Here is a 288,358-nt window from a genome sequence, read left to right as displayed (position 1 = left end):
TGAATAGTAAAACATACCCGCCGGGTTTTACATACATGTAGGAGACATGAGACAACACTTGTAGGGTTTTATTACGGCATGGACAGTTTGGGAAGAATTTTAGCATTGATGGGGATCCAGAGATACAACCTGTGTTACTTACAATATGAACATGTGATTGCTCTTAAGCTTGTTACACACATACTCGGCTCGGCATTCATTGGTCTGGCCAGGCGGTAAAACTGAATATACGTAGATGAATCCTATCGGCACAAGACGAACAGGTGAGCCGAGCCAATTATGTTATTCAATAAATACTGCCGAACCAGATATGTGTGTAGCAAGCGTTGTGTAACTACAGTACGACTTACATGCGTGGTATCAAAGTCCACTCAAACAATAAATATTTCCAAAGGCTTCAAAACTACTGTATTTTAGATAGCTAGTAGGTACAAAACTAACTAATTTTACACAAAATCTGAATACTTCGATCATCTATAAACCCTCCTACTTGTTCGTTTAGTACATAACTAGGTAGTTATAAGTAGGTTGATGGTATTAGCAGCCACTCATACTCGGAGAGAACAAGCTCATTATGTGTCGCACTCAATAGTTGGCAAGTAATCGCATTAATCAATCACTCGCTAATAACTGCCGACACGACACACTCACTGACAACTCACACTTGTTACTATGTACAATACTGGCAGGATACCTTACCGTTACCATAATTATAAAAAATATACATAAGTAACCCATTATTATCCCACTACTGGGCAGCGGTCATTCTTTTCGGAATAGAAGGCCCATGGGCCACCATGTTAGTCTAGTGCGTGGGTAACTTTGCATACTTTCGAGAACTGTTTTAAAGAACTCTCAGTCATTTAATTACAATGTAATTTTATAACAAAATATTGATTAAAAAATGAATTCCTTTGTGAGCGTTTTGGAATCAATATGAGTCGCTAAAAAATGTTAAATTTAGATTCATGCATCTTATATAAGGTTGCATAGCACATTATTTAACTTGACTGCTACCTTAACTAAAACCATGTGCGCCACTAAACATCACATGTAAGCTGTATTCCTGTAGCAATTTGTATGAGCGCGGTATTCGTAAATCAGCGCTAAAGCCACATAGAGACGTGTGCTCACTATGCACGGCGGCGAACTTCACGCAAGAATAATGCATATGAGGAGGAAACTTACATTCAAATATATTGTAGTTTTCCATAATACATGATATCATACATTTCTTTAATACACCTCTATGTATACACACTACCGCAATCGAATAGCTAAATGATAAATTTTGTATGAAAATGTAATTAGCGGGACTAGTATATTCTACAATATATATGTAGGTAATTTTCAATTTCAAAGTTTGCTACACCCATAGAATGATGAATGATATTTCTTTTTCATTTTTTTTTATTTATCAAACTGTTAATTCTTAATTAAACTATAGATTGTATTCTTTAAATATGTTTTGAAACTAGCTCATCGAAGTAACACGTCAACAAAATTTCAGTGCTTCTAAATAAAGATTGTTAAAAGTAGCTACTTACTTCGTAACTAGACTAAAATAACGTAACCTAACCTTACACTTCTATTATTATAACAACCACAAGATAAAGCCGCAGTATTTTAAGAACTGTCAGAATAAGTTTGACAGTTACAAAACCAAATTGCGTGACATTTAAAAGTTATTAATATTTAAATAAGGAACTGTGCCTCGATTCTCTACTACTATCGAATACCGACAACCGAACTGTCATCGAGAAATTTTGTATGAAAATCTGATCAGCGCCTCTGACGGGTGTCGTAGGAAACATTTTGGCAGTACATTCTAAAATTAAATGTCAAAATTCGATAGCTAGCCGGTTGCCGGTAGTCGATAGTGGTAGAGAATCGAGGTACTGATTTCACAGTGCTATTTTAAAACATCGCTAATGAAGACATTGTTGGAACGAAATTAAATTACATTAAAGTTAATGATTCATTTAGACATGTTGAAGTTTCCTGTTTCACAGACAAGATTGTTTTATCCTCCTAAATGCTAATACGTACTTGATCTTAACTCGCCTAAATGTCAAAGCAGAATATTTTCCCAATAGAATACCACCACTATAAGTAAAGAAAGAAACTATTAAATATATTTTAGTGGCATTTAGCAAATATCAAAGAGAGCAGCAAATGTTATTAGATAAAGCAATGCTCGGAGCTCAGTTTCATTTCCCTCGGAGCGCCGAACATTTGGCCGGAATGATATTTAGCTAGTCGTATGCCCGCGCCGAGCCGCGCCTTACCGAGCAGTGCCGCGCCGTGCCGCGTCTCGCCGCGAGCTCTCCGCGCCGCATACATTACAATACATTTAGTAGCACGACTCTATCGACGAACATTCACATCTGAATACATACATACATTAGTCGTGTACTATTTGAACATTTTTCTTTTACAAATACGGAGAGAAACAGAGTGAATATCAACAGTGACGTGAAACCACGATACATGTCGTGTGCTCGTTTTACTATTTGTTTTTTATAGTTTGATCTTGATTATAAGTACACAACCAATAAAGACAAGTTTTTAAAACGTTACTGGTACTACTGACACAAATATAGTCGCTCGTGTTCACTGGTTGGTAGATGATTCAGCAAAATTCTGTGCAAACATTTCGTTGGCTGTTAGCGTTTGTGCTGATACTTCGGAGTACACATTAGTAGGCGGACCCGTTTGTTATCAATTATTGTGCATCATAGGCGCCCAGCTACTAAAGGTACGAAAAACAATTGAAGTCGAGTATGTCTTAAAAAATAAATAAACAAGAAGTAAGAATTTCCTCATCAACATAAGACGTTGTATTTCCGTTATCCAATTATTATTTTCACAGTCATTGACTTTCCAATCTTAATTAACTTATTTGAACAAACTTGTGAAGGCAGTCGCCAACTTGTACAATGTACACGTGTCGCCGATGAAAACTTCAGCCAAAAGCGAAGCGCCTGCAGCGCGGTATATGAGACAATTTTCACAAAAACACCCCCCAACCACCCCTTAAAAAGCACCCCCTCCCTAGAGCCGGTATTAAACAATAACAAGAGACAATTACCGCGAATTATAACTAAACAGAGGTATTCTGATACAACGCACCACATTCTACAAGATATTAATTATTGTAAAGTTATACAATACTCGGAATCGATAGATTTTGGGGAAATTCTCAAGTTATTAGTAAAATAAATTGAAAGTTAAATCTGTCAGATCGTTATGTCGATGGTTTGAGAAGGGAATGATGAATGTGACAGCGCCGAGCTGTGCCGAGCCGTGCCGAACTGAGCCGCGAGAAATGGTAACCAAGCTGAACAGTAACTGTGGGTTAAACATACGTTTTTTTGTAAATCCCTTCGCTATTTTCAACTGGATTTAAACAGAAAAATATATCTAAATTTTGAAATAATTTATATCAGTGTCTGTGCCGTGATCGAACCCCCACCCTACGTATAAGCTACTTTGTTAGGAAGCACATCGTGTTTTGATCCATGAAAGATATCTGCAAAAACATTGAAATGATGCTGAACCACATGAATGTCTTCCGGGATCCTTGCGAGTTTCACACAGAATTGAACCTTTTGTAAGAAACAAGCGGCTTCATAAGCAATGTCTATATACCGTGGAGTTTAACTCCAACATTGTATTGTGTGCCTTTTTATATAACAGAACATCGCGAACACTGATCTTTAAGTGTTGACTGAACAAAGCAAATATTGTGAACAAAAATACATTTGATTTAACAGCTTCAGTTCGCGGTAATAATGCGACTTGTCAATCATGACGACCGACCGCAAGTTAATTTACGTCCGTGACAATGATGATGACAAGTAATCAAATCGCCTATTACTGCACACCACAAAACCGCACAGTTTCACCACGAGACGCACTCCATACATACACACATACACGTACACCTGCACACACACACATCGCGACACAGAGTGTATCTGCTACAAGAGTACACCTTGGAGGCACCTCCCTACACTCATTAACTAAAGCAAACATTTTGTAAACGTAATTACTCAGAACAAACACAACCAACTAATGAGTGAATCGATGCTCAAATAAAACCAATTAAAATGAATAAATGAACAAAAACAAAAGAAATAAAAGCCTCAGATCACGGTAACAGAGTGGTAAATAAAGAAATAGAGAGGAGTTTAGAGGACGAGCGCGGGGCGGGGGGTGTCGCGCGGGGCCCGGGGGGAGGCGGGGCGGCGATGTCGACGAGGGGCTAAAAGTAAACGACGATACAAGAGAGCCCCGGGCGAACGCTACGCTTGTTTCTTTTTAATTAAGCGAGTGCGGAGTAGTAGGCCGCGCGGACCCACGCGACACCACGCGGCACGGCGCGACACAGCGCGGCACGACGCGACACAACGCGCCTCACAGCATATTCTCTGCGTCACAACACTTACCTAATTCTATGAAGTACAGCGACTAATTTTCTCAGAAGGAAAATCTAATTCAGGCCGTAAACCCGTCTTGATGCAAAAGTTGACTGAGTAAAACTAATAGCCTTTCTTGTCAAGAGCGGTGAGTTTGAAAGTCATGCGATCTTCTGATTCGTGTACCGCTTTGGTACCGCTCGGGGTCCGCATTGTTACGTCTCCGTTGACGTTTCAATCACCGCAAACCTAAGTCACTTGTCAAATCAATCTTCAGATATTTAATTCACAAATATTCCGCCATTACGGTCTTCAGCGAACTGCGGACGACGTCGACGTCTGGTTACTTCGTCATTTGACAAACTCCAAGTGGGATTTGCTTTATAGATAAAACTATTTCGTATTACAGAGAGAATGAACTATTAGTTTTGCTTTCTACTGTGAATTTCATTGAGTGGAGTGGCGCGTACTCGGCGCTCACAAAGAGAGGGCTTTCCCCTCCTTTGAAGTGTATCCCCGGAGCCCCGGAGCCCCGGAGCCCGCGGCGCCGGGCGTGGAGCGCGGGGCCCCGCGTGTTGAGTACGGGCCACGTTTAATTCAAGCGCACAATGCCGTCGCTTGCAAACAGTTTAGTCGCAGAACACTTTGAGTTTGCTTACAATTACGACCGCCTGGATACAGGAGCTTCTTCAAGGAGCCAGTTGCTATGTACACCTACCACGGTATAAAGGGCATGAGCAATTTACTTGTAAATTAAACACTAATGTGTTTCCGTAGTCCCTTGAAATCAACTCAAGTGTGAAATGAAAACTAGTATCAGTAGTGTGATAGGTTCACCGTTCGTATTCCACGGCTCTATCGCGGTGACTAGATCGACTGTTAGCTGAGTTGAAGGACAGGCCGCATGTATTGACAGCTGACGTTTTCGGCCTGACGCCAACTTTTTTCATGATTGATGAACTCAAAAACTGATTGACTTGGTGACAGGCAGCGTATAACCTAAACCAACGAACGAACAGTGAACCCATAAGCATAAAATGAAGTAATATTTTTATAGACACGTAAAGCGGAGCGCGTTGAAATTGAAAATAAACTTGTAAACGTTTTTTACGAGGATTTACATGATGTCACTCGTGTCACATGATACTCTCGATTACTTTAGAAATAAACACAGTATATAAAAGCCACTTTGAACAAACTATACGACCCTTTTTACACCATACATATGTAATAATTGTGTAAATACACACAAGTACTCTTGAATTATAAAACTTATTAAACGTTTTTTGTGTTGCTCTAGAAAAAAATGTGTAAAGTAATAAGATACACATCGTGATAGTGCACAGCGGTAGTAGCACAGCGCCTTAAAGTGAAGGTAGAGGACAAAGTGCGAGTACAGTGTACACCAAGCTTTAGTTGTTTCCTTTTAATTAACCGAAGTAAACAGGCGTTGTAATGAAATCATGATTAATACACTACGTTTTGATTTACCGTACTGCGGGGAATTGCGCTAACGTGGATTTATACCCGCCCATGTATTATACCTCCTTGATAGTTATATGTTATGATCCTATCACCCTATCTGTGTAATTAGCTACGTAATTAATGATCTCATTGTAATATTACATCTATGAAAACTTATGTGTATTAAGTTATAATTAGTAGAATTGTAATTTATTGCAAATAAATGATAATTACCATTGTGATACTACTATATTTACGTCTTAATTTGACACGTTACTACTGCATTTGAAGCGGCGCTAAAAGTATCCGCAATCGCTGCGGTGTACACCAAAGTGACGAAGACAACAGAATTTTAATTTGTCTTTAACAAAAGATCCTTTTTAGCTTTCGCGGCAAAGTTTTAACCATAATTGAAGAAGTAGTTAATTCTGCCAAAAAAAAAACTCAAATTGTGTGTAAAAGCTTATGTCAAGGATAATTTATTATCAGTTATTATTGCTTATCTAGAATTGTATTTAATATAGGTACTTTTAAGCAAGTAAACAATACAAAAAGTATAAAGCTTTGAAATGATTATCTACCGAAGTTACTTAGTAATTAAAGAGAGGATTAGTATTAGTGCTCATTATGTTTTCATTAACTTTCAGATAGAAATAGATTCTACAGAAGTCTGGATTACAAGAAATCCGTAATTGAAAATGAATAGTAAAAGAGAAAGTATACTTTGTTAGTATTAAAAATTTCATAGAATATTGAACTCGTAATTATATTCTTACGAACTGAAAAACGTAATTTGCAGTGAGCTAAAGAATATGTAAAGAAGCGGGGCAGTAAACGTTAGCGAAGAAAGCAAGTTTTTTTTCCAAATCTGGTTAATGTTTATTTATTTATTTATTTATTGTACTTTTACAATTTACCTTAATCTAGTAACTAGTTTATACTCGCCAAACTTATTAGTTTAACGGCGAGAATGCGCTCTTATTGACTAACATGACATACTTAACTAAACAAACAATAATCAGGGAATTTAAAAGAAAATAATAAATATCAACAACAAAACTAAAAATTAAATTAACATTTAAGCCAACAAAATTATAGAAACATAAAATAATGCTACTTATAATGTAAGTAGGTAGTTAGGAACTTTATATAATATGTATTATGTATGTATCTACTTATTATATGTATGTTTATAATTATATTAACAATCAGTCTTTCAGTAGTGTAGCTTTAAGTTTTCTTTTAATGGTGTAATTACTCAGTTTGGGAGTCTGTCTTAACACATCAATCTTATTAAATACTTTTGGTACTATATATTTATTTGTACGCTCCCCATAATAATTTTTTATTTTAGGTTTAATCAGTCTTTTTTCTCTAGCTCTTCTTGTATTATATTTATTTTCCATTGTTGTGTTATAGAAATAGCACTTTAATAAATTTAATTAGCTATACCATGTATATAAGCCATTTCCGGGCGCATCAGCACCAATCTTTTTAGGAGTCGACTTGGTCGCCGTAGCCAGAATCGGTCGGGTCACTTTTGTGAACATAAGTTTAAGTTACACAACTTTTATCAACTAACTATTGTACAATAGAATATAACTTAGTATGGATGTAGAATAGAGAAGTTTCAAGATAAGCCATAACTTAGAATGTTCCAAGTAATAATACACGTAATAATTCCTAGGTTCGGTGCCGGCGGTGGCTGTGAACTGGGTCAGTTGAGCGGACGCCGGGTGATTTAGCTAGCGAGGCGGCCAGCGTCGCCGGTATAGCGATATATTTAGTAACAACGTGCACTCTCGCTCAAACTATGTTATTATGGGCTTAGGGTCCCGGTTCTGAGGGACTAAACTGTACGTATTGTCAATGACTTTCGTTTAGAGTCAACAGAATTTCGTGACGTTATGATAAGCGTAAAAAAACTACCCTTTTGTCGAGACACTACATACTTCGTAGAGACATTTTAAACTGAAATAACCATATTACTTATTTCACTGGCAGATGAAATCTCCAGTTTAATGTAAAGCTGTTCAAAGTCCGATACTCCTTTTGATAACAACTCATTAGTGACTAGCCTTTAACTTAAGAGTTGAAATGGAATACTACATAAGTACGTAAACTCGTAAAGGCGCGGTCTACTTTCTAGGCGTCTGTCTACTTGAGACAAAGAGGCCTAGTAAACAGCTAGAAAATCACCAATCGATGCATCACATATACAATCTGTTTAATGAATGCAAGTGTACGCATAACTTGAGAGAATAATACAAAGTTGATTGGTTCAATCAGTGGCGCACTTGCTCAGCTTCTTTATTGAGGACAACGCCGTACATGGTGACGTATGCCTCGTGTACAATATACATATGTATATTATATTATTAACTTAGCTGTACATCATTGGATTGTTTCCCATTGTCCTCGCTCACCGGGAAGTGATTGGTTTGTTCTTACAACACATACATGCACACCTACACGCGCACACACATGCATCGTGCTCATTGTGTACGGGACAAGTGGCATTCATTAGCGAAATGAAAGATTGTAATAATACAACTTTTTAATATAAATGCACAGATAAATATTATATTGTTTTAAATTATATGACATTAGCTTTAGCATAAATCCGCGTGGGGTGGTTTTCCGGGAAAAAGAGCTAAGTCCTTTCCCGGGAAATTGAATGTCACTTTCAAAGTATAACAGGGAAATAGAGTTGCTTTCTAGTTTTAAAACTATAGTTTGCTTGTTAAATCTATCTCATTAGTCAACCGTTCTTAGGTGAATATACAAATGCAGTTTGGTTTCGAAACAAGTTAAAGTAAAATGTAACTCGAGTTCGTTTTCAACGAGATTTTTAAATCATATTTCTATCTCATTGACACACACATACCCCACAAAAAGCAACGTAAAGCCAAGTCTTTCATCTAGTCGTAAGTATAACCTACTTTCCATTTACTAGAGCTGCAGTACGAGTGCAATCTCAGTGCAAGTGTACCGAATGCACCGGTGCTACTTAGCGCAGTAAGAGCCGGCTAACTGCGGACTAACTCGGCAGCCATTAGCCAACAATGCCACTAACGAACTGACGCTAACGAACCGCCGGCTTATCAGCGTCCTGTGACGTCACCGGCGATAACACCCAACAAACACGTCTCATACATCTTTGAAGAAGGTTTTTGTTTTGTCACACTCTATGTGATGCAACCACTTTTTCATGTTACTTTTTTTTTAATGAAGGCTCTCTATGGTCGAGATTATTTCTAACGTAGTATATAATTATAGTTTTGCGAGTTATGCAGAACTTTAGTTAGGTGATCGTTACACTATGTTGTGCTTTAAATTTGTAAAAAAAAATATCAGTCGCTTACAAGATTAATTTCTATGCAGTCTCATAACGTTTAAAGATTAAGACTATTCCCCGTGATTAATAGAAACTTAAAACAATCAGACGTCTTTATCTTCTTCACTTTTAAATATAAGAAAATAAGCAAAGTATTATTGCCACTTTATATTGCTTATATCTGGACAAAATGGAATCTCAAATTCTTTTGATATAAATAAACCAACAAGGAACGAGTTCCTTAAATAAATCTATTTAATGTTTCCTCAATGTGATAGTGAGTGTAACAAACATCCATTTCACCTCGCTCATTCGCTACCTACGCGATCTAATCCCACGTAATCTGTCAGTAATGCGCCGCGGACTAGCGCCATCTCCCGGCAACAGTGAGTGAACTCCATCAGGAAAGGCCACAAGTACGTAACGCATAAGGAAACAATATCCAACTTATTAGCATCGTGCGAGTATATTGTGTTACAGACAAATACACCAATTGGATATTACCAAGATTTACCGGAAAACTGAAACACTTCCCCTCTGTTTCGTAGAATTTATTTGGTAAGCTTATTCGCGTTCATTCATGTCGCTCTTTCGTAGAATCATGGCTTGAATAAACTGAATATGTAAGTGCATTAGAAAACATAAGTTGCATGCCTGTATACCTCTCGTTTCCGGAAAGCTTTAACCATACGAATCGAACTCGTCATTTAATTCTTTTTTATTTTTACACGAATGCGAATATCCAATGAATACGCTTTTATTAGTGTACCATGGTTTGAAAAGAATTTCAGGATGAATATTTAGATTCAGGCTTGAAACACACTAAATCTTGTTCAACTATAGCCGACCCCAGGAACACCTGAATAGTCTACTAAACTAGATAAGTATGGTGAACTGTATTTCCTTATTGCTGCTTCACTTTCACAGATTATTTGCCAAAATAAAGCAACAGTATTCCCAGACTTTCAAATACTTCTAAAGCTATACGTCTAATAATAAAGTAACGATAACATATTTGGTCGTAAGTTTGGCACCTAGCGGTTGTACATACCGGTATATACCGCGCAGTGTGAGCAGCGAGCAGCGAGCAGCGAGCAGTAGGTCGGCGCTTGCCAACAAAACCGAAAAGCGCACAAAACACATGCGACCACACATAAATTGCTAAATAAATACACCACACGCGCACCAATTTACAGAATCCCGAATCTGTTTAGCGTTTTTGTACTGGAAATTGCCCAAAGTAGATATTCATTTAATTATTTAGAGTCGTCTGTTTTATTAACAGGAAATGTATGAGACAGATTTTAAAATTTAGCGACGCGACATACAATAAGTATATTCGGTGTTTTAACTATTTCATAATCGTGGGCTTGATGACAGAACATAAGTAGTGCCCAGCTCTGGGACGGTTACAGATTACATTTAATTCAGACACAGTCTCCATAATATGACGTAAGTCAATAGGCTCCATCTGGATGCTTCGTTCACTAGTCATTGCTAACTTTCAATATTTCCAAATTTCAAGCTTGTACAGTAACACGTAGTACACTATGTACAGGTAATGTAATGAAGGGCGCTCATTATCACAAATTACACGATTGCCCACTTATTGACCCCGCACCTGCGCGCTCACTCGCAATAAGTACCTACTAATTACACAATACTTACAAGTTGTACTTTTTGAAATTAGTAAGTAAACGACTTGTACGTTTCTCTTTATAAATAGGCCCTAGCATAATACATAGGACTAGGTCCTTCAGATAAAAGTTATTTGTATGTCGCACCCATTTAACCATTGTCGTGATCAACAAATAAATAAAATAGTTTAATATACATAACATAAGGTAAGTTGAAGAAGCGCACAAAAGCGTTTCGCTTTTTGTATCACGACGCGACGGACAGCATTTAATAAAGTATAACTTAATCACCACTCACATTTGAGTAACGTTTTAGTATTCAGTCTGAATTCATAAGTGTACAAACACAAACGTTTTTTTATTTCAAAATCTTTGCTAGGTCATTCACCCTCCAAAGTTTTTTCTAAGAGTCGTACCATGTTCTAGGTATCTAGTTTTGAAAGGAAATACATCACGTTCCGTAGTAACAGTCAGTCTGTTTCCATTCACTACAGGTACGTCAGGTACACACTATTTCCGAACTACGATCCATTCCCAGAACCTTTTTAGGCTCCCCAGAATCTATTTCCTTGAGTACGATTACTTCGCACTTTCTATGCTTTTAACAATTTTACTTTTATACATTTATTTATCGGTATCGTACTTTAACATAACCCTATACTTAGGGCTCTGTTATACAACTTTGGGATAAGTAGATATATTTAATTTATCGTATAGGTTATTATCAGTGAAATTCTGATAATAATTTTCATAAATTTTCTGTGTCTGTGAGACTTATTCATGAGCCCTGAAGCCTTAAGTCTGATCAATGTAGAAATGCAGTTAAATTACGACTTACAACTTTGTTTAGTCGGTTAAAATATTGTTGACAAATTGTCAAATCTCTGTTAAGTACGAGTATAATTCGCTAAAAGCGTCATTAATTACTTTGTTTTAAATATCAAGTCAGTTAAAATAACAAATTATTCGTTTTGACAATTAAGAATTAAACCATGGAGTGCTTTATGGAACAGAATAATTAATATTAATTATTTAAAAACCCCGTTAAAAACAATATTCATGCCAAATTCGAAAGTTTGTTTTGATTATTATAGACTAAACAATATAATTTAAATTCAAATTGATGTGACAGTGGATTTAACTAAAATTTATCCAAGCTCTCAAAAAATAGATAGTTAAAAGTCATGGCGATCATCAGTTCAAAAAAGTGCATACAATTTTCTATTTGCACTGAAACGATTGCAAAACAAATGTATGTTAAACCGCGGACGTGAGTATCAAAACAATAAGTGAATAGAAAAACGAATGAACAGTCCCAACTCACAACTCAACGTGACTCCTACTAACATTACTTCCATTTACTGTAGATACATACATAATTTATAATTTATTTTATTTTTAACATACATAACCGTCATACAGGCAACAACACAAGTCATTCAAAGCTATCTACACACATACTTTACACCGTAACATACAATACTATACCATCTCAAAAATAACAGTTGAAATCTTACAAAAACCAATTTTGATTCAGTTGTTTTCTATAAGATCAAAATGAAAAGGTGCTGAAAGTATGCATTGTCTTTCATTGTACAGATAAAGGCAGTGACAAATTGTATCGTGTCAGTGTGACGTACACACGGGCCGCTAATTCTCTCGCCGCCCGCACCGCACGCGCGTCTGAATAATTCACCGCACACACTTATTAAAAACACCAAATTATTCAACAACGTGATATATTTCACACGTTCTCACTGAAACAGGTGAGTGTTTGTTCTTTTTATTACGTTTTCTCTTATTATCTTTCGTTTAGATACTTACTTAAACGGTCTGCAAAGGTTCTTGTAATAACATTATTTAAGATACAAGAGAATCAGTCATTAGGAGTCCCATTTGCCACCATCATTGCTGACAATTGAGAATGTGTTTTTAACGCTGGAATAAAAGCAGCTTATTTTATAAACCCTACTAAAAGCCACGTTGAATAGTAGAGGTAAAAATGAAACACTTTTGTTCCTCTACAAGTCCTGTATTTAATAAACAACACACTGAAATATTCAAAGTTTAAAATCTGTGTCGTGTTTACCGTCGCGGTACTACGTTATTCCCACTACAGATTTACGCGCCGACAACGTTAATACATGGCTTCACACACCAGCGCACACACACATACACACACAGACACACACACACACACGCACACACACAGATCTTGCACACGTTTTTCCTTTAGCTAATGATGAGATATTTCCCGTGTCAGTGTATCTGTGGCAACACTGGCAACACACCGGCAACACACTGGCAACATCGGCAACACGTAGCAGCTCATAAAGTTAGCGTCGTCGCGGGAGTAGTGAAATTATTCATGTTTACCGTTATGTGGGGAGGCGATGGATTTGTGCGCGCCCGGTGTAAGGGCGGGCCTACGTTAGGAGCATTTACTTGTAACGGGACAGAAACCCTTTATATTGTTCAATAATAAATGGTCACCACGAGTACGCACTATGCACACAAAGAATTGTTATAAAGTTGATTCTTAGAACAAATGCGTACTTCAACTTTGCAATGCTCCACTAGGAAAATTAATGCCTCAATTTTATCTGAACAAGTCATTATCAAACACGCTGCAAAACAAGTCGTCAAACTTTAAAATGGTTCGTAAAATCGCTGACATTTACTACTTTCAATAACACATACAGCATCGTCAAAGATACGAATCATAAATCTTTAGGATATGGTACCTCTCATAATAAGCTCAAACAAAAACCTGTGACACGTTGTATTGGGAGTTACCTTCCTTTATATTGTGACAATTTCAATTCATCACGTACCTTGCATGTAGTTGGTGAAATACAAACATGAGAGGAATTCTAGCGATCTTGCTTCACCTGTTTACCTTGATTCCTTCACGTTGGGAGTGTTGAGACACAGTTATGCTGTTGATATTGTGAACTGACTTTATGTATACATACATAGATATTGCCCACGACTTCGTCCGCGTGGTTGGAGACCTAGGACAGAATTTACATACAAACCTTCTTCCCCTATTTTATCCCCTTGGAGATATAATTGATCAATGCTTTATTTAATAGATCACTATGTCAGTCGGTCACCTTTGAGCTGTATATATTTAGATGTCGATTTTATTGAACTTTATACGATAAATTAAATACTGTATACCTTTACTGTGATAAATGGATTTTAAAGTGAAAATTAATATTTTGTTGCAGAATAAACGCTTTTTCAAAAAGTCTCTCCTTTTTTCCACGGAACAGTAAATTCGTTAACTGTGTTTTGACAATGTCGATAAACGATATTTGATCCTTGTGTCGACAAATAGCTTTTGAAAAAGTGACTTTATAAATATCAAAAATATAAAAGGCAAAAAAATACGAAACTGACGACTTTTATTTCCCCAAAACTAACTGATCAAGTCTGAAAAATATAAGTAGAAGCAAAACCTAATGCCTTATTATGTCTTTGTATTAAAGTTCAGGCAACGAAGTGGCAATAAATAGAAGATCCAGACACAGTTTATGAAACAATAAATAATGTTGTTAAGATTTTGGGAGACACCCCCCCCCCCCCTCTGCCCCACCGCCCCCGGGGCCCCCTGCGCTCCCTGTGCGACACTCAGTTTAACTTAGTAGTGAAGTGAGATGACAAGATACCGAGACGATAAGAGAAAATGTGTGATTTGAGGCTAACAATATGTTGTGTTGTCACGCGATTGTTCTGCAGAGAATAATACAGATATATATACGAGTATGATAACAATGTTAACTGTCTAATTTAGGAGGTTTAAATAATGGTTATTTTATGTACAGACTTTTTTAATGTGTAATAGTTTGCTTTTGTAGATATTGTATTACATTGATTGTTTTAAGCACGTGGGTGTATTTGTTGATTGCGTGAAAGAGGACATGGATATGAAAGGGGTTAAAGCAGAGTTGACGGCTGATAGAGACGAATGAAGAAATAAAATCTGTACCGAACATACTTAGAGTAGGATAAAGTCAAAACAAAGATAAAATAATAGATTTATTCGTATTTATTTTTCGCTCTCTGGTCGGCTTGTTGCTATTTTAAACACACGAAGTGAAATGACGCGTTATATAACTTTAATATAATCAAACTATAGATAAGATAATATGTAGATGCATGATTTGCATACAACCTCTAATAATATTACTAAGTTACATTACGTGTATGCAACGTTACCAATTTACATTATAAAATGCTATACCTATATTTCTAGAAAATTCTCGTCTGTCATAACATACTTTGTTCTAAAATTTATTTAATACCATTAATCATATGAAGTAATAATTATATTAGGCATTTAAAAGGTTTAAGTGATCTCAATCTAGCTCCCTAACTAACACTGTAACACTAGACTTAGATTAATTTAATAAGGCTGTAATCAAAACGAACTAGAGTAAAGCTTTATTACTAGTTAATATCTCAAAGATATATAAAGAGGTGAAACTTTGACTTATTATGAAGAAGATTGCGTTATTGTATAAGTTAATTAACTTTGTGGTACGTGAGCCTATTGAAATAATAAGATTTAGATATATTAGAGTAGCTATAATAAGTTCAGTAGTTTATAGAAGCGATCAAGAGGTTTCGTTTTCGAATGCAGTCATTCTACTACTGACATGAACTTGTAATACAAATGTACAAATCTTTGAGCACGCTATTATGCTGTTTTACTCACTATAAACTATAACTGAGACATGTTGTAACGTCAACAGAAGACCGCTAGACATATTATAGTGATCTAATAATACTTATCACAGAAAAGTTCTAAGTTATGTATAAAATCTCAACACGAACGATTCAATACTATGACTACTATGATTCGTGCTACAGCTAAGAGATTGTCAATAATACCAGTGAATTTTGTAAATTAAAGACTCATTTTCGAGGTTATATTAATAAATATAATACCGCGGCGAAACGTTCATAAATAATGATCGTTTGTGCGCGGCGATAGACGACAGATAATTACGTGCCTCGTGGAGCGCGGAAGGACTTAGCCGAAATACCGCGCCGCTTATCAGAAAGAGTTCAGAATAAATCGATTCATAATTACCACGAGACACTCACGGACACACTGAACTGACAACACTTAGGACCTACATACAATATGCACATTTTATAAAGAACTGTGTTATTTTTAACTCAAAAACTCATACAAGGCATAGCAAAAAGACTACCAACCAGACTAACAATATGTTTCCAACTTTCACAATATTTCATGTCTACGAAGTCCAAAGCTGCTTATCTCAACCACGAACCGGAAATCCATCAAAGAACCGACTACAAAGAACATATTGTAAACCTGACTTAATCCGCCGGTAAATTCAAACTAATATGAACGCTAACTATCAAATGACAAACAATATCGTTTCACGAACCGTATCACTAATTCACAACCGCACAAAGCATCCGTATCCCTCGCCGCCGCTCCGCACAGCTCCGCTCGGCCCCACACAGCCCCGCACAGCTCCACAATCTGCTAATTACCCACAAACAAGAGGCAGTATTACAATATCTAATATTCCGTAAGCGCTCCATTATACAACAGTAAGTCGGGAACATTAGCTTGTGACCGCCGAAACAATAGCACGTTCAATTATCTCATTTACTCACACACACACAACATGCTACAGTTCTGTTGATTTATCATCACGCCACTAATAACTTGGTACTGTGTAATACTCTGTGTTATAACAAAGGCCCTCTATAGCAGGTAGGAGGTACTGATGAGTATCTTTGGGTCGGCGCTGATCGGTTCATTAGTTCAAGATTGCAATTCTCAGATAGGGTTTGGTGCCAAAACAAGTAAAAGTGTGGAAAGTTTGTCTTGTGTAAAGAACGGCGCTCAGTTGGCTGCTACTGAGACTATCTTTATTAGAAAAATATTTAATTTAAACAAACTACAAAGTCGAAAAATTGGATTACAAGAGAATTCACATACGAACTAGTCATTAAAGGGGATTCAAATGTTGTAATTTACGGAGTCAGAAGATTACAAATTCATGTGAATTTGTTTTAACTCTTTTAATGTCCTTCTTGTCTACAAAGTACTGGCGGGTAATCCTTGCAAAACACACCACACATAAATTCACGCCTTATCTCTCCTCTCGAACTTCCACGTAGAGGATACTACATAGTATACTTCATAGTATATATTAATTATATATTTTGAAAGATATCACCCGTTAGGTTGGCGTAATACTGTAAATCGATCCTTTCATTTCTTAGTAACCTGAAAACAAAAAGTGAATAATCAATAGAGATTATATAAACATTGTGTCATCTTAGACCAATATCTTTAAAGTTAATTGGTAAGTCTTCTACAAAGTAAACAGCATCGTTGTGTTAAGATAGGCTAACTAGTTGGCAGCGCGGTACGGGAGCGCCTTAACCGTAGCCCACCGTAGCACTCCGTAGCACCTCGTAGCACACCGTAGCACCCGGGAGCGTAGCGCACTGGAAGCGTGCCCGATATCTGCAGATAAGCTGTGTTATCTCCGCTAATTACGTCATCAGTGAGTCGAGTGAGTGCACCCCAACTTCCCGGAGATATACTTTGTTTATCTTCTTTACTCTTTATCTATACTGTATTAGCGTTTCAAAACTGTTGTGACTTGAATAAACGATTTTTGAAACTGTAGATGATCGGAAAGTTGATCAGTTTGGCGGTTAATTCTTATAGTTTGCGATTGCGACTGCAAACCGTGTACGTGTATATCAAAATAAAAGTCTATTTTTTGTTCTGTTCCTAGTTAAGTATCTCAACGATATAAGAAAACAATCTAATACATGCACGAGTATTAATGCACTATCTTCTTCTTTACAATTATGGTTGATAGAACGCATGTTCCAATCGCCGCCTCCCACCATCTAGGCAACTGTACCAATTCCACTCTTTATAACCACCCAAAAACTGCAAAATAAAATAGCGAATATATTTCATTCGGTTTATTTACACAAACGTGACATATTACGCCAGCTCCTAAATTATAAAAGCGCCCAAACTCGTTAGTATTTTAAAAGAACGATATTTTCACCAAAAAATACTAGAGCAATTTTTGTAATACCTATAGAGTACCTGTGTTGGGAGTTTTTAATAAATGTTGTGAGTATCCCACAAAGCTGACGGGTGACAGACAAAAAGCAAATTGTAAATGAGGCTACATTACATTTGCGGCGACGAGCGAAGCGACGCGGTGCGGTGCGAGGCGGTGCGGAGCGGTGCGGTGTAAATTATAATGAACGTAGAGCGCGCGGCGAACGACTGCCCCCGACTGCCTCTGACCTAGCACGGATTACTCGAATTTGACGTGAATAAATTTACTATAATTATATTTGGGGTATCGTAGGAAATGGTTACGTTCCTCTTAGAACCAATTCAAGAACCATGGTATCTACTCTGACAAAAACTTTGCGCTATCTTCAAACATCTACTTTACTTTACATACAAAGTAAGCACAAATAATACCTTAAGCAGTTAATATGAAAAAACAGAAACTTCACCTATTAGGCAATGCTAGGAAATACAACCGACTTCAAGCCCGTGCTAGGTGCAAACACGCGGTAACAACATTACCCCGTCCGCGTCGCTCCGTGCGGACCACTCCGCGCCGCTACTATTTATAATTGCGTCCCCGGCCATTCCCCGCTATAGCCGGTCACGGCCCGTAATACCCGGCTAAAGCTGCCACCAAACGGCACACGGCGAGTTTTTAATTTGATACGTTTGAGGTGAATGTTAACTAGCTCGTTTGTACAATGTAATGAAAGAATTAACGCTCATGGAACCGTTTATATATTAAAATGGAGTTTATTTGCGGCCTACGTTACATTGTAAAGGGTTGCTAGTGCTTACACAAACGTTTGTATTTAGTTAATTTGTTTACCTCGTGTATTTTGGGTTAGGATACTTACTATGTTAAAATGGACACTTGGCGCTTACCGGTCGTCAAATGATCATTGAGATTACCGCTAACGGCCGTTCCCAAAAACGAACTGTCGTTATGACAGGATTACTACAGTTTGACTCCTTTATGCTTTTTTATTGCGGACCGTAGTTATACGATCAAAAATTGATTATTATTGGAAACATAAATAGGAGTGTATAAAGCAGCTATTTCATAGACACCTCTTTTATTAAATCCAAGTAACTAAACAATTTAGTTACTTGGATGAAATAAAAAGAAAATTAATTAGTAACTACAGGGCGAAGTTAACAGTAAAATGAACTCCGTCAGAAGCAAGGATTTCGCTTGATTGAGTGACAAGTGACGCGATATTAAACAACGTTTTAAAATTACGACTTTCTTTGATCTAGATAATGTTTTTGGTTTCATTTCACAACCTTGAACACAGTTTCACTTTGTCTACAGTAAGCGCTATTTTTAAGAAATTAATTTTGATAACAGCCAAGTTTTTTTTTGGAACGAACGGCTCAATCAAATGTCTAAACCGCTGAACCGATTTAGATAACAATTTTACAAAGATAGTTTTAGATCCGAAAAAGAGATAATTATGATAGTTTTTATCCTGGAATTTTCTCGGTAACGGGAACTACGAGTATGTAAGTAAAAAAAGCCAAATATCTGTTTGTAGTCCACGCGGACGGAGTCTCGGGCAAGAACTAGTATACAATATAATTGAGTGTCTTGTGCGGGCGATGCGCCTTTCTATTTGCATACCCCTTTCAGTTATCATAATAAGGGTTGCTATGAATAAATAACCCCAACACTATCCATTCACTGTTCTTTTTACATGAATATGATTGAGTGCCGAAAATGAGTTACGACTCACGTTTTAAGATTATGTTTCTGTACATAATATCTCTGATCCGGGACTCTGACAAAGATTTACTTTTATTCAATGTTTTATTTTTAATAAAGATTTACCAAATACCCGATAGAGCAGATACTCGTACTTTTCACACAATATTTGTCCCGGGCGGGATTCGAACCCACGACAACGGTTATTACGAGGTAAGCACGTTAACCACTGTGCCGAACGTGCAGTTAAAAGATTTTAACGTTTGAAATATTAGTTCAAAGAAGTTCTGAAAAAGTCAGTAAATCGCATTATATTCTTCGTTTTGTGAAAAAGTAGTCTTTGTTCATTCCTAGAATCCGTGTTTAAAGGAAGCTTAGCCGAGAGAGCGTAGCAGTAACGACCTACTGCCCTCCTTTACCGACGGATAGACATTTATCTATCTACAGTTACTGTTTACTTACTTTCGCATTTATAATATTTGTGATTCTAAGAAACTAGGAGTTACTGTCCATCAAACTAAAGTAAGACAAACTAGACGAGACTGAGTAACAAGTCTTCAACAATCTACATTAATATAACAGATCTTCTATGATATTATACTCAATAATAACTTCTGCTCAACATTTCGGCCTCTTAAATCAATTTCCCGGAATAAAAGTATCCTTCTATACATCAAATTTCATTCAAAATCAATCAAATCATTTATTCATTTAGGTCAAATGTTTTCACTTATGATAGTCAATACTACGAGTGCATTTACGACCAGTTAGGAAGACATCGGCTAATGACAAGAGCTGGCAAGAAACTCTCGGCCACCCTTTTTCGATGACGATATAAATCCATCCCGCAGTATATTTCGCAAAACAATAACAAACATACATCTATCCTGACATACTTGAGCATTTATAATATTACTAACTATTGAACTAAGTTAAAGTGTTAAATAGATATTTATTGAGTGTAACCCGACCTTCATCAAGTTAGTCTGCTATATTCTAGGCCGAAGCTAGAACCTTCTGCTAAAACGATCCCAGTGCGACCTCGACCAGCTATTTTAAAAACAATACGTTTATTTGGCACAGGGGATAGTGGGCTGGGACGCTTGTGAGATACTCTCCAATATGTATGAGTTTAACCCTTTAACGACTTTCTGCTGAGAAGGACGTTTTTAGCAGTTTCTTTCCCGATTTAACCAAAATTCAAGCTGATTTAGAAGTTCAAGAGTTTATCCAAAGTTTTGTTCCGTATAAGTGATGGCTAACTTTTTTATGCTTGGTTTTACAGCTTCTAGTTCCCTCATAATTCTCAACTATGGCGTGTGCCATAGTTGAGAATTATGCCTTCCGAGTTTAATTCAAAACTCATTCCGGGATTTTCTTAAAAAAAATGAGTGAAAGTTAGGCATGTTTCTTAAATCTTGTAAAGCATTTGGTTTAAGGCACCTTCATATAGCTAAAGCTATACAAAATACAATTTTAAACAAATTGAACAGTACTACACAATATAACTCGTTCACAATGAGTCGACTAACACAGTAACGTCCATCACTCAAGCGAACAATTCAAGTTCAACTGCTGCGTAGGGTCGCTCGTACAGCGAGGGTCGTGACTTAATGTCTGAGGTCACTCAAGGTCACTTAGCACTTCAAACACTCCGGACACTGGAGCCGGGAGCCGCACAGACCCGAATAAGATATTATCGAGGAAATATGGAGCAAACTACTGTCTTGTGAGTCAATATCGAATAGATTACTGCGGGTTATATGCTAGTGATCGATAGAAGACCGTAGAGTTAACTTTAGCAGTAAGTCAACTTGCTACTTCGATTACACACGCAAATTAGCTTTTCTTGCCATTGAAAATCAAAATCAAAATCAAATCATTTATTCATTTAGGTCAAGTGCTGACACTTACGATATTCAATGATACAGAGAGTGAATTTACCGCCAGTTTGGAAGGTAGGGCCAATGAGAAGAGCTGGCAAGAAACTCCTGGCCACTCTTTTTAATCGCCAAATGATTTTAACAATATTTATGCTCGTATAAAACATTGATGATGTAAACATTGAGTAAAGTGTCCTACCAAAGACATAACCCCAAATTATATCGATCATGCAGGTCCTATATTTACTTTATATAAGTAATAAGTAATTTATTTTTCATATTTAGCTATGTTCAGTTGTTACAACTGGGCATAAAGGCTTTAAAACTTGTAAGTAAAAATCATAATACTAGAAAATACGGTTGAATTGAAAACTTCCTCCCTTCTTTAAGGCCGGTTAAGAATAAACTGAACTTACTTCATACCCTGATTCTACACTGTGACCAAATTGGTATGTCTTTGTAACAACGATTCACACGACACCAGGATATCGAGGATGTAAAGTTCCTCTACTATGAAACTTGTCACTACAACACTATGATCTGGGTATGATACTATTCCCAAAGCAACCGATTAATATGTAGGTCAATGAACCACTTAATGATATCTCTTTATTCACAAAGCTATTCGTTGTACAATAATATGATTAGCGAATGAGCGTATTATTCAACTGTTATTGTTCTGCCACAATAACTACACACACACATACATGTAATTGTATAAATTGGCGAAAATGTGCCACGTCTCTTCCCAGACCGGCCCGTTCATTGTTCTATATAAAATTATGACCAAAGGTCATTGTACTTGTGGGATTGAAGAAAAAGATCTCATTCTCAGTTATAATGTTAGCATTTGTAATGGACCAACAGGACAACTTTCTTTTTACATTTAATTGTTGATAATTACCTAGATTGTGTGACTTATTGTGCATGCGCATTCCATTAGCAAGAACACAGATTACTTTTTACCCATAAACAGCGACAGCATCAGACACAATCGAAAGTGACGTTTTGTCTGACGCGGTAGTAATTATAATTTCACAGTTTTTAAAGTAATATAAGTAATAAGGTTACATCCAATACCGTATTGCGATCAGAAGACGCTTATCTTCCTTCACACAACCCACTCATTTCCTACTACAACATAACCTCACTTCACCTGTGTCACATTCGAAGACTCTCCTTGTTCGCCGCGAACAGCCAATAATATCAATAAAGCCACTTTGTCACATCACACGATACATTCACCACGCAACACACACAACACATACAACATACACAACATACGCAACACACGACACACACAAGGAAAATAACCTTAAACAAAAGACACTTAGCGAATTTAAGGAAGTATTTTGTTACGGCCCGTGAAAATGTTTATAGGAAAAAAAGCCAATATGTGGGGCGATTTCAACAGAGGAGATATTATCTGCACATTTATAAGAGACAAAATCTTAGACAACATTATATTATATTCCACGCACTTTTTAAAGGTAGAGTTAGGTTTTAAATGTAGGGTTTACACAAAATAATAATGGTGTAAACTCTCTCTCCCTGTAATTTAGATAAAGCTCAAGGGTTCTCGTACAATTACTCAATACAATCCATACAGGACCCGAGTAAGTACTACTAGGATACTAATTCTGCATATCAGCACAACATCCTATAGATACAAATTAATCGCTAAATGTGTTGCTAGTTTATAATAACTTTCAATACCTAGCCCCTGGCCATCGGTTTCACCCGATAACAGGAATTTCTCGGAACAAACACACTTGATACTTTACCAGTAACGTGACGCCAAGGCTCGAGGTACATTAAAGTATCACGTGTCATTCGTCGAACATACTTCATTAGAGGCTTCTCAAAGGGTTGTTTTATAACATAACTCAGTTCTTGGAATAAAGTAAGAGTGTATGTAGTTGAGGCACGCGGCGTTAGTGAGGTGTTGTGTAATGGAGGGCGCGCGTGCTGCCATCTACCGGCCACGTATCAATTATCGCGGTAATACAATTAGCAATGTAGTGCCGACGTAAAGGTAAGCATTCACCTGCCCACATCGTACTTGAACGCACTATACTGATAAAATAACACATATCTACATTTACGGCAAGCAGATTGTTAGTAAAAGAAAACTCTCTAGACTATCGTCGACCAATTCTGGATAGCTATACGTTGCCATTTACCCAACAAACACATATGTAAGTTAAAATTCACTTCCACGAAGCCAAAACTAGAAAAAGGAAGGTACAATGTAGATAACGCAAGAAACTTAATACACATGAATCTCTACCAGTGATTTATCCCATACGAACGATACAGTCTAATAGCCGCTTACCATAATAGACGAATAACACGGCTACTCGGACTATTTGTCTACTAATTATACGACGCAGTACGACGCGATACGACGCGATACAACGCAACACGCGCGCATTACGGATTATAGCCTCCCTACTAATTGTATTGGATGGTGAATACTGATACTGTGCCCATATCCGGCTACATTGCTGTTGATCGGGTTTCAGTTACGCTAAGCTCAATTACTAGTCTAAATGCTAAACTTGGCTAATTAATAGCCATAAATACTTCGACGTTCTCGGTGAATAAAAAATAAATACCACAGCAATCAGCGTGGAAGTATTGAATCGGTTCTTTACATCTGCGTCTCTCTGTATCTATAAAAACCATTACTTGTTTCCCCTTTTTTTGTTAGAAAATATTGTTTTTGGTGAAATCAAATCACTTATAGTGAAAGTATAAAAGCATTAATTTCAAATGCCTTCTTAAGCCTCCGCGTTACTTCAAGCGGAAAAGTCTTAAACTGAAATAATGTAAGCAGTGCATTTAAATAGCTCGTATATTTGCGAGCAACGCAAGGTGTGCCATGTCTCATGCTTGCGCGTCGTGTAGCAGAACACTGTACACTGAACAATACAGTTACTGTTGCACAATAATCCTCTTTGTAGCGACTTATTTAAATGTCTAAACAGCGCGGTGCGGGGTGCAAGGGTGCAAGCCCGCAGGGGTGCAGGGGTGCAGGGGCGCAGGGGCGCTACACACTTGCAGCACACAGAGGCGCGCCGCGCTGTGCTCCGCCGCCGGGCCTCGTCGGCTGCGACTGTGCCGGAAGGGGTGCAAAGCGCCGGCAGCGCTTGTACAGAAAGCCCCCGACTCACTAGCGAACTGTATTCGAGAATCGTATACGTAAAATGAATGACATTTGATTTTATAACATTTGAAATTTTTATTGAATTTAAAAAGAATCTTAGTTCGAGTGATTACATTCCAATTCTAAAGTCACTAGCTAAGGCAAGGATTCCATGTCAAAACTGTGTTTGCTCTTCGCAAACTAAGCTTCTCGAAAGCCACAATGTTCTTTGCTATAGTTATGTGCAACAGTGCAGTTCGCCAGTGAGTACCCGACTCAATGCACTCGCTTTCACTGACGTCCCTCACAATAGAGACGATTACTAAATACATGGACGAGTTTACGCGTCGATGTGTCTGTATGTCTGTACGTTTGTGTTTGTATGTCTGTGTGTTTGTGAAGCACAGGCTTTATGCTCACGTATACAAATCTTTGGTTTGTTTTATGTGTTTTTTATGAGGCAGCCAGTCGCTCGCGAATGTTACGCACTAAAGTTTTTGACTTAAGATGTGGTATATAGCCACGTATAAAAGTTTTGATGTTGCCATTATTTTTGTAATTTGCAATAAAATGCGATCGAAATAAAATAAGTTGTTATGCTAGTTTTGATTTTCGTTGAACAAACGTGACGCGTGGAGGTGCGCAATATGAATATTTTTGTAAAATAAATAGCGAGTGTTATAGTGGTGAGGTCGGTATAAATCATGCATGTATGAGAGAGTACGTGACGTATCGCGAATGAGCCGACATTCACGCGCTCAGACAAACGGCACACACAAACACGCTCACACACAGAGCACGCCACACGCAATATTTGTGCACATATTTTGTTACCTCGGCGTACTAACTATTTAGTAATTTTTACCTCCATGTTAGGATATATGTTATGACAGAACGCTAGACGCTTTACAAGCTTTAAAAATAAGTCACTCTCCCGCAGGAGAACAGACCCAACATAAAAAATGACAATATTTTTTCTAGATTTCAATAAGAACAGCGTAGATTTGTGAAATGTATTAGGTATGGAGTCGCGAGAGGTCCCGGGGCGTGACTGACGGTAACTGATGGTAACTGATGGTGAGTGCGCGCGGCGCGGCCGGTGATGGCTGCCACCTGCGACTCGTCATATCACTCTCTATCACTACTGAAGATATACTCATATATATTGAATATTGAAATTGATCGCCTCCTTCACTACGTGTCAAAGTAATTCTCTAGATATATGACACAGCTTTTATCATTTTTATGTTATAGACGTGAATCTAGTATATTTGTCTTTATTGAGAAAATTGAAAAAAGTGAAGTTTGGGTATAATTTTATTGTAAAACGGATTATAGCATTTTGATATCACGGCTGGACTTCGAAAAAAGAAGAGAAATAATGAAAATTCTTATTACAAATCATGGTTTCTCTGATTTCTCACTCGCTTAGTACCAATGCTTGCCTTGTATTATGTAAGGTACCTTTCAAACAAAAGCAACAATCAGTGTTATCTGATTGTCGTCACCGTAACTACGGTAACTACAGTCGTTGCGTGTTTTATTATTGTTTTACTGCACACATCTCGTGTTTATAACTCTATACTCCACTCATCTCGGGAGTTTAATTGTTCATTTCGTATTAGGTAACATTATATCTAATTTACTGTGCTTTTAACCTCTGAATTTTATGGAGGTGTCACATTCATATTTTGTTAAGCTTTCAAGTAATTAAAAGACATAGATAATATTTGTTGAATGATAAGACACTAAAAATAATACTAATAATAAAAAACTCTACTAAAACTAAAAGGATAATTTAAAATGATGTTATTTATATCATAGAGAAGCATGTAAAGTAGAGTCCGCAGCATGAAGGCGAATGTTGCAAGCAGTAATATATCAGTAGTTGTTTTTGTTTAGCAGCTGTGACCATGTGTAACACATAAAAACACATCTCATAAACATAAATACACGTTCATTATTGTTGAAACGTTGGCGCTCCCACCGCGCCGCGACGCACCGCGGGAGCGACCACGAGCGACACATAAACAACCTCAATGGTATCGTAAACAGTAAACACAACAAACGTTCCTCTAACACACTAAATTCTAATAACATTTGGCAAAAATAATTGTTCATTTAATATGTTAGTGCGGTGCGCCGCATTCAATCCCGGTATTTTGAGTAACAGTTCCGGGCCGGCTTAGAAACCCTCCATGAATTAATTATAAGGTAAATTGTGAAGTGTTCTCCGTTTCCCGCCAACTAAATCACAACATCAGCCATTCAAAATCGCCGTTTACGAGGCATTTCCTTTGCGAATAAATAAAATATGAATACATCCGGTGAGCAGGTAAACGCGCCGGAGCCGGAGCCCCGAGCGGCCGGCGATGCTATCTTGTTTATGTAACGTGCCGGCCATAACACACCCCCCACCATGTAAATGAATTTAGACAATAACTTACCTGCGTACATACGCGTGCGATACTCGGGGGCCGCTTCCTATCTGATCGCTATATTTCTAGTTGAGCGGTGCGTGAGGCGCGTCGGTGCCGGTGCTATTATCTAAAAGAAAACCTCATATTTCTCAGAACACGGAAACTATCACAAACATCGTATTACATTTACAAAAGGAAGAACGGCAGGTGCTTCGATATTATTACTTTTTGTATTATAAATGTTATCTGGAATTGTAAAGCTTCAAAAGGAACGCTCGAGCGGCAACAAAGTTTTGGAATCGAACAATAATTTTACTTGAGTGTTGTTTCGATAAAGTTGTGCGTCCCGAGTCCCGAGGTGCTCCAATAACTGAGAGAATCGACACAGAATAAAAGTGAAATCGCAGGATTCCTCCGCGGAGGCGCAACTTTGTGACACAGAGCGTGAATATTAAGTGACTTGTGTCTGTTGTCTGTTGTTGTGCGCCTCTACTGTACCGTACACTTTATACCGGAGTGAGGTCGCGTCGTGGCGGGTGTACGCTACACTGGTACAGTGACAGCTCAGCGGCGGCGGCGGCGGAACAGTTGCATTACAAATGGAGATGTTAGCGAGGGCGTGCGGTCGTGGCGTCGACCCCGCAGCGCTATTAATGAATAGGCAATGCACTAAGTGCAGCATCGCCTCACTCCGCTTATGTATAGTGATGAGAGCAGGCGCGGCGGCTGAACGCTTCATCCTCGCTGATTTACATCGCGTGTTTGAACGCAATATCGTTTTATGGACAATTTGTTCGGACAAATACGATATTGTTTAGTCAATATAAACACTTTCGTTTCGCATCGGCGCGAATCGTTCGGACCCGAATTTCCGTCGATAAAAAGTTGTACAATTTGTTTTTATTATTATTCTGGCGGCCGCTGCAGACGGTTCGGTAACACAATGAACACACACACATAGACGAGAAACTTGTTTGAAACTAACAACTATTTTTATACAATTTTATGTTTCAGTATTCCATTATCCAAATTGTTTGATCTTTAGCAGTTATAACAATGTTTTCATTTTATTATTGTTTGTGACACAAACCGTCGTTATTGTAATCGTTATGTTTGTTAATATTTATTTGTTCACATTATATAAATGTCACCGAGGGATCAGCCCACGAGCACACAGCCCGATCGCACATCGTTCACGAATCCTCTTTATTAAATAGATACCCACGCAGTTATGACGCACGGGGGCGTGTAATAAAACAATATTTGTCGGTGAAAAGTACACGTAAGTAATTAAGTTAATGAGCTTAATGTGTATTGTGTGGGAGAGGTGGGGTAACCGAGTTTCATTTATTTATAACCACACGCTTGTTATAACTGAAGCTGTAGATAGAATTGTGAATACAGTATACACCCACGTTTGACCGTTTTGCGTTAATCCTGAGTAATTAGGCTTAAGGATCCATTAGACATATACAGGACACGTAACAAAAAATTGAAAGTAACATTGGGATTATTCTATTAAAGACTACATAAAACCAATATATCCGATGGAAGAGTGCACTCAAAACCTCGAACACAAAGGCTGTCTGTCAGCTTTCAGAATTATAAATGGATATATTTCGACCAAGAAAAATGAATGTTAGGCAGTACAGTAGTCCGTTCTGCGTGTTGCCATTTATTCTTTGTTGGGTCCCTCCGTTCCAATAACAAGTAACTTTTTCCCCTTTAGACTTTATCGGCGATTACAGTGTATCTTTTAACGAGTATCGCCGAACGCTTCCGGAGTTGAACGAGCGCCACAATTTGTGAACTCGCCTCGCTGTTCTTCCATCAACTTATAATCAGTGAGATTTGAAACGATGGGATGTTTTATCGAACGTTCGAGAATTTTTCCGAATTGGGTCATGATATTTGTGGAGAAGGCCATGTTTTTTATTGTTTTATAGCCAATTTGGTATTCAAAGAGGGTTTTTAACGCTCTCGTTCATGTTACGGGGACGCTTTCGTGTTGTAAAACTTCATGTGATAAGTACTTACTCGACGTTTTTTAAACGTTCGTACAATTTATGTTTCACCGAGATTTTATATTGTTTTTTTATGATATCTGAAGTATACTATGCAATTAACGATTTTAAACTGTACACATAATATTATAATATAGCGGGTCTTAAGCGCGATTGAAAAGCAAATAAGGTATCGTAATTTCACAGCGCTTCAGTCTCGTTGCATTATAATATTCAATACACGATGCAGTAAACCGAGGTTCGTATATCAGGACAGATTGTAGTCAATATTATATTAAAAAAATTGGTTACCCTATTAAACCTACGTAGGTACCTCGCAACACGGAGAGTTTGACAAATGGGAAAACGGTTTATAAGCAACTAAACAATATCTGTCGAATTCACATGAAACAAGTGCTGTGTATTGAAACGTGTGCGGACATTGTAACGAGCTGCTTGAACAACTCACACAAGTTTACATACTCTTATGTACAATATATGTGAGTAACACTCACAGTTTAAGTGTTACATTACGTATTCTAATGTATGTAATAGCCTGGCGCTAATTATTCATAGCGTTTATAACTACTGAGCAAATTACTTCTAGCTTTTAGCTTTTACTTAACATTCTCATTATTGTTTACACTGTTTTATTACAGGAGCACGCTTATTATTACTTGTTGTACAGTCAGCTTCTAAACTCGCTGAACATTTGAAACTTTCAAAACCTTTTATTCTACAGCATGCATACTATTCCCGCGTAAAATATGTTTTTTGATGTTGATATAAATGTTTAATTCTAACTAACACTCCCGAATTTCGTTAAGGTATTTATTAAAATCTCGATAAAAAAAGAAGAATATGAAGATATTAGGCGAGTTTTGTAGTTAACTGTAGCGTTTTAAATTTTACTTGGTCTACTTCAGTCACAAAAAAATATATGGACGATGACTATGAATTTAGCAGAAAGGTATAAGTTTTTACCGTCAATTTGAAAATGCTGAATACAGTTAGTCCTTCTTGATGCAATATTTTATTAGAATGGATTTATGTTTATTGTACTTTCTCGTGATAATTACTAAGTGGGTTCAGCAGTTGCACACCCAGATAGTTTATAACCTTAATAATCATATTGTGTGCCTTTTACCCTTAGAAAACTAAGACGAAGTAGGGAGCATAAGTTAGTAATACATTGTAGTTTTCCATCATTCTTGAGACGCTTAACTTCATAAATAATTTGAGTGAAGAAGTTTTAAAAAGTGTTTGTGCTTTATTAAGAGTTGAGTGACGGAGGTGGCGAGCAATCGTCCCGGAGATGCTGACGGCGCTCAAGTCCCGAGTAACGACTACACCGACTACAGGGACGAACCTTACTTTATAACTCATTTATTGTTATAAGTTATATGTAGGAATACTTATATTATATCTGTTACACTATTACAGCTTACCTTCTGAATCGATTTTGATGAACTTATTATGGAATTAGCTTAAAACTCGAGGACAAACAATGACTAACATAAATAAACTTCTTTTGTCGGAAATCAGTCCCTAAACGAGATGGAAACTTTGTGGGAGCGTGTCACGTAGTTAAGAAGTATGTACTTTATTTTTGACCAATAAATACAGAGATACGTTGCTTAACACTAAGCGGTTGCTAATTGGTAACTAGCTATTAGTTTTGTTAATACCACTGATATTTAATCAGATCTAATATCAATGTAAATGACAAAGAGAACATGCAATAATCAACAGTATCGTTATCAAAGTAATACATTCATTAAACACTCTGAATACGACGCAATAAATGCGCTCATTACGTATAATGTAACCTTATATTGTAACAGATCTGAAACATCTCCATCATAATAATGTAAACATATTCGTGGTAAAAAACCTTCAACATTTGCGCAAAACATCGTTTATTAAACCCAAATCGTAAAATATGTAAACATCACGATGCGAAGCGTATGTCCGGAATGTAATCACGATATAAATGAATATATAATGTAACGAGGTTGTAAACAACGAGGCTTGATGGCGGCGGCGCCGGGGCCTTTATATTACGAGGTATAAAGTAGTGGCAGGTAGTGCGAGCAGCCCGGCTACAGCCCGGCGTCAGCCCGGCCGCGCTCCGGCCGTGCCCCGGCACAGTGCGGGCCTGGCGCGGCGACTGTCAGCGCTCACAATACATTTAATAGATGGCCTCCAATAGAGTGGCGCGGCCTCTCGCCCTCCACAATTTTATAATATTCCCGATATAAATAGCGGAGTCTCGAGCGGCCGCTTTGTGCGCCTCGTCACGTTCCACACAAAATTGTATCTTTACCTTTTTCAATGTTCTGCGATGACCCGACTGAATAACTGAACGAACACCTTTGAAAAGCTGTTGTTCAAAACTAGAGAGGCCTTTAGTGTTCTTCAACGAAATTGGTAAATCGGAGCGCTATTGCGATGGTTTCGCTGTCTGTCTGTTTCAATTTGGTGCGAATCTGTTTGACGTGTAAAGTTTGGACGACGACGACGGACGCGCCTCTCACCAACAGATTATTTATGAGAGACGTGAACTTCCAAAAGTTCCGTTTAAATTTGGAGAGCCCGTTAACTGACTGACTGACTAACTGATGTTTGGAAACGTACCAGAACATTTAGATTTCCACTAATTTAAAACGGACATGGAAATGAGGTTACTACAATTAACTTGGAATTACTACATAATGCATTCCAACATACTTATTTATAAGACAAATTTGAAACACGAGCATAAAGCTCAACTGACACACTGAATTTCCCGCAAAATTTATTCACACACGTATATATCCGTGTAGCAAATACATCGAGTACAGTAAGTGTTCCAATGATCGGCTCACAGAGACACCGACAGACATCGTTACACCGTCCAAGTTGTCGAATAGTGGCGCATGATACGTGTAACCCATGCTAAATGTATCACTTACCTACTGAATACTGCCGCTACGATGAACGTTACACCCTTGTTTAACTTTACACATACGTGGGTGAAATCTTTAAAACCTTTCATTTGTTTGTTTCGACGCTATTTTTGGTTTCCAATGTAGATAAGGCTGTGGTAAAGAATTTCTTCTTGCAAGGCTTTTTTAAATAAAATTTTAAAAATAAAAGATTGATTGATTTGGAAATAGTAGCGTAATCCCGTAGAAGTCTGCTTCGCATAAGGCAACGGTTCAGACACAAAACAGTCCTGGCTGACAGGTTTTAAATTTAGCTTAGATATGTTGCAACATTTTACTGTAGTACTAAATAAGATGAGTTAAATGTAATGAGATACAAGACATCAGAGGTCATACACATTAAAAAGGATAATATATACACAATAGTTACTGAAGTCATATACAAACGAATTTATGACAAGTCTTAAACAAACATGTCTTATTTACTCTCACTCATCAGTATTTAATTTGAAACAATGTAATTATACCCAAACATAAAGCAATAAGGGCTTAATTAAAGGAATATATGTCGTCGTCTCGATAGCACATCGCAATGTTTGTCACCTCATTAAGGCTTCACAAACAAGAGCGGTTCACAATAGTTGAGACGACTGACCTCTTTAATTGCGGACTCGAATAGTTTAGAACAAATAGTGTCCAGTGTCGGCTGTTTGCTCTCTTTGTGTGGGAAGTGTTGAGCGCCCCTGTCCCCCTTCCCCCTCTAGTCTCCCCCCTCCCGTTTTCGGCTCGAGGCCATGAATCGTGAGTGAGTTTTTGCGTTGCACCGCACTGGCGCTGGTCCAGCTCGGCCGGGACGTACAGACTAGAGAGTGTCCACAAGAAGCGGGAGTGTAACGCTGTAATGTCTGTATTACATGACTTCATGTACTAACGTGAAGTGATTGTTATTGTTCTGTTCAAGTGCTCGGCGGCTTTTTGTCCCTCTGACTATTATGTGTGGGACAATAGAGACGATGTAATAACGTCGTGAATACCACTTTGTACACGAACTTCAAGAGTAAATAACAACTATAAAATAGTCTTTTATATGTCCGCACAGAACCTAATACTACACGTTTCAGTAATGTCACACAGCGATGACAAGTGAGTGAACGATGTGAAATTAGATCATTCTGCCAATATTCCTAACAACTAGAAATCACCGCTAAGAGGATTGTGATACGTTCCTTTGATTGTTACCTAGTTCTAAAAGCCAATTATTGATACCACAATCTTAAGTAACAGTACTTTGGCTTATTCAAGTACACTTCACCTAACATTTCACGTGCTTAATAATACAATAACAGTTAATTCAGTACAGTTAACTCTTACAGTACAATATCTCTGTCGGCGTGGTATCGCGCACGGCAGCCAGTTCCGCGGGCATTAGCAGCCAGTAACCAGTACAATTAGTGGGCGCATTAGGCCGGGCCGGGCGGCGAGCGGTGTGCAACCCGACATTAGTTCTAAGCGCATTACCTATTACCTAATTTGAACGCGGATAGACGAGCATAGCGTTCAACGCCGCCATATTAACCTAAATGTGTTAAAATTAAATGGTGAATAATGGGCTATTAAAGAGGTGTAGTAATGTGGTTAATACGGTTGCTGTGCTACTATGTGTTCAGTTACGATTTAACTGATCAATGTAGCGAGTATATTTGTGTACGGAACTGAAGACACGAAAGGCGAACAACACTAATATGAAGAAAAGGCAACATTGTGTTCATTCGCTTTTAGCAGACAAGGCCAAGACCTGTGTACGTCATATAGTCCTAGTTGTAAAGTAAACGTAGGTTCTGTTAGTAAAAGGCCTGGACCGTAGTAAATATAGTATCTTCATACATTTTTCCGATTACTGCATAGTATTTGCTATATTTAAGTTAGGTTAAAGGCCATCGACTGCCAAGAAGAAAACCTCTATCGACACGAAAGAACTTCTCTATACCCACAAACGTATTGGGCAGTAGAATCTCAAAGGTAAGTCAGTCGTGTTAGCAACTCGTAGTAACATGTAAAGTTGAAGCAACGGCTGAAATCTTATCGCCAGTAAGTCAGCGAGCAACTCGATGCATAAGTAATGAACGCAAACTTCCCCGCACGTGTTACTACCACACTAGGTTTTGCTCATTTGTACACACACACACACACATATGTGTCCACTCAGACATGCACACACATTGTGGTCTAAATGAAATTATTATTCACTAGCTGACCCGCGCAACTTCGCTTGCGTCACATAAGAGAGAATGGGTCATAATTTTTCCCGTTTTTGTAACATTTTTAGTTGCTACTCCGCTCCTAATGGCCGTAGCGTGATGGTATATAGCCTAAAGCCTTCCTCGATGAATGGTCTATCTAACACTGAAAGATTTTTTTTAATCGGACCAGTAGTTCCTGAGATTAGCGCGTTCAAACAAACAAACAAACAAACAAACAAATAAACAAATAAACAAACAAACAAACAAACTCTTCAGCTTTATAATATTAGTATAGATGTGGGTCAAAAATTTACTGTTAAGGTTGTCAAGTCCCAAAAACATATGATTAAATGGGTCTTTGTAATGATTTAAGGATTGTTATTAATGATATTTGATGTACGTGTTGTTCCTGTCCCAAAATAACTCACTTTCATAAACAACATTTAGATAAAATATAACCGTTTATAAAAGTAAGGCAGACAGATTCATAAAGATTCTATTCTCAAGGATATAAACTATATACTTACCTCTAATAATTATCACAAACTATCATAGCTAGTCATAATCCTTCGTATGTATGTTTGTTAATTCAGTATAGTGCATAGTTGGAGTCCAATTAATCACTAGTTGGTGGACTAAACTAAGACGGATGAGCTGCGGGCGCCGGCCACAGACCGGTCATTACGTCTCTCTGTCATTACGTGTGTATTGTGCACTGCATCCCACGCACCTGGGAACACACCACACGAGTACTATACAAGATAAGGATGCTTGAGGAATCTAGTCAACTTCACATAAATATATATGTACGAACAGGGTAAGTCTTCGATGCAAGAACAAAAGTTCGGAATATATACACTTAATGTGACTGACTAAACATTGATTTAATCAGCAGCCATTCAAGTACGCTCTTTACAAATAATCTTCCATTGTTACTTTACCTAGAAATAAATTATATTTAGATATAATAACATTAGTCGTATTTATCCCTTACGACTTTACGATTAAACTACTCAACTAATACAAATGGAGTGACACAGTGACTAAGAATTTATTTCGCAAAAGGAATTCTGCCCTTTGTACAAAACAATAACCCGAATAGAGCTTAAAACATAAGCTAGATTACTATAAAAATATTTGCAGCTGAAGAAAATTTCTCAGAACATTTGTAAGTCACAAAAAGTAACTAGAATAGTAAAAACTGTGTTGCAATAGTGAAGTAACGGCTGGCAAGTAGCCGCCGCAGTACCGAGTGTACTAGCGAGTGCCGAGCGCCGGTGCTACGAATATAACTAAATATTAAATGTTAGTGCCGAGACGTGCACGACAATGCTATGGTTATTCGCGCACGTTTTCATATTTCATGCTAAAATATTGGATAGAACTGAATGCACTTACATTTACAGTATGGAACAATTTTACCGCTGTTTGTGGCGCAGTAGTTAAAGTAAGACTAAGTCCGTGACGTTATGCATATCAGAGTGTGAGGTCATGGGTTTAGTTCCCATATGCAACAGAAATTTTTGTGTGTTTTTATCTGTTAGCGTATCACGTATCTCAGTTTTCACGTAGTGTACGTCAAAGTGACGGTCACTATTTAATATATTGCCGCTTTAACGTAAAGTGATTATTACTATAATCTAAAGAAAACAATCTACATCATAGTGACTTTCAAGTAGTTGTCAACTGAGATGCGATTTTGTGTCCGTTAATTGTGTGTTTACAAAAGTTCCCGTTTTAAAAGACTTATTTTTAGAAGCTGGAGAGCGTGGGTTTGATTCCAGCAATCCAAAAATATTTGTGTGATCAAAGACATGTTTCTGATTCGGCTGTACCTACTTTGTGTCTGTTTTCGTACATTTGTAAAATCCCCTTATAAAACGTACATCCGGGCATTGCCTTCACGTATATCCTGAGTTCGCAACCAATCATCCAAATTGAGGGTAGTCCAAAAATAAACTATGAATGTTATCAATTTGCATGAGTATGAGGACAATCAGTTATATTTAGAGAGTGTGTACGAACGTGACGTTAACAAGCTGACCCCTCGCTGAGCACATTACTGTAATGGGCCTTTATTTGTAACTACAAACGAACCTAACAATATTGAATTTATATGAATGGCTTAATTATATTCATGAAGCGTGTGTTCGACCTACCACACTCGACGCAGTGACAAATAGAGTAACCACTATCCTATACCATCACGTAAGTCATATAGTATTACAAAATAGATTCTTTGATTTTAACTATTGTATAATATTAAATCCTGTATGACAATATGTATGCATGTGAATAAGGCAAAGAAAGTGTCTACGCAACTTACCAAGTAACGTTCTGCCTATCTCTATGGGAAAAAGGGCATGATATTATGTATGTATGTACGTGTGTGTGTATGCATATTCTTACAATCAACTGAAACAATTTGACTGTAACAAGAGGGATACCATACATTTGGCTCACATAGTTCATCGTTAGTCGTTAACGACACGTGCAGCGGTTAATTAGTGGTGCACGCTCAGGTGTCGCGGGCTCCAGTGCCTCCAGTCCACTGCCGGCTTCATAGTAGTGACGTAATAACATTGTGACATGATCCTTTGAAACAATTGCATGATTATGTTGTTAAAAATTAACGCTTGGACAACTTAGTAGAGGGCCTTGGCATGCACCATGTATCAAGATTATGACTAAAAGTATTGTGTATTTCCGAAATAAAAAATGAATTATCAAACAGGCCGCTGTCAGCTTTGTAAGCCTGCACATCTCTGCCAGCTGTGGACCTCTACGACAACGCACTCTACTAAGTTGTTTCACTATATTAAAAGTGTTTCACCGCAAATAGTGAATGTTTAATTTGTTGAAAAAGATTTCTAACCGCTTAGGAATAATTCATGCTTCGTCGAGTGCTGGAGACCACAAACTAATGCCGGTCGCATAAAATGTGTTAATTAAACTCTCGCTGCAAATTAAGTGGCTCAAGAACTGTCACAGATATTAATGTTCAGCTACTTTTTTGTGAAATATTACTAGTAAAAGCTAGCCAAACCGAAAATTTACTAAACAATTACTTACTTGGGTAAAAATTTAAGGGAGGTTTATTGTCCGTGGTACAGTAAATATTCTGATAAAGTAAATCAATTATGCTGGACATACAATACTCAGACAAACACTCCATTTTTTAACACACAACAACGTGACAACAAACTTTTACAATATAAACTGTAGCATACACGACATTACTAAAGACAGGCTACTACGTCGTAGCTTTGTGCTACGTCAGACTACGTCGTAACATCTACGTAGCAGACAGTAGCTAGTAGAGAGCGTTCAGTGATTTATGTACAGGCTCCAGCTGAGTGCGCTCGGTGCACGCCACGTAGAGGATATAGATGTATGCTGAGATTAACTTGTTGGATTACCAGCTCACTTATACTTGAGGCTCTCTTAGTGAATTACATCATGAAAATGTCACTACTGCTAATCACTTGCTCCTTATATTGTAAATGCAAAACTTTTAATAATGTTTGTTACTCTTTCAAGCAAAACCTACTCAATGCATCTTGAATCTGGAATTTTTACATGTGGATAGGTGAAGACACGAGGTCAAACATAATATGTGTAGATAATTTCACACACAATGTGTGTGCCAGAAACTTTGTATGAGAGTGGACCCGCGCGGATCATCTAGTAATTAGTCAATTCGTGATGAAATCTTTTGAAATTGGTAAAGTTATGCGAAGTTAGCGAATCCGCAGTGACCAATTGAACACAGAGTTTCACTGTTACCGAGCAATTACTACAGCAATTAATTTACTATCATTGGTATGTAAATATCCTTCCCAATGATTGAAACATGAAGTTTCTTCATTACATGTTCCGTGGTCTTTTAACTAATAACCACACTACTTGTGTGTATGTAGGTGCTAGCACTTTCAAATGGTCATGAAAGTTTTCCAATATAGTAAGTATATAGGCTGAGGTCGGCGGTCGGGAGTGTTCGGGTGTGGTCGGGTGTGCTCGGCTCTCGTCGTGTCTCGGTAAACAAATTCGGTTAATATTTGAGGAGCGAGCTAAATGGGACATGAGTGGCCCTACATTAATGATGTGCTCTCCGGCCGTCATTACCTCTGTACCGTGATATATGTACGTACAGTTGCTGCCAGTTATTAGCCTTTATTGATATTTGAATACTCTGGAGTAAACTTGTTGAGTGTTGGCGCTAAACATGGACAGACGATACATAAGTACTCGTCTTTGTGTGATCACTTTTATAAATGAAATAACGCCTTAAATAATAGTGCAATATCAGACATTTCTGATTACACAATATGCAGTTAGAATGTAGTACAGATAAGATTTTCGATATCTTAAATAAATACTAAGCGTCGTTAAACCTAAACCCTGTATACAGTAAATATCTCAATAGTCAAACTACTACTAAAATACGACAACACGTTTATGAAAATACTTATTCAAATAATTTCACCCATACCTTGAACAAATATAAACTGAATGTGAAATTGAAATCACATTGATAAATAGCGCGAGGACGGTCGAGTGCACCCGCTGACAAAACATTGTATGTGCAAATATATGTAGTTCGTACAAACATACAAACAAATAAGCAGCGCAGGTCAGCGGCAGGTAAATAGTGGCGCTCCGCGACTCACTGAACAACAAATTCGACCAGTTTAATATCAGTTCTACGAACCGTATCATCATATTATCTCATCGTGCATGTTCGACATAGCTGTTTATAGCGCCTGAGCGAACGACGCATAATTATAATAGAAATACAACATTAGTGAGATTGTCTGCATGTATTCTAAATCGAAAATGAGAACGTGTATGTCATAGCGAGCATCAGTTAGTATAGTGTTGCAGAGACCAGTGATAATGAGTGAGGCGACGTCACGCCACTCGTATTAGTGCACAAACACACATAGTTAATTACCGTTCACATAATCCGTGAGCGCCGCGACGCTCGCCGCCGACCTCGCTAAACCCTCCCCGGAGACGAGCGGGGGGGAGGGACCAGCGCGCCGCGGGGCGGGGGAGGATCAAAGGGCTCACAGCACCCGACGCGACCACTTTTTTCATATCCCTGGCAGAATTATTAAAATGTTATTAAATATGCTGTCGTACGTAAGACAGCCAAATTACATATCCCCTTTTTTATTTTTGCGGAACATTTTTGTTCGTATATATGTTACGAGGGCACACAACTAAGTTCGGGATTGTTTTACGTAAATTATGATGTCGTCCCGTATTACGAGACCCTTCGCTAACGACGAGCGGCGCGTCCAAACAGTATTATTTACATTGAACATAAGTGTCCGACGTCCGGCGCACACGTCACACGCGCCTCCAGTAACTGAGTATTATCGTGAACGCGATCGCCACAACTAATGATATCATTACTTTATATAGTGCAAATTGCCGGCCGTGGCTCGACATCGTCGCGGCGCGGGGCGGCGCGGCGCGGCGCGATGTTTTATTAAAATCGTTAGCAACAAGCGCCTTTTTGATGTGGCCGTTTAACGTTTAATACGCCGCCGCCTTTGTTCAAAACACCTTCTAACTGCAAAAGAAAATATAAAGTAAAATTTAAGCTTTTTGACTTAAAAATTCAGTGAATTTCTCCCTCGGAATCCGGCGGCGAGTTCGACTTACTTTAATACTTGAAAAATTATCTCAATCGAACATCCGAGTGGATCGAGAAGTTCGGTGGGCGTCGAAAAGGTTTTTAAGTGGCGTCCGCGGCCTCCGCGGGGCCACGCGCCGGGCCGGGCGCTGCAGCTTGAACAAATACCTCTGAAGCATTAGCGAGTGACCGAAGTTCGTGATCACGTCGCTTTAAAACTGAGTGCGGCTCCATTACATTAATCAAAAGGCGTTTTGTACGAGGACGTTTCATTACTTTGTTGTAACTATTTTTTGTAAGTCGTCACAATAAAGTGTATAGCTGTGTTTCGTGGAAACGTAATCGGAGCGTTATTAATTTGTTGTGGATATTTCCTTTGTTTTATTTCGTTAAGTGACTCTTAATTCACGGGGAAATCTTTTGTTTTTCTTTTTTTTATAAGAAGCCTGTTGTTTGCGGAGGTAAAGACAGAGTAGAATTGATATTTGTAATCTTATGACAAGGGCGGCCTTCTGCGACTACTGACCGGGCTGTTTTTAATGGAAATGCCCAAATGTTGAGCCCAAGAGTTAAAGTGTATTAAGCATGAATATGTTTTTATTATTTGACACTATGTCGACCACTAAACATGATAAATAGAAAGATAAACAATAACCTATAAACAACAACTGCGGTGTTAACTTATTGTATAATGTCATGGTGTACCGTTAATCCGCGTGTGTTTGTGTGTCTGTGTGTCAACGCGCCCATGTATTGTGTTCCGTGGAGCGAGATCATCCGGGAATTATATCAGCTTTTGTTATTTGCTCTGTTCCAAATTGTTTCATATTAAATATTTGTTTCATTAATGAGATTTATTGTCTGTATCTGACGCGCCAGCACCGCCAGCACAGCCAGCCCCCCACCGCTCCCACACAATGTATCATGGCGGACTTGCTCACTTCCATTTGATAAATGTTTAATTTACATAAATGTGTTGGAAAAACTTGTAACAAGTTGATACTTACTTCAGTATCTACGAGCTGGTATTAATATTGAAAGTAGGCGGAAGATTCCAGTCCTTCCTTGTTTTAATAAGCAAGTTATTAATGTTTTATAAGTTACGGAACAAAATAAAAAGCGTTGATGTTAAATATTTATTAGAATTATATACTTTTATTTTGTTTGTATTTACTCAGCATTAACTCCTTGACCTTTCACCGCGAGCTAACAGGCTGTTATCTCCACCAGTAGTCACTTAAGTTCACATAAACTGGTTGTGTGAGTAAGTGAGCATACAACCCGCATCTAAGTCACTTGTGCGCCCCTTCTACTTTAAACGCTATTCCAATAGAGCACCTCTATGCCGGTAGAGGTGCGCCACTCATCCGGGATTTCCCAAATTGGCTCGAGTCAAATCCGCGGCCCGGCCCCGGGCTTCTCTAAGGATTTCCGGGACCGCACTCCATGAAAAAACATCGAGAAAATTATATAAAAGGATGTATTCAGCGAGCGCACTGAATCACAACTCACAGAGTCTCTCTCTAACGTAGTTATAACATGAATCAGTCGCCGCCGGCCGTAAACCAATTAATATAAAATGTTCGCTCAATAAAGCGTCGGCACAAACTGGTAGTTTCTTTAATTATAAAAAGTGAGCAGCCTCGTTGGGCGGCCGCCCGCCGCTCGGGGCTCCTGAAAAATCAAATAAAATATCAAAAGTAATTATCAGAAAGTGCATAATAGAGTTGTCGCGTGCAGCGAATGGATTAAGTTCCCGGCATTAGCATTGCAGAATGGCGTTTCTTATTAACTCCAGTTATTGTAGCTGCGAGCGGCGACACTCGGCTCCTCTGAATTTTTAATTAAGAGCACCATTTATAAATAAATCCCCGCTTCCACTTTGTTTAATCGCTTCGGGGAAATATTGGTTGTCTTTTTAATTTCCATCCCATTGACTTCAATAAATTTCATTTCTTGAAAAGAGCACCTCTTTGTCGTTGGTGGCGAGCGCCCCCCGCGCCCCGCGCCCCTCACCGCGCGCGCCCCACTGTCCCGCGCCGCTCACAAAAGTGTACAGTTTAAAGAATTGAGTGCGGCGCACAATGGACGCGCGTCTCAATACTGTGTCTGTGGCTTGTTGTTGTGTTTATCACACAACTGACAGACATGATAGATACTATGTATTATACGACACAATTGATTCAACACAATATCGTATTGCAAACTCTAGGCTTGAACTCAAAGTTTTCAAAATTCCTCAGAAAATATACTGAGATCAAAGCTTATACATATGTAAATGAAGATCAGTAGAAGAACATCGATAGCACAGAACAAACTTGTTGTAATGTAACAGTAGGCTGACAATCAAACGACCCTGCAACATGGAATGTTAACTACTTGGTGTAACAACAACACCGCCGCCTACCAATTAATACCTCATAATAACAGTGAAGGAAATTCCACAGCGCATTGATGAACCCGACAACTACATACAAACATAGATATGTACATAACTCAGTCCATAGGGACGTAACTGAACATTTTAAGTTTACTCGATTAATTAAAATTTTTGGAATTTCCAAATGTGTCTTCTGAGAATTTATTAACACATATAATATACCTGAATGCTATACATGTAAATATGGGTAATAGAGGTACCTTTAAAAAAATTGAGCAGCAATCGCGATTACGCAAATTCCGTAATTACTGCAAAATCTATCTGTAAGCTCCTAATAATATTATTTTTAGGTATAAATAAAACGACGTTAGTATATAAAATCAGTTTTTTTTCAGTTAGTGTCTGTTTAGATGAAATAGTACGTTTACATAGAGACACCGTCGGCTCTAAGTGCGCAGTATACGCAGTGTATAGTATACATATAATTAGCAAGTCTCGCGCTGACATTTAGCCGCTAATTAGTTTACATGTAGCTCAACTGCCTACAGCCATTAGCGAGAAATGTTAACTATTCACAACACAACTATATGTATTGTTTCACAAGATTACGTTAATGACGCGGTCTTCAACTCGATTTGCGACTTCTTATGTAAATTAATTATTTTATAAGATTTTAACGTTATGTGATTTTGTTTTATTCGATATCGTAACACGGTATATGGAGGCACATAAAAGGGAATATATAAAGAGAGACGTATTTAAGTTTTCAGTAGATTGCGAAGATTGCGAACCTAATAAAACTGTGTAAATGACCTGTGTTAAACAGTTCACAAATAAAGTTGTAATGTGATATAAACACGACGACAAAACAGCTATATTCTTTATAGTTTCCAATATATCTGAGACAAAGTACTTATACCGTCAGACAGTAAAATCAACTGCTTCGAGAACAAACAAACGTCCGATTCGTTTGATAGACTTATTTGATAGCCTCAACTAGTACGAGGGGGGGAGGCAGTAACTCATATACAAAAAACTTTTTTGTTTTCCGAAGATCTATCAATCTGTATGGTAATGTTCACGAGTTAGCGAAAGTTTAGCGACAAAAGTTAGCCGCGCCATAAATCCGCGACAAAAAGATATGTCGCACAAACACGTCGGCACGTCGTTGTCAATGTGTCTCCTCACTAATGTGTTTGTCGGTGACCGGGGCTAGTGTTGTGCTGCTTCAATGCGAGTATCGATATATGCGGCGGGATGGGGCTTTGTCCGACTGTATTGATATCAAGTGACAGTTGCCTGTAGCGCTGCGCTGCTAGTGCTGTGCCGTCATAGAGCCGTGCTATTGCCATCTGTATATTGTTCGTCAGAACCGGCACCTGTCATCACACTGAACACACTGAAACGTTTAGAATATATAGTTATGTTAATGCTTAGTGAATACCGACTTGTGTGAAACTTTAATAAGTTTGCTTTCCGGCTTGTTGTGTGGGTGAAGTTGACTGACGATAAAGGATTGAATAATAGTTTCTAGATAGTCGTATTTTGTCAGGCATTGGACTACACGGTCATTTATCCCAACAGCAGCCTACAGTGTAAAATTCTATAAGATCGTGAGTCTTTATTCATAAACAGCATCAATAAACAAAAACATGTTTAGCAAGATGGTGGTGAGTTGACCCTGCGTATTTGAGTTTGCCATTCCTAATTATTTTTTAAGATTTTTTAAAACACACCTCTATTGAATAGAATAATTAATAGAGGTACCGTCGTACATGAACATAAAGCAAGTACAAACAAGGTTGCGTGGCGCTACACGTGCCGCAGTGTGGCGCACGCTCGCGAACTCCCAACAAGTTTAGTTTACATTAAGTGTATTGTGAAGAAATCAGCGCCTACGGGAACTCATTCATTTCGCTAAGAGCTTCTCTCAAGTTCATTTACGAACAAACTGTGTACAAAGGAGCGCACAAATACGCGCTATTCATCACGCGAGCTGTATCTTACCTGTGAATGTTCCCGTTTAACTGTGAAGTAGAACTAGGATGAAGTGGCGCAGTGACGCGGCCTGACGCCTGCAACTCGGCCATCTCGATACTATCAGATCGGATGTGCGGATAGCGGCGGCGCGGCGCTGCACGAGCCGCAGACAATGCTCTGCGTGACGCGCTCTACACACCACGACATAGTTGTCTACCAACACAAATAATAAACACGCTTTATTTCTTGAAACACTGTCCATTGGATTATAATACCACACAAACAATCCCGTAGTACAAAGCTCTATGCAAAGCCAGCATTTTTTGCACTTATAAACGTGTTGTAGATACGTAGTGAAGTATTTGCAGTCTGTCGGTAAAGATTGGTGAACGTTGGTATCGTTTGTAAACAATGCATCTGTACCGAGGGTCGGAGTCAAGCCACAAATAAAACATGTGCAATGAATTCAATCCGTATCGGCGGCACAATGCGAATAATACACATTTTCAGTGAACGGTTGTGCGGCGCGGTGCGGGGCGGTGCGGCGCGGCGCGGTGCGGGGCGGCGCGAGGCGGCGTGCGGTCAGGCCCCGGCCCGCGGTTACATAAAACATTCAGTTTGCACTTTTTTACATTTTTGTTGAGCATTGTTTGCGCTGCGGGCGCGTCCATTGTCACCGCAACTTTTGCCTAATGGCCAATGTCGCCGGTCGCGCTCAAATTAAAAATTTCCCGTTCCACGGAATAGATACAAAGCGTGGTGTTACATATTTCACACATACATTTTATATGCAGAGTCGAACGCTCCTGCCTCCCGCCGGAATACGTTCGCGATGAAAATACAACAGCGCGCCATACATACAATATTTAGTGTACACGTACTACATACACAAACATACATACGTGGCACGACAACTGCGCCCGCACCGCGCCTCTTTCATAAAATTATTCTGTTTGTAATAGCTACATGCGGGAACACGGCACACTTCGATAAATTGTGTCATCGATTCTGTGTGAAAGGCATCAGACGTCTTTATTATTAGCATGCAAACAGCTTTACGGCTTTTGATCAGATAAGCGGCTTGACGCGACGCGACTCGGTGCGACACGGAGCGGAGCGGTGCAGCGCGGTGCGGCGCGGCGCGGCGCGGCCCGGCGCGGGGAGGGAAGTGTCGAATCCCGCCTGATCCCGATCACCAGCTGTACACCTACTTCGTAAAAAATACAACCTCGCAAATGTCCTGATATCAATAATGCAGGAAATAAGTCTCGCAAAAATGATACTTAACTTCAAAGACGGAGCGCAGCGCTGCACGAAACCCGTCGGTATGTAGGGTGCATAGGGGCGAGAGTCGCGTGGACTCAGAGATTTTTACAATTCAAAGAGATGGCAGGTCTCGGGGGCCATTTCGCGCTCGTCTCGAGGTAATACGTTAGGCGCGCTACACGCGAGCGGTTGCGATTTGCAAGTGCGACGCGCGACACGACTCTATATGTTAGTGGAGTGGAGGCATTAGTCTCGCGAGCGCCTCAGACCTAGTTTGTCTACTTTATCTGTTGGCACGAGGCGGGCTCCTGCACCCGCCTCGCGCTGCACCGACTACAGTTACAAGCGAAACTCGAGGATTCCACGCGATTGACGATTAGATTATCGTCAGATGATACATTTGTATACAAATAGTTACCTGGCGCCCATTTTCTCAATGTTTTGTAAATAGTCAAGAACTAGATCACTGGCACAAAATGATTTTGATGTGAGTGAGTGCGGAGCTATAGTCACGTAGTCGTGATGTGAGCGCTGCGGGGTGATGCGGAGTGACGCGGCGCGGCAGCGGCGCGGTGCGTCACGGAGCGGAACGTGATAGGTTAATTTGCAGTGGGCCCATTCGACTCGGCTTAGCGAATAATTATACCTTATTCATAATCATCCATAGAACTGTCTCATTATATTTCACGGCTGATATTTTAAGATAATTGGCTGTAAAGTTCGTTGATTTCTTTTAATTTGCATTTTATTTCGTTTCTTTGTACAATTTTAGGGGAAGGACTAATTGAGACGGAACAGTAATTGAGATAATGAACGAATGAGTGGGACGGACGCTCATTTATATCTTTACAACAAAGTTGTACCATTGTACGGCGGGACGACGATGTCATACGAAATTATAAACTGCCATCAAGTTATGAAACAAAATGTATTAATTACTACAGAATATTCTATGTTCATACAGTATTCTATTTATTCACCGTTTTGTAACAAGATATATAAAATTGTTGCGCTGCACACATATTATCGTATGAAGGTGTTATAAGATATTGGATGTGTATTTGAGAGCGCGCGTGAAACATTTTAGTGTGGAAGCTATAGCACAAGATTGTATTAACGAGATCACTTCACCGACGACATGAGATCGATACGACAACGAGACTGGACGCTGTGCTTACTACTTATTATAATAAACAGTTAATACGACAAAATATGTTAAGTGTTATATGTAATATTTCTAAGTCAATGAGATATAAAAACTAATGTACCGACAATGTACTGGTCAAATTTAATTTCCATTCATTGTAAAGTTCACAATCGTGTTGGACACACGTTCAAGTTAACTGATACTTTATCATTTATATGCTGGTGAAAATGAAAGACGATATAAAAGTGAAAATAGTTAAGTTTGAAATAGGCCGATACTATTTGCTCAAAAGTAATGAATATTATAAACCGTACCTACGTTAAAACAAACCTAACCTAAGCTAACGATACTTCGTTAAATTCTTAATCAAATATATAGTATTAGCATCACGCTACCGGCTCCTCGGTGTCGTCGGCAGCGGCGCTGAGCCGTAGAACCAACACGCTCACCGTCAGAGGGTGACTCACCCCTTGACGAGATTAACTCAGATAAGCTCAGCTACTGTCGCCTTCGACACCGCCTGCTTCACTGAGCATCTAGCATATTGTCACTTGTACATTAAATTAGGTAACAAATTCTTTAAGAAAAGACTGGTGAATATAGATCATCTGAGCAATCAAAGAGAATAGGAAATGCGTGGTGAAATAGCTAAGGTTATATAAAGGTATCTAGACAGTTAGCATGCGACCACGGTGAGTGTAACCTGCGCCGAAATGTTAGGCATTCCAAGGTAAAATCCGTGTTGACGTTGATTTCCGTTACATATTAAACATGCAACGCGAGAGTTTAAAAGTTATGAAGGTGTCTAGGGTTAAAAAACTCAGAGACTTTTACATATTACGACTATTGTGTACAGTGATTTGTGTACTCCATTATATGCATAAGCAAAAAGTTACTTAAAATAATTTATTAGAAGATTGCAAAGTCCTCAACCCGCGTTAGATCTAGGTGATAGACCAACGGGCTTAACCAAACGTATTAAAGGCCAAAATCCAAGCCCAGCAGCGAGGTCGGAGCATGACTTTGCTTCACCTTGGGGATTAAAACCAGGATTAAACAGCAATAAGTGCAGTCTTCACGGCTTAAACAAAAAGCCGGTAATGAATTTATTATGTAAGTAAGTAATTAAAAACTGTGTCAAAAGATAAACATAAAAAAGCACTCAATCCTGAGCCTCGTGCGTCATCAAAGTTAATTAAAAAGTTAAGTCTGTGCACTTTTTACATCGTTCTTTATAATAAGCCCCGCGTTTCCTCTTCAAAAGAACTGCACTACCCTTTCTCTTACTTTAGACATTTTAAACGGAAAATTGTGCAATAAATTATTAAGCGTCTTAAGTGAGGAAGTACTTAATAGAAAGACTAAGAAACATTTTTCTTTTTTTTTATAACACTTCGCCTATTTTACTCGAAGGTATGAGTAAAGATAAAATACCCTCGTAATTTGTCCAGTTATAACATAGAACAGCAAACGATTAACTTAACCAAACAATGCAAATTATTATGCTTATTCCAACATCAATTAATAAATATTTTATCCGACTCGTGAACTCAAAACCAAGGGCCTTGAGATCAGCATTCTCATACACAGCGAAGATCATAAATGCAGTTTAGTGTTTCTTAAACCAGTTTATATCGTATCACATTCAGTAGTTGTCTGGACGCAGTCCAACAGTATGCCATAAACGACGCCAATCATTTAACTTGGCATGCGGAAGCGAAGCGACACGAAGCCACGCGAAGCGAAGCGAAGGTTGCAGTGAAAAGCCCCGCACAATATTTTGAAGAACGTCAGCGAAATAACTGCAGGTCACATATTTGTTTGGTAAACGTCGAAGCAGTCTGGGCATGAGGATAAGGTCAGCTGTATTGACCCATATTAACGAGACCTACAAATATTTACCAACGCAACGGTTGTTTTAACGATGTGGTATATTGCGGTGTTTTATAAATGACGACAAGCTTTTATTGTATATTTATAATGAAGTAAATACCTATCAGTGTTCAAGTATATGGAAATGAAAGCAGAATTAATGATTCACTTTTATTGCGAATATTTTGAATTATCTCTGGAAGGATAGACGAGAGACAGCGATCCATCAAATATTTTAGAAGTCTACGCATATAAAAAAAAATGGGTACTGTACGATGTTTGGTAAAAAGTTATATCAAAATATTTATTGTTCTGCTATTGGCCTAACAGTGAATGCCTATCACCGCCGAGCTCTGCCTGTGGTCACGAATTTGGAAAGTCCGAAACCCAGCACTCTGTGAAACAAGGTTTAGCCTGAGTCTAGATGACAGTATTTAAAAGTAATACTTCATTCTTAGATGAACACCATACATCTTAACTCTACATTTATAAACTCGTGAACAGCAAAGCGTTAACGCAGCTCAACACATCTAAGTGTTTGCCGCGTGAAGCGTCCCTCGGTGAAGCAGCTCCGACAGAGATTAAGTAATGGCCGCGGTAATACATTTAAGCGAAGTGAAAGCCACTCCGCTTAACCTAATAATGTGATCCGTCTTGTGCTGCCGACCTCGCGCCATCGGCGACACTCCGCGACACTGCGCGACACTCGGTGACACTCGGCGACATGCTGAAACACCCTGCATTTTCCCACGACACTCCATGGTAGGTCGCGTACCTCACGGCACCCCGCGGCATTCCGCGGCATCCCGTGACTTCCTGAAACTTTGTAAGACTTCTTAAAACTTCCCGCGACTGCTAATGTTTTAAAATCAAATCCATTTGTGAAATCCGTGCGAATGATTGATAAACGTAAATAAATAGTCTTAGGAAAGTGGTTGCATTTCAATATAACTAGAGTACAAACTAATATCAATGATTTTCCATTCATTTTGTGAAATGAATTTATTTACCTACTGATTTCACTATAAGCTCTCTATGAAATAAAACTTATACTAGTTAACTTTATTGACACGTATATTTATTTATCAGTAGCACATAAAACTGGAGCAACGGCCAGGAAGCACATCAGCTTGATTCATACTCCTCACACATAAAGTTGTTTGGTTTAACACTCGAGCGTCGTAAATATTGATAGTACCTTATTTTTGCGGATATTTCTTGAAGGTTATAAAAGAGTTACGAAAGTTAAGCCAATATATTTTACTGGTGCAATGAGTGTCAACTTATACTTTCTTAAAATGCAAAATTTCCACTAGAAAATTTGTTAAGCTTTCACAGTAACATCGCGACAATTTTTTTGTATGTCTATAGCATTGTTATTCTAAACACGAATGTGAAAAGAGAAAAGTTAAAGGCTTTTAAAATGTTAATCCTTTTTTAAGTTAGCGCTCGACGTGTGCTCCGTGCGTCAAACAAATGTAATTAACATTACTTGAGTAACTGCGACACTGTACTCACACTCTGCTCGTACTCATACGTACTCGTAAACAATAACAGAAGGAAACAAAAACATGATACATTACACGAAACGGTTCACAAAAAGTATGATTGTGTTACAAAGTGAGTAGGAGCCGCGTATTCTGAGACAGCTATATATTAGGGTAACAAAGGTGGGTTACTTGAGACCTCAGACAGTTTTTCAATTGGCGGAGTGATAAGATCCGGTGGAGGAGCGCCGGGACGCCGGAACGCCGGTAAATCATACGCGCCGGCGGCCTCCGCCCCGCCCCGCCGCGCCGCGCCGCGCTCTACCGCCGACGTGAAAACTAATTTATACCCGACGTGAGCCGCGACGACTTAACGCCGCTATTTGCACCGAGTAAATCTTAAAATATGAACTAACTTTACTCATTATTATATTTTGAGGAATACCTCTTTAGTTATATTGTTTACTTACTGCGTTTTATAACTAGTTTGTAAATAAAAGTTAGTGTAGGTGAAATAAGTCATGTAACTTAGCTATGGTCAAATTATATTTAGTTCATACCATTTAGGAGGAAAAATTGGACTAAGCTAATTAATGTTAACTTCAAAATAGCTTGCAAAATCCTATAACGATCAGGCGCTTAAAATCTGCGCTTAAAAAAATCTTATACTTTACTTAGCCGAGCTAGGTGTAAAATATAATTTATTAAAATTTCCCTAAAAACACTCTATTTAAATAAGTAACCTACAACAATTAAGAACAATGACGGCTAAAAGAACAGCATATTTAAATATCCTAGTCCACATGCCCCAACACAGCACAGTAACTGTTATGATAAATTAAAATATTTAGCGAGGCGGTCCGTCCAGCGGCGACCTTCAAACACTCGCCCTCGCTCGCTCACTACTTCACCCTCGACATAACAATAACAACACAACTAAACGTTTACAAACAGTTTTTAAGACATTTTTATTTTTTACACCTTAATGTTTTATAGATCTTTTATTATTAGCTATATGTATACTATTATATACTGACATTGTGTTCGTCTACTTTACTACGATTCTCTCATAAAGTAATGTTTAGTTTACTTACAATACACGTTAAGGTTGTATCTGGTTATTTGTGTATGTGGTTTCTATTGTACAGGGCAAATAGCCATTACACAATAACTAAGTATATACTACCACATAGGACACAACAGATATTCTGTCGATAAAGTGTGACAGCGCCTATCACTCTCAATATAATATAGAATTTTGGACCAACTTATATTAAATTTCCTGTTAATGTACCTACCTCTAGGTATTAAGTACGTGCGACTGTACTAGTGTATTTATTTCGCAGTAAAAGCCCCTCAGACACGAACCTACTACCATTAACTAAGTAAACATTTTTAATTGCCGCACTAAATTACACGATGTAACGAAAATAATGATTCAGCTAAATACCGTTTTAGTTCTACTTGTAATTAATTTAGAGCGTCTTTTGGCTAATTAGTGCCGTGGGATGTGGCTCGTAGCCTCGTAGCTCCGGCCGGGACGGTGCTACGACATAGCTACGAAGTTGCTACGAGACTACGAGAATACTTGGAACTGTGATCTTTGACCTTTGTAGCGCAGGCAAAGCAGCGAGCTTGCATACTTTATTGAATCAATACACTATTTAGAACGCTGTATACCACATATTCCACATTTTCATGCTTACATTATATCAAACGCCAAGATAAATAAAAGACGCTTTTTAGCTCTAACCAAAAATGGGACGTTTTTTCTAGTAATCCATATAAAAACGCTGACTTTTATTTAGGTATCCTAAACTAACACTCACAAACACATGACCTTTACAATCTAAAAATAGCGCACATGTCAAACACAGGCGCAAACATTTAAGAGCTACGTAAACTAGAAATGTGACGTCACCAGATTGCGGCAGTTAATAAATAGTAGTGAGAGGTTAAACGCACAATTACACGTAATGAAAGAGCCACCCTTTGTGTATCAGCGCGCTATCACCGGCCCACAGCCTCCAACAGCCTGCGACAGCGCCGCGCGCCGCCGACTCTCAACAAATATTACATTTTAATTTCCCTGAAGTGTGGAGCACAATCGAGCTTATTCTTTTGTCGTTTGATCTCTGAACACTCTCTCTTCCCTCGCCTCCCCCTGCCCGTACCTCACCCCTCACGTCCCCCGCTAAGCGTTTGTTCTGCTTTAGATTTGGCTCGAGACGTTTGCGTATAACCGCGATCATCGTGACTCTGGTTTAATTGAGTATTTCCAAGAATTATTGTCTTTCAATTACTTTACTTTTAACGGAAATTACGCAAATATTTTATTACGTGTAAGCTTTATTTAATATTGTTTGGAGAGATTTGGATTCTATTTTATTTTGCTACTGTGTTTGCCTGTGACTTTACCCACATAAATAGAATGTTCGGGGTTTTTGAAGAGGAAAATACGTTTTATCTCAGATAAAATATTATCGTCTAAGTTAACCTTAGAATTTATGCATAAAATCACATGATCCTTACAAGTATGTACTCACGTATTTTCTGCTGTGTGTGGTATTCAAAAGGGTTAATCATGAATAACATTAAATGTTCACATTTTCAGAAATGCCTGAGGACATAAGTTCTCATAACACAATAGTGTCTCAGTTATGATATAATTTATATCTCTGTATCATAATATATCATATGTTGGTCTAATTACAACAATAAATATCTAGAACAATGTAATCAGTATTACGTAACTGTATAATGTCTTATTTGTCTTACAAAACTTAGCGTGATATGACCTTCTGAACTTGACCGGCGTTCATTCAAATTAGTTGTGTAGTTAAGAGCGAAGTAAAACAAGCTTTGTATGTGTTTTATGTGAATGTGTGTTTTTTACGAGCCACTGCAACGATCGTCTCAATAAAACTGTGTAAGCGAATGAGCAGACCACAAATAACGAACGTTTGAGGAATAAGTGCGGTTCACACGATACATTGCGGTTACATGTCGTTCAACACAACCGCGCTTCATCGCTTCTTTTGTAATTTTTGCTGAGCTCCGTTGTGTTTTTGGCGATATTAAAACAAAATTAAATATACATAATTGGCCTGTATTTATCTATTGCAGATGATTAAGGTGGCGTTAGTTAGTGCACTTTTGTTTGTGGCTCAAAAGAACATATCTACTCATACTCACCACCGCGTTAGAAGCAAGGGTTAATAAAAAGGAAAGAAGATGCTTGGAAGAATAGACTGCAACAATTAACTTTAGAGTATGAGATCCGTCAAAAACGAATACCGTTCCTCGTATTATAAATTATAATTAATATGTATAACGTTGGTCCGACGCCGCGTCCCCGCAGTACCGTGTGGACTACACCTAACAGGCTGGAGCAAGTATTCCAGCTGAGCGAGCACAAACAGTGATGTATAAGAAGTGCGATCGTCGCGTGCACTCCACTGACCAAGCTCGGACCACGCTCACAACACGCACTAAATCAAAGTCAAATAACTTCTTCATTTAGGTCAAATGTTCACACTTATGATAGTCGGTACTATTACTAGATCTACCACCGGCACGAAAAGAGGGCTCTACCTTATGAGAAGAGCTAGCAAGAAACTCACGGCCTCTCTTTACAATCACCAAAAGTTTCACAATGTGGTTGATTTGTCATGTGAGGAGCTGCCAACAATCAGTGATCAAGTGAACAATCTTAAAAGGAGGTCTCTATGTAAGATTTATTGTAAAAGTGGTACGAGATAACGAAATAAACATTTTTGATTTCTGATTTAGATTTTTGAGTGATGTAGACTAAACGTTAATTATGTGGTTCTTGCACTCGCTCGGTCCGCTCGTTTCGCAAGCACTGGACACACTACGAACTAAGCATCTACTGTTATGTAGGTACTTCCACTTCTTATTAAGTTATAGAACTTTGATAAAGATTTTTACATAATGCGTTAGGCTGAAGAATATTTCGATCCGCAGATATTTTTTTACCTGGGTGTAGTTACTCTATATTCTTGATTTGTGAAATCTTTCGTAAAAGATATATTAATTCAGAGCTTAGACTATAAGGTAATTTTCTTATTATTCCGCTATCAGATTCAGAAATATTTATAGAAAACAAATACACAAACAAATAAGTCTCAACTTTATTTAGATTACACTAACCTTAAACATACTATATTAAGTGAATGCCAGACTAAAATTAATTCTACCTAGTAACAAGCATAAGTAAATACGTACTATTTCCAGAACTCGGAGACTCCTTAGCCTCAGGGGTTCCAAATATAGCAACATTCACGAACAGACCCGCTGAGGAACAAATAGCACAAACATCACTGACTCACAGACTCCCCGCGGCGCAGCACATTACTCACCCACGCTCACCACTCACATTCACTGAAGGTCAATTTTCTTACTAAATGACTCTGTATATTAGCCTACTTAGTGTATTTTAGGTGACCAATATTTAATGACAATGTTGTCTTGCGTTGATGCAAATTTTGCACAAATCCTGAGAAGCTATTAAGCAAGATGAGATCTTTTACCTGTTATTTGAACATACGTATGTGTTTTACAGATGATTAAGCGTCGTCAATAGGCGACTTGTGAACGAGTGCAAGATTAAACCACGATTATATCCTAACATCTGTTCTATAACACAAAATTAATGCACTTATTCAAATTATTTGCTTCATTCGCTTCTGAGAAAGTTTTCTGTATCACGCGCATTGTAATGAAGCGAAATCATACTTAAGATTAATAATATTAACGGTCTATCTCGAAGCTATTCGCAGAGATTCAATAATAACACCGCGATGATATTGCACTGAAGAGATTGATTCATAAAGTTTCTATTGAAAACACTTTCAAACTCACAGAATGGTCACACCAAAATCAATTTCGCAAGTTAAAAAAGTAATTTCATCGCTTGCAGAGTGCACAAACTTTTGCTGGGTTTCACACAAAAGATGTTTCGGGCCAAAGGTTGAATACATCTGTGTATTGTCTGAGTCATTGACCTCCCCTCAGACACAGAGCGACTCTCAGTGACACGCAGCAACACGAGGTCCCTTCACGTCAGTCTGTTGTATTATTAATTGCAATATTTCCATACGTTTTGTTTGTCGCGTCACTTGAATACAAACGTCTCATAACGTCACTTGAGAACCTCAGACATGTCAACGTACTTGTCCACAAAATGGCGCACTATCTACAGAATGCAATTTGCGTCGCTCATTTTTATTTGTGTTGTGTATTTTTATATTAGAACGAAATTGTATGCATACCATCTGTATGCAGTGTGTGCAGCGTTGATATAAATAGAAACTAGAGGCAACGCCTTACAAGAGCACATGTACAAGAACATACGAGTATTTAATTAACGATGTCTCTTAATTAAAAGACTGGATACTCGAAGTGTATGTAAGATAAATGAGTATGGACTCGGTTTTTACTGAGAGTGTTAGATAAGGCGTATTGAATCACGCATTTTCGCATATAATATTCTGCAGTATCACGTAATCAGTGGCGAAAATATGATTGAACATATGGCAGAATATCGAATACTGAAAAGCTAGTAAAATTTCACGACTACACCTGAACGTCCTCGCGTTTGAACCTATGACATTGTAAACATTGTAATCCAATGTCATCATAATAACTGATGTCCTTTAATCCCAACCAGTCTCTATTAAAACTAGAATTGTTTGTATGTTCAAATGTGTATAAAACAGCAGTTAGAGGAAGCCCACATAATGATAGTGTGTTAAGTCGTATATCGCGGCTTGCGGTCGTCAACTGTGCCCCGCGCGGCCCGCGACCCCGCGGCCATGCGGGCTGAAGCCATTGTTTGTCCCAACTTGTGAACACACACCACTACACGACGACTAACTTTTAAACGGGTCCAAATTAAATGGCGAAGTCAAGATAACATAGAAATGTGAAAACTGGAAATTATATTTCTAGGAACTATTCCTCAGTTTCAGTTTAAAGGGTAGGTAGCCCAATGGTTAAAGCATCAACATCATTGTGGATTCGAAACCTAACTTATGCTTTGCAAGATATATTATGATACATCAGTTCTATGACTTGCCTACCGAGTAGCATCTAGATCATAATAGGCTAAGAAATCAAATGTCAACTGAACGTCATAGATGATGATACGGCAATCGTGTAGTAGGCGAAATGCTTGTTATATTACAACCACATCTCACGAATCAGGTAACAAGCCGTGTAACTGAGACTATTGTCACCTGCCTACCTGACACTAAGCTGACATTAACTCTAGCGTGCAACATACTCCACCAGACATAGCAATTGAACTAAGATATACGGTGACTGTGCCCGGCCCCTCTACTATCAATCGTTTCTGCCCCATAAAAAGTTACTGCAATCCAGTTAACTGATCAAAAGTATGTCGCAATTTTACTTATAAGAACTTTTTATACGTAGCCTATAAATAAAATTGGTTAACAAACTCCAAACCAAACTGTAGTAAACAGGCTTATCTGTTATTAAAGACAGATTATGTTATTGAAAACAACAGGTGTAAATAATAGCAATAAAACAGCACTCATACAGGCGTGAGACATATTGTTCTGTTTGTAAAATGTTTCAATGGCGGTACAAATCTCTCGGTGTAGCACTTTTTGTTTAATTTCATTTGATCCTTTAAGCTTGGCCTGCGGTAAGCGTCCGCGGGCGGCGGGCGGCGGGCGCGGGCGGCGGGCGCGGTGCGGCGCCGAGCGGAACCTCGAGTACCATCGCACCGCTTTGTTTGAGTGCTCTCATAAACTTTTGTTGAATTAAAAATCGCGACGTATTGTTTTAAACTCAGTGAAACAATGTTCAAGGTATTTGTATCTGTTATTGTCTTTTAACTTTGTTCAACAAAGACGAACAATAACAATAAATATTTTGTACAATGTTGCGTTATATCGAATGAGGATGAGTGATCACGAGTGGCGTGTAATTAACTTGTGTCATACTGTCTCTGAGTGTCTGATTACAAGATTGAATTCTGTTGGATAAAATGTGAACGAGTCGGTAGACAATCAATCTAGATCAGAATCGAAATCAAAGATCGTAATCCAGATTGATTGTATATTATATGTATAAATATGTACATTATGTACCAACGGCCTTACAGGGATATGTATGTGCCTCTGGCAAAACATATTGTTACAATGTTTCTAAGTTTGATAATGATTATACCGTATCATAGCTAAAGTAGTCAAACACACAAGTTATCCGTAGGTGTGTCTTCGACCTGAAAATTCGTGGAATCGGTCACGAAGTAATTGAAATCAATGAAAGGATACATGTATTCGAGTTGGTAGTATAACCGCGTGTAATTAGCGAGGCAAGTGCGCGCGACAACATCACCGTCACACGGATGACAGTTTAATTTAGCGGCTTTACCACGTTATTAATAATTCGCGTATGATACACGATACATCGTGTGTGAAGGGTACTGTAGCTGTAGACACGCAGGCACGTCGTGATGATGGAGGCATGTCGATTTACAATCAATTGACTTGTAAGCTTCACTTGTAAAGTGATTAACAGTCTCGTTAATTAACTGTAAGTACATTAGTTTATGATCCAACAGACAGACGATCTTTTGAGTAATATTAATGTTGATTGGCCAGAAGCTCTATTTACGTTTGTGGAAACACAGGGCGGTCAGCTGATACCAAAGATGTCTGGTATCAATAAGTTAATATGTACGGAAAATATATCTTAAGGGCTTGCAATTCAAACGCCTTTGTTGGCTAGATAAGTTCATGGGAATTCACGTCACACAGTTCGAAAAGGAATAAGAGAAGAAATCACCCTAATTACAAACATATTTTGTCGTTGCCTTTTACTTTTACACAAAGAAAAAATATAATTGATGATCTTTAGTGAATGTCCCAAAACTGACCACAATTCATTGTGTAGCATTCACTGTGTATCGTACACGACATTAAACTCTCGCAAACACGTAAAATCAATATTTTAATTGTTATTTGATGACAAAATATCGCGGCTATACTCGACAGATTGGTCAGCGAGTGGCCGCCGACGATTTATTGTGCATATGAAAATATAATTTATGTGTGAGCACAAGCGTGTAGGTGCATCAAATAATGAAATATGACGCCGGCGGCGCTTGTACGCGGCCTCGTCAATAAATCTGCGTGACCAGAAAGCCGCTGGCGAGGGGACATCGACGCCCGTTCAACGGGAAACGTATAAAAATCTAGCTTCACCCGCGACATTTCGCACGTAGAACAATCACCGTGAACTTCCGGCTACATTCCAAGATAGAAATAACATATGACATTCTGAGAAATAACGTTGTTACAACAAACAGTTTTTAAATTGAATCCTGTTAGTGTGGAGACCACATACCCACATATCTTCTGCCGAGTTCGTAGAAACTACCTTATACACGAGCAATTGAGCCTAGTAATATAATTTAAGTGTATTTCGTCTCCAAGATAAGGATAAACTTATGCGATATTCTTTTCCGTACTTCATGCATTACATACTTAACACCCGTTATAGTCAAGAGTGTAAGCAAAGAGAGACAAAAAAACTTATCTTGCTATTTCTGCGGTACTTATGTCCTATATAATATGTTTTGTTATCAGAACGCGTTTCATGGCATCGCATCACACTGTTCTAGTATTCACACAGTTTGTAACTAGTCGTGAGTCATCAGGATAACATCGGTGAGTGACAGTGTATCAGAGAGCTAGATAAACGCGCGGCGACGCGAGCGGCGCGTTTGTGTCAACGATGCGTTCCCGCGACATACTGACACACTGCCGGGACTGGATATATGTGAACTATTGTAACTCGCGACAGTATATTACAGGAATTTCCTAGATTACTGTTTCATTCTCTTTCTTGTTCATTATTAACTTGTTTTAATATGAAATATTTAATTGAGATAAGTTATTCCATTTGTTGTTTGCATACCAGCTAGCTGGTGTACAATAATAGGTAACATGTATCCCAATAACCAAATAATCGTCACCACGAATACAATTGGTGTAAGTCAAACACAACGTAATTCTAGGATCTGACTACGTAGACAGATTACTCTGTCAGAAAGTTCTCAGAGATCAAACGCTGGACATATCGCTGAAAATTTTCAGTTACCTTAAGTAATAACATAGCTTACATGAAACTGAATATTAAAGTATTTTACAAATCTAACGCTACGTCAAAAAAATATGTACAAATCAACTGCTTAATGTAACGAAATGAAAAAAAATAGAGTCTAATAATATTCTACGAATAGCATTGTATAATTTGTATGATGATTGATCTCACAATATTTAAGTTTACGAACTTGTTTAGTGTTAGTATAACCTAGTAAGAAAGTCGTTTGTATGACATTGTGTGATTGATAGAGCAATACGAGTTAAAATAAATAAGAACTCGATCTCTCGCCGTTAGTGCTAAGTGTTGCTGCAGAGTGTAGGGGCGTCAGTTATTGATCTCGTTCATTCACTAACACAATGTTCTGTAACTGAACACCGCTATAAATTACTTTAAACATCAACAAATTAGCGTTATTTACGAAATACTTTACTCGTAAGTTAAACAAATGTCTCAATAATATAAATTGGGTGTAATCCTTTACGTTGAAAACGAATACCGAATTCAATCTTTGAACAAAATTAAACCATTACTGGAAAGTAATAGAAAGTTAGAAACGAAAGGAAAAGAGGAAGTTTTGATCAAAGCAACTCCATCGCATCGGTAGAATGTCGCCGCACACAATAACACATAACAACAATACGACACTCTCGAACAAGTTTCTGTACGCAAAACCGACAACAAACAAATTTCATATCGAAGTTGTGAGCATTGTGTGTGTGAGTGCACCCCACGCGCGGGTCGTGTCGTGTCCGTCACGTCGCGGGCCCTGAACTTGATCGCTCAGCAGTCACGAGCCTCGAGTGGCACGAGTGAGGCGCACAAATTATAATACTTAACACAACAACAGCTGCGCGCCGCCGCTCTTAAGTTTTGATGTTCGCCAATTTACTGAACCGCTGCGATAAATTTCAAAAATAACTTCGTTAAGTCGCTTTTATAGGTTGATAACAATAGGGCGGGAGCGGTGCTTCACTTCACGAGGAAAACTCTGGAAAAATGTCTTCGTAAAGTGAATATGTCGAGGAAGCGGCGGACAAATCCTTCGCTTGTATAATATAATATGTGTTAGGTGAGATAGGCGCGCTCCACGTTTCCGCGCGCACGAGCGCGTAATGAACCACTTTATATTCGCAGCACACGACGTCCCACTAGCTATGCTTGCTATTCCTATGGTTGACACTTGATTTGGTCATGTTTGGCAAATAGACAAAATAATTAAGTTTGCTCGGATGACTTCATCCTGTCCGTGAGATAACGTCAGCGCTCTATCTCGGTGGTGTATTGGTGGCATTCTATTTTAGTGCTACGCTAGACTGGATGGAAGCACAATCTGTGTTCCTGTACCCCAGAGATCTCAAAAAAATACTATAATGCTTTGTTTTCGTAGAAGTTGTTAAGCTAAGATAAGCAGCATGTTAAGCCTTGAGGCAAGAAGGTGATCTTTGATACAAGATGGATAAATGATGTTCATGGGTTACATGGGGATTACTCATATTAATATTGTCCCACAAGGCATTTATAGTCTACGACGCTACGTAACTTGCAGAATCAGTGAAAACGACTACACAATGGACCTACGGATACACTGCATCGAGGCAGAGATGTTGGGTGTGAAATAAATAAAGTAGCGGTATAAGGCAGCTTTTCTATTGTGAAGGCGCTACGCTTTTGTTCAGTTATGTTTACAGCCCTACAGTCGGCTGTATTTTCCGGTCGAAAACTCGGTCAGATTCGTCGAAATATATATAGAATTACACGGAACATTTGGCATGTACTTACGTTCAGCGGCGGTGACAAATTTATCGCACCGCAGCGCAGCGCCGCTACGTTCAGCGGCGCGCACTAAATAAAACCGCAGCGTAAACAAGTCAACACTATAATTATTAAATAATAAAGGCGCAGGATCACGCGTCCACCGAGGCGTTCCTTAAAAAATGCAGCTCGTCGGAGTTGTCGAGGAAGCAGGTGGAGGCGGGCGGCACGTGCGACGCCAGGCAGCGGTGCTGGCGCAGCAGCAGGTACAGCAGCAGGTTGTACTCGGAGGTGGCGTTCTGCACCATCTTCAGCGTCGTCTCCTGCTGCTCGCGCTGCGCGTCCCACGCGCGCAGCCGCTCCACGCTCGCGCCCAGGTACTGGTTCAACTGCACACCACCACATCGCGTGACTTACGGCACAACTCACAAAAGTATCTTGTTTTGTTGTACCTCTCATTAAAGCAATAGTCATCAAAAAGTACCTATCAGGCAATTCATATTAATAATGGACGAACTTAATAAAAGCTATTTATTTATCATCACTGTACATAGTGTACATTGGCAAGAAAAAGTTCCTTCGGGTAAGATTTAATGAAATGTTAGCAACTTTTGGATATGAATTTTATAAACCTAGCAACTAAGAAAAGCTCAGTGCCGATCAAGCGAATGTAGCAATAGAATGTAATCATATTATTTACCTTTACGATTCTTCTTTCCAACAGCTTTCTCTGTATCCACTCGCAAATATATGTGAGAGAGCCAATAATCAACAGCGTTACTGTGACGAACAAGTCAAGCGGCGGCAGGTGTGGGAATGTTAGGTCGTACCACGCTCGCGTGGCGGAGGTCTCTGGCTGCGGCGGGTTGGCGAGGGGGTCCTCGAGCGTGGAGTACAGGTCGGGCACGTAGTACTGCGCCGGCAGCAGCAGCAGGGCCACCGCCGCTGTCACCACCAGCCCGCTCGAACATCCGGTGATTGCCATCAGTTACCCACATCCGCCCACCACGTCACTATCTATCACTCAACTGTATGAAGAACATAAAATTGCCGATTCATTTGATTGCCAATTTATACACTAATCTCTAATTCTTGATGGTTTTTGACAGTCTCATAGATAATAAAGAGTATTTATCCACCTAGTAATACTGGATAAGGATGTGTACCTATTGACGGCCTTTATACTTTCTGTTATAAGTAATTAACTTTACTAGAGAATGGCAAACTGGTAAAACAAGAGTAAGATCTATCTAGCAACAAGGTAAATGATAGAGAGAATGGGCCTTTGTTTTATATTATTGTGTTTAATATACATCTCAAACTAATAAAATACAGTACCTATACCTTGCAAATGAAATTGTAATTTTTCTATTCTAGAGCCGAAAAGTTATCTGCTAACTTATATGTGTTGAATTCACTACGATCTAATCAGGATACCAAATCCATGTATTGCAATTTCGTTTTATCTATGTGTAAGTAAAATCCTCGTTAAATAACTTATGATAGGAAAAATCTTATTAAATTGCAGTTTTGATCTTGTAACGTAATTTAAATTTCCAAGCAGTTACAAAACGCAACGTCAAAAATTGTCACGTTGACAGATGGCTGCATTCCATGATTTTACAATATTATATCTTTAGCCTAAAATAAAAAAACGACTCCTAGGAGTATAAATTAGGGGATACCCCGAAATAACTAGCACAGGAAACAGCATGTTATACTATTTCATTGAAGATGGCTGTCACCAAACTCAGCCGATGACATATCACGCACTCTGAAACAGTTACGTTAAAATCGTATTTTGCACTAATACTTTGCGCTTTAAGTCGGAATTCTATATACTTGCTTTTAGTTTCATCTCTTAGGTTAGTACTAGAGTAGGTATAGCTAATCATACTTCATTTCGCACGCGCGCCACACCCACATATCTCTTCCTTTGTGGGTACGCTGACACCAAAAAATGCCATTTTGCTATGATACCCACAAAATATTCCTAAAATGTAAACACTGTAAAAGAGATTAGAGAGACAATTAAAAAATTTAGTCGAATAGTACGAAAATGCAAGCACTATTCCATTCCAGACGTATTTTTCGTTTGGACCACCTCAAATCATAACTGCGTCTGGTTGTGGATTAATATTATATCACTTTCAATAAGTCCCTAAAAGATGAAAGAAAAATATCAAATGCCGAAAATGTTAAGTACCTTCATGGCCGGAACGCAGATGTCAGTAGTAAGTGTCATTTGTGTCATTGATGCCACTAATGTCAGATATTGTCAACAATACGTAGAAAAAAACTTGTGAAACTTCTTGCAAATTAAAAGTAATTATTATTTTATAAATGAAACAGTTTATAAGTGCAGGTAAAGTTATTATGTTCACGCAATAGTAGGTTAATAATGTCACTTGGTACGTTACGTAATTTTCTTTCTCCATATAAGAATACTTACCTACTTTCAAACTAGTTTTGCATTCAGTTTTGTATTTAGTATTCAACGTACTCCCATCACGGTTCACTGTTGTTTCAGGGTCACCTGTTATGTGGAGGTGACAACGAACAAAGGATTCAATGTAGGTGCGTAGTTGACGGGCGCTATAATGAAGAAAGTTGTACTATTTAAAAGTGTATCGGAAGATTACGAGAAAGCGTTTCTAGACGTTAATTACCAGGCATTGTTCGTGGAGCCGCTGCAGTTCGAGTTTATAAACAAGGAGGATCTATCACAGAAGCTGTTACAGTCAGATTACACAGGGCTCATACTGACCAGCCCCCGAGCTATCGAAGCTGTCTCTAAGTGCTGGGACCCCGCCAGGTTTGTGCTATGGAACACGAAGAGAATATACACAGTGGGAGAAGTCAGCAGTCACAAGATCAAACTGTTACTAGGTCTAGAAGCCCTCGGGGCAACTTCAGGCAATGGAGAGAATTTGGCTAACATCATCACAAAAGAGAATCCCTCAAATTCCAAGTTTTTGTTCCCCTGTGGGAACTTAAGGACTGAGACTTTACCAAATATTGTGAAGACATCAGGAATGACTGTAGATGCACTGACTGTGTATGAGACTAAAGAGAATGAGAATTTAAGAACAGATCTGATGGAGCTCAATGATTCGGCCACTCCCTGTTGTATGGTGTTCTTCAGTCCTTCAGGGTGTGAGTACATTCACCGGCAGCTGCAAACCTTCAGCAACAACCTGAAGGAACTGCCACACTTTGCTATTGGTAACTCTACTGCATATAAAATTGAGAATCTCGGTGTGGAGGTGGCAGGCATCGCAGCCCGGCCTAAGGCTGACTCAGTGGTGGAATCAGTACAAAACTACTTCACATGCACACAAGCTAGCTAATAGTTACAGAATGATATTATATAAAAATGTTTACACAAGGTGTTGGTCGTACAAAGTATTTGTTATTTTATATTCAGTGCAATAATTGTTACAAATATAGTCATTTATTTATAAAAGTTTATATGTTGTCTTATTTGTAAGTTATTTTTTTTTAAAACATTTGCAGATAATCTTTCAAACAATTGCCACATACACTCTAAAGTGAGAGCATTTATTTATTTATAATTTTTCCACATACTGTTTTAGTGTTCTATAGTTAATTTATAAAGGTAGCATGTAATGTACCTTTCTTTCTAATACAGACATTGCCATAGATGATAGAATTGAGAATTTCGTCTCTTTGTGAAAAAGTTTAAAGCTATACATCCCAGAGTTATTAGGCAGTCTATACATCCTGTTCTATAGGCGGTGGTCGCGGCGGCTCGTAGGGCTCATGCGACGCGTCCCATAGCTGCATCACCGACATGTACGTGAATACCGCGCTGCCTATTATCATACCCGCGTTCAAGATGCCCAGCGGCTGAAATAAAAAGGGTTGTTCTTAATTTCGTTTCATCGTGTTGCTAGCGCCATCTATGTAGGTATTAAAGAAACAGTCTATTTTCTTTTAAAGTTTCATTCTAACAATGGTTTCAAATGTAGACTAAATTGATGAAGCTGCATGAAGAGCAGACTGAAATTTGTTTTATCCTATTTAATTTATTGTTAGATAAGTAATCGGAAATATTTTTCCACAACGATGTTTGAACAAATGTTCTCATAGATAGTAGTTGTATGGTATAAGTCAACGTATCTAGTATTGAAACCGCTAAACTGTTGAAACTAGTCTTAACTATCAACGAGTATTAGGATAGGACTCACTCCATGCACGTAACTGATGGCATTGTTCATGTCGCACATCGTCATCGTCAGCACCGCCATTATCAACAGCAGCACGCCCACCACCGACGACAAAATTATGTCCTGGAATACAAATATCAACGAAGGTTTGTCATGTGTCGTGTGTACATTAAAGTTGTAAGACTACTCTGTCAGATAAAACTTAGCATTTATCTCTACCCTCATTCTAATTGTGTTATCTCATTATCATCAAATTCAGTGGGCAACACAAATGGAGACCTGTTAGTAGTCCGTGAAGTAGACTCATATTCTTTCAAGAACTAATTAAAAAGCTCTCACATGTTTTCTTGGTGTTGTCCTCCATCGTCAATAAATCATCAAAAAGGCATTAAACCAGTAAAAGTACAAAGGAAAAATCTATAATAATATACGCTGCATGTTAAATGTTATTGCAGGTATGTAATAATGATGTAGTTATGTAAATACTGACAGTGAAGAGATAGAGTTGTGGCGCGTAAAGCGGCAGGTCGAGCACGACGGCGGCGTAGAGCACGGCGCACAGCGCGGACGAGCACAGCGCCACCGTCACGGCGCTCGTCACCAGCGTGGGCGCGCCGGGGCACGTGCCGCCGCTCAGGAACAGCACCGACGCCACTATGCACACTACCTGGACAATATACTTCTACTCACCAAAGAGCCAGGGATCACTAGTACCCAAGCAAAATTTGGTCAAAAGCTGGTGTAGCATAAATGGTGTCGATCCGAGCTATGTGCCGCCAAAGGCGATTGGTTAATTTCGTTACATGATAAAAGTGTGTATTTGTGTGATCCACGAATAGTTGTCTTATTTTTTTTTAGGTAGCTTCTCTTAAAATTATCATAATTTGATGTGTGACATTTTTGGAACATAAATAAAGATAATGCAAATCGAAACAGTAGACATATTTGCGCCGTAGTGGCACTCCGAGATAATAATATGACGATAACTTTACAAGTAGGTATCATAATTTAATCGCCGCTTATCGTATTAAGCAAAATATCTCTCAGATTAATTGTTCGGCTTTCTTTATGAATATTTAAATGATATAAATAAGGCAACGCAGCGTACGTACCTTATCTGCAATTATTAATTTTACAACTAACGTAAAAACAACTAAAATGCAGAGACATAAAGTAACTAGTGTATAAAACTACGAAGGTACAACGATATATGTCCATTTTTATGCACACTGTCTTAAAATCGGAATATTAAATAAATTCTAGATAGTGCTGTTATAAGTAGGTATATCGTCTAATAGACATCTGATTTCGGGAGATGTAATTGTTAACGTCTCTTATTTAGACGTAATGTTCTCATCACACGAAAGATTCATATTATAATCTGTCTAATTTAATATCGATATCAATTAATGCAATTTACAAGTGCCTAACTCAACAAAAACATTTCCCGAATTTTAAATGCTTTATCACGTAGGTATTATGCATTACAAGGACGTAATGAAATAATTATGAAATAAAACACTCCCAGTTATTGTTATCGTCATTATTTTCATATTTGAGCTTCACCGCTGATCTTATCTTCTTATCATAAAATCTGATTCAGTTTACTGGAAACTTAGTACTTAATTATCTACTGACTAGTAGTATTTGATCATTATCTAATTATTCAAATTTAACTTCCACGTAGTTCAATGAATCACTGTATAAAACTTCATTTTCCTAATAAATATCGAGACTAGTGGCGCCATCTCGTCCCGGAGAGCCAGAAAGTCAGTTGCTTCCCTTTAGTACACAATACTTCTGAGAAGTCACCTTCATCAAGCGGATAGACTACCCGCTATTATTCATTGATATTCGTTAAAATGCCTACAAAGGTATGAAAGCTCTGGTACAATTTTAGATTAACAGCCGATATTTAATGAAAATCCCCCGTAAAAATTGTGCAGCTTGTAATTTTATTAGTAAGTTTTTCTTCCCGCGGCAACATGAGAAGCACACCGCTGTCACTATCTGATTAAACATCGCTACTCATTAGCGTTATCAAATAGGTGCTCGGCTTTACGTACCAGACATACGTGCGCCACTGAAGATTACACTAATCAAACCAGTAGTAATCGACGCGTTCAACTTCAAAATATATGTATATCCGTGCGTACCTTAAGAACGACTTAAAGTGGGAAGTACCTACATACCTGCTTACAAATTAACCTTACGTCATTTTTGCTACGGTTTTTTCCAGATACCTATTTGTTTATTGTTATGAATCTCCAACAAAGGATACACAACACATCTAATAAAACAGAATCTACATTTAAAACATAATGCTCCCTCAATTAAAGGAAATTACGGCATACTCAAAAAATATGACACTATTTATTAAACAGTCTTTGGAATATTGGCTATGTATAATGTCCCTTTAATGTAGCTACATGCTACTGTGTCATAAAAAATGTATTTACCATTTAAATGCCACCTAAAAAATGCTTCAGTGCTAATAAAACACTGTCCTGCGAAGTCTGAGCCATACAAGTAAAAGTATATTATTATAATGTGTACATAATTATAACTTATTTTCGGAGATCGTAAATAACTGATCTGGTAAAATTACTGTGTAGAATAACGACAAACGAGCTCAATCTAACAACTAGATTCCAACGACGATTTGCCTGCCTTTTTTTAATGACTCGAAAAATAAATAGAGCAAGTATACTTACAGCGGATAAGCCTTTCAGAATTCCTTCAGGTGACAAAACGAAGTCATTTTCAGTGTAATATTGTCGAAATATCCTGTTCCCGGGCTGGTCAGAGCGAACCTCCGCGCGCAACTCCTCACGGGAGTGCGGCGCCTCCATCGCACTAACTAAACCGTCGCACTACTATCATATCTCTTAACTTTTGGATAATAGGGCGTGCTCGCTGCACACTAAATCACTAACTGAATTAATGTGATAGTAACGTTAATCATTATCGTCAATACCAACAATTGTGACATAAGAAGCAGATTATCTCTCTGTTGTTTGATAAAATTCCTAGTGACGGAATTCATAATTGCATTCATATCTGTAGGCATTGTTACAGATATTATCATATACAGCTACTACATAAATGCACACATGTGCATATTTTTTGCACTTGCCATACAACTATTGAAGGACCATTAACTCGCCTAATATCACTTAGATTATCTATTATAATATATACAACGTAGGTACATGCAATAAACTATAATGTTGCGACTTGTAATTTGTAAATCAATGACATCATAACATAAGTCTTAAGCCCTAAAATTGGCTATAAAGGCCTCTTATGAATATAAGACCAAGGTTGATGAAGTGAAACAAATAATATATATTTGTATAAAACCATATAATTATTATCATTAAAATTTTTAAAGTAAAAATGACTCGCACATTATTGATCGAGCCCGTACACAAGGTACACGAGGTACACAATGAACATCTGTCGGTAACGGGCGAGGCGTCTGGTCACGTGTGCACGGTGCCCCGTGCACGGTGCACATTACATCTCTCATACAAACCTACGTATACGTAACACACAAAGCGGGTTATACTCGTCACTAGTCACACACTGATATATCGGAGTCGAGGCTCAGCGAGGCTCGGTGAGGCTCGGTGAGGCTCAGGGGAGGAACGTCTCAACGTCTCGTACCAACCAATACGAACATGTGATATGTATAAGACATACAACTGAAACGTTTACACCGACGACAACTGAGTGCGGAACAACACAACAACTCAACCGGATGCACGAGTAAGCTCGAGGAGCGAGACGACAGGTCGGACAGTATAAAATTAGTTCCTATAACGACTTTATTACATGTTGAACTTTCACTTATCTCTAACTATGAACGTACGTTTACTATGAACAATAATATAATCATATAATATCATAATATATCATGCAAACGATTTGATCCATTACAAGCTTACGATGAAATAAAGTGCGCATACGAGACGTACGCGCCGCCTATACAACAATATATCACTATTAACATAATAATAGATACTTCGCTTACAATTAAAAAATTACCCTTTGCATACATTTCGTGTATAATTACATGTTTACTTCAATACTCGCATAAACGTTGTATAGATACGTAAACTTAGCGACCGATACGAAGTACTGGACGAAGAGAAAACGAGGACAAACACACGGACACGGTCGAGACGAGCGGCGCCGGGAGCGACGCCGCTCACTAAATCTAAAACGGACTAGAATTAAAATCAGACTCGCGGAAATCATAATGAGATCGGGGCGACGCGCGAACGCGCGCCGCGGTACAAAACTATAAAAGTGTGCGGGCCGCGACTAGAAGTCGGTGGCGTACGGCCTTCACTATAACGGGTCGTCGCGCGACGTGCCCGCCACCGCCGCGTCCGGCAACGGCGCGGGCGGCACGGCGCGGTACGCCGCCCGCCCCGCGCCCGCGCGCCGCCCGCCCCGCCGCCGCAGCCACGCGCGCCCGCCCGCCGCCGCCACGCAGCCCGCCACGGCCGCGCCGCCCAGCGCCAGCGCCGCGCCCGCCACCAGCAGCGCGCCCAGCGGCGCCGGCGCCCAGCGGTACTCGCGCGCCGCCAGCACGGCGTGCAGCGTGAGCGCGCCGCCCGCGCTCAGCGACACGGCGCTCCAGGCGCTGGTCCAGGCGCCCAGCTTGTTCCAGTCCAGCGGCAGCAGCGCGGCCAGGCGCGTGACGTGCATGACGAGCAGCGCCGAGTGCAGCAGCGCCGAGCTGAGCGCGGCCAGCAGCAGCAGCTGCAGGCGGCCGGCCAGCGGCGCGCGCGCCACGCGCAGCCCCACGGCGGCCCACACGCAGGCGCAGGCGGCGGCGCTGGCCAGCACCAGGCACGCCGTGGCGGCGCCGCGCGCCGTGAGCAGGTGGCGCAGGCGGCAGTACAGCGGCGCCAGCGGGCGCGGGCGCGGCGGCGGCGCGCGGCGGTACTGCGCGTGCGAGTCCCACGAGCGCTCCGTGGCCTCGGTGCCGGCCGGCGAGCGCCCGCCCGCTCCCGCGCCGCCGCACCCGCTCCCCGCTATCTCGAAGTCCTGCTCCCACACCAGCGCACGCGCGTTAACTTATTTACCTTCACTCTCAACCCGGATGGGGTTATATTTAATTATATTATATTATGTATTTTTTTTTCTTATAAAGGAGAGATTTTTCGAACATCGATTGTTATGTGTACAGGTGAATAGAAAAATATTAATGACCTAATCTTATAATTATGTAAAGTATCATGAATGTAAGTGTGAATTATATTACTTATTTAAATAAAATATTGATGGTTTCTCGCTTGACTATCAAACTTTATGATCAAGTCCAAATTAAAGTAAGGACAACAACTGTTTGTAAACACTGGGAGTAGGTAAACAACTAAGTGTCTCATATATATTCTAAGTTAAAAATAAAAGTAAATTAGACCATAACAAAAATAAACAGAGCTGTTTCCAAACAACTCAACTTTGGTTAGACACTGTTTGACTTGGTTGGGGTAAAACCATCTATAATGCAAACTGTTTCAGCACTGAGCGGTAATTCTACACGACTGTCTGAAAATTTAATAGCTTTCGCCTTCAGCTAGTACTTTAGTGATCTGAATGATGATAACCTACATTCAATTACTCAGAGTAACTTTAATATTATGTATGTACGAATAGGTGACTAGCTGGAGAGTCAGGATAGGAGTATAGCGTATATCATGAGAGAAGTCACTGGGCAAAATACCTGCACGTCTTCGCCGCGGCAGCTCGTCGGCTCCAGCTCTCTTATTTCGTCTAGCAGTAGCTCCACTTCGTCTGTCGAGTACAGTTCGCTCACTGACACGTAGCGCGCCGGCGCCGCTTGCATATCACCCGCCGAGTCGCCTACCGCCGAGCGCCTTCGCCCCGGCACCTCCTGTAATCACCGACCACGCTCACGCTCACGTTATCAGCCCAAATAATCTCTCTCTAAATCACATGTACAACTTTATCTGACCTTTTCCTCCCGTTGACATTGAGACTCCGTCCTTCTTTATAGGACCACATAATCTGAAGGCCTGATATCATTTATGAAGACGTTGACCTAATAAACAAAATTCAATGACGCTCTGTAACCCGCCATGTTTGTTATCATATTTTTTTTCTTTCCGTCAAGTCAACCTTTGTCTATGACCCAAATACTTCGTTCGGAAAAGGCAACAATATAATTACATCAGTGTTGCTATTTCACATAACAAAATAGAGGCGTAACATACGTGTACATTTTTATGGTACCGTAAAACGGGGTGAATAGAAACAATTTTCAACTTTGTCCTAAAAATTTGTAGCGAATAACTTGTTATTTTTATTGTCAGGTTGTTTTATATCATGTCCGGTGCCATGAAGAAAGAGTTAAAACCATATTTGTCCAAAAATATGCATAGTTTTACGATATTTCATAAAAAAAATGGTCAATTTCTATTCACCCAGCGATAGGGGTGAATCGAAACGACCAAAGGGGTGATATTGTATCTTTATAGATAAATATACACCTAAAGAGATAAACACTCCAAACAACTCATTAGAAAAGAAATTCCACTTTAAATCCAAAGTTTTGAAAAAAATGTATGGACCATTAAGGCATTCGAGGACGGTTGACTTTGAAGCAATTTTTTGGGTATAAATATCAATTTAAACAATTATGACACCGCAGAGAAGTAATATCGACGTGTAATCATTTCAAATTTGAACAAAATTCTTAAACGAGGAGTACTCAAACATTGGGCTTGAAAACTTTCCTGATTTTTTTTCTATTCACCCCGCGAATTCTATTCACCCCGTTTTACGGTACCTATCTAGATAGGTAGGTAGTCTCAGTAGTTCGTAGGAGATTATCTGCGCAAAGTACATTATTTATTAGCAAATCATGAAGAAACTGAATTATTTCCGTTTGTCCTGATATTATGCTCAAAAATATTTTCTTCTTTTTCTTGTTCTTATCCCAAGTTACAGTCGTCAAAATATGTTTTCATAAAACACTTTGTAAAGGGGATTTGGCTTATGTTTTTACAGCCAGCCTAACATCGAGAATCCTCGATAATCCTCCTTGAGATAATTAATAATTATGCTCGATAATAATAATAGAATTTTTTTTTTACTCATCCCAGTATCATTGCATATTCAAGAAATTTTATACCTAACTCACTAGAAGCAAATCTGGCTTCGCCCGTGGCGACCGGTTTAAACAGTTATTTCAAATAATCCTTTACAACATTTACACATAAACCTTCCTCTTGAATCACCCTCTCTATTAAAAAAACTGCAACTATTGTGATGTGTGGCGACGACGGTCTGTCTTCTACTGCTAGAGGGGGCAAAGATTTACTTTTCTTTCAAAACAGTAACTGACGTCGGTCGAGATAAAGATTTATGGAATAGTGATTAACTATAATTCACATGATTTAAATGTAATTCCAGCCGAGGCGGCGACCTACGCACACCGTTAGAAGCGTGGCGTCGAAGGAAAATAAGATTTTGCCATACTGATGATGACATGATTGTTCTCTTGAACTGCGACAGTCCTCAGCCTGGGACACGCTTTTTCAGAAAAAGTTTACATCGGTGAAAGTCAAAGTTTGCAAGCTACTGCTGAAAAAATAAAACAGAGGGTACCTACCCATACAATCAAGTTATAAATGTAGGTGACGAGGCGAGTTGATGCTGTCGTTGTTATGTCTCTTCGCAATTATATCCAATTAATGCATTTTAATTATTGTTTTACAGCCTACAGCGACATTCAAACACAAAGTTTTTTGCGGCTATACATATTATGTATTTTACCTTAGAGACTTAAAACTACACGATTATCTGTCGTCACGACATAGTGGGAACGATAGATAAAGATACGAGGTCTTGCTTGGACTTGGGTCGTAGACATTAAAAAACACAAGATTTTCAAAAAACAATTTTTATTAACGCCATCATGACTATTACACAATAGACTTGATTGATTGTTTTTATCACAGAATCGATCCTTAGAATAGTTAACAAGTAATAGTTTTTGGTTCGAATACAAAATACATAACCAGAATTTGTTCCTGATAAATACAAAGCGCAGGAACATATTATGAACAACAGGAATGTTAAAAAACAAGACTACGTTAATGCGAGCGATAACTGAGGGCTTAAAATAGGTCTAATACAATCTTAAACCCGATCTGGCCCGTAACCTTATCCAGCATTGTCGTGTATGTTCAGACGTAAACCCTGGATGAGAGCCGACCTCGTATAAGAGATTCATTGATTATATCGTTTAATCAGATTTCAAAGCATTAAATATTCTTAAGTAGTTTAGTAAAAAAAAGTCACGAAGACAAGCACACGCAGTACGTCACACGTAATGCATGAGCCGTGTCGATAATTCTTAATCCTAAATATAAAGTCAACTTACAATAGCCTTAACTTAAACATTTAAATGCAACGCAGCAATTTATCAGCGTTTACTATGTATGTATGTATATGTGAGCGAACAGCACGACATCTGAGCTGAGGTAGTTTGTTACATCAGAGGCACTTGTGTGAAATGGTATATTTCTCGCGGTAGAATTAGGTGCTAAACCCTGGCGGCGGTTGCAGTACGCCTGGCGGGGAGTGCATAGGGACTGGCACGGGCATGGCACGCCCCATAGCACCCACCATGAACCAGTGCGCCGCTGCCGGGTTGACGTGGCTTAGCACGCGGTACGTCTCACACTCCGCCATGCTCAGTGTCACGCCTGGCGTCGGCCCCGACCCGCAGTACGGCGGTGGAGGCGGCAACGGGGGACCCGCCATGAACCCGGGCATCGGCCTGGGGTAAGGCGGATATGGGTGCGGGGGGCTCATAAGTGGGGGGCGTCGAAGCGGGACACCACACCCTGTCGGCCTCTGCCCCAGCAGTGAAGGCGGTGAAGGCCGGAATGGAGATCCGGGCACGTACACGGGCGCGTCCGGGGACAACTGCTGCAGTGTGATTGTTTTTGGAGAGATAGCCACCTGAGCAGGCCTTGAATCAACAGGTTTGGCCTGGCACAGCGCTGGTGCAGACTTTGGTGTAGTCTCCGGAAGGAGCAAAGGTATTTGCGTCGTCAGTTCAGGCGTCGATACTGATTCGATAGTCTCCGAAGCGCGTTCTTCTATGGCCTTCGGAGGGAAAACGAGAGTAGGCTCCGACGTCGCGGGCTCGGTGACGACCGGTAGCGACGCCATGAGAAGCGGCAGTCCAGTGGATGGAGCGGGCTGTACACGCGGTTGTTGATCAGCAGACGAAGGGATCAGTAAGGGCGGGTGTAGTCCAGTAGACGAAGCCGGCTCTGAGGCCGGTGGCAGTCCAATAGATGAAGCGGATCTTACAGGCGGGTTCAGTCCAGTAGATGCAGCAGGTTGTAGGGGCACTTGTAATCCAGTAGACGAAGCGGGTCTTAGGGGTAGTGAAGTAGACAAAGTGGGCTGTAGAGGCGGGTGCAGTGAAGTAGGCGTAGTGGGCTGCAGGGGCTCGGGCAGGCACGACGGCAAGGAAGGCTCGAAGAGAACCGCGGGCGAGAGGGGGGGCGAGGGCGCGAGGGGAGGCGTGGGCGCGGGCGGCGGCTCCGGCAGCACGGAGGGCACGTGGCGGCGGTAGGCCTCCACGTAGTCGAGCGCGATGCCGTCGCGCAGGTACGCGTGTATCTCGGCGTAGTTGGGCGTGTCGCCGCTCTCCAGAGCTTCGAACCTCGGGTACAGGTACACGTCCAGCGTCTGCAACACGCGAGCAGAGTTAGCGCCGCGTCCCTCCTCGCCCCCACTCGACCCGCGCCGCCGCCCTGCCCCGAGGTTCGAGCGTAAACACCGGGCATCACCGATACCCACAGAGTCGCCGTCGAGCTGCCATCAAAGGGACGGTTCGAGCGACTTGTAATACTTCTCGGCTAACTGTAATCGACGGCGGAGAGCGGGGGCGGTGAGGGCGGCCGCGGCGGAGCTCGGCGCAGTCGCGGGGGATCGGCGGAGCGGCGCCGGGGCGCGGGGCGCAGCGGGTCCGGGCCGTGCGACGGGCCCGGGGCCCGCGGCTGGCTCGCGGGACGCGGCCGAAGCCGCCGCCAGCCGCGCCTGTAGCGCTGCTTTGCGTTGCAGGTGCGCGGCGGGCCCGGTAGGAGCGGGCGCGGGGGGCTCGAGCTCCGCGTCCCACGTGCTCAGACGGCGCGGCGCGCGGCCCACCACCTCGGAAGCGGAGGCGGACACGTCGCTGGTCGCGGGGCTGGAGCCACTCACCCGCAGCGCGGAGTCGGGGCGCGCGTCGGCGTGGCCCAGGCGCGTCAGCTCCGAGCCGATGCACACGTCGTCGGCGCCGCTCGTGTCGATGAGCAGCACCTCGGCGACGCGGTCGCGCCGGTCCACCGCCACGACGTTGGCCACGAGGCGGCGGTTGGCCACGAGGCGCAGGAAGGCCGTGCAGGCGGCGTGCGGCCAGCGCCAGCCGGCGGCGGAGGGTCGCACGGCCGCCAGGCGCGCCCGCAGCGCCTGCGCCGGCAGCCGCGCCCAGCGGCGCAGCAGCGGCTTGAGCGCCGCGGCGGGCACCGTGTCCACCGTGCCGTAGTCCACGTGCCGCACCTGCACATGCCACGCTTGTACTCGCTCCGTCACGGCGCACGCCGCGGGCGGGCGCGGACGCGCGGAGTGCTTACCTTGACGGTGTCGCTGTCGACGATCTTGACGATGAGCGAGCGGTGCCAGTCGTTCTCGTACACGGAGGAGCAGTAGTGGCCCACGCGCACGGCTCCGCGAGCGAGCACTCGCTCGCGACCCTCGTTGTTGTAGTAGCGCCTGATGACCACACCCATGATCATTTTTACAACAATGACACAAAAAAACAAAGTACATACTGTTGCAATCGGCACATAATAACTTGAAACAGATCATCATAGATCAAGATCATAATAGGTTCATAATCATCTAAGATCAAACAAACAGTGTTGTACAGATACGTACGTCATATCATCCATCATGTCTTCCATGGCAATGTTATAGTTGTCTCCGAGGCGGATGAACCAGAAATGTGAGGGGGAGTACACCTCGCCCACGATCACAGCCACCATGGCACCGGGCCGGAAGTCATTCAACGATGGTGTTTCAATACTCTCCATGAATTGGATGCAGTCCTCCGGGAACACATCTGGATCCTGTTTAAATTAATGAATGATATGACTAGTTTACTGGTGAGATGGCAAAGCAGTCAAACTCAAGACAAATAGCTGTCTTTGCCCTCCAACACAAACCCATATTTTAAATGATTTTATAATTATAATATTCATTGCCTCATAATTTGAAATTCATTAAACAAATCCACAAAGACATTGTGTTATGTCTTGCATAAGTAGATCTAGTACCTATCATACCTATCATAGTGCAATAAATCTTTTAAAATAATAATTTAGACAACATTCCATGACAGGATGTCTCCTTATTAACTTGTGACAGCAACTTTCATTTTGTAAGCATTTTACTATCTTATCTTACAAAAATTATATAACTTGACACTATGCTTGTACTAAGTACTAAAACGACACACGCTAAATAATTCTTAACAATTTAATAACTATATGTTTAATGATTGTTACGAACAGGCATCTTGAAGTGACGACAAATCGTGTTTAGTATGCACCAGTTCCAATTTATTGGACTTTCTAAATATTTTAAGGAAACAAGAAAAGGGGAAAAATAACACCAAAATACGTAAACGAGAGCGGAACTGAAAGACGCCGTAGCCGTAGACAAAGTTAACGGTCACGTATCATAGCAAACTTCTATTAATGAATTAAAATCCTTTCGTTTGCATCTTGTAAATTAAAAGCTATGTGAATTAAGTACTGAGCATAGTGATTGTACATCGATAATAATTCTGCAGGTATATTTTGTATCTCACCGGTAATAATAACTGCATGATTACAAAACAATGTCCAGCAAAGTTTTCCTACGACTATTCTTGTCGCAAATCACTCATGCACTTTTCGTCAATACTGGTAAAGTTGTTTGTTTTAAAATATATCTTCTATTCTACCAACTACTTTTTTAAATACAGGGTAGCCGAGAAAGCCCTAAATATTTTTTTTATTCCGAAGTTGTCACTGTCAAGTTTATCAACTTGGCGTTCCGTCACTAGGGATGCTCTACTCGAATCGATTAGATATTACCTATGTCATATAAAATCAATATACCTAGATTGATATGTCGAAAAGATTCATTTTAATAGGTTTAAACTAAAGTGACATATTTTATATTGTACCTATGAAATACAGTAGCTGTAGCTACTTCACGAAGAATTGAAATGCACTAAAATAGGGTCGGCAAACTTGATAATTATATTAGATTTAGATAACCGCATATTTTTTAAGTAACTGTTTTGTTTTTGTAACTTTAATTAAACATCGCAATGCAAAAACATCGATACCTTTATGTATGAAATAAAAACATCGATCAACGACCAAAAAAATCTTTGTACAGAAAACATTTTGTCAAAAACACCTTAATATTGCAAAAGTATGATAATAATTCTGAGCACTTACAAAATCTATACCAGGTAGTGCGTCTTCAGAGTCAGCACGTTGCGAGGTGTGCACAGTTGGTGGTAAGCAACGTCGGAGTTGTGGCCGGGGCGTGGCGCAAGTGGGGGTGGCGCGCGTCTTCTCCTGCAGCAGCCAGTCGCCCGTGTCCACCTGCCGAGTGATTGCCACCCTGCCCTCTAAGCTGTACATCAAGCTGACAATGCTTGTGTAACCATAGCGAGTGAAGTTCAAGTCATGGTTGTACTTTTCCCTGTTGACAAAAAACTTGATGTTATATTTGAATTGCAATATTATTGAGTTTGTTTCACTCGAATCGTAGCAGTAACAGTGTATGCAAGGAAAGCTTGTCAGGCATGTAGAAACATAAATTGTCAATAAATAGTTTTAAGAAAACAGCTGCGAACTTTATTTTAGAGTTGTAAGAATAGAAAAGTTACTTTTGTAAGACAGGTGATACTTAACAAAAATGAGCCTCTCATGAGAGGAGCTATAACTCAACTAAAATATCATAATAATATGTGAATGTCACTCCTTTTTATATAATGAAGCAATGAATAAAGGACACTATAAAATGCTCACCTGTATAGTCTTATGAGATCTGTGCACCACACACCATTCTGTGCTTCAGAGATTATTTCTAATATCTGCAATTTTAGCTGCTCTAATTGTTGTGCTTTTGCACTAAGACCACCTAAAAAAATAATTAAAAGTATACATCTCTGATACCAAGTGTATTATCAGGTAGCAAGTATGTTGATATGTCAAAAAAAACAAAATTATGAATAAGTGAATTAAATGAATATGATTTAAGTATGTACATACTACTGCTGATTTAATTATAATTTCAGGAATAATTAATTTTTTCCAGTAGATTCTCTATACAATTAAATTACATATATGTGAAATTGTTAATGTATTCAGTTAAGTATTATCTGGTAATAGACGACCAAACCTTAGTGAATCGGTGAGTTTCAGGCCAAGTTTGATGTAAAATGTAATAATGAAAATGAATTTGTATAAAGTTTGGAATACCAAGCAAAAAAATGCATACAAGATTTACTAAATGCATTCACATGCTTTTTGCAGCAAATAAAACAAAATAAAATGGTGTCCAAACATAGGACAAACAGGCAATGGCAGGCATTTGAAGTAAAATAAAAGTGCTTAGCTATGAGCATGTGAAACAATTCTATTGAGTTTATCTTTACAATATTCCCACTGCACTTACTGGAAGATGTATGTCTGCCTGAGTCATCATCGGGTAAACCTTTGCCATTGTGAATAAATGTGTCGTCATCCAAATGTTGGGAACTATTATAAGCTGGCAGTCTTTTTTTGAGAAAGTTCTTTACAGCATTGCTAGATAACTTATTATCTAAGTGATTTTCTTCTGGCTCACTGTCAGTACTGATTCTGTTTTTAAATATTTTGTCATTGTACAGGGCTGGTGTGTTACCATTAAGATCCGGTATATCTGTGCCATAGGTAGGGGTACTCTCAGGCAAAGGATTCCTGACAATTGGTTTAATTGGTGGTTCTGTTTTTCCTACTTGACGGTTTTCATTAAATGTCTTAGTGATGAGATTGCCCGCAGAAGCATTGACTACATCTTCTAAAACACTTCTGCGTTTTGGACCACTGTAAGTAATGTCACTAATTAACAGCATCAAGTACATATTTTCGCATAGCACAGTAATAAAATCAAGTATCAGATATTGACATAGCAATGCCTAACAACAAAATAAAAGAATGTAAGACTATAATCTGCTGGTAGCTTAATTTATATTCATTTTCAGATTATGTGGAATGTGCATACACTTACAATCTTCCACTGCTGGGTGCTTTCTGCTTTTGTACAAACTTGTCAATATGTTTTAATGTGTCCGGTACTATCAGAGTGAGGACAGGATTGCTAGGTGCTCCACTGAACTGTGAATGCAAAACAAAATTTTACAATATGGTTCAGGACACTTAAAATGTTACGAAATTTTCAAGGTAATGGCTTACCAGAAAACAATCACTGAAGCGCTCCCTGAGAAACTCAACTGGGTTTTTGTAACCATATTTATGATAGGGTACTGGTTGACCTACAATTTCCCGATAGTCCCTCGTCAATGATCGCACGTCTACCTGCTTCGGATTCGAAACCACGACTGCTCTGAGCTTTTTCTTTATCTCTTCTATATCTTTGTCCATTTTTGATAAACCTTTAAAAAACTAATGGAAGAGGAGACTAAAAGGTTATCATTTCACAAAATGTTGATTTTATAGACATCTCACTTTCTAAGAAACATAGTATATATTAGCATTTACGAATAACTTTATTTTGAACATCGCAGATTGCAGGTGCACGAGGTACCTACGTAGATTTATCTGTTACAATATGAAATAAACTTTTACAGACTATGACGATAATAATATCCGCTAATTAACTTATTTTTGATAACATTAGATACATAACTGGCAAAACCTTAATTTATTTTCGATTTATTACATAGCTTGCTAGTAACAACAAGGCAGCAAACGCAGCGTTTCCGTGTGAATATAATCAACTATCAAGTGCAATGAAATGTCACTTGTCAGCTAAACAAGTGGAAATAAAATAATTTTGTTAATGGCAAAAAAAACATTTTGCGGCAGATTAGAGAATATATTTAAAAGTTATATCATGTTCTTATCTACATAACTCGCTTCAAGTTAGTTTTGAATATATTATTATACAAGTATTAATTTAATAAAATCGAAAAATCAAAGACAATTATGTCATGACAGTGACAATCTTTTGTCATTTTAAGACTTGTCAAATCTGTCACTTTACGATTCTTGTTTTGATGGAGTGTGGTTGCTAAAATCCGATTGAATTACGTAAGGTTAATACGAATTTGTTGATATTAGTACGCTTAGAATGTCGATTTTATTGAAACGCGCCATTGGCGCTGGCTGCAGTTTGGGACGCAATGTTTTAAACAATGTTAAGAGCCCTGTGGTCCAGCGTGTGGTCGCAAAATCCGATCAAGCAACTCCCCCAGCGGAGACTCGACCGACTGTTGCCAAGTTTGACCCTCTGCAGAAGTCCCAGCTCGTAGACTTCGGTAAATATATCGCCGAATGTATGCCCAAGTATGTGCAGAAAGTGCAACTGACCGCGGGAAACGAATTAGAAGTTCTCGTGCCTCCAGAGGGTGTCCTCCCCGTGTTGCAGTTCTTGAAAGATCATCACAGCGCGCAGTTCACTAACCTCGTCGATATCGCGGGCATGGATGTTCCCAACCGTGCTTACAGATTCGAAATTATTTACAATCTGTTATCTCTGCGCTACAACTCGAGGATTCGTGTGAAGACATACACCGACGAGCTCAGTCCTATTGAATCAGCCAATGACGTGTTTAAGGCTGCTAACTGGTACGAACGCGAAATTTGGGACATGTATGGTGTGTTCTTTGCTAACCACCCTGACTTGAGAAGAATTTTGACTGACTATGGCTTTGAGGGTCATCCCTTCAGGAAGGACTTCCCTCTCAGTGGCTATGTGGAGGTACGTTATGATGATGAGCAGAAGCGTGTGGTGGTGGAGCCTTTGGAGCTGGCCCAGGAGTTCCGTCGCTTTGAACTGAGTGCTCCGTGGGAACAGTTCCCCAACTTCCGCAGTAACCCTGCATCTGAAGAGGTTACCAACCCTGGAGATGACACACCCAAACAGTAATAGAATATTATTTAATGTCAACTAGCTTATTAAATCAATGTAAATAAAAATTCCCTAAAAAGCAGTTGTGATTTGTTATTGTAGTGCAGTAAATACAATGATACACTAATGATTTTTTACTACAAGTGTGTTCCACACGCTTAGCTATACAATGTTATCTTTATGCAATCTATTATAGATAATAGTTTCCATTGTGAAGATGTTCATTGAGTAGTACAAAATATAAATTATTCCCAAGAATGTTTTGTTTTATAATTGGGTACATGTCTAGAAACAATGATGGCCTCTAACAATAGGCTAGAGCTACAAGCCATTGTGCATGTGAGTTTCTTAACAGGTTAAGTCGTCTGTACTGTATTAGACTCTGAACTATGCATTTTATCATTAACAGTTTAAAATGTTTTATAGGTAATAGAGGGAACTGAACTGACATAACTCCATAAATCAATACATTTTGTTAAAGGTTTATCTAAGGAAATAGCCATCTGTTTCCACAGAGTACTTTACAAGAACATTTAAAATATCAAAATGTTTGTCTGATTAGTTGATATATAAGAGTGTAGTAGGTAGTCCAAAACTGTAACATATTCTCATTTTAGATTTTGCTATTGCCATAAGACTTGTTAAATCTCAATCAAAAATGACTGTTGAGTTAGAAGAGCTGGCAAGAAACTGGCCACTCTTTTAATTGCCAAATAGTTTTTTTTACAATATATCTATCCCTGTCTTGTATGTTTTAGGGACAGTATATACAGGAGATTTATTTGGCCTTTAGATGATTTATTTATTTATTCAAAACACAGATTACAGTTAATAAAATGTGAAAACAATATTAATTATCAGATTTAGTTCTAAACTGCACCCTAAAAACGTGAACCTTATATTTTTATCAAAAAAAAATATTAAGCTAGGATTTAAATAAGTATATGAAAAAAAAGTCAAAGCCCTTAGAACTACATATTTATTTATTAGTAACTGAAAGCCAGGTACAATAAAAATCATTTAGTCTAGATTCAATGTATTTATTAAACACTGTAGACAATGGCGAGTGTTACATCTACCGTCTATAGCGGTATCTCTTGAAGTGGAACCACAGCTGGAAGATGTTGTTGTGGAAGTGGCAGCGGAAGCCGCGCTTGTACGAGTACTCCCACTCGCGGTTGACGATCTTGAACGCGATGTCTTCGTACGGAGGACCCGCGTGGAACCGGAGCACTGCGAAGTCTGGGTTCTCTGGACATGGTTTCTGGAAGAAAGAAAGATTTTGTAAGTTGTTCCTTTGCAACAAATGGAATACTTACTATGTCGAAAAAATATAATCGATCCTTTATTTCGCTTACCATGGGCTAGTAGATCATACAAATATTTGTTTCAAGTGGGTAGGATAGGAAGCAACAGCAAGTATTCTTAAAGGGGTCAAAGTGAAGGTAGTTAAGTTAAAGTGCTTACGAGTGAGAACTCTGGCGTGGCGTTCTTGTCAATGAGGTCTGGGTAGAAAATGTTGAACTTGTAGCCCTGCACGATCTTGGGCGGCGGGTTGTCCATGTCGTAGTGAGTCTGATTGTACTTGTTCCACTCGAACCCAGTGTGTACTCTGTAAACGCAAATATTGAGTTATACACGGAAACTTTTAAACAAAATTTATTATTAGCCGTTTGTTTTTGTGGCCTGAATGTTGGTAGGTAGTCAGCAATTTTGGGTCACGACAAGAACTAAATTTTTTTGTTACCTGTTGAAGTAGCGCGGCTTCCTGGGCCGGTACTTGTCGGCCCACAGACAGGGCTGGTCGGGCAGCGCGTGCTCCACGCTGAACTGCACCTCGTCCGCCGACGAGCCCATCGCGCGACGAGCCACGCGCTCCAGCGACCCGCCCGGCGCCGCCGCCGCGCTGGTAGCCGCCTGCTGGGATTGTGCCATCTAATTAATATACTGCACTAAAACGATGCTTGTTAATAATACTCACTATATTGTAACATACCTGTGAGTTAGCCAGATCTCTTTGAGCGTGTAACCGTGCCCTGAGATAGGCGAGTCGTTGCGTATCGTCGGCCGGTTCGGTGAGCAAGGTGCCGGGCTCCAGGGCGGTGGGCACGAGCAGCACGGGCGAGTACCGGCCGCTGGCGTACAGCTCCGTGCAGGCGGAGTGCTCGGCGCCGGACTCCGCGCTGTCCGACACCTCGGCCTTCTCCGCCCTCTCCGCTCGCTCGGCTTGTTCGGCGAGCTCTGACGCTTCGGCTTGTGCACTACTTGAAGGCTCTGGAGCTGATTCTTCGGCAGGTGATTGTGACCTGAATATGAAAATAATGTGAAATGATATCGAACAATAAACATATTTAAAATAATAACCACGAATTAAACAATAATTTTAAGATAAATCCTAATGGAATGGTAACAAGAAGACAACTGTTTTCCAAAACACATAATATAAATGGTAAAATATACAAAAGCGGACTTAATTTCCTCGAATATAAACTTCACTCCCACATCTTTAAGTTATCATTTGAATAAAGTGATATCTTACTGTCCAGGCTCCTCCTTGACGTCAGCTCCACTGACGGGCTGCACTCCCTGCTCCTGCTTGAGCAGCTGCAGCTTGCGCCGCAGGTTGTTCTGGTGGCGGTCGCGGAGACGCGCGCGGGACATGTGAGCTGAACATAACAAATATAAACATCTTCCACATTCAATAAAAAAAATTGAGATAGAAGCGGAAGTACGATGTAATTTTTATGTGATGGGTACCTTACTGCATCTAAAAATATGCACAGTTCTAAAAGTACAAAACAAATCAAAGCATTTTTTTATAAATATAATAATATGACTTTTAAAGTAACCAAGTAAAATAAACAGCAGGTATTACCTTTAAGCTGACTGAGCAGACTTTCCCAGTAGCCGACATCAACACCGTCGCGTCTGCCGCTAATCTTCTGCTCGATTTGAGTCTGTAGCGCTTCTAGCTGAGCGCCAGTCTTGCCTTTGAATATCTAAAAACAAACATTATTATTTTAGTAATGCAACACAATGACAAGTTATCTTCTGCTAGGTACCCCGTGTGTCTATGTAAAAGAGTCGATAGATTCCATTTCAAGTGTTGACCAATAGACCTATAGTGATAATATGGCCCACTCCAATCTATCGTCAAACAGTCTAACAATGCATGTAACATTTGACTTCGGTAGAAAGTTCATGCATAATAAGTAGATCATGTGAGTGCTTAAAATGTAAAATACTACCAAGATCAAAGATATTTGCACACTCACACTCACACAGACCCTACAGGTTAACTGTGGAGTCTGGTTTGACTGATGGAGAAATGGATCAGTTAAAGTAATGTGTATATATTGAGCTAGGTGTAGGCGTGGCTCGTACCAGCGTGACGTCGTCGGCCACGGCCTGGTGCACGCCGTCGCGGCGCGCGTCGGGCGCGGCCACGCGGCGCAGCTTGTTGAGCTCGTCCAGCACGATGGTCTGCACGTCCTCCCAGTACGACACGTTCGCGTTGTTCTCCAGCTCCTTGTACACCTGCACACGCATATTATAATTATGTTAATATACCCTATGTGTGTGAACCTAGAAGAAGAACCAGAACAAACATTATATTATTCTTTTATTTTTCTTTAAAGACAATTTCCGCACTAAGACTTGCTCTTGTGTCGCAGAGACCTATACAATCATATGAACAATGGGCACAAAGTACAACCATACCCGATTCAACTATTTGTGGATCACATAAACAAATTGTTCCACGTGAGAGTTGAACCCATGACCTCCCAACGCAATGGTAGTGGCGTAGCAACCACTTAACAACTGCGCCACGGAGGCCAGTGAATTTTGCAGTATAAATAGAAATATTTAAATAAAGGATCCTATTAGCAATAAGATATAAAAGAAATGTAATAAGTGAGTACCTTGATATCTTCCAGCAAGTCCTCAAGATCTTGTGTCTGCAGTCCATTGAGATATGTGTATGGTTCATGCATCTCTAACGCGTCGACACACTCCTCCGAACTCACGTACCAAGCTAGCAGATCTATTGGCTTTGCTGTAAAATAAAACACAATAAGAAATCACAAAGAAGTTCATTACAAAACTTGCAATACAGTAAAAAATGACAAAGTTTAACATAATTTTGTAAATCGATGTGTGAAATAGCAAGATAGTTTTACAATTGGGTATAACAATTTTAGTAGTTTGTGTGACGTACCTCGTCCATCACGTATTCGAATCTGCGAGCGCAGTCGTGCCTGGTGCAGATGGAAGGCGTCCTCGTGCTTGGCCCACGTGTGGAACTGCAGCGCCTCCCGCGCCCGCGCCGCCGCCGCCGCGTCCGCCTCTCGCGCCGCACGCTCCGCCTCGCGCTCCAGACGTCGCTGCTTAACCTGTACATAAAAAACGCAAATATAATCAATAATACTTTTCCCCTGATACTAGGTGAAATTTGCCAGGCTTGCTTTGCTTAGAGTTCAAATATTTTAAAACTTCATAGTTTAACTAACATTAGAACTTTTCATTTGAAGAAGTCACCAGAACAAAAATTACAACAATTTACTTACCTTTTCTAACTCTATTTTGTTCTCCAACTGTTTCTGTCTGTTCAGTGCCTCCAGTTCATCTCTTGATACATTCTTCACTCCTTCCTTGGCCAGCTTCTTGCCCCACACAAAGGTATTAGTGAGAGCAGAATCTCCAAAGGGATTATCTTGATTGGTGTAGCACTGGTACTCATTGTCCCAACCCATACGCTCTCTGCGTTTACGCTCTTTCTCTTGCTTCTCTTTGAGACGACGAGCCCTAGAATTAAAATGTTATGTGGTAACTAACATTATTTACAATACAGACCTAAAAGACTAAATATTTGTTAAGAACTACCAGTATATCTAAAATTAAAGACAAAGGATAATTGGGGTATTTTATTGTATTAGATAAATAATTGAGAGTGAATTGAATTGTTGTTGGGATACAGTTACTGCAGTTTTAACAACAAATTATTGTTGGTTATTTACTTAGGATTGATGGCAGAATTTTCTCAATCAACTCTTCTATCAATAAACTGTTATCAAATCAATACCAACCTTTTCTCTTCAGGAGTTTCATTGGCTTTCATTTGTTCCTTCTGTTTCTTCTTCTCTTCCTTGAGCCTTGCGCGCTCAGCCTCAAGTCGCTGCAGTAGCTTCAGTTCATCATCACTGTCACTGCTTGAACTACTGCTAGAAGAATGCCTCTTCTTCTTTTTACTCTTTTTGTGCTTAGAACTGTGTCGTTCTCTGCTAGACGACCTGTGCTTTGATTTAGACTTCTTACGCGAGTGTGACCGCACTCTTTCGCGACTTTTGTGCTTTCTATCCTTACGGCGTTCCACTGATCTGCTACGGGAACGCCCGCGTCTTTGCACTTCGTGTCTTGATGACCTGCAAGTAATATTGAGAATTTTATAAAAAATAGAACAAATTGAACCAATAGTGTGATCTGCTGCTGTAATAATAGGTAATTATGGTCGCATTGTGAAATAAACACGAAAAAAGACATTGATTACTTGGTATGTACTTACATTCTGTTACTTATTCTTATAAATCACATTTGCACTAATGAGTGATATTGCCATGTACGGATTTTTTACAAATTAAACTTAAGAACAGGTACAACGATTATATTTCATTGCAATAAATCTTAAAATTCTTAAATTGCGTCTGGTGTTTGACGTTCTTTTTGTCACTTCACTGAATCAATGACGATGACAGTTTTGACGTTTAAAATTTTTGCATGGTAACCTTACTACTTTGCTAATTATGAAAAGTTAGGTAGGTACCTATAGCTACTTAGGAAATTTTTATTTAGGTAGCCGCTATAATATAGCTAAATTCCTTTATAACATTTATGTATTATATGTTTTTTCTTATAACCAAACACGGAGCCATTGATTCACAACAGACACAACCTGGAACGTATTTCATCTGCGGTTTTTCGTTATAGCATTGGGCAATGCAAAATGGTAACATTGAAATTTACAATTTACACAGCTGTCAAATTTGTTGACTGAAAGTTGAAAGTGTACGTGAGCATCTTTAATTTAATTATTGCAGTTAATGCAAGTTATTAAGCAATGTGTATAAAGGAAGTGTATCATAATTAATAGCTTTAAGAGTCTCTTAAAGTTTTTGTGTACAGATACATCAATTAAGGTAGTTTTAGTCGGTTTAGTACTACAGCTGTATTGCACAAGAAACTTTCAAAAATGTCCTTCTTGCGAGGCTCAGAGAACTATGTGTGGTGCACTACCAGCGTCCTGGGGAAGGGCGCTACAGGTGCGGTGTTCCAGGGCGTCAATAAAAATAATGGAGAACCGGTGGCGGTGAAGACATTCAATCAGCTCAGTCATATGAGACCGCACGATGTACAGATGAGAGAATTCGAAGTTCTGAAGAAAGTAAAACATGAGAACATCGTGAAACTGCTCGCGATCGAGGAGGAGCAGGAGGGGCGAGGGAAAGTGATCGTGATGGAACTGTGCACCGGCGGCAGTTTGTTCAACATTCTCGACGACCCTGAGAACACGTACGGCCTTCAAGAACACGAGTTTCTATTAGTGTTGGAGCACTTAACCGCGGGCATGAAACACTTGCGTGATAATAACTTGGTGCACAGAGATCTTAAGCCTGGTAATATAATGAAATATATCAATGAGGATGGTACTACTACTTATAAGTTGACAGACTTTGGTGCGGCGAGAGAGCTGCAGGAGGAGGAGCAGTTTGTGTCTCTGTATGGCACAGAGGAGTACTTGCACCCTGACATGTATGAGAGAGCTGTGCTCCGGAAACCTGTAGGGAAGAGCTTTGGGGCCACAGTAGACTTGTGGTCAATAGGAGTCACATTATACCATGTAGCTACTGGGCAGTTACCTTTTAGGCCTTATGGGGGAAGGAGGAACAAAGAAACTATGTTCTATATCACTACTAAAAAGGCTTCAGGAGTTATTTCAGTAAGTATTCCCAGCATAACTCTTAAAATGATAGTAAAATAAAGAGAAAATAAGGGAAAATATATAGTACTTCAATCAAAAGAGTATGATAAATATGTAACTTATGTAGTGAATAGTACTTGAGATTCCAGTGTAAAGTTTATCATTATTCAAATAATTGCAGGCAATTACTGTAAGACCTTGTCAGTTATACAATAATTACACACTTGCAATTATAAACAATACGCATGAAGGCATCTGTTAGCATTGAAAATCAATTTTTGATTTATTTTGTACATTTTTTTGTACAATTATTTATGTTCCTACAAATACCAGGCTCAAAAATAATTAGTAATTTGTAGCTTATATACAGTAAAATTTAAGAATAAGTACTAGAAGAAGTAATTACTATTTGTAATTTTCTTTTTTTAAATATTTATTTTTCAATATATTTTCTCCCATCTTCAGGGTACACAAACCACAGAGAATGGTCCAATAGAATGGGCAAGAGACCTGCCTTCCCACTGTCAACTCAGTGTAGGACTCCGCAAGCTGGTCACTCCTCTCCTTGCTGGCTTGCTGGAGGTAGACCCTCACAGGATATGGAGCTTTGAGAGATTCTTCTCAGAGGTCCAGATAGTGACATCAACAAAACCTGTGCATGTGTTCCATGTTAATAAAGCTGCTAGTCTTAAGGTAAGAAATTATTTTAACTTTCGAAAAAATATAGTCCAACTTATTACAAAGTGGACTCAGCCGACTGGGAGACAGCGACGAGGTAGACCCCGTAAAAGATGGAGAGACAAGCTTGACACCTTCACACCAGATAGAAGCAGACCGCAGGAGATAGGTTACAGTGGAAAACTATGGGGGAGGCCTTTACACAGCAGTTGGACGACACAGGCTTATAATAATAATAATTATTAGTACTACACTTAACTTCCTGATTGCAATCTTGACCTTCTTTTCATGATGAGCCTTTTTAAGTATACAATAACAGTGTGTTACTTAGTGTTAAAAAAAGAAGAAGTTTTAGTCTTCATTACCTAATAATTATATCAGAAATCATAAGCATGAAATATCTGAGCACTTGTGACCTTGATCACAACCATGAAACTTTCAGCAAGTGCAGTGTTAATGCATCTAAAAATACAACATCTGAATAAAACAGTTGTTTACAGCACAAATGTTTTAGGAAGTAGGTGGCACCGATTCAGACCTCTATTATCTTAACGAAATTACTGTAACCGTAATGTCGTTGGTTGCGCAACGTATCGTTACGTCCGACCCGGATTCACTGGCCGCTAACGAGGCTTACAGAACGACCAGCGCAACCATACAGCCATTGTCTTGAGCTCGCCGTTTTATGGAATGTTCACGCTTCAGTAGTCTTGTTTATTATCGTTAATTCCTATAATCAGCACGCGAAGTAATTGTTACGTTTGTATGGTTCGTTCATTGACACGTTGTTGGCTTTCCCTGTAGCAAACGTAGATACTCGTAGTAATGAGAGGTGATTATTACTTCCGAATCGTTTTGCAAAATTAATTTTGTAGTGAGCTAGAGGAATTTTCTGTTTAAGTACGTCGATCGCCAAATACCTCCTTTGTTATTATACTAGGTTCCGATTATTAAATGATAAAATTTTGATAATTACCTAATTGTAGAGTTAATATTTTTTATATGTGATTAAGTTACGTGTGTATTGTTGCTAGGTATTCTTAAAACCGGAGGAGAAGTATGAGCACTTACAAACATACATCTGTGAGCAGACGAGTGTGGTGGCCGAGTCACAGATCTTACTTTATAAAGACAAACTTATGCTTACAGAGGTTACAGACAATACGCCGGGTGAGTTGTACTGTTTTACGATTTCGAGTTTATTATAACATATAGAGATGTGAACGTAAGTTCCAAGGTAAGAATTATTTGAGTGAAGTAGTAAAACATGTTTTTTTTTTTAGGCAAGGACTACCCAGAGACGACAGCGGAAGAACCGTTACTGCTGTTCAATAAGAATAATAACAACGTGAGCATGGCGCCGGAGCCCGAGGTGCCCAAGTTTCCAGTGTTCCCGAACATCGTGTCCGTCGAGAACGACGCCAGTCAAGCGAAGGTATAGGAATTTAGTTGTTTATTTGTAGCGTGTATGATGTTAAATGTATGTTGTTTTTAACGAATGTTTGTCCCCCCCCCAGACGGCGTGCAGCGTGGGCCACGTGATCAAGCGGCGCATCGAGGCGGTGTGCGCGGCCTCCGTGCTGTGCGGCGCCGCCGTGGCGCGCTGGGGAGCGCTGCTCGGCGCCCGAGTACAGCGCGTGGCGGCGCGGGCCGAGGCGCTGCACGCGCATGCGCAGCTCGCGCACTCCACCGCACGCGCGCTCGACCTCGCCAAGCAGGCCGCCGCCGCCGCCAACAATGCACGAGGAGCACACGTGAGACATAAACTATTTTATTTTAAAATATTTTTTTATTATCAAATTACTGCATTTCATAAATAAATTTGACATTAGAATAATCTCTGAAATGCCTTACTTTACACGAATGATCGATACCGCTATGAAAGTATGACATGTCTTTCAAAACGATAATGAACTGTAAAATAATGTAGTATTTGTAAGTACGCAAGTTAACTATGCATTATATCTACGTACCCAGTGCACGTAACGCGTGTCCTTGCACGTAAAGCGTTAGTTACACTTATGTACGTTCGTATAAACCATAAAGTTGCCATTTTATTTTGCCCTAAAAAATGTTTAGGTATACATTTGAATTGAATAGCACGATTAACCCACTGGCAGAGTTCGTCAGGCGTAGGCAGCGCGGAGAGCTGGTCGGCGCGCGCGGCGCTGGTGGCGGGCGACGCCGCGTCGCTGCGGGCCGCCGCCGCCGCGCTGCAGCAGCGCCACGCGGCCGGCGCGCTGCGCAACGAGTGGGACTGCGCCGCCGCCGCCGCGCCCTGCCCCGCCGCCGCGCGCCTGCACATCAAGGTACTGTCGCTACTGTACACCACACACTGCTGCCCACCGCCGCCGCGCTGCAGCAGCGCCACGCGGCCGGCGCGCTGCGCAACGAGTGGGACTGCGCCGCCGCCGCCGCGCCCTGCCCCGCCGCCGCGCGCCTGCACATCAAGGTACTGTCGCTACTGTACACCACACACTGCTGCCCACCGCCGCCGCGCTGCAGCAGCGCCACGCGGCCGGCGCGCTGCGCAACGAGTGGGACTGCGCCGCCGCCGCCGCGCCCTGCCCCGCCGCCGCGCGCCTGCACATCAAGGTACTGTCGCTACTGTACACCACACACTGCTGCCCACCGCCGCCGCGCTGCAGCAGCGCCACGCGGCCGGCGCGCTGCGCAACGAGTGGGACTGCGCCGCCGCCGCCGCGCCCTGCCCCGCCGCCGCGCGCCTGCACATCAAGGTACTGTCGCTACTGTACACCACACACTGCTGCCCACCGCCGCCGCGCTGCAGCAGCGCCACGCGGCCGGCGCGCTGCGCAACGAGTGGGACTGCGCCGCCGCCGCCGCGCCCTGCCCCGCCGCCGCGCGCCTGCACATCAAGGTACTGTCGCTACTGTACACCACACACTGCTGCCCACCGCCGCCGCGCTGCAGCAGCGCCACGCGGCCGGCGCGCTGCGCAACGAGTGGGACTGCGCCGCCGCCGCCGCGCCCTGCCCCGCCGCCGCGCGCCTGCACATCAAGGTACTGTCGCTACTGTACACCACACACTGCTGCCCACCGCCGCCGCGCTGCAGCAGCGCCACGCGGCCGGCGCGCTGCGCAACGAGTGGGACTGCGCCGCCGCCGCCGCGCCCTGCCCCGCCGCCGCGCGCCTGCACATCAAGGTACTGTCGCTACTGTACACCACACACTGCTGCCCACCGCCGCCGCGCTGCAGCAGCGCCACGCGGCCGGCGCGCTGCGCAACGAGTGGGACTGCGCCGCCGCCGCCGCGCCCTGCCCCGCCGCCGCGCGCCTGCACATCAAGGTACTGTCGCTACTGTACACCACACACTGCTGCCCACCGCCGCCGCGCTGCAGCAGCGCCACGCGGCCGGCGCGCTGCGCAACGAGTGGGACTGCGCCGCCGCCGCCGCGCCCTGCCCCGCCGCCGCGCGCCTGCACATCAAGGTACTGTCGCTACTGTACACCACACACTGCTGCCCACCGCCGCCGCGCTGCAGCAGCGCCACGCGGCCGGCGCGCTGCGCAACGAGTGGGACTGCGCCGCCGCCGCCGCGCCCTGCCCCGCCGCCGCGCGCCTGCACATCAAGGTACTGTCGCTACTGTACACCACACACTGCTGCCCACCGCCGCCGCGCTGCAGCAGCGCCACGCGGCCGGCGCGCTGCGCAACGAGTGGGACTGCGCCGCCGCCGCCGCGCCCTGCCCCGCCGCCGCGCGCCTGCACATCAAGGTACTGTCGCTACTGTACACCACACACTGCTGCCCACCGCCGCCGCGCTGCAGCAGCGCCACGCGGCCGGCGCGCTGCGCAACGAGTGGGACTGCGCCGCCGCCGCCGCGCCCTGCCCCGCCGCCGCGCGCCTGCACATCAAGGTACTGTCGCTACTGTACACCACACACTGCTGCCCACCGCCGCCGCGCTGCAGCAGCGCCACGCGGCCGGCGCGCTGCGCAACGAGTGGGACTGCGCCGCCGCCGCCGCGCCCTGCCCCGCCGCCGCGCGCCTGCACATCAAGGTACCGTCGCCACTGAACACCACACACTGCTGCCCACCATCGAGCACTCATACGAGCTGTCGTGTCGCAGGCCCGCACGCTGGTGGAGCGGCTGCGCGACTCGTGGCAGCACCTGGTGCGGGACCGCGCCACGCGCTCGCTCACGTACAACGACGAGCAGTTCCACGTGCTGGAGCGCATCACCGTGGCCGAGACCGGCCGCCGCGCCAAGGCGCTGCTGCAGAAGGCCTCGCCGCTCGCCCGCGCGCGTGCTGATGCCATCGCAGACTGGTGAGTTCTCCTGAAAATTTATACACCGAAACCTATGTCACTGAACTGTAAAATTCGTGATCCTATTTTGTGTTGTCGTTTTTTTCTGTGTGTTTTCAGGTACAAAGTGGCTCAAACAGTGTACCTACAAACGCAGATATTGGACAAAGACGTGTCGAGCGCGGAACTAAAGCTTCTGACTTTAGCGGCTCGTCTGCAAGACGCCGAGCTTGCACTCAGAGACACCGTCGCGGACGTGCACGCTACTGTACGTATACGTTCACTAAAGTACTCCCCGTATAAACTCAAAGGTTACAATAGGATCTGATAATGTATTTTATATCGGCAGTGGACTGCATCGCGCATGAGTGCCGAACCAGAAAGTGCCGCTGCAGTAGACAGTGCACCTACGAAGCCCCCCACGCTGAAGGCGGGAGTGGGGGCCGGGGTGGCGGCGGGGGTGGGAGCACGCGGCGCGGGGCTGCGGGCGCTGCTGGCGGCGCACGACGAGCTGGCGGCGGCGCTGGCCGGCAACTCGGCGCTGCTGGCCACGCTCGACCACCTCACGCACCACCTGCAGCCCTAGCCACCACCGCGCCGGCGCACGCCCGACACGCCCCACACGTACGTACACACTACATAAACTAATTTTCCATGTTACAGTTCAAACTTGATTCAAAAGTTATCTTTTCCTAAGACTACGAGTACTTCCAATAACAAACCACTTATTATTGCAGCAACGACAACGCGAGCGCGACTCCATCCCGCACGTCAACGGCATCAACGTCGGAGTCAGTCGAGTCCTCGCACTCGACCGACTCAGTGGAGTCGAACGAGTCGGAGTCGGTGTGTGAAGGCACGTCGCTGGAGTCGGGCGCGCGCACTGTCATCTACGAGTCCAAGAGCCCGCTCAGCGACGTGCCCAGTGTCGCCAGTGTTGCCAGTGTCGCTAGCGACAACGTGCGGCGTAGCGGCAACGCGTCGTGTTGTGTCGCCTGAACTGTGTAGTGTGCTAAATATTTACTGTATGTGTATATAATATGTGTAACTGTGTAACTGCATACTGTGTGTGAATTTCCCAGTGAGACAAAATGCACTCTTTCTAGTGAGTGAGTTGATGTATGAAATGAACACTTGTTAAACTTTTGATATAATTTTATACTTTAATTTTAAATAAAGTCTACTTTATGAGAATCTTAGATAGTAAATCATACCCAGTGTGGTGATTGTATCAAATATGATATCCACAATTCATAATCATAAGAACTGTCTTACTCTGGATGAATACTTCTTTAGTTATTGTTGACTATTATTGTATTATTACTCGAATATAAGTTTTAAATGTTCCTTTCACTTGTGTAATCTTGCCAAATAAATAAGAACATGAAATCATTGCTTACAATTAAATAAAGTGTTGAATCTAATTAGTGATAAAATTTAATTGGACTGTCAAAAATATAATTTAAACATTCCTGCCAACAAGAACTGTTAGTAAATAGGATATATTAATTTAAAATTAAGTTTATAACGCACTAGTTTTTATTGTATGATAGTTAAGGCCAGTGATTTGGAATGCACATTCCGATCTCAAGTTGTTTCCTATCTTGTTATTATATAAGTTTAAAACGCACTGCATTCCTATAGTCTATGTATTGTTGTATATTTGATAGTTATAATGTAGATAAATAGTTACTATAGACCAACAACTTTGGAGAGAGCCTTTGTGCGTATGGTTTATGAAGAATATAATTAAAAATACTGCTCTCTTCTAAGTTGTTGGTCTATATAATCCATGGTTGTCCCACTGCAGGGTAAGGGTCTCTCGTAATGAGAGGGGCCTAAGTATAGTACCTATGTATAAATAAAATGGTGCTCTCTTATGTATAGTTAGTGCAATTCTATAAAATTGTATTAGATTTATAATTAAAATTGTACAACGATTTTTATAAAGTAATTCGCACATATTGAAATATACATGCTAATTATTATACTTACTATTTACTGTTTTATATTGTAAGTTGATAATATGTTAGTTTGTATATGGCGTTTAATAATAAGGCTGGTTTATTAAATGTTCTTCAGATAAGCCACAGTGATTTTAGTGTGGCTCAAAAGACAACTCTTCTCTTTACTACATCACTCTTACAGGCCGATAAAACGACCTTTCGATTAGCGAAAGGCCGCTTTATTCGCCGCACTCCCTATTGTAAAATAACGCTATAAAGTAGCAACAACTTCAAGCTGGTTTTACCCTACCAACTAGCATGTATATTTCAATAACATTTGAACATAATCAATCAATGTATAACATAATAGCAATAATATAAGTATTATACACAGTTATATAATGTAGATGTTTAATAGCAATCAATAATTATATGATGATCAAAATAAATAAAACTATCATTTGTATTGATTTGGTTTTATTTATAACTAAACAGTGGAATGTTAATATGTTCTGTACAAGTGATATACCAGATGGTATTCAATTTAACAGATACTTTATAATATTATCTAAATTAACCTGATTCATTGTGACCATGTTGACCATTTACTTGTTTACCTTATATTGTTAGAATAGATTGCTTACTTAAAAGTGTAGAAATGTAGAAAACTTTTTATTTTACTTATAAGTTTTAAGTTACCCCTTGGTTATGTTGTATACATATGCAACTTTTATTAGTAATTAGCTTTTACCCGCAACTTCGTTTGCCATCTGAATTTTCCCATGGGAATGCGTCATTTTTCCGGGGTAAAAAGTAGCCTATGTCCTTTCTCAGATATCAAAATATCTCCATACCAAATTTCATGCAAATTGGTTCAGTACTTTAGGCGTGATTGAGTAACAGACAGACAGACAGAGTTACTTCCGCATTTATAATATTAGTATGGATTCAAGTAAAATTGAACATTAACTCAGTCCTGATTTCTTATTCAATAAACAAACATTTATATTTTATGTGGTCAATGTTTTCAATATGGTCACAGTGAATCAGTGGTTAAGCTCAACACAGACGATAGTGCTTTAACTATTTAAAATATCTTGCATCAACATAATTATAAATTATCTATATAAAGTCAGGTCTTGTCTGTCGTTTGCGTTGAACTAATATTATTAATTATTCATCTCGTGTTTGAGATCATCGTAAATAAAGATTCGTTACAATACTTCGTGTATTTACCACACAAGCTATAAGCATACATAGAGTTTACATTAAATATATAGAATAAAATATTAGCCTTTGACATGATCACATTGTAATTCAATAATAAATTTTATATAAAAAGTTCACAGATATTACGGTATTACATATTAGCTGATTTCAAAGCCTACCTCACTTTGAAATGGTATTGTTTTTTGGATTGAGATGCTTCAAGTAATATCACTGACTTTTCTTTATTGCACACATTCTCAAAAAAATGGTGTAACGAAATTTGGCTGTTTTTACGACCAGCCTGCTTAACGTCAACCCTTGGGATAAACCAACCAAAATAATATGCAATTTTTAACCAACTACAAAAAGGAGGATGTTCTTAATTCGACCGTTTATTTTAATATGTATGTATAAACCCTGGTTTTGTAGTTCAATAAAAAACAATGTTAGTGGAGAATAACAAACATTGCAGTGCAGTGAATCCTAATCTAATATTTGATCAACTATAATACAATATAACTAATACAAACAATAGTAATTGAAATAAAATCTTTGTGTTGGATCACTGGTCGTGACAACAGATAGCGCTACGTGATGGCTACGTAACCAGTCAGTGAAGGAAATACTATGTACACAGGACGAATATCTTCGATGACTATGTATTTGCACGTAAGAAGGTACTGTACAATATTAAATTAAGATTACGTTTCGCGTTTAAGATATACGCGGTAGTTGAGCCGTGTTTTATGAATAATTCAACAGGGTATTGTGCTAAGCCAAGCTTAGGCAATAGAGAAGTCTTATTGGTATGGTTCTTCCTGCTATTTTTCTTTTTATTGCACATGTCTAGCGGAACAGCAGCCCGAAAGTAACCCATACAAACAGTAAGATATTCATTGTTAGGTTAGTTTTTTACAGATTTTACAAAGCTTATAAAACATAGTAGTCAAATTTCATAGCACTTTTATACCTATTTTTTCTTATAAATAAGTTCAACATCAGTATCAACAACACCAGTGCGGTCCGTACACGTGCACGTCACTGGCGGGCACGTGCACTACACTGGCGGGCACGTGTTCTGCACCAGCGGGCACGTGCACAGTGTGCGCGGGCTGGTCGTGCTCGTACTACGAGTAGCCCTTGTCGAGCAGCTTGGGTCGGCTGCGGTCCAGCAGCTTGTAGTCGCGGTGCGCCGCCTGTACTCGTTTAAAGTCCACAAGTAGTGCCGCGAAGTCTATCGCTATTGGAGTCTCGTTCGTTGATGTCCTAGAAATAATAATATAATTGTAAAATACCTAGGTTAGATTGTGTTATGTTTGAGGCAATTATTGTGTATAGAAAAGTGCTTAAACAGGATTAATATGGAAATGCAATGTGATGCTTTTAAAGCAGGGGTTCCCAACCTTTTCTTAGTCCGGGACCACTTTTAATTTATCTTTTCATTCATATCGGACTACTGGTTGGGAACCAATGTTTAAAAGTAATGAGATGACTAACGGAGACGATTCTATTGTAAGTGTTAGAATGTCAAGAACTAATGTTGTATCTTGCTGCAATCACAAAATGAGCTGGGCGGTAGTTTAAGCGCCCATTACACTCGTGAGGTTCAGGTGAGTGAGTACACAGTACGTACTGGTGCCGCGCGGGGTGCAGCGGCGCGCACTGCAGGCGGTTCCGCAGCAGGTGGAAGGCGTCGGTCTGCGGCAGCAACATGAGCACGCCGTACAGCGCGCCGCGCAGCTCCGCCGCCTGCGCGCCGCCCAGCAGCTCCAGCCGCATGTCTGTGCACAACACCGCACTTAGTACCACTCGTTAGTGCGAATAGTTTGTACAGGAGGTTGATTCAAACGTATCACTGTATTTGAGACGCGTTTATGGAAATGCGTTTGAATGGCATTATGGCGTCATTCACAGCCATTCCCGAAATAAAAATAAAAGACACACCCGTCACGAATTAGTCATTACCTTAATGAACAAATTATTATATCGGAATTATAATAACACGATACATCAGCACCGAAAGACAGCAATATCTATATCAATAAAGATTCAATCAAGTGATAAACAAATGGCACTTACACGCAAATATAGGAGATTCTATGAGTTGCACCAACTTGTCCACCTCGGTCAAGAAATCAACTGTGATTTCTAGATCTCCACTGATAACTTGAGTTAAGGATGTAAATTTTACTTTCAATTAAATCAAAGTCTGAACTATATCCTATACCAGACAGATTACCGGATAACCTAGATACAATTATACGAAAATTAGCTTCCATATGTAACTATGATAATTTATTTCCTTATTTGGATACCTAATAATTTAGTTATACGGCAGATAATATCAAATGCAGTGAAATTAGACTAGTCTTTAAACAAATTTAACCGTAGCATACGAAATCAATAATATTTATTTAATCAAGTGTGTCATATTATATAAAGGATACAATGTGGAGATGAGCTCGTTGCAGTGCGTGTAGTTGTGTGTGAGCAGACACAGCGCCAGCAGCGACACCGGGCTGTGACACCAGCACTGGTACAGTGACGTGAACAACGAGTGCGTCGCCTGCAACACATTACATTTAACTTTACAATAAGAGAATAAACCTACATATATTCAGGTGTTAGATTATATTTATAACTATATAGTGATAGAAAAATACAGATAACCGTAAAGGAGCTATCCCACCGCTTGCTAGCTGCCTCGCACATACATAGAGAAAACACACCCTACTTCTGAACAGATCAAAGAAACCAAATTTCTAAGTCAAAAGATTCGAAGATTTCTTGAAGTAAAAATTTATTAAATTAGGAATGTTAGGTTAAGTTGCAGATTGGTATATTAAATCAGTATGATGTGGCGACTGTTCAATATTGGATTAAATCTAAACTGACCGGTTTGTTGAAGTTCCTGAGCTGCAGCCGCAGGTCGTAGAGCTCGGCGGAGGTGAGCAGGATGGTGTTGAGCACGTCCACCATCGTCGCCACGAAGCGCAGGTTCTTCTCCTCCAGCAGGATCTTCGATAGCGCCTTGTATATGTCCTCCGCGTTTAAAAGGATACACAACTGTCTGTGATACAAAAAAAAACAGGAAATATATAGGTTCATTGGATATTTTAGAAAGTAGTTGTTGAAATCATCTAATATAATAAAGCCTAGTGATAAATAAGAAAGGTTTTAGTGTATAAATAATTAGGATTCAGTTTAAGGCGGTTCCAATAAGTACCATGTATTTGAACTTTGTTTGCCAGGTCCGTCCATATCTATAACTGAATAGAAAAACAGTTGATGTACTCACCTAATAATGAAAGCGCCTCTATCTTCTAATAAGTTATCGTCAGCTGCGAGTAGTCTCAACAGAGCTTGTAGGAACTTGTAGTAATACGGACTCGACTCCAAATCACCTGCAACAAAGAAATAAAATAAAATTGGCATTCATGGCATTTTGATTAACTTTGTTAGATCAAGTTGAAATTAGATTCAAAAGCACGTTTCAAAGTAACGATTTCGAAGAGCTCTTAAAGATAATAAATTAAAGAAATAGGTCAATTCTGATACACGTTAACTAGAACCAGGTTATTAATGTTTCAAGTGTGCTGTGATCGTACCGGGCGCGATGTTGGCGTGCGGCGAGCAGGAGCAGATCTCGGCGAGCACGGCCAGCGAGCGCCGCACCACGTCGTCGGCGCCGTCCGTCAGGCTGCCCACCACGCTCACGAACAACTTGTCCGTCTGCAAGAACATCTGCACACACACCACGGGCTTTAATACATCTTACAATACATCGTTATGTGTTCAAAAACCTATTTTCGGTTAAAGTATAATTGAAACTATTGCAAATATTATTACATTTAGTAAAGGTCACAGCATAGTGCCTTGGGAGACTACAATGTTTTGTTATGGGCATATGAGATCAAAATTGATACTGTGGTGAATGACTTAGGTTAAATACGGGTTACGAAATCAAAGCCCTTTAAAAAGGTCATAGATAAATATTTTCGTAAGCTTCATATCATAATCAAATCATAAGCAACTTCAAAAACAGCAAATGTCTTATATAATGAGAGATTTGCTATTATTCACATGTTGCTATCAACTCACCTCACTTGGTAACTTATTATACAGATGTAATATCCAGTCCAGCGCGGCCACTTTAGTGTACACAGATCCGTGATGGAGCATCTGCGTTAACACTGCTACTACCGCATCCAGGTTCAGTCGGCCTTCGCCCCCGTCCCCCTCGGCCTCCGCCCCCTCATCCCCCACCTCCCGCGGCGGAGACTCAGACGCGGACACCACTAGTTTAGTTAGCTGGAAGTTAACTGTGGCTGCCGTCTCACGGATACCTGCTTGTATTGTTAAGGAATGTTTTTGTCTAGTTGAAGATTTGGTTACTTGGTTACTTGGTTTGGACAATTGGAGACTTGGTCTAGAATCTATATAGCGTGTGGTGGGTTCGAATCCCACCCGGGACAAATCTTTGCGTGTTGAGCACGAGTATTTGTCCTGAGCCTGGATGTTAATTTATCTATATAAGTATGTATTTAGAAATATATAAGTATGTTTATTAGTTGTCTGGTTACCATAGTACAAGCTCTGCTTAGTTTGGAATCCGATGACCGTGTGTGAGTTGTCCAAAAAATATTTATTTATTTGTTAATGCAACGTTTACCGATCCTACACCAATCCTAATTAACGTGATCACTGCACGATATTTCAGTCATCTATTCCGATAACTATTTCAGATCTTAATTCAATAGTAAAAGCACTGATCCAGCAAATTACTGTTGTTACAACTTGTAAGTTAATCTATGCTTGTAAAAGGATACTCTTCCGGGGCTCGTCGTGGTAGGCGAGGCTGGGCAGCACGGCGCACAGCACGCCCGACGCGTACGGCAGCATGCTCGCGCCCGCCAGCTCCACGAACTCCTTGATCCACGTGATCGCCGTCAACTGGACATGCAATCTGCACTTTAGTACAACTGCACAAGGCATGTATTACAATCATTGTTGTTGTAACAGTTTTGGTGATAGAACTTAATCCAACGTGAAATTCCTACATGGATTTTAATTATCGTTATGTACCAGTAGTAAAAGCGATCGTGCATGCTTTATGATGCATGCTCAGTAGGTATCAGATTCGATTCTCTAAAAACAGACCCTGTTTTTAATTTGTAGCAATGATTGTGGGCACTATAAATAGTGGTCGACATTTCCAAAATTATCGCCTATTGAATAACGGCCGTTATAAAGATGCTAACCTGCAACATTTCTTCAGGTGACTGTGCATGCGTGATCAGTATATTAATCATAGCTTGGAAGTCTACTCGGGACGGGTCTTTCTTTATACTTCTTAGGAACTCATTCAGTTGCACGTCACACCTGAAACATTATCATTACATAAAATAAACTACTAGCACTATTAGCAAAACATATTCCATTATTATATGGTATATTGGCTTAGTCTTTGTTCCAAACTATGTAGGAGCAAAACATATTCCAGTAAATAAAGTAAATTCAACTCTGCTTCCTAAGACATAAGACTCACATTCTCCTGATCTCCGGGTTAGCATCATCGAGCATCTTGAACAGCCCGTCCAGCAGCTCCGGCAGGTGTACAATAAGGTCTATATCCGGTACAGCATCGAGCACTGACACCCACGACACGATGAACTGGCGCGCGAACGCGTTGCGCGTGTAGATGCGCTCGCGCAGCATCGGGATGAACGACGACAGGTCGAACGTCTGGGATTCTGTTACTATGTCCTGGAAAAACACATTAGTTATTACTTAAACGTGACTTTTTCCGACAGGTGTGAGAGATCAAAGAACGCTACTTGGTTTGGTACGATCCTTACCAACTTCCCTTGCCTCATTCATATCTATACATCTTCTTCTTCTCTTCTAATTTCTTTAAAGAACAAAATTCTTATCACTAAATTAAACCCATTCAGTAGCAGTCATTGATAACCGTTTCTACTTACGTACATTTCTGGGACTACGCTTTCGTGCTATTGCAGGCAACATTTCGAAAGTAATTAAGATTATCTAACACAAATATCACAAATCTTGAAAATTCACATTTGTTTAGTACACGCTACCATGACAAACTTCTTGAAAAATAAAAATAAAATAATCGCTATCACGTCGTGCACAGCACAATGCAGCTGTTTACGTTCTTAAAATATATTCATTATCAAAAGTCTCATTATAAAATAGAGATCCCTCTTATTATTTAAAAAACTCACCAACAATAATCCTTACGAAATAACACGTTTGCTTACAGTGACATGCAAGGCAGGAGTGTATGAAATTAATATGATAGGAATTTGTACATCTTCAATTTTTCCCTATTGTATTGTTGACATAACAAAAAAAAGGTAAATTTCATTATAACATGGAAGCTAGTAAAACAACTGTAGTATAATGCTTGTAATTATTTTTGATATCATATTAACACTTACAATTTCTTTTAAATAAAACATACACTATTATATTGCACATCCAATTCTAAGCAATCCCTAGAGATAGATATTGTTACATATTGAAAAGTAAAGAAATCTACAGAACCTCTAGCAATGTGAGTAGTATTTTTATTACTTGTTTTTACACCACATTACACAAGGACATAGTTATAAGGGCAATGACATGAGACTATTATCAGTTATCACTAACTAATAGCATTTGTTGTTGTTTGGATTAAGGAAAGAGATTAAACTATGCAAATGTTTTTTTTATCTATGAAAGCAAGGTCCAGATAGTTTTGTGAATCTTAATCTATTCTTACCGTGGTTTATGTTTGAAATAAACAACTATTTATATGGCTTTATCAGTTTCTAGATGGCTTTTTAATGGGGAATGCTGCAGGCTAATTTATAAATTCAATAGGGATAGGCCCGATGTATTATTCTAAGTGGTCTGTATTGTAGTGCGAGCATCTGATCACAACAAATATTTCTCATGTTCATATTGACTTAGAGTTTAACCATTCATGGTCAACATCAATTGCAAAAAGTGGGTGTATTACATATACCTCTGTCCATATCAATGCCATAACAAACAAACTTTACCTTGACAAGTCTATCAAGCAGCTCAGCCCCCTGTTTGACTTGCTGTTCGGGGTCAGCAGCCAGTCTAGCAAGTGCGTCGAACACGAGCGGAAAGTGCGCGAGTGCAGCTCCACGGGCGATCTTGAGCACGTTGAACAGTGCCTCGGCCGCCTGGTAGCGCACCCGCGACTCACCCTCGCTGAAGCACGCTACAATTGGGTGGATCAGCTCCGGTAGATACTCGATGCAACCCTGCAAGTAATTAGCCATGAAATAATTAATCTTACACTAGCAAAGCACAAAAAATAGGAAATGAGTTCTCAAAACCTCAATCAGAAGCAAATACAGGGATGTTATTCATTTGGTAAAAAACAGAATTAATAACCTTCTGGCTTCTTGTACTTATGTTTATATTTGTTGCATATCTCTCCCAACAATAGATAATCAACTGACTAGAAAGGACAAGATTTTAGCATAAATAGGTTTGACTAGATAGTCAAACCTATTTATGCTAAAATCTTTGAGTTTTGGGACACCCTGTATAAGATTATACAGGGTGTCCCAAAACTCAACGATAATCCGAGACAGGATGAAAGGCCAAGTCATACCGGTTCTAGGAAAAATAAAATAAAAATTCCATATCACTTAGTTCAGCAATAGTAGACATTTTTCAAAAAAGTTAAAATTCCACACCCTTGCTCGCATTTTCAAGTCCTGTGATCACCAATATCACAATTTCGCTGTGTTTTTATGAATTTCGTGATCTTCATTAAATATGCTATTAATCGTAAAACAAATTTATGCACAAAACATTGTTAATTTCATAAAAAAAGTTAAGTTTTAGTGAGTCATGGTTCACAAAAATATCGTTAGTTAACTTTGACGCTTCATATTGAAAAAAAAAATGTACTACACTACCCTTGGCAAGTTATTTCAAAAGTTGGCGCATTTAATCAAGATTTCAAAATGGTGCAACACTTGCCACTTTTCTTTACATTACTATTGTTATTTTTATTTGAACGAAGAGTATCCTCGCAGATGGATCGGACGCAGTAGTTCAATTTTATGACGTCCTCGTTCCCCCGATCAAAATCCAGTAGATATTTTTGACTGGGGATGCATAAAAGAAAAAGTCTATTCGAAATCAATACAAAATCTATCAGAACTTCGCCAGAAAATTGACACAGCATCAGAGGAAATAAATGCAAGGAATTTTGCTTGACTGGTACAAAGATCTTTTGTACGCCGTTGCAGAGCCTGTATTCGTGACAGAGGAAAGCAATTATTTTTGGTAAAGAGGTAATTGAGTCTTTCCATAACCAATATTGAATGTAAAAAACATAATAGGTAATAATAATCAAAAAAAAAACGAAACGAACCATCATTATTATTTAATTATTCTCCTTAAACTAAAGTAATCCGAATTGTTTTCCTCTGGAACGAATACAGGCTCTGCAACGCCTTACAAAAGACCTTTGCGCCAGTCAAGCAAAATTCCTTGCATTTATTTCCTCTGACGCTGTGTCAATTTTCTGGCGAAGTTCTAATAGATTTTGTATTGATTTCGAATAGACTTTTTCTTTTATACATTCCCAGTCAAAAATATCTACTGGATTTTGATCGGGGGAACGAGGAGGTCATAAAATTGAACTACTGCGTCCGATCCATCTGCGAGGATACTCTTCGTTCAAATAAAAATAACAATAGTAATGGGAAGAAAAGTGGCAAGTGTTGCACCATTTTGAAATCTTGATTAAATGCGCCAACTTTTGAAATAACTTGCCAAGGGTAGTGTAGTACATTTTTTTTTCAATATGAAGCGTCAAAGTTAACTAACAATATTTTTGTGAACCATGACTCACTAAAACTTAACTTTTTTTTATGAAATTAACAATGTTTTGTGCATAAATTTGTTTTACGATTAATAGCATATTTAATGAAGATCACGAAATTCAAAAAAACACAGCGGAATTGTGACATTGGTGATCACAGGACTTGAAAATGCGAGCAAGGGTGTGGAATTTTAACTTTTTTGAAAAATGTCTATTATTGCTGAACTAAGTGACATGGAATTTTTTTTTTATTTTTCCTAGAACTGGTATGACTTGGCTTTTCATCCTGTCTCGGATTATCGTTGAGTTTTGGGACACCCTGTATACATAGTAACAGCAAATGATAGATGTGTTTGAACAGGGTGATGGGTATGTAATCTCAGATAAGGTTTGTTTACCAATCAATAACAATGGCTTATCACTGACCTTTCCCAATCCCACTGCAACTGAGGACAGTCCCATTAGAGCTCCATTCTTCACATTAGGGTTAGTTGACGACATCAGATCCTGGCCGAGCACCCGGATCAGTCGTTTTATCTGACTGGTGTTCTTCGCATCATTGAAGTCTTTTACCATTCTAAAACAACAGTTTGTAGTTAAATTAATTGGATTTTGTTGGAATCTAATTAGAAATGTTAATAGTGTAGAAGTTGATAGTGCTATTCAGTCAGTAGGAATCATGGAGAGCTGGGTGGATATTATCTAAAAAATGGGTGGTTTAATGTAAACGAATACAAACTTCTCGATTTCAACGCCTGCAAATTTACGTTTGTCATATATCTTATCGCACAGCCCACGGACGCAGGCTATGCTCAGCGGTGCGTAGTCCCTCTCAGACATTGTTATTCAGCACTTATCACCATAAAATCACAAATACAATACAATTCACAACACTACAAAATACCAATGAATAGAAGTTTATTCAGTGGTTAGCTAATATTTTGCTCAAAGTAGAGTATATCTTAAGCATAATTATCTGCAATATCTCTTTCTAACTATGGTTGAAAGAAAGCGATAGAATATCGAAATGTCCAGTTATTATTAAGTGGCATTGTGTAGTGTCAGCTGTTTATTGCTGTCATTTGTGACGGTTGCGCATCCGTTCAGAAACGACTAGATGCAACGACACGATTGAAAGGCAACAGAAACATTTGTTATATAAAACAGCTATGATAATTCTTTACTAGATTTACGTTACAAATAATTCTATAATTTTTTAATCAATAAGGTATTAAAAACGAAACGGAATCATCGTTGAGATTAGAATCGTCCAAAGTTTTGTTCTTAGACGAATGGTTTGGTGTGGCTACTGTGCGTTGTATATTCCCCGAATAATACCGTACCGGTTTCTAAAAGAGACAGCTTGGGCTCGTTTTGTTGTAAAAAAACAGTCTATATGGATAAATAATTTAAATCTACGAAGTCTAAGAAAACCACCGAAATATCATTGTACAAGCGGTTTCAGTTTTACAGTTATTATTCGTTTTTAAATGTATTTTTTGCATTAGACAACAACTGTCACCGTCCTTAAGTTCTAATATCGGGTATTTTCTGTTCTAATAAGTTGGTAACCCTGTGATTGTCTTCTTCGGTGCGTTTGATGAATGTGTCGCCTGTCTGCTTATTTTGATAAAACCAGCACGATAAATCGGTCCAATGTCATTGTGTTTTAAATTTTTGTGTAGTGTAAGTGTTTATTTGGCGCGCTAGAATAAAGTTGTGCGTCCGTCATGCCTGTGACACTAGTAGACAGGCTGCCCTTGCCGAATCTCAAGGTTTACACCGCGGGAAGTGTTTCGCTGCTTTCAATAGCTGTTTATTACGCGCTGAGTGTGACTAGTGATCCGAACTGGCGTGTGAACGCGACACAGGGCCGGCTAGACGCGATGGCGGAGCCGGACGAGGGTGAGAAGCTGACGATGGCTGCGGCGCCGGTGCTGGCCGGCAACGGCACCAGGAACGTCTCCGAGCAGTTCGTTGATGTCATGACGTTTATGATGCAGGAGCCGCTCTGTATGTGGGTGAGTACATCAACACATATTTGTTTTCCTATTTAGGTTTATAAAAATAGGTATCACTAACTTTACACTCTGAAAAGGGTGTTAACTTTTTCGGCGCAAATATGCCGTTGCGTGTCACGAAAATATTATGCTATCTTATCAATGCTAATAATATTTATGTCACGCCATACACTGCAATGTTTTTATACAACAGTATGACTATGAGCTCAAAGAAAATACATAGGTAATTGTTATAAACAACAAGTTTATTCTGTTCACAGATAATATGTGTTTATTTGTGAAGATAATCTTTTAATATTGATGTTATTTTTCATTTGCATTAATTACTTTTGTAATTAATAATTCTTGTAAATATTAATATTTATTATGGAAATCCATTTTCCTGTTATTGAAGGCACATACTTTTTAATTGTTTACACATTTCAATACACTAGCAGTGTATTCATGAGTGCTAAATATAATGAGTCTTGATTAGTTTATGTGTTTGTTTAATTAACTAGACACACACAACATAATATATTTGATTGAAACTCATTTGTTGAACATATTTTTTAAAGTCACGTTTGACCAGTTTGTAACTGGTTTGTTATTGTATTTGATTCACATACTGTCTTGAATTAGCTCCAAGGTTCTGATAAATAAATGGCTCAGTAGCTCCAGAATTTCCTCCTATACAAAAACTAAGTTTATATTAGTTCAATATTAGTGTAAATCTTCTATTCTTTATCTAAAAAGTAATTAGAAATAATGATGGGTAAAACTGTCTTTCACTCTCAGGTATGAATTAAACATTATATTTTTGAAGTCTCTTGTTTTCTCTAAATTAATTCCAAGAGCAAGCTCTATCTGTAATGTTGTTTAGTATGTTATGTTCACAAAACTAGATGGCATCAAGCCAGATGTCGTCTAATATTTGTTTTGATAGAATTTAATGAGAATACAGTTACTATGTGTACAACAGTACAATGATTTGTCAAACGTCTTTACTGTTAAAATCACTAATGTTTGTTACATACAAAACTGTTGTCTACTATATAAAAGTAAATAAGATAAAGACCAATTACTTATAATATGGATGGCATGTAGGATACCACTTATCCTGAAACATTTTCATGTGGAGATGTTGCAAACAGAAACACAGTAGGTAAATCATTAAGAGCCTTGTCTTGGCAACTGCCTTTGAAGTAATTTATATTCTACTCATCTCTTGATCTGGGAAAATACACAAACTACCTAGGAAGAAGAACTTACCTAGGAAGCTGAATTATTATCTACAAGGTGAAAATTACCATGAGTAATTATCATGGGCCTAAGAATATAATTATTCTCATGGCACAAGTAAGAACTTTATATCTGTGTCATGTGCCTCATATTTTTCTCAATATTGTTTATGAATAATAAAAATTTGCAAGATCTTGTTGTTGCATCACTTGTAAAATTTACAGGCATTGTTGCACAATATGTCAGCCTGCCCTCAAAACACACAAGCATTTACTTACTTGTTTTTTACTGAATGAAATTTTATAATCGTTATTTCTATCTGTCTATTAATAGGGCTTTTCATACCCCCTTAATCTCCATGTACCTATCGTAGTTTTTCGATCGAGTGATAAAACGGACGCGGTGATATCGAACTAATAAACAGGAGATTTAGATTCCTCTATCGTAAACTACAAGTCGCGTAATCGCGGTATGGCCCGCATCAGTGCAGCGGATTGCATCGTTATTGCTTTCTGCCATCACTTGTCACTACCAGACTTCACATTACACTGAAAAACTATCTATTTAAAAGGCCAGTATAGAAAGCGATGGGCATTCGAGTAAGCTAGTTTTGAGCCTCGGCTAACGTTTTTACGTGTACAATCTAATGGATGAATCTCGCGTAGGACCGTATGAAGCAGCGTATTTCGCTGAAATAGGCTGAATAGAAAGTATGAGCCTAAAACTACGTTAACTTTATGAAATAACAAAACAGATCGTGTGGATCTGGCCGTGCACGATTTCCATGTCCAAAATAATGTAGCTGTATGTATCAAAAAGGCTACCGTCATCTGTCTGCATACGTCTTTGAGTCAATAGTGTTCTAAATTCTGAATTATGTAGACGTCCACCAGCCACGAACCTTGCACAGAAGACTCTCTACTAAGTTGTCTATCGCTCCCATTAAAGATCAATAAGAAAGCGTTTCCTGGCCTAATAGAGTTGAACTAGATTCAAGCATTCAATCATCAAACAAAGTTGCATTAATGAACAATAATCGTGTATTGTGCTGACATTGAGACTGTTTTCCATCGTTATCTGCTAGCTCCGGGTTATTAGACTGAGACTAATCTTTGACTGCACGTGTGGTGCATCGAGAAAGTACGCCACTAATGCACAGATGCACTGTACCATCCTATCTTAGTTATATTGTAAATGCGAAAGATTGGGAGAGTGGATGTATGTTTGTTACTCTTTCAAGCAATCACTTCTGACCTCCGGTTTCTGAGGTACATTTAGCGGTAGTTTATCTATTCAATAGCGTTTTTTTTTGTATGATTTTAAATGCTATTAAATAGATAAACTACCGCTAAATGTACCTCAGAAACCGGGGTTGAATGATTTTTGAAGGTTTATGTACCCACCCGTGTAGTAAGAACACTTAAAGATGAACCTAGAACATATACATATTTTTCTCTTCCGCGGGCTGAAACGAATCTTTTGTTTTTAAACAATTACACCGATCATTTGTATCTCTCACATTTTTTTTCCTATTGGCTATAGGATAATAGTCTTTTGTGTATCTAATGGCAAGAATATGTGCTAATGACCACAATTGTTCATTATAATTCATACCTAGTTTCTTATCGCCTCGCTTGATTTTCCGTATCGAATTATTACACGAATTGTTCTGAAAACATCGTCAATGTAGAATTTTGTAGGCCGTTTATATAAAACAGATTGTAGATTTTTGGTGAACCCTTCTCTTATTTTTACACATAAATAGCTATTAGGTACTATTCCTAAAGGTATACGAAGATCCAACGATAAAAAAAAATCATAGCTAGAATTGCAATGAAAATGAACGTATTTTACTGTTTAATGTGTGAATCAACGATGGAGAAGTTTCTCAAGCTGTTCTAGTTATATTTATACTCCACTATGATAAACAAGTCGTAGCGAGTTAAACAAATATAATTAGTAGGTAGATAATGGGCACTAATGTGTCCTACAACCATTAACCTTCGAGCACATTCAATATTAGCGCTTCACCAATGTTATGGAGTCAATGCATCGATTTACTTGCACTCTTCGTTCTTAAGACGAATTTCCTCAGTCTCGACATGGTCTCGGGTCATCAAAGACGGGTGATAAACTTTGATTGCCTATTTTAATATTGACATAGATTTGCAGAGTTCATTAAACCAAGTTTAATGATAAAAGTTTTATGAATCGCGGTTGTTGTCTCATATAAAATTACTTGATGTCTTTTCGTTCGTATTGAAGTAATCTCACCATATAAGTAAGTTTGTTTAAGTACACATCTTCGTTTTATTATGGAGCTTTTATCACATTTTTATACCAAAAAAGTATATACAAGGACCAGTTTTGGTTAAAATTTTGTAGCATAATGCTATTACGTCGCAAAATTACGAGTTTTTGAACGGAATTATCATAATAAAGATACGATCAAGCAGACGCGTAAGTTGTTTTCGTCTACACTTGTTTTGGTGTATTGGCCGATTTTATTATAATAATTCTTGACAACGACAATTTTATTCAAATATTCAAGCAGAACAAGTCGGCATACTTGTGAAGGTCAATAACAGCTTAAACATTCTACACTGTTGCTCAACACAAAGCGAAAATTCAGGCAAGTCAGTGTAAACTAACGAAGTTATTCGCCAAACGTCGGCGAGCGCTCCGGAGCGCTGAACTTTGAAAGCTCGACTCGTTTGACGAGGCAAAAGCACCAAGAGCCGGTGAAAGTAAATATTCAGGTTTAGTGCTAAACCTGACGTAACGTTTTGAGCTATGTGTACGAAATAAGAGAAAAATCTTGAGCTCTATAAACAAATATGAAAGTGTAGGCACAAAAAGACGTGACAGTCAGTCTATCATCCCACACAAGATAAGGGTCACTTAAGCGCATACGACAACGTGGGCGGATACTATTTTTAAATGTTACTTTCTTTTGTAAAACAACTACTATAGTAGGTAAAAGGTTTTTAAAAACGTTGCTCTTCTTTTCCGCTTTTCAAGCTAGCAAGTTAAATAGGATCAACGTCCCGCACAGCTTTTCCGCTATTTCAGACCAAGCCTACAAAAATACGGCGTATTTTCAAAGCCCGTTTGATGAAAACGTGATTATCGGCTCCCGATGGGGATGTAGAGCTTCGGAAACGAGCTTATTTGCACTGAAAATACTGCCAGCGTAAATGGAAAATACAGCTGTATTACTCACTACTGATATTATTCGACGCATACGTTTTTAAGTCCTTTGTTTTCTCATTATTGTTATCTTCAGACTGTTACGAAATAGTCTCTCACAGATCTCTAACCAAATAAGTAACGCAACCGTCGGGAAAATCGCTTTTAAGCACTTGTAACTTGCAAAGCCTTTGTAAATATGTGTATACGAGTCAAAGTAATATTGTTTCCTCTTTCGCATTCAATCTTCTCAAAGGCTTGTAGTCTTCTTGAACAAAAGCGGGTCGTATCTGTCTGGAGCTTTGTAAAGCAAAGCTAATACCACAGACAATCGGTTTTAATTCAATTTCTTTAGATAGGATTGCTCGGATTCATCGCTTTTATATATCTATCTACATATATCTCCCTATTTGAAGTTAAATTATAACCGTCGGTCGTAAGCAGCCCGGCCGCCCATATTTGCGAAGTGGGCGCGGCCAACTTTATTGCAGTCAGTGACTTGTAATCGTTTACGAGTGAGTGCAACAAGTATGCTAATTGTCTTCCATTTGCTTCGACAAGGAACAGGAAGAATCACAAGCCTATAGGACCAACTGATCAGCATAACTTGAGCAATTATTTTCCTTCTTTTTTACATTCACGCCGGGGTTGTTGCACCAATGTATACAATTTTAAAATTCTTGAAGTTGTTGTACTTACTCAAAAGGTCGAGTAAGTTTTTATCTCTGTTCTTCGATGTTTTAAAAGCTTTCCTGATTACGAAGTATATTGATAGTCGTAAAGGAAGGTGCTTTTATGGACTACTTGGTAATTGTTTTGAGTTCTTGTCGGTTAAGTCATTTTAAAATAAATTCAACCAAATACGATTTACCAAATGTAACGTTTAGATGTAAACACTAAACATCGGGACTACAAGTATGTAAACATAAGTGTGTTAAATTATAAGTTGTTTTAATGGATGGCAAAACCAAAAAATGCGAAATGCTACGAGCGTACGAACCATGCGGACATTTTTACGTCTTCACTCATTTTGGTTTTCCTACAATCAAATATCCTGTTAAAATAGATTAAATACCTTTATCAATGCCATTAACAGTCAGAGTCTTTAATTTATAAGACCGTAGATTGCATTCGAAAATAACTATTAGTATCAGAACATTATAGTACGTCTCCTAGCTAATAATAGCCGTAGACAAATTACATTGACATATTAACGAGCCTACGTCAGTTATCGCTCCGTGTATGTATGTATGTATGTACTGCAGTTAAACATATAAACATAAAGTATTATTGAATGGATCGATAACAACTCGTTATCGTGAGGAGATCAAATATTCAGTGGTTCCGTTGTCCTTTTCAACTGTCATGAAAACCTCAAAAAGGGGTCACTGTTTAAAAAAAGCCTTTTCCACGTCTGAATATTTCCTAAAAAATATTGGTTATTTCGGAACTGTCAATTTGGCCTGATAGCTCGTGACGGCCGTCTAATTTGATTCATCACCCGTAAACCTATTTTTTAAATATTTTCCTTCCTCCAACTGGCTTGCGGCTATATTCAGAAACACAAAGTTTTTACTTTTTAAGCGCCTGGTTTTCTATCTGGGTTAATCTATTGTCATACCTAAAGACAAGGTCTCATTCCTAAGGTACTTCAACGCTAGTCCTGACAATAAATTCTCGGTAACACCTACTACCACTACTAACAAGAAGCTAACCACGCTTAGCCTTGTCACATTTGATCGTAAATAGTAATATAATGTCCTGCGTCCTGCGTCGCAGTAGGCAGGCACTATTTGTTCCACTGACCCACATAACTGATAAAACAATCTGTGATAACACACCTATGTATACAGAATTTAGTGCAAACGTATTGTGTGACATTTATTAACATAGGTATAAAAAAAACTAAGATATAGCTTATCTACCTAATTAATTCTTATTCATATAGCTTGACAACTTACTAAAGAAACTTTTTATGCACGATTTATGTAGGGTATAATTAGAACTTGTGACTAAGTCCCAAACCAGCACTTGGCCAGCGTGATGGAATCAGGGCCTAACCCCTTCATCGTTTTAGAAAATAAAACTTTCTCAGCAGATGGACATTTCTGGGTTACATAAAAAAATAAAAATATTGGGATAAGGTATTTTTTTTTCACAAAAAAAGCTGTAACAAACACCTCTGCATAAGTTTGTGGGTGTATGACATTAAATTTTATTATTTTTTTGTTTGCTTCCTACACTCGCGCGTCTTGCAAGGCTCTCTGCTAAGTTGTCGGACTATAGTAGGTAATTAACTGTCATTATAAATGTCAACTATCGCTAAATGTCACATACGCACAAGTAATTAATACTGTTTGGTGCTGACGACATTTGTACGAATTAATTCGTTCATTACGACCGTGGGATGTGTTTGTTACCATTAAATTCAATTAAATTAGCTATTTACATGTGCTCGTACTCTTTTGTACGATAATATAAATTTATTTTTACCCTTTACTGAAAATAAAAATGCTGTTGAAAATGTAACAGTACATATTTATGAGTTGGACTGTACATGGAGCTACTGCCCGCGATTATTTAGCTAGTAGGCACAAAGAACCCTGCCAGAAAATTTTATCAAACAAATAGGTAACTAGCACCGCGGCTACACAATATTTTTGTTATTCTTCTATGCAACCAAGGAAGCACTGTTATCATAAGTGACCGTTATAAATAAACCTAACAACATCGACAGCTGACCTATAAATCTTAATCTTACTCCTCGATAACATTATAACACATTAAACATATTAATAATATATGTTATCTACCGATTAAAAAGATAAAAATATTATTAATAAGCCTGTATTTTGACTTTGAGGTCGCAGGAACTGAACGATATACCCGCATTCCGAAAATTTACAAGTACCTTTCACAAATTAATTATTTTTGATTTTTTCGAAAATAATTGTCGAGGATACAATCGATACTTCCGTAGTATTAACTAGTTTGTTATTGATTTAAAAAACAGGGTACCTACTTAGTATATGCAATGTCAATCTTCATCATAATCGGTAGAGCAGAGACGCGAGAGTCACTACATAGAGCACCGACTTACGTGTTTTTTAATAGTAATACAAAAATTTTGAACTTGTATTATTTGCACATTCATTCCTCAACTTATTAATCTTGAGAGGATTATCACATTTTCCTCGTAAAGTAGAACTTTAATAGACTCGTAGTCAGCAAACCTGATTTTTGAATGACATAAACAATTGTTGAAGGGCATCAACTTCACTAATGTACTAGCGTGGTAGACGTATCACTGTCGTATTCGTATAAAGAATAATTTGGGATTATAAAAAAAATATATGAAATATTTTTTCTGGATATAACTTCAGCTGCAAAACAAGAATCGCTCGTTTTTGGCAGCATTTCTACATTCAAAACAACCAAGGACTTTACCTGTCTTTGCTGTTTTTTTGGTCGTTACATAACACATCTCAAAACAATAATATTACTACTATATTTTTCTCATTTTTCTAATCTGTCGTGACTAATTACGGTAGCGTTACGTATATGGTTATTAGCTGGGATGTACTCTGACTTGTTGAAACGATCCAAATTCTACCGAGCGAAAGAGATAGCACTAGAATATGTATAGCGCTATCCTTTTCTAAAGTTGTAAGTTATGTAGCTAGTTAGATATCTTCAGTGTTTCAGAGTGCGGCCCCAGTTCGTCACGTTCGTGGCAACGTGTTCGCTGCAGGTTGAATGCACGCCTGTGTACTGTGTGTACGGTAGAGACTAACCAAGTGTACGTGGTTATATGGTTATGTTTGTACCTATTGTGTGTTTAGTCGCCGATCTGTACTCTACATGGCTTGGAGCCAATCAGATCGGTGAGATCGATAACCAGACTGAAGTCTCTCGAGTTGCTTTCTTTTTTTAATACACAGTCCCATACTTCCGCGCAAACATCTGTTTCGAAAAAAATTAAAACTTAGTGCAACACTAGAAATCTGGGATCTTTCTAAATGTAATCATATGCATTTGTTTTCAAAACCCACCTTTCGAGAGCCTGAAACACATAGTACAAGTTGATGTACATATTTTGCAGTACGCGTTACTTCAACGCGTTACTACAATTCGCACTCAGAAAACAGTATTTTTTGCTCGTAAAGTGTTTTTCTTATATTGGAAACAAATGTGTGTATCAACAGGTGTGTTATTCAATAGATCGGCACGTTCGCGATTGTCTAAGTAATGGAGCTGGTCGCCAAGGCCGCCGTGGTCACGCCTCTCACGCTGCCGCACTTTATATTATGTACATATACTACCGATAAATAACTTCTAAGTAGGCCTAATTAAAGCTGGCATACTCTCACGATTGGACACTTAGAAATAAATAAGGTTATTGCGGTTTAGTATTGAACAAAGTTCTCGATCAAAGTTAAAAATGATGCCATTAAACGGACTTTAGAAGGAAAAGATAGACTTTAGGAGGCCTTTGCCTAGCAGTGAGACATTCAATCAGGCTAAGGAAAAAAAATCGGACTTGTACCTACCATTATAACGCTGTAAGAGCTAACACGGGATAGTTTATATTAGAATTGCGATGTTCGAAAGTATACCCACGTGTTATTCTTCTGACTCTTGTTATTTCATTGAGTTATATATAGTATTGGTTCTGTTGCATCATACTTTTGTCCGCCACCGTTAAAATAACTTGAGAGAAAATCTGATTGATTGAAGTTTTACTTCGTGTTAATGGCTTATTGTGTTGTTGTCGCCAACAATGATATTTGACATTGACGCAACATTGGCGAAGTGAAATAACAACAATGTTTATAAATACAAGCTTATGGGGTCAAGGAATCGTTGGATATTGGTGTTGGCTCCTTGGGAAATGAGTTTAATACCCCTTCGTATGTGTCCACTTTAATCAATGACAATTCCTTCTCCGAAAAAGCTTTATTGGTAGCGCTACGCTCATTGGTAGAGTAGATACATTAATAGTTTCTTGCAATCTTTGAATTCGATTATTAGAGTCATAACAATCTAGAAGTACTATCTCGTAAAGTAGACGTAATTGAAGGAAGTCATAAGGAAACAACAAAAAAATGATGATCGTGCGACTCCACCCACTTACAATTCTCGACAATAAAAACGAGTTGGGCCGTGAACTTTTTGTTATCACGACGAAAACGAGTCATCGTCCCAATTATACGCACAATCTAGAAGTATGCGAGTGATATTAGTAAGTGCGCTGTTTACAAAAATAGCCGCGATAGTGTTTGTATCAGAAAGTAGTGCCAACAGCCAGCTATGCGGGATTGTTTGTGATGGTCACGCCAGCCGACGTCACTTCACGTCACAGCAGTTATTACTAGCTCAATAACAGATTTTTTTCTCTGTTATTGTTTTTCTTCTCGATAGCAAATTATGTTTTACATTTGGTCCATGGTCGAAGTCCAACCAATTTACTATGGGGTCCAAGTTCAACTTTAGTATAGGTCTTCTCTAGTTGATATTAGTCTCTCGCCTATTATGGACAGGCCACGTCAGAGGTGGTTTATAAAAAGGACTACGAATATAGAAACGCCACGTAAACCCTTCCTTCGCAGCTTTCGTTTCTCTCACGACCTCTAGAAATGTTATCAGGTGCATGCTCGCAATAGAATTAATAATATATATATACCTCTATTTTGATACAAAAAAAACATAATTACAAGTTTTTTTGCGAATTTTAATCATGATATGTTTTCCCTATTTATTAGTGGCGTCCATAAAAATAATTGCGAGTTGATTGTATCTGTATCTTTTTTTACGTACTTTAAGATTGTTCTTATTGTAATAATACAGATTTTTTCTAAAGATTTATAGGTGGTATCTATGTTATTAAATATGTAATGTATGTACGTTGGGGCAATTAATTTTCTAAGTAGATTTTCCGCAAATAATTATATGATTCTTTACATTTTCTAATGACTTCTTGCTGACCTTCAGCTGACACTAATACAATCTTTCTAGTTAGTATAAATAAATGAGAGAACCAAGAAAAGTGCTTCTACTGTAAAAGAAGGCCAAAGAGTTCGTATTGTTTTTTGCATGTATCATATTTTCCCCGAACATATGACCTCAATGAGTAAATAATATGTAAAATATAAAGAACAATGAACTTGTGAACCGGACTTATTATCTTAAGTGCAGTATAAAATAACCGACAGTTAGCGGAAAGTCGCCGTTATACCTAACTGTCCTGTTCGCTATTTGTTTTGACTCATATCGCGTTTACTAGACAAAGCAAAAAATGGTTAAACGATACGTCTAATAGCGTAGAATGGAAAAAGTTCGCTAGAATAAAAATAAGTAGACTCTTAGAAGTATGAAGAAAATCTGATTGCTGGAAAGGGTTTTCAAAATATTATGTATGAAGTACCAAGTTACGTTCTTTAGTCTCTATTGCCCCCCATGGCCCATGGGAACAAGGCGCGATTACATGTCTGTATGTCTTGATGAACAAGTCTCAGTTGTAGGCCACTCTGGTATTTAAGACCTAAACTGTTTCAATGCTTTTGTATTAAAAGAAACTCCAGAGTGGAGCAGTAACACATAATAAAATTTTAAAGTCAGTGCTATACATAAAATTACAGGAAGCTACTAGCTAGTCGTAAACATCGAACTATCGGAACCATCGTATTCGATTACACTCCACAGACAACTAGGTACCGCAAATCCATTAAAAGCTGTCTATGTCATGAAAGCGAGTGCTCTCACACGTTTACACTGCGTACGGTCAGCTACCCTCCGGTAAAACCGTAATGTACGTCCAACTCTACAGCGGTCATTTGACAGTTGAACTATGACGTCATCAAGCGTCTCTACTCAATGTAGGCACTTGTTTTGACAGCCACTTGATAGACGTGCTAAGTGGATTGCTGTAACTTGATGCTTTATGATGTTTATTTTATTTTGTTTTGTGATTGTTTATATGTTTATAAAGGACATAAACCCTTTTAATTACTGCCTAGCTTGTCCAGATTAGAAAGTGCTTGAGTCGATAGACTACATAATAATATAAAAAGTTTATTTTTTCAAGAAGTTATTAGAACGTTTTCTATCTCTTGTTTTATATGCTTGCAAATTATTCATGTCACCTTTATTACCGGCGGGAGAACAAACTACTCATTTATTATTTTATTTTATAAGTAATTATTATACCTATGTTATTGACGACCCCCACTAATACAGTCCCTCGTCATTCGAATGTGATTCATACATCAACACTCAACAGGTTTATTTCATAGTAGTTGATCTCTACAAAAAATCTTTAGGAAGACAATATTCGCGTGTGTAGGTACCTACTGATCGTTGACCTTTGTAAGCTGGCATCACATGAGTAATCTAATTATTTGTTCATAGTCCAATATTCTTCTTGTACACGTGGCTTTAATGACAGCCTGTTAGTCTCATCAAATGTAATAGACGCTTGAGGAAATGTGGTACAACTATTAAAAAAATAAGTATAAAATAAAATAAACTTGACCCATTACTGTCCCACTGCTGGACAAGAGACTTCCTTTTTCCGTTCTTTGTACCCGTATTAAGGAAGGGGGAAATATTAACATTAGTATTTTCTTTCTACTTGCTCTTTCTTGGTGTTTTAAACGTTTAAGACTAAGAAACTAAGGTCACACTATTTATTTTCTGTACTTCTAATCGTCGATACTAAGAAAATAAATAGCCTTGGCAAGTAGCGATCCTAATTAGATTCAGATAGTTCAAGTAGATCAACTATAATCTATCTAGGGATATACCGCTTAGTGGTATTAATTAGCAGAAAGTCTTCATCAGACGCTAGACGGTAGAACGACTTTGTAACAGATTATTGACAAACTCAAAATCAAGACGGGCCAAAGTACTTTGATACTTTAGTCACTATCTCGCATTCAAGAAAACTAATTTTACTGCTTGGAAATGTCAGTAAATACTCTACAAATAAATATTAATCAGATAATGTAGCTACCAGTCTTACCGAAAGGTATGGTGTTTATAACCCAGGGTTGTGGGGGCCCGATAGGCAGTCGCAGTCGAAAATACTGGTATCCAGCAGCTGCATCCGGTAGAGACTGGAAGCCGACTCCAACATAGTTGGAAGAAAGGCTAGGCTGATACATAAAGTAGCCAGTAAGATATGAGAGAAGTAGTACAAATGTATTAGATGTCAGGTCCACCTTGCAGATTGCAGGCAGTGCGTAGCCTTGTGTCGACCTAGCCGTTTATTAACATAATGACTATGGTAACCGCTGTTTCCTCAACTGCTGGTAATACAATTGTGGATAATACAGCCGGATACTTAAGTATGTCTTGTATCTTAGTGGAATCATCCATAAGGTGATTACCATTTTATGTATGACCTACGTGACATCATAATACAAACAACAGAAATTATCTTATCCTTCCCTAATATATAAACTAGCAAACCGAATTTGGAGATACTCACTTGGACTTACTTTAGTTTAAATAAACATCTACCTACGCACAAATCGTGGGACGGAACGGATATAAGGATCTTAATCGTAGATAATAATTAACTGAGTTGCTCTTTGCTCTTGCCCGCTGGCACGCCATAATAAAAGGTCGACCCCGATTATCGTTAATTAAACCAAGACTTAGAGATAGATAGACCTTTAGCTTCTGAATCTGTAGCAAGCTTAGTTTAACTTGACTACCGTTAACCGCAGGATATCCACCACTTAGCAGACTAACGGTACAAAGCTTTGCGGTTTCATTCACGCTACTACAGACTGACCGCTTTGTAGACTTTAAGAGATTATCTATATTAATATTATAAATGCGAAAGTTTGTGAGAATGTATGTATGTATGGGATGTTTGTTACTCCTTCACGCAAATACTACTGAACCGATTACCATGAAATTTGGGAGCTGAAGACCCAGAACATATAGGCTACTTTCTATACCGGAGTTTTCGAGGGATCGGGATTTAAACGGGAAGGGCTTCCACGCGGACGAAGTCGCGAGAGGTCTCTAGTAACTAATAATTCTGTAAGTATTCTGTATTTTCAAAATAAAGTAGTTGCATCAAATAGACCATTCGTCGCAGATGTTTTAAATTCTGCATTTTGTATACGTTCTTCAGCTGCGAATCCTACACCAAAGGGTCTTTACTAAGTGGTTGGACTATAGATGACGTATATGGTAACAATCACTTTGTTCAGCTAAACTGCTGATTTACAGCCATGACATTTAATTTTATGTAAATATTGGCATATTTCACTTTTATTATGTCTCGTTCTGGTTACTTCCTCAGTTATAATTTAAATATTAAATTGTTTCCTACTTGTTACGTTTGGTGTTATTGTTTTCCGTTTATATTCTACTGCAAAAAGTGTAGAATATAAAAATAAACTTTTTGTGGAAGTAACCAATAAAATCTTCTGGATAGGAGTATCCATCCAACCATTTTCTAAAATAAAGAGCTACTCTTTTCCTTTCAAAAGCTTTGGCTTGTAAAGTGTCTTAAGGTTTTCAACTTTTTATGACAGTATTTGCATATCGGATCACCTGAGTTACTATTTGCTTTGGGAAATACTAAATATGACTCATTAATTAGAAAGTCCGGATAAACAATAGTTCAATAACTCCTCAAGATTAAAACAAGCACTACATAAGTACTCTCTCGTAATTAAGTATGTACTTGTACAACAACAAAATGTACTTTTACATAACACAATATCTAAGTACTTACGTAAGTGTTTCGTATACAAACATGACCTATCTTCTGTTTCTTATCACTGTTGCTAAAGGGTTTTGACACTAAGTTACTTCATGACAATAAGATTTCAACGTGATTCAATTTACTAGAAGCGTTTTTTTGTAAATTAAATAAATTCCATCCATTACGTATTTTTAATTCCATTAAAAAAAGGTGCAAATCTTTTTGATATTTACAAGGCTCTTTACCATCTTCGTACATACATCTAGCTATTGGATAACACGTCTGTATAAAATGTAAGCGTTTTTATAAATTTGTGCCTACATATAACGTGTGGGTACAAACAACCAGGATTTTCATTATCTTCAATATTTTAAACACTACGAAAAACAACAACTAAAAAAGTATTCAGTTTAGAATTACTTCTATTATTACGATTTAAAGATATTCTATAAATGGTTTAACGAACAATTCTTACGCATGTATGACCACATTGACCAGTGAAGGGTCAAGTACTCTAGCCAATAATTAATTATGTATGACCGAAGAAAAATAACTACTAATGGTAGCCGTTACTGGCTATAAAGGTAATTATAATGAGTAATGAACCATAGTACGCATAATATCTGTATGGGAAAGCGAAGGTGCCTATATGATGGACTGGGAAAGAAAGTAGTCAGATCAATGCACCGGTTGTAGTGGAATCATGTTACCACCATCAAAGCAGCATAAATAACTCTTGTTTGTAAGGCATTTCTGGTTCCGTCACATTTTCCCGTGGGGGCTGGCGGGGAAAAAAAGATCTCTATATTTTTTCCTTCATCTACATACGTCTTGTTAACCTAACCAAGGTGGTAAGAGCAATCAGATATTTCTTTAACTTGTAAGACAACATGAGATTTTAGGCAGTCGTGTTCAAATATTATGCTGTGCGTGCCTAGATTCTTTTTTACGGCTAGGCTGTATTAGACATGCTAACAAGTTTCTAGTTTATTTTTATTACTCAATATGAATATGGAGAATTACTTCCAAGTAAAAGAGAAAATGTGCAAATGTGATAGGTGGCTACAGATACGTTTCTTCGGAGCGTATCTAGTCTTATTTTTCACTTTTTGAAATCTCCGATTTTTTATCTTCAGCGAGGGCCGCAATCATCGTTGCTCAATGCTTTCAGTAAGATCTTCCAGAACTGCTAATTTGTCGCTTGCCGAATACTTTATAGAATGCATAACTTACGCACTTCCTTGATCAATCATATGATACGTAGAGTCTCTTCTTCATTATTTATGCTCTATCTAGAACTTCCTATTCACCGATCTCTGGAACAGCTACTAGTTCAATATTATCTGAAATACAATCTTTTCAGTTTCACACATCTACTATCTTTGAGTCTCTGGAGATAAAGCCATGTTATTATAATGAGTTAAACACAATGAACTTAGCCGGTTGATTCACAATCACAGGTAGACGTGAGCTATGTTCGCGCGGTGTTCGCGAGCTGGGCAACACGCAGCCGCGGAGTCGTTGACCGCGCTCATTAACAAACACGGTACACTTACATTACTTACCGACGTAGTAACAGGTGTACCAACACTTAGCTTATCCTGATAGAAGGCCCTTGTGCATTGTTTACTAGGAATACTGAAGAAAATGTACTGCCACCAAGAGATGAGTGTGTACTCCACCATCTCAGGAATAGTGTGCTTTAATATTCTAGGGAGGAATTTATTCTGCTCTCAGCATTGTTCATCTATGGTCTTACAAATATTTTGTTGCGATGATTTATATCAATCATCTTAATTTCCGTTACCTATTGGTAAGATTTCAGCAGCAGAGTTCTCAATCTGATTTTTCAATCAAAATACCTGTGCAACTAGGGCTAGAAAATCTGTAGACCTATTTCCTGGACTTTGCTATTTTTTCAGATAGAGCCAGATATTGTATAGGACGAAATACGTACTAAATCTCAACAGATATTATTTCTCTTGCGGTTAAGATAATCCAATAACAGACCTTCACAGTTCAATAATAGTTGTTCCAACGATTCATCGTCAAGTTCTTAGTATTACATTTGCGGTTTGACCTAATCAACGTAAAATGATCATCATATTATGTAATCAGACGTCTATCAAGTATTTAATTTAGTTAAATGTGAGAAATATAATACAATTGACCAATAAATAGTGTCTTTATGTTATTTACTTGTTTAAAGGTGACTCGGGAGATTTACCAATGTCAAGGTATTACAATTATATGTATTTCAGTAAGTTGTTGTTTACTAAAGGAAATAAAACAGGGGTACTACTATTTTTTAAACAAGTTACAGTACTCGCAGTTACACACTGTCCTATCCTGTCAATATTTTAATTATGACATAGTTCGCATGTTTGAAATAACCAGAATATAGCGCGGAAAGGGGGTACACCCTTATGAGAATAGCTATCTAGAAACTCACGGCCTTTCCTTTCATGTACGTATATGTACAGAGTATAGTTAACAGAGGAAGTAATAATATTCCTGTATCAATGTTGCGTTATGTAATGGCTAAAGAAACCTAGTTATTACAACGATATCTTCTCAATAAATCACGGTGTATACGTGATTCTATGTTTGTTTATACGATGCTAGGAATAGAATTACTAACTGTAAGTGTTGAAGAATACCTTTAAATCGTCAGCAATCCATACTTCCATACTAATATTATAAATGCGAAAGTAACTCTGTCTGTCTGTCTGCTACTCAATCACGTCTAAACTACTGAACCAATTTGCATGAAATTTGGTATGGAGATATTTTGATACCCGAGAAAGGACATAGGCTACTTTTTACCCCGGGAAAATGACGCATTTCCCAGGAAAATTCAGAAAATTCAACGAAGTCGCGAAAAATAAATATTATAATGACATTGAATTAACAAAATTCCACTGCCATGGCAACTGTTTTAATGGCGGATGTGCCTTAGCGCGACTTCGTTATATTAAGAGATATAAATAATTTTGAGAATATTTTTCGTGAAAAAAAAGCATATTTTATATCATCACGCTACGACCAATAGGAGCAGAGTAGGTAACAGTAAAAAGTGTTACAAAAATATGGAAAATTCTGACCCATTCTCTCTTATATGACGCAAGCGAAGTTGCGCGGGTCAGCTAGTATAATATATTATCATGAATTTCTCTTCTTTTGGGTATTGTTCAACTAAATAGGCACGTGGCATTAGAAACACTGGCCGCCTTAGTTACACCAAAGTATTCAAGATTCCGAGATCCTTCATATCGACACTTTAATGAGTTAATGAGATTTTTTTTTTGTATTTATGGGAAGTCTTCACTTCTGCCGCTACCACCTGGCGTGTAATTATTATGAAACATTTTGCATAAAAGGATAACTTATGGCTGATGATTTCATCCTGCAGTTATGCAACTCAAGTCATCGACCTAAAATCGAAATTCAACATGCATGGGTCGATCTTTTAATTTAATAAAAAACGAGTTTTCTACCACATTTTACGTAACATTATCTTGTGTATGTGTGATCTTATTGCCAAGAAAAAAATGAGATGAAAATTAATCTATAACAAAAACCACATCATATCTAAATGCTTTTGATAGTAATTGGGCATGCCAATCAGGCGATAGAGAGAGAGATGCAAAAAATGGAGAAGGGCTTTGCCCAGCAATGGGAAAGTAAAGGCTAACATAGAAAAAAGAAGATCCACCTAATAGGAGGAGGCTGCAATTGATGGCCCATATATACCTACTTCTTTGCAACAAATTCTAAATTAATAAAAAAGCCAACTAATGTTCTGCATCCACCGCTGAAGAAAACTGCAAGGAACATTATAATTAGCAGCGAAGGTGTGAAAACTAACATGGAGAAATCCACTTTCGCTGTCGCGCTGACCAGCCGTGTCGGTGTTTCAACTGGTAATACGACAAGTTGCTAACTGTTTGTACATACCGGTAGATTATTGCTAACACTAGTTAGGACATCATTAAGCCTTTGACTGGACACCTAGAAGGAAGAGCTTACCCGTGTCGAAATAAAAAAATATTTCTAAGTTTCGTAGGACATACATATCTATTAGGACTATGTACATACAAGTATCTAGTAGGACTGTGGTGTCAATATAAACAGCAAGGGCCTTTAGCCTAATCCTACGCTAAGATTAGACCAAGAAACCCTAAATTAAGATACTCTAGGATTAAAATCAATCTAAAACAATAGCAGCAGCAAAAGTAACCTGCTCTTAATTTTATACCAGACTCATTAAAAATAACTTTATTTTTATTATAATTAACTAAGTGAATGGCGCATCAAATGTTGATGAATATCTTACTTCCCTCGTAAATCTTTGTGTGCAAGATTTTTTAATTAAAAACAGTTACTAAATTAGCGGATTTTAAATGTTACGTAACATAAAACAAAAACTCACCTTGACTTCTTCTTCGGACTAATAGGAGGCAGTCAAGTATACCACGAAACTAAAAATTCTTGAATGTTTTTAGTATAAATGCCCACTAGATTGGTTAGATAATACCCAGCTTTTGCCGGTATCTTAAAATATTATACTTCTGGTAAAAATAGCTGTGCAGTTTTTTGTCCCAGACCATAATTACTTTAATATTATAAATTTTGCTGACACGCGTTAGAAGGTTTTAGTAAAATCAGACGCATTTTGGATTTATTGTTCCTGGATGATGAAACAACTAGGTATCTTCCTCCAAGCTCTTACTTGCGTTATTCCAATCACTTCTAACTTTCTTCAAAAAAAAGGAAGAGCTTCTCAATGCGTCGAACTTTTTGTAGTGTTCCAACAAATCAATAGTCTTTAGTTCTGATACAGTTCTAACACAGTCTATTGCACAATATTTATTTACTTTCCGCGTGGTGACGCAATGTTCAAAATTGTGTGCAGCATTTGGGTGTGTATAGTGACGTGGTTCCGTACTTAATTCGATCGCTGGCTTCCACGCAGGCCTTGTGACTGTGAGTCAATATCATTTGACTGTTTGTTCAGCACTGCTCTGTTTTGATGGTACTACGTATTTGTTTTGTAATTCTGAAATCCTCGTTTCATATTGCAAATGTTCATTGCGAAGTTGGCTGGGAATCAATTTTTCTCTTTAACTTCCCGGCTGTTGCAATTTTATTTTACCCTCAAAAAGTTTTCGATGTATTTCTTCGTCACTATTAAAGTTTTATCTGTTACATCAAAGTAGCACGCATCTATTACAACAATCATAGTATAAAATCGATTGTCTTAAATCCACTTAATTATTTATATTCAATTAACAGTAATCCGAAAGGTCGTTGAACAGATCGTGAACGCATCACATCAAAGTTCCCCGTACCCTTGACATTATGTCTAATCGTGCTGCTCACTCACATAACACACCGGCTTCTGATGGAAGTCTCGAGATGTGGTGACGTCACGAGGTCATGGTGCTCCCCCCGAGGTCAGTTCAGTGTCAAGACTGATTATGTCAACAACTCAACGTGTCAATATTTTGAATAAAGAGCGCCACTTATCAGTACAAATATAACTAGGCTTCTGAGCGCGACTGTGTTCGGGGTTTTCAGATTATTTACTTACAAAGTTACCTACGGGTGTAATAGCTTTCTATTGAAGCCAATGAAACATTATTTTCGTATTGGTTTGGTACGTTTTTTAAGTTTTTTACGAATAACAAAAAAAAGGTTTGCTCTTTTTTAATGGTATCGAATCATAGATAACTGTTACAACTGTATATTTCAACGGTTCATTATTATAAGTCAAACACTTATGCCTGTGTTGTCTGTTCCTCCGATTTTTTGTGTTTAACAATCTCTTGAAAGACTACCTACCTCCTTCTGTTTGAATGGGGTATTGAAATGTCAAGAGTTTTTGTCATCATGCTGCGTTGGAGTTACCTCAATACAATTGAATAAGGGAATAATAATTACTTTGATTTCCAAGCAAGTCACAGTTTTAGCATTTAACAAATTCGCACAGGTATTTGTTAGTTAAAATTCTATTGGATGTTTTATAAACATAGTTACACTTACTGCGATTTCCGTCGCACTTTACATATTCATTAAAATTTGTAATTTGTTTACGTAAAGGCAGGTTTCTGTACTGTGGAATGTTCTAGGACTATGTCCACCTAACTAGGTATATGGTCACCTAAGCAATTCTATATGGTCTGAACTTGCATTGTACAGTTGTAGGAAGGAAAACAAAAGGTTTTTTAAAACAATTGTCGTCACCATTTCCCAGGTACATACCTTATTTTTCCTTCTTATTAGTCCTTAAAACTACATTGTCGTAGTAGGACAGTCATACAATAAACCACCATACCATTTTTGTGTTAAAGTTAGCCAGCAGGTAAGTCTTGCGAAATGTGTCTGACAATCTGGTACGAGTTTGCAGATTTGATCTTATACTAATTATCAATCTTCGATCTCCTCGACCTCTCACATGTATATTATGATGATTCAAGAAAATAAGAAACAATTATAATAATTACAAGAGCTATTAGGATTATAACTAGCGGATGTTCGTCCTCTGTGTTCGTGATTGGCTTCTCAACGGATTATTTCACAGGACGCTGTCGGCTATTCCGAATATATTGAGGACAAATCGGAATTTTTTAAGTTTTCAGTTGTACATTTTTTATTTAAAATGGACAAAAACGAAGGTTACTTGAAAATCATAGTTGCCTGAATTCAGTAATTTTCTTTAAACAAGAAAAAAAAGCAAGAAAATAATATTAACTATAACGCACTCATACAAGAACATAACTAATTATCGAAAAACAGGTCACGAATTTTGAGACTGAAAATTGGGACAGCCCCCCAATATTGGGACGTTGAATTCGGGGCTTTCCCGCGGAAATAAAGACGCCTGTCGGTTGTACTGATCTATTGTATGTACTTAGATGTATGTATTATCCCTATTATTTACTTAATCATTCGTGACTGTAGCCACGTCTCATCGTGGTGTTCGTCACGTCGACATTTATCACTTTATCATAGGCCTCACTTTAGTATTTCCTTATGAAAAAATAATTCTAATCTTAATGCTTATAATGATTCTAAATTAAGCCTTTTTTCGGTAGCTTTTTACTTCTTGGATACTTTTAGTTGCGCAGGCTATTTTTAGCTTATGAATTAAGATAAATTATTATGCTGTTGCTTTGAACATATTAAAACCTTTGTAGTTCACAGTTGCTGCAAAAAATAACTGTGACTGAAACTCAAAGCTTTGAAATCTTCCTGTTCTAAAAGTTATGCGAATATTCCAGTTAATTGAGACAGTTTCTAGAAAACTTCTTATAATATTTTTTCAAGAGCAGATTATTTCTAAAACAATGTAAGTAGGCAAAGGTCACCCACCGACAAACAAGTTCGCGCATGCTTACCTCCATATAAATACATTCATTTGTTACAATTTGCATCTAATCTCGCCCCGGCTGTATATAGACGTGCCACTAAACTACACCGTGGAACAATGTGAACGAATTACAGGAAGTACTGTCTAATTCTTATGAATTTATGTATGTGTTTAGTGTTATCGCCTCTCTCATTAGACTGTAATTAACTTTCAAGGGGATACTTACGAAGTTTTTACGCCGTTAAGAAAGAATTTATTTCTCCGTTTAGAGCTGTTCCTTTTTATATAAAGTTTAAGTAAATTTTTGTAATGATGAAAAGCAACGTTGTTCAGGAAATAAAAATATGTTAAACGTTTATTAAGACGTCGAAAGATTTTTCACATATTACATATCTGATAAGAATGTCAATTTGTTTAATGTATCAAGTTATTCGACCACATAAAATATTGCCTGTTAAGCGTATCAGATAAAGACTACACCTTAAGAATTGTCTCTTAAGTTTATCAATCAAATCAAGGCTTCTCCCTTAGCAACGCACTGGTATATAAATTTAAATATGTAATTTTAAACTCAACAATAATAAGGTTATTTAAAAATGCGATATTATGTCAATAAATTAATCCAGGTCGTGAATGGGGTGCAAGTAAATAAGTCAACTTGAGAGCACCTCGTCACCTGGTCGAAGTGTCACGCGAACACGTAAACAAAAGGTGAACGATGTAAATAATGCATGGCCGAGTTAATTCACATGTTATATTATACGGTGACATCATTATTAGTTAGTGTATTAAAAACAACATTTATGTCAATAAGTGTGACACTTCGTCAAAGTCGTATTATTAATTTATTAGGTCAAATATTGACATTTACGATTGTCAAAGTTACAGTTAGTGAATTGATTGTCAGTTCGGAATATAGAGCCATTTAAGAAAGCTTAAAAAAATTAACAGCCTGCACCCTTTTCCCCATAAAGCCAAATAGTTTTTTTTTGGATTCACTGTGTATTCTCTCGTCGTATTTTGTATTCTAAAGAAACTTTTACTGTATTCTTGGTAGAAAAAACCGCTGTGATTCGTCGAGTGTGACTGACGTTAGATTATGAGCCTCTTTTCAAGTTTACCCGCAAAGATCGGTCGAACATCGGCGATATGTCAGCGTCAAGAGATCTGTTAGATTGCTTTACTTACGAATCGAACTTCAGAAAACTTGTACAACTTATGTCTTTTTAAAATTATCTTATTGCATAGTTAGTTGTCAAGCTGGTGTCAAAATTGCTTAAACCACCCAAAAGCCGTTGACATGGCGAAACGGATGCTCTCTTAGTTGAAGAAATATGTACATACTTTGTATGTGCGCTCCGAAGCACGGAGTCGCCGAGTTTAAATGTCATAAAACAGTCAAATAATCGCGTCCAGGGTTGGTTAACCCACAGATCATTACCGATAACCAGGCATATATTACTTTATGGTAGAGATTTTTCTCTTATTTTACTTCAACCGCATTGGTATACGTATGCGTTATATAGTAGGACGTAGGTAAACGCACGCCGTGACTGCGACTAGTAATAGACGTATTAGAATTCAATGATCACTCACAATGAACATTGTGATGAAACATCATCAACATTCTACAAACCTACGACTATTCAACCATTCATACATTACAACCGTTACGCTTTTTATTACGAGCGCCTATGTTATAGTATAATTTTGTTCGACATCTCTACCATCATCACATTTTAGTGTATTTGAATGAACTGGTGGACCCGCGCAGCTTCGCTCGCGTAAAAGTTAGGGAAAATAAAAGTTAACCTTCGCCCCCTGTTTTAATCCCATAGGTGGTGAATTTCTTAAAACACTGAAACATGTGGTACTTATTTATAACAAACAAAAATTCCTAATATTAAGTTTCATTCTTCTAACTCAAAAATAAAAGATATGGGTGAAACCGTTAAAAATCTCTCAAAATATCATAATAAGACAGACAGATGTAGTGAGGGACGTTCTATAACACTTATCTAGTAATCAGCTGGCTAGAATCAGAACATTATCATATAAATCGTAGTAAATATGTGCGGCCTCAGCGCTCGACCTTACCAATAAAACCGCTCGCCATTGAAGCGTGTACTTAATCTGTGGTCAGCGGTGGTACGTTACAACCACACTGATAATCACCATTCGTATTTGCCTTACAAATGTGATAATTGCTGTAATCTGCGCTGTAGCATGTTTGTGCAGCATCCTACGCGTAGGCGTGATTATATTAATCGATCTGGACAAGCAATCTTTTATACAGCCTAATTATTGATTGATAGGCACTAAAATCTATGTTATAGATAAAGATAAATTTATTGCATAACTGTGTATATAGGATGTTACAATTAGTGTTGAACTAACAGTTTATACATAGCAGTGTGCAATTTTTGACAACTTACATTCACAGCATTACATTGTAAAAAACGTAATGCTTAAGATGTCCCGTAAAACTAATTTCTGGAGCTTTTTATTGTGACATTTATATCAGTACTGTAGTTTTAAATCTATAAGTAAATTGACTAGAAAATCCTGAACAAAAAACTACTCGAATCTAAGAAAGAACTCGCTTATTATCAAGATTTGATCCGATCAGTTACCGCAGAGATTACTTAGACATCTCAAATAAAAAGAAAAAATATCCCGACTACCGTCTAACTGTAGATTGGGGATCTTTAGTCGATAGCTAGCTCTGTCTCCAAAACCCTATGTTATAACATAATATCAGGGACTTTATTTATCTGATATGAAACATATTACGCGAATGTTATCATGTATCCTGTTTGTTTATAACTTGTATTATTATAGTTTATCTCTTCATATTCGACTGTTTACAAAGTTATCTTATAGTTTTATGATCATTGAGTTTTTGAGGAACTCACTGATAGTGATATCTTTTTATTTATGATACGTATTTAAATGTTACACGTGTTTATGTATTTATTTTTGATGCGTATTATTAGTCATCTATTTTTGTGACATCATACTCGAAGGTGTAAGCAGAGGTATACGAAATATTATCGTGTGCTATTTTTTCTTCTAATGTATTTGATACAGAAGTCTATGTCCGCATTGGGCCGACATGATGGACTCAATGCTAATCCTTTCCAAATTTCAAAAGGAGCTTTTTGCCCTCTTACACACCAGAAGCTCAGTAGTGGAATTTCTATCATCTATTTTATTAACGGGTACTTATTTTTGTTTCAGACTCTAATCAACATAGCGTACTGCTCGCTAGCCGTATTCGGCTTCGGCGTCCAGCGCCTGGTGTTCGGTCAGCTGCGAGTGGCCGAAGCGCAACGCGTTAAAGACAAGTTCTGGAACTATGTGTTCTACAAGTTCATCTTTGTGTTCGGCGTGATCAACGTGCAGTATATGGACGAAGTGCTGCTGTGGTGCTCGTGGTTCACGCTGGTTGGGTTCCTCCATCTGCTGGGGCAGCTGTGCAAGGATAGGTATGAATATGTAAGTATACGCTTTCGTATGTTTTAGACTGATATATCATATGTATTGAGAGTAGAGACTAAGTAACAACAGCCGCGCGGTTCGTTGGTATTTGATAGTCGTTAGTAGTAGTCAGCTTGAAAGTCTAACAACCAGTCTTACCGAGGTTTATCAGGTTATAATCCCGAGTAACTGGATTGTGGAGGTCCGATAGGCAGTCGCTTCATGTAAAATACTGGTTTTCAGTTGCATCCGCTGAGACTGGAGAAAGGCTAGCCTGATGATGTTGAATTACTTAGGGATTAACGTGATCATGTATTTGTAGGTCTTATTTTTAACAAGCATATCAAAGTAATTAAAATAAAGGTTTTTAAAGAGCTTGAAGTCAAGTAATTTCTGATAATGTCAATCAACTCTGTCATAAAATTATGTTAAATTTCATTAAACGTCGCAAATTCCTCACAAATATTAGTTAAGGTTTTATTTGTGAACGAGCTTGTACTATACAAACAAAGTCTCAGTATACACACTGTTTCATGTTTGGCAATAGATTGCTGTTGTTGGCTACACACTACTACACAGTGCCGATATATTGTTCGTTGACAAGCCCTTTGAGATATTGTTGGCAGAGTTACGAAATCGTAAACCTAGGAGAATTACATGACGATGAAACTTTCAGTTCCTACATTTCTCTTTTGATTAACCTTTGACTAACCACATACTATATACATGTATTATTACGCTTGTTATACCCGAAGGCTTAGGCAGAGGTGTATGAAATATGTCAATGATAATCCTATGTATTAGGAGGCGAGCCTATTGTCATTAACTGAGCACATTACGAAACACCAGGACCATTGTGAAATATTCTAATATGAATTAGTATAGACCAACAGCACTTTTGACCCAGGAATCAAACCCGAGACCTCATGGTCAACAATAGGTTACATCACCGACCGCGCCACGGAAGCAGTATCACATACAGTTAATACAAAAGCTAATAGGTGACTTTATCAGCTAGTTATTTTGATAATAATAGTGGAATACTCTACATCAGGGGTTCCCAACCTTTTTCTTAGTTCGGGACCACTTTTATATTATTCTTGTTAGCAGGGACCACTATGTTAGTATATTAAAGATAAAGTGTATTAAACATCCTGAAAATTTTAAAGTCATTCGCGGACCACATTTTGACTACCGCGGACCACCGGTTGGAAACCACTGCTCTACATAATATCACGTAATATACCTACACAAAACTTCAAGGTTTCAAACAATTACGTTACAAATTGTAACTCGAGACTGAACCAAAAAGAAATGCGCAAATAACACAGTCGGTGAAAAACATGGTGCGTTTGCCAATAAACAAATAAGTGTTATATTTAGCTTACAGTTTTATACAGAACAAACACTGATAAACATGTTATCGTGCTGGCTATCGAAATGTTTCGAGATTGACCTGTACAGTGTATAACTACGTCAATGATCTAAATAAATTAATTAATTGTACGTTTATCTATATAAGGAAATCGTTAAAGAGGGTGTAACGAAAAAGCTGATAAAAACAAACACAAATTGATAACCACATTACCGTCGCGCAGTCGGATAATAACCTTGTGATGATGGTACATGTGTCGTTAGTTCATATTTTGCCAGCAAGCTCCGAAACTGCTGTGCCGATATTTTTTGTTATTCGGAAGGCTATTTGAATAGGTGTTTTTTTTTTATTTCCATTATGCGATGAGGCAAGCGTGGTGTTCAGTTTTGGATTTTTGTGTTTTTACTTTGAATACGGTCTTAATATTTTGTATACTTAGTATTTGTTTCTGGTTGTTATATTTCGTTGTAAAGGTATCGTGTTAAAATCGCGAATATAGTACGGTATGTTAATTATTGGCCTTATTTACTAAAATAAAACACAATTGGATGACGACAAGAAGCCCTCAATTGTCTGAATGGTTCGAAATGATTCAATGCAAAGTAACGTTATTTATAATCGTTTATGCACTCATGTACTGTTAAGCTCTATTTTAAAAACTCTATTTTATAATCAATCATATGACTTGTGAACTAACAATAATATAACTCTCTATTAATACTATTACACACATAGACATATACTGAGTACGTATTGACGCATATTACGCGTTTAGATGTACGTTATGATAATTTAAAATAAATTTTGCTTATAAGAAGCAAAAGTGGTCAAAAGATTTTTTCAAATGATTAGACAACTTAATCTTCGTGCCTCTGAGCCGTTCCAAGCTGCTCGAAGGCACATGACTTAACAACATTTCTGACATGTGTCTTCTTCATCAGTTAGTCATGATATATCGTGGTCGTATTTCCTGCATTAGCGCTGAATACAAAACATTTCCGTTATAATCGAAGATCAACGCATCTTCAACCTTGTAGTCCGGCCCTGTTTCTAAGGACGTTTTATAACAGGAAGTAACTGAATTTAACTGTTCTAAATTCTTTCAATTTACATAAGTATCAAAACATTTATATCTAAGCCTCGTCATGAGGCGAGTACCTAGTTACTAAGACTACATGACGTGTTGGTTAAGTAGACTTGATAGTTTTGGTAGACTACTGCATACAGTGCATACACTACTAACCTTGCAAGAAAATAATACCGAACGATATCTATACTATCACGCCTTTACATATGTTGGAAGGTTCTGTATGTAGAGACCCAAGATCGTGGGGTTCTAACTACGATCCTTTTAACTTCTTTACTTTATTCACATGATATTTACGATGACAACATGATTTATAATTCAACATGACATGTAAAGCTGCAAAAGAACATAATTTCATCTTCCAAAGGTCAAGTGAATCGATAATTCTATAAAAATAGCTGCCAAAAATTGGCTTGTCCGCACAGAATAATAATAAACCTACCTTCCTATAGCACCACTTCGACCTTTACAACGAGAGATTTGAAAGTTATCTTGATTGATCTTATTACTTTATATCTGATTGGTTTTTAACTATTTTAAGCTCAAGGTATTTGTAGAGAAACCAAGCAGAAATTGGTAGGTAATGCATAATGCATGTCCATTGATAGGTCACGAGCGAGCATTAACATGCACCTCGTACCCGCGTACTCACAGCCACCGGCCTTGTGTTATCGCAGTGCTACAGACGCGCCGACATCTCCACATTCCACCCTCTTGCCCCGGTCAGGTTCAGCTGATAAAAATACACGCCCTTGGCATTTCACTGTATTCATTTTGTTTTATTTATGTAGCAATAACCGATTTTTGTAAGCATTTGCTTTTCAGGCCAGTTGAAGTACGGAGTTTTAAAGTTATGTGTGCATTAGAGATATTTTGTCACTATTCAGATTGCCTCCGTGGCGGAGTGGTTTAGGCCACCACGCCAACACCACTGCGTCGGGAGGTCGTGGGTTCGATTCCCACACGGAACAATTATTTGTGCGTTCCACAAATAATTGTTTCGGGTCTGGTTGTGCTTTGTGTCCGTTGTTTGTATGTTTGTAAAAGTCCCCGCGACACAAGAGCAATTCTTAGTGCGGGAGTTGTCTTTTTTAAAGAAATAAAAAATAAAAGAAATAAAGAAAATTCCTAACAGTGGAGGAAAAGATCTTGTTAAAACGATGAATGCCTGATTAATCCTTATAGTTCCCAAGGACAGTTACTGCCAAATAACATTTTATCTTAGTCTACCACTTGGTCTAATCCAATTCTCATAACGGGAGGAGCTCCGTAGCTGCTGTAGGACATATGTGTTAAATGCATATTTTTTCATTTCATTGCGTTTCATAATAATAAAAGCTGTCACATAAAATACCTAATTTATATGTAGGTCTCATTAATTTGTTGCATTACTGAATAAATGCATCATGGTAGATGCTTCAGCTAATTACGTTTCTGTTTTTAACCTTAAACTAAATTAATATTTATTAAGTTTATTACATACGATGCAAAAGGAAGCGATGCTAATCTTACGATTCGTTTTATTACATTTTTGCTTTAGTATTCTTATGAATAATAATGTAAACTTTCAAGGTTTCCACTGATATGCATTTAGTCTAACTTACACGGTTAAAAGTAAGAATATTAATGTGACATTACAGTTTATACTTGATCTTTAAAGCGAAAGTAATAATTAATTTATGTTAAATCCAATTTATTAGAATGTAGTAATTCTGCTAGGATGATTAACTAATTATCGTTTATCGAAACCACCAATATGTCAATATGCATGATTTCTTCACTATTTACTCTCATCGTTCTAAAAATGAAGCCAGAAAGAGGTAGATGTAACGTATGTTGTCGTCATCAAAACATTGCGCTTGACAAGTTCACGTTTGTTGTACAGTTGTCATCGTCGCCGAACACGGGAGGATGGGCTCACGTGCGGCTGGCGAGCCTGCTCGGCGGGATCCTGGTGGCCGCCACCGCGCTGCTCGGAGCCGCCGCCGCCTGGGGCCTGCCGGCTGGACGAGACACCTTCGCTTTTATGGCAGCTGAGGTAAATACATCCATCGTTATTATCTAAATAGTCCTAGTGTGTGCCAAAGTTACTTAAACACTAGCTAATAATGGTTCCGAAAAAATAATTTCTTCATTCATATTTTTTTTTGCATCACTCATCTATCTTACATGATAGCTTAGTTAAGACCGAAGCATTTCAGATTTCGAGTTCCTAGAAATTCAGGCTTAGTAAGTAATCATCAGGGAAATCTACCCAACATGCATGACGGAGCACTCAATCGGTTTGACATCTTTAAAATTTCAGGCATGGACGCATCCAGATTATACTGGCTTTAAGGCCATATCTGATCTTATGGTTTGATGAACAGACACACTGGTCTCACACACCCATATTATTGATATGACAAAGCACTCCGCAGTATCGTTTATCTCTTACACAGTAGAAGTCTTCTATGATACAGTACTCTTGGCTACTTACGAGAACGCAATCTTAATAGATCGAATGACGTTCGGAAGATATAAAACTGCAGTAGACAGGAAATCCGCTATTTATTGGCAATATGCCATTATTGCAGTGATGCTGAACGCAAGTGTCGTTTCAGTGCACTGAATATTTACAGACACAAAGTTATACATACGTAACATTTGAAATTAAAATCATTTATTACCTAATTTATAGCTTACTAATACCCGGTTTCTGAGTACATTTAGCGGTAGTTTATCTATTCAATAGCGGTTTTTTATATGAGTTTTGAATGCTATTGAATAAATAAACTACCGCTAAATGTACCTCAGAAACCGGGGGTTAATTGTTTGAATATAACTCTTGTCTGCTAAAAAACTCATGCAATAAAAAAAATCGCTACTTTTATTCCGGGGAAAGTCATAATAAACCACTTCTATTAATAATATTCTTCGCAAGTGAAGCTACGACCAAAAGTGTTTTCCTTCAATAGTATATGACAAATAAGAACAACTTTAGGTGTAGTTGCTGATTGCTTGTTATGCACCGAATTAATTGCGTGAGACAATCGAACGACTGCGGTCACCTATTCCGGTCATTTCGATGTCACACGATTGTTTACCATATTTGTTACTTTTAATGTCTCCAAGTTTAAATAAATCACCTTTATGGTTTACTTATTTGGGCTTCTAATATGGGCACCGGATTTCGCTAAATAAATTCGAACAAATTATCGACAAAATGGGGTTAAAGTCTCGTGGGGTCTGAGTTAAAAGTGCGACAGCACATGAGTATTTATACTAGTTATAAATGAAATAGGTACTTGTTTTCGACTATCAATGATACAGATGCCTAGAATTGACCTAACTTTATTAATTTTATCAATGAGTCTCGAAGTCTTGTCTGTAACATCAAAAAAGGGGGGTTAGTTTTTGTTTATTCCATACCTGCCCTATATTGATATACTCTTCTAAAGTCGTGTTTTTCTCCGAAAACATAAATGGCATAAATATTTTCTCTTTATGTTTGCAGTGCATCTTGGTGCTAGTATCAGTGCTTCACGTGGTGGCGCGCTATGTGCTGCAGATGTACGAGTGCGACGTGGCTGGACCCGTCGCCTACTACACCCATCTCGTTTTTGATGTAAGTTGCCACAGCTCACGACACTATGCATTTTCACACAGATCCTATATTTGGTAGCGTTCCTCTTTAATCTCCCTTTTCTATAGGTTCGATAACACTCGAAATTCGCCCAGTTTGAAATGACTTTTAGTATCTACGAACAGACAATTACAAATACAATGGAGCAATACAGGGCACTATTTTAGAACCAATACTGTTTACGTTTTCTTAATTCCTACATCCTTTCTCACTTCCTACCTTTTTAACTTCGAAACATGTTTGTCCTGTGTTATATCCTTCAAAGATTAAACCGTCGCTCCATTTTTGCAAGATTATAATCAACAATTTACTAATTAACGAACTAAATGATGTCATTTTGTTTGCGTTAGAGGTCACAGCGAGTGCCTAATGTACTGAGTCAGTAACTCGGTAATAAAACAAGCAATTCCATCGTGAATTATAATGATGACGTTGACCTCTACATATTATTATGTGTGATATTTTGTGTTGCTTGTTTTTGTTGAAGCTTTTAATTTCATTTGACTACTGAATGTGAGGTAGAAACTGACATTGGAATAATGATATAAATATTCTATTTTTGTGTATCAATTCCTTTTGTTATATTTTTCCTCAAGTGTAATAGCACATTAAGAATGTTTATACCTAATAAGTAATTTATTTTTAATCCTATTTTCCTTCAGTTGAAGTAACTATTAATTTTAAACCAAACAACGTTAGTCTTCTTAATAAATGGAATATGAAAGGTTTTGACTCGTCTCAGGCCTTCGACAGTATAACACAATACATGATCTAATGTATATTGTGTGTGTAGTCGGTGTGCCTGGTGGTGGAGCTGGTGCACGTGGTGCACATGGTGGTGTACAGCAACATGCTGGTGTCGATGGCGTCGCTGGTGCTGCTCATGCAGCTGCGCCACCTGCTGCACGAGCTGCAGGCGCGCGTGCGCCGCCACCGCCTCTACACCTCGCTCGCCACGCATATGAGCCGCAAGTCAGTATAATTAACTTCATTTTTTATTAGTAACTAGCTTTTACCCGCGACTTCGTCCGCCACCTTAATTTTCCCATTATGCGTCATTTTCCCGGGATAAAAAGGAGCCTATGTCCTTTCTCGGGTATCAAAATATCTCCATACCAAATTTCATGCAAATTGGTTCAGTAGTTTAGGCGTGATTGAGTAACAGACAGACAGGCAGACAGAGTTGCTTCCGCATTTATAATATTAGTATGGATTTTATTGTGACTGAACGTTACAAGTGGATTTGGTCGCTCATTATGAAACAACAAAATTATTGGTGTTAAAAGTGGTGGGTGAATACGAGGTCCTAGCCTCAAATTTTTGCAATAAAACTTCAAAACAGTGGCAAAACATTTTAGACATTAATTTAGCAGCTTGTGGTAGGTCTGTAAATGTCATAAGGTAACACTGACCGTCTATTAAATGGGACAAAAAACAATTCAAGTGTGGGTGTTTTTACGCTTCTGCCTAATTTCGACACAAACAAACAACGTCTAAAAAACAACCCAAATTACTTTCAAAACCGTTTGAAAACCTGCTTCCAAAATTGATATTTTTTGTGCATTGAGGCACGGCGATTAAGACAGAATATAAGAAACTTTCCTGTTAGGAGGGAAGATAAAAACACAACCTGTTGTGAATTTGTTATGTTTACCTGAACGAGTGCGTCAGAGGTCATTGACTCTTGCATTTACTTGTCGTTGTGTGTGACCTCTATGTCAACTGCTGTACTTAATGTAATTAGAATTATAGACAATACTAACTCTCAGAATGTATCGTCTAGGGATTTAAACAGACATACAAATAACAGGGTTAATGAGACCTGTAATCGTTGCGTGCACTTTGTCGTACGTGCACGTGTACGCACGCGTGCTAATCCGAATCCGTTGAAGTACTACAATACCAAACGTACAAGCTATAGTTATATTTTCTTACTTAATTATTCAGATTTGATTGATATTTTTAAATTACGACTAATTGCAAAAGTGACACGTACGCGTGAATCAGATGTTAGCTGCATTTAAATTTCTCATTAGTATTTCATTAGTATTTGTAGCAATTATGTGAAGTGAATTAGTAAAGCTACTGTGATGTACGAAGCAGTGTCAAACAGTGTGAGACATTAATAACTCATTACTGTGATAGGTAGGTGTGTCTGCGATCAATCAGGTTATAAACCGATTGTCATGTAAATTACCTACCGCGACGTCTAGCCGCAGTAGGGCTGCCACTCTTGTGTCAGTAGAGTGCATTGATTAGGTACAGAGTAGTATAAAATTAATGTAATTGTGTAAATTTAGGTTATTTACTGCATTGCTTTATATTTTTATTTTTGTATGTTAGTTCTGAAAGTCAACTTTATTTTAAAAGCTCCATTCCTTCCATTTTTTGTTTATCTAGATCGTGAAGTAGGCATCTGCTTGCAAATCTTAAAAGCATCAGTATTTCAATTTTGATCGTAGCACGAACTGAGAAGCTACTCGTGTAGACTGACTTACACGGTTTGAAGGAGCGCGCCTTTAAAATAAATTTCTGCTTTTACTCTGGTCATTCTTGGTTCTATCATGGACCTGCCTCTACATATAATCATGACATGTGGCAGCCCTAACTATAGTCAAACCTTAAAAACGTGTCCCACCACGTTGGTAAATGAACCGCGCTCGACGAACAACATTATCTAAATGTAATTGTTTTGTGATTAGTACTAATCTAGTCACGTTACAACACGATTATTCACTGGTATTTAGATAAATAACTCGTAAACTAAACATTACTTTAACACTCAAATATCGTTTATTAAAATCATATTAGTAATAAACGTTATTAATAACACTGACTAATCGTAATCTTAGATTAAGTTAGTAAACATAAAATCACACGAAATGAATTGAATTTTTTGATCTAGTTAGCCTTCGATTCTGATTCGGGAAGGCTTGAAAATGGCACTACTTTGGAGGCCCCCTAAGAATGGGAGACACAGGCGGACCGCCCCTTCTTCCCTCTGATTAGTCGGACCCTGGTAACACAAATGCAAAATAACTAGGTACTACAAAGTCCGTTAGCCCTGTGAATAGTAAAAGCCTTGTGACAGTCGCTGCACGGAAAATCTATTAATCCTTTTATACGAGACAGGAAATACACAGATCCCATGCATGATTTTTACATCTTTTTAAAAGCTTTAGATCTCATTTAAAATTGTAAAGTAACAAAATTTTTGTTGTTTTCTAAACTGACCTATATCACTCAGGTCTGTAAGTCAAGTTAACATTGACATAATAATATTATTATGCATAAACATAAACAATATCGTAATGGAAAAGGCCATTCATGCGTATTAAATATTGATAAAAGCTTACTAAAGTGACGAAACTATCAGCTTAGATTGCCTATACGTCATGTATTGTGACGTCAGAGATCACGCCACGCACTCATTAGTCACGTTAGATCGGAAACAAAGAAATTATGAACAACTAACAGTCTTAACTGTCGGGGAAATACAAGTGATATGGAAAAAATTATATGTCGTGTAGGTAATTGTGGTAATTTGTAGTTAGAAGACGTGGCTAATTGAAATAAATTAATTTATGAATAATTTAACTCATATTTATACCGCGGTGGCTAAAGAGTAGATACATGACATGACACACGATCATGAAATAACAATTTGTGTATCACACTAATATTTGTTCCGTGTGAGATTCAAACATCCAACTACCACAGTTGTATCATTGAGGTAGGCGTAGACGAGCCTATTGTTAAGAATAAAGTTATAAACCATGCTTCGGGTGGCTACAGAGAACTTTACAAATATTCTTAGATCCTAGAACCTCGATAAGTCTTCACAGTCTTTAATAATATAACATGCAGAAAGGTCAGAAGTATTTTGACAGTGGTTTTCATACATTTGTTATCACTTTATATGTTGTATAGGCTATCTGAAACTTGTCCATAAGCCATTTAACAAGTCCTTACAAAACTTTAATAATACTTTACATTAAACGTTGATGAAAAACTATCAGTATACTAAGTATACGTGCACCTTTTTGTACGTTTCACGCGTGCACGTTTTGCACGTGTAAGAAATACATTGATATTTAAATATTCAGTACGTAAATATAATGTTAAAACGTGTGAAACGTTTTAATTACCATTTGAACTTTTGACTGTGAGACGAATGTTTATATTTAAACACATTATAAATTACTCAAGCAATTGGTGGGAAATGAGAATAAATTAATTAATACGTAGCAAATGTATTTGTACAACACACTGATGATAATTTATTTCACTTGCAGTTACCCGATGGCTAGTAAGGAAGAAGTAGAGAAGAATCAGGACAACTGCGCCATCTGCTGGGAGCCCATGAAGGAGGCCAGGAAGCTGCCGTGCTCGCATCTGTTCCATAAGTAAGTGTCATTATACGTTTAACGTCGTTTAGTTGTAAGTTATGGACCAATTTCCACCTAAAGCATGTCTCCACTGCTACAGTTTATTTGTGTCATGAAACACTTTTGCGGAGAAAGTAAAATGATGTTAAGTGTTGTCCAAGCTCTTAGTGATGCCAACATTAAGTGCAATGTCCCCCGCAGCTCGTGCCTGTGCCAGTGGGTGCAGCAGGACGCGTCGTGCCCCACGTGCCGCCGCGCGCTGGCCGCCGCGCAGCGCCACCACGACCCGCCGCCCGCCAGGCATCCCAACCATCTGTTCCACTTCGATGGTAAGACCACACTTCATATATGCATTCTTATACTCTTTACTGCACTTTGTCATTGACAAATCATTCCTGTGACAGGAATAAAGAAGTAAACGATGACTTCTGTCATTGTTATGACATCTTCTGTTCTATAAAACCAAATTTCCCGTCGGAATATTGAAAATCGCGGTACACAGTAATAAATAAATAATGTAAATTCAGTTCGAGATGACCGTACTACCATCGAACGACACGATTTGTACAAACCTCGCCTTGCGGTATCCTCTCCCGTTGAAACGTAAATATCGTATAGTGTTAGTGTGCGAACGGGCGAGAGTACCGGCGCGGTGTTTGTGCGAGTTGTGCGGAGAACATGCGGGGATGGTGGCCGTCACCGCCGCCAACACCGTGGTGCTCAGCGCCGCCTGCAGCCTGCTGCTGCTCGTGCTCGTGTGCCTCTACGACCTGGAGTGGGAGGCGCTCTTAGGTACACCCCCCACCGCCACCGACACGAGCATCCGCGACCTCATAGCGTCATTCGAAGCGGTTCTGGAGAACTATAAATAACGATATTTAAATTTTTGTGTTTTTTACACGCATGTTATGATTAACCTCGTCGGGCGTCGGTTGCAGGGTCCCGCTACGTGTCGTGGCTACCTAGCTTCTCGGTGGAGGTGACCCGCGTCCGCGGCGAGGTGGTGGGCGCGGGCCCGGTGCCCGCTCCCGGCGCAGGACCGGGGGCGGGTCCCGGCGGCGCGGCGCTGGCGGGCGCGGCGGCACAGCTGCAGCACATGTTCCCGCAGTACTCGCTGGCGGCGCTGGCCGCCGACCTGGCGCGGACCGCCTCCGCCGACCTCACGCTCGACAACATCCTGGAGGGCCGCCTGGCGCCGCCCACGCCCGAGCCGCCCGCGCCGCCCGCGCCCCCCGCGCTGCAGGACGTGGCCACCTCCACGGTGGAGCCGTGGCGGGCGCCCGCCGACCTGCCCTCCACCAGCAGCGCCGCCACCGCCACGCTGGACCGCGAGAACCGCGGCACCGGCCACCGCCGCATCGAGCCCGAACACTTCGACTCCGACGACGAGTGAGTATCGCCTCCCGATCGTTCGTCACGGCCCGCCGCGTGCGCGCACGTCGCGCTCGGTGGCGCCTCAATGTCTCCGCCCTGTTTTTAATGGTTCCACACTTACACTAAGCTATAACGTCGACAGTGCGGGCTCGTCGAGCGGGTTCTCGTGCAGCGCGGTGGAGCGCGAGGTGCTGCTGGCGCGGCGCAAGGCGCGGCTCGTGGCGAGCGCGCGGCGCCGCTACCTGGAGCGCGCGGCGAGCAGCGCGGCGCGCGCCGCCAGCCCGGCGCCGCCCGCGCCCGCCCACAGCTGACTGGCGCCGCGCCGCCGCGCCCGCCGCCCGCGCCCGCCCGCCCGCCGCCGCGCGCCCTCCCCGCCCAGCGAGTGACGTCACGGGGACCTCGCGGCGTGACGCGACCGCCGGCCCGCCCGCCCGCCGCCGCCCGTCGCGTCGACTATCTTTTTCTATTTTATGTTTGAGAGTGTATTTTTCTATTTAATTGATGAAACTACGCGAAGGTCCCGTCGTCCGTAGTTCGCAGTCGACCGGTGAACGCGCTCGACCCGGGCGTCGTTTCTATTGATATTATTGTTTCCGTGCATTATTCTGTGAGCGATGACCGCGAGCCTACAACGATAGCGATGACGGCCGAGCGCTCGGCGGTGCGCCGTGCTCGAGAAATAAACGAAATAAAATGTTTAACGAATATGACACGCGTGCACCGCTGAGCGTCGACCCGTATCTGAAGCAAATATACGGAGCGCGCGGTCACACTTTCGACTGTATACTGTAGAGATAATCGATAAGTATCCCGACTTCGTCCCCTTGTAACGCAAATTACATTACTTATAGTCGCATAACGAATAATATGTATGTAAACTTAAATAGTCACGTTTTGTACTTATACGATATAATAATAGTGAGCGAGTGAGTGGACGCGCCGCCTAAAGGTGGACTTAAATTGATTAATGTGATATTAGAGAACTCTTGACAAAATTATGTTAAGTAAATTAAGTGGCTAGCTGGTCTCATTTGAAAGATTTATTTGTAAGTAAGTTATGTTTCTTTCGATACGACTCAGAACGAGAGCCGCTCGTATGAAATGAGAGAGATGAGTACTTATTTATGTTATATTTGTTAGAATTTGAATTAGCCACAGTGTTAGGTTACTGCTATAACACTAATAACAATGAAAATTGATTCATGACTAGTCAAAATAAACATACGATATTACGTACAACCGAGTTTTCTTTTACCTTCCTTCCTTTATCCAACATGTCCATATAACAAGTCACCATACACATAGCCGCCCCGACATTGTCAACTCCACAAATAAAAATTCCTGAAATACCTGCCTACTTCTTAACTCTTCTATAATATGCTGTATCTGTTACATTATACAGTCCTTCAAAGTATAGAATCATGTAATCATGTCTTTTCAAAGTTGCAAGATATAAGCTTTTGGTGATATTACCAACGACAGTATGAACTTTCAAGTTGTGTCAAATATACTGTACCTAGAGAAAATAAGAGCCTCCTTATACATGGCCCATGGGGCATGTGTTATCCTAGACTTGTTTATTAATCTGAGTTATGTGGACCTCTGAGGGACTGTGAGCTTGCATCAGGAAGCCTTATATTGGAAATTACCTTTCCATTTTAACTAAGATAAAATGCTAGCAAGTATATGCTGACTACATCTGTAGCAGATCTTATTTTCAATTATTCAGAGGATCCTTAAGTGTGCTTCATTTTATAGAGATCAGTACCTAGTAACTATTGACAAATGTTCATAATATTTACAACATATGGGTTTATGAAACTGTTTAGTTCAAGTTGCATTTCACAAACAATAGGTAATTATGAACCTCTGTGCACTAAGTAGTCCAGTAAGCTCAGGTTTTCAAAATTATGTTTATTAGTTTTAATGATCTATTTATTGTCTTAAAAATAAATCAGCAGTTCTGTAAGTTTCTTGATTCTATCCTAATATGTCTGTATTAAATAATCATAACAGTTATAAAAGCATTTAAAAACCGAGAAAAAAATAATGAATAGCACAATGTTTTGTTATACAATTTTATTAGAATGCCTTATACAATAATTTACAGATAAATAATTTAACCTATGAAGTTGATGACCACAATATGCAACACAAGGTGTGCAAATATAAAGTCCGCGAATCCTCGCTCCGCGCTCAGTCCTTGGAATTCGTTCTTGTTCTCTGGGTTAGCTTGCAGACGCAGACATACTGAAAACATGAAACATTATCAGAAAGTGGTAATAGGTTATCTTCTCTTGTTTGCAGTAACACCAATTACAAGATAAGTCGATAAAAACGGTTTGTATAAAGTACTAACCTCCAAGGACAAATGAGCTGACTGTAGAAATAAAGCCGCTCAAGAAAGAATTGAATGGGAAAGTGCCGACAAGGCAGCAGTACACAAATTGTATCACAGCGGTCAAAAACACATACAATAGATACGCGTCAATGATTTTCAACTTCTTGGGTGTTTTTGTGACATATTCTTGGTACAATTTTGGGATAACAGACGTTAACGAAGTCATTTTGATGAATACTTTAGAATTGCGGCTTTTTCTTCAGTAGAATCCACTTCATCAAACACAGAAAACTGACATTTAACAGTTTGACATGTACATTACACGTCAGGCTGCTTGATTGGTCAGTAATGCACAGAGTAAATATCCGTAAAACCGATCTTAAACGACAAAAAATATGTATCCAAACGTAGATCAGTGACATGCCGAACTTTAAAGCGTTGTCTCTGGCTGTTAGCGTTTCAAATCTCTTGACTGCTATACGTAAACCATCAAAATTAGCCTATCTCTTTTAAACTACATATGTCAGAAAAAGAAAGAGAAAGAATGACATAGTGACATTTGTAATTTTGTATTGTGAATTTGTGCATGTCATTCGTGTACTGAATTTTACCACAATTAAACTGTTCTGAAAGTATTAGTAAAGTTAAACAAAATGCTTAGCGTAAATGAAAACTTTCCTGAATATGCTGTGCCCGGCGCTAAGCAAGTTCGCTTCGAACCTTACGCGGATAATGGAGGCAGCATCGTTGCTATTGCCGGTGAGGATTACGCTGTAATTGGTGCTGATACTCGTCTTAGCACCGGTTTCTCTATCTACACTAGAGAACAGAAGAAATTGTTTAAGTTGTCAGACAAGACAGTTCTGGGTGCCACAGGATGTTGGTGCGATACGCTCACTCTGACGCGTCTCCTACAAGCAAGAATGCAGATGTACGAGCACGAGCACAACAAATCGATGACGACGCCCGCCGTCGCTCAGATGCTGTCCACGATGCTGTACTACAAGAGGTTCTTCCCTTATTATGTGTCTAACGTTCTAGCAGGCTTGGACGCCGACGGTAAGGGTTGTGTGTACAGCTATGATCCTATTGGACATTGCGAGCGGTCTAACTACCGCGCTGGTGGCTCTGCGGGAGCGCAACTTCAGCCCCTCTTGGACAATCAAATAGGCTTGAAGAACATGCAGAATGTGACCCCTGCCCCCCTGCCCAGGGAGAAGGCACTGGCTCTGTTGAAGGATGTGTTCATCAGTGCTGCTGAGCGTGACATCTACACTGGAGACTGTATCTACATACTGATCATCACAGCCAATGGCACTCAGGAAGAGAAGTTTGAGTTGCGTAAAGATTAAAATTTGTATGTAATAAATATAATTTTTAAAATATTTTGTTTCATTTTATTAATTCTTAGAAGCTATACTAATAAACTCAGTTTCCTATTATATTTAAAATATTTCTTACCTTGTCTGCTGTACTGAAAGTGACAGAAACACCACCTACAACATCAGTGTTCTCTTTTAGTTTTGTCTTAGTGACAAGGTGTTTATGCAGTCACTCATCTTTCTGAATTGTTATAACCCAAAATATTTATGATTTATAAAAAAGTTTAAAATAATAATGTCCTCCTAGCCAATATACGACTACGGCGGTCAGTTTCATTGAACTCACTCTATTCCATCACTCTCATAGTCTGGTGGGACGGATAACCGACACGACCAGTCAGGCGCAGGACCGACGACTTTACGTGCTCTCCGAGGCACGGAGGTCTTCGACCTCAACTTCCCTGCTCTGGGCAATCTCACAGAAATTCTTAGCAGAAAATCTCAGAAAAGACTTTTTGGCCCGACTCAGGATTCGAACCCGAGACCTCTCGCACGGCAGCCGTATATACTGCCGACCGCGCCACAGAGGCAGTATGATTAAGAGTAAGATTAAAATAAACAACTTGTTAACAAGTAACTGAATTTATTATTTAAAAATAATAATTACAAGGTAACTACAATATAACTTATGCACTTTGTTCATTACTATTTACAATACTTTATTAAAACTGAAGGAATAATAACATGACATACTCTCATTTATTGTACTTAGGCATAACAAATATATTCTGAGGAAAGATTTTATCAAACATTTGACTGACAACCTCCTGACTGGCTGCATCACCTATGATAGTAGCTTTTAATCTGGGGGGTGTGGTGTTGCCAGCGACTAGGGGATGAATGTTGTAACATAGTTCCACTCTACCTTTGGGTGGAACTGTTACGGACAACTTCTTGTACCCTGAGAACATGTAAGCATCAGTACCCTCAACAGTCACACTAAGTCTAATAGGAGTGGCACACTTCCCATACAAGGTGCACTTGAGCGGCACAGAGGTGAGCAGCTCCACTACTTCCGGATAATTGACTTCAATGGCAATAGGACACTCATCTATTGGCAGTTCAGAGAGTGCAGTGCTGCTCATGACGCAGTGGCTGGTGCTAGTCTTGCGTCGCCACGTGATGTTGTACAGTCCTACTCTGGTTGGATTGTCTCTAGGTTTGTACTTGGCCTGTATACACACTGCATCTGATGCTATGTTCTTCTCAGCCACTTCAAGATTACTAATACAAGATGGAGGTTTCTGATCATCACTGTGCCTGAAGCAGTCCACCACCTCCAGCTCCGTGTCCACAATCAGCAGATCCCAGGGACTGAGAATCTTAATCTGTGGCATTACTATAAATGGATCATCCACAAAACATTTTGAAATAGGTTTGAAATTCATAGCTACAAAACTAGTGGACACTTCAAATGGTTTGATAACTGTAATTTTAGTAGTGAAATCCTTAGAACATTCCAGTTTTGATATTTCTGGCAAATCAATAACATATGATACTTTTATTTGTACAGTTGTTGTGGCTGTTCTGTTTGTTTTTAAATAAAACATGTTTGAAAAGCTCTCACAGGTACTGATGCTGCCTACATTTACTTTGAGTGGTTGTGTCTGAGGTTCTCCCTCCTTCAGGCTGAGTTCTGTCACAGAGTCAGGGTTTGGGTTGTCGGGAGAGCTCAGCAATGAGAGTGTTATCTTCACATCATACACTGGACTGTCCTCATTATTGGTAATAGAGAAGGTAGAGGGGAACCATTCTCCCTGGAGTGCAGGGCTGGAGTTGGTGACAAGTAGGGATAGCTTACATTCTCTTGATGTTATAGATGCTACTTTCAAAGGCACAATGCAGTCAAATTCAAAGTCAGTTTTAGGACTCCTTATAAAATGTAACAATTCAGGATGAACAGTTGGCTCTGCCACTTTATTGTCATCTATTTTGAAGTTCATCACAATCTTTCTCTTGTGATCAGCATCCAGCACAAAAGATACATTTTTAATGTGAAGGTCTGTGCCACTGTCATTGGGGTTTGGCTTGAACTGACACAAGAATCTCTTCACTTTGCCACCTTCTAAACAAATAGTAGAGTTACCATTATCTGAGATTGGAATTTCTATAGTTTCAGTGTGACTAGATATGGCTATGAAGCAATTCTTTGCTTGGAGAGCGGTGTCATATGACAATCTGACATAGAGTTCAATCTCTATCATCTCATCCATTCTGTATTTCTGCTGCTTAAATTTAGGCTTAACTTCCAGAAAGCTAGATATGTTGGCCATATCTACAGGAACTAGGAAGGGCTCCTTCTCAATGGCCGCCTGCCACAGCTCCAGGGCCTTGTGTTGAGAGGAAGCAGGAAGATCAGGCTCGGCAGCAGGAATGTTGAGGTTGAGGACAGACATAATATTTCTAAATATTCGGGCTTTGTCATTGTTTGGCACTTGTATATGTTTGGAGAGTGCCTCTATGGACAGCTGCACATAGTCCTGTATTTTGGCAGACAAGTATGCACACTGCAGGGCCCTGTTTAGCACATGTGAGGCTAGGAACCACCATTTTTCTCTTCTGTAATCCCATAACATGTGAGTCAAAAGAGTGAGGGCTTTGCCATAATCAGCTGAGTAGAAGTATTCATTGGCCATTTCAACAACCAACTGCTTCCTCATCCGAGGAGAATGGAATGTTTTGAACTGAGAGATAGCACATCCAAGGAAGCTGATGATCATTGCTGAGTGGTTGAATACTCTCTCATTGTACTGCAGAGCCAGCACTGCTGCTTGCTCCTTCTGAGGGTCATGAGGATCAGCACTGAGGCGCCCAGGTCTCCATGGCCTTTGACCATAGAACTCCACAATACCCTCCAGTGGGTCAGGAAGTGGCGGGTACTGTGTAGCCTCTGTGCACACCGACCTCATGGCTTGTCTTCTCTTCACTGTGAACTGAGCTGCATGCTGGTAGTAGAAGCCTGGGTGCTGTGATTGTATAGCTGGAAGCCCGGCTCGGATTGCTTCATCAAATAATTCTCCAAAGGCACTATATTGTCTTGCAATCCAAGCATAATGTTCAAACAATAACTCAGTAGAGCCAATCCTATTCTTGTATCTCTCAATGTGAGACTTGAGCTGAGCTATTGCATCTCTGGGCAGGTTCAGAGCAAACAACAACTTGCACAGTTTGTAGTTGATGTAGCCTGCTACAGTCCTAACCTCATGAGTATTAGTGTCCACAATCCTAGACTCAAGTAAATTGTTATATGCATGCATATAGTGCTTATGGGCCGTGCTCAAGTCTTGCTTCAGTTCATTGAGATAGCCCAGCTTGAACTGATGCCTAACAAATAAATACTGATGAGTTGTTTTGTTGAGATGGTCTCTGTGCTGTTTGATATTTTTAGTTTCATGATGATAGTAGTTCTGTGCAATATCATAGAATGCGTTTTCTAAACGCACAATATACCCCATGAGGTGATCACTGTGAGGAAGCACGAACAGTGACTTTGACTGTATCTCACAGGCTGCACACAATGCCTGGGCTCTCTCTGCGCCCAGCATGTACTCAGAGGGGGGCGGTGACAGCCGGCTCTGTATCACGACTACGGCGACGCGCGTCGCGTGTCCTTCCACTGCTGCACGAATAGACTGCACTTTGGACGCGCACTCGATGATTTTTTCGTTCCATTGAGGATCGTTCCAGTCCATATCATAAAATATGACTACTACTGCGGGTATCAGCGACACACGTTTATGTATCCAGTTCTTCTTCAACACTCCCTTGGGTATGTACCACTCGTACGAATTCCTCTTGGGTTTCACTACTGGGAACTCGAATGTATTGTTGAGTAATTTGAAACGCACCGGCGTGCGATCCGCGCGACGGTTGTTGGAGAAGGCGTCCCATATCTCCTTGTGCACGGCATTGTTGACTGCATCGAGTCCAGACAACCCGATGAGTGCAAGGGGCTTGAGAATTATCTCGGGCGGAAACTCTGTGTAATCACTTGGCTGCGTCGCCATTGTCGTCACTTTTTGGGGTGTAATTGTAATACTATCAAAGATGCACAATGACTACTTCATTATCATTAAAATTAATTTGCGTACGTTATTAAATTATTTCTACAATTCCCATTCTCCATCACAACTCCCCCATCATTCGCTAAAATTGCCAATCGCTAGAGAAATGTCAAAAATCTTTTGACAGTATGACGTTCATTAATTAGCATTTTACGATATAATAATATTGCGGCATTTTGTGTTCATACATTCGGAACAGTATTTTATATAAACAAATGATAAAAAAAACTATTTTATTACACTAGTGAATTGAGTATTTCTTAAAATTATTGCATTATCTTATTTTGCGAATAAAAACGGTTTTTTTTAAAACCATTAACAAGTTTAACTGATGTTAGACGATATCACTTCTTTCAATAATATCATGAACGTCAAAGTCGTCAAACTAGCAAAGCAATCAAGTAAGCACAGCAAGTTGACAAAGTTAGAAGAAACTTTAATAAAAGTGTTCTAAAACTTCCATATTTCTACGGCCACTGTTCGTACACATTTTGATCCTACTTTTATAAAGTACCGCCTATAACTATCAGGATGGCATCACAGGCTCTGGCGTCTCTCACTGCAACCTACACTGATTCCGAAGGCGAAGAAGACATGGAAGATCAGACGCCAGAGAAGGACGAGATACGTGAAGCGCAGTCAGCTCCTACTAGTCCCAAAAAGGCAGAAGATATTCATAAACCCGCTTCAGCACCAGTTTCTCCGAAAAGGAGGTTAGTTTCTTACGTGGATGATACAGTAGTGTCGGATGAAGACCAGCTGTCGCCCACGCCGGAGAATCAAGACGACATGCGGCGGCTGTCGATGGAGACTGACACTGACGAGGCGGTACAGCGCTCTGATCCTGATGATTCAGAAGATGGTGTCAGTATACCACCTGAACCGCCTGGCAAATGCCCTAAAGAACTGCAGGAAACTATAGCAAAGTTCTACAGTAGAATGCTAAATGAAGGCCTAGACATGAACAAAATAATACAAGATAAAAAAAACTTTAGAAATCCAAGTATTTATGAAAAACTTATTCAGTTCTGTGATATTAACGAATTGGACACAAACTATCCACCTGAGATCTATGACCCTCTGAAATGGGGCAAAGAATCATACTATGATGAGTTATCTAAAGTACAGAAAACAGAAATGGATAGGAGGGAAAAGGAGAAAAAATCTAAAATAGATTTTTTGACAGGAGTAGCAAAGAAACCAGAGAGTGATGATGAAAAGAAAAGAAAATCTAAGTGGGACCAGGCTGCACCTAATGTTGCCAACAAGCCAACTATCAAGCAGCCAGGCCTAGTGCAGCAGCCTCTTACTTCTAATGTCACAGGAACTAAGGGCACCATTATATCAGCCTTCGGTTCTTTGCCCAAGAAACCAAAGATTTGACTGTGAAGCTCAGTTCATAAAGTATGAACTAAATAGACTTTGAGTTTGCATTAGCACAGACATGGAACTTATTTGTTTATGAAGAAATAGACTGTGGGTTAGTGCTGCAATAGACATGGGACTATAATTTGTGTGGGTACATAATAATCAGTGTTCAAGTTGACAAGTGTATGATATCTATAAACAATGGCACTTGGCTGTCAGTGTAATAATATTATATGAGACTACTAAAGTATGTCCTTGTCTTCTTTATTGGGTTTCAATATTTGCCTGTGTAGAGGTTGACAACAATGTGTATTTCTGCTATTTCAGTGTTTTTCTGTCCATGATGTAAAAATCTTAATAAACATTCTTAATATATGTTTTGTTTTTTTTTATTATATTCACCCTAACACCCATTTTTATTTTATTTACGAGCTTTTGTATCGGAAGCACAGATAAGATTTTTTATAATTTAACAAAGTTTAAAAAAACAACTACTCATCAAAGAGTTTATTATCCAGAAAAAATCCAAAAAGGTATTGTCTTTGATTGAACTATTGATTTTACATAGATTTCCTTTTTACTGGCAACTTTATTTATGGGAATAGTGATGTACCAAAGCAGAACAATAGCTTTGATAGCTTGTCACTTTTCAGTTTGACACTAAATACTATCAGAGTTCTGCCATATAATTTGTTTACTGTTACCTCATCTCTCTTCCGTCTTATCTGAATGTTAATAAAACAATACATTTCGTGTACATATTTAAATAATAGTCCGTTTTCTTTGTAATGTGTATCGATAATGATAATTATTTTTATGACCGTAACATAATAAATTTTGAATCCAAAAGAGTGATTTGTGTACTCAGAGGATAGCGTTAGCGCATCACTAAGTAGTCGCGGGTTGCGGGAGGGTGGGTAATCTATATAAACAACAAACCTTTGTTTGTGTCGAAGTACGTCGATACTTGTTTCGCGTCATTTCGCGTTCGTCTGACGCAGTAGCGCGCAGTTTGTGTCGTAGTGTTGTTTTTATTTACATCGCGTGATGGCCGAGGCGCCCGAGAGCGAGCCCGTGCCGTGTTCGAGCGAGACTGAGGTGCCATCTGACACCAAAGATGTCGACGAGCCTTTGACTAAAAAGCGTAAAATTAACGACAAAGAGACGAGCGACAAGCTCGAGCACAGGCTCGGGGGCATCCTGTGCTGCGCAGTTTGCCTGGACCTGCCTCAGGCGGCCGTGTATCAGGTATTCCAAAACAGCTGATTCGTGGATGCTCGTATCAGCTGTTTTATCAATATTTTCCTTTGTTACGTAAGCAGCTGGTAGCCAGTTGTGAAATATACGACGTCGTGGCGACGCCTACACGACGCTGTGCATCTCTGTCCATTTGAGAGTTGTTCAATAGTATGGCGTCAATACTTTGTATTTATGTTTTGGTTATAAATGTATACAAACGCGGCTAAGTCGTAGCGCTGTGTGCCCTCTGTTGTGACTGTTGTTAGCTAATATACAAATTGTGTTGATTTATTTTATTATTGGATTAGTTACTGTATGTGTGGCCGTGATCTGTTTATATGTATTGTGTACTTAATCTGATGAAACTGTGTTAGAGTTGGTACAACTAGGAGTTAAGTTGATGTCTGTGATATTATTGTATAGGATAACTATTGTGTAGCAAGTAAACATAGTGTGTACTCACTCTTGTAACATTTCAGTTGAATAAAGAAATGTTTCAGAGATTTACTTCTTTCTTTATTCAGTCTCCCCCGACACTCCCTATCCCTGACGACACGACACATCCCTTCTGTTCATCAAACGTTGTATTACAATATTATTTAGTTTTGCACATTTCTATAACAGTTTAAAATATATGATGCAGTCATTAAAATATTGATACTCATTATTACATGATAATATTCTAGTTATTTTGATGTCAATAAAATAAACAGCAAATATTTTTTTATATATTACATTATTTTGTTTTGAAAATACAAAATTGACAAAAATATAGTTTTTATCTTAATGAAACAAATGATTAAGACTTGATACATAATGACAAGATATATGAAGCTTATTAAACATGATGTTTTCTGTTCCAGCTATATTTTATTATGTGTAGTTTGATTACAGGTGGCACTCGCAATCACGGCCAGAGGTAGAACTTGTAGAACACACATACATACATTTATTTTATATGATTCACACATACTAATATCTACATGAATGAAAACATTTTTTGTTAAACCCCTAAATTGAAAAATGGCAACTTAATTTTATCTAAAGCCTTGAAGACCTAGCCTTTCACAAGTAGATATCAGTATGGCAACACAAATATTTTACATAATATGTTGACATGCAACCATTGCGCAGTACTGACACATTGTTCAAATTTCAGTGTAGCAATGGGCACCTGATGTGTGCGCCTTGCTTCACGCACTTGTTGGCGGACGCGCGGCTGCGGGACGAGGCGGCGACGTGCCCCAACTGTCGCGTGGAGATCTCCAAGACCTCAGCTTCGAGGAACCTGGCTGTGGAAAAGACAGTCTCTGAACTGCCCTCTGAGTGCAAGTACTGCACGTGCGTGTTCCCGCGCCACTCGCTGCAGCATCACGAGGAGAACACGTGCGAGGAGAGGTGACGCATCCCTTATCACAACTCGTTTACATCTAGGTCATTAGAGCCCGCGTTATCGCGACTCACTTTCTAGAAGACAAACATCTTAATGAACACTCGTTATTGCGTTTCAATTCTGTTACACTAATTACTTTGTAATAGATTGAAATATCGAAGCTAGGAAACAACGTCGGTTGTATACAAAAATACACAGGAGATTTTTACATAGGTAATGAAATGTTCCATGGCAATGTACCATAGTTTAGCTCTAGAAGGGTGTTGACAAAATGGCATGTTTCCTTTTTACCCACACTACATACAGTGTACCCGTCAGTGCCTACAATTGTCCGTTATCAAATGATCCAGTCACTAGACAACCAGTTACCTCTAGGGTCAAGGGAGACCTAAAAACTCATTCAGCTCTGTTCTGATGTCTGAGGCTAGTAGAAAGAATTAGGTAACAACTGAGCGAGGGTACAATTTCTTCCCCCAGGGAGTTCAAGTTCTCGCAAATGGTAGTCGATACTTCTCCAAAGAGGCGCTACCTGGATAGTTTGGTTCGCATAGTGTCCAGTTTGTACGCGCTGTTGGTAGGTGCGCTGCGCTCGACCACGCCCGCGGGGCACGCGCGCGCCGCGCTCAAGAGACGTAGGGGCCGCAGGTGACTGTTTTATATGGCCACAAACCTTGCGAGGAAAATACACCTCGCTTTTCAGTGCTCTAACATTATCGACTATGTTGAAAATCAAACTAGATTGGCTGCTAGTCTATAATGTTCGTCAGTGAAAAACAGTAGTATATCTCGCAAGTATTGTGCCGATTCTCTTACTATGTATACGCGCTAGCCACTAACATTTTAGTCTAACGCTTAGTAACACCTGGTGTGATGCGAACCGAACTCATCCCGCTGCGCATTTCGCTTGCCTCGTGTCGTCTGTTCCTTTCACTCATATGTACTTTCATAGTTATCTAGTGCCGCCTCTCTTTCTCTCTTAGTGTACATACAATTTGATAGAAAGAGGCAACATGTTAAATAGCTAAAACGTATTTATGAGTGAAGGTGTTATGTATCTTGTATAGTATTCTGTATTTTCACGTTGGCTACTGTCTGTACCTATAATTCGGTGTAATCAGTGCTGAAATCGCATGATACCTCTCGGCGGATCTATGGAACTATTAATTTTCTAAAGCTTTGCTATGAACTGAACACTAACGACTTCTAAATGTTGAATGTGGAAGAGACAGTACCCGGGTTAAGGTCCGATAACAAATAGTCCCCCACGGTCTGTTATGCTCGTACATCTGTCGAACTTAGATCAAGGTGCGCACGCGCATTGTGTATCTCGTTGACTTTATACGACGGTTGCAGCTGATCTCATTGGTCATTGGTTGATGCAGCTGCCAAATGTCCATTGTACAAACATATGCTTCAGGTTGCGATGAAAGAAAACATTATATGGGGAGCTAAAAATTGAACGAATTTCTGCCTATCTTTTCAGATCGGTTAATATCACATTATTAAATTGTAACATTATATTATTGTCAAATCCGGTTTGTTGTGAACTCGTTAGCTGTTCAGCATTATGAGGTGTTGTTGTCGGCAGGTTGACAGGCTGTCGATACGCGTGTATCGGGTGTCCGTGGCTGGGCCCGGCGCACGAGGCGGCGGCGCACGAGGCAGCATGCGCTCACCCCCGCAAGTCCGCCGCCGACGTGGTGAGCGTGCTCGCCGAGCGCGAGCGCCGCGCCAAGGAAGCCAACGCCGTCTACAACCAGGTGCTTGACCTGCTCTCCTATGAGAAGATTACGTTTAATGGTGAGTTCAGATCACTTGATAACACCAGGGTTGAAATGTACTTCCAGTTGGTGCTGTCCTTCATTTTTCTTGGTTTTTGAAGCATAACGTATACTTCTGCTATGACTTAAATTCTAGGTCACGTTTGCAAAATTCGAACCATTAAAATACTTTTCTGGAAAAAACTGCAGTTCAAAGCGAGTTTTGCGAATTATACTATTTGTACAATAGTTGGTTTTGTTACAAAATCTAAATACAAATGTAACTTATACAAAGTTACTGTTTACTAACACGCTCGCATTTAACCTTCGCCTAATTTCACAACTTCACTTGAAGAATATGCGATAAATTGAAAGTGATATGATGGTGCATTGTATTCTTGCCATCCGTTTTAAGGTTGCCTTCCCCAGTCACAGGATTATGGCTCTGTAGAGTCTGTAGAATGATGATTAATATAATTAATAACGAAATCAAACAAATTAATTGTCATCTCCGAAATGAACGCTTGGTTAACAAAAGGTCCATTGTTTCAATTTCCCAGTTGGATAATAAACGGGAGTAAGGGTGTTGGGGTTACTTTAAACTCTGTGAATCAGTTAGGTAGGTAATAACTGTGTGCACGTTTGTGACCGGTACAAAAGATTGTGAATGAAGAGTGTACCGCAGACTTGCAGCTGAAGCCGTACCGCACGGAGGAGTTCGTGCACAAGCTGTACTACGAGACGTCCCGGTTCAGCGCCTTCGGGCACCAGTGGGTCGTGAAGGCCTTCGTCAATAAGAACCAGCGGGACCCCACGCAGAGTTCGCAGAGGGAGATCACCTATCAGGTATTACTGCTTTGTTAAAGCAAAGTCCGAAAATGTAGGAGTTACAAAAGCTTTAGACGATTCGAAGTACTTGTGTAATAGATCTTTAGGAATTCAGTTATAAGCTCGTGACATTCGTATATATCGTTGGTGTGCTACAAGGCCATGTATGTGTCAGTTGATCCTGAAGAGCAAGACGGTGCTGGCGCTGGGCGTGCAGTGGCTGGCGCTGCGCGGCCCGTACGGCGAGGCGCGGCTGCGGGCGCAGCTGCGCGCGCACGCCTTCAGCGACGACGCGCCCGACGCGCCGCCGCACGCGCTGCCGCTGGCCGACGACAACGACACCAACCGACTGCTGTCCAACAAGGCCATACACTTCAGGTATACAACTCCTCATCCTATGTCAGCCATATCTCCATTACTTTTCTAACTACTGCTCCGCAAGTTTGCATAGCGTAATCTCCACATGAACATTTACTTGATTCTGCCTGTTACAAATCGTTACTGCCAAATCTTTCTCTAAAACCCACAAACGCCTTAACTTGACTTTAATATTGACAAATTGAACATTACTTTTTATAAATATTTAAAATGTTTTAATACTAAAATTTTCCTTTATTCAGTGTAATATTAACATTGAATAAAATGATGTTGACTTATTATGCCACCACTTACTTGATGAATTTTAATCTCATCAAATGACATCAATCAATGAATCATGTAAAATCCAGTTTCTTATTAAAGCTTGCATTGTTTCAGACTGATAATGTTTCTAACGTCCAAGTGATCCGAGTGTGACGGCGCCGTGGTCGCCGCCGACTGAACTTTAAACCTTGTCTATGCTTCACCCCTCACCGTTACCAAAGATCAATGCAATAACACACGTTTTATGCGCGTTTATTATCATCTACCTGTTAAATACTGGTTTATTTTGTAGTTTTATCTACGTAGGTGGCGCTGGTGTAGCGTGAGGTCAGATGTGCAATTTGAAATTGTAATTTTAGTACCATTTACATAACGTATTGTTTTTGCATAGATAAAGTCTATTATAACATTAGAGCATCTTCTTTTTTTAATTAGGTTTCATTTATTAAATCAGTACATTTCCATCAATTGAGGATACCAAAGAACTACTACTTTAAGATCTTACAAACTAGCTGAGATAACTAGGAAACGACTACTTACTTTATCTTAAGATCTCTATCATAATGACCTCAGACCACAGTGGCGCCACCATACAACTGGCAAAACAATGCTTTTCTCAATAAGTACATTATTTTCAAACGACGATGAATCAATAAACGCGTATAAAACACACTCCTCACAGCTTTTAGACAATATTTGTATACATTCACAAAATTTAGAAGTGACAGTCTGAAATTCAAAAGGAACTTGGGAGATTATATTTTGAGTACAAATTTTAATATTATTTGTTGAAGTGTTAGTGATGTGAATACGGACTAGTGTAAGCTTTTGCTTAAAGACTATTGGTGCGGTTACAATACAGAATGTGTTGTAGAATATGGTAGTGTATGAATGTTTGGCTGAACATTTTAAAGTGCAGGATTGTCAGACGATTGTCCAGTTAAATTAAGTTAAGATACCATATTGCTCATCACATTCTTCTTTTTCAAGCCTGGACCATAAATAGTGAGCTGATATTTCCTGAATTTAAAAATGCTCAGATTCTTACTGTCAAATGCTGAAATTATTGAACTGTGTCTATCTGGTAAAATTGTGAAATTTCGTGTCGAAGTTTTATGAATAGCATGCTGGAATTTGTATAAAATAAAATCCAAACTAGTACGGGTAAGTATCTTTAAAGCTACATTGATTGTGGAATTTCAAGATTGACGCAAAAAAGTATAATTTTCGACACTACTTTTTTACCAGTTGGCTATAGTTCTATATAATCTTTGCATTTACCAGTAAGATGTGCTCACGTCGCATCGTCGGCTAATCATATACACATAGATTGGCAACTAATATTAGATACATGATTTGTAAAAGAGTGACTGCAATTTTTACTTTGAATGAATTTAGTCTTAAACGACACAAAATTTATATGATTATATAAAATTATTTTTTAAATGTATTGATATTATTATGAATGTATTTGCATGCGTGTCCTAGCGTAATGGATGTTTTTAAATAAAATTAACATATTATGTTTTGATAGCGAGGCCGCGTTATCGTTATGTATAATGAATTATGTTTATTTACAAATAATTAGGGTAATTTTTGGGTCTCCAATAAAGTGCTAAGTTATTGACAAAAACTCGTTTTATTGAAACATCTCAAAGCTAGTGAAACTTGAATAATACACTGGCAAACTATTTGCTAGTCCTATACTGAAACCTATAACCAGTTGCGTATGTATAAATAACAGAGTAGATTCGATACATATATCTGTGATAGTCTTTTTACTGTTATTTTTGCTATAAAAGTATAAATTATTTACCTTATTTACAAAGGGTCAAAGCTAAAAAGCCTAGATCCTAATCCGGTACAGAAAAAAATACATTGTTTCCTTACATAATATTATTTCATCAGTATCACAAAATTATTTAAACCTAATGAAACTCGAGCTGGCAGTATAAAAGCGTATATTTCAGTAAGGTTTATGTCTGTTCACTTGTAGTTTGTTCATGGATTGTAACAGTTTCTTAGGTGTGGTCCCGTTGGCTGTCGCCTCGCCCGCCGTCCACACGCTGATGATGCCGGACTCACCGGTAGTTACTAGGATATCGCGCTGTAACAAAATAATAAGCTTTTTAAATATACGTAGTAATGAACACTCTTGAGAGACGTCAGCGGTATATGGTTGGGTATCGAATCAACTTGCATCAATAAAAGGCATGAAGGGTCTTCTCCTCAAAGCGGTTAAGCCTTACACCGACTAAGTGCGGGTAGACGAGTAATATATTTTTCTCTAATTCTTAATTTTAAGACTCCACTTGTAGCACCGTATTGCCATCGATAGCAATTTTACCTAGCTATAATATAATAGGTAAATTTTTACAGAAAATACTTACATCTTTGTCGTACCAGCAGCATCGTATTGTTTGCTTGTTCTCCTGGAAGTTCGTGCACGGCTGGAGCTTCTTGTCCGCTATCGTCACCGATCGTAGCACGTTGCTGGAATTAATAATTGCGTAATTAGCAAAATTGTGTTAGGCTACATTACTTGTGAAGGCAATTAGAATTCTATTGGGCTAAATAAGGTAAGTACGTATCAGGTAATAGCAAAATAGCGTTATGAGCTATTTATGAACTCATTGCGAATATTAACATGCAGGCGATTTTGAACTCTAAAGCAGCTTCGATTCAGTTCATTATCAATTGACCGACGATCATTTCAAAACTTTGTTACTCAGATCAATGTAAAACGTAACTAACAGAGAATTTTAGTATAAATGTATTGTTGTTACTCACCCATCACCGCCGTAGGAGCCCGCCAGAAGTACCGCAGTGTCATCTAACGTGGTGTACGTGTCCACTAGGTAACAGTCGTCGTCTCTGCTTCGCTGCAAGGAGTGCAAAACCGTAATCATCACTATTTTATATAGTAATACAACAACCATTAGAAGTATATACATGTAAGGTTTCTGAAGCAGGTTTCTGCTCATGCCACAAGAAAGTAATGGGAAATAATACTACATTACATCAATCTATAGAACTTTGGAATATCTTTAGGCTTGCTTTTTGACATTCATTAAAAACATTTATCTCTTTATTGTTTAAACTAGATGGCACCCTATATAAGACAATTCAAATACAAAGATTTCTTCATACCTTTATACTTCTGGATATTTTATCCCTATTGAAGCTTTTGACTAAGTCTCCACTCTCAGTATCCCACACTTGCAAGTCATTGGACTGCGTGATGCAAGCTACGTGTTTGTCGTCCACCCATGACAGCTTCTCGGTGGAGTTCTCTACGTTCAGTGAGTACGTGAGCGCGTCGTCTTCCGTCTGCTCCATCACGTTGAAGATGTTCACAAGCCCATCGAGGGATCCTGTTGCTATTAGCTCCGTTTTTGTTGGGTGGAATCTGACCTGGAAGTATTTAAAGCAACTTATTATAAAGTGCAAAGTAGATATTTCTATGAGATTACGAACTTAATTCGATAAAAAAATAAAAGTAAGTAGAATAAACTTCTATGTGCCCAAAAGGACCTTAAGATTAATAAATAGTAAGAAATTTGTAAAAGGTTCTATTCTTCATCATACAATGGTTTAGTAAATAACCCTTGTTTTATCATTAGAAATATACTTAACCAAGAAGTAAGTATCAAAAATTTTTCCTTTTTTAAACATAATTTAGAAAAGATTTCAAATAACTTTTCTTACTTTTATTATGAAAGAATTCAGATGAGCATACCTGTGTAATATCATCAGTATGAGAGTTCCAGTATCCTCCAAGAGGCTTGGTGTTTCTCTGGTCCCAGAACACGAGGTAGGCATCATCCTCCACCAACTGGCTGCCGGCACACAACACACGGCCATTGCAGGATATATCCATACATTCATATGGCCTTACTAGTTGCTCTTCGTCATCTGAAAAAGGAATATTTATTCATAAGCTTCATTTATCAATTTGATTGAATCTATCAATACTAGTATTACCAAAACAATAAATCTTAGAAGTAGTTCTATGACAGCTATGTCTAAATAGTTAATAGCTACTTCAAGCAATATTGTATGCTACAGAAAAAAGTTCCATAGATAAACTAAAATGCTTTTAATATATATTTTTTAAAGAAAACCTTACAACTTATCCTTTTTTTTTAAATGTTTTAGTCAGCTTGCACTGATCATAGCCTCTAACTCTGTGTAGGATAATTAAATACAAATATATGGTAATCGAGCCTACCTTTATACTCTTGCACACAGCTGCCACTAGTCCTGGTGTCCCATAACTTAACAACTCCATCTTGTCCAGCAGAATACACTAAATGTTCCTCTTTGGGGTCACACACCACCTCAGTCAGGCCTTTAGGATGACCACTGAGACGACATACCTTCGTGAGGGAAGTATTGTTCAGTTGATAGACTTCTATGCTGTTGTCTGATAGACTTACTGCTAGTTTTAGTGACCTGAAATTACATTATTACAGTTTTTAAATACAAGAATGGTATGAAATGGGCCCGTAGTTGGATGGTAAAAGTCACTGATTAATATCTTTGGAATAAAACTCCAATATAAAAAAGAGAAGCTTCTAGAATGTATTTGGAAATCGTAATATGTTTAATAGGGTTATGTGTCTGCAGAAGCCTTATTTTTGAAACGGTTTCCAGTTAAAAGTTATACTGTACGATATATAGCATTTGGGTTCATAACGTGGTTTATGAAATCGTTCTAATATTGCGTATAAACTTACTTGTTTCCATGTAATTTATTGATATACGACTTCTTGAGCGAAACCGCGATTTCTGTTAATAATTTGTACTTCTTTTGAAACTGCTGCTCTAGAACTTCAGCTTCTACTGTGTCGCGATCTACTTCTTCTGTGTCTACAATATCAGCCATTTCCTTAATAATATTTGAACTCTTTGTAGGTTATTACCCTGTATCCAGGTGTAAACAAATAATTGTTTTGAGGTTATGTTTGAAACTGCATGATTTTGACATTTCACGATCGGATACACGAAACAATCTTCACAAACATAGTACAGTTTTATTTCATAATTTTTCAAGTTAAATAATTACAATTACAAAAAAAATACACTTAATGATATTATTTTTGTAAACGAATAGGTAAGCATACAAATTGAAGCAAAACAGGTAATTATATGATAAAATATAGCGATTTGCATGTAAATAAGGTCATTCCTATTTGTAGTTCGTTCTCCGGGTCCCACGGTACCGCGGACCAGCTCGTTCTATGTCTCCGGCAGCAAGTCTGGTAGCTAAAACTCTTAGTGCAAGAGGTGGAATACTGTTCAGCTCAGTTGTTGGATCAGAAAATGCCCAACGGATGTAGCGCTCCATACGAATATGATCTAAAAGCAAATAAAAATGATATAACTTACAATACGATACAGTTTTATGTGGTGTGGGATGAGTAGTTTTTACCTATTGCAGGATCAACTATAGCGAATGCTCGCTTTACATTTTCTACGCTCACAGTCTTATTAGCAGCATGTTTGCCGCCAAGTTCCGCAACCACCTCTCGGATGTATTTGTCTTGAGCCATTTGTCGCTGACGATATAACTCGCGTGCAAATTCAACTCGATCGAAACCTTCCTCATTCTGCAAAAATGTTAAACACAACACGCAAGAAATGTTTGTTAAAGTAATAAAGAGCCTTTATTTTATGCAGGATTCAAACAAAGTGTCGGTTATACCCACCTCATGAAACAGTTTATCCAAGTTAATTTCGTTGCTGTTAATTTTCAGTTTCAACTGTTTGCGAACCACATCCATCAAGTTCTTAATATCCACTTCACTCTTCAATGGAAACATTGCCTTCGATATTTTTTCAAACTCATCAATTGTTATGGTCTAAAAATATAATAAAACAAAAGTTATTGCTCTCTGCTTATTCTTCACTTCATTTATCAAAAAGCTTTCCAGTCTTACTTCTTTATCCTTGCTATGTTTATAAAGCTGGTCCTTTAGCGAATGCCACTGGTTCCGATGGCCCCAATAGATGTGCTCACTGAGGTGGCCGTGTAGCACACCCCAGAACAGTTTTACTTGCGGCTCATCCAGCATTTGTTCTGCTCCAGCACATAGGTTATACGCCCATTCTGCACGAACTGATGGCTGTTGGTACCTTAGAAAATAAATAAATTAATAAATCATAAAGGAGATCATCCAGGCTCCATACATTTTTGGGCCTTTTTCAAAGTGCTGGCCAACAAAAAAAAGTGGCATGTATCGATAGAGCTAGCCATTTGAAGCAATAGTTAGTATGGCACGAAACCGGTAGGATCGCTTTGAACCGAGTTATACAGGTTTGAAGATTCATAATATTCAAACATTTATTCATTACTAAAAGTGCTGTGAAACATAAAATAATGATTGATTTTGCTAGAATTAACTATCTAAAGCAATTTTGATTGTGAAGCGACCACTCTGGAGTTGATTTAAGGTCGTAAGCATACGTATCAACTCGGAAACGGGTCGTCACTGTATCAACTCGAGCTCATCAGTATTATTTGTATGTAATTCCCTACTGTAACACACTTATCGGAATCGTTATGTGGTCGCCCCGGCTCACGAAGGTGGGAGTGGTGCGTATGCGCATTATGCATACACCAGCACCCAGGGTGGAGTGCGGGGCTATGTGCAAATTCCGATAGAAGGGCGGGCATATACTCTAAACCGCAACATGTGTCCTCTCCTTTTATTGAAAGAGTAATGAAAATGTGTTACGTACAGTAACGTGCTATCAGATAAATGATTCATTTTGATATAGGTACCTGTCTTCAAAATACTTGGTGACATAGTCCTGCATGGAGATGTCTTGAATGTGCTCCATCTTTCCGAGCCAAATGTCGTTGATGATCACGCTGATCTCGCGTCGGGAGAGGCGCAAGTTGCGGACTTTACCTTCGTAATGAAGATACGGTGGTATCACTGGATCAGTTCCCTGGAAACACCACGATTAATCAGCCAGGAGTCTGAGAAATTTATACGTACATATTGCAATTCTTCGCAGACTACGTACAAGCCCATCAAAATGTTCCAAATGATCACTTTCAGCAGCTGGGCCCAGTTCTTTCAACAGCACTCTGAGAATCTCCCGCGAAGTGAGTCCTCTTGCTAGCTGACACCACCTACGAACATATACCATACGTTACCATGATGCTTGAACCTACTATCGCAGGTTGGTTAATGGAAATGCCTGTCACCTGTCTCGTCCCCCTCCGATGAAGTCAGCACAAAGGTCCCACTGTGGGCGAGGAGTACCAGCGCGCTCTAGTTCATTACACTTTTCCTTGGTTTCAAATAACTCTTCCTCGATGGATGTCTTTAAAGCTGCGAAAATGGAGCAGCAATTAAGAAAATAAATTAAGTTCAAATAATGCTGAAAAGATTGAAGTAATACTTTATTGGGTAGGTATACTACGAACCTACGATCCGTTTATTGTTCTCTTGAAGAGCTTCAAAATCTTTCTTCAATGCATTGAATGTCTTAATAAGATCGCAGTGTTTAGTGTCCAGACAGTCGTACTCTCGCCGTGGGACGGTGTCTGCGTATTCATCGGTCTTCTTCTTGAGATCTGCTTGTGTTACTGATAGCAGTTCCCTGAAAGGCCATTTTCCAATACTCTTTAAGAATACGAGAAAATAGATTACAAAGTACCTACCTACAACGTAGGGCGACTTAACTGTTTTGTGTTTAATATTACCAGATTCTTCATACCTGCACTTATCCAGCGCTATTCTCAATACGACAGGGTCTCCATACGCCTCGTCAACGATGTAGGAGCTGCCGTCCAATTCCTTGAGCTTCATCTGCAGCCCTAAGTTCTCAAAGTACAGCGTGTAGCGCGCGTCACGCTCGCGCATCAGCGTCAGGTAGTCGGAGAATTTGTCGTCCGATAACTTAGGAAATGTATGATTTATATATTTAATTTTTACATGAATTACTTAAATATTTTCTCCCTCTCTCTCTCCAATTCTCTTGCGATATGAGTATTCTATTCAGGCAATGTACTCAAAAAGGCACGAGAAATGTCAGTTGTTTGGGTTTGATTTTACACATCACAAATCATTACCTTATTTTGGACCTAATCTAGGTGATGTTTATTTAATTAGGATCTCTTATTCACATAAAAATATATAAGTATAATCGTTGTAGCGATTATTTCCGCATTATTCTGTCGCATATGACGGTAACATTTTTGCATAAGCACGTAAGTGCAACGGTAATAAATAAAACACAGTGCTTATCAAACATGATCAACAATATAATTATTATTCATAACATTTACATAAAAACGCCACAAGAAGACTGTGGAACATCGATTACACGTTATCAATAATGTATGACGTCACACCACGCATTGATAAGAATAGCGAGAACATCAACATTAGAGCCATTGATGCATACATATGGCACAGAATTAAGTCATTTTAACAAATAGTGAAGGAAGGTATAACAAAAAACTACATAAATATATTTGAAGGCACATTCACACACAGAAAGACGAAAAAAGAGATTTGTAAATTTTTATGCTTTAATGTACATTTAAAACACGAATTTTAGTCCACAACCTTTGATTTTCTTAATAAATACCTTTCCCATATCTTTTTTCAGTCTACAAGTTTCAAAAGTCAACTTTAGATTCTGCTCCCTTAGATCTTCATTATCTTTCAATAGCTTTTTTATTTTGTCATCCCTTTGTTTTTTCTTAGCTGATATGCCAAACACTCTCTGTAAAATTTATTCAGCCTATTGTAACAGTCTTGTAGTTATAATGTTTGTCTCATGAAATAAAATGATGCAATGGTTAACAGTTTACAGTAACTATGATTATTGCATCAGTCACTTTATTTATTACACTTATTTTTGTAAATAAAATTATAGTTACAACCTTATTTAGGTGTATTTAAAGTACAATATCTTTTTTATTTTTTTACATAGCATAAAATATAATTTATCACCTTTATAGCATTTTTATAATAACAAAGTCAAAGTAATTGATAAGACAGCAGCTTAACCCTACTGGTCAATACACTTTGATAATATCTTATTGATACAAATAGAAAAATATTCAAGAAACTGCATGATATCATTATAAAAAAGTTGAAGAAACCATTGTGTTTACTTTGATTTATTGTTCAACCAGATCTGCACCTGTTCCCTAATCTGTGTGACATCAGCATCACAAGTCCTGCAGCAGCTTCCAATGTACCTGACTCCAAGGTCCAGCCACTCATGAACAAACTTAGCCAGAGGCTCACACTTCTCTTTGCCCACCCATCCTTCTTCTGGCATGTACTTCTCTCCAGAATTAGGATAAGTCACAAATGGTATTGGTGACTGTCTTCCATCATTAATACCTCTAAACAACTTAGCAACTATGGTTGGAGGGCAGCAGTTGACACCCACAGCTACTAGTTGTCCAGGGTTCATATCCCAGCATTTCTTCACAACTGATTTAAAGTCCTCCCCATTAGCTAAGGAGTGTTCATCTTTGCAGCTGAATGAGAGCCAGGCCTTCATCTTAGGGTACTCCTTCAACAGATTGACTAAAACTTCAGCTTCTTTCTGACATGGCAGTGTTTCAAAAGCCAAGATGTCCACTCCAGCTTCAATGAGGGCATTAATCCTGGGTATGTGCCACTCTCTCATGGTCTCAGGACTAACTTTGTCTGCATAACTGCCGTCGTACTCCGAGCCGTCATGTAGATGAGCGCCGTAAGGACCAACTGAGCCTTCTATCAAGATTTTGCGTGCAGGTTGATTGTTTTTCTGACATTCTTCAATGTACGTTGTCCGCGCGCGCTTGGCGAGCTCCACCGCCCGTACAATGAGACCGTAGCCTTCTTCAGGCGTAACACCGAGGTGCTTCACGAAACCTCCCACTGATGCTTGATACGTGTTCGTTCCGATGACATCTGAACCGGCTCGTAAGAAGTCAAGATGAGTCTTGTATACGCCGTCAGGATTAGTTTGCAGAAACTTGGAGCACCAGAGCGGGTCACCGTCGGGGCTGGTCCCGACATGACGCGATAACTGCACGGAGAAACCTCCATCTAAAACTAGCACTGCTGGTGTTTTGCCGGTTGGAGATGACATAGCAACGAACTCGATAAACAATAATAAATACTTTTAAGAGTATGTTCTTTCTCGGCGTTGTTATTTCAGCTACGGCTATTAAAAGCAAAACTATTATATTCTTTACTATATACGTTTCTCTACGATGTCTCGCTTCACAATTAAAACGAACAATCAAATCAAAATAAAGCTCTGTCAAAGTGACAGATTTTAAATCATAACAAAGATTGATTTTAAAATGTTCGTGCGGAAATTGACCATTCGTTTTGGATTATATATTAAATTCAGATAAATTCATGTGCCATTAAAAATACACATTTTTTCGAGTCGGCAAAAAGCGCGAATTTATTCACGGATAAAGGTAGCGCTGACAACTAAAATCTTTTCTATCAAGAGCAAAATAGAAGTAATTTAGCTATTAAACTTGAAATTTTATAGTTATAATGTACTTACATCCAGAGTGATAAACTGTGATATACGTTCGTCTCGGACTTGTATCGCACATTCGTATGCCATCTTAATTTCATTTAAAATTTTCGAGAATGTAATAGTCCCCGCTATTAACTTTTGAAAAGCTTCCTGATAAATCTGTAAATGAAATATAATTAGATCTTCGTTCATTTTCTTATCGTAGCATTATTATCGCGTATTAATTAGTGTCTCTACCTCAAGAATTTCATCGCAATAGAGCTGCTGAATTTCCAACAATTCGCTATTCGGCTTTTTAATTTGCTTGAGTTTTTCTGATATATTTATTTCAATTTCTTTGACGAATTTTGGTACTGAATTCATTGCAATTTTGTCCCAGAATTGGAAAGATACGTAGGTTTATCTTTGGAGTGTTTTGTTATAGTGATTATCTTGTTGCTATACTTGTTTCTAGAACCAATTTCTAGTTCACTCTTATACTTATTATCGACATTAAAATAAGATTTTAATCACATAAATTAGCCGATAGAATTGTGTCTTTAACGTAGGTACATTATTTATTTCGTTGTACAACTACGAGATCATTATTCCTACCTTTTTGGTATAGTCTATGGTTTTGGTACTAGTGCTGCCATCTTATAGAAGCTTTTAAAAACCTTCTTCGTGACGTCACTGACATGACATGAAATTACGGAAATTAGAAATGGCTGCGATAGCTAGTGGACGGGGAACGATGGATTCCCAAAATCAAGTGCAAAGTGATACTGTAGACCGTTTAAAATTACTTTATCCTAATGTGAACGAAGAGGAGACACCGTTACCAAGATCATGGAGTACCAAGGACAAATTCAGCTATATCGGGTTGTCGCAAAATAATCTTCGAGTCCATTACAAAGGTAAGAACTTTCAAGGTTTGTTTATGGATTACTAATTCGCTAAACTCTTCGTCAATGCAATCTGGAGATATTGTAATGTGATTGACTGGAGTTTTGTGTAGTTTTATGTAATTTATAAGGCGTCTGACGTGTCATAACAGCTCTTACTGTGGCGACTAGCGTTGCAGTAGTCAAACAAAGAAATCAGCTGATCGCATATTTTGTAACAACACTCGGGAATAAATGATGGCTGGTCTTATCCCCCTCGAAATCGGCGTAGAGTATCGTTTAACTGTTGTTTACGTTGATTCCCGTTATATCGAGTTGTAAAGTGCGCGTGTTAATTTGCAAGGTCTCCTCCTCTAAAATGGCAGACAAAAGATGATTTGAAACTATTAACGTTACGGTATAATTACGACGTTTATTTGTAAGACAAAGTCCTAGCATATTGATACTGTAATGATTGTTCTTCATTTATTATTTATACAGGTTTTAATGCTGAATATATTGTTTATTAAGTGATGAATTACAACAATGACAATTTTATTGTAGTTTTGAAAAATATAAATTATAATCACATTTCCAGTTTACTAGTTGCTTGCTTTTCATGTTATTCATTGAAGTGATATAATTATTCAGTAGTTACCTGATTTATTTTGAGTTTAGTTATCATTTGCAAATGGCATTGAGTTCCAACATGTGTGATATCATTATCATGCTGTTGTATTGTGATCATAATAAACAAAATTTGCTTGTTACCAATATTATCAAACTGGAACAATCATTTGGGCAATTTCGCTACTGCAGTTATCGTATCACGTGATACCTAATAACTTAGGAAAATGAAGGTATATTAAATTTACCAAATCGTTATAAAACATGGTAAATGGTAAATATTATTTTAAAACCTTCCTGTTAAGGTCGCAGTAAGCTATTCATTCATAAATCACAAAATATTTGTTTTATGAATGTAACAAAGGGAAGTTTTATGTGGTCAATTAACAGAATAAAATTTTCTTATTGAAAAGATCCCACACATAAATGAAAAACCCAAATAAAATATTTTCCGACTCGGAATGGATCTTATAATATTCGGTCACTGTTGAGCATTTCGCCTATAAAACAGAATTTTTACATTATTTCCAAATGACAAAACAATATTCTATTTGTAATAATACAGTCTTAGATATACAAAAACAACTTTGGCAATGTATTTTAGCAATGGTAATTAGATGAGCATCATGTAAATGTATTCATTGTGAATAATTACGATTATTAGCTCAAGGATGATTGAAGGCTAATTGTTACCAAGTACCTACCTCAAGAATATTTAAAACTCTTATAATATATGTACTTGTTTTTGTCAATATTATCACTGATACAATTGAGGAAAAGTTAAGTATTTTTTGTTATAGAACATGAAATAAATTATTTTATACCTGGATTTATTGATTAAATAGTAAAGACAAAAATTATTTAGGTACATGGCATGTTGAAGCATCTTTGTTGATATACAGCCACTAAAACGTAGTCAATTATTGCATAGCACAGCTTGGTACAGTTCTTCCCACCTTTATTGTAAAAATAGGCATGAAAATATTAATTGCGGGTATAGTACCTATATGGGTATAAACAAGAGAACAACAATGTTAGCGTTAAAGCCAGTAATTGCTAGTGTTCAGAGATGATGTTACATTCATTGATGGTTATCTCAAGGTTCTATGTGGTTGCTATGCGTTACTTTACCATACGTTACATTGTGAACTGCAGTTTTTCTTTAACATATTATTTAGATTTTATATTAATCATGTTATATTGACTGGTGATCAAATAGGTATTCGTTCCATGTAAAAAAATCTCCATGAAAAATATTCATCCACATCCAATGAGACTGGAAGCCGACTCCAAAATAGTTGTAAGAAAGGATAGAATAATTTTAGAAAAGTACTTTTTGACTAAATTGAAAAAATAAAAGTAATTTTATTAATGTAGCAGTTTTCGTAACGGTAACGAGTAAATTGATAAAAAATACACACGCGTCAGTTATTACGAAACCCATTTTATCGGTGGACTTGAGCTTAGTTAATTTTTCCTTACAGTAAATGTGACGTCGCGGTAAACAGTATGAAATGTTTCCATTTGCAAGTAGAAAAGAATGTATAAGACTAGTAAATTCTTTTGATAAAACAATGGTCTTCTTCTTATCGTATGGTCAGTGGTTAACCTAGTGTCATAGTCGTTCAAGACGCCCGAAGGCCTTTGAATGATAAATTACAATTACTTCGCGATAATCCGTATATTTTGAACTAATTTTTACTTTGAAATAGGTACAAGGGTTTCCTTTAAATACATGTGTTTTTGTGGACTACCAAGAAACGGGTAATACATATATAATCGCTATCTTACTGTGCAAGTTTTTTACTTATTTCTACTGTAAAACTAATCCAAAATTTTCCTGAAGTTATCCCAACCTATGGTAACATAAAACATGCCACAAAATAATACTAAAGGATTTGTCGAAGTGTCAATGCGAAAATCATTAGGTACTTTGTTTAAGTATAAGTTATTTACGATAATTATATAGAGTATTACATAACGCTATTAACGTTACGTCACCTGAGACGTGAGAAGGTATTCATTACATCAATGTTTTTGGCAAACATCACCTAATTACAATTACTTATTAGTGAAACTATTGGCATACTTGTTCAAAGGAAGCTGTTTGTTAGTTGACCTAAGTTACGACTCGTAATGAAAATGTGACCAATTTATTTTTGTACCTAGTTACAATATTTCTATCCATGAGTGTCTTATTCATGATTTATAACTACCAAACTGCATAGTGAGGTACAATTTTGAAGACAACTCTATTTGAATTAGAATTAGGTTATATCGAATTGCTGACTAAGACGTCAAAATTACGTCTTAAGACTTATCCTTCGATCCCGCATCTGTGTATGTCAGACTACATCTAAGTAATTATTACAGTCAATTAAATTTTAATAGTACCTATTCCTAAATCCCGAGCTTGCGGACAGATCGCAAAGATTGTTTTGCGAAAACTGCTCTGTTTGAAATTTTAGTTTACATAAACATTTTACTATCAATTTATCGTACGCAACACTTAATGATAACTAACTATAGAAAACGTATAATCATGAATGCTTTTTAGTACGATGATATACTACCTCGTATAGCGATATAAATTAATTGGCCCATCATTAAATAACATACGCAACAAGCAAACGAGCGTTGACAGAAAACGAATGAACTTTTACTGAACTGACAAGTTTTTTAATTTAAGCTTTAACCTGATTGTCATCAAAATTTTGTCGTAATGATTAACTCTTAATTTATTGTTTAGCTGGTATATAAACTCCCGGAAAAAGATCCTCTAAGAATCCGAATAAGCTGGTTCCTAATCTATTTACCACCCAATAGTATAGTGTGTAACGCTGTACCTACATAATGTGTTCACTGTTCTTTACAGAGTTGCGCATATGCACAGACGGTCTTGTCGAAGGCACTAACCTGACGCAAAATGCATAAGAATCCCTTTCGTTTGGATTACAGAAATATCTTCACAAAACTGCAAAGTCATAGAGCAATAAAATAACCTAGTTATCTAATTCGATATTACTACTCATAAGCTTGCTATACATAACAATACGTTATCTATCGGGTCTGGGTAAATAACACGCTGAAGGAAATAGGCATGGGTTTATCTAGCGGCTGATAGCGAGGACCAAATTAATGGATCAAGTGCGACACTCGGATCACTTTGAGGTGTCCTTGGGCTTTGTTTTCATAGATTTCATTAAGTTCATGGAATTACAGCGAAATGGTCGACATCTAAAGCTGTATTTCGTTCAAGTTTTAGACGGTTATTTCATGTTATCAAACAGAATCTGTTCGTATGCCATCCATAAACAGACCATAACAGATATCATATTCATAAACTCATTACGATTTGCGTTCAATGCAAGTATGCCTATGATAGAGTTATCATGAGTATGCACTGACAGGTCATGTTAAAAATAACATGCCGGGATTGAATTTCATAGCGCAGCTTTCACCGATGTACGAGGTTTCAGTTAAAAGCTTTTTATATGTAACGTGGTAGTCAGGTTTATTGGAATTTCGCCCGAGGTTTCACAGAACTGATATTTTGTTTGCGCTGACTTTGTATTGATTACGTTACGCGCTTTTGAATCCATGAAAAAGTCGTGGCTTTGTACGTATTTTTTCAATTTTTCAGCCTACAGGCAAATTGCCTACGTTTCAAGTATAAAACGATACGAACTATAATAGTATGTATCCTTCGTTTTGTAAGCTTGAAATGTTGTTTATTTTCTGTATGGTGAAGTAATTGGCTAGCGCGAAATTTAAAGTAATATTTGTTACTAAATAAATTAATGAGTCTGTCTGAATCACCTCATGCGCAGAGATTTATACTGTTACGTAACTTTAGTGAGGTGAACGACTTGAACTTACACCTCATGCTTATTACCGAGACTACTAAGGACCACACTTAATAATAAAATAGCTACTTATTTTTATTACTTTTGTCATTGAATAGCAGTCATTGTCCCATAAAATCGCGCTTCCATCGAGCTCAATGTAAATATTGCAAAAAATAGAGGTCTTTAAAGTCGTGTATCGTAATAGTATACGTGTGATATGTGAGCGACATACAAAATCGCAGGGTATCATCTCTTATCTTGTCACACACGACTCGTAAAAGACGAGCGAGGGAACGGGTCACCATTTTATGTAATACAAGATAGCCAATAGGCTGCCTGCCTACTTATCTAAGCAACTTGTTATAAGAAATTTATTTAGCAAAACATTACTTGTGAGAATATAACTGCTATGTATTTCATTCAATGATTTTATTTATTCCATATTTGGCTGTCTCGTAAATATAATTGTTCGTCTATTGATATCAGACGGTTCACGAAGCGATACGACAGACGGCTATTAAGCTATAAAATTTTATGTCTGAGTGAATACTTGGCGTTATTTGTCTCGAGTACGACTTTATTAAAATACTTGTGAAGATGCGAATTTCGACGTGTAACCGGATTTGTAGGGGAGGGTTGGTATCGACCGGGGGGTGACGCGCCGGTTGATGACCGACGACTGCTCTGCTCTGGTGCACGACACTGCACTCCGCCTAATTCCGCGTCTAGACTCCGGCCAAAGACCCTGGGGTGCTGCCGGTGCTCCGTGTCCCACCTTTGTTGTCTGATGCATTTAATATTCCTCGGAGACTCCGCCACCACCCCACTCACTAGATTAAACCGTTTATGTCTAGTCTGTAGTATCTAAGCTTCGCCTCGAACCACTTTATTTTTGCCATCGTTTTTTCATTTGCTTCAATTAATTATGCGCTATCGTCGACGATCACGTCGCAATGTTTATCTGACTATAAATATGTATCTACAGAGTTGTCTATACAACTGTCTGTTGCATCTGCTTGCGTTTGTGTTCTAAGAAATCTTGTAAGCGTGGTCTTTACTGATTAAACTAACTAGTTTAATTAGGGTCCAGTTTATCGAGAACTGATCTAAGTTAATTATTCTCGGATCTAGGATAGGATCAGGTCAGTGTCCTTAAACATCAGATGCAATTAGTTTAGCATATACGTGTTGGATGTAAGTTCGAATACCGCAGCATTACTTCACTAAATTGCTTTTGCGAGTTAACTTGAAGGGTACATGAAGGTGTTCCGTCTGACATTTGGTGGGCAATTCTTGGAATATTCAAAGAGATTTAGGAGCGCTGCGAAAAATAGATTTTGTGCCAAGGGCGGTCCGGTCAATAGGGCATTGGGTCGGGCTCAATGAAAGGTACTTGTACGTACAGAATAAACGTAATTATACTTAGTTAGAATGTAAAGTATTGGTGGAAGTAGACGCCAAGGTCTTGATAGTGTAGCAACTGAGCTCACGTTGTGCAAGGCGATCACACTGCACACGCGTCAAGCTGTCTGACATGTTGCACTAATAAGTACTAGAAAACACTTTTTACGATCTAAAGTGAACTAAAAAGCTGAACTGGAATATTTGTCGAGGAAATTTTTCACGTAAAAGTGAATGCTGTTTTTCGTTGCGAAAAAACAGGCGATGTTTTTAGTCGTCCTCGCGTTCGCTGTATTGATTCAAGTTACAAAACAGTCATCGATTTTTTGCTCTGAAAATAAGTGAAATGCGTTTGTTTCAATCATGGATGGTTCTGGAGAGAGCAGGTCCCGGGTACAATGTCCGGGGGAACGACCCACGAAACCTGTTAACGGACTAGTCTCTATCTATACCGCTCCAACATACCACTTTTTGTATGCACCCTGTATAAAACAGCACTACAACTACACAATACTTTCATTAAATTAAATTTACAAGATATCGAGTATTTTTCAATTGTCAATAACCTATTTAATATGCTATCTTCAATCAGTAAGATGAGATTGATAACTAATTATTGTTATCTAAATGACGTGATATTTTGTTATCTATTGTATATCAGTAATAGTAAAACATATTCATATCGAACTAGTTGGTCAGCGCGCTATCACCATCATTCAATATATTGTAGTATATAGGTATTAAACATGGTTAAGTTTAATTAGATTTTTTTGAATTTAAGTGAACCTCATAAACGTTGTTGTTTACATAATTAGTGGGATAATTAACTGATTGTTTTTCTAAAAGTTTGTTTTAACAAAAACTCATTAAGAAATGCAACGATGTTGTGGCAACAATGCGACAAATGTTTTTAAATGGACATCCGTGTGTTGTTGTTTTTATGTAAAGCAGCCTTCAAGCTTAGCGGCGCGTCTCGGCGGAATATTAATGAGGATTAGGCCTGAGGCAGGGAGGCCGCGCTCCCGGTACGCAAACAATGACTGACACGCTGACAGCTGACTGACTAACCCTAGTGTTAGAAGTGCAACTTTATAAATATATGTTAGTTTTCGATCAGGCTTTTATGTCAATCCTAAAGGGCTTCCTTGGTGGTCTAAACGAGTACTGTCTATAGGTATAAGGAACAGAAACGAGATTCGCCTATGAGATTTTTCCTTTAGATTAGGATATTTTGTGTTAAGCAATGTGACTCGCTAACTCCGATAGAGTAGTTTCCTATCGTCCATTACTACTATATTTACTGCAACAGAGGTCAATTTAAAAATTAAATTAACTCGTTTGTTATTTTTATAGTTGATTGGTTATGATCATGATCTAACGACTGTTATGACGTCAAACTGCTGAAAAAAGTAAGAGTTAACAAATTTTGTGCAAAGTAAATAGATTGCCTGGTGCGAATTCTGCTTAAGCCGAGTGTGTATTGTTCCGATACGGTAAGCTTCTCTTATGAGGAAGTGCCGAGGTCGATTTGTTTAAGGGCTTTAAGACTAAACGAACAAATTCTTGTACTTACACTCTTCTTTAGGTAATAAATCAATATCAACAAGACAAGTGACACAAACTTCTGAATCCAGTTTAAGGCAGTTGAGCATTTCACCAAGGTCTGTTGCGCATTGATGATTACACTCTTAGGGAGTCAGATAATTAGAAAATTCTCTCTTTCAACGATGCTGATACTATAGTTGCACCCATGTCCCATGTAATAATGGGAATGAGGCTATTACATTTCAACGAATAGGTAGTAAAGCTTTGTGAAGGTATCTAGTACCTCAGTATCTCACTAGTTGAACGAAACTTCGTCGATGCGAAGTTGTTCAAATTTCGTTGAACTCGAGTCGGAGCGGCAACTTTGAGTAATATGAACAGCTCTGTGCAGAGAACACGGTTAATATTGTTTGTTTGAAGGTAATAGGACTTTCTTCAGGCCTGCAAAACTTTCCTACACTGAAAGAAAGTTTTATTTCTCTAAGAATGTCGTAAAATACTTATGTAAAGAAACGGCAACAACAAAGTAAACTATCAGACTCGAAACTGCCTATAAATTAATAAATTATTCTCGCAGCAGTTAAATCTATACCACCTAACAGAATTTGCTAGATTCATCTTACAATGAAAGGATACACTTGGATATGTTTTGCACCCTAACGGATGGCAGACGAATTGTATTGATTTGGCAAACATGTTTGTATGAATCAATATTCCAACGATCCGTCTATTCGATGCAGCATATTTCACCGTGGACGTTATTTGATTTTGCGGACACAATTGAATACTATTAAAATTTTAAAAGCACTCTACAAACACATTTATAAATATTTCTGACTGTAGCTTTTGTAATAATTTTACAAATATTGATAATGTTAAAGTACATTTTATGAACGTGTTTTCATCGCAAAAATGTTTTATGGATTATGTCGGATTAACTTTACTCACGGTCGAAATCAATAACAATCTGTGCGCTGTTTTACTGACTGAAAATAATTAAAATCTGCTTTCAGACTCCGGTACTTTGTTATTTGCTTAATGAAAACAAAAATATTCGAATAATTCATGGTACCTTTGGACATTTGAAACATGGGGAAAGATTTAAAATTCACTGTTTGTGTCAGTTTTACCAAGTACTTGATTTTCAGAAGCTCTCAAAAAATCTGATAACTTCGTAAATCTAAACAAGTTGTTAAAAACTACAGGGTTTGTAGCAACTCTGTCACTATTAAGTTCGCGTCTTTCGCCAAAGTCAAGTTTGGCTTAAAGATTGATAGGTTCTACATTACTTCAGAAATCGAAACTTAGCAACAGTCATAATTTTTTTATTTCCACGAATGGGAGTACACGTGTACTTTTTCAATCGTCAGTTGTAAGTATAGATAATCGCCGTTTAATCGACTCGGCCATTAACACAGGTTCGCTGTTACTCTATTTGTGGAATACTCGCCTCATATTCACGAGGGATATTGGTAAAATCAATAATGTACGGTGTTGGCTTGATACGTGACGTGAAACTTTATGAAAGGGTTTGTTTCACACGATCCTTTGCTGTCGAGAGTTGGGGAGCAAATCTGTTCTCGGAGTTGGTTCGTGTGAGAACAACTTTACTGATAGCTGGACCACTAACCACTGGGGAAGAAAGTTGGTGTAGTGATAATGTATTCTCTGCACGCGATAGTGGCAAGAGTTCACTACTCTATAGCGATCATGTTGGCAATAGTGTAGCTAATGATACGGCAAAAATATTGGGATCATTTCGTCTGAGTCACTTTTAATCTATCACAGCCCACAACATTTAAAGTTTATCAGCATATGATATGAGATTAAGGACTGAGAAAAGTAATTCAATAAAAGTTCATGACTTGCTAATAAAGAACATCATCTTCTGAAACATCTGTGTTATTGATCTGATTTGTTTCTGAACTCAATTAAGGTGTTATTCGATTTCAAGTATCAAAGTTATTCAATTGTAACTGAACGGGGTTGATGCCTATCTATTGATTCACCGCTACGGCTGTCATTAACCACCAAACTTTTGATATTTTGACGTGATTATATCTGTTATCTAACTTTTCATAATTAAGTTATAATTTTGAACTGGTATGTCTGTACGTTATGTCCGCAATTTGTAGTTTATGGTCAAAGTTTAACAATATAAGTTTGTAAGTGATATTATGCGTAGTTAGGGGCCGAAAGAAGGTCATCGCCATTAGCTGCCGAAGAAAATTATAACTTTGTAAATGTGATAATTAGACGTCGAAATTGTTTTCGTAAAAAGTAATTTTTGTATTTTGTTTCTTATCTTGGGGAACATTAGATCGTCTGTAGTCACAAACACCTGGTATATTTTCATATTATTTTAACAAAATGTATAAATAAGATCACGCCATTCCCCACGTGACTGGAATCTAGCGTAGTTTAATAAAATATTTAATAAACAAACAACTTTGTTAGAGCGTTTCTCCAAAACTTTGATTCCCAAGCGTCGTATTCACGAAGACGAAAACAAGATACCGTATTATGGCAAACCGGTTCACCGGAGAGCTGTAACTGTACACACTGTACGAGGAATTGGCCAAAATATACTCCTTTACTGTAAAACTTACTTTCTTTTTCACACTGGTTATTATCAAATTAGTGTCAAAATTGAAGTCATCTAAAGGGCACTTCGTCATTACATTTCGTCCGAATCAGGATCTGTCAGTACGGTCTTCCAAAACCTTTTCAGAACAATCAATTGGCTACCCATCTATAGCCTATCCTTACTAAACGTTATTTATCAAACGTACTTTGTTAAATTTGCCAGACACATTGATATATCGATCGTTAAGCCCGGCTACGTTCAGCTAGACGTGGCTGTCTCTAAGGAGATCTTGTCGCAATAAAGCCAGTTGGCAGGTGTGTCGGCCCTCGGTTTCTAATAGACGGCCGGACGCTCTTACGTATATAATATTTACTATAGTTTTGTATTCTTAATTTGAAGCAAGAAGAAATAAACATTGTGATTTGTTTTCTCTGTATTGGTAGACCTTTTACTTTTTACTGTTCCATTTTTTGATCCAGATCTTCACCTGAGACCGGTCGGGCTATATAGATAAAGAATGATTTGACAGCCTTTAAACTTATTAAGTATTACAGAGACCATACAGGATACGGCTCCTCTGCACCATGACTAGGTACACATAGAAATTGAACGCATTCGCAGATCGACATCGATATCGACGTGTTGAAGGGGCTTCATCATCCATGCACTTAGAGGCTAGCAAAGCAATATGCTGTAGTTGGTCGCGCTTAATTAAATTTTACTTACATACTTCTCGACATTTTCTTTATAAAAACTGTGGAGAAAGACTGCTATGAAAGCTTTGTAACAAAAGCAATAACTAATACTTTACCAAGAACAGTTGAAAGGATATTTGAGAGCTGCACAAAGGACTTTCAATTCTTCAATGTACGGAGACAGTCGACATAAATACTGTAATACCACCAAAGGTTGGTAACCTCTCTCCCTATTCCCCGAGAGTGCAACTAGCTATGAGTTTTATGTAGAACAGTGTTCGTACGTTCAGAAGTTTTGTGTGCAGGTATATTTGTGTTGGAAATCACTTGAGGAGTTACAATAGGAGGCGAGTGCAACATGTAGCGTGCTCCCCTACCCTCGTGTCGAGAGCCTTTGGCGCTCAGCTCTCATTCAGCGTGGGGATCATTTACTGTTGCCATGGTGTTTTACTATACGGTATTATATGTTTTTATTCTTTGAACGTGCAGTTCTGAAGGTATCAAGTTGCAGGTTTCAAATTCTAAAGGCTTCGTTTGGATATTACTATTACAATCAATCTAATTGAAGAAACCACTTTTATTGCATCACATCACAAGAGTTATTATTTATAATCAAATAGTAACTACATTCTGCTTTTGGTACATCAAAATTCCACCACAAGTTTGAAATTACTATTTGATTTTCGTTGAATATGCGATCGACATGTTATTGTTCGGTCTATAGTTTCGCGTTCCACAATACGAAACATTTCACAGAACCCTTGATTACTGGATGTGGAACACAAGCCTGTAAATGTTTTAGCGGAACAAAAATCAGTACAACGTAAACAGCTCGTTACTCTCTCCGCGCTAGTTTGCGGCAGGCGAGGTTTGCACGTGCGCCGAGCTCGTACACTCAGCACACACCCTAATTATATACGAGGAAACGTTTGTTTTATCCTGTCTGATATATTCTGTTTAAGCTTAATATACATAGATCTCACGCTGAAAATTTAACGCCTAACTTGCTGTATCATCAATCGTCGCTTTATCGGTGAAGGAAATGCTTTTCCGTCACAATATTTTGATGTTTGACAGCTCATTAAGTAGCTACTCTCTTAAGTGATTATTCTCCAAACAAGCACCTACCGATTGGGGTGAACCAATTATGTTAATGGCCTCACTTTTTTAATGCTGGTAGAAAATCCGTGTCCAGTAGTAGACATAAAATGGTATATAATATCATTATATTGTGGCCACATTATCTTTCAATAGCAGCGTGGAGTATCCCCCTCGCGAGCACGCTCATGCCCCGAGGTCTGTGCAGGTCGCAGCGAGCTTAATGTGTTGTTGGAAATGCCAGCCATTATCGTTTGTTCGTCGAAGCATTCCTGTACAAATGTCACTACTTACATGTTCAAAGATCAATATGTCTGCTGTAATTCTGTAATGTTTCGCTCAATACATTTTCTCAGTTTCCTGTGTTGAAACTAGTTGAAGAAATAGAAAGTTGGAGTAGGAAAGTGCTCTTAACAACTTTTATACCTCTAGGCTTGGGAATTCAATGTTTTGCGCGTATGGCGTAAATATTTATTACACATTGTCCCATCTAGGTAATCATTAAGAAGATGAAATAACAGTTACTAAATCTTTTCATACAAACTCGTGTGCAAGTACCTGCAACTCTTCCGTCCTTTACAAGGATATCACTCATCAGTTCCGTGTCCTGCCTTCGCGTGTCCTCCAAGCGTTACCAACACAAATTGTTATTGTTATTCTGTTCGGAAAAAATGTCATTAATGTCGCATTGAGCTCACGGCCCAGAAATTGTAATAAATATTCCTGCTACAAATTGGTTTAAGCACCTTTATTGTTCCGACGATGATAATCAAGAATGCTTAATTTGCATTGTATTTGAACTGAGGCATAAATGAATGGGATCAAACGCTTGTACTGGGCTCGGTTCAACATTGAAGTAGTCTGGAGGCTCGGGGGAAATCTCGAGTCGTCTCGAAAACCGCTACAAATTTGTTTAAGTAGTTACAGGAGACATGAAATGTCCCTGAGATAACGTTGTTTGAGTTAGGTAGACCTTTGTTGGTTTTATACCCCTTTTTATGGCTCTACTTGAGGTGATTTTATATTAAGTGCGCATGTTCTTGAGGCTATTTGTTCACGTCAAGTGGACCTTCAAAAACATGGTTGCTTTATGCTGTAGGTTTTTTGCGACACATAAAAGTGGTAATTTTTATTTCGAAAGGGACATTTGTTAGGTAGTTTCATTTTAATTTCTTATTTGCTAAATTATTTATTGCTATAGCCCATAGAAACAGTTCCATAAATCCGTATAAAATCGTATTGGCGACAGCAAATAACTTTGCGAATATCTCTTACGTTGTCTCATACTTAATACTCCACGTATTAACGATGCCAAATAGTTATTAAACGTAGAGATCTGGCACACAATTCACGATGTTTTCAGCGACGGTATTACACTACGTGATTTATTCCCCATTGGTTCAAAGTTCACTCTGATGTATGGCTAACTGTTAGATTAGCGCTAGGTGCTTTGATAAACAGCGTGAAACGACTGAGCTTAACGTTCTGCGTTTTGTCTAAATGGCGGCTGCATAAATTGCTTGTTACTTTACGAATGGTTTAGCATTTGTGTTACTTATTTTGAAATGCAGGATAAATCCTTCAAGACTTTAACTATATGGGGAAAAAACACCTGGTTTAGTAGGTATATAAGTTTCTTATGCAATTTGCAATGTTTACCACCTACTTCATACAAGCTATCACCATCAACATCAAACTATGTAACCAGTCATTACATACTTTACCATGATTACGTATTGCGTTTCTGGAGCGAATCAGATAAGCTGTAGTTAAACTAAGCGTTCAAACATCTTCAGACATTAAGCTCCCAGTTCGCTGCAAGTCAGCCGTGTAATTATGCCACGTTACCGATCTAACCACTTCATCAAGAATAACCACAAGTGCTGGCGTTTATTCAATCGCTTCATGGACTATTGGCTTCAATATTGCAAGAAAAAGATTAATTCAATCTATTCTTTACTTCTTGACTTCTCAGTGATGAATGTCACTGACGCTCAATCTGCTTTTTACGATCCACTTTTCCAAACTCCGAGCATATTTATGTGCACCCTCGCAAATTCTAGGAAAGTTTTTAACTTCTCGGCCTTTCTTACACAATAATCTGGAGCCTGACCCTTTGTAATCCATGGGTACAGCGCGAGTAATCCGTACAGTAGGTTCCTTTGTGCGGTTGAATAAAGCGCCCTATATCCGCGTTTGTCCAGGGCATTGACTGGTGTCACGGGGGTCATAGTTTATGAATGGAGGGCTCCATCCTCGGTCCCTTTCGCTCGCCCGCTTATTATCGTGTATTAATTCATAGCATGTGGGCTGGTCGCGACCGAAATAGAATTTTCTCTTTGTTTCGTTAAGTAGGCAATGTTGCTTTTCTCTATATAACCGGTTTATTGCATTACATTTTTGTTTTGTGTTAATATTTAAATAGTGTTCGTAAAAATTTAATGCAAAATATTTACGAAGTTTATTGACGGTCGTGTAAAAACATCAACGTACGGTTAAATTTCGTCCAATAATATCATTGGTATTGGCCACATTGAATATTGATTATGTCTAGTATTTACTCTGCTATCATAACTTGCCGCACCACGCCCTTTATATAAATACGCTTATTACGTTGTATGCCTTCGAGTTTTGATCCATTACGAGTGTATGTCCTCCGGGAGCTGGAGGGTGTGAGTGTGTTTGAAGGGTAATCGTGCACGCAACTATCACGATCGATCATGTTCAGGCCTTCGCACGATTTATGAGTACGTGTTCAATTAATTACTCATCAGTAACTAATGGTCCGAGCAAGTGATGTTAGTCATTTGATTAATATAGACAGTCCATGACCTTTCCCTCTTAAAAGTTATAATAGAATCCGATAAGTTCTACAAATGTGAGAACTCAATGATGACCTTATAGCATAGTACTTCGATTAAGTTATAGTAAAAATATGTAAAGTATTGCAAACAATGCACTGTCACTGTAATTCTCTAATCGATAACTTGATCGAGAGAGAACGAGGACGCGCTGTTCTGCAGTTGGCCTGGTTTAATTTGTACGGAAAATCTATGCGATCATTACACTGTTACACGGAAACTAGGCAGATGCAGATAAACCTTTTATATCATTGAAATAAGCTTGTATAGAGTAGAAAGATACTTAGAAAAATATTGATAGGCTCTGTGAAAGCCGATGTGGATAGAAAGGATAATGAGATGAGGGCAAATTGAATGAGAAGAAAACATTGCGTCGCCTTCAAACAACACGGGACAAAGGGCAGGACGGTGATGAGATACTTGACAAATCCGATATGTCGGCCCAACGAGGATCGACGCTATTTTAGCTCAGTCTCTATGAATAGCCCCTGGAGTATGGTATATGCGTAGTATCATTTCAACTTTACAACATTTCCGGCTTCTCATTTAAAGTGTTGAAATTTCAATGTTGGTACATACACGCGGTACTTCAAAGTGTTCGTGTTTCATTACCGACGTGTCGTGCCCATTGTTTGCAGTCGATGAACCATGCTTTGAATATAACTCACTTCCACCATTTACTGATCACTCATAAATCTGACTTATTGTTCTTCAATCTGTAGTCGACATTGAACCGCCTACTGTTCAACGTTTGCATAATTAGCAATTATTACTTCACTCACATTATCTATAACGGTTCGCCCCGATTAGGCCGTCCGCGTCGCAACGTTATACTACGCAGTATGTATATGAATGTATTCTAATGCGTAAAATATAAAAACATGTCGGATGTAAACATCGTGTGACGAATAATATTTATAAAGAGGTAGATTTTACGTAGAAGATGCGTCGAGCTCGTGTCACGGCACATTGCCAAATGTTACAAGTTTAGATACGAACCCACGGTTAATACATTGCTGGTTTATCGATGTTTTGAAGCAATTTAACAAGCTTTTAGCTGAAGATAATCGTGTGAGCGTTGATCTCGCTCACTTGCAGCTCGGGCTAAGTAACACGTAGTGGGAACAAAGGAAGCATGGTAAGGAATATGCGAGGTCCCAAACACAGCGGCGGTAAAGGGCCGCCCTTGCTTTCAGAACGGGACCGAAATGGTGCATCTACTAACTGGGTCAAGCTCGCTTGCGTCGGGTCGGCCGCCACGTGCTCCCCCCCGCTCTTCCCCTCTCTTGATGTTCATTCACAAACACACCTAATCTTGATGTTTTAGAGTCTATTTTTCTTTGTTTAATTGTTACTATGCGCGCCGATATGCGATATATATAAGTGAATTTTGTTTGGTTCGTAATTCCTTTGTGTTAGAGTAGGTTTTGGTGGAGCTGTGAACACCAATTATATCAATGATTGTTTATAATGACTGTATTGTTTGCCAAGGAGCACTTAGTATTTGAATTTTAAATGTGTGTCGGTCAGGAAGTCGTTTAGGATCTGTTTCCCGGTCTTGGTGCTAAAGTTTTGTAAGTGTAGGGTACTTAAGTTTTTTCAAGTGAAAGGGAAACGGTAACAATAAAATTACTAGAGCACATAATTAATTTCCTGGCGGATTGTTACGTATTTTTCTGTCATAATGCAGAAGAAGTAATCAGCAATATATTCAAGACTATTACATTGTAATTTCAAACCAAACTGGACTTGAACAAACTCCTACTCAAATCGTAAATGGATATCATTATAGGGCTTCACATTACTACGTGAATGATAATTGCAAGTGCGTCGGCTGAGCCGTGAGCATTATGTTATGTAAGCAGTAGGTGTGATAGTGAAAGTTGGTCCGTGACCGACTCTTTGATTTACTACCGAAGTGGAAACCACCACTTGTTTTTCTTGAGACAGATTTTATACGTTCACTGAATTCGTGATGATACGACTCTAGGATAATGAGACACTTGCCTAATGATGGTAGGGTTTCACGTAGCAATGTATTGATACACCATCTGAAATGTTTGAAGAAATACCGCTTTTTGGTATGTATTGAAATGTTTGCCACTTTGCTGTCGACGGGTTTAATGGTCCAAACTGTGTGCATGTCACCCTCCCGTTTCAATAAATAGAGGGGAGTAGTTCTTCGTTATCTATAGTTTCCGGTTCCACTGTGAGGATGTTTGGCTTTTTGCTGACGGAGCTCCTCTACCCTACTTTCTTTTTTATTTGAAAATGGAAGTCGCGAAATCTTTTATGCCGTTCGTTCTGTGTTAGACTGCCAGTTATTTTACTTTTACTGGCGTTTTTGATTTAAAAATGATTACCATTGTTTGTTGGATAAAAGTATGGATTATTCCGTAATAGAGGAATGTATTTAGCTCTCATTACAGTTAGAAATATACCTACTATAACATTCCAATAGCTAAGCATGCTGTAGCTTCACCTAATTATATTATAACCAGATTTTCATAACACGAACCTTTGCAGCTCTATATTTGGAACTGTACCAAGAAGAAAACAATAAATGTTTACTTACATAAGTAGCACTTCGTAAAAGGGACTCTCAAAGGGAAATAAAGGCGATGATGTCACGTTGTTTATTATCAAACGTTACCAGTGAAAGGTCAGAAAGTACTTAGCGTTGTTTTTATCGCTGCCAAATTAGTGGGATCGATGTAGGTCGAACACGAATCGCAGGTCAAGTTCGTTACGACTTGTTCTTCTATACTACACAAACAAATTTCAACCTTACCACTTTCTAATAAGAGTTAAATGAAAGTCGATTTTTCTAAATCGTTACGAATTTACAGCCGCATCGATGCTGCAGGGTGATTTATCAGCTTCTTACGTTTGCAGTTTTTGAGAGAGCTGCTGGAATCGCCTTTCAAGTTTTATTTGACCGCTTTTAAAGCTTCCGTAATTGCATAAAGGAGTTTAATTGTTATGGAACTATACTGGTACTTTAAAGCGTAGCTATGAGTATAAGCCTGCGGCATACTGTGTACCAAGAACGTCTTTATGCCAGTAACTCACCATCAGTACCTTACCTTTTCAATCACTTACAACTTATTCATGCCATTAAAGCTGACACCCGATATTTCGGAATCACACCATTACGTAATCGTGTAACAAAAATGTCAGGGGTCTGAACAAACTGGTGGCTGTTCCACCCCACTTCGAACGGTTCCCAGTCACGCTATCGAAATCAAAAACGCGTTCAAATTGCCCACTATATCATGTGAACTATCAACACTTCCTTGGCAACTAGTTTTTGTATGGATGTATGTAAATAGTGATGTATGCTCCCACTTTAGTTGAAGCTCAGGAGTCAGGTGCCATTTTTCTTGGGGGCGGGTCAATTTATTCTGACGTAGTTTGCTTTTGCTACGAGATTGAATATTGATGGTGTTTTGCAGGAGTTACTCGGTACGACGCTTTTAAGGCTTATATGTATAGTATACTCATGATAATCCCCTGCATAGTGGAATTAATGGTGAAAGTTATAGTGCTTTCAACAAATTCGAGAGAAATCGCAGACCTTCAGAATCTTGAATGCTTATCGTGATTGAAGACGGGCAGTTAGTTTTCTAGGTCTTAAGTCAAAGTGCCTTGTAATGTAAGGATAATGATCTTTAGCGTCTCGAGAAATTCTAAACAGCAGTTCAAAGTTGTGAACTTAGACGGCAATTAGACCCCTCTTACACAAGACCTAGCAAATTAGGAGTAAAACTACATAGAAATATACGCGTTAAGTTATATAAACTTGTAAAATGGAGGAAAGTTTCTGTCGTGTAAAGATAACAAGGGTCGTTCTGTCCGTCTGTCCTATTATTGTTTTGTAACAATGTATGTATGGCGGAACTTTGATCAATAAACTGTAGGCCGGGACAAACTTTTGTTGTAAACGGCTTTATTCTTAGTATCTGGGCGTGTTTTGTTCCGAAATTAGCGGTGGAATATAATAAATCATTCGTGCTCGTTGTTCGTACGTCTGTCACAGGTGAGTTTCCTCAAATGTTGTTGGCACGCACTGAATCAGTTAAATTAATAACTATATCTCTTGTATAAACAAACAAATTTGGAAATATGCTTTGAGGAAATCTCGATTCAATCAATTATTTGGTACATGAGATTAAAAACAAACTCGGTACAGTCAGTAACTCACGGTACGAAAAGCCAATTCCACAAGTTCGTTTCACCTAGCCGTCTCTCAATATTCATTTTATTTCGGCACGTTGGCAAATATAAATTCTATTTCTAAGCGCACGGTGCACTTATTTTTGGCTCGGTATCCGTTCAATATTTAGCCTTTTATTTCTGTATTCGGCTATATTTTGTTGAAGTCTGCGAGGTCAATGAAAGTTTGACAGAGGTTCCTGTTTGGCAGTGCTCCATGGTGCACCAGAATTTGTCTAAAGTGGATTTATAAGCAAAGTTTAACCGCAATGATCTGCAGTTATGATTTACGGTTCCCTCCTGGGCTGTTCTTTCGTATATTATATACCTTCTGCACAGTTTGTGGAGACAATGTTACTTGTCAAATCGCGTTTATTTTCATCGTAGATTGGACGCCTTCTTCAAGATCCAGATACTCTGTTCCGTTATTAAATTAGTGTTCTATTTCGATCAGAAAATATCTTCCAAGTTTGAACAAACACTGTCATAATACTGCAGATGGGTCCGTCTATATTATTACACGAACATGTCGTAACACAAAGTAATCAGTGATAGTGCATTATAGCAATATTGCAGTTGAAACCCGAGTGGTCTCCTTGAGTGAGGTTGCGTATTCCGACACCGGCATTGGTGCTAATATTATATACGAGCCGTGAGCGTTGCCACGCGCGCATCCATATGCTCATACTAATATTGTTATATGTAAATTGTACTGTAGATAAGATGGCACTTATTGATTATACCATTAGCTTATGTTTGTTGTGATATTTGGAGATATGATTAAAGAATAGTTTTCTGTTGTCGTATTCTCTCATATTCAATTATGTTCATGCGTTTCTCGTCTCTTCTCATATTCATTCGTATTCGTGTATGTGATCGGTTTATCGTATGGACATTTATAGATTAGCACCTTTAAATATTTTCCTAGTTCATATACTTCTTAAATCATAAAATGGGGGTAGATCATCTCACTTCCTAAATCCCGATAAGTCCATTCAAAATTGTTATTGTTACGAAAATAGCTCAAGAAAAATCGTCGTAAAGGAAACTGAGAGGTGTAACGTTACATGAGGTTCATTATAGAATCATTGCCGCAGAGTTTCAGGAAAACGAACACAATACTTGTCTCTCTGAAAGAGCTTTAATTTGTATGTAACAGTATATTTTGTACATCGCTTGTTCTTGTATCTTTCTTCTTGGAAAATGTTCCCCAATTTGATATGAATCGAAAATAATTATATTTTTGAAGTAGTTCTTCGATTAAGTTTATAAATAAAGATTATTAACGACTCAGGTCGTAAAATAATACTCCAATGAATTAGACGACTGGATTTTTTTTTCTTGTGATTGTATTGATTTGATAGACCTGTGCGTTAGTTGTTCTTAGGTTTAAAATACAATTAAAACAGTAAGGAGGAAAATGGCGAAAAGTAATGCTTTGAGCATTATTACAGTAATTACGTTCCTACCAAAATTACTTCAAGTAGCTGACCTAGGGCACTCCTAACGATATTTTTATTTAGGTTATTCTTTAACACACTTGCTCCATTATCGAGTTGTTTTTAATCGTGGTTCCTAAGTAAAGAGTTGAGCCAATCATTGCAGCACGCAAGCGGAGGCACCGACTCATAATAAACTGACGGCGACAAGCTTGTCCCAGCTCCACGCGTACCGCTCACGAACCTCCCCTTATTTACCTTCTTATTTACTTTAATAAACACGATACTAATAAAGCTATATTAAAATTAGAGTAGGAGCTTGTCCTGACTTTCCTGGGGTTTAAGTTATTTGCTAATCCATATTTTGGTATACGTTAAGTAGTATTCATTCCTCTCCTGACCAGTGAGGTGGTCTCCAGCATGAAATTCTCCCTGAGTCCAACAGAAAAGATCCTTGTCTTGCAAACTATTTTATGATCCACATTCAGTAGTTTCAGAGAGGATATATACCCAAACTTACAAAATTCTCCCTCTATTAGTAAATTGGTTTCATAGCAGTTTTGATTTACTATAAACTTCATTTTCGCACTCATTCCACCACGTTATAACTGTTAAAGCTCTATTTCCGCAGTGTGATACAGGTGTTGATATCTCGTAGACGTTAAAGTGTGAATTACAGTGCTATAAACAGCTGGCCATTATGTCACAACTACTTATGTCATACATCGTAAAGCCGATGTCATATCGGGACATATTCCTTTACTGTTTGCCGTTAAACCTACAAGAGATTCTGTTCTGAGCTAGTCTTATAGTCAAAGAATGTGTTAGTTAACCTATCTGCTGAATTAAGTGACAACAAGTATATAAAAACAACGGTCAAAATTTCATCTGATAAGCCACCTGGTAGTTATTTAGAAATTATGAAACTGAGAAGTGCAAGAAACTGCTCTCCTAATGTACAAGTTATTGAGCGATTTCTTCGTCTCTGATAAAAGTATAGTTACTGTTTAATTTATGAAATAAAAGAGTGAAAGATTACATCAGCTTTGTGACGTAATTGCGTAATCAGTAGCTGTGTATAATGTGATCGACTGTGGTTAATCGATAATTGTAAGACATTGTTTATTTAACTTTATTATTATTTATTTTGTTATCTACGAATTCTCTTTAAGCAGTTTTATCGTTATTGTTTGCTATGTAAACGACATCTGAATCAAATATTATTAACGGACGGTTTTTTTCTCACCCTTTTCCTCAATGGTCAGCGCTGTTACATTTAAGTGAAACAAATCCTTGAATTATTATAGTTTTGACTATACTCCGATTAGGAATTTCCTATCAGAAAAAAACTGATAACATTGCGTGACTAAAGAAAGGTACACAATACTAACCCATTGTTTTGTTTACGCCAATCATTCTATTCCGTGCTCTTGAGCAGTGATAAACTTCTGATCATCATCATCTGTGAACTTGAAGAAAAAAATATGAAGGTCCCGATCTCACCACTTCTGGATAAGTATCAGATAGCTTATCAGATGATACAGTTGCACATTTAATTTTGCTATCATTTTACCTAGCAGATAAGATATTCAGAAGCTGAGAAACTGGCCATAACTAATCTCTTGTAATGAATTCCATTTAGTGTCCCGTAATAAGAATATTTCGCTGCACATTTTGCTCATAAAACGCATTCGCCATATTAAACTTAACTATCATCTTTGTTCTGCGCCAGACATTAGTAGCCCTGTTTCCTAGGAAACATAAAAAGTGATACGGAGTGCAGCGAACAATAATGGAAAGTAACATTAAGCGGTCGTTAGCTAAATGGTTATGATGTTGTGTAGCCGCCTGTGTAGCCTTCGAGAATGTCAGCGAAAGTTTGCAACAATAATTATGTATTGTATTTTAGAACTGCAGTTTTGGATGCTTATTAGTCTAGTGGATAGCCTCTTTGAGAAAAAGTTTTCCGAATTGATCAATGTATTATTGTAGTGTACTAGACAAACTAATTTCAGATTTTATAAAAGTGTACTCGTTTATCTCTATAAAAACAAGTCAAATTATTACCAAGTTTCTTACGAACAGTATAAAAATTATCACATTCATGTTAAATACCTGAAAGCTCTTGATAAGGGCAACAAAAATATCAGTGGAGTAAAAGTCTCTTGTTCAAATACTATCTATTCATACAAAAATAACACGAAGAATGTTAAAAATGGTTTGAGCAATCCTCATTAGTGAAGATGCAGAGGTCAGACAATGTCTATGCATACATAAGTTGTGACAAATGTAGTGGGTGTTGTAAGGTGGAAGGTCGTACGTATACATGATGCTCCATCAAACACACCCGAAAATGTCAATTATGTATTAATTATGACGTCACTTTTATTGGACTTGATATTAATTGGTTCTGTAATTGCTAGTTATCTGATTATGCGTATTGGAAGTGTAATCAATGTGTTGTCAAGTGTATTATGCGTTTGGTTGGATAGCTAAGATCTTGAGGAAGTTAGAAGGTTTTAGTTTTTAGATTAGGTCAAACCCCGTTTCATGGCGTTTTTTTTCACGAATAACTTTTCTGAAAGGATCAACAAATTTATATTCTTTTTTTCGCAATTTTATCAATAAGTATTTTTTATAGGCTGACCAGAAATCTATGTAGCGTCGTCTTGATAGTCCAACAGCTTGCCTAAAAGGTTGCTATTAAAACTAATTTATGCTGAACATATATACTGTATAAACCCAGACAAATAAAGACACGACTTTATAGATTTTGGCTCGTGTTTCCATCGAAATATTAATGAGCATCAAGTTATTTGTCTAACCGCATTGCGATGTTTCTGCTCCTATTACATTAGTTACGTGCGTAGTAGTCGCACACGAGCCGTTTATAACGAGATATATAAACGTAACTGAAGGACTTTTTTACTTTAGTCTGTCTAGTGCCTACTCTATTGGAAAAGATACTGTCACTTGTTCTAGATTCTAGACATGTAATGGCTGAGGCTTCAGAAACTAAATTGGAGCTTCTGAATTTTAAAGTTGCATTCATATTGTCTTTCGCCGCGAATATAGGGGAGTAGGGCTAGAAACTTGGCTCTGACATGAGATCTGATTACTGTTTGACAGTGTTAACTTGGCAACATTTGATAGGTTTTTGTGGGATTAAATATTACACGGGGCACATTATTTGTCTTATGGGAAAGAATGAAGATGAAGAATGACGAGATTTGATATCATTTTTTTCTAGTCCAAACAATTGCTTAATGTTTCAGTCAGGATGCACTGGTCAGGATCAGTTGAATAATCTAACCCTATTACCAGGGTTTCCGAATGTTTTAAAGCTAGAGTATATTTGTTTTAATCATAGAGTTGCAGCGGTTATCTGTTCGCGCAAGCTTTACGAGATCAATTGAGGGAAGTGGGTCACCAGGTCACCATGGTTCTGGCCGATAGCTGCGCTCCATACGAATGGCGTGATGCGATTTTCCCCTCAATGTTACGGGTTGACGCAATTTCTACTGAATATATTTTTGACGCAGTAAACTGATTTCCTTTGTTGCGTTAGTTCTTTTAGTTATTTGTAGTTTGTAGTGCACCAAATTATTTATCTTCATTAGTAAAGATTCCTTTTTTTTATTATTTTTTGCATTCCATTGTCGAACAAAGGCCTACCTCTTTTATCTTTCGCTGTCTTGTGCACTGCTTTTAAGGCATTGTAATTAGAAAATGATAATTAGCCTTTTTAAAAGTTCTATCCTATAAGCAGGTAAATACGCAAATTCTTGAATAACAGAGATATTTATTATCCATTTATTTATGGGTACAGAGTTGATTCCCCCGGTACAAGTAACATTACGTGATTATTTCATAAGTTTATAGCTCGTTACAACGGAACCAGTTTTGCCGATGTCGTTAAAGTTATCTATACAATCTTGTTATTAATGATTTTAATTGACGTTTTATGACTTGTGTCAATGTTTATTTTTTATTAAGTTACTGTTTTAAACCTGGGGGGCTACCACGCATCTCAGTTGACAACTATTCGAAAGCTGCTATGCTGTACATTGTATGCACTCTAAGATTATAGTGATTAACACGTAACGTCAAAACAGCAATGTAATGGATAGTCATAATCAATTTGAAGTACAATAGTTGTCACCTAAGATAGAGTTGAAACATTTAACTAAATATATTGAAATTAAACTGTAGTACACGAAGTAAACAAGATTATGCAACTGAAGTCAATTAAATTCAAATCAATACAATATCATTTAGCCTTAACATTTAGTAAGTAGCAGTATTGTCGTATTATCCTAATATTACGTGACTCCTTCCAACTCTACCATAATTTATAGAAATTAATTCAGTCACGAAAATCCCTTTACCCAACTGGCGCTCAAGGCTCAGCGGCACCTCCTACGTAACACGAATTCACAGTGCGCCTTGTTTCTATGAGAAAAGGCAACTAGAATGACATTTATTTGTATACCTACACACATAGGTCTTGGAACGCAATCGGCATTAATTAATCTTGTCATATTATGTCAAAACTAAGATATCCCTACATGTCTTAAGGTATTAAGCAATTGGATTCGCTCGTGCTAATTGGTACATTTCTATTGACGTCCGTCATCTACTAAATCACTTTGGTTCTGTCGATTGTTTTGGCCACTCGCTCCATCTTCTGCCCCTCGTATCTAACGTGGGCGATGTTAATCACAAGATAGAGTCGTCCATGGCGTGCACAAGCCAACCGATGTGTAAGCAGTGTAAGGGATTTATGTCGAAACATGTTGGAGTTAATTTAATTTGAAGTAATCGCTCGGATGTGGCTGGTGGAAGCGAGGCCGCCGCGCCGCCCCGCGCCGCCCGCATAGCAACCGCTACACGCGCTAATTGTTTCCACTCTGTACGCCGCATACTTTACTACCGGTGCCTACATGCACTCTTACATTTTTAATTCTTTTTCCTTCACCATTGACAGGCTCCGGACTGAAATACCTTTGCCTTTCGACGCTCCATGTTTACTTTTTTATTATTTTGTGTCTGCCTCGATACTCTCCCTTGATGGCAGGAGAATATAGGGATTCCTTAGCTTCGTGTATTGTAGCCAATTTGTTACTTTGTTTATTATTAGTAACAACAACGTCACTTATATACCTTTGCTTTTTTTATTGCATTTGCGTATATCATTGACGTTTATGGCGATCGATTGAATGGTTTTTCATTGCACGTTATTTTTCCAACCTTGACAATGATTATGTCGGTAATAAGGCTAAATCAGTACTAATGATTTCTTAAGCTATCATTATTTATTTACGGTATCATTGTCTGCTTTTTCAGTAGTTTTAATAATATGCAATATTTATTTTTTAATAAAATTTGCTCTGCGATATTTTATGTATTAACTTACGTTTGTGCATCCGTAGTAAAGTGGTTTGCGTGTACGTAAATGATGCTGCAAACGATATGATTGAGGAAAAACTGCAGTAGACATAGCATTAACTTGATAACTGACTCGATAATACACCCATATTGCCCTTTGATCGTTTGCTTTGCGATATTTTATAGTATTTACTTCCTTTGTCAAACAAATAAACGTTTAATGTACTTGTTAGTTACACTACATCCTGGGAATTAATTAAGATCTTAAAGTACTTATATCTTGTAGACGTATGTTACCTAGAAATTTCCAGTGGAATATTAGTAGCAACTGACGAGGAGGAGACCTTCATTTCTATCAAGCCATTATGTGTACGCGCTCTTACGTAATCGATACCTTAGAGCTGGAAATTTCTTTCACGACCTTCAAATACCATTTCAATTTTGACATTGTTTGTGTTCTAGTAGACTACTCATTGTTAAGTCTTAGCATATAATCATAGTGTTAACTAGAAGTAAAATAGCATAGAGAATATTCGGCTCCATTGCACCACTATGCTCTTAACGCTCGTGTGGGTAGTCAGGACATTGCATGACGTGTTGTAAGCGCACGCATCCATTGGCGGTGGGCACGCGGCGCCCGCCGGCGGTCCGTCGTCTGTGTATAACACGCGCGGTAGCACCGGCTGCGGCGTCCGGCCTCGCTCGCAGACATAGACCTCGCTAGCATCGCCGAGCAGCCAGAAGCGTAAGTGGTGTGTATGGGGTCCGACTGTGGTTCGATTTAATGGACATGGATGTTTTCTCTATTTGTTGTAAGGTGGGACGCAGGGCCCGGGCCGCCGACCCCACCTGCCCTACCTCCACTTACGCCTCTGGATGTATCGTACGTCAACACATACATACAAATAATATATGTAACGCGCATCTTGCTAATAAACAGTGGCGATACGTTGGACGTGTTTACAAAGTAGTTGAGGTCGTTCGCAGCGCGCCGGGCGTGGAACCGCGCGGAGTGCATGCGCGGCCCGTTAGCTGTTTGTTAGCAACGGTGCGCCGACACCGTCATTGTGTGTACTGTAACATCTCGACGTGTGCGTCTCGACTGTCTCTAAATCTCTCTGTATGCTTTTCTTCTAGTGTCGCGGCGACATGTGCTTTGTCTCTCGTCAAACGTCGCACGTTAGTCGGGTGGCACTTTGCCGCTTGCACCGTTCTCTTAACGTTTAGCTCGATCGAGGCTCGTACGAGCCGCACAGCACAGAGCACGTGTCGGCCTCTCCACATTACTCTCACGCTATAGAAATCTCCACTCTAACACAATTGCGTCGCATTAGCTCATTTATATCTACGCTGTGTATTTCACCACCTCTGTGTTTATTTATACAGCCTGCTCTATTTTCTAATTCACTAGTTTTTGCTTGTTATTTGTAGTTGATTAGTTATTTAACAAAACTATTTGCACGATTGTTTGCATATTTATTGTTTTTTACTGTCATTGTGTTTTTAACATTGTTGTCCAATAATACCGTTGTGTTGTTAAAGGCGTCTAGTTCAGTTATGTCAGCGTTATTTACTATTTCCTGTCGCAGATATGTTTGTTTGTTGACGCGTGTTCTATGTGTACATTTTACAGTTGTTCAACATATTTTTCAAATATGTAAATTTCCTACTCGGCAAGTAGAATCACGTAGCGCATTAGTGGGCCCGTAAGCGTTATTATTTATCGTCGATAAATTAACAAGTTTGCGCACGCGGCTGCTCTGTAACAACAGTTGTATCTTCGCTAATGGCTTATTGGCTCATAAACATTGAGATAAGACGCACAATGTCGATGGTGGATAGTCCTCCTGGCGTTGATGTGTGTTGGATGCGTGCGCCGGGCTCCGGGGCTCCGGGAAGCGAATGTCTTAATCTACCGAGTGAGTCACGGACGCGAACATTATCTCGCACACGCAGGCGTGAGTCAGGCGTGCGTTACACAGGACGCCGTGCACCTGCACCGAGGGCAACGGTCCACTAACGATTGCGGCTAATTTTGTCCATACATCGCGCGGACGCGAGCTATTTTTCCCTAGTTTCGTTCCATTGTTCCTGCCAACGACGAGTGACGACGCCACTGCGTGTTGGCGGTCCACTGCTCAGATTTACAATTACGTGTGGCCTACATAGTTAAATAGAACGAGACATAATGCGACCTCAGATCGTCGCTATTGCAACACCGACTAAACTGATTCAACGTTTCAAAGATACTTATACGGGACAACGTAGTTTCATAAAGAAACTACGATGCTAGGAAATAGAGTTCCAGGAAAAGCTTTTACAACATTTAGAAATGGTACCGCAGTTAGGTGGACAGACAGTGTATCATTACGTGATATATTATTGGTGCAGACCGTTCATGCGACATCGGTCGTTGCTTTAATATTTAGTCGCAGACATCGGACACTCGATATAAATGTTTATTCAACATTTTATGTAGATCGGCGCAAAAACATCGTTAATTAGATTCGTAGACTTTGTTTATTGTGTCGGGTAGGTATTGTTCGATTGTTTTAAAACGTGTTGCGATAGTGGTGTGACTGTGTGTTCTCGGTGGTGTCGCGAGTGTGTCGACCTCGGCGTACGCCTTGACATTTGTCGAATGTTTGACGGTATCAGCGCTGGGCGAGCGCCAACGCACCAACTTCGCTTGCCACCCACTACCAAACACGGCTGTCGAGATACGATAGCATCGGGCCCTTAATGATCGCTCGTTAGTAATCCTGTGCTAATGTTGCTTTAATATCACACACGGTTATTTCGGTTTTCGGTCCCCTTTAGTTTAAAAAGTCAAAGTCCACAATAATAGCAAATCGCAAGCTTTCTCTTAAAGTTGGCGAACTCTACTTTCCAAGTCGATTCTTTCACGAATTCCTTTGTTTGGCAATTCATTTCGGATTAAGATTTGCAGACTGAATGTCGTAGTAATCTATCCAGTCTTTAATGAACCTAGTGTAATTATTGGTAGAGTCAACTGTTGGTAAGTTATCGAAGGTCAAGATTGCGGGCAGGATCGTCGTCCGGGCCGATGAACTGGCCTGTCCGAGGCGCTCCCATCCCGAGCGTAGTCGACTCACCGCCTCACCGCTCGCCCTCTGCCAATACGCACGCGTTTCACTCAAGATATCGACCTGAACTTGCAGTACATTTTTCCTTTGTTTTTACAATTTGCAATACTGATAACTTATGCTATTAAAATGTTGATTACAGTTCAACTGTTTTTATGTTTCTTGTTTACTTTATCGTTTTTACGAAAAAATATATGATTTAATGTTAGGATGATAAAAATTTAAATGTTAGGAATAGGCAAATATGAGTATGGGACTTGAAAATTAGCGTGACAGCCTGATCAGTCGTGGGCACTGGGAGGGTTGATTTATATTAAAGTTGATTTTATATCAATACGATTGTTCTTTGTGGTTCAAGCACTTCAGTGGGTTGGCTCAGTGATGCATTATTCCATTTGATTTGATTGTAGCTTCGAAGGTAATGCTCTATTGATTCTGAACGCTTTGTGCATTTATTTGTGCCTTTGTTTAGCGCAGACAAAGAAACTGCATATTTACGTTAACTTTGAATTAGTTAGCAGGTTGATTCATATAATTTTATCCTTTGTACGCAAGAGTTTAATTCTACCCAGTTTGTACGTAGATAGCAAGTTTGTTTACTCATAAAATTTACGCTTAATTCTGTTATTGACATGCTAAAATTAGCGGTTTTTCAGGTGGACAAATTTACCGGTACTCGAGTCATTCTCTTTTTGCTGATAGTGGTGGGGATCCATAAAGTATGTCACACTTACTGTCAAGTGCAATCTGTCCTGGCAGATGCTCTCGATGATCCTTGTGAATCATATCACCAGGAATGCTTTTAAGCACTGGACAGTAGAATCTAATAAAAAGCAATTGAAGAACTTTATAAAACATTTATACGGTCCTCCAAACATCTCAGTGGAAGCAGCAATAAACCTCGTCCCACACAAACCCAACAGTTTTATCTACGTTGTTGTGTAAACACGTGGCGGTTCGTTAACCTGTTGTTGTGCTGCGTACGCGCAGTAGTGCGGGTGTGTGCGCGCGCCTCACAGGCGACCTGATTGGCCGCCCGACCAGGGAATATATGGGCAGGGATTCGAAGAACCGGGAGCGAGGCAGATGAAGCTCGAAATCGCTTTTGTTTCGATATTACTTGTTTAATGACTGTGACGGAGTTGCTACTTGCTACTCAATTTAGATGATTACAGGCTCCTGGTTTAGAGTTGTATTTATGGTTCTCGAGTAATTGCTTATCTCTTTGTCCTTTTTGTAACATCGCTGATATTCTCTCTGAAGACTAAGAATACTCACTTCTCGCTAAGTAATATATTTATATTTACATGATTGTTAGAAGAATTCAGGATTTTGAATGCCATGGCATATATTGTTGTCTAAACCAGGTTGTTCTTTTATCTTCTACAATCTTGGATTTTTCTCGACGTTGCTGAAATACTAATTAGTATAATCAACTAGTTACTTATGGAGTAACTAGGCTCAATATAGTTTCTCTATATTACTCTCATTGCGTGTGAAAATGTTTTGACCTCTCGGTTTAATAGAAAATTAAGATTAGCCCACTTGTCGGTCAGTCTAGTTGTGACTTGTGGTATTATGCGAATGTTACTGTTTGTGTGTGACTATGTGTCTGTATGTGTGCTATCGGGTTTCGTGTCTGATAACATACAGATAATTATAGCATTCAGGTCTCGTAACCGTTTTACTATTTGTCTTTTCGATTTGACACTAATTTGCATACTATTTATATCATTGTTTGATATTTAGCTTATTAGTAAATATCGCAGTCAACTTGCATTTTGCAGGAATGTTAAGTGTTTCTGCTCCTCACAGCTGTTTTGCGTAAAATATTCTGAATTTTGACGTAGAAATTAAAAATGCTGCCGTCATTCGAAAATCTGGTGACGCACGCGAATGTCTTTTTAGCAAATGTAAATGTTTTTCTTTTATAATGTGACTTTTTAACAGCTCCCTTAGCTGGTATCGGTAACGATAGCTGAAAAAAATGTAGCGCGAGTCCAAACCAGTTTTTATGTGAAATCTCAAGTGCGTATCGATGGCCGAGTTATAGGAGTCGTGAGCGTATGAAACTACTTCGTCATCAACATAAATTGTTCCGCGCCATTGTTGCACGTGTTTGTTGTCAAACGTTGGCGTGTTGGTGTGTTGGCGGCCAACGTGCTATGCCAATGTATAATGTATCGTTTCAAGTGTTTGGCCTTGTGATAGACTAATCGTTTTTTCGACCACATGCAAACAAATATCACCCTTATATCGCTCAGTATATGTGTCATTCTGAACTGTTCTAGTTTGTTTTGTTAGTGACCACAGACACATTGATACTATAGGAATTTTAACTCTATTCTTAAAACAATACGCGTCGTTTTGTATTGTCAAGCGCTTGTATTGTTGGTGACCACGCTACGCGGTTTGCACGTCCCATAAATTCATGGTGTTGCATATAAATGGTGTTTACTTTTTGTAAATGGAGGTCGTTAACATTCTCCATTGGCCTCGATATGAAATTCGTCCAGTTGGCGAGTATTTGGCTCTCGTTCAGGATATTTGCTTACAATTTAATTATCTTTAACAGACGGTTTCAATGATGTAAACGTTATACTGAATTGATGGTACGCAAATATTTTGCTGCAGATTTTATAGTAGTGTAGACGACGATAAATTACTGAACTGCTTTTACTGTCTCGGTGGTCATTGCGATAGAGTATGCCACTAAAACTTTGTTTAACATGATAATATCGTGTTAATTTATCTATTGAAATCATGATTTAATGTGTCGATTGTGGTGCCGTGGTCAAAATATGTATATGGACACTGACAGGCTCCTTCATTCTCTGAACTGAAAAATATGCTTATCGAAACAAAGCTTGATTGACATTGATACACAATTACCTATTCCTTCGATAAAATATGCGTTTCGTAAGAGGAAACTAGAATGACTTGGAGATTAGTTTTTGTTCATTTTGGGACCTTCGTGTTTCAGTAGAACAGGTTATGACGAAACAGCCTCGGTTTTATTATGTTATACTTTGTAGTCCCACAATGAGAGCCTCAAGGGCATTGGGCACTGGGCAGTTCTATGTTAAACGAGGTTTAACGTACAATGTCGATATTTGTTGGAGTATTGATTGGTTGTTGCCATCCGTACAAGCAGTTGAGGGTACTATATTTTGTTGCTGTGCAGTATATCTTCAAAATGTAATGCACCAAAGTATTCGATGCTATCTTTCAGTGCGTCATCTCAAAATGTAAAAACATTTAGGGTAAATAAGTCCTCCTGTAGAATTTAATATATTATATAGTTTAGGCCTTGGTTGAGTAGGCTTTTGGAACAACTTTTCTTAACTAATTATTTTGATGTTTGATACTAACAAGTAGAGCGATTTTTAGTCAAAGTAAGACCTAAAAGATGACAGAGGAATACCGGAGTCTATTAATTTATGCTTGTGAACGTCGAAAACTAACACATATCTATACTGTTTATTGTAGTCAGTTCCTTGTGTAATTATCCAACTCACAACCCTTTTCTATTCCTAACTCTTATTTGTTTATGTATATTGTTTCTCTATACATTATAATATTTTAAGACATCACCAGAATTCTAACTAAAATAATTCACACACAAAGCAACTTAACTAAGGTCTCCAAAATGTTTTAGTAAAACTAGATTCATTTAACTAACACATAGGTCGATGCTTTTAATCAAACATTGTAATGTTTCGTTTAGTTAATTGTAAGATGATAAGGTAAATAGCCCTTTTCAGACTGAATAAACCGTTGCCTTATGTGTGAAGGGACCTAAATAAGATCCTATTATACCTACTCACCTTGCTGTATGAAATAGTGCAAATTCTAGCTATCAATCTATAATGCGTTGTGGTTGGTTGTGCAGGTCATGGCAAAACACACAAGGACGCGGCGAGCGTGCGCGCGACGCACCCCATCCCGGCGGCGTGCGGCCTCTACTACTTCGAGGTGCGCATCGTGTCCAAGGGCCGCGACGGGTACATGGGCATCGGACTATCGGCTCACGGCGTTAATATGAACAGATTACCTGGTAAGAACAACGGGCAAAGAAGGATCAAAGCGCTCGATTTCTGTTTATACAGATTCCATATACACAACACCTTTTCTCAGTCTATAAATGAACGAAGGCGAAGTCACCTTACTAATAAAAATGGAATGGCGTAAGCTTTTTGAGGAATTAATTTAGTTAATCAATTATACGAAACGTTCAACAAAGTTTATGGGAGTAAACTTACGAGACGTTTATGTTGAAGGCAGATAAGGTATAAGTTAAATTTCATGGCAGTCGAAGCTTCCATCATTCGATCTTCCATCGGTTTTCCAATTTGGATTGCGGTATCCATTATTTTTCATGCATACTCAGTAGTTCCGAGTTACTGCATCAACATAAAACATTTCCTCAACGTCTATCAAAAGTTTTTCAGTAAATCAGTCATAAAGTTTAAAATACTTCCCGGAAGAACTGTCGCAACACAGCCAAGTTTAGACTAAATCTCAACCTAGGATGAGTCTGTTTGGCGTCAGTCCAATACTTACTGGATTTATTTACTGCATTTGTCTACCTGCTAGTGAACCAAAGGGATAGTAGGTCGTGTTCTTTGTCTCTGTGCTCGAGGCTAGCTGCACTCATTAGTAGGTTAAGCAACCTTAGCGCGGACGTTCCGTAGATGGGTGGCCGTGTAGTGGTATTTGAACTACGCGTCTCCGTGTTTCGGAGGACACGCGCAAAAAGCCGGTCTCGGTTGTTGTCAACGGTCGTTAAGCCATGTCAAAAGCCTTCGGGCGGCTTGAACAACTTTGACCCTAGGTTGACCACTAACCGCACGACAAATGCGGAATTAATGAAACCTAAAATGTGTGTGTTATTTTATGTATATTTTCCACCTCCTTTGATTAGTTGAAAGCAGGTAGTTATATACTGACTCATGATACAAATGTCAGGTATAAAGTCAGTAAGAAAAGTGCACGGTAACGTTTATTTTTGTCAGTTTTATGCATCGTTGCATTTGGTTTAACTACCTGCAGTTTCTGAGGTGATGTTGTAGGTATAGTTAATGACGAAATGTCACGACCTTTGGGTTTAAGATGCAGTATCTGCTATAGAAATTAAAATCGTGGGAATATCATTTATTTGCTATTTCAACCACTAGCAGTGTAATTTTATAGATAGACCATATTATGTTAAGTAAAATTAATCATGGTTCTAAATAAGTATAATACAAGCAATTTTTGACCTTTGTATATTGACTATTACTAATCATTTTTATGACTTCCTCTCAGCCGATCAAGCAATAACAAATTCGAAGGTATGAAATCAAAAAGTTCTTCACCGTGGTTGCAGGCTGGGACAAACACTCATACGGTTACCATGGCGACGACGGCCACTCGTTCTGCTCGTCAGGCACCGGCCAGCCTTACGGGCCCACCTTCACCACCGGTGACGTCATCGGCTGCGGCGTCAACCTCGTCGACAACACATGCTTCTACACAAAGAACGGACACCATTTAGGAATCGCTTTCAGAGGACTACCGGTAATTGATAGGACCAGTTTTCAGAGAAAGATTGTTTTATGTATCTAGTCATACCATCCTTTTGTTGGTTATTCAACAAAACCATTTAGTTCGTTTCTTAGCAGAAGACCCCAACCAGCGAATAATCATGGAATCTTCTCCATAACTTGCTTTAACACTACTCTATTTGGACTACTCCACCAAAACTGTAAATATGACTTCAACACAAGGGCAACTTTAGTCCTGCAATCGAAGGATTAAGGAGGACATCATTTTATACTAATATTTTTGTTGTTAACTAACCATATTTTGTTTTCTCTGCCGCATTAGTTACGAAACGGAAATCACAAAAGTATTGTGCTCATGTATCAGGTGACTATTGAACACGTAACAAGCAGTCACTTATTAAACTGTGATTTATACTTTCCAGCCAAACTTATACCCGACAGTGGGTCTCCAGACGCCCGGCGAGGTGGTGGACGCGAACTTCGGCCAGCAGCCCTTCGTGTTCGACATAGAGGACATGCTGCGTGAGCTCCGAGCGCGCACCAGACTCGCTATCGACGAGTTCCCCCTGCCTGATGACCAGGGACAGTGGCAGCAGGTTTTACACAGGTATAATAGCACTACTTCGTCATTTAGTGTTCAAAGTGGACTTATAATGCTAAGTCTCGAGTCTGTTTAGCACTTTTGCCGCTGTGCGCAAATGTGATGTGTTTCGATTGTCTATTCCAAGTTTCTTGTAAAAGATGGATAGCATTATATTATATGTTTACGCAATCCTATTCTTCCTATGTTCCATCCGTCTACGGCGTTTTAAACTATCATTTGAGATTAGAGATTGGGAAGACGAGAAGTATCCTTCCGCTTGCTTTAGTACTTTTCTCTGTTAGATGTGGTGTAACATTTTGTCGACCACTGTCAAGGTTGGTCAAGCTATTAAAAGGTTTTTCATGTAGTTTGATGACTGTTATCGTAAGTAACAATTACCTGTATGTTGTACTGTATTGTGACACGTATGTATGTAACGTTACAGGATGGTATCGACGTACCTGGTGCACCACGGGTACTGCAGCACGGCGCAGGCGTTCTCGCGCGCCACCGGACAACCCATCGACGAGGATATCGCCTCCATTAAAAATAGACAAAGTTTGTACTCTCTACCTTCAACACACACTTCACACATCATGTAACATTGTTCTTATTAGTTTTGGACTATTAATGGTGCCTTTTAAACGTTCAACTGTTACTTTCGATTGGCTGTTATTCCTATGAAGCGTCTCCAAATAAAATCGTGTAGTATTTATTTAATTTTGTTTATTTCGAAAGTCAATTTAACAAATTTTTGCAACAAAAAAATTACTTATTCTTTGGTAGTTTTTTTTGTGACAGAATTCTTCTTCTTCTTACCGTTCAAACGAGTTAAAGACAATAATTTTATTAAGCAGATTGTTTGACTTGTATTGCGCATACTTGTGTACTGCACTTATAACACGTAAACCTGTCGTGAGGATATTAAGTAACAGTCGTGTTATGTGTTCGGCAGGAGTGTCGAAGCTGGTGGTGTCGGGGCGCATCGGCGAGGCGATCGAGCTGACGCGCGTGCTGTACCCCGGCCTGCTGGAGCGAGACCTCGACCTGCTGTTCCTGCTCAAGTACCGCCAGTTCGTCGAGATGGTCAACGGCTCCGACTCGGAGGTATACACTACTACCACATCATAACAACCAAGAAACCAAACTTAGACTGGTTTTGTCGCGGTGACCAGTGTCACACTGACTACTGCTATGCCTTTTCTGCTACTATAGTGTAAGAGGATAAATCTAGGTGTACTTAACGAATGATTTCATGCGCAACAATGTACTATCGATACCGGATTTAATAATCTTCTGTATGAGAAAGTTAGACATAACTGATCATAATAAGAATGTAATGTAACGATATGTTTTAACCCGCGTTGCCCTGTGTGTATAGATCTGCGGCGAGAAGGGCGCGGGCAGCAACGGCGTGGCGACGTCCGTGATCTCGCACACCAGCCGCGCGCCCTCCGCCAACGGACACAGCACCGACAAGCACACCAACGGTACATGCACAACAATATGAACAAACTACTCTTAAATATATTAGAAATTCAACTATGCTGTGCAAAATTGTGTTAATGTTAAGTTAAACTAGCAAGTAAATCTAAAAACCGTTGATTATTAAATGCGTGCACGCTTGTTACCTACACGTGCACGTGCACGTTAGGCAATATTTGGATTAACTTAGCTTAAGCGATATAAAAAAGTTCTTCGTAATCTAAACTAGCTGTGGTCAGCTAGCTTTACCAATAAGTAAAACGTGTAAAATACAGACAATTTATTGGGAAACATTACTTAAAATTATTATCGTAAAGTACTTATTTCTTGCCGGAGTATTCTTGTATTCCATGATGTTTAATATATGGTATAGTGTGTATATAAAAGTGTATTGGTTTTCTTTATTGCAGGTGTGACAGAAACGATAGAGGAGAGTCGGCCGCACGACTGTGACGTCGACATGTCGCCTCCACCACACACCAATGGGGCACACGCAGGTATATATTTATACATACTATAGAATAAAAACAATATCAACAGTAATTAATATACGTTAATTAAGGATTAAGGAGTAAAGGTACAGCGCTAAGCGAAAATCAACGAGAGAAAATAGAATTTTCATACATTATTTGTCATTACTTCTAAAGGAAAGAAGTTATTTGACTGTCGACTGAGCAGTGCTACTACGAAATTGGTCAGATTTGCCCAGTGTTTATCATATATTGGAGTTTTTGATATATTATATTGAAAAAGGAAATTATTTTGTCGTTTTTCTGTTATCGTGTTTTAAATCTTATAGGTTCGAATCCTAGACATAATATAATTTTGTGCTGTTTATTTTTACTGGGTTATAATTGTTTTTCGAATAAGGGAAATCATCATATTGTGTTCGTTATAACGATGTACGAAGTATTTTATTATAATATGAATCTATAAATTTTGTTTTATACCCAAATTGGCAAACACATAAAAATCTTTATCTAATTATGAAATTTTACGTAAAATATAATACAAATATGATATTAATTTTATGTACCTAATTAATTTAATATGTTTTATTATTATTGAAGTTTATATTATTATTTGCACACCATAATCATTCATTATTATTATTTATTTAGTGACATTTATCATTTTTATTATTATTCGCTAGTTTATTTAGTTTTGCATGATGTACATAATGGGCTAGTTCATAATTAACATAGATTATAAACTTATCTATGGTGTCTATGGTAATAAGAGTGGGTGCACACTGACGGAAGATACCGGTCATGTGTGCCTGCCTTTACGGATGTTGATCAATGCCATCCCATCCCGTTATAAAATTGGTTTAAATAGATATTTCTAAGCTATTGCACTAGTTAAATTAGTATGTAATTTAGTGGTTTTAAGTTACGGTGTTAGAAGCAAATAGTTCTAGCTCTAAATTACGCTTATATTAATATGTTAACAATTTTCTTTTTGCCTAAACATGTAATGGTAAGAGGTGCAATTGGTATCAAATAATTTTAAGTACATAGGGCACGGTGGATAAATACAAAATTTTTAAAGTATTTTTGGTAAAATGCATGATCACGATTGGAAGAACATAACAAGATACTTTGTTATGTTAAGAAACATCCACATTGATATACTACCCTGAAGAAATTTTATACTTTAATAAGGAACATTTTTGATACTAAAGTGTGGGTGTGAACACATTTAGTAATAAGCATGTGTTAGTCGATTTTAAATTGGCTTTTTTTTACTAACAAATTCATGTAACATTGCATTTAGAGTCAGATTTCACTCATCGGCACTGGAGAGCATATTATGGTTTATTTTATTTCGTTTAGTTGGGTTTAGTTCGCGTGAGTCATTGCTTACGCATGATAAGATTTATTGAGAGATGCAAGTTGTGTTGAAAATCTTCTTTTAACAGTAATTTCGGGAAACAAACAAGGATTTCACGAAAAAGTTCGATGGAAGGTGATTGCGTTTAAAAATAAGCTGCGTAGTTCAATGATCCCTTGCAAAGAATCTTAGCTTCTGTTTCTGTTCACACTAAAAGTGTCTTACACTAGTCATCGTGTCACAAATAATTTCAGTTGATAAGAGGCCAACACGTCTAGTCTTTTTGCAAGTAACGACAGTTTGGGAGAGTATGGAACACGACTGGCGCTAAGTGCTAAGTGATCTGAGCTACATAGTTTCTTCAGTAATCCGAGCCTTTCAATCTATAAAAGTCACGAACGCAAGTTGCATCTCCGGGCACGCTATGGCATTGTGCGAGTGAGGGGGGGGTGACGTGACGCGCGTGTGCTTGTAGGTGCGCGCCTGCCGCTGGTCAAGGGGATGCCCGGCGTCACGGCCAGCATCGCCGCGCTCATGCCCGACTACCTCGCGGGTGGGTACCGCCGACTCTCTCATCTCCTGCTCTGGTTCCTTACACCTGGCCGGGACCATACAGTCTCATTTACAGTCTGAAAAAGAGACAGCGCTTTACAGCGTGTATAGCGTTGTCTCCTTCTCACTGAAATAAGACTGTTTAGGTGCCACGGTTTTGTGATCAGCTGTCTCTGAATTGGTCTTGTTTTGTCCCCTGAGCAACTGTTACGAGTCACCGAGCTGTCAACAACCGAACATCATTGTTGCATAGTTAGGTTGGACAAATATGTCCGTCTGATTACAATTTTGAGACCAATAAAAGTCATTTAAACACCAAAAAATCAAACCGTACCATTTGAGGAAATATGCGTTCATTCAAAATGGTTTAAATGAATATAATTGCTATGGTTGGTGTTAATTGGCTATTGTTGGTCTCAAAAGCTTGGTAGGAACCAGAGCGTGGCTTGGTCTCATCGCTTGGACTGTACAGCCACCCTCATTGGCAGCAGCACTCGTGTTCAATGGCAATGTCCCCAGTTGTTCACCCTCTCCGCTTGACGTCTTCCTTGTATAGATGTTTGTTTACAGCTAGTACTACGACTTTAGATCTTTGAGCTTTAACTTTACACCTTTGCACTGGTCACTTGATGTGTTGTAGAAAATGTTTTGGGCTTTTGGTTCCGTCGTTGTAATTTGTCTATTCATCATTCTTCTTATTGAACATGAAATTACAGCTGATTATTCAATATTTTCTGTTTCCTACACTTGAAATTAAAACGACTTTGCCGGCAAATGCTTTTTACTCCTTCCAACATGACTCAATTGATTGGACTGCAAGAATTGACGATCAGAAGAATTGATTTCTACCAGAAATACTATAACGAAACAGGCTTTCAAAAAAATACCTTATAAAGACTGAATGTAGTTACATCATTCAATATTATATTATGGTATGCAAGAGTATTTCATTCGCTATGATACACAGCAAAGTGGCAATGCATGGTACTTAAGAGTGGTTATAAAATTCAAATAGCAATAGTCTTACTTACGGCTGTATTTTGTGTGATTAGAAGCGATGAATAGACATAACAACGAACTATGCAGTAGTTAACTAGATATTTTCTACAACTCTGCACTCGTACTAACTGGTATCAGTGGTAGCGTAGCGGAGACGTCGAGGTGGGTAGTTGTTACTATGATGTTGTGTATCCTTACCTTGGACAAACTGTAAGTACCGTTTGTAGTATTACTATTATTTTGTTGGTTATTTTCAAATTAATTTACAAATATCTTATATTAACTGATGAATACTGTAATGGGAATCTTAAGGTTATGGGAAATTAATAATAGGAAAATACGCACGTATACGCGCCCGTAATATAAAGGGAGGTGTACGTTAGAAGTTTAAAAGTTTCCAGAAACACAAACTTGAACGATGCTATTTGTAATGTATTTCTGTTCGAAATACTATGTAAGTGGCCGGACTGTTTGGAGTCCTAGTTAGTTCTTTTCTAATTTGTTTGAAATACTTTAAGAGCTAAACAAATTAAAACATAAGTAAAGTTCTGTCTTTCTTCGGGAAGGGTTCTAAACATTCTTACGAATTACATTTTCTTGTTCATATTGTGACATTTCTATTTGTAAATTAAGTTGAAATACGCATGTAAAACGTAACAAGTAAATTTTATGTAGTGGAGTGTTGCATGTACCATGGCATGTAAGAGGGGGGAGGGAGGGGGAGCAGGGATGGTGTGCGACAACAAATGTTAGCATGACAGGAGTAACGCTTCTTATATACTCTACTATATTATTATATATACTATGTTATATACATTATATTCAAGGGGATACATGCATGGGTACTCGGTACCTATCACACGAGGTTTTGACCACAAAACACGATTTATTTTGACCTCCAAAGCACTGATTTTCAATTAATTTCTGTTCGCTCCATGACCTTTTTCGGTGCGATATCAACGTTTGTTTAATCATTTTATTTTCTAGTTCTAGTCTAATTACTAATCTGTATATACTATTATGGTAAAGGGACTTAGGATTTTAACTCTAGTGGTCCTCAAAATATTTCCTGCATTATAAAGATTGACATTCAATTTAATCTGGATGAAACTACTGGTAGTGAATAAGACTATTAAATGCAATTTCATTTCAAACTTCGATAGCTGATTCTCGCTTTTTTATCTTGATTACATATTTTTTTCCAATTCAACTGTTCTCAACATTTTAATAAAGTAGTTCAAACAATTGGCGAGGTGAACGACAGTAATATTTCTATCGCCAGTTTGTCATTTCAAACGTGTCCTAAGTCCCTCCGCCACAAGCACGGCGTTACTTCCGCCCTGTACCCTGACCATTGCGGCTTGCTACTAGAAGGCGACGGCGGGTGCGGGGCGCGCGCGTCAGTGGAGCGCATGCTGTCGTTCGGCCGCGAGCTGTACGCCATGAGCCAGAAGCTGCAGCAGGACCAGTTCGTCAAGTCCATGCTCGAGGTGAGGAACTACAATTTAACTAACTTAATGTTATAAGAAATACCTGTGAATAATGGAGATTTGGTAATGTTTGCAATGTAGCGAAAATTCGATGTTGATGTGGTTTAATCTGCATGCATTTTTTATTAGAAGAGAATATTTTTGTTCCGCGGATACAAGTAAATGTTTTTGAACTGTATTATAAAATCAGTGTGTTATTGTTGTGCAGGATGCGTTCAGTCTGTTGGCGTACAGTAACCCGTGGGACAGTCCCGTGGGCTGGCAGCTAGAGCCCGTGCGTCGCGAGGCCGTCTGCGAGGCGCTCAACTCCGCTATACTCGGTACGTTACTATTTGATTTGTAGTCAGTTCAGTTTGTTTGGTTGAAAGGAACATGTTTTAGCTATTTTTGTAATATTAAGTTACCTAGTATGCGTGAATTGCACGAATTTTAAGTGCGTGTTCGCACGTATATCTTTTCCTTGATAAATGATATTGTGTGCTTGCGAGGGTGGTGCGCTCACAGCGTGTGGTGGGGCCCGGGGGAAACTCGCTGGTGGGGCGAGAGAGGTGCTGCCTCGCGCTCGTGTGGCTCGTAGATTCAGACGGACCGTGCGGTGTGGAGTGTACTGATGTGTGTATGTGTGTCGTCCACAGAGGCGCAGGGCATGAAGTGGATCTCCCCGGTGGAGGCGTGCGTGTCGCACTCGCGCGAGCTGCTGCGGCGCATGTCGCGCGGCGGCCTGGGCGCCTGCGCCTTCGCCGACCTGCCCGCGCTGCTGCGCCGCTGATGCCGTGCTGCCTCCGTCGCCGCCGCTGTCGCCGCGCCCGCGCGCCGCCCGGGCCCGCGCCTGCGTCGCCCGCGCTCCGCCCGCGGTCGGCGCTCCTCACCGTCTGTCATTTGAATCGAGGGTCGCCGGGAACTTCTGTCGAACGTCTTTTATTTAGATCGTATCTATGCGAGGTCCTCGAGTCGCGATCTAGCATCGGACGCGCCGTCCCGCGCCGAGCGAACCGAGCGATCGTTCCAAACTGCCATTTTTCCTCCCCGGCCCGAGCCGCGTTAAGCTCGGGAGCTCGCCCGCGGTCCGACCGCCGCTTCGCCCCTCGAGCATTTTTATATTTATGAAGTGATAAATATGACGTGTAATATTATCGAATATGTAACCGTGTGCTCCGCGACGAGTGCGACGATACGGACGTTGTGAGACGATCGAGTTCGATTCGAACGTAGCCGTACTGTGTCGGACGCTCTGTATATTGTCACCGGCGTCGTAGAATATATCGTTATAGAATATAAACGAGGTAATCGTATCGAGGGACCCTGTTGCTGATATATGTTTTTTTTATATTTTTTTCTTGTACATTTTAACCCGTGTCGACGTATCGATTCGACTCGACGATCGACGCGAAAGTCGATTATTATCAACAAATATTTTTTTATATCGATTTTTTGTTTATAATCGATTGTTCGTGCGATGTACAGGTTGGTTAGTTTTAGTTGAAACTGGACTAAAACTGTGTTTTTTAAGACTCACGACTGTAAGCAACAGTGGTACCTATAACTATAATATAGAGATATATAACGTGAGAAGAGTTTAGAGATAATAAGGTAACGAAATTGTTTTGTTACTAGTGCAGTTGGATCGTGCAATATGTCATAGACAATCTGTACATGATGTCTGTGGCAACTAGTCTGTTTGGAGGAAGTGTGTAACGATATAGGGATGCTCTCGCCTTAATATGTCTTTGGTTGTGTTAGTTGTCCTTAGGACATTTATACTCCGACAACGACATACCCAAATGTCAGCCGGAAATTTAATAAAAAAAAGCAAAGCAAATTTCTGGAATTAGTAGAATTTGTCGACAAAAATATATGCGACTGCAAATCACGAGATCGTGTTTGAATCCAGAGTCGAACATTCTGACTGAAAACAGTTCACTTAAAATTATAACTCATAAGAATAAGATACACGAAATAGGTCGAGGGCTATCTCGTACAGTTATACTCCTCTAAACGGTATAAAGCTAGTAGTTCTAGCGATAACCCATAGCTTGTAGATATTAATATAGAATAACCACGGCTTGCAATAGCTGCGGTCTGAACTGACGCCGTGTTCGAGATCCGAGTGCACTAGTGACTGCAGCGACTGAGTGACGGCGGGAGGCTAAATATAACATACAGACACACTTATACACAATATAATACTATCGTTTTCATAACTACTCATGTATTTTTTAAGAATTGAGAGTTTAATACTTGAAATTCTTCATAAATAATGCTATTGGGGTTATTGTAACTGTGTGACTCATAAATGTGGTTAGAAGGTGTTTTGTCTTTTTCACTCATAGAAAGTTTCAAACTTAATCGAAAGTGATGGAACATTAATTAACAATGTTGTGCTTTCATTGTACCACTTATATTGTCTTGTTCTTAATGATACACAAGTGATTCATAAGCCCGTAATGTATGCGTGCACGGGTTTATACGTAACTACGTATACGGATGTATCCGTAGATATATACGAAAATTAAAAAGATACTATGATCTGTTTAAGGTTGATTACTTAATATTGAAATATTAATCTTATATTGATCAATGTGACTGGTTTCTATGCTATTTTGATTTTAAAAGAATATGTTTTCTACTTGAACTATTTGTATTGTGTACTTGTTCTGTAGCTGTCTGTATTGTGTGTAAGTGTGTGTGTAATTAACTCAAATATTAATGTTACTGCGTATGTATCAATAATATAAGGGTGTGTACATACAATCGACACGTGTCGCCGCGCGCCGCCTCGTGTAATATGTTGTGTAAAGTTCAGTCTACAATATCGTTCTTATATCGTATTGTTTTCTTTTTTAATAATATATTATGTTTAAACCGCTCAACTGACTTTGATTTTTTACCCTTAAAACCTATTATTACTACTAGGCCTGTAGTAGGCTTGCTGTGTAAGGGCTTTTAAATGAGGTCTAGAGGCATAGCATTCCTTCAAAACTGAAGGAACTGTAAGGGCGCATTTTCATTGGTTGATAAGTCTAATGAGCAATGGCATCAGTAAACCGATAACTCCGTGGCACAATGGTAATAGTCGTCACGCCACTACCATTACGTCGGGAGGTCCTGGGTTCGATTCCCACACGGGACAATTCTCTGTGTGATTATCTGTGCTACTTTATGTTTGTGTTGTTTGTATGTTTGCAAAAGGCCTCGAGACGCAAAAGCAACTCATAGTGCGAGAGTCGTCTTTTAAATAAAATAGAAATTATATCCTCGGTCGATGCAAAGCATTCGGGGACTCCCTATCCTACCTAGCATGCGGGCGCTAACCACCAATTGAAATGCACCCTTATATTATATGCGAGATTTCCTTCACAGTTAAACAAATGCCAGTTATTTCTAATACATATAATAACGAAACACCTTGACATACGGCCTTATGAATCGTTCATGCCTTGCGACTAAGCCATGTTATCATATTTGAGTAGATAAATGCCTAGTATTAAATGTGGTGACATTTTACGTAAAGATAAGTTTTATTAAATTGTTATTTTCCTGTAGCAGCTGATTAAGTTTTGCAAAGGGACCAATTCGTAGTCAAATTAATTGATCAATTCGTATTCGTTTTGTTGCCTGTAAATTGCAAATTAATTAATATGGACATGTCTACAATAGGCAGGAAAATGGACTGGAACTTTTGGAGTTAAAGACTTTAGTACCCACTGCTTCAGACCATAATACCTGTGGCGAACTCTGTGCATCAGTGGGTAAAGTGGTTGCTAAGTCACTAACACTCTCGGGAGGTTGTGGGTTCGATTCCTACTTTGAATAAATGTTTATGCAGACCACAAACAGTTGTGGGCGCTTGTAGGTCTGTGTGTTTGTTGGTTGTTTGTTTTTAAAAAGGAAAGAAAAAAGTACGCTTTGCTGCCTGCAAGATCCAAAGTTCATATTGAATGAGACAAAAAACGGGTCATCAGATTGAAAACAACTTTTCTAGCTAGTTTATCTAATTAAATCGATGAGCTGCTTTTTATCAGATAAGTAGAAAGGATAACGGGTGTTATCTAAGAACCGTTGAAGTCTAAAGTCCAAAAAGACTGGTTAATTAACTGATTGACTGGTTTCTTTGCACGAAACCTGCGGAGTGATTTTTGACCCCTTGTCACTGTTACACAGTTGGAAAATTCTAGGTCACATTTCTAGTCAAAGGTCGCACCTTTTAATTGCCATACCATGGCCATGATTTAAACTATTTTATTTACTGCTAGTAATAAGCAACCAAACCGTAAATATATTGCAAATTGATATAGGCTCAAGCGCATTTGCGTGTGTATGTATGAAGTATAGAAAATTGTCCTGTAAATTTTCCGGTGCGATCGGTTCAGTGTATTGAAGGGTGCGTCTATTCCATACGTAGAAGGATTTTTTGCCCACTGCTGAGCAAGCGTCTTCTCCCGAAATATAGAAGAGGAAAGGCTTTGAATTCACCGTGCTGGCCATGGTTGGGGACTTTGCATGCCCTTAAGAAATGCGTTCAAAAACAATTTGGAATAGGTACCTATTATTACAATTTATATACCTACTTATACCGATGCAAAGTTCAAAGTTCGGACCGTAAATCTGTCTAATACAACTCCGGAAGTTTAAAGAGAACATCGATTTCCGGATCATTAAAATTCCTAATATTGAAATATTACATCGATATGGAAATAGGAATTACGAATAACGAATTTATAACAAAGCCTGAAAATAACGAGTCATTGAAAAATTATGTTAATTGTAAAAATTGCAGAGGGAACAGAGGGAGGCCCTCCGAACGATGGTTATTTCTAATTTATGTTCTAACTGGTTCTGATAAAACCGGTCAAAATGACGATGAGGAAAATGTCAACGTTAATTTTTTTCTTTAATGTTTCTACAATGTACTCTGGTATTTTTATAGCTACATGCCGATAAGAGCATTTTCCAGGAAGCAGTTAAAAGCTTTTTGTTATGCTGATCTTTGATGCATTTACAGGTCCAGACTTCAACTATAAAATCTTCTACCGGAATATTAGATAGACAGAGGTATTTTAGAAAAACAGAAAACTCAAGTAACTTTTATAATAATAATAAAATATCACTGGATAAAATTTATTTGGTCTTAAACATTAGAAGTATTTATATTCTCACTATAATGATCTATTTAACCACCTTTAACCTTTCAACAGTCTTGCCGGAGATCCATAAACCGCGAATTCCGCGATTCGCTAAAATACTGATTTTTGGTTGGTTTATATTAGCAAAATAATTTCAAAGGTCCTTGAACTATCGGTGCAAAGTCCAATCGATATAAAAACAAGTGTGTGAATGACCGCCAAGTAAAGCAGATTTTTTATTTAATACATAATAACTTAATAGGTACTTTTTAGTCTAGATTTCCTAAACACCTATAGCAAAAAACAAGAGTCATTCTAGATCTTGAGATCCGATTATCTAATAGTATATTTTAAGGAAGACTTTTTATTGAATGGACTATTATTGCTTCCATTACTATAAAGAATGTAAAGATTATGCCTATGTAGATTAAATTTTTGCAATTCAAATTCTGACGTGAGTTAACTAGTCTATAACAAAAACCTTTACCTACTATGTATTTACCTATGTGCTTAACAAAAAGTATACTAGTATAAGTTGAGTTAAAAAGCTATTTTACTGTAGATCATGCAAATATTTGCAAAGTGTAGCAAATAAAACCATCGTAACTGGACTATGGCCCTGGTGGTCTGTTGGTATAAGTAGTGGTTACTACCTTACCTATCGCTTACAACAATTAGTTATAAGTAGGTATACAATTTCCAGAAAATTCTGTGCTTTAATATGGAGCTTTCATAATATAGTTTAAACTGTTAGAAATTCTTTTTGAGAATTAAGTCCCTTAACATTACGGTATAGGGATCTTCACATCCAACCGATTAGGTTTTAAAAATTGTGACGATTTTAAATAAGTCTAGATCACTTTGGTTTGTAGAGGGTCTAGTTCAGAAGAAGTTTTTTCATACTGAGGGACGATAAGAAAAGTTAGCAGTTCTTAGTTAAATAAATCCGCAAGCAAAGCCGCAAGCTACCGCTTGTTCACAAACAAACTAAACCATGAGTCAAAAGAAATTTGAATAATTACACGTTAATTACTAACATCAATATAAAAGGAAGTTCAAATAACCGATAGGAAAAAATCTAACAAAAATAAAATTCAACGCGGAAACTGAAGCCACTTACTGCGCGAGCGTAGTAGCTACTACACCTAAGTGGTAAAAAATAGTAGTAATATTATAATTTTTTGTCGTAGTGGCCTGACCGGTCCGTGGGTGTGTTAGACCATCTGAGACATAAATATACGCACTGACAGTTAAACGCTTGCAATCTGAACGATAAGTAGCCTGTATGTCTTCGAGCCTCTGAGAGCAGTGGACATATATCGTGAGTGATTTCATTTATTTATTAGTTATTATTATAAATTGGTAGTGCTTTGGCTAAACTTGAGGAAGGATATTATATAGAGCTGTAAATATTTGCAATATTTTTTCTGTTTTGTTCTTTATTTAGGAATTCATTTCATTCAGTATTATTTGTATGGATCATCAGTTTTACCAATGGCGGGCGATATGTTGAAAAAATTGCGCAAAGTTGGGGGAAATCATAGAGAAAAAACAAGTGGTTTTTAGGTTTTGTAGAAGGACAATTAGCTGAAAGCCTTATGGCTAAGATATAGGACTTTCGATATCAAAAGCTCGTAGGTTCGCCTCGCAGTTTCCCTCGTTTCCACTAACGATGAACATACTTTTAGCAAACGCTTTCCCCTAAATAAAAAAAGGGTTCACACCAAGCTTAATAATTTTCTGCAATTCACCATGCCGGAGAACTCCTTGTATAAATTCATCATCATCTTTCACCTCCCATTTAGATGGCGTTGCTACTAACCAAGCGGTTCTTGACGCTGATATCGCTGAGTGCAGCCCTGCGTCTGGGCAAGAAGCACACCTCCCCGGTGCAGACCTCCGGCGGCATGGTGCAGGGACTCATCGATGATGACAACTACGCAAGGTTCTCGGGGATACCTTATGCTACCATCACTGAGAGATTTCAGGTAAGGCTTATAACTTAATGGTTTACATATATGGTCCATGTGTATATGGATGTATATGGTCGCTTCGCTTTGGCTTTAGGTATCTCGAAAAGACGAACTTAACAGGAGATTTTAAGCTTTGACAAAATAATTTACTATTCGTTGAAGTCGTGTTTTTTAACATAAACAGTATAAAAGACTTATTACGAGTTAAAACCCACTACCATACAATTACATATTTAGTTTCACATCGATGCCATTTTACTGTAACTCTTCAATTCGTAGACGAAGTGTCTTATCTTTTCATAGTTAGAGAAGTTCTTGACGTTTCAAAACATATCGTAGTATGCAGCGCATTTGTTTGCGATAATGATGCAAAATAGTTAATTTCAAATAGTTATTTTATCGAAGCCAAAATCCGGATTTGTAAGTCATGGTAATGATGTTTACTCAATAATTGATAACAAGACAAACCTTCAGTGTGACTTTGACCTGTTATCAATAAGGAAAAAACTTTGTTGATAATGATTTTTATTTACACAAACAAAGAATCCACATTTCTTAGTAAAACTATGTAACAATTAAACATGAAGTTCATCACACCACTGTACGTTATGCATAGGTGAAAAAATAATTGTGTCCTTTCTTCTGCCCTTCAGAAAGAATATCCATTACGTTAGTATACCTGAAAAGTCCTAAACAGTGATAGCCGAACGGTTTAAGTTGCGCATCCCACGTGAGTAGTCGACGGTTCGAACCCGAGGCAACATACCATTGACTTTTGGGACCTATGTGAATATTGGATAGATATCACTTGCTTAAACTTTGAAGGAAAACATTGTAACCTTACATGCCTTGAAATAGTTCTTAAGTTAACCCACACTTGGCCAGCGTGGTGGACTCATGGCCTAAAACTCTCCCTAAAATTGGCAGAAGACACTTGCCCAGCAGTGGGACGGTAATTATAGGTTAAAAGCTTAAAAGTTCTAGTCATCAGAAACGATTGCAACAATAAGTAATTGTAAATACCAATAATTGTTCTTACAAAGTAGATAATAGGTCAGAATAGATACTTTTTACCTTAAGTTTACATAAATAGCACAATTATTTGCTTTACAAACTAATTACAGGCTATTTAGTTGGCATGTGTCGTGTAAAAAACAATCATTGTTATAAACTTGTACTTTGTTAATTGTCCTGCTTATCCACTTAAAGATAATACCTATTATAGGTATTGTAATTAGTGGTACTTTAAGCCGATACGGATTGCTTCGATGTCGCACTGAAGATTGAATTCAAAGGTCGATATCGTTCTGCTAACTTAATCATTTAACTGTTCTTTGATAGTGCAAGCTATCACAGTCTATCTATACTAATATTATAAAGCTGAAGAATTTGTTTGTTTGAACGCGCTAATGTCCGGATCCACAGGTCCGATTTGAAAATTGTTTTCAGTGTTAGATAGTCCATTTATTGAGGAAGGCTATAGGCTATATATCATCACGCTAAGACCAATAGGAGCAGAGTACCAGTAAAAAATGTGACAAAACGGGGAAAATGATGAGCCATTCTCTCTTATGTGATGCAAGCGAAGTTGCGCGAGTCAGCTAGTCCTATATAATATAATATTTAGATGATAGTGATTCATGGATTTATTCAGACTTTTTTTGAACTCCATCATTCTTATCTGACAATGACTGCCACGAGGGTAAATTGTAAAACAATATTTTTTTAGTTTTCCTGTAGTCTTAGAAATTTTCTTATTTACTTTAGGTACACGTAATAGCTTTGTAAATTCTATAACGCTTTCATTGCTGAAAGACTGAACTAACATTTACAAACGTCAGAACGGAAATAAGGAAAACTTATAACATATTTCAAAAATCTAAACAAGCGTAGCAGTTTGTTACATTTTGTTTAGAAAATATGCAAATGTTATTCAAAAAGTCGCATTTATAATTAAACTTGACCATGGCAACTAGTTTTGATTTCCTCAATAGCTCCACGTTAAAAGCAAAGTAACACAAAGAAAATGAACCTTTTGAATTAGATTAATTGCTATGTAATCGATTGAATTGTCAACACCGTTACGCCTACATGTTACACCGAATTAACTACGCAATGTATGTGTACAATCTGTTTACAACTAGTTCAAGTGTCGTTTTATTTGCGTCATATAAAATACACCATGAATTTGCGTGATTTCGTTATTTACACTTGATGTCTACAGTCAAATAAAGTTTAGTATTCACAAAAGGTTAACAGACACATTGGTGTATGTTTTCCATTCATTTTACTATTTTATCGTATATGTAGCCATTTAAATTAGATGTTATAATTTCAATATTTTGACTGCTAACTATAATTTTTAAGCAAACTTAATAACTAGGAATTGATCATGAGATCTACAGTTACGCAATAAAATCAAATTAATTTATTACCTTCGGTGAAATCATGCTACTATTTTTTCCTCAGGAATCCGAACCTGATCCTAAATGGGAAGGTGTGTTTGAAGCCGACGATGATCGTGTCAGATGTCTGCAAAGATTCGCCCACACATATGTGCGAGGGAACGAGGACTGTCTCACTCTAAACGTGTACACTCCTCAAGTTAAGCAAGACCCTTCAGCTGAACCTCTCCCAGTCATGGTCTTCATTCATGGAGGAGGCTTCTCCCACGGGTCAGGCTCTCCGTTCCTCTACGGCCCTGAATACTTTATGCAACGTAACATCGTCCTGGTAACCATTAACTATAGATTGGAGGTCTTAGGTTTCCTGTGTTTGGGTATTAAAGAAGCGCCCGGCAATGTTGGCTTGAAAGACCAACTCACTGCGCTGAAGTGGGTTCAGAAGAACGTTAGAGCATTCGGTGGTGATCCTGACAACGTGACTATATTTGGAGAGAGTGCCGGAGCGGCGTCCGTCATGTATCATCTGCTATCTCCGATGTCTGTCGGCATGTATAAGAGAGCTATCATTGAAAGCGCGTCGTCTACAGCACCCTGGGCATTGCAGTTTGATCCTTTGGAAACAGCCAGCCAACTAGCTCTAACTATGGGCCATGACACCCAAGACCCTTACGAATTGTACGAAATATTCAACAATGTCACAGCTGATGACTTAATGGAAGCTCGAGTGCCAAGACAGATAGGTAATATTGCTCCATCAGAATATATCTTCGTTCCTTGCATTGAAAAAGAGATCCCTGGCATTGAAAGGTTCCTTACCGACTCACCTTACAACTTAATAAGCAGAGGAGAGTTTAACAAAGTGCCTTTGATCTATGGATACAACAACGCAGAAGGATACTTCTTTGCCGGTTTAGAGAACGACACGACTATAATGAATATGAATTTCTATGACGCGTTACCAAGGGATTTAGTATTTCCTACTGATGAAGAAAGGAACGCTACGGCTGAGACGTTAGATGAAATGTACATGAAGGGAGAACCCATTACTAATGAGACTTTAGGTACCTTTGCGAAATTCGAAGGTGATTCTATAATTACTTATCCCGTGATAAACACAATGGATTTGTTGTTGAACAGGACGGATCAACCGCTGTATCTGTACAAGTTTTCTTACAATGGTAAATTGAATCTTGCTAAAACAGTGGCCGGGTTCAGGACCGAACCGGGAGCGACCCACGGAGATGAATTGTTTTATTTATTCGGTAACGGAATGCCGTCCATGTTCATAAAAGATGATGATAAGAAGATGATTAATACTATGTCGGAGTTGTTCACCAACTTCGCTAAACACAAGTAAGTTTTACGTTTACAATATCTTTCTAATTTTACAAAAAAATATGCAACTGTATATGAATGGATCTCCACATTTCGCATTATTTTACTGAATCAAAACAACAAATGGCTAAATTATGTATTAATTTATTGTTAAGTATTTAGCGGTACTTACAATAAGTTTATGGAACATTTTAACCACGAAAATAAGAAAAGAATACCAAAAATGTACATAAAACCGGAATCTTCAACTTACATAATCGCTTTTTTAATTTTCACGAATAATGTAACATACGATTTACTTGTTTCCAGTGACCCTACTCCTGAAACCAGGTCGCCATCATTACCAAAGTGGGAGCCAGTAGACCCTGAAGACCCTCACGTGTTCGTCATCAACAAGGAGTTCTCCAGGGAGCCGCTCTGGCTGGACGACGACATCAAGTTCTGGAACACCACCTACTCTATGTACAGGAGGACTCATTAACGAGTTCTATATCATAAGTTTAATTTAAATAAACGGGTTATGAGGTAAAAGAATTTGTTCACTTTTTATACCTCGACGCAAAAATAGGGTATTATGGTAGGTTGTATTATGTATTGTACAACCAAATCTGCTGATTTCTTTCAAGCAATTTATTATGACATTAGACAATGGTTTTTCAGGTCTCCTTCTTATTATTAGTTTATCTTCGTATACATAAGAAAGATAAGAATTTTGGTTCTGCCACAGCTAACTCTTAACATTGTCTTCAAAGCACGGAGACACTTTGACGGAGTTGCAAGCGACCACCCATCATTGTACCATGACTAAACTTCTGCTCGCTTAACTTTACAGAAAGGTAAAACTAACTCGCCAAACATAAATAGAAAGATGCACCATAATCTCAAAAGTTAACCAAGTCGAATAAATAAATTGTATTGCATGCAGTCTCCAGTAGCGGGTAGTCAATTCATTGAATATCACTTTATCGTTGTTCCAACAGCTCGGAGATCTGAGGTCCGGCTGTGGACGGGCGAGGGGGGGCAGGGCACGGGCCGCGAGGGGGGGTGGTCGCGAGAAATTGAATGAAAACATTGAATATTTATTCTGAGACGATGCCAGTGCACCGCTGCGGGCTCAGGACATGCACTAGGTAGACTTGCAGATAGTATATTAGGTAGAAAATGAATTTATAAGTCGTAACTTTATTCATTGGTTAATGTTGTTTGATATTACATGCAGATGAAGGCTTTAGAGAAACGTTTTGACCAGGTAGTATTGGTAATTACTGGTAATAAAATAAATGGAGATTAATTATCTCTTCGCAAATGTGTTCTATGCACGTTTGTGATAATAGTGTAGATTACTGTAGATAGATACGTTTATGACATTGCGTCTAAAACGGTGATATAATTATCAGTTGCTAAAATAGTTACTCTGTTTTAAATATTACAAGATATTTCCCCTTTTGAATTTAAGTTCAATATTTTATGAAAATCTTCTCTTTCCTTTACTGAACTTTCATTTTAACTGCAAGTTCACAACAAACTAGTACTTTGTTAAGTTAAACGTTTATATTGTAGCAAGTATTGGTTTTAGTTAAAGAGAATTATATACAGTTTACACAGTCTAATAAACTTGTAAGGAACAATTACTTCCAGTCGGTCAAGTGGAAGGAAACGTGCTCGCAATTCATACAACAATATTAAATGCTTCGGAGTTTTATAAACAACAATACTATGTGTTATATAATGTTATATAATGTTATATATATAACTAGCGTTTAAAGTTAAAAAAATCGTATGTATTAAACGAGCTTTTCTACCAAATAAGTATAAAACAATAAATAATATTATTTACTGGAGCGCAATTTGGTGCAATTCGAATTTTGAAATAATATTTTTTTTTAATTGATTTATATAAGTTACAGGTATAACTCGAACCGAGCCTACAAGCTGGTATTTGAGGAAGACAAGGCTGTGTGGGTATTGTTTCTTTTGCCTGCTCCAACGAAAGAAAAATAAATAAACGGCGATTCTTTTTTTGTTTTTAATGTTTCGTTTACCAGCACAATTATGAAATTTCCATTATATTGATGTATTTTTTTTATTGTTCATACGGTTAATAAAATTGTGGACTGTAATTATTATTTACGGGAATAATAACTTACGAAATTGTTTTTTATCCACCATATTCTACAATATTAGTACGTTATAGACAATTAAACAATTTAGAGAACTAATTTTCAGAACGAATCGTTTTTTTCTTATCTGGTTCGCGCTTAATTTTCCGGATTTCTGGTGATTTTCTAGTAGTGTTAGAGTGACGTTAGTACCGAGAGTAGACCAGAAAGTAATCTAAAATACTTTCGCGTAAATTCATTACAATGGTTACTTTTTTAGACAAAGTAGAGTTAGTGTTGTGCGTCGAAGTCCCGTCAATTTCTAACAATTGAAAAATAGTGACCAGGTGAGGGTTTGCGGAGAAATTAGCGTCTCAAGGAAATGACGCTAAGCAGCTACATCAGATAGTCCGTGACGACCGGCATCAAATAAGGTATTGTAAACCTTACAATTCTTATTACGCAACAACCCGTTTAGCAATTTAGTAATATGTGTACAAACCGTGATAGTTTAGACACTTTAAAAGTAGATTTACATCGCATCTACAGCTGCATAATCTTTGTTCGTTCCGGGATGATCTTGTGGCTCTCCTTTTAATATTTGATCTGCATATTTATAAATCGTACGCGGACTGTTTGCTGCGCCCCTCAAGCGTATTTGCAGATTTATAGTTTATTTCATTTCGTGTGAGGGATCTAGGATTCACCATTGTTTGCACTGCATTCGCAAACCATCGAATGTAAAGTATGTAAAGAATTGTGGATTTATGACGCAATAATGTTGTGGACTGGACTGTTTGGGCTATAATGTGGTGTTATGGTGTCTCAAGATGTAAGGTAAGTTCGCTGAATAAAGTTCAATAGAGTGGTGGTTGTCATAAAGTCGTAGATGACATTCATGGTACGTTAATGTTCGAGATACTCGCTTTATGGAGTACTGTATGTTGTAGTTTGGGAACTACATATTCAAATATGAATTTATTTGATCGATTCAAGGAAACATTTTTAAGGTAGAAATTGAAGGTTAATTTCGACGATTCCAACGGGCAATATGTATCGAGTACTCGTCAAGAAATAGTGGTTGGTGATGACTAACAATGCTAAAAGATTTTAAACAAACTTAGGATGGTAGCTTTTCGTCCTTTAAGTTCTATCACCACGTAAGTAATATTTTGACATTTTGATGTCATTGGCTGGAGAATCGAAAGATGGATTTGAAATTTGTCTCTCCTGAAAAGTTGCTAAAAATGACTTATATAATAACCTAAACGACGTTTTGTCGGTAAATATCAATTTGCAATTGGCTAGCTTATGTACGCGTGTCGTCTTTTATTAGGCAGGATATCCTCTTCATTTCTAATGGGCATAACAATAAGCAATAAATAATCATACAAGTTACGAAATCTAATAAACCTTGTACCTATGTACTTGTACATAATAATCAAAGAATAAAATTATACGACTAAAACGGAAATTCGTTATGTTTCAATGGTTAGGCAGGAAAAGCAACCATCGATTAACTAACTGCAACGAATGTAATAGATAAAAGTTACTTTATACAGTTAAAAGATAACGTATAATTGTGTTTACAATTTATCGTTTGCGTATCAAATTCACTGTGAAGTTGGTTGGTTTATTAACAACTTCGATATTATTTTGCGAAAGTTCATATTGAAGTAGGCATAGTTACAAAATATTTTCCTATAGACAGTCTATGGTCACTTGTAGCTCAGAGTTCGTAGTACTCGTAGTGCCTTCATAGGGTACAATGGTATCTTATTTTAAGTAAAAAGTTACTTAGAATTAGATACCATATATGTCGAATATTTGTTACGTATAACTTTGCATTGTTTATAATGTATGTGTTTATATACATTTATGACCACGTAATAACTTACCTTGTCGTCTCGGGCAGCCTTATTTGCATCGTATCATATTATTTTACTTGTTGAATAGTAACGCAAGTAGCAATGAACTTTGACTAAACAACTAGAGGTCGTCATTTGAATTTATGCAATTATAAAACAGCTAGCTAGCTAATGCGGTGTCCTAAAATCGGTGGAAATTCCTATATATTTTGGCAGTTATTGCAATAAAAAGCCTTGATTTCATTTTCAAATCCTACAGCTATTTACACGGTAGCTGCTTTGACTAGTTTAATTTGTAATTTTTTCGAATACTAGTTGATTTATTATGTAGGTTACTTTTAAGTAGATTTTGCGTAAAAAAGTTAAAATCATTCCTATATCCATCTATCCAACAATATAGTTTCAACTTAGACAAATTTAAGACTTCGGCAAGACACCTACGCTTGTTTTAGAACAGCGTTAAAATGAAAGATCGTGCCTACATTTTTATTTATCCAAATTACATTGCATAGCACTCTCGCAGGGTACATAACCTTTCAGACCATATTGACACATTATACTGAGGTAGAAGTCTCCGCGGACGTGGGGGGGAGTGTCGGTCACAGAGAGGGGGTGGTTGATCACCATCATCTGAGACCTGTTGGCTGTCGTCACTGGCCATGTGAGAGGCACCAGCTCAGAAACTGTTGGTGTTGGATCTCTGCAAGATTAAAATACGATATTAGCGCATTTTTTTTCGTTTTTGGCTCTAGTTCCGAAAGCGATGACCTGCAATTAAAATTCCCGTTATAACTGACTCACTTGAAGTCGAGATGTGATTGCTTTTTATAAATGCATGAGAATTTATAGTTCGTTGCACTCATCAGACAGTAAAAAATAAAGGCAAGCGAGTTATGAGTGAACTTACCCAAACTTCATGAAGTTGGTCAGCAATGTGGTGAATCTGTTTATAATCAGATCATCCAACTTGTTCACGTTGAACGTGAGTCCTCCAGGCTTGAACAGGTAGAATAAGTCGTCAGCGTGCGCCGCTCCCTTCATGCCCACTTGATCGAGCAATATCTTCATATAATTTCTATCCCCCACATACGAAAACAGATAATTGTACACTGGTTTATCTGAATACCTAGCTATCAACTTCGAAAATGCGTCATTCGCTCCATAAACGACCCAATCGGAATAAAAGTCAACGCCACCTTTGATCGAAGCTCTACTATTTATTCTTTGTTTCCCAAAGTAATGTGAACGAATTTTATTTGCTATCTTCCTTTTATCTTTATCGGAACACCACGCGAATATCGATGGCAGACTCTCCGGGAAAGTATTATCTAAATATTCTAAAGTTCTTTGGTTAGTTTGACCGTATATAAAGATACCTTCACGATCTGTGGATCCGAATATTGTCGGGACTTTGTTAAAGTCTCCAGACTTTATAATATTGTAAGGAGTGTCATGAAAGAAAGGCTTGGTGTGATTGGCATCGCCACATGGTGAATACTTGAAATATTTAATATTTATAGTAGAGTCTGCGGTGGCGGCCAGCAAATCATTAATTTGTGCCTTTAAAAATGTATTGTACACGTCTTCTTCACTTCGTACTTTTCTTATTTTAGCTGCATCTTCAAACGAAGGTGTCAGAGGGTCCACATTAAACGCCCACGGGGTAAGAGCGGCTCCACTCATTATGAAAGCTTTATGGAACAATCCTTTGCTTCGTTTCGACAATAAATGCATGGACGCAGAAGTCGCCCCGGCACTTTCGCCAGAGATAGTCACATTATCAGGATCTCCACCGAAAGCTGCTATATTTTTCTTAATCCATTTCAAAGCTGCCACCTGGTCTTTCAATCCTAAGTTTGCAACATTATTTAAACATAGGAACCCTAGAACTCCCATTCTATAATTGGCAAGGACTACTAGGACGTTCTTCTTTACTATAAACTCTGGGTCGAAGTTCCATTTTCCGCCGTAAAAGTAGGCTCCACCGTGGAAGAAGATGAGTACGGGGAGATTCTGTCCCCTGGTGGCTTGTGGTGGGGTGTAGATGTCGAGGGTGAGACAGTCTTCTGTACCAAGATGGAGGATGGAGATGGCTTGCGCGCAGGAATCGAACTGCAGTGTAGCGTCGAAAACACCATTCCATTTTGCTGGTGGCTTTGGTGGCTGGAAAGCAAATCATTAAAAGTCATGTTCTTTAAATTTTATTTTACCTTTGAATATGTTTTACAAGTAGATTGTGTGCTGTATTTTGGCGATGCGATCATTCTGGGCTGCTAATCTTGTTATGATCATTTTAAGTATGTAAATCTTTCGTGATATAGGAAGGTAAAGGGTGATCGCATTTTTTTGTCTTTGATATTTATTTACCTTTTTTTGGTGCAGGTAAGGCATATTTTTTGTGAGGTGTTTATCGATTTATTTGAGTGCAACCCTTTATACCTAAATTAACATCGTTGAGTTTGATGACCTTACGATGAGGGTATGGGGACAATATGATATGTAAAATAAAGAAAATGCTAATTAGTTCGTTTCTTCTTCGGTTAATTTATGCTCTACGGAGTGAAAATAATATGTTTATTGACGTGAATGGCAACCTATAGATGGGTCTCTAGATCTCTTCAATAACCTTAACCTAGGAAGCTCCTTGTCAGAAAGTATGTTTAGTCATATTCTTGTTTCATTGATGATAATTTTCATAGGGCAAATTTTCGAAGCGATAATAATATCTTCATTGGGAACTCTTGAAAGGAAGAGAAATGCGTAGCTATTATGAAAAGAAGGTTTTTGGTCTGTGTATTGAAAAAAATCTTTGGGAGTAGACTTATAATAGATGTGGAATAGCAATAATTTAGTAAAATAATAACACATTTCTAGAAGCAAACAGCCGTCCTTTGCAATAGTCAATTAACTTTACAAATATAGCATATTACTATAATTACTAACGAGCCACCTTGCCCTGATTGCCCCTTATACCTAGTTCATGTCGAGAATTACTGCTTGTTTATACATCTTAGATAGCTATATTTTCTTGAGTTAAAATAAATGATACAATAATTTTGTTGTAAATAATTCTTCCGGCAGAAATACTTCAGTATAACCCTATAACTTCATTCGTTAATCATGTTTGTAAGGATCGTAACATTGCTCTTCTTTGGTCTCTGTTAAAAAATGATATTATGTATGTATTGGAATCAAGTATTTCTCCCCAGATCATTCCAGAAGCACTTCATTGCTGGTATATTAGCCCAATTTTGATTGAAAATTAAAGTTTGGAATTACTTACTTGGAATCTGTGTGTGGTACCGTACGGTATCCCGTAATACTGGTTCTGTCCGTTGAGTCCTCTCACTCCCCTCAGTCTGCCCTCACTCACTTGCACTACCGGCGTGTACTTCACGAGGAAGCCACATGCGTATTGCACACACAACAACAACACAAACTTCAGTTCAATTGACATGTTCACTTGTCAAGCGATGTACATTATCTCACGTTGTGTTAGAGTTACTTTGTGAGCCGTCTCGAATAAGTTGTCGACCGTTGACTGGTTTTGAATAAAAAATATTAGGATATTGTTTTTTTAATGCTATATTTACATTAAAAACATTTGTGTACGGAGTTTTTTGACCTTGAAAGTTGACTGCACGTGTAATAAAACTTACTACTTTATTATGTTAATGCATTGACTTTTAACTTCTGAAACCTAAAAAGACATAGACAGTTGGTATTTTTGGCGATCCGGTTACCAACAATGAGTTGAAGATTTTAAATTTAAAGTTAAATGTGAAAAAAACGACACTCTTTCATATAAGTTTTTTTGTGATTGATATACGCTTTACGTAAAAATCCTTTCCAAAAAATTGACTAAAAAAATATATGTGTAAGTCTTTGGCTCTACCAAAATGGTCTTGTGCTACAATTTTAAATCTGTGAATATTTGTTTATAAATCCTTTACGGACTGTTTACTGAACTCTCAAGTGTGTCTAATGGTTTTTAAAATAGATATATTATTTTAATTAAAGTTGCTTGTAATAAGGGACAGCATCATAAACCTTCAGATTAGTGATAAAAAAAATAACCGTGTTTTAATGGCGTGTTACAATAGAAGTCTTTCCGCATACCAGTTTACTACGCATATAGTTATTTGGTTTAGATTCTCGATCGAAACGTGTTGTGTTAGTCATTTTGTTGGGTCTAAAAAATGTCTAGCTAAGCTAGAACGCTAATACAGGCCGCCTTGTAAAGTTGTATTAGTAGGTAATTGCAGACTTTACTATTAAAAGACTGAAGAACAAGAATGTGATAGACAAAAAGCGGGGATAATCAGTGCTTTCATAAAAATACATAAGGCTTCATTGTTTCAGAATACTATGATCCATAATATTTCTTTTACTTAATCTAGATTGGTAATACAGTTCTTTCAGAGAGCCAAAATCTACTGCTTCAAGTCTTTTCGACGCAAAACTAGCTTCTGCTAAGGTAATTCAAAATAAAAATAGAGGAACATAAGTAATACTGTATTTATTGCTCTAACTGACACTGCATGGCACTGTCGCAGGGCACGAACCCCTGCAGTCCGTACTGACACAGCAGCCCGAGGTAGAAGTCTCCGCGCACGTGGGCTGGAGTGTCCGTCACCGTGAGCGGCTGGTTGATCACCATCACTTGTGATCTGTTCGCTGTTGTCACTGGCCACCGGAGAGGCAGCAGTTTGGTGATGGAAGGAGTTGGGTCCCTGGAACGTGGTGAAACGTTCGTGAGGTAGGGTTTTGTAGTAAGGTTTTAAAATGTAAAAGAGGGTTTTTTTCCAATTATTTCCTGAAGGTTGGCAGAATATGGCTGAGGATAGAAATCGGTGGAATATTTTGGGGGAACCTTTGTCCGACAATAGAACAGGATGGGTTAATAGAAAAAATATATAAATGTAAGGTTTATAAAATTCAATTTACATAAGTAAAATAATTAGCATTTGTAATTTAAATTGGTGTTTCTATAAAAGGGGTCCAGGTAGAAGTTGGCAATGAACTCTAAACAATCCTTACTCAACAACCTTGCTTGACTCAAAATATGATCCAAAAAGCCATTTATTTTCTTAAACTGTCCTAAATACTATAGCAACTGGTCCCATTTGACCGAATTGCCTCGACACTTATATTATGCTAAAGCTCTTAAAAAGAACCATGTTCATCTGAAGCCATACAAAACAGCGAAACAAAACAGCTTTATACTCAACAGGTAATTAAACAACTTTACGACAGTTGTCCGAATGAATAGCTTTAGTTGCATCATTTGAACACAAAACATAGTGATGTACAAACAGGATGGACTGTATGGACATGTAAGGCTGCGTTCACACGGCGTCGTGTCTTACTCTGTCGGATCTCACTTTTTGCAGGATCCTGGTCAGTGGCAATTGTATTTTTATGAAAGAGTTTACACGAACGGTTTTCGGTTTTAGGATCTTTAAACCGAATGTTCGTGTAAGACACGACTCCGTGTGAACGCAGCCTTATCTGTGTGTAATGTGTGTGCGGTTGTATCCGATGCTGTTGAGAAATGGCAAGACAATGTGTGTCAATAACTTGTGTGTAGCATGCCTTAAAATGTTAAGAAATTAGCTAATGTACAGGTAAATTATAGGTAGAATAAAGTCTCGTTTAAATATTTTATACAAGTAAGCTTCTGTCTGCGACTTTGTTCACGAAAAAGATTTTCCGAGGTCAAAAGTATCTTATGTATTAATCTTGATTATAAGCTATCACTGTACCGAAATTCATGAAAATCCGTCAAGTAGTTTTTTCCGCAAAAAAGTTGACGAAATACAATTATTTATTCTTACAAGCTTTCGATATCTACAGATTATGAGTATGAGCTCAATTTCGGTAAATTTTAAGAAGAATAGTAATAATTCCGTTACGTGCAAATAATATTACACATTTTAATGGGATCAATAATAAAACAATTTAACCACACTTTCGAGTGTATATAGTTGTTCAAATCGCACTCTGAGGGAAATTACATTGGTGTCTCAATCGCCATTGATTATAGTAGATCTCATAACCACTAGACCGTATTATTTGAAAATGCCCAATTACTTAGAATAGCTATGCAGTGAAGTAAGAAACGCATTACATTACCTGCAGCACTAAGCACAACACTAAACGTTAAGTAGTGTTGTAATATCGTCTCAGTGCACGTGTAATTTGTATGAAATGTGCTTATTTTACACGTGTGCACCTCACAGTTGAGTCAGTTGAGTGTTTCCGTAAATATTGTAGTTTTAAGTCTTTGTGTAGTTTCGTGAAAATACCTTTAAGAGTAAGTAATATACTTAGTTAGTTTTAGCTTAGTATGATTCGAATATAAAATAGAAAAGTTTTGAAAATCTAAGAATTGTGTTAAGTAAAATATATGATTATTAATTATATTATCCGTGAGTTCTCTACTGTTTGCGAATAATAAAGCTTTCTATTTGTAGGGAGTTGTCACTGCCTACAAAGAGATGCTAGGTAATGAGTGATATAGATGTTATAAAGATTGTGGTATAGGGAATGATAAACACAACCTTTCACGACGAGTGCTTTAATGTCACTTAGTAATTTAAGTACAATTCAATTACAATAAAAATAATGCTGACACGCTGCGCGGGTTTCGAAATATAAAAGTGAGGACACGCAGCGCGATGCTAATTATGTATATAAAATAATATTAACCTGTAATACAGTTGACTGTACACTATTGATGATAAGATAATATATTCAATAATTTAAGATAACAATATTATTGAATTCTATGACCCATAACAATGCTTTTGGTGCGATAACAAGCCCTTAAAAAGCTCGAAAGAAAAAATCTAAGTACGGTACGGTTTTGCTTAATTAAATATGCTTTTGGCAGATAAATATTTAAATTAATATGAGAAATTAACTCACCCGAACTTCATAAAGTTAGTCAACATCGTGGTAAACCTGTCAATCATCAGATCATCCATCTTGTTCACCCTGAACGTGAACCCTGCAGGCTTGAACAGATAGAACAGGTCGTCAGAATGAGACGCTCCTTTTATATCCCTGTAGAACAAAGCCTTCGCGAAGTTCCTGCCCCCTTCATAAGTGAATAGGTAATTATATACCGGCTTGTCTGAATATTTTGCTATCAACTTGGAAAATGCATCAACTGTCGCATAAGCTATCCAATCAGAATATAAGTCAACACCTCCTCTTACTCTACTATTAATCCTCTCATTCCCAAAGTAATGTGAACGAATTTTATTCGCTATCATCTTTTTATCTTTATCAGAACACCAAGAGAATATGGAAGGTAGCCTCTCAGTGAAATTATTGTCTAAATATTCTAAAGTTCTTTGGCTATTCAGACCGTAGAGCAAGAGCCCTTCGAGGTCAGTGAACCCGGCGATTACCGGCACTTTGTTGAAGTCTCCAGACTTTATAGTATTGTAGGGAGTGTCATGGAAGAATGAGTTTGTATAATTCGCGTCGTAACACGGGGAATATTTAAAATACTTGAAATCTATTGAAGTGCCGTGAGTGACGGCTAATAAATCGTGTAATGGTGTCTTCAAAAATGTGTTGTACACGTCCAGTTCAGTTTTTACTTTTCTTAGTTTTGTAGCGTCTTCTAACGCCGCTCCTAGAGGGTCGAAGTTATATGCCCAAGGGGCTAAAGCTATTCCACTCATTAAGATAGCTTTGTGGAACAATCCCTTACTTTGCTTTGACAGTAAATGCATTGCGGCAGAACTGCTGCCTGCACTCTGACCAGAGATAGTCACATTATCAGGATCTCCTCCGAAAGCAGCTATATTTTTCTTAATCCATTTTAAAGCAGCGACCTGGTCTTTCAATCCTAGGTTGGCAACATTATTTAAACATAAGAACCCTAGGACTCCCATTCTATAATTGGCTATGATTACTATAACATTCTTTCTGACTAGAAATTCTGGGTCGTAGTTCCACTTGCCGCCGTAGTAGTATCCTCCTCCGTGGAAGAAGATTAATACTGGTAGGTGCTGCCCCCTGGCGGCTTGTGGTGGAGTGTAGACGTCAAGGGTAAGGCAGTCTTCCACGCCGAGGTGGACGAAGGAGATAGCTTGAGCGCAGGACTTCCATTGAAGCACAGCGTCGAAGGTGCCGTTCCATTTTGCAGGTGGTGTTGGGGGCTAGAAAATAAAAAAACAAATAATTACGCCACTAATCTTTTTTATTCTATAAGAGAGACCATGACGATTGATTGATGACCTGTGATTTAAATCATGTTTGGAAGTTCAGATTTAAATCATGTTCAGCTCCAATCTTTGTTTATTTTATGCATGTAAGGAAATGTATTTTCGCAGCGGCATTACATAAACGTCGATTTACGACTGACTTGCATCATTAACACGGTAATAGTGAAATATATTGACCATATTATTTACCTGCTAGATTGCATCTTAGGAAACGACACCTCATGTTACATGGCGTCATTTAGGTACTCAACTTTCACCTCATAAAATAGTTTTAAGGTACTTGCGTTACTTAATAAATATCATTGGACAACTCATACACGGTCATTTGATTCCAAACTAACCAGAGATGGTACTATGGTAACCAACCAAATAACTGATAAAAATACAAACTTATATACTTCTAAATCATATGTATGAGTCAGAACAGATACTCGTGCTCATCACAAAAATATTTGTAATCGGTGGGATTCGAACCCACCGCACGTGGTACCTACTACGGTTATTGCAGCGAGGCAACTACGTTGACCACTGTGTCAAATTTGCAGTTGCACTTACTTGAAATCTGTGTGTGGTACCGTACGGTATCCCGTAATACTGGTTCTGTCCGTTGAGTCCTCTCACTCCCCTCAGTCTGCCCTCACTCACTTGCACTATCGGCGTGTACTTCACAAAGAAGCCACATGCGTATTGCACACACAACAACAACACAAACTTTGGATTTATCATATTTACTAACAAATTTTCAGACATAGCTTGTATTTTGCATCGTAACACGACGTTCTAAGAACGATTTTGATTCAAGTTTGATTACTATTTCGTCTAAATCATATTAAGTTTCATAAAGGTCAATATTTTATTAATACAACCTTCATATCGGTTGATTTGTGACATTGTATTCAAGTAGTCGTGATTTATGCACAGATGTTTCTGATGTAGTCTCCGTGTTCCCGCGTATACGAGTGCACTAGAGAACACTAAAACAGCAGAGCTTTAATTAAGTAATCTTGGTGAAGTTTTAAAAAGAACATTAAGTTTTTATGTTTACGGCCGGTGATTCGGAAATTTTAATCTTTTTCAAGATTAGTCTGTTAACACGAGGGAGGAATACTCAAGTTTAATTAGAATTAGAACTGCACTTTATAATTATACTAACTAATACAAAATATACCCTTTCTGTCCTTATATTCCTTATTTGTTAAACAATGTTGTCACTAGTTTTTATTGTAATATTACGGCACGGTTACACCCGCGTTTTGTATTGTTAATAACTGAAGTCTTTCTCTAGAATGTAGTCTATCACTCAGCAAAATCCAAGAGGTTCAGCTGTTTGTTAACACGAAACAAATGCACTTTCACACATACATTATCACAGAAATTACTTTTTAAACTAATCACTGTTTACAAACACAATTCTAACTAAACATATCTCACTTCAACCTACAAACAGCTGACAAACAGACACTACAAGACTGTTTCTACACAAGATACATAAAAAAACTACTTTTTTCCGCGTTATTTAATTCACAACACATAATATGCAATTATTTCAAGACCACGGGTCAAGTTCATCTGTCTAAACCAGTGTTAGGTTAGAGAGTTTAGCCAGTACTGCAAGGAAGGCCGGCCGATCAGCGGCTCTCGGCAATGTCTTGCGCAACAGTTGAACAACGTTTGTTAATCTATGATACTGTTCCTATTCTATGTTTGCTAACTATCGTTACTTTGAAGATAGATAGTGTTCGCACGGTTTTATCTGTCCTACCTAGGTGGTTGAGTAAGTAAATGTATGTGAAAGTGGCTACTCACTACGACTTGACTAGTAGTGAGATCGTGTGTTTGAAATGCGGGGACATTAGCATATACGTAGTTATATATAAGTTATATGCTAAGGTAATATAATAATACATCGTACAGAATATCATGAAAGCTCTATACATGAAGTGGTAAGCAGAGGTGTATGATATACCCACGTTTCGCACATTAACAATGTCAGTCAGTGAGAGTCTATTGCCATTTACCGGGCTCTGGACTTCGGCCATCATTAAAATGAGAAATAATCTAATACAAATTTGAAAAGACCAGGAAATCGAACCCGAGACCTAATCTGCATGACGCGAGAGCAAGCAGTCGTATGAACTACCGACCGTGTCACCAATGGCAAGGGTGTACCATGCTGGCGTAGTGTCGGTTGGGGACGTTGCATTCCTTTAAATAACCAAGTAAGTTGTAAAGTTCAAGTGTGCATAAAATATGTGGCCTTAATTAGACATTTATCATCTTTTAATTCATCTAACCTCGTTAACTATGTTAAGGTCGACATTTGGTACAACCACTTTAAGTAATTTCTAAAAATAACATATTTTTGATAACCTTCGACTTGATTTCAGTTCCCAGAGCAGGGAAAGTTATCTAGGAATTTTCTCATTTCTGTTGATTGATAGTCCGAAACTAGTAACGGCATGTGTGCGCTGTGCTGTCCCTGTGCTCGCCCCTCACCACATACTAAATTCATGGAACTTACCTTGTTAATGGCCAAACATGGATGCATTTATTGCACCACCTACATCTTCGGGTTCATACACACATAGATAATATCACGTCTTTTTTATAGTTGTCAGAGACCATAGAAAGTCACTTGGTACGATCCTTACAAACTTCTCTTGCTTCATTCACATCCATTCATCTTGTTATACAGAACCGCCGGTTACGAGTACTTCGCACCTGACCTTTATCAATACATCGCCGATGTGATCTGTATATGTCTGTTTAGGGCACCCCCTTCCGGCGTACTACAGGCGTAATATTATAAACTACTTTTTGAGAATAACAGAAAACCATTTAAGCTCTATTTTAAATAAAATCAAAGTAAATATTTAACTCCCAAGTTAGTGCTAACGAAAATAATTTGATCTAAAAGTTTTGAGACTCAACATGAGACCGATTTCAAGGAAACTGCGAGCTGAGATGAAAACACTTAAGACTTAATGAATGGAAGGTCCCCAGTAATAATAGTAAGTGCTTTCAAAACTAACTGTCTTATTGTGAAAGTCAGACGTATTTTGTAGTTTAGTTTTTGCATCACCTTTCTTTGTGAAAAGGTTTAAAGAAAGATTCTTAATGAAACCTAAACTGACCAGAAAATTGATACTAAGTTTTGTATCTGTAATTAGTAGCCTAGTGGCAGCTTGATTAGATTAAAATACACATTTTATAAAATGTAAAAAAATAACTCAAATCTCAGGTTCGTCTGCCAAAATGCGGTCAATCTTGCGTATGCCTTCTGAGCATCACAAACGGAGATATAGCTTTGCCGCAAATTATCCTTTATCTAACGCTACCTGAATCATGTTCAATACGTAAAGACAGGCCATTAATTTGTATAATGCTGTACTGTTTTTCTTCATTTGTTAAGTTACCTGCGCCTGCTAAGTACTAATGTCCACAAAAGATGTCAATAAACATTTATATTAAGGTGCTAAAATTGCTAAATGTAGGTGTGACTGACCTCTGGCTGACCCTTGCAAACATTACGCTTTATCACGTACAGAATATCAACACAAATGTTTTACGATACTCTCAATAAGAAAGCAGTAGGTCATTCATCCGCTGCGACGATTAATCGTGATCTACACGCAGCTGAGTCATCGCTCCTCGCTACTGAACACAAACAGACTCGGTACTTAATCCAATACTTACAATATCATTACGCGAGCGGACGGCTCTACTCCCTAACAATTCGCTTAACTAAATTGTTGTTTAATCAATCAAAACGAATTCACCCGGCGAACGGCAAATTGATTCCTTCACCCCTCGGCTTTAAAGCGGCAAAAAATGTTTTAGAGGCAAACTTTGGCCGAGCTCCGGCCGAGAGGGGCCGAATGCCGAGCGCAGTCGTTGGGCGACTGCGGACCGGCTCCAACGAGATAACTTTTGAATTAAAACGGCGAGGAAGTCCTTCCCTCGTCCAATTTGCATGTTTGTCCAGTTTATAACAATTAGCCGTCGGTTCCCGGGTATTTTTCTTTATTACTGGGATTAACAGGCGGCGGGCGCGCACCTCCTTGCACTTAATTACGTTTTATATATGAATGCGTGGTGCGATTGTCGCGTTTACTGTCCTCTTAAATGCCTCTTATTGTGATTAGGCGCTCTGATGAGCTTACCAACATTTTATGAGGATTTCTCATTCCGGGGCTACTGTTAATCTCAGGATGGGTTTTGAACGTGTGTGTGCGACAGTTTGGAATATAAGTATGTACTATATATTATCGTTTTTAATTAAGATAGGTATCAAAATAGAAGTTTTTAAATTTTCTGCTAATCTTAGCTGCTTTAACACATTGTACTGACAACAACAATTGTGTTGCGTACTGACAACAACAAGAACCAACTGTGAACGTGCACGGTGATTCTCGTATATACAGATACATACGCTATAAACAGCATTGTGGCCATCCATCTATGGTTTTGCTGTGTCACAAGTTGTCTGACACGTCTCATCGTTTACAAACCGATGTGGGCTAACTATATACGAAGTACTTATGTTATTTTATGACTGTAATTACCAATACTGTAGCTATACTCCGAACGGTATTGGCGATAGCCGTTATTATAGTATCGGGTTCGTTTGCCTGGCTGGGTAAATTGTTGTATAGGTTTTCTCTGTAGCAGAACCCTATCTTGTTACATGTTCGGTATAGTTTGCTATACTTATTGTATTGTCGAAATCAAACCTATGTATTTTACTTTTTTATCTTTATGTCACATAACAAGTGGATGCTGGTTTTCGATAAAGTTTTAATTGTTACTGTACTTATCCATCCTTGTAGTTTAATCTATCTGTTTCCCCAAAAAAATAAACAAACGTGGCAATAGGATTACCGCTTGTGCTATAATAAATTCGATGAAATAAATCGTGAAAGTAAGAGATGCCTATGACATTTACAAAAAAGTCTCAACGTTTGACATCTGAAAGTTATGTGCTACATAGAGCAAACATGTAAAAGTCATAAGTTAGGAGTACTAATCAACGCACGCTCGTATGGTAATGTCGTTTCATCGTACATTCGTGTATGTTCGTGTATGTTCGGGTACGTTCGGGTACAGTCGGAGATAATCCCACTCTTCTCTAACTGCTGTTAGTTGTTGTCACTTTTGTTGTCATGTGTACTGTAACTTAAGGGACAGTTTAGTTGCGCGTTATGTTTAAATTTTGTAAGGTTCACTTGTATTCTTTAAATATTGTCATCTCACTTATTCTAGTATTGCAATGTCTATGTCTCTTTTAAGCCACTGTGATTAAAATAGTGATCACTCCATCTTCGTTGATTAGGTACATTTTTGTAAATTAGCAGTTTTTACTTTAAGAACAACCAGAGAGAAATCCGTCGTTATTATTATTTTATCTATACTATATAATATTATAAAGCGGAAGAGTTTGTTTGTTTGTTTGTTTGAACGCGCTAATCTCAGAAACTACTGATCCGATTTGAAAAATTCTTTCAGTGTTAGATAGCCCATTTATCGAGGAAGGTTATAGGCTATATATCATCACGCTACGACCAGTAGGAGCAGAGTACCAGTAAAAAATGTTCCATAAACGGGGAAAAATTTGACCCATTCTCTCTTATGTGACGCAAGCGAAGTTGCGCGGGTCAGCTAGTTAGGATATAAAATACAACCAGACCCGAATCAACTGTCTGTGGATCGGAGACATGAATTAGTATTTCTTTTATTCAAGTTAAACAACTAAATTACATAGCCTTAAATACATATATAGGTACTTGAGCTCAAATTGAACAGGCTGATAGATTACATCCAGGTAAAGAAATATTTTTCTTGCAATTTTCCGAGCATTGGGTAGAAGAACAAAACGAACAGCGAATGTTTTCTTTCAAAGAACTTGCCCTTATAACAGCTGACATAAGTAGAAAACTTCATTACGTAATCGCACAAGTTAATTTAGAAGGAAATGTGGAATATTTTTAATTTAACTTTGTCCAAGTGTGGGGTGTATGAATGTGCAACAGTTAAGGACGTTAGCGACGAGGTTACGGGTTCAAGTTTGGAGTTTGACTTATTCACTTTACGTTTGACTGACGTAAGTTAAAGTTGCAGGACTTCTTTAGAAATTATATTAATAATCCCAAGACAAACGACTAATAATCCTTATTAAACTTGTCGTCAGTTTAAGTCCTTTATCTTCAGTGTTTGAAGTAGTGAAAAAGAACTTCCTTTATGACTTTAAGTTTTTCTTTTTTAGCTTCTAGATAGTTCTTTCTCATACATCCTCCTACATCATTCTCGCTCTATGAATGTCCAAAAATGCAAGTTTAAAGGCAGAAGGGTCCCCCGGGTTCATAACTTAGTGCTATTTGTTCATGACCTAATTTTGTGGTTAGTCCTGTAATAGCTATACGTGTGGAAATGCATCCATACAACCACACATACAAACATACAAACAAATGTCCATAAAACCACTCATATATAAACACTACAAATATTAGTTACTAAAGTTTCCTCATCTTTTTAGCCATTAATCAATGGATGCAACTAAAAAGATCTCAAATAAACTTCCTTCAAAAATCTAATTTTAGTTTGCACAAGTCGCGGTCGAGGTTACGACCTCTTGCCGTATGATACTATTACATTTTACTATTTATTCGTGACTCTAGGCGTAGTAATTAGTCAGATTACTATGTTTTATGATTAACCTAACGTTTGCCCGTGGCCTCGTGTTTGCATTTATTTTTGTTCTGACGATTAATTTTGTAATAAAAAGGTCAGGAATATAGGTAACTGTTTTACAATGTCAGTTTCCGTAAGGTAGAGGTTGCACGTTCAATTCCTACATAGTGCAAATATTTGTGTGTTGTGTGTGTGTTTTTGTGTCTTCCATAAGTCTGGTAGGTTTTGTTGCGTTTAGTGTCATTGTGTCTTTGAAGTCTCCTAGACAGGAATACTTAATTGTTACTACAGGAACTAAAAAAAGTAAAACTATTTAACAATAAACAAGACGTTTCAGTAGTTTTAAAGATTATCTATAGCAAACCAAGAAAGAACTTACACACTTTCTTAATATATATTTTGTGTTAAACTTGTAACATTATTATTTTAGTACATTTTCACGATCCTAGGCGCAAAAATAACTTACATGACTAAGTTTTATGACTAAAAGCTAAAAAATACAGTTAAAAGGAAGCCGTAAGACATATTTTTAAAGGAACCTTTATTATATTTATATAGTTTTTCTCATAGCGCCTGATGTTATTCTATCTTTATTTACTCAGAACGTAATATGCTAACAAAGTTAATCTAGAATTTCTTTTTGAAATTGAGTCCCCATTTTAGGCTTTACACAGTTCAGTGACCTGAAAACTGCTCAAAGTTAGCGAGAATATCTTAATCTTCCTAGAAGTTTTCCAAGAAAATTGGGAAATTTTAAATGTTTAGCCTTTTGAGACTGGATTCTTTTATCGTTATTCGTTATTTGCCTTAATAGATTTTTGTTGTGTGTATGATGAAAATTAACTGAGGAAACTTTATGTATAAGACGATATTAGTAAGACATGAATGCCGTACTAAGCAACGCCCTAAAAGACACGAAAACCATCAAAACAACGGCGGCAGCCTTTATTTCGACATCTTAACAGGAAGCCTATATACCTCACTTACTTTTATCCTGAGAAACTGTAGTGGTCAACGATGAAATGCTATGATGCTTTGCATTATGACTTATGACACATCATATTATGCCGTATCGTTATTTTTTCCAATAACTGCACTGCCGTTTAGAGCATTTGTTTATATATGGTAGTGTTTACATTGCCATATCCATACATATATATATATTTAAACACTCGTCAGTATGTGAATCACGTATCTCAGTTGACAACTAGTGTACGGCAAATTGATGATCACTATTCTGTATATGGCCAACCCGCACATGGCGAGCGTGGTGGACTCAAGGCCTTACCCCTCCTTCATTGCGGGAGGAGACCCGTGGCCAGCAGTGGTACGTTAATGGGCTAAATTTTATTTTGTATATTGCTGCTTTGAAGTTACATGTTAATCACCATCATCTAAGGAAGTAAGCGATGTACACTGGCTTTTAAATAGTTGTTAATTGAGTAAAGTGATTCCTTGTGTCTAATTCATAGAAGCTCAACGCGGAATTAATTTTCATATCCTTATTAAAACAGGTGTGACGATATACAATAAGTATTCTATGTGTTTAGGAGATTATATTTATTATGTACTATGTAATGTGAGTCGTATACGGCTCGAGAGATCAATCTCATCAGATAAATACATCCTGCTGAGTTTATCTTGTTGTACGTGCCGAAGGTATCCTTACTAACATTATAAATGCGAAAGTAATTCTGTCTTTTCCTTCTTCATGCCGCCACGGAACAAACATATAAACAACGGACTCAAAAAATACATTGCACCATTTGGATATAACTTTGTTCTATTGCGAAAATACTTTAAAAAAATACGAAATCCACCACTTTACTCCACCTTGGAATCGAACCAGGGAACTCGTGATCGAGAAAAGAGAAATAAAGAGGTAGTTTTTATAACAAATATTTTACCGAATCATTTATGAAACTGGAAATCATAGGTAAGAATGAGATGCCTCATAGTACAACACGCAAGGCGAGCACTGTTTCACCGAATTAATGTTCATTCAGGCATTGTTTCAAAAACCTTTGCCATACAAACTTTCATACATACCTTCGTAAAGTTCACCCAGTTTGTTCTGCATCAGCATTGTTCATAAATGTTTCCACTACTGTGCAGTGGTTTATAACTTATACCTAACAGTACTAGCAGTTTTGAGTACTAGTAAGCACATTACTTAAAATATAACCTTCTTGTGAAGCAGCCGGGTAAATGCATATATTAGTCAGCCTGCGCCGAAACGTTAGGCATTTTAAGATAAAATGCGTGTTCACGTCAATTCGCGTATTCACACATTAAATATATGTATGTTTTAACCGTAAATATTACGCACAAGCAAGTACAAGGCTTAGTAACGCTACTCTATTTCATTCCAAACAGAAAAATCTAATAGCAAATACTCGACCTACGAATAGAAGCCTTTGACGCTTTATTAGCCTTCCTATACAGCTTTGACTTCCAAGATATTCTACTAATTAATTCTCTCTCAAATAAATACTTACATAGAATCATAAAAAAAGCGATCACGAACATTTTATTCAAGGAGAACTTGGAAACGAATGAACAAACACGAACCTTAGAGATTACATTAAAAAGAAATAAATCTGTCTCTACCCGTCTTCAACAAACATTTTCATTTAATGAAAAGCAAATAGGTTCGAATCCCGTGCAGCGCAATAAAGGGCTGACCCTCAGATATTTGGTTAGGGCGCTTCTAATTGAGACTCGGACCTCGGAACGAACTGGCTTGACCCTATCTTTACGCTATTTATAAATTACGATGTGGTGGCGAAAATTTATAGCGACTATGACAATGTAGGCGTTTTGTAAAAGTAAAGGGTTGTTATGAATAAGTAATTAAGGAAAGATTTTCGGGACAGGAAAAATGTCTGCGTAATTCGTATTTCTTTTTGGTAACCTTTTTCCTATCGTTTGTTTTAATGTCACGAACATTCCATTATTTCAATGTATTTGAAAATAGATTTGGTTGGCTGTTTTTAGTTCTTTTAAACATACAATTACTACTTTACTATAACTATAGAACAACAACTTACGCGAAAGCTTTTGCGCAAGGTTCGTCAAAGGTATACAAAATTCAGAAATCGAATATCAGTGATCCGCAGGTTTATGCAGCTGGCGGTGGCCTGTCTCATACATCTACTTTATGTTGGAAATACACAACAGTTTCAATAAGAATCTAGATAAATCATCTGATGGATAGATAAGACTCTTTACTAAGTTGTTGGTTAAAGTTGCATCAGTAGTTAACTTCATAAATAATCACTAAATAACTTCAAAAAACTGCATCCGAAATTCCAAGTATTAAATTTAAATGTTTTCAAGAAAACAAACCCTTGTGTTTGGGGTATAATAAAGATAATATAATCGTTGTTTGTTGTAACAATTTAGTGGGAACAAGCCACATAAATCGGAACAAGTTGCATAAAAGCAGTTTGAGAGCAGTGAGAGGTAATGGCTGAAGTTTTGCAGGTAACAATGGACTTATTACGAGAATCTTTGTTATACAGACATGTCTGAACTCTCTAGAGTATTACTGTATTGTCAACGTTTGTTTAAGTTGCTATTTCTTTAGATTGTAGCTTTCTTTGGTGTATATTTGGAACATATTTGTTTGGTGAATTGCTGTGACTGTTTTAAGAACTTGTACTAAAGTTGATGAATAAAGAACATTGAGAAAATGTTTTGTCACTGTTGTTATAAAACTATTTGTTATGATACGAGTTATATTTTATTTAAGATTGCACAGGTTTCACAGATTTGTGTTATATTCCTGCTATATTATGCTCTTTTTAACACGCCTTTTGCAGTCAAAATTAAAATTATATTAAAGTTAGCTCTTGGTTTTGTACAAAAGTCTAGTGCAATGGAAACTTAAACCCGATTGTATTCTAGAAATTGTGATTTGGGTCTTTTTAGTCCGTCTGTGTTGAGTTTTCATCAGATAAAACTTAATTTTCTTTCAAATTCACTTCCCTTTTTCATTATGGGTACTCTCTGATGAAGTCATTCCTTAAGTATAGAATAATACACAAGACAAAAACAATACATAATTTATTTCTTACTGGTACATACTGTAGTAAGACTAGATTCACTATCACACATTCAAACATGAAGTAATATCAGTAATATCACACTGCACCATACGGGAGCTGATCAAACCACAAACGAGACGTGTTTATGCTTGCGACTGTACTTAGGGATGTGTGGAGTAATTGTGTCCGAGTTGGCGGATATCCCAAATTCGTTTTATATCCGAATTAGCAACTTTGCTGAATTTAAGAATATGTCAGGAGTGCTAATAGATCCTAGATTCTAGTGATTAACATATTTTGTAATGAACTTTTTAGAAATTAACAACAAGAAGCGAATTCGAAAGCGAAAATTTATGTGTATTTAATTTATTATAAAAAAAATCAATAATATTTGCAAACAGACGTTACTTTTCGAAATTGTACAATCAAAAAAAGTTCGTTTATTTTGCACTATGCAAATAATATATATACATATGTAAATTTGTATCCGATTCATATTTTCCCATCCCTATAGTACAATAACTAATAATAATATCTTGTGGTTGTACATAATGTACAATATGTAATATGTGTAAATAACACTTGCATTGGTTAGAACAGAGCGGCTATTGTCTGTCTACAGCCAAGAGTAACTCATATACTGCGGACGCGACGCAAAATTGACGCGATATTTGAAAAAGCTAAGAAACATTGCGTCTCGTCGTTGAGGGCTACGAAAGACGTATGTTAGGCTGTTGTTATAGACGCATTTCGCGTCGCGTCGCGTCTATAACTAAAGTAGAATGAAGAGTCATTTTTCAATTTGTGTCTCTAAAACATTGTGTCTCTTACCGACTATTATACTACTTAGTGTTATACATACACTTGCATGTTGCTTCAAATTTGCACGGGTTTGACCAACAATTAGTTATTTAAATACTCACATTATCAACTGCTATAAATAAAATCACTTACAATACAACATTACGTATACAAATTTATTCAATCACAGTCACTTTCTTTTTAACCTAGTGTCTAAGTTGTCTGAAGGTCTTTGATTTAGTTTAACCCAAGTATAACCCCTACGATTTAATACATAGTTTTGCCAATTATTTATAGTCCAAGAGTGTGCTCTTAAAACAGGCGTTGAACCGACATATCTACATTTTCATAGATATTGACTTAACAAAGACACTCTTGAACATAATATACTCTCAAAGGAATTCTTGCGTTTTCAAAGTACTTTAAAAAAGTTTCATAAAGACCAACAATGACCAACATTCATAATTTTTAGTTATCACACACCACTAATAGTCTTTAAACTGTTTGAACCCATAGTCCCGTCTTCTATACTTGTTGTATGTGTCGTTCCACAAGCTCACGGATTCCTCGTCCCACATCGGGGCAGTACTGATCTTGGAGTCGATCACCAGCGCTGTGGGGTTCCACCGTCGGCTGGGGCGCCATCTGAACGGCAGCAGGCGCGACGTGTAGGGGGTAGGGTCACTGGAATTAAGAAGGAAGAAAATTTAGTAATTAGGTTTTGTTGAAGTAACTACTTTTTTGGAGAAAGGTAAAAAATGATGAGACGATGGGCCTTGGGCCTTGTCGAAAAATTTGATCATAATTTTAGTGTTATCGTAATCAAACAATTTCGATTATAGACCCGTAGAGAGCAGCCAAAAATAATTTTGTAACTTTAACAGGTAAATGTTTGTATGTCTTTCTATGCTCTTAGAGTTTTATACACAGTTCGTGTATGAAGGCAATGTCTATGAGTGTCATTTATTGCAGCTTGTAGCAATTCTATATTATTAATACACATTATTATTCTAAATTATATTATTAATTATTCTGTGGTAGGCCACAGGAATCCATTTCGGGAGATGCTTGTTTTCCCATGTCCTATTAGGACATTAATGGGCTAAAGGAGATCATCCACGCTCCATACATTTTTGGGCCTTTTTTCAAAGTGCCGGCCAACAAAAAAAAGTGGCATGTATCGTTAGAACTAGCCATTTGAAACAATAGTTAGTATGGCACAAAACCGGTAGGATCGCTTTAAACCGAGTTATACAGGTTTGAAGATTCATAATATTCAAACATTTATTCATTTCTGAAAGTTCTGTTAAACATAAAATAATGATTGATTTTGCTAGAATTAAGTATCTAAAGCAAATGACCACTCTGAAGATGATTTAAGGTCATAAGCCCACGTATCAACTCGAAAACGGGTCGTCACCGTATCAACTCGAGCTCATCAGTATTATTAGTATGTAATTCCCTACTGTAACACACTTATCGGAATCGTTATGTGACGCACCCTCGGTTGTGTGCAACTAACAGACCATCGTCTAGGTAAGAGGTCATCTAGAGTGTTGCCGTTGGGTTGTTATGTCCGACTCATCGGCACGTGGAACAATATTTTGTGCTTCGGGCACGATTTGTGATGAGGGCCTTTGTTATGAGGACACATGTTGCGGTTTAGAAGGTATGCCCACAATTCTATCGGAATTTGCACATAGCCCCACACTCCACCCTGGGTGCTGGTGTATGCATAATGTGCATACGAACCACTCCCATGGTCGTGCGCCGGGGCGATCACATAACGATTCCGATAAGTGTGTTACAGTAGGGAATTACATACAAATAATACTGATGATCTCGAGCTGATACGGTGACGACCCGTTTTCGAGTTGATACGTGGGCTTACGACCTTAAATCATCTTCAGAGTGGTCATTTGCTTTAGATACTTAATTCTAGCAAAATCAATCATTATTTTATGTTTCACAGCACTTTCAGAAATGAATTAATGTTTGAATATTATGAATCTTCAAACCTGTATAACTCGGTTCAAAGCGATCCTACCGGTTTCGTGCCATACTAACTATTGTTTCAAATGGCTAGCTCTATTGATACATGCCACTTTTTTTTGTTGGCCGGCACTTTGAAAAAAGGCCCAAAATGGATGATCTCCTTTACTTGATTAGTAGGTACCATGATACAACTAGTACAAACGCATCTGACACATGAGTGAATACATTGTAATATAATTTTAAAGTTCCTGAATTTACTACAATTGAACTATAAAATACCACAAAACTGGCTAATTACGTGTACAAATGATAGCCATAGTACCCTTACAATATCGCAATCAATGTTAAGCAGTGTCGGGACAAACATCACAAATATTGGCGCAGAGCAAACGCGCTGTTACGTGCATGCAATTAATTTACATATTGACACACAACACATTAATATCTCGTTTGATTTTAATACTATATCTAATTATTGTAGCGTTTGTGGATGGGATACGGGTGTTTGGAGGTTTCGTGGTTAGGTTTTTTTGTGATGATGATGATATATTTTGATTATTGTTGAGTAGAAGTTCAAAAAATCTATGCTTTTTCCTATTTTTAATATTAAAATACTAGCTAGAACAAGAGGTTATAGTCAATATTGAGGAGGTTGAGTTTCTGTTTTTGTAGTGCCGTGCCGTTACGGTACGGACGGTGCAGGTACGGACAAAATATGTATGTGTGTAATTTGAATTATAAATTAAACACTTACGTACACGCATTAATTGCTTTTTTTTATTTACTGACTTTAAATTCGAAATATCGGCTATACCTAAATTAAAACCTTTGCCAGAGTCATAGTATGAATTTTGTTAAAAGTAGACTATTTTCTATGTCATTGTGTTTGTTAATAAAAATACATTGAACCTATTATCTAAAATAGTAGTTTTAATTTCGCAATTTCTATCTCCTTTGTATGATTCAACAAACAAAGTCCTCATTCCATATTTATTACAATTAAAGTGTTCCGACATAAAAACCGAGTATTTCAGTGGAAATGCACAGTTTTGCATACAAATTAAATATTAAAATGCATTATTTACGGCGTGACGAGAATAAAGGCGGTCGTAAATTAGATGTTCATTGCATAATTTATTTATAACAATGTGCCAGGCTACGTACTAGCGCAGTAATGTAAGGTAAATATGGAAATAAAACAGTATTATGCTGTCTTAATGGAGAATTAGTGCTGAGAATTTGGATATGAACAGAGAGGATTTATTGTACAAAGTATTTTAAGTTTTGTTCTCTTATATTTTAGTTTTGGTGGCAGTGTTGTGGGTTTTCCCAGACATTTGTATGTTTTTTAGCTTTTATTAAGTTATGTGTGTGTGAAAAGGTATTCGCCATTTATTTTAACGGTAAATGTAATACAAAGCTATCAAATGAATGTCCAAGAAATACTTTTATGTATTGAGTTATGTCAAAACTCGTAGGTCTTTTATTTTATGATGTTGTTATCTAGTGCTCTTTTGGTGTTTTACAAATAACTCTGTTTAGTGGTTTTGTAAGGTAACATTTGTTTTTATAAAATGTTTATGTCCAATTATTATCGACCATTAAAATACTTTAAATATCAGTAAAAGTGTGTAGACTGTATAAACGCTTAGTGTTACCAAAGTCAGTTAGTAAATAATGTACTATCAAAAATGAAGTTAATATTTAGTAAATAATATATTATCAAAAACATATTTAAATTACAAATTATAATGATTCCATGAGTTAACCATTTTTATTTGTTTATCAAATAAACTATACACAATAATATATTTTTTTATTGTCTGAATGTCACGGTCGATATAATATGTAAATTTTCCTAGTATATGCCGATGTTGTAACTACATAACATATACATACTATGTTTGTGTACTAAAACAATATAATTATTATTGCAACAGGTAATCTTTTATGAGTTAATTAGTTGTTCGACAGTTAATTATAACGTATCAAGATGACCTTACCACCATTTAAACAATTAGATGGTTAAGCCACCTTCGTTGCGGCTAGTTTTATGATGAGTGTAAAATGTCAGTAGAGTTGTCAAGAGGTTGTAGTAATTCTGGCGGTTGGATTCTTTCAAATGTTTGTAAAGGCAATGTAAGTTGTTGGTATGAATCTATATTATTTATCTTGAAATTAAGCAAAGTATTTTGACGGGAGTTATTAGAAGAGCAAGTGAAGCTTTTGACTGCACACGTAGTTAAAGGTAGAAATGAAAATGGCCAATAACTGCAATATGTACGTTTAAAAGCCATACGCATAACCTGCTATAAAGTAACGAAAAAACCTTTATATTATATATGCCTAAACACATAAATAATATAATTGCCTTAATTACCCATTTAATACCTTATATTATGATAAAACAAAAAATATTAAAAAAGGTTTTAAAAGAAAGGTTCGTTTAATATACTCGTAAACGTAAGGACCCTTGTCTTATTTAACTCTTTTCATTTTCTACCCTCGTACGTAAAACGACTGTAAATGAACGAATAAAAACAATGGGGATGCATACAGATATCGTCTCCCGGGTTTGTTCGTTTAATGAGTATAGAACTACGTGTTTTATGATATTCTAAGTATTTTAACTGTTATTTGTTTTTATTATAGTCAATATTTTTGATATTTGCCACAATTTATTGCTATTAGTTGAAGGTAGGAGGCATATGAGTCTAAAATGTAGTCACATTGTACCATTTAGGATTTTAGGCGCATGTAATCAATTTACTTACTAAGACTTAAGGGTATTAAGTATAGTTTAATAGAAATGCGTAATAACTAATAGCACTTTTTCCGACTCAGGAATCGAATCCAAGACCTTGTGATAAGTAATTGCATACTCTAGGGTCTGGACTACAGAGACAGACGTTATAATTTTAAACAAATTCAATCCATGAAACATTTTCCATGTTAATAACCTCATTTAAGGACAAGACATTGTCTACTGTATAATTTTCTACAAAAACATGCCATACTTACTTATACTTAGCGAAGTTAGTCCACATAGTAACCATTCTTCTGATCATTTTCTCCTCCAAATATCTATGAGGTAGTGGAAACGAATGTGGCTTGAACAGATAGAACAGCTCATCAGCATGAGACGCGCCGTTACTCAGACCAAACCCTGAGATTATCTTCGGCATATTTATCAAACCATTATACTTGAACAAATAGTAGTATATCGGCTGATCACTCGTCCTTGAGTACAACTCAGACTCAAGTACCAGAGGGAACTTAAAATGTACGTCGGAGTACAAGTCCACCATATCCATGATCATTTCTTCTTTGTAAGATGAGAAGTAGTGACGTTTGATTCGTTCTGCTGTACAGTTCTTGTCAAATTCTGATGGAAACTGCAGGTCTGTTTGTAAACTCTTCAAAGGATCTATAGCGATACTGTTGTTTTTTAAACTGGTACCGTAATCTGCTGATACAAAGTATATACCTTCGTTATTCGTATATCCTATTATCATTGGAACTTTAGTATAGTTTCCAGATTTTATAATGTCTGCTGGATATTCTGTTACAACTGGTTCAACTCCTTCAATCAGTTTCTCTACGCACGGAACAAATATATCAGTTTCTGCGACACAGAACTTGTCTTCGTAACTGCTGATAGTGTTAATCAATTCTTTGGTAGACTTTTTTGATAGAATACTGTATATTTTTCTAGGGTCTTTGGTGTTGTAGCCTAGTTTCTTGACTAGAGTACTCGCTGCTTTTATGGGGTCATGCTGAAGCGCCCAGGGTGCTAAAGAAGACCCGCTCTGCAGTATTGCTTTGTGGAACAAACCTTTGGCTGCTGGCGACAGGATCATGAACGAGGTAGATACAGCGCCGGCACTTTCACCAAACAGTGTTACATCGTTAGGATCTCCTCCGAAAACTTTGATATTTTCCTGAATCCATTTCAAAGCTGCTATCTGATCTTTCAAACCAGCGTTACCGGGAGCTTCTTTTATGCCTAAGCAAAGGAATCCTTCGACGCTCAGTCTATAATTTATGCCTACAAGAACCACATTATGTTCGGCGAAAAAATCACCGCCATAAAGGTAAGGTGATCCTGTTCCTCCAAAAAAGCATCCGCCGTGGATGTAGACCATGACTGGTAGAAGTTTGGTGTATTGTACTGGCGTGTAGATGTTCAGCTTGAGACAGTTGGGCTCGCCAAGGACGATGGGGCCGAGGCCAGACTGGGGACACCACGTGTTCTCGTTCAGGGCGTCGAAGACTCCGCTCCATGGTGCTACCGGGAGGGGCGCCTGGAAATATAATTACGCACGTTATAGTGACTGCTTGATCATAATCTTTTCTTATTTATTTTCTTAAGAAAGTTAGTGGTTTTATAATATTGCGTATTATATGCACATTGTCACATTGGTACGTTAAGATGACCTGAGTATGACGTTTTAAAAAGCGTTAAGTATAGTAATTTTCCTGTATCTATTATGTTAATTCTAACAAATTATAAGGTGAAACATATTACTATTTTTGTAATTATAGTAATTGTTCTACAATTGTCAGCATAATAATATGTAAAAAATTAGTGAGATAAGGAAGGGACAAGGAAAATTATGACGTTATCGAGAGCACGATTTAAAAATGTCTTAATAACTAACTATCTAAGGCTTGATTTGACATTCAAATATTTTTAAATGAAACTACAACTTTAGTTAAGTATACTTTAAACATAGTTATGCAACTTAAACCATTGAGAAACGTGAAGCATGTTTATGTCACAGTGACATAACAGAAATCTCGTTTTACATATAACCAATAACCCAAATATGTAATACTTGTTCAAGGTCACCGTAGTGGACATTGACCTTGACACTATGACGTCACTTGATGTACTGTTATTGTTTAAGTTTGGGGACAAATATGTAGTGTTTTGTTTTTATATAGAAATAATTGTAGATTGTCTGGTATTGTATGGACACCCGGTGAGTTTTATTGTTATATTTTATTTGATTGCTGTTTTGGTACATTTATAGACTATAAACAAATAAAAAAATAAAGGATAAAAGTATGAGCTTCTCTACATATTTTTTTTCATTAGGTAGTAGTTGCCCACGGATCTGTATGAATGGAATTTTTTATAAAGATTATTGTTCCCTTTTTTCGTCAGTGAAAGCCTTCGGGGTCCATGTAAATTTCGCCTTACCGGCTAGATGCCTGCCGCGCTAAGACTACACAAGCGGGGTATGTGGTCTGCCTCTATTTTCCCACCTCACAGTATAATATTTTTTCTCCCGCGCTGGTTTAGGATTTTAATTTCCCAAATGTGTGTGATAATCCCCTAACTATGCATCAGTTTAAATTCCTTTGGAATCTACATGTTTTTCTTTTTATCCTTTGGATGTATAAGCTTTTTAGGTATTTGTTGGGTTTATTTCATTGAATCTCACAGTTTGTGTGCTTATTCATTTCTCGAAAAAATCTTATAAATGCATAAATTTTCAACCCTCAAAATTAAAAATGCATACAGTTGCATTCAAAATTGAAATTCAGACATTGACATTTACAAAGAGATAGTTTCAAAAGTACACTTCACTATCTATACATATTATTATCTTACTAATCTCGTTATTTATTCGCTTATACATAAGTATCCGCTAATTCAAGGTTACCAGCTGGTCTGCGAAACCGTAACTCGGTTACCTTGACCGGGTTTGATTACCGGCGAGGTAAATTCACCCTGACAGTGTAATTGCATGTGATGAAGACTCACTTTTCAGATTTATATTGCACTGAGGGGTAAAGTTCGATTCTCATGTCTGAAAAAAATTCTCCGAGAAAGCTTACATGTTAGAATTTTTTTCTGAGATATAGACTATATTAGATTTGATCACGGCTTCACTATCGTGGACATATATACTAATGTCCTTTTTAGGATATAATAAATCATGCTGCTGAATTTTATCGAAATCAGGCCAGTAAAAAGAGATACAGTCAGAGCTATATTTTCGATTTGGTTACATTATTAAAGGTACATAACTATGTACTTTGATATTAATATATTACAGTAACCTAGTTTTCAAAGATTATAAACGAATTGCGTCTTTTAATACATAATAAGACGACATCTAAGATATTTAAATAACATGTAAATTTAAATGCAAATATAATGAATAAATTCATAAATATAAATAGCCTTGAGTATAAAAGATGCATATTATTATATTTATCTGTGTTTCTAATCGTTCGATTATTTTCTACATGTTATAAGAGATGCAAACAGGTGTAGTGGCCGTTTTATCTGTCTAAGCTACATAGATAGATGTTTTATATGAAGAATCTTAAAGAGATTAGATAGACATTAAAATTTTGAGGGTTTGCAACCCTATTCTTTAAGAAATAATCGAACCTGAGATCACAAGACTGTCATGTTCCTGACAAATATATGAAATTCCATACTTCTACATAAAGGTGTTCGTACAATTTCCGAGATATAACGTTATAGTTAAAAAGTTGTCTGGGTTCGATTTCAATCGCTAAACAGAATGCCTTTTTTCTTTTAATTCCTTAAATATTTTTTATTCATTTAGTTAGGTATTTCTAATTATAATTAAGTGATTTCTCTCCATTTTATTTTCTAAGAAAATTCTATATAATGTCAGATCTAAGGGCGATTAAATAACGTAAAGTCGATGACCTTAGAATGAGGGTCATGGAGATCATCAGATTATAAACATTGTCACTGATGGGTTCTAAACTAAATATTGAGCATAGTCCAAGGTATGAGGCTGTACACAAACTGATATTTACGGATTAGAGATGGGCCTTAGTAAGTAAGGTAAAAAATAAAAGTGTAATAAATGTATAGAAACATAGAGATATAGTTGTATTAGTAATATTATTATAAAACGGAAAAATATCTCCAAAACTTAAAGATATTGTTTGTTAAAGAAAAAAGGGCTCTCAAGTAATTATAATATTTATAGCTTAATAATTGACTGTAATTGTATAATTGGGAGCCTTTTCTTTCTTTTGCCTGAATGAAATTCTCTAACCGCCTAAAGTTTTATAAAAATAAATGAACAGGTAAAAAACCTGGTTTAGTTTATAGTTCTTTAAACTTTGCTTTGCAAGGAGTAAAAGGACATAAGATATTATTATCTGATATCCTTCAAAATCGACGTTGCGGTCTTGAATGACAACATGAAATGTGTATGAATGTGAATTAAACAATGTAATGGTCGTAAGTCGCAAGGCGCGTTCCTTAGTGTCACACAAAAAAGAAGAAAGCACGATTTTTTGATGTATGCTGTATTTAATTTCAAGATGATTGTATTTTCAAGTTAATATTCTTAGTAGCCATTTTACCTAGAGTTTTATACGATCATCGTCAAATTACCACACGCGTTTTTTTGGAAAAGCGCGTTGTTTAAAGAGAATAAACCAACAATTTGTTTGAATGATTAAGTAAATTTACCTTTCGTACAAGTGTATGGATTTCACGTGAATAGTATTAATATTCATGTAAATAATTACATAAATAATTAACACAGCGATGACCTGTTCAAGGTCGCATTAAACCTATTGGTAGAGACATTTTAGGCATACAAAAAAACGTTAGGGCGGGCGCGTCCTGTACAGGGTAGAGTTGAGACAGCACGTTAGTGGCAAATAAGAGGTTCTTGAGTTGTTGAAATGGTTGGGATGGATTGTATTTAACTGAGCCGACTTCTTTTAAATGAAAAGAAAATAATGGTCATTTTTTCTTACAAAAAAATGATAAGTTTCTTATTTGCAATCTCTCTCTACATGAATTTATGCCAAAGCTGAAAAAAGGATACACAAATGTCCTTTTACGTATGTCTCTTCGTGTTAAGATTATGTTGACGATGACGTCTTGAATACTGACATAAATATTTACAGTCTAGACAACTATAATGTTATACAAGTTTAAATTACAATAAGCATAGATATTGTATAGGTTACATTGTAGTAGGTACTGTATGTAAAACGAATTCTTCAGGTTTAGTGTAGTCAAACGTAAGTGCATTTTCTAAGGTCATATATTTTGGGAAGCAGCAGACAATTAATTAAAATTTCATTAATAATCCTAGGTCAAGTTAGCTCTTATTGTATGTTAATTTTGTAGAATTAAGTGCATGTTTGGGTTTTTGGGTAGTTTTTGTGTTTATGTAACAAGCAGTCGTAGTAATAACGAGTATTATCTAAGGGTCTGCGCAAACGGGCCACCGACCACAGCCACTGGTCGCCAGCGACACCCACTTAACACGTTTTTCCATATATTTTGTATAGACACATCGCACACGTGTAGCCGGTGGCGGCCACTCGCTACAGAATAAAAAATATATGAAAAAACGTGTTAAGTGGGTGTCGCTGGCCACCAGTGGCTGTGGTCGGTGGCCCGTTTGCGCCGACCCTAACTGTCCAAGAAGCGAATACTTTTCAGTTCATATAAAAAAATGTGTTTATTTTTGTCACAAGATAAGTTTCACAAAAAAGAAATACAATAAACATAACACTTAGACTAAACTATCATGGGTGGACTAGAATTGATCATTAAATCGAATTAGTTTAGCAGTTTCTAAGCCTACCCATTACAAACAAACACACAAGTTAGGTATATTAGTTTACGCGTATATTATATCCTCCTCCCTACGAAAATAAACACGCGTGATGTTATGTACATAAAGAGCAAATATGCGTATATAATTAGTGCAAATAGTTTTTAGTTTCACGGCCATTTAAAGATATTTTGTACTGATCGTCATGTTTGATATAAAAGTTGTTTTTTATTATTTTACAATCACTCGTCATGGATTTGAACGCGTACCTCTCGTATTGCTGTATGTGAGGGACGTAGGTCTCCGTAAAATATAGCCTTTTATTGCATTTTTGAAATAAAGTTGATGATTTTAAAGTGATTGTAGAGTGAAAAATAAAATGCATGTTTTTCAGGGTAAAAACTTTTTATAAGATTTTTGAAGGCTTATCCTACTTTTCAAAACGAGGTACATATACTTAGTTACCTGTCATTGCTTATATAGGCACTAGACCTTGTGGCCCACCGAAATCAGATATGGCTTTATTCTAAGTGGAGCCTAAGGATTGCTTTGACAGAACTTTATTCAAATAAGAATATGAGATTTGAAACTTCATTATTGTTTCTATAGATTTGGTCTTGAATTCGTGATAAATTGTTATTTTTTGCATCACTCGGATATTGCATCTGGATATTTTTGATCAAGAGTGACATAGCGAGAATTTAATTAATTTCACGTCAGAGTTTAATGGAATACGAGACATGTTTGTAAAAAACGTAGTGAACTTAAGATCCAAGTCCTCCGTCATTCTGGAAACGCTTGCCCAGCAATAGGACAGTCTTTGTTTCAAAAAAGTATGTAAAAGAAGGTATACTAACCTGAAACCGATTACTCTCATTAACAGTCGCGTAAGGTATTCCGAAGTACTCGAAGAACTTGCCGTTGTGGCTGACGGCGCCGCGCACGTGGCCTCCTCGCACGCGCACCACGGGCGCCGGCTGACGCACCACGCTCGCGGCCACCAGCCACGCCAGCGCCAACCACTTCATCTCTCACTTGACACTGTACACATGGTGGAAAATTGCTCATCATATTTTGACAAATAGTTCATTTGTATTTTTTATGTCTTAGTTTGATAGTGTTACCACTTTAGTTCGAACTATTCCTGACACTGACCATATTAAGATATCGAAGACACAAGACTACTGAAAATTTTCTATAGAATTACGCAGTAGCAATGTTAGTAATACTGATTTATAGCTTTTTAAGAATTTGTGACTGGTTTGAATTTGTTGTTGTGTGATCTAAATTATATTTTGGGGCAGGCTTTGTCATCTAAATGGGTGCTCAACTGCTCAAGGAAGCTTTTAAACAGATTTGTGAAACGTATGTGGATGCTATAGATTGCGTATTTTCTATATACTGCCTCAGTGGCACGGTCAGAAGCATATGTGATCGCCGCGTACAGGTCTTAAGCTGCCGAGGCCAGCCAGAAGTATTGGCTATATTGCCTAGGAGATTATATTCTATATTCGGCTACCAGGTTGGCTTTTTTTACATGTTTCTTGAGAATAATATCAGCATCAATAATAATTGTAAGAAAGGTTCTAAGACCCGTGATATCAGCCTATAGTATAAATCTCATTATCACGAAGTAACTACACAATTAAGTATGACATTGCAATTTTCTCCTGCCATGACATTTGAGTGTATTATACTTTTTATTACGCCACGTAAGTAAGTAAGTGTTCGTGACAGTTAAGTGACAGTGCGGCTGACACGTGCCTGACTTCTGACCCCCGAATATTGAGGCTGAGACATTATTAGCTGACTGTACCTTTTTAAGGTTTTGGTAGCTTCCTACTTAGTATCAAAAAGAAAGCGAAATTCGCTTATATAAGGTAAATTCTTAGTGGCAAGTGAGGCAACTTAAAGTTTGGTTAAACGTGTACACAATAGCAAAGGGTTTGGCTTTCTATTGCTAGTTTCGGCTATAATCAGCCCTAGGTATTATTTGTTTAGTGTAATTTAGTATACTGAAGTAGCTCTTTCTTCGGATTTCTAGGTGGCTCAACCGCGGGACAGCATTAACGAAGGGTTATGATTGTATTTTTCTTTATAGGTTGAATTGGAAACACCAGCTAACTTTAAGAAAGAACTTTACCTTATTTGTTGTTTATTTTATAAAATAGTTAGATAATAAAACATGAACTAAATAAACACATAACTATATTATTAGTTATTTATAATTTTACTAGCTTTGCTATATATATCTACTGTATGCTATTTCCAGAGCTAAATATATTTTCTTGAAGCTTATCGTGGTCAAAATGTTGATAACAATTATTATAACGACTATCATTATATCATGTCAACATTTACATGGATACATTTTTAATGACAAAAACCATTAAAAAACTATTTAAACATTTTGGAAGGTTCAAGATCAGGTAAACAAATGACGTTTGTACATAATCCCTATGTAAACAAGCACTGTACATAATGTATACTCAATCTGATTACGCAATTGCTTATTAGCTCCGGTAATACATATTTATATAAACAAAGTAAATAATATTAGTATGGATTATTCGTCATTTGTATATTTTGTAAGAATTCAAATTGACTGGCAAATATGGTTTTGTTTGTCTGGTTGTTTTATAGGAGAGGCCTGTTTGTTTTTGGGTGGGAGGGGTAAAATCGCTTCCTTAGTCCTAAAAAGTCATGTACCTATATAAAGTTATGTATCTTTTCAAGCACATTTCATTAGTTACCGTATAGTTAGTGGGCAACCTAGTATCAAAGTCACTCGAAGACCAGACGCTCTAAGCTCAAATACCATTGCAGCCACCCACCTATAGAGTGTTCGCCTAGTGTTCGCTTAGGTTGCTTTGCCCATTGATCGCTTTTTGGGACTAAGATAATAATATTGCAGTGATGACTGTAATAAGCAATACAGGGAAAAATATTATCAATTGTTGAAAATAAAAATGGAAGTAGCAGTAAATTGCAACTTCATTATAAAATTGTATGGTTGTATCCTAATAGCTAGTTGAGGTGGGGTTGATAAACGATCTGTTGGTTAAGTAAATCTTGGCGCGGTCATTCCATAGATGGGTGACCGGTTAGTGGTATTTGAACTGAACGTCCCCGTACTTCGGAGGACACGTAAACGTCGGTCCCGGATTTTGAAAACTAGAGGTATAAAAGTCGTTTACCTTTGGGCGGCTTGAACCATTTTGACACTAGGTAGACCACTAACGATACGATAAGAAGAAGAAGATTGCATCCGATAATATTGATACCCACAAAAGAAAATATAGTTTTCAGATGTACAACAAATTGCTAAAATAACATCTATCTTTACTTAAAATAAATCTTCAATATAAACCAACAGGTCTAATTATTGACTATCAACATCAGTTGTCCTTTTATAGGTGTTTATGGAAAAATCTGCTAGGCAGCTTTATCCGGTTAGACTAGTTGTCTATGTTATGCACTTGGAAATAAGAGAAATAAAAATAATGTTTATTGAGAGATCGCAGTATTTTATATTATTAATACTTTCGATCTGCTACTTTGCCTATGTTGAAAAATTTGCCAACATGTTCGATTATCTTTAGTCCGTATAAATGTAGTCTATGTTGATCAAGGGTACGGTAGAACGGGGTTACTTTTGAATGCAGGGGTTACTTTAAAATGTAAAGAAATGGACATGTTTAGGGTCAATTATGCTATTTAAAATGCTACAATTTTATTCACAGTGATATTTACTACCGAGAACCGGACAACTGAACTCGTCACTAACTTTTTGTGCGAGCTATTAACTTATTTCTAATATCAAATTAACCCCAAATTTTCCTAAAGTCACCCCGTTCTACGGTAGTGTTATTTAGAAAAACTTTAATAAGCTTTTTGTAATTGGTTTAGAAATGGTTTTATACTTCCAATAATGCAATTCGGAAAATATCGATCATAAAATTAATTTATGAAATTATGGAGCCACTTCAGTTTTTGTCGCTAAAATATTTTTATTTGAACTTGTTAATCATATTTACCATTTTTAATACATTTTTTTTAATAAGTACGTATTTATGTATATTTAAAATAAAAATAAAATATTTATTTCAATTTAACAAAACTATGTTAACATTCTTAATGACAATACATTATCTGCAAATATTAAAAACAGAGCATTCTACCATTGCTACTATTTTTGTAAATTATTAAAATATATAAGTATAATAATTTCGTTATAACAATAATACCATTTAAACTCACCTACAGACGATGCACGTAAACCGCAATGAACCGCAACTAAGTGCGCGTGATAACTGCGTGCGCGCAACTCCACCACTATGCTCATTATTGTTCAATGTACTACTACATACGACAATTATCAACATCACCAGTGAACGAGGAAATAAGAAAAACATGTCCAAAAAAGTATATTTGGAAGTAGTCAAAAAACTAGTGTTTATATTGTGGGAAAACACTTATTTTAGAAATGTTTAGAAAATCTAGAAATATCTAAACAACTATGTTTTTATTGTCCACTATACGATACATACGACAATTATCAACATCACCATTCTAAGAGGAAATAAGAAAAATACGTCCATTAAAGTACATTTGGAAGTCAACATTAAAATCTAGATATTTTATTTCTAGTGTTTGCATTGTGGGAAAATACTAACCGTTTATTGTTCTTTAATTTTGAAAAGGTCTAAAAAATCTAGAAATATCTAAAAAACTATTTAATTAAAAAATAATTACTTAATGTTAGCTTAAAATTAGAAAAGATCTTTATTGCACCGTCTCAAGATTTTAATGTGGTCTGTTTTAAATCTCAGACAAAACTAATGTTTTAAAGAAGTTCCTGAAATAAACAAGTTCTTTCACCTTGGCCTTTGGTAAATAAGAGAGCCTTGCGAATAGTAATAAGAAACTAAGGAAGCATATATGCGTCTGCATTTTTACTACTAATATACGTCATCTAAAAAAATATGCTTACTGCACTTGTATCGTAGTGGTTTAAGCAACGTGGTAGGTTATGCGGGTTCCCACTTAAGTGTTCGCATATTCGTCTCTCGTGCTAAGATTGGTTTATGTATCAAATAAAAATATCAAAAGAGGAGTTTAGTAAAATGCCTGCTATACGACTGGTTCAAGTGACTAACGGTCAGTTTCAATGTAAAGATTACCGATAGTAATCTATCGGTAATCTTTAGCATACCGTCCGATATCTACCTATCTTAGATTATTGGGTTAAAATGATCTATCATTCATTGGTTTCGGTAGAAATTGCTATCCATAAATAGGCTATAGGTAAAGATAAACTGTTCATCCTTTTCCTTAGTAAACGTGATAGTAGACAGGTCATTAAAAACAGCCGTTATAGAAATAGTTTGATCTTAGTAGCAATCCGGAGTTGAGTAACGGGACTAGTATGGTAAACTTGCTCTATACGGGAAAAACTATAGTCTAACCACTTACTACAGATACTTGTATGCAAGATTCACGACTGGCGGAAGTATATAAATTGAACTAATAACATCTTATGTAGCTGACAGTAGCCTGTTCGATACAACTTCTTTATTTTGGAAATACACAGAAATATGAATTATAATCTTATTAAAAAGGAAGCTTAAGTTATCAGACTATTCAGAAGCAAAAATAAGATTAAAAAATAAAACTATGTATGGCTTACGTCTTTGAGGAAAATGGTCACGTTTTTCAAATAAAACGTTTTTGTATAAAAAGTAAGAGTTTAGTCGACGTCAGTTAGTTAACATAGTACATAGTTGTGTATACATTATATTATTATGTTTAATTGCCTCGCCGGTATTGACCTACTGTGACATAACGAATTAATTCGATACTTGAATGAATAATTAATTGTTATTTAATGTATTGCCGTCTATAGCTCGATTCTCTACTACTATCGACTACCGCCAACCAACCTGTCATCGAGAAATTTTGTACGAAAATCTGATCAGCGCCTCTGACGGGCGCCGTAAGAACTATTTTGGCAGTACATTTTAAATGTCAAACTTTCGATACTCAGCACCAACTCAGAACAGAATCGCACTGGTGTTTAGTATTATTTAGCTAGCGGTTACTTCGGCCATTCCCAATAACCTATCTTTAGATACAGATTGTTAAGCCAAGATTTTGAAAATGGTAAAATAGGTAACTATGACATTTTGGAAACATAAAGTTTGATGTTTTTGTTTCAAATGCTTGTGGTTTAATTGTATAATTTTATTTGGCTGCCATGTTTGTATTGTTATTTCATGTGTTTGAATAGTTTAAATAACAAATAATTGTTATATTGTACGATGACTTATGCATATTGATGTTAATTGTTTTCAAATGAATTGGGTAGAATTTTCTTTAAAAAATTAAATTTGATTTTGTTAATAAAAGTACCTACTGAAAATTAACACTTTTTTCTAAGATTCTTGCTATACTTTTCCTTACCTAAATGCGTTGATTAAAAAAACGTATTTCGCGAGAGTAAACCACGCGTTTAAACTAGTAACAATTATTAACTGGGTCGATGAACTTTTTTAAACTGCGTTTATTCGCCGGTCCCGATAACATAACCTTAGTAGCTAGTTTATCAGTTGTCAAAATAGTGGACTGACATATTTACTATTATAAATATTTGATGCATTTTGTTATCAGTCGGCCTTGTAACCCCAATATTAATTTTATGTTTTGACTATTTTATTATTTTTTATTAGGTTAATTTATGTGTATCTATAGTTTGTACTATGTGGTTCAACTTGTAGTGTAACGAAGTCCCCAGTTCCATTTCCAAGTAGTGCAATTTGCTACTTAGCATGGAATTTTCTTAAAAACTATTGATTATATACCTGATTAATGGATCGCCTCTCCTACACGGTTGTATCATCATAATTTTTTTTTCTAATATTAAGACACTTTCAGAAATAAGAAAACCCTGTTACTCTGCGCGACGAAGAAATCGAACTCGGCACCTCATGATCGGCAGGCACATACCCAACCGTTCAGGTGACAGAGGCGATTAATCTTACTCATAAATTAACCGTAACTGACTTTTACAAATTCCCACCGATCTATTTTTCTCATACCAACTTTAGACTATATTATACTGTCATACTCGATTGACCAATCACAGACGTTTGACCAACAGACCGACGGACAGTCATTATGTGTGACCTTAATGAGTTTTTGTATATTTTTTGTGAAGGTTTGCAAGTGTTTAGTGTTTACGTATTCATGATATGTGCAGCTCACGGTCGGCTGTTAGGCTACGTTACACTAGAGATAGCGGAAAAATAAATTGATCCTACTAGTTTTTATATCTAAACATAGATAATTTATGTTGTTTTAATACCACAAGTATTTGATAAATGCTTCTAAGCAGTGGTGAATACGACTGTTACGTGATGTTTTCGGGCTAGATTTCTGGGTAGGGCTAAAGAAATGAACTGAGTAAAAAAAAGCTTTATAGTATTTTTTAGCAATAAACCGGAATGTGAAATATAATTTTATAATAATAGTTTTCGTGCTTTAACAAACACGTAGAATAGCCTCCGTGTTTAAAGGAGTAGGTAATCGAGTCGTAACCATCAGCTGATAGATCATCCATCCATCGTATTGGTTTACCTTCCCACCGTGTTGTGCGAGGAATAAGGACCTAAATAAATATGTGATTTGATTTTGAATTAGGTCGAGAGATTATTTGTACACTAGCTGACCCGTGCAACTTCGCTTGCGTCACATAAGGGAGAATGGGTCATAATTTTCCCCGTTTTTGTAACATTTTTCGTTGCTACTCCGTTCCTAATGGCCGTAGCGTGATGTTATATAGCCTAAAGCCTTCCTCGATATTTTTTTTCAAATCGGACCAGTAGTTTCTGAGATTAGCGCGTTCAAACAAACAAACAAACAAACAAACAAACAAACAAACTCTTCAGCTTTATAATTTTAGTATAGATTACAGAACTATAACTGGACTGGATCTAAATCTAATCTAGAACTAGACTTTTGTTTCAACATGACTGCTTAGCAGTCGAAAAATTACGACATTAAAATGTTTTTTGATATATTTTATTTAATACTGTGTTATTGGCGGAATTAGGCATAAAACCAGGATCGCCGCAAAACCAAACAAAAAACATAGTCTAGAATTCTAGAATATAGAAATGTTGTCAAATAAATCAACGCAAAAATACATAGTAAGGTGTAAAGCGAGCCTTATATGTGCAATATAAACGTTTTAACGGGATAAGGATGTGTTTGATTGATTCGTAATTACGGATGTTTGGTAACTTCGCCTTTGTAAATGTATGTATTAAGTGCTAGTAGATGGACGCACGCCGGAAGATTCGTTGGGAATTTTATACATATTTCATTTCGGTTTTTTTAAGGTGTAAAGGTGAAGAATTTTATACAAATATGTTAGAAATTTGACGGTGGTTTTGAAGTTGAAGTGTTGTCGAGGTGTTTTAAGCTTAGTTTTCATTTAAAGCAATTGTTTGTATGGTACATAGGTGGTCTTTTCGTGTTGGGTTATAGTATGTACAATAATGTACATGTAGTTTGATTTCAAGGTCTTAAAAAATGGAGAATCATTTTAGTTGAGTAAGTAGTTTTCATTGTAGAGGTAAGCGTGATGTATCTATGAGTATAAATATCGTACATTTTATTAAGCTTATTTTTTATCCTACGTAGCAAGGGATTCAAGCTTAATTCTATTTAATGGGTTAATTACATAACTACAGTTTGTTTCTTTTATTATCTCAATCAAAAAATCAAAATAACACTTTCGTTGACACAGGGATCAAACCCAAGAACTCACGATACACAATCATCCCAGCCACTGAAACCAGTTCCTATATTCAAAAGGCCATAGTTAAATCGTAGACACGGTTGTTATACAAAATTGCTTTATTTACTAAACGTAATAACTATAGTACTATGCAGTTTGCAGTTCTGAAGGTCGGTAAGTTTTTGTATGAAGTAACGTGTCTTGCAACATGTGTGCAAATCTATCACAAAATCACGTGTGAGATGCGAGAAACCACATATAGTGATAACGTAGATGAGTTAATAGCTATGCCAAATTCCATCTTAATTGGTGCAGCAATTTAGGAGAGAGCTACAAACAGACACTATTTGGATTTGTTAATTTTCAAAGCGAAACTTTGCAGGGTAATAATATTTTACTACTCGTTGCGGTCCTAAAGTAAGGTAAAATATAATCTTGTATACTAATATCGGATATTATGATATTGAAGACAAACGAAAAATTACAAGAATGATCAATAAGAAGTACATAATATGGAAATTAGACACTTATGCTCTTACGCCCTTAGCCTATTTTGAAATAACTAATTTTTGATAAGTATATTCGAATGTCAATACACGACACTGATTTACGTCATTTTGAAGTTTTTTCTACGGCGTCGACTGAAGAAAATTACCGCTACAGATGAGTGTAAAAGTAACAAATTTAAATTTTTCAGTTCCGCTGTATTTAGTATTACAAACATGTCCTTCTTATTTTTCTTGCATTATGTTCTCTTACACGGTTATGATTGTATATAACTAGGTTGAGGTAATGTCTGCGGTCACGTGCTACTTTTAGATCAGTGAGGTCCTGGGTTTGATTTCCGAGAAAATTGTTGTTGGGGTTTTACGTATGGGATTTTTCAGCTGCATTCAGGTAAATGGTGATTGATTTATTATGAAAGTCTGATTATAATGCTTATTGATACATTTTACCTTTTGTGGAAAACCAACAGGATGTTGAAATGCGTTATTAATGAAATAAGAGATAATATTATTTGTGAATGATAAAATATTTGTTCCATGTTGAATTCAATGAAATATGTAGGAATCTTTTTACATATTTTTTAACTTTTATATAGAATTTAATTTAATAGAGGAATTACAACCCGGCTTACCATAAGCGTAAAATTGTAGAAAAAATAATCCCAAGATGACCAAAAATATATACACAACACATTTTTCAAACCAATCTCCAAATTATTTTATCTCACGATAAATAAAAAAAGAACATTATTTTACACAAGAATACATACTTTTCACCAAAATCCTTTTTTATTGACTTTTTTTATTATCCCGCCATAAAACTTCACTTCACAATAAAAAAAAAACAAAATGTCAAAAAAATATTTTCATATTTTCCACATTTTGAATATCGAACACACTACTATTGGTCCATAATTCACTGTTTCGTAACTCGAGGCGCGTTATCACGGGAGCGCGTCGCTCACGAGTTTGTGAGTCGGTGTGATAGCAGACGGACCTTTCACAACTCGAAGGTCGATTGACAATGGCTTAGACAAGTGGTAGGGCTATCACTATGTTTGCAGTTCGCAAGTATTGCATATTGTCCTTGGTATTGAGAAAGATGGCGGTCAATTTGAATGTGTCATTTGTTTATGGCTAGTCAATTAATGTTTTTTAATAATTGTTAAGAGTTCTTAAATATATTTGTAGTTATGCAATTTTGCTGGGAGTGATTATAACTTTTGGATATTTAAACGAGTATGTATGTCATTGTATGTATGTTTTGAAGTGAAGTGATGGGTTGCCCAACGATGGTTTTTTTTTGGTTAATTTAAGACTGAAAATAAACCACAAATTATTACCAGATGTGCAAAAAACAAGCTTTGTGTAAAAATCGAACCCACGACTTTAGCGCACACTTGGAGTGTTGAGTACCTCAAACACTAGTCGTTTTCTAAAAAGCTAGCGACTTTTTCAATTAGATTTGTTATTAGTTTTATAATATAATCAATAGAAGTAATACAGTTATTTCTGTGAAGTAATATTTAATTTTTCTTTTGTGTTCAGTGTCGCGTGACACTGCGTTATGTAAATGTTACCGAATTATTTACTTTTTATTTTAACACCTTTCCCCTTTTTTGATAACAATAGGCTCAAACTTTTATATGCCTACTTAATTGAAAAGTATAATCGGTTTGATTTCCATACGGAAAAAAATATTTGTAGATCGTTACTGGTAGGCTTGTAAAAGATCCTACGACTATGAAATCGAGGTGCTGTAGTTACTTTTCGAAATTTCTAAAGCAATTTGAAAATTACAAAACCGTGCCTATTACAAAATATTACAAAACTCTGCCGATCCCATAAATTGCAAAGGTGTGAAGTATCGATGACATGTTTATACAGTTCCGTTAATAACAGCTGAGGTAAACCGGCCTCGAACCTTGGACGTGAGACTAGCAATCGTGCTACATCACCGACAAGCCTCAAGGCAGTAATTTATCATAGAAATGTATAAAGATCCACTCCCACTGTACTACTTTCGATATAATTAAATTTCTCTATAATAATTCAGGTTAACTCACCTGTCTCTATAACGTATCTGGGTTTATCGATAGATTAGTCTGTGTCAGTATTCTTTATACAGTTTGTGATTAGGTTGGTTTGTAATTGAACCAAGTTATGTGGTATGCGTATAGTAAGCGTGTGTGTTACTTAAAAAAACGTACCGGTGATTTATATTTTGTATGACTTAATAAATTATGGAAATTTGAACTCCGGCAGCGAGGATAATTGATAAATATAAAGTGGTATGTAGAATTTGACTTACTTTAACTCTAAGAATATTTTTGGTATTCTTAACTTGCACCTACCTTGATTTAGCCCTGCTTCATGCTGAGGTAGCCTGGCAGGAAGAGCCTCAGACATAAAACCACCCATTCCTATGATTTTATAAAGTAAATCGATTATAGAGAAATACACATATTTTGATGTCTTTATAAATTTACACACAGAAAAAATCCTTTACTACAATAAATTTTAAACCGAACCGGGATTTGAACCTGATACGTCTGCGTAGAAGTTCCACCTTCTAAGCCCAGCAGGGATTTGAAACTGACACATCTGATCAGTAGCTCCTAAGCTATAGCGACTACGATTGCTAATGATTATAGCAAATAACACCTATAAAATATCGTAACATGTACATCAATGTCCCCTATTCAACTAGGACAGTCACGGGCACGAACTCGTAACTGACCTCTAGCATTGCAATACAACCTTAGACCCCACAATGACTCGCATCATTACGTTTCGCCATCCTCATTCGCGCACACAAGGTTACCATGCAATGTTACACTAACACTAGTTTCGACATGTAATTCTGGGATTTATAGCAAAATATAACTTCATGCTTGTTATGTTTGGGGAGTATGTAGTCTAAACGAAATACACAGATTTTTTTTCAAAGACAACTCCCGCAGTAAGCGTTGCTCTTGTGTCGCGGGGACTTTTACAAACATACAAACAACGCTCATAAAGTACACCCAGACCCGAACCAAATATTTGTGGATCGCAAAAATAGTTGTCCCCATGTGGGAATCGAACGCACGACCTCCTGACACAGTGATAGCGGCCTGGCGATCTAAACCACTGCGCTATGGAGGCACACACACAGCCACATTTCGATGTTCCAACCAAACCTCTAGGCACTATTGCGTATATCCTTATATAAGCTAAAAAAAGGCCAATATCATTTTATCTGACTCGGGAATCGAACCAAAGCCCTTGTGATCGGTATCCGTATTTGTTACCACTCAATCCACTATATAATAAATTATACTATATAATAGAATATACAATTCTTCAAAAGTGTTATTGATTGACCGTAGATAATTACAAATTGAATTGTTTATGGTACATATAAAGATGTAAAAGTTGTATCAATGAATCATTATTTATTTTTATGTGTAGTCAATCAAAATGTTATAAGTTATTCTTAATTGCTTCTGTGGTTGAGATAGTTCATATGTTTGATTACTGAGCATGATTCTAGTTCAATTTGTGGTCAAATAGTTTTTGTATATTGAAAGAATGGAAGTTTAAATTCCACTAAAGATTTAAGAAAATGCTTGGTATGGTAATTTAGAATCAATCATGTATGATTTTCTACGCTGTGTACGTAGCAAGCGATTACCATGATTGCTTGAGAAAGGATGCTATCAGCTATTGTGTGACAATTTATATCTGATTTGATGCGTCTCAGTTTATTATAGCCCTCTTACGAAACAAATTTGTTTCAAAAATAAGTCTTGACTCCCGTAATCACTTTTTCATTTGATTGAATTAATTTAACCAAGTGCAATTTAAGTAGTGCCTATTAGAACAGCTTCTATGCGCTTGAAGCCGAAACATTGTTTTACTGCATCTCGATAAGGGTCTAGTCTTCATGTTTATCGTAAAATTAGATTAAAAGTATACACAGAACTTGAAACATATAATTTACTGGTCACATTCAACATGTCAACTGTATGTTAACATACGCCATCAACATTCAACAATTGTACAAAATGTTTTAAATCAATTGCAAAATTTACACATTTATTCATCTAGAAATTAACACTTACAGTCTTGGCTAGACTAGAAAATATACAAAGTAAAAAAAAAACGGCAATTTAATTAAAAAAAAACAGCACCAGCCAGAAATATTATATTAGAACACTTTTCAGATTATGGACTGTGCATACGTACTATATAACTGACTGTCTAATTTTTTTCAGGAAGGCATTTTTTTCAAAACTTACATTTCATATAATACATTCGATCTATGTATTACTATCCCGTTGTCTCACTGTCTTCTCTTGAAATGAAAATGTAACATACTTTACCCCGTTTAAATGTGAAACGGTGTTCTTAATAATATAAAAAAATAAATCCAAAAAAGTGTTCCATTATTAAATTATTACAGAATATGTACAAAAAGTAGTTTCAGCAAAATAGTACTATATAAAATCCAATCCTCTCGGAGGCTAGAATCTGCTACTTACCTAAAATCTATTTATAAGCACTTAACTCTACCTCAAGTCTAATCTCACTGTCTTCAAATATTTGATACTAATTGTATAGTCAGCAGAAAACACACAGAACAAATCCAAATTCTCAAAATCCAAGTATACTTTCGTCAGAAGTTTCTTAAAGAATAGACAGACATTTTGTGATCTGGCTTGCAAATATTGGGTGTTATTTTTTGAAGGCTTTTAAACAAATCCTTCCATCTGATATTAACTTATAAATTAACAAGCATCACCTGAAGGTAGGTAGGAGGGAACCAGGAAGGCATAGTACGTTTCGCCATTTAACATCATTATTTTCACTTTTTATTGTGGGAACCAATTCGATCCAATTGTTTCCAAAACCTATTTATGTCGATCTAAGGCTCTCTAAATAACTCGCATGCATAAATTCCTGTCCTAGGCTGACTCCACTATGTGAAAAAATTAAGAAATTTCAAAATTTGAATTTGTTCAGCGACTTTTTTGCTTCTGTGCTTCTTAATTTTTTCTCCTATACTTAGAGTAAGTGGTGTTCCAGAACTTGATGACGTCATCCTGCCAGACTGGCTCCGTGGAGAACTCCTGGTCGATGACCAGCAGCTGAGGGTTGATGGGGTCTGCTCGGTTCCACTTCGGTAGTACTGGAGACCTGGTGGCTGGGGTGGGGTCACTGGAAACAAGACATTATTGGTAAGTGATGATGGAAGACTGATGAAAGATTGGTCGAATTTGATAATTTTTATATATGTATTTTATATCCAACGAAGTGCGAAACTCAGTAATGAAAATAAACAGTAGTAGTTTTGTCCCCTCATTTGTATCTGTTATGAAAGATGGGACCAATCTAACAACTATTTATACTTATATATTTATATTTTGAAATTTTTGAACCGCATAGAATAAAACTGGCCATATTTTTAATCATAAAGATAAAAAATGGCAATAAAACAAATGCTTGCTAAAGAATCACACAAATTATCGCAGACTTTAGTTTATTTCGCTTAATTAGCATGAACAAACAATTTGTGTTTCAATCTAGGTCTCAGGCAATCATCTCTAAATTCTTTAAGACTTCAACAAACTTAGTTCTCTTGCGAAATATAGCGAGTCTAATGAATTCATTCAATTCGCGGCTGCAGCCATTCATTCTGCATACAAGTTTAATTTAAACAACAAAATGCAACAATCGCGTACATCTCTCTAGAATTTCACAGAATTTTCGCCAAAATTAAATCGTACTTTTCGGGGTATGTTTTTTACGGTTCGCTAATAAATTAACCGTCTAATTTATTGCCACTTTTAATTTATTTGAACCCTGAATAATACATATAAAAGAATCCCTTTTCGATTTTACTCCAGACTAGTAGACTTAAATTTTAAATGGTAGGAAAACGAATGAGCTTTGGCTTTCTTTATTTACGAGTACATCGGTTCCTAATCTAGGATACTTTTAAATAATTTTGTGAATCAAATTGAGATATTTAAAATAAAAGATGTCTTACCCATATTTGGCAAAATTAGTCCATAATTCAGTCATATTATCAATAAACTTTTGCTCCACATAAAACCTCATAGGAACTGCGGCGCTGAACAAGTAAAATATTTCATCAGCATGCGTCGCACCGGGTGTCTTTCTGAACCCAAAGAACATCTTGGCATAATTCAGCATACCATCGTAACAGAACTTATATACAAACACTGGTTTATCAGACGACTTCAAGAACAAATCTATTGTAGCTATCGTAGGATATGTTATGCTTGAATCTCCTTCAAATTTGGCGAATTTTAGTATAGTCTTGTTTGTAATTTTCTCTCCATTCATGTACATTTTATCCAACGTCTTTGCTGTAGCTCGTTTCTCTTCGTCAGTAGGAAATTTCAAGTCTCTTGGTAATGCATGATAGAAGTCCATATCTCTAATCGTAGTGGCATTCTCTTTACCAGTAAACATTAATCCTTCGGCATTATTAAACCCATAAATCACAGGAACTTTTTGGTATTCTCCTTTTACAATCAAATTGTAAGGAGTATCAGTCAAGAAACTATTCACACCAGGAATTTCCTTTTCTACACAAGGTACGAATATATTTTCAGACAGCACAATATCTCCTTTCTTCCTCGGTACTCGATATCTTAGTAAATTTTCAGCAGATACGTTGTTAAATATTTTATATAATTCGTAAGGATCTTTGGTATTATAACCCATGTGGTAGGCAAGCTTACTGGCTGTTTCTAGAGGCTGAAACTGCAGACTCCATGGAGACATAGCAGACCCACTTTGCATGATAGCATTTTTGAACAATCCATTTGACATTGGAGATACTAGATGGTACACGACAGAAGCGGCACCAGCACTTTCTCCAAATATCGTCACATTATCAGGATCGCCACCGAATGCCTTTATATTCCTTTGAACCCACTTCAGAGCTTCTACTTGGTCTTTTAACCCAGCATTGCCGGGCGCTTCTTTTATCCCCAAACAAAGAAAACCTAAGATTTCCAGTCTATAATTAAAGGTGACTAATAACACTCCATGCTGTAGTAAGTGCTTCGGAGCATAAATGAAGGGTGAACCTGATCCATCTCGGTACCCCCCTCCATGGATGAAGACCATGACTGGTAGAAGACGGTCAGGTGGTTCTCGAGGAGTATACACGTTTAGAGTCAGGCAGTCTTCTGTTCCCAATATCTTGGTGTTGGTGAATCTTTGAGTGCATCTAATGTTTTCTTGGACTGCGTCGAACACGCCGTCCCATTGTGGATCAGGTTTTGGGTCCTGGAATGTGATAATAGGCACATGAGTATACAGCCTTGCATATTCCATCATGTGTGACTTGTTTGATAAGTTCGATGTACAACTTTTAGCATAACTTTATCGGGGCGAGGAATTTAGAACTTTGAAAGAATATCTGTTTGTTTTTTTTTTCTTATGTAAAGATGGAATTGTTATTAACAATATTTTTCTTTTTAAAACAACATTAACTCTGGAAAATCAAGAGGTAATACCGAACACTCTGTTTACAGAAACGGAAAATAGCAAGCAATAACATAGAATCAATGACTGCTTAACATTTAATCTTATATTCAAAACATAACATGTAACATCAGAAACACAGTAATCAAGAGACCTAACAGAAACATTGAATTAAAAACGAATGGCTTCAATCACACGACAGTTAATGATACTTCAAGGTATGATTAGGGTGGTCGTCGACTGCGAGGGAAGGGGGCGACGGGGATCGAAGGGGGTGTCGGTAGGGGGTAGCGAAGGGTGCAATCACAAGTAGATTAGTAGTGGATTGTTACGTACGACGTTACTGCGTCATTATCGTCTATTAGCCCGCAGTACGAAGAAACAATTATGCTGCAATGGGTGGCAATATGGCTGATGATTAAATTATTATCGACTATTTAAATTGATTGCGAATGTGAGTTTTGAATTTGAAAATATGAAGTCATGTTGCGATAGTTTTTTAGATGCAAATGTAAAGCTAAATTTGTAATTATTTAATTACATTCGAATTAAAAGTTCAGCCTTCAACTTCAGTCTGTGTAACCTGTGCCGAAACGTCAGACAATCAATTATAACATATAATGGATGTTCGTGTTATAAAATTAGTTCTTTCTAATAGCGGAATTATTCAATAAACAATAAATCAGGTGATTAGTTGCAAAAATACGAATAACTCGTTGTAAAATAATTGGAACTGGTGTGAATTGGACCGTGAATCACGCCATTAAGTAACTGTATCAGTCGATGATACAAATGAATTATTACTAGCTTTGGCTGCGGTTGCACTTGCATAGACAGAACAGATTTATAAAAGAAAGTGTTTTTCCTTTCACAGATGTATGTATTGGGAGATGTTTAATCTTTCTTGTATGCACTAGGACTGCTAGATTATACCTCTAGTAGGATTGGGTCGATCATGTCGTTCGATTAGATTCAGTTTGGTTAACTGACATCGTTGTTGCTATAGTTTATGGAAAAGTTTACGTAAAAACTCTAATCGGATAAGTTTGAGCTAGGAAATTGTTGCACTTATCTTAATTGCCAAATGAACAATTTCCTTCCCATGGATATAAATGCATTGCTAAATTGTTACCTAATCTGTTCAGCAGTTACACGTATTTATATTCGCACATTTGAATATTTTTAAAGATTGGTGTAAATGTCTACAGTGTACTAATAGATCGGTTTACTTATAAAGAAATAAAAATTGATGATAGCTAAAAATAGCAGTCGGTCTTAATGGTTATAGCAGTCTTGAGATTGCGTGCTAATTTTAGCTAGCACGAAGGATCGCTCCAAATACTTCCTAGATACATTTTTCGTTATGCAGTCGAAAGACACGATAATTATTCAACTTATTAACGCAGACCATACGTAGAATATTTGTTGAGTCCAAAGTACAGTCAACATCAGGGATACAAGGCTGATATTTACATAAAGATTCTTCAGAAAGTTGAAATGTGAAGTGTCTTTAAAGACCGTAAAGACAAATTAATCGTTATCATTGAGATTTCTTAAATACTTTTTCGCAGGGAGTTTTCATACATTAAAGATCAAATTTGACAAGATCAATGGTTAGGGTGCTTTCTTCTGCAACTCTTCATAGACACTCAAACCTTGGAGCAGGGTCGCTGACCAAACGTAAACGGAAGCTTTAAATAACCACTTTAGATCACAAGAAAAAGTAAAAAATTTCTTACAACCTACGTATTATGCTCGCTAACTCACCTGAAACCGATGTGTAACAGTAGCATAAGGTATGCCAAAATACTGTGCATACGCTCCATCAGGCCTCATGGCTCCTCTCACCAGCCCTCCGGAGACCCTCACCGGCGCCGTCGGCTGCCTCACCAGCCTCGCAGCCCATAGTGACACTAGCACTAACCACTTTACACTTATCACTCCCATTGTCTATCAAACAATAACACTAGGAACTATAAACACATTTGTTATTTTATTGTCAAATTACATAAAGTCATGCTTTTTTCCCATCGAGACCAGAGAACGCCACTAGAACTTCTCTTGCTTTATTCACATCCATACATCTTGTTATACAGGACCGCCGATTACGAATACTACGCACCTAACTTTTTGCCAAATTGTTAAGTAATTGATCAGTTTTGGTATTCACTGTTGTTTTATTTCACACTTGATAAGTTTTTATATCAATTCGATCGTATGTTATTATTTTATCGTCCTCATTTTTAATTATTTTTGTTGGTATTGTTTTGTTTTTTCACATAACTTCTTTTATTTGATAGTTTAAACTTTAAACACTTTTACGCATTAGTTGCTATTTTCCGTCTTTGTTCAGGAATCTTCAGTTATGGTGTCACAGCGTTGATCTGAAAAGAAAAAGATTTTAAGTTAAAGACTTTTTCTATTGAAGTAAGTTAGGCTTTTCAATCAATCAATCAATCAATCAAATTCTTTATTGCATAAAACATGGTAACAAGATGTTCAATAAAAAGTTATGTACAGCATGTTTTGCCGTTTTTACCGGCGCGCAAAAAATATTACATGTCATTACTATCAATTTAAGTAAAATCATATCAATTTTCATAAATAGAGATTAAGAACAATAAAATTAAATGTCATTTCTTTTTCAAAAAGAGCAAAAAAAAAAAAAAAAATTATATGTCATTACAATAAAGTCGTATTAATTATAATAATTATAAATGAAGAGCAATAAATATTAAATGTCAAAATTATTTTCATTTAGGAATTCATGTATACTATAATAACATTTATTTGTCAGAATTGTTTTCAATTTATGTTTAAATACTTTTACATTACATTTTTTTATATCATTAGGAATCTTATTGTATATTTTAGGCGCCATACCTAATACGCTTTTTTGTGCCAAAGTTGTTTTTGCTCTATAGAGACACAGTCTATTACTATTAAATTTGCGCCTGTTTCTTTTTACCACATCAGATATTTGTTCAAATAGATGAGGGTTTTTATGAACAAATAGTGCTATCTCTAGTATGTATAATGAGGGAAGTGTTAAAATTTTATGTGATATAAAAAGCGGTTTACAAGAATCTGTGGAATCCAAGCGAAACATGGCTCGTATACAACGTTTTTGGGCCTTAAAAGCTATCTCATTATCCGTTGAGTTTCCCCAAAAAATTATCCCATACCGTAAGACAGAGGCAACAAGACCGTGGTAGGCTGTGAGTAAAGCGTCAATGTTTACTATTGGAGCCAATCTGTACAGAGCATATGCAGAACTACTGACTTTCTTGCATAATTGTGATATATGCGCCTTCCAATTTATTTTAGCTAATTAACGCAAGGATTATTATCTAAAATACATCTTTTTCCTAGGATTTTTCTACATTGCCTGAGTATTTCCTGTATTTCTTTATGTTACTGCTGTTTCTTATAACATTTATACGATCATAGGTTTCCCAAGAGCGGGGAATGAATTATGCCCACTTAAAAAATACGAACTCACTATGACCTAACCCAATCAATGTAGGTAAACATGATTGAGAATGCGGTTCTATTAATCTTAGCACTGTTATGTCACTGCTTGTCGAGTGGTCAAGTCGACAGTTAAAGCATTTCGTATGTATAAAAAAACTATTTTTTCATTATTAATTATTTATTTTAGAAGAGTATATTATTTGTAATTTCGTCGAAACTATGTGTGTGTTCCATGATAGATTTCGGCGTTAAAGGCGTCAATTATGCCAGTAGGAGTTAATTTGGTCTAGGGCAAGAATAAAATAAGAAGACTTTCTCTTATTATTGAAGCAGCTATCGAGTTAACAAGAAAGATCTATGAGGTTGTTTTAATCGCCGAATTCTCGGTACTAATGCGATACGATAGTACTAACTGTAGGAAATTATGCTGCCTATCAGATACTTAAGAAAGTATTTACCCACGTGCAAGCCTACGTGAGTTCATCCAAATATTATGTACACGCCACGGTCTGTTAGCGAGTCGCAGTTCGTTGGGCGCAGGGAGCCGCGATATGCTTCACGTGATATATGCCACTGCTGGTAGACATTTAGGTGGAATTTATTACCTTTTAGTGAAACATTGAATATGATTATAAAGAGGTAGGAATTACTGTCCATCTGCTGGGTATAGTTATCTTGTCTTTATTATGATACTGGCCCTTATTTGTCCTTCTTGGTCATATGTGAATCCTTGCGTTCCCTTAATATATTTTACTGAAAGAAAACTTTCAGCCTATCGCCGGGACTTATCAAAACAACGGGTAAATACTCATAAGGAGTATGTTTCGTTTGTATCCGTTAAATTAATAAATTGATCTATGTGCGAATAAAACCACGAAGTATTAGAGACAAGGTGATGAAATGATACCGCTGTATCTATTAAGCCATCTTAATAGATAATTATATTGGTTACGAAATAGCTTGAAATATAAAGAGGTAAATAAAAGTTCATCAAGAGGTCATTTTTTGTTTTGATATGCTTACAACCAAAGTGCAAAATACGTGTTGCTGTGTTATCAAAGGTTGAACAGGGTTCTATAGTATTTATTAAGTCATTTCAGGTACTGTTTTTTTTCGGCAGAACTATTGATATGACATTTGGCTAATACTGTTGTTTGAAGATTTGTTACATTTAGATGAAAGCAAGTACACTGGTAGGTTATAACTCGGATTAACAATTAAGGAATACTTTAATCCATGATGTTCCCCTGCTAGGCATGGTTCTCATCCCGAATGGCAGAGGGATTAGGCCTTATTGTGCACACACTTGGCCACTATAAACAAAGCCCTGCACAGTTGTCTGGTTTCAATGAAACTGGCCGCCGTAGCCGAAATCGGCCAAGACGACACATCAAGCCTTAAGTTCAGCACGCTGGCCAAGTAAGGGTTGGGGAGTTTACATGTTCTCAAGAAACGTAATAGACTAGAGAAATAAATAAGAAAAAATCATCAAAGTCAAATTAAACATCAACAAACCTATTTTAGTAACTTCTCAGTAATAATTAAGGTCACCTTAGCAAATAAATATCTAGTCTGTATTAACTATATCGTAAACAGATCAATTTCCAAGCTATTTTCGTTTTAAACATCTCCAAGTGGTGTAATTTATCTGAATGATAACTTGAAGGTACTGAATAAGCTTGTTAGTACTAATCAAGTTATTCAATTGATGACGTCTTTAAAAGCTCTATTATGTTTATTTTAGTACTTTAAAATACATTACCTATACTAAAATTGTAAATGCGAAAGTTTGTCTATCCGTCTGAAGCGTTTTTACGTGTAAACTAGGGTAGATTTTGATGAAATTTTGTATGGAGATAGTTGAAGTCCCGTAAGTATAATAAATTTTTAGGACATAACTCCTGAACCGATTTGTATGAAATCTAGATCGAAGGTAGTTGAAGGCCCTGAGTCAAACATAAGCAATTTTTCTTTTCAAAAACCAGACCCTAAAGAATTGATTTAGGAAATGAAACTTCAGACGCGAGCGAATCTGCGCGGTTTAACTAATAAATATTTTAAATAAATAAATAAATATCATATAATTGGTTCAAAAGATGTGCAATTTCATCAATTGGTTTTATTAAGGTATTTTAAGTTGAATATGTAAGTAATCAAGGTTTATTGAATCTTGTTTTCGTTCATTAGTCCTGTATGTAATTCTTAATTGCTAATTTGATGTCTTCCAATCGTAATTCAAATGTCTAATGAATGCAGAAAATGGCTGTTGATGAAGAGTTTCTCAGTTCAGTTTCGGTTTGTACAACACACAAACAATTACATGCAAGAAATAATTATAGAATCATATAAACTGAATAAAAAATTAAACGCTACATTTTGATAACAGAAAAAATGTTGCAAAAACTTTTGTGTTAATTCTGGAACTGTTGGTCCTACTAAAGAATAGAAAACCTAATAAATATACTACATTGCTATCTTATAATAGCTTCGGGTGTTGCAGGCTTAAAGTTATAAAACATATTTACTATAAAATATTTTTATTTTAAGTCACAAATCAGCAATTTAAAACAGTTTTTTTTCTACAGGATCCCGTTTCATTCAACCTTGAGCTAAAACGAGTTGTAAAAAATCAAGTGTGTTCAAGTGGAGAAAGTAAAAGACTTTTAGAAGAAACAGCCATATTGTAATAAGGTAAACTGGTTTAATTTCTACTATCTGTATGTATCTCGAGGACGTTCGGTATATTATTATATGTATGTATTCACGTAAATGTTGCGTGTTCGCGAAATATTCCACCGGCTTTTGTTAATAAACGAAATACTTCTTTGCGATATTTTAAAAATATAATTGTTTCTCTATAGCTTTATTCTCCACTAATATTGACGGTATTAATCGGTTAGCTATCGAGATTTTTTACACGGAATGCTGTTTAGCGCCTCTAACGGGCGTGGTAGGAACTATTTTGGCACTAAATTTTAAATGTCAAACTCTCGGTACTCGACATTATTGTACGAGTATGTAGAAAATTGCGGTACTGGCCCTAGCGATAATCTAATTTGGTTCACGGTTAAAAAAAGGCATTGCGTTTTTCTAATTTCTGTTAAAATATTCTCAAAAGTAGCCCGTAGTTTCTGATTAATTTGCCCTTAATAGAAATTGTAATAGGTTTGCAAATAATAGTAAAAACAAAAAGTTTATGTAATTTAAATACATTTATCTAATTATAGATAGCAAGAGATGTTGAATACGTACTACTTCTGGTTAAGGCATCGGTTAACAATTTGGCAGATATTTTTTATATATCTGCGATTATTTACGTTACCGATTTGACAAAAGGGCTTAATTTATCTATAGAATAGTCTAAGCAAGCGTTCAAGCATATACTTCAATTTGCGTTATGGTGACTTACAAACATACAAACAACGGTCTCGAAGTAAATAAACCTCGTCATGTTAAGTCAAAGATTTTAAATATTTACTTAACTCTTGAGTTGTAGTTTAAGTGTTGTAAAGTTATGGTTTCTTAAACGTTCCGGTTTCTAGATACTCGACCTACTATGGTTTCTGCTTATACCGTTATGTTCTATGGTCATATTGGTCATCTAGTTGAACAAATAAAAAGTTTATGGAATTGTAGGAAAAATATACATGTAATCGTATGACTGTTTAAGAATGTGACCACTCGTAGTCTTTTACAAGTATAATGGGGTTCTGGGTTTGATTACCAATCGAATACGATACGAATTAAGAATGTTTACTTTTAGTTATTACACTGATGATTGATGGAGTTCAACACAATATGAGCAAATTTCTAGAAGTTTTCATTTACCATGTGATAAGGTTTATTTAATATATTATTATTATGTATGTATACCCTTTTGATGGCTTCTATATAATATGTTTCTATATACTACGTTAATTATAATAACAAATTCATCTTGGTTAAAAACTCCTTATAATTAAGGGTCTAACACCTTCATTTGAGTTTATAGTTTTTTTATAAATGTTTCAAAACTAAACACTTTTATAAATACAGCAGTGATATTCGAAAGTCTATATCAGTCATTTCATCGACAAACGAAAGTTTAGTATCTTAAATATTAGAAAGTTTTATATTCTGTGTCTAGTTTTAAACTAACAAAAGAATATTTTTTATGTCCATTATTATTTTGAAACTGTAAAAGTTAATTTTTTCTTGTTTGACCATGTATGAAAAATCTGTCAAAATTTTAAAATAATTAGGACAGGCCCTACGCCCTCGCTGCTTAGATAGGTAGAAGCGTCAGATACCTTATCTGCTGGATAAATAACTCTAAATATTCCGTTTGATGTGCTATCCAACAGTTATCCAGAGGTGTTAAAACTTCAACAAAACTAGTTTCTTTTTATCAAGTAAATAAGTAGAAAGCATACAAACATAAACTTAAACAAATAAATAACAATCGTCAGTAACTACCTTTGTTTACATAGCTAATTGCGTGACTAAACCTTCGGATTATGCATATAATTTTCTAACACTCCGACTAGAATATTAATGAACACATGTGCATACGAGAATACAATAAACCGCAATACATGTTATCAGAAAATATTTACTGCCTGATCCTCTCTAGTCTCTAGGGCAGTGGTTCCCAACCAGTGGTCCGTGGAAGTCAAAATATGGTCCGCGAATGACTTTAAAATTTTAAATTTTCAGTATGATTATTACACTTTATTTTTAATATACTTACATAGTGGCCCCTGCTAACAAGAATAATATAAAAGTGGTCCCGGACTTAGAAAAGGTTGGGAACCCCTGCTCTAAGGGATATGTTAGTCCTCAGTTTAGGCCAGGGCTTACTACTGGTGGGTAACTATAAGATAGCTTAACAGGCGATATACTGTCAGTTGTTTTCATACAATGTTGATAGATATCTAACATCTCCTAGAAACTTATTTTCCTAAAGTAAAAATGTTTTCTCACGTTATTGTTTTTGCATTTTGGTAAGTGATAGTTTGTTTTTAATAATTTATATGGAATGAAGATACTTATCTAAATCTTCAAATACTTTAGATTAAATGTGACAAATAGATAGTCAAAACTATAATAAAATAATCTCTCATTTTCTATATTATTTTCCTTATTGAAATCACTCAAACTTGTTTCTTTTAGTAGACATTTCATCAATGTAAGCTAAAGCATTACTTATATGATAAAAGCTGACAACTAAGTTATTTACTACACAGATTATTTTTAAACCAATCAAAGCCAATTTTTATCAATATTGATACCAAAATATGCAGAATTAATACTAAGAAAATGCACTCTTCTTAAACAATACGTTAAAATAAGTCTCAACAATTTCTCAACTCAAATGACATTACCGCACTAACATTGACCCATCGTCACCACACGTGGACACACTCACCATCGCAAAATCAACCTTAATATAACCCACTAAAGCACAAATTACTTCAACACAAATTCACATTGTCATTCACACATCGTAAACTAGCCTACTTACTATTTTCTACAACGTATATTAGATACACTAGTTTCATCACTGGAAAATCACTTTTATTGCTTTAAAGATAGAGTAAATTTTCTTTTTTCTTAATGATTTGTATGGAAAACTTTCTACGCGTATGCTTCGCTGTATGGTCGGTGGTCGAATGAGTGCGCGTGCGCCGCTAGACCGGTTCGCTTGATTAATATCACCACTTTTTATTTATATAACTTGGGTAATGTTAGTGGAATAATTGGGTTTTGTTTTAATTAAAAAGTAAAAGAAAATTAAATAGGTATGTGTACTAAAAAAAACAACAATGTTGCTAATGTGTATTTTAACTTTTTTAGTGCTATTATCATCATCATCATTGGCCTGAATACATCTATTGCAGATGATTAAGGTGGCGTCAGGCAAAATTCATGTACTTTCGTTCGTGGCTGAAAAGGCCTAAGCGGGAGTGGCAACCACGACCACATTTGCGACAGATAAAAGTACCAGAGGATTATAGGTACTTATAATATAAAGTTTTTAAACAATGCCGGCGAATACCGTTACTGGTAGGGTCAAATAAATAAAAAAAAAAAAAAATTAAAGTCTTTTGTAATAACTTGTTACATTATTATTACTCTAGCTTCCTTTCGTGCTTTCACGTTCATTGCAGTATTATACGATGATAATGGTTGATCGCGGAAAAGGGTTATTGCCCAATTAAAAGTGTGACAAATATTTACAATTTTATAACCGTTCAATAAAATTAAAAATATTATTTTGAAAGGTAAATGACAATAACTTTTCTTTTGTGATTGGCAAATGAAAGTTTCTATCAATTAATCAGCAAGGTAATATCTGCTAAACAAATAAATGACTGTGATTAGATGAATTATAACATTTTTTTAACTGACCCGTAAACATGCACCTTTAAACTAAATAACTAATACTCATTCTTTAACCTCTTCTTTAATCCCTTTAACTTTGGGATTTTACCTTAATCTTTTGTAAAAGCAACAATTAGTAAACTATACTAACTTTTGTGTTATAGTTTGCTAAATACTGTGTATAGTTAATGTTTATGTTATGTTATGTTGACCTCTTAGACCTTTACCGTGGATAATTAGGTATACAAGGCATTTTGTTTGCATAACCATAACTATTATTGTATTACTTAGTTGATAATAGTTAATAGGGACAGGAAAACTTTAAATAAATATGTATTTGTTTAATGCATACAATTTATATTTACATATGCAGGAACTTTATTAATTTTTTTAAAGTGTTAAAGTTGCGACAGATTAAAATTATCAGGAATGTAATTTCTAAGTATATTTTTAGGTAGGTAACGAACTAATATATTGCAAAAAGCCCAACGGCCTTTTTAAACCGAAAGCTGATAAAGTATCCGGCCTGGGAATCACTCTTGGGACCTAAAAAAACGGCCGCACACAGCAGCCTTAGAGTGATCCAAACTGAAGTTTGAATAAGAGTCATAACTACAGGTTACGTATGGCGTCATCCCTCTCCTACAACAGAACTTTCATCGCTCTAACGTCTCATAGAATGTCCTGTCGTGACTCACAAATTGATACAGTACCGCGATTCTATACAACTATCGAGTACCGACAACCGGCTAGCTATCAAAAATGTTGTATGACAATTGGTTCAGAGCCTCTAGTGGCCGTCGTTAAAACTATATTCGCAGTAAATTTTAAATGTCAAACTCTTGAAAGTATCGACTGTACAGAAACGTGCTACAGATATACTAATATGATAAAAGTAATAAATAGATTATTAGGCCTTATTTTAAAGACATTGTTAACTCCTATCCTTAAACAGACCCTAAAAACAACCCTTAAGGCAAACATAAACCCGTTACAAGTAATAAACGATGTATCTTAAAGCGATCTTAAACTGATGTTACGATATACGCGAATTGCGACATATTACTTACACACTGTCGAAGTGCCAGGTCGTGAAGTTGGCAAATAAACGTTTATGTTATACTTGAACTGTTAAGTGCTTCTCGTGTAAGAAGTTACATATTAGCTGCAGAGTTATCGTTAAGTGTACAACGATCTACGAGGCAAGCAAATAGAAACAAAGACAATGATTGTTTTATCCGATTTTTAATAGAGGTGATTCTCGCTTTGATTGTATTCCTTTTTATCAAATTCTAGTTAAAACAATCAATTCCGAAATAGCTGTTTTTGGATCACCACAAATATTTTGATTCTTTGATACATAACTTGGTACAGTGCTAGCAGTATTGTGATTATTTTAAGCATTGCACTATGTTTACAGGCAGTTTGATGTGATTTTTGAGTATTAACTGTGCTTAAAAGAGCTAAGTCCTCTTTTAAACACAGTTAATACTCAAAAATTTCGTAAAGTTGTGATGATGATGATAATCTAATGATTTTTAATTCTGATGATTTAATGATGATCATAGTCTCCGATCAATTTCGGTCATAGCGACTTCTTGGAGTCCTAATCAGAATGGCACTGATTTTCCCGTGGTGGCTTAGGGGAGAGTAACCTATATTGTACCGGCTCCTAAATTGTACCACGTCTGTATTTCCTAGTAATTATTAATTTTATTTTGCAATGTCAACATAAAACCACTCGACTAAAGCGCCACCAACACTCCTCCATTTTGTTAGCACGCCGGACAGATACAACGTCTTAGACAAAATAAAACCTTTTTTGGACTGAGTGCATGTTATTTTTTCGTGTTTTGCCTAAAGAGTTTTCCATTAAATAAGGTGTATAATAATATAATGAAATCTGAAAAAAATTACGTCGATATGTATTATTTTTGATCAATAGCTAATAGATACTTCATGTGCAGAGGTTATTTTTTATTTTTAAAATTATTGTAAAATTATACTGTTCCCTATATTGTACCATGTCGAGTATCTTAAATTGTACCGGTCCAGTTTATGTAACCGATTGAAAATTTTGAATAATTTTTTAATTGATGGTGTATATATATTTTACAGATGGTGTCATAAGAATTGCACCTCTAATCCGGATATGTGACCATGTTCCAATTAAATAAGGCATAAAGATAATTGTTCCTATTCAGTTAGAAGTTTCTAATGTTTAGTTTATATTATATGATTTTCGATAGCTGTTTTATGAGGCAAAAAGATAATTATGTTCCTACTCAGTTAGAAGTTCCTAATTTTTAGTTTATATTATATGATGTTTGATAACTATTTTTGTTAACTTTGAATTAATATGTTGAGAAGCTTTAAATTGTTTATTTTAACATAATTTGCTAATTTTCTTAAATATTGTGATTCCAAAAGGCTGGTTAATTAGAACAGTACCTTTTTAAGGCTGATTGTACTGAAGAATACAAATAAATCAATATTCTTATTAAATAGCTTTGCTTTTTCTTGAATAGGTTTTCTTTGGTACGATTTAAGTACCTAGTGGTCCAAATAAGGGTACCAGTTACGTTATTTGGACCGAAGGACAGCCTCCACAAAATCCTTTTTTTTCACTAGTTGGAACTGAGGTGCAATATTTATACCTTGATATCGTGTAGCTGTTTAACCATGTTATCTTATGAATTAGTTTATATTTTTGTAACTTAAAGGGATTCGATGTTATTTCATCTAATGTCAAAAGTGGTCCAATATAGGTTACTCTCCTATATATACTAAGTTCAGTAAGTATTACATAACAGTAGTCTGTAAATTACCTATGTAATTTGTAAACATCTAATAAACCACAAACAATTCCTCGTAAATTATACAAATATAAATATTTTTTTTGTTTATCTAATATTGTTTACTTACATAGAAGAATTTTATAATAATAGTATTTATATGCGCAAAAGTATAATTATTATAAATAAAATATGATTATAATGAAAAATATTTGAGTTTTCACACGAGACATAAACACATTATACATATTTAAAGTCTATAAATTTAAATACTTAAATCATTTAAATTTATGGTCTGAGCTGCTCATAATGAATTATTCATATACATTATACCTTATATATTATATTGTATTTTTAAGAAAAACACTTGGAACTTAGAATACACACATTAATTTTTATTTCAGTTAATTCTCCCGATTAAACTCAAAATCGTCTCAAAACTACAGTACCTTACTGAATTTACGGTGTTTTTAATTTTATTCAGGTATCTGTCTTTAACAAATGAATTTATTATTTCCTGTACTGTTGTAACTTTACAATTTTTGCTCATATCACCAAAGAGATGAACTGTGGGAAGGTTAAAAGAAATGACGCGATTTTTTCTAAAAATGCGTTTGGTTTGCTATTTTTAGCTTAGCTTAGCTTAGCTTGTTATCACAACACTACTTTAAAGCTTAGCAACAAGACTTTTTCATAAATTTTCCTCATTTTTGGTCATATATAGATAAACTAGGTCGATAACATGGGGAAACCCTTAATTTACCATTTATAATACCTATAAGTTTAGATATAGGGAAGATTATTGTAATAATATGCCTATTGCCTAGATTAGGAGACATTTATAGATTAGGTCAGCTATTTTGGGTGGAATTTCTTAAAAAAGTAGAGACGTTAATTTATTTTTTGGCAGGTTGATAAGTTTCGGTAAAAATCTTACTAATGTTTGCTTCTTTAGTATCGTTTCAATCTGCTTGTACGTTTCTGAGTGATTGGGTATCGAACCTATAAAAATATGAGCGCAATGATATACATTCCAACGCACCTGGTTGAGTGATCGAGGGTAATAAATGAATGGGTTTTCGAGGCAAAACCTTACAAGCATATCAAGCGTATAGTGCTTTCAAGAGTTCCTGCTGGTATACTTAAAAAAGACATCTTAGTCAGTGCTCTTGGGACGCTTAGGCTGGTTACCCTTCTCTTTTATTCTGGGAGAAAGCTCCTAAACCAGCTGAAGCTGGTTAATAACTAAAAAAATGTCTTGTACGACCAAACTGTTCTTTTGCTAGCATGGTAAATGTAGTGTTCCGCGTGGGAATGGAACCAAGGACCTTCCAACACTGAACACTGTCACATATGAATATTACAAGCAATAATCTTTAGTATCTGCATATCCCTATGGGGAAAAAGCGTGATTATATTGTATATCTTATAAAACTTACCTCAAGAATGCTTCTTCCCCAGTTGAAATAATTCTGCCATATTTTAAACTGTGGACCCCACTGTCTACTCGAAGATGTGGTTCACAAACATGTATGTTAATATGTTGAGTACATAAACATATATGCTATTATTTATATATTTAGGGCACTGATAACAGATATCTTATCGTAAGCCATAGATAATATAAATATAGGTGCTAAGTGTCGATGTGTTGTAGTTGGAATCGTAATTTAGGTAGATTTTAAAATGTCTGGATTTTCGCAAAATTTATTTAAAGAGCATATAGTAATAAATATACGTAATAATTTGTACATAGATACTACTAAAGTTTTTCATATTTAAATCAATTTCCCATAAATGTCTTTAGTTTTGTAAAATG

At 37.8% G+C, this 288,358-nt stretch overlaps 23 protein-coding genes and 1 long non-coding RNA gene across 37 annotated transcripts; 10 read left to right on the top strand and 14 right to left on the bottom strand.

The window, feature by feature from the left end:
* Positions 1-61,093: 61,093 nt before the first annotated feature.
* LOC142979754 (uncharacterized) lies at positions 61,094-63,530 on the bottom strand. 2 transcript variants are annotated; one of them, XM_076124891.1, is made up of 3 exons: positions 63,436-63,530; positions 61,684-62,011; positions 61,094-61,372 (listed from the first exon to the last, which is right to left on the bottom strand). In XM_076124891.1, the coding sequence occupies exons 2-3, from the start codon at positions 61,966-61,968 to the stop codon at positions 61,136-61,138; spliced, it is 522 nt and encodes a 173-aa protein (XP_075981006.1). In that variant the 5' UTR covers positions 61,969-62,011; positions 63,436-63,530; the 3' UTR covers positions 61,094-61,135. The 2 variants fall into 2 exon arrangements, with proteins under 2 accessions (XP_075981006.1, XP_075981005.1); XM_076124890.1 differs by lacking the exon at positions 63,436-63,530 and having other exon boundaries at positions 61,684-62,337.
* A 53-nt stretch (positions 63,531-63,583) lies between these two features.
* LOC142979752 (uroporphyrinogen-III synthase-like) lies at positions 63,584-64,452 on the top strand. Its single transcript, XM_076124887.1, has one exon. It carries the CDS (start codon positions 63,584-63,586, stop codon positions 64,331-64,333), a length of 750 nt encoding a protein of 249 aa, XP_075981002.1. The 3' UTR covers positions 64,334-64,452.
* Positions 64,453-64,491: 39 nt separating this feature from the next.
* LOC142979753 (uncharacterized) lies at positions 64,492-68,105 on the bottom strand. The gene is made up of 4 exons (XM_076124888.1): positions 67,888-68,105; positions 65,664-65,840; positions 65,195-65,296; positions 64,492-64,853 (listed from the first exon to the last, which is right to left on the bottom strand). The coding sequence occupies exons 1-4, from the start codon at positions 68,023-68,025 to the stop codon at positions 64,719-64,721; spliced, it is 552 nt and encodes a 183-aa protein (XP_075981003.1). The 5' UTR covers positions 68,026-68,105; the 3' UTR covers positions 64,492-64,718.
* A 1,424-nt stretch (positions 68,106-69,529) lies between these two features.
* LOC142980207 (uncharacterized) lies at positions 69,530-71,341 on the bottom strand. The gene is made up of 3 exons (XM_076125542.1): positions 71,166-71,341; positions 70,914-71,084; positions 69,530-70,234 (listed from the first exon to the last, which is right to left on the bottom strand). The coding sequence occupies exons 2-3, from the start codon at positions 71,034-71,036 to the stop codon at positions 69,530-69,532; spliced, it is 828 nt and encodes a 275-aa protein (XP_075981657.1). The 5' UTR covers positions 71,037-71,084; positions 71,166-71,341.
* Positions 71,342-73,105: 1,764 nt separating this feature from the next.
* On the bottom strand, positions 73,106-80,289 carry LOC142980112 (tudor domain-containing protein 5-like). The gene is made up of 9 exons (XM_076125421.1): positions 79,735-80,289; positions 79,550-79,656; positions 78,956-79,365; positions 78,307-78,418; positions 77,728-77,977; positions 76,154-76,344; positions 75,850-75,988; positions 75,437-75,775; positions 73,106-74,923 (listed from the first exon to the last, which is right to left on the bottom strand). Exons 1-9 carry the CDS (start codon positions 79,921-79,923, stop codon positions 73,754-73,756), a joined length of 2,907 nt encoding a protein of 968 aa, XP_075981536.1. The 5' UTR covers positions 79,924-80,289; the 3' UTR covers positions 73,106-73,753.
* A 247-nt stretch (positions 80,290-80,536) lies between these two features.
* Positions 80,537-81,494, top strand: ND-30 (NADH:ubiquinone oxidoreductase core subunit S3). The gene has a single exon (XM_076125423.1). The coding sequence runs from the start codon at positions 80,633-80,635 to the stop codon at positions 81,428-81,430; it is 798 nt and encodes a 265-aa protein (XP_075981538.1). The 5' UTR covers positions 80,537-80,632; the 3' UTR covers positions 81,431-81,494.
* A 901-nt stretch (positions 81,495-82,395) lies between these two features.
* cactin (cactin, spliceosome C complex subunit) lies at positions 82,396-87,151 on the bottom strand. The gene is made up of 12 exons (XM_076125422.1): positions 86,976-87,151; positions 86,500-86,835; positions 85,981-86,218; positions 85,632-85,806; positions 85,336-85,469; positions 84,797-84,949; positions 84,288-84,411; positions 83,952-84,078; positions 83,409-83,718; positions 83,160-83,332; positions 82,880-83,024; positions 82,396-82,676 (listed from the first exon to the last, which is right to left on the bottom strand). Coding segments are annotated over exons 1-12 (2,106 nt in total). The 5' UTR covers positions 86,978-87,151; the 3' UTR covers positions 82,396-82,487.
* A 279-nt stretch (positions 87,152-87,430) lies between these two features.
* On the top strand, positions 87,431-95,752 carry IKKepsilon (I-kappaB kinase epsilon). Its single transcript, XM_076124812.1, has 10 exons — positions 87,431-88,406; positions 88,854-89,081; positions 90,101-90,236; positions 90,350-90,501; positions 90,584-90,820; positions 91,187-93,091; positions 93,162-93,361; positions 93,461-93,608; positions 93,690-93,964; positions 94,078-95,752. Exons 1-9 carry the CDS (start codon positions 87,660-87,662, stop codon positions 93,924-93,926), a joined length of 3,990 nt encoding a protein of 1,329 aa, XP_075980927.1. The 5' UTR covers positions 87,431-87,659; the 3' UTR covers positions 93,927-93,964; positions 94,078-95,752.
* An 18-nt stretch (positions 95,753-95,770) lies between these two features.
* LOC142979718 (protein VAC14 homolog) lies at positions 95,771-106,330 on the bottom strand. The gene is made up of 14 exons (XM_076124813.1): positions 106,116-106,330; positions 105,803-105,953; positions 103,566-103,796; positions 102,044-102,261; positions 101,757-101,877; positions 101,325-101,448; positions 100,597-100,841; positions 100,104-100,239; positions 99,794-99,899; positions 99,391-99,565; positions 98,943-99,061; positions 98,575-98,654; positions 98,129-98,276; positions 95,771-97,761 (listed from the first exon to the last, which is right to left on the bottom strand). Exons 1-14 carry the CDS (start codon positions 106,214-106,216, stop codon positions 97,623-97,625), a joined length of 2,094 nt encoding a protein of 697 aa, XP_075980928.1. The 5' UTR covers positions 106,217-106,330; the 3' UTR covers positions 95,771-97,622.
* A 614-nt stretch (positions 106,331-106,944) lies between these two features.
* LOC142980206 (E3 ubiquitin-protein ligase AMFR-like) lies at positions 106,945-144,543 on the top strand. Its single transcript, XM_076125540.1, has 9 exons — positions 106,945-107,397; positions 132,144-132,401; positions 136,731-136,883; positions 138,342-138,452; positions 139,264-139,442; positions 142,766-142,876; positions 143,060-143,187; positions 143,797-144,247; positions 144,375-144,543. Exons 1-9 carry the CDS (start codon positions 107,107-107,109, stop codon positions 144,541-144,543), a joined length of 1,851 nt encoding a protein of 616 aa, XP_075981655.1. The 5' UTR covers positions 106,945-107,106.
* A 1,753-nt stretch (positions 144,544-146,296) lies between these two features.
* Dad1 (dolichyl-diphosphooligosaccharide--protein glycosyltransferase subunit) lies at positions 146,297-146,881 on the bottom strand. Its single transcript, XM_076124759.1, has 2 exons — positions 146,592-146,881; positions 146,297-146,482 (listed from the first exon to the last, which is right to left on the bottom strand). Exons 1-2 carry the CDS (start codon positions 146,797-146,799, stop codon positions 146,352-146,354), a joined length of 339 nt encoding a protein of 112 aa, XP_075980874.1. The 5' UTR covers positions 146,800-146,881; the 3' UTR covers positions 146,297-146,351.
* Positions 146,882-147,124: 243 nt separating this feature from the next.
* Positions 147,125-147,956, top strand: Prosbeta6 (proteasome beta6 subunit). Its single transcript, XM_076124758.1, has one exon. The coding sequence runs from the start codon at positions 147,227-147,229 to the stop codon at positions 147,923-147,925; it is 699 nt and encodes a 232-aa protein (XP_075980873.1). The 5' UTR covers positions 147,125-147,226; the 3' UTR covers positions 147,926-147,956.
* A 562-nt stretch (positions 147,957-148,518) lies between these two features.
* Positions 148,519-152,136, bottom strand: gry (trafficking protein particle complex subunit 11 gry). Its single transcript, XM_076124926.1, has one exon. The coding sequence runs from the start codon at positions 151,960-151,962 to the stop codon at positions 148,651-148,653; it is 3,312 nt and encodes a 1,103-aa protein (XP_075981041.1). The 5' UTR covers positions 151,963-152,136; the 3' UTR covers positions 148,519-148,650.
* Positions 152,137-152,390: 254 nt separating this feature from the next.
* LOC142980045 (SAP30-binding protein) lies at positions 152,391-153,762 on the top strand. The gene has a single exon (XM_076125321.1). The coding sequence runs from the start codon at positions 152,551-152,553 to the stop codon at positions 153,400-153,402; it is 852 nt and encodes a 283-aa protein (XP_075981436.1). The 5' UTR covers positions 152,391-152,550; the 3' UTR covers positions 153,403-153,762.
* Positions 153,763-154,059: 297 nt separating this feature from the next.
* Positions 154,060-161,049, top strand: LOC142979711 (zinc finger TRAF-type-containing protein 1 homolog). Of its 4 annotated transcripts, none has more exons than XM_076124800.1 (7): positions 154,060-154,635; positions 155,786-156,024; positions 156,497-156,664; positions 157,608-157,819; positions 158,453-158,625; positions 158,783-158,985; positions 159,364-161,049. In XM_076124800.1, the coding sequence occupies exons 1-7, from the start codon at positions 154,435-154,437 to the stop codon at positions 159,389-159,391; spliced, it is 1,224 nt and encodes a 407-aa protein (XP_075980915.1). In that variant the 5' UTR covers positions 154,060-154,434; the 3' UTR covers positions 159,392-161,049. The 4 variants fall into 4 exon arrangements, with proteins under 4 accessions (XP_075980915.1, XP_075980916.1, XP_075980917.1 ...); XM_076124801.1 differs by having other exon boundaries at positions 154,064-154,635; positions 158,465-158,625; XM_076124802.1 differs by lacking the exon at positions 156,497-156,664 and having other exon boundaries at positions 154,068-154,635.
* Positions 161,050-161,193: 144 nt separating this feature from the next.
* On the bottom strand, positions 161,194-164,220 carry LOC142979712 (WD repeat-containing protein 89). The gene is made up of 7 exons (XM_076124804.1): positions 163,989-164,220; positions 163,481-163,704; positions 162,989-163,164; positions 162,400-162,663; positions 162,040-162,131; positions 161,640-161,742; positions 161,194-161,356 (listed from the first exon to the last, which is right to left on the bottom strand). The coding sequence occupies exons 1-7, from the start codon at positions 164,135-164,137 to the stop codon at positions 161,216-161,218; spliced, it is 1,149 nt and encodes a 382-aa protein (XP_075980919.1). The 5' UTR covers positions 164,138-164,220; the 3' UTR covers positions 161,194-161,215.
* A 205-nt stretch (positions 164,221-164,425) lies between these two features.
* On the bottom strand, positions 164,426-169,539 carry LOC142980051 (translin-associated factor X-interacting protein 1-like). The gene is made up of 11 exons (XM_076125328.1): positions 168,421-169,539; positions 167,860-167,997; positions 166,984-167,165; positions 166,691-166,866; positions 166,469-166,595; positions 166,285-166,393; positions 166,037-166,206; positions 165,192-165,387; positions 164,961-165,113; positions 164,684-164,861; positions 164,426-164,610 (listed from the first exon to the last, which is right to left on the bottom strand). Exons 1-11 carry the CDS (start codon positions 169,363-169,365, stop codon positions 164,441-164,443), a joined length of 2,544 nt encoding a protein of 847 aa, XP_075981443.1. The 5' UTR covers positions 169,366-169,539; the 3' UTR covers positions 164,426-164,440.
* Positions 169,540-170,437: 898 nt separating this feature from the next.
* On the top strand, positions 170,438-214,801 carry RanBPM (Ran-binding protein M). 5 transcript variants are annotated; one of them, XM_076125636.1, is made up of 13 exons: positions 170,438-170,669; positions 197,158-197,223; positions 203,340-203,504; positions 204,816-205,006; positions 205,416-205,600; positions 206,022-206,134; positions 206,532-206,683; positions 206,958-207,066; positions 207,472-207,558; positions 209,370-209,447; positions 211,820-211,935; positions 212,144-212,255; positions 212,571-214,801. In XM_076125636.1, exons 1-13 carry the CDS (start codon positions 170,456-170,458, stop codon positions 212,702-212,704), a joined length of 1,722 nt encoding a protein of 573 aa, XP_075981751.1. In that variant the 5' UTR covers positions 170,438-170,455; the 3' UTR covers positions 212,705-214,801. The 5 variants fall into 5 exon arrangements, with proteins under 5 accessions (XP_075981751.1, XP_075981750.1, XP_075981755.1 ...); XM_076125635.1 differs by having other exon boundaries at positions 211,817-211,935; XM_076125640.1 differs by lacking the exon at positions 209,370-209,447 and having other exon boundaries at positions 170,439-170,669.
* Positions 214,802-218,183: 3,382 nt separating this feature from the next.
* Positions 218,184-223,305, top strand: LOC142979979 (esterase FE4-like). The gene is made up of 4 exons (XM_076125228.1): positions 218,184-218,379; positions 218,864-219,046; positions 221,501-222,789; positions 223,081-223,305. The coding sequence occupies exons 2-4, from the start codon at positions 218,864-218,866 to the stop codon at positions 223,250-223,252; spliced, it is 1,644 nt and encodes a 547-aa protein (XP_075981343.1). The 5' UTR covers positions 218,184-218,379; the 3' UTR covers positions 223,253-223,305.
* Positions 223,306-227,224: 3,919 nt separating this feature from the next.
* LOC142980205 (juvenile hormone esterase-like) lies at positions 227,225-230,195 on the bottom strand. The gene is made up of 3 exons (XM_076125539.1): positions 230,022-230,195; positions 227,646-228,901; positions 227,225-227,438 (listed from the first exon to the last, which is right to left on the bottom strand). The coding sequence occupies exons 1-3, from the start codon at positions 230,193-230,195 to the stop codon at positions 227,225-227,227; spliced, it is 1,644 nt and encodes a 547-aa protein (XP_075981654.1).
* Positions 230,196-231,251: 1,056 nt separating this feature from the next.
* Positions 231,252-236,728, bottom strand: LOC142980123 (juvenile hormone esterase-like). Its single transcript, XM_076125432.1, has 3 exons — positions 235,537-236,728; positions 233,669-234,915; positions 231,252-231,471 (listed from the first exon to the last, which is right to left on the bottom strand). The coding sequence occupies exons 1-3, from the start codon at positions 235,729-235,731 to the stop codon at positions 231,258-231,260; spliced, it is 1,656 nt and encodes a 551-aa protein (XP_075981547.1). The 5' UTR covers positions 235,732-236,728; the 3' UTR covers positions 231,252-231,257.
* An 8,993-nt stretch (positions 236,729-245,721) lies between these two features.
* On the bottom strand, positions 245,722-267,397 carry LOC142980261 (esterase FE4-like). Of its 3 annotated transcripts, none has more exons than XM_076125606.1 (4): positions 267,172-267,397; positions 257,953-258,136; positions 251,535-252,817; positions 245,722-247,202 (listed from the first exon to the last, which is right to left on the bottom strand). In XM_076125606.1, the coding sequence occupies exons 2-4, from the start codon at positions 258,121-258,123 to the stop codon at positions 247,004-247,006; spliced, it is 1,653 nt and encodes a 550-aa protein (XP_075981721.1). In that variant the 5' UTR covers positions 258,124-258,136; positions 267,172-267,397; the 3' UTR covers positions 245,722-247,003. The 3 variants fall into 3 exon arrangements, with proteins under 3 accessions (XP_075981721.1, XP_075981723.1, XP_075981722.1); XM_076125608.1 differs by lacking the exon at positions 267,172-267,397 and adding an exon at positions 267,034-267,171; XM_076125607.1 differs by lacking the exon at positions 267,172-267,397 and adding an exon at positions 261,356-261,428.
* LOC142980264 (uncharacterized) lies at positions 265,418-283,415 on the top strand. Its single transcript, XR_012959860.1, has 4 exons — positions 265,418-265,502; positions 271,472-271,623; positions 279,967-280,072; positions 283,217-283,415. It is a non-coding gene; the product is annotated as an uncharacterized LOC142980264 (long non-coding RNA).
* Positions 270,369-288,072, bottom strand: LOC142980263 (juvenile hormone esterase-like). Of its 4 annotated transcripts, none has more exons than XM_076125623.1 (4): positions 287,979-288,072; positions 275,675-276,291; positions 272,436-273,709; positions 270,369-271,603 (listed from the first exon to the last, which is right to left on the bottom strand). In XM_076125623.1, the coding sequence occupies exons 2-4, from the start codon at positions 275,852-275,854 to the stop codon at positions 271,432-271,434; spliced, it is 1,626 nt and encodes a 541-aa protein (XP_075981738.1). In that variant the 5' UTR covers positions 275,855-276,291; positions 287,979-288,072; the 3' UTR covers positions 270,369-271,431. The 4 variants fall into 4 exon arrangements, with proteins under 4 accessions (XP_075981738.1, XP_075981735.1, XP_075981737.1 ...); XM_076125620.1 differs by lacking the exon at positions 287,979-288,072 and adding an exon at positions 282,885-283,045; XM_076125622.1 differs by lacking the exon at positions 287,979-288,072 and adding an exon at positions 282,745-283,044.
* Positions 288,073-288,358: the final 286 nt, after the last annotated feature.

The sequence above is a fragment of the Anticarsia gemmatalis genome, chromosome 17, assembly GCF_050436995.1.
Source record: "Anticarsia gemmatalis isolate Benzon Research Colony breed Stoneville strain chromosome 17, ilAntGemm2 primary, whole genome shotgun sequence".
NCBI lineage: Eukaryota > Metazoa > Arthropoda > Insecta > Lepidoptera > Erebidae > Anticarsia > Anticarsia gemmatalis.
This window is presented reverse-complemented; position numbering and strand designations above follow the sequence as displayed.

What these genes read in the sequence shown, in the direction of transcription:
- LOC142980207 (XM_076125542.1), bottom strand. Translation starts at nt 71,036, where the DNA reads ATGCAAGCGGCGCCGGCGCGCTACGTGTCAGTGAGCGAACTGTACTCG. An exon ending in GCCGCGGCGAAGACGTGCAG is followed by an intron (nt 70,235 to 70,913) that starts GTATTTTGCCCA and finishes GTGTGGGAGCAG; the next exon opens with GACTTCGAGATAGCGGGGAG.
- LOC142980206 (XM_076125540.1), top strand. Translation starts at nt 107,107, where the DNA reads ATGCCTGTGACACTAGTAGACAGGCTGCCCTTGCCGAATCTCAAGGTT. An exon ending in GCAAGGATAGGTATGAATAT is followed by an intron (nt 132,402 to 136,730) that starts GTAAGTATACGC and finishes TTTGTTGTACAG; the next exon opens with TTGTCATCGTCGCCGAACAC. An exon ending in TGCTCGCATCTGTTCCATAA is followed by an intron (nt 142,877 to 143,059) that starts GTAAGTGTCATT and finishes TGTCCCCCGCAG; the next exon opens with CTCGTGCCTGTGCCAGTGGG.
- LOC142980123 (XM_076125432.1), bottom strand. Translation starts at nt 235,731, where the DNA reads ATGTCTGAAAATTTGTTAGTAAATATGATAAATCCAAAGTTTGTGTTG. An exon ending in GTACCACACACAGATTTCAA is followed by an intron (nt 234,916 to 235,536) that starts GTAAGTGCAACT and finishes TTTATTTTCTAG; the next exon opens with CCCCCAACACCACCTGCAAA. An exon ending in ACTAACTTTATGAAGTTCGG is followed by an intron (nt 231,472 to 233,668) that starts GTGAGTTAATTT and finishes ACCACGTTCCAG; the next exon opens with GGACCCAACTCCTTCCATCA.
- LOC142980205 (XM_076125539.1), bottom strand. Translation starts at nt 230,195, where the DNA reads ATGTCAATTGAACTGAAGTTTGTGTTGTTGTTGTGTGTGCAATACGCA. An exon ending in GTACCACACACAGATTCCAA is followed by an intron (nt 228,902 to 230,021) that starts GTAAGTAATTCC and finishes TTTGCTTTCCAG; the next exon opens with CCACCAAAGCCACCAGCAAA. An exon ending in ACCAACTTCATGAAGTTTGG is followed by an intron (nt 227,439 to 227,645) that starts GTAAGTTCACTC and finishes TTAATCTTGCAG; the next exon opens with AGATCCAACACCAACAGTTT.
- gry (XM_076124926.1), bottom strand. Translation starts at nt 151,962, where the DNA reads ATGGCGACGCAGCCAAGTGATTACACAGAGTTTCCGCCCGAGATAATT.
- LOC142980263 (XM_076125623.1), bottom strand. Translation starts at nt 275,854, where the DNA reads ATGGGAGTGATAAGTGTAAAGTGGTTAGTGCTAGTGTCACTATGGGCT. An exon ending in CTGTTACACATCGGTTTCAG is followed by an intron (nt 273,710 to 275,674) that starts GTGAGTTAGCGA and finishes ATCACATTCCAG; the next exon opens with GACCCAAAACCTGATCCACA. An exon ending in ACTAATTTTGCCAAATATGG is followed by an intron (nt 271,604 to 272,435) that starts GTAAGACATCTT and finishes TCTTGTTTCCAG; the next exon opens with TGACCCCACCCCAGCCACCA.
- IKKepsilon (XM_076124812.1), top strand. Translation starts at nt 87,660, where the DNA reads ATGTCCTTCTTGCGAGGCTCAGAGAACTATGTGTGGTGCACTACCAGC. An exon ending in GGTTACAGACAATACGCCGG is followed by an intron (nt 90,237 to 90,349) that starts GTGAGTTGTACT and finishes TTTTTTTTTTAG; the next exon opens with GCAAGGACTACCCAGAGACG. An exon ending in GCTGATGCCATCGCAGACTG is followed by an intron (nt 93,362 to 93,460) that starts GTGAGTTCTCCT and finishes GTGTGTTTTCAG; the next exon opens with GTACAAAGTGGCTCAAACAG.
- RanBPM (XM_076125635.1), top strand. Translation starts at nt 170,456, where the DNA reads ATGAAATTACGGAAATTAGAAATGGCTGCGATAGCTAGTGGACGGGGA. An exon ending in CATGCCCGACTACCTCGCGG is followed by an intron (nt 209,448 to 211,816) that starts GTGGGTACCGCC and finishes GCTTGCTACTAG; the next exon opens with AAGGCGACGGCGGGTGCGGG. An exon ending in GCTCAACTCCGCTATACTCG is followed by an intron (nt 212,256 to 212,570) that starts GTACGTTACTAT and finishes TGTCGTCCACAG; the next exon opens with AGGCGCAGGGCATGAAGTGG.
- LOC142979711 (XM_076124800.1), top strand. Translation starts at nt 154,435, where the DNA reads ATGGCCGAGGCGCCCGAGAGCGAGCCCGTGCCGTGTTCGAGCGAGACT. An exon ending in GAGAACACGTGCGAGGAGAG is followed by an intron (nt 156,025 to 156,496) that starts GTGACGCATCCC and finishes TTCTTCCCCCAG; the next exon opens with GGAGTTCAAGTTCTCGCAAA. An exon ending in AGAGGGAGATCACCTATCAG is followed by an intron (nt 158,626 to 158,782) that starts GTATTACTGCTT and finishes TGTATGTGTCAG; the next exon opens with TTGATCCTGAAGAGCAAGAC.
- Prosbeta6 (XM_076124758.1), top strand. Translation starts at nt 147,227, where the DNA reads ATGCTTAGCGTAAATGAAAACTTTCCTGAATATGCTGTGCCCGGCGCT.
- LOC142979979 (XM_076125228.1), top strand. Translation starts at nt 218,864, where the DNA reads ATGGCGTTGCTACTAACCAAGCGGTTCTTGACGCTGATATCGCTGAGT. An exon ending in CCATCACTGAGAGATTTCAG is followed by an intron (nt 219,047 to 221,500) that starts GTAAGGCTTATA and finishes TTTTTTCCTCAG; the next exon opens with GAATCCGAACCTGATCCTAA. An exon ending in ACCAACTTCGCTAAACACAA is followed by an intron (nt 222,790 to 223,080) that starts GTAAGTTTTACG and finishes ACTTGTTTCCAG; the next exon opens with TGACCCTACTCCTGAAACCA.
- LOC142979712 (XM_076124804.1), bottom strand. Translation starts at nt 164,137, where the DNA reads ATGGCTGATATTGTAGACACAGAAGAAGTAGATCGCGACACAGTAGAA. An exon ending in ATACTGATGATATTACACAG is followed by an intron (nt 162,664 to 162,988) that starts GTATGCTCATCT and finishes AAATACTTCCAG; the next exon opens with GTCAGATTCCACCCAACAAA. An exon ending in AAATATCCAGAAGTATAAAG is followed by an intron (nt 162,132 to 162,399) that starts GTATGAAGAAAT and finishes CACTCCTTGCAG; the next exon opens with CGAAGCAGAGACGACGACTG.
- LOC142980112 (XM_076125421.1), bottom strand. Translation starts at nt 79,923, where the DNA reads ATGGACAAAGATATAGAAGAGATAAAGAAAAAGCTCAGAGCAGTCGTG. An exon ending in GCTTCAGTGATTGTTTTCTG is followed by an intron (nt 79,657 to 79,734) that starts GTAAGCCATTAC and finishes TTGCATTCACAG; the next exon opens with TTCAGTGGAGCACCTAGCAA. An exon ending in AGGCAGACATACATCTTCCA is followed by an intron (nt 78,419 to 78,955) that starts GTAAGTGCAGTG and finishes TTATTTTTTTAG; the next exon opens with GTGGTCTTAGTGCAAAAGCA.
- LOC142980051 (XM_076125328.1), bottom strand. Translation starts at nt 169,365, where the DNA reads ATGTCATCTCCAACCGGCAAAACACCAGCAGTGCTAGTTTTAGATGGA. An exon ending in TGAAAAAAGATATGGGAAAG is followed by an intron (nt 167,166 to 167,859) that starts GTATTTATTAAG and finishes ACATTTCCTAAG; the next exon opens with TTATCGGACGACAAATTCTC. An exon ending in AACATAGCAAGGATAAAGAA is followed by an intron (nt 165,114 to 165,191) that starts GTAAGACTGGAA and finishes TTATATTTTTAG; the next exon opens with ACCATAACAATTGATGAGTT.
- ND-30 (XM_076125423.1), top strand. Translation starts at nt 80,633, where the DNA reads ATGTCGATTTTATTGAAACGCGCCATTGGCGCTGGCTGCAGTTTGGGA.
- Dad1 (XM_076124759.1), bottom strand. Translation starts at nt 146,799, where the DNA reads ATGACTTCGTTAACGTCTGTTATCCCAAAATTGTACCAAGAATATGTC. An exon ending in CAGCTCATTTGTCCTTGGAG is followed by an intron (nt 146,483 to 146,591) that starts GTTAGTACTTTA and finishes TCATGTTTTCAG; the next exon opens with TATGTCTGCGTCTGCAAGCT.
- LOC142979754 (XM_076124891.1), bottom strand. Translation starts at nt 61,968, where the DNA reads ATGGCAATCACCGGATGTTCGAGCGGGCTGGTGGTGACAGCGGCGGTG. An exon ending in TGGAAAGAAGAATCGTAAAG is followed by an intron (nt 61,373 to 61,683) that starts GTAAATAATATG and finishes GGTGGTGTGCAG; the next exon opens with TTGAACCAGTACCTGGGCGC.
- LOC142979753 (XM_076124888.1), bottom strand. Translation starts at nt 68,025, where the DNA reads ATGGAGGCGCCGCACTCCCGTGAGGAGTTGCGCGCGGAGGTTCGCTCT. An exon ending in TTCTGAAAGGCTTATCCGCT is followed by an intron (nt 65,841 to 67,887) that starts GTAAGTATACTT and finishes TATATTGTCCAG; the next exon opens with GTAGTGTGCATAGTGGCGTC. An exon ending in CCATCAGTTACGTGCATGGA is followed by an intron (nt 64,854 to 65,194) that starts GTGAGTCCTATC and finishes TTTTTATTTCAG; the next exon opens with CCGCTGGGCATCTTGAACGC.
- LOC142979752 (XM_076124887.1), top strand. Translation starts at nt 63,584, where the DNA reads ATGAAGAAAGTTGTACTATTTAAAAGTGTATCGGAAGATTACGAGAAA.
- LOC142979718 (XM_076124813.1), bottom strand. Translation starts at nt 106,216, where the DNA reads ATGTCTGAGAGGGACTACGCACCGCTGAGCATAGCCTGCGTCCGTGGG. An exon ending in CACCTGAAGAAATGTTGCAG is followed by an intron (nt 101,449 to 101,756) that starts GTTAGCATCTTT and finishes TTGCATGTCCAG; the next exon opens with TTGACGGCGATCACGTGGAT. An exon ending in ATAATAAGTTACCAAGTGAG is followed by an intron (nt 100,240 to 100,596) that starts GTGAGTTGATAG and finishes GTGTGTGTGCAG; the next exon opens with ATGTTCTTGCAGACGGACAA.
- cactin (XM_076125422.1), bottom strand. An exon ending in TCTGCTCAGTCAGCTTAAAG is followed by an intron (nt 84,079 to 84,287) that starts GTAATACCTGCT and finishes TGTTATGTTCAG; the next exon opens with CTCACATGTCCCGCGCGCGT. An exon ending in GAGATCTGGCTAACTCACAG is followed by an intron (nt 83,333 to 83,408) that starts GTATGTTACAAT and finishes GCACAATCCCAG; the next exon opens with CAGGCGGCTACCAGCGCGGC.
- LOC142980261 (XM_076125606.1), bottom strand. Translation starts at nt 258,123, where the DNA reads ATGAAGTGGTTGGCGCTGGCGTGGCTGGTGGCCGCGAGCGTGGTGCGT. An exon ending in ATGAGAGTAATCGGTTTCAG is followed by an intron (nt 252,818 to 257,952) that starts GTTAGTATACCT and finishes TTATATTTCCAG; the next exon opens with GCGCCCCTCCCGGTAGCACC. An exon ending in ACTAACTTCGCTAAGTATAA is followed by an intron (nt 247,203 to 251,534) that starts GTAAGTATGGCA and finishes TCTTAATTCCAG; the next exon opens with TGACCCTACCCCCTACACGT.
- LOC142980045 (XM_076125321.1), top strand. Translation starts at nt 152,551, where the DNA reads ATGGCATCACAGGCTCTGGCGTCTCTCACTGCAACCTACACTGATTCC.